Source organism: Podarcis melisellensis (assembly GCF_964234715.1).
Source record: "Podarcis melisellensis genome assembly, chromosome: 16".
Lineage (NCBI taxonomy): Eukaryota > Metazoa > Chordata > Lepidosauria > Squamata > Lacertidae > Podarcis > Podarcis melisellensis.
In genome coordinates, this window is record NC_138533.1 from 18,367,805 (window position 1) to 18,649,926 (window position 282,122).

The 282,122-nt window shown below is 46.6% G+C and overlaps 13 protein-coding genes and 3 long non-coding RNA genes across 40 annotated transcripts in view; 10 read left to right on the forward strand and 6 right to left on the reverse strand.

Moving 5' to 3' along the window:
• Positions 1 to 1,880, forward strand: part of LOC309358964 (semaphorin-4A-like) — a 79,574-nt gene extending 77,694 nt beyond the window's left edge. For all 10 annotated transcript variants that reach the window (XM_081892313.1, XM_081892311.1, XM_081892317.1 and 7 more), the window contains one exon: positions 1 to 1,880. This exon is cut by the window's left edge and continues 2,978 nt beyond it. The gene's annotated coding sequence lies outside the window, so the exon portion shown is untranslated.
• Positions 1,881 to 3,338: 1,458 nt separating this feature from the next.
• On the forward strand, positions 3,339 to 23,211 carry LOC309358982 (semaphorin-4A-like). 3 transcript variants are annotated; one of them, XM_081892361.1, is made up of 14 exons: positions 3,339 to 3,414; positions 5,620 to 5,781; positions 7,352 to 7,512; positions 8,660 to 8,719; positions 9,257 to 9,355; positions 11,174 to 11,285; positions 12,406 to 12,513; positions 13,336 to 13,475; positions 15,087 to 15,256; positions 16,100 to 16,250; positions 18,369 to 18,558; positions 19,432 to 19,547; positions 21,749 to 21,906; positions 22,667 to 23,211. In XM_081892361.1, exons 2-14 carry the CDS (start codon positions 5,685 to 5,687, stop codon positions 23,070 to 23,072), a joined length of 1,968 nt encoding a protein of 655 aa, XP_081748487.1. In that variant the 5' UTR covers positions 3,339 to 3,414; positions 5,620 to 5,684; the 3' UTR covers positions 23,073 to 23,211. The 3 variants fall into 3 exon arrangements, with proteins under 3 accessions (XP_081748487.1, XP_081748488.1, XP_081748489.1); XM_081892362.1 differs by having other exon boundaries at positions 3,386 to 3,414; positions 5,653 to 5,781; XM_081892363.1 differs by lacking the exons at positions 3,339 to 3,414; positions 7,352 to 7,512 and having other exon boundaries at positions 5,642 to 5,781.
• A 1,542-nt stretch (positions 23,212 to 24,753) lies between these two features.
• LOC309358984 (semaphorin-4A-like) lies at positions 24,754 to 42,495 on the forward strand. Of its 4 annotated transcripts, none has more exons than XM_081892370.1 (14): positions 24,754 to 24,772; positions 27,793 to 27,903; positions 28,513 to 28,673; positions 31,437 to 31,499; positions 32,230 to 32,328; positions 32,574 to 32,685; positions 34,234 to 34,341; positions 34,436 to 34,575; positions 35,042 to 35,211; positions 35,743 to 35,896; positions 37,231 to 37,420; positions 40,501 to 40,616; positions 41,323 to 41,480; positions 41,958 to 42,495. In XM_081892370.1, exons 2-14 carry the CDS (start codon positions 27,816 to 27,818, stop codon positions 42,361 to 42,363), a joined length of 1,965 nt encoding a protein of 654 aa, XP_081748496.1. In that variant the 5' UTR covers positions 24,754 to 24,772; positions 27,793 to 27,815; the 3' UTR covers positions 42,364 to 42,495. The 4 variants fall into 4 exon arrangements, with proteins under 4 accessions (XP_081748496.1, XP_081748497.1, XP_081748494.1 ...); XM_081892368.1 differs by lacking the exon at positions 24,754 to 24,772 and adding an exon at positions 24,867 to 25,443; XM_081892369.1 differs by lacking the exon at positions 24,754 to 24,772 and adding an exon at positions 25,467 to 25,715.
• Positions 42,496 to 44,274: 1,779 nt separating this feature from the next.
• Positions 44,275 to 61,155, forward strand: SLC25A44 (solute carrier family 25 member 44). 3 transcript variants are annotated; one of them, XR_014163704.1, is made up of 6 exons: positions 44,275 to 44,504; positions 49,080 to 49,200; positions 51,513 to 52,146; positions 54,613 to 54,735; positions 57,513 to 58,382; positions 60,838 to 61,155. XR_014163704.1 is itself a non-coding variant. In XM_081892485.1 (5 exons), exons 3-5 carry the CDS (start codon positions 51,525 to 51,527, stop codon positions 57,702 to 57,704), a joined length of 942 nt encoding a protein of 313 aa, XP_081748611.1. In that variant the 5' UTR covers positions 44,275 to 44,504; positions 49,080 to 49,200; positions 51,513 to 51,524; the 3' UTR covers positions 57,705 to 57,842. The 3 variants fall into 3 exon arrangements, 2 of the variants coding, with proteins under 2 accessions (XP_081748611.1, XP_081748610.1); XM_081892485.1 differs by lacking the exon at positions 60,838 to 61,155 and having other exon boundaries at positions 54,608 to 54,735; positions 57,513 to 57,842; XM_081892484.1 differs by lacking the exons at positions 44,275 to 44,504; positions 60,838 to 61,155 and adding an exon at positions 44,582 to 44,671 and having other exon boundaries at positions 57,513 to 58,173.
• A 1,332-nt stretch (positions 61,156 to 62,487) lies between these two features.
• PMF1 (polyamine modulated factor 1) lies at positions 62,488 to 67,559 on the forward strand. Its single transcript, XM_081892856.1, has 5 exons — positions 62,488 to 62,682; positions 63,777 to 63,882; positions 64,536 to 64,636; positions 65,511 to 65,706; positions 66,746 to 67,559. The coding sequence occupies exons 1-5, from the start codon at positions 62,519 to 62,521 to the stop codon at positions 66,794 to 66,796; spliced, it is 618 nt and encodes a 205-aa protein (XP_081748982.1). The 5' UTR covers positions 62,488 to 62,518; the 3' UTR covers positions 66,797 to 67,559.
• On the reverse strand, positions 67,061 to 72,195 carry LOC309359334. The gene is made up of 2 exons (XR_014163818.1): positions 68,199 to 72,195; positions 67,061 to 67,833 (listed from the first exon to the last, which is right to left on the reverse strand). It is a non-coding gene; the product is annotated as an uncharacterized lncRNA (long non-coding RNA).
• Positions 72,196 to 72,307: 112 nt separating this feature from the next.
• Positions 72,308 to 75,948, forward strand: BGLAP (bone gamma-carboxyglutamate protein). The gene is made up of 4 exons (XM_081892857.1): positions 72,308 to 72,491; positions 73,585 to 73,632; positions 74,334 to 74,394; positions 75,542 to 75,948. Exons 1-4 carry the CDS (start codon positions 72,431 to 72,433, stop codon positions 75,681 to 75,683), a joined length of 312 nt encoding a protein of 103 aa, XP_081748983.1. The 5' UTR covers positions 72,308 to 72,430; the 3' UTR covers positions 75,684 to 75,948.
• Positions 75,949 to 81,549: 5,601 nt separating this feature from the next.
• Positions 81,550 to 82,921, reverse strand: LOC309359323. The gene is made up of 2 exons (XR_014163815.1): positions 82,575 to 82,921; positions 81,550 to 82,167 (listed from the first exon to the last, which is right to left on the reverse strand). It is a non-coding gene; the product is annotated as an uncharacterized lncRNA (long non-coding RNA).
• Positions 82,922 to 90,983: 8,062 nt separating this feature from the next.
• Positions 90,984 to 205,696, forward strand: LOC309359044 (SLAM family member 5-like). Of its 7 annotated transcripts, XR_014163706.1 has the most exons (11): positions 90,984 to 91,115; positions 107,260 to 107,607; positions 108,077 to 108,343; positions 111,188 to 111,232; positions 116,426 to 116,536; positions 117,947 to 117,985; positions 122,340 to 122,389; positions 125,241 to 125,333; positions 128,702 to 128,750; positions 130,412 to 130,582; positions 205,588 to 205,696. XR_014163706.1 is itself a non-coding variant. In XM_081892489.1 (10 exons), exons 1-10 carry the CDS (start codon positions 91,064 to 91,066, stop codon positions 130,468 to 130,470), a joined length of 1,113 nt encoding a protein of 370 aa, XP_081748615.1. In that variant the 5' UTR covers positions 90,984 to 91,063; the 3' UTR covers positions 130,471 to 131,904. The 7 variants fall into 7 exon arrangements, 6 of the variants coding, with proteins under 6 accessions (XP_081748615.1, XP_081748614.1, XP_081748617.1 ...); XM_081892489.1 differs by lacking the exon at positions 205,588 to 205,696 and having other exon boundaries at positions 130,412 to 131,904; XM_081892488.1 differs by lacking the exons at positions 130,412 to 130,582; positions 205,588 to 205,696 and having other exon boundaries at positions 90,988 to 91,115; positions 116,429 to 116,536; positions 128,702 to 128,941.
• LOC309359077 (uncharacterized protein) lies at positions 132,287 to 146,959 on the forward strand. The gene is made up of 8 exons (XM_081892543.1): positions 132,287 to 132,676; positions 134,931 to 135,077; positions 139,525 to 139,731; positions 140,537 to 140,797; positions 142,651 to 142,773; positions 143,655 to 143,693; positions 144,074 to 144,120; positions 146,234 to 146,959. The coding sequence occupies exons 2-8, from the start codon at positions 135,026 to 135,028 to the stop codon at positions 146,357 to 146,359; spliced, it is 855 nt and encodes a 284-aa protein (XP_081748669.1). The 5' UTR covers positions 132,287 to 132,676; positions 134,931 to 135,025; the 3' UTR covers positions 146,360 to 146,959.
• Positions 150,293 to 194,575, reverse strand: VANGL2 (VANGL planar cell polarity protein 2). Of its 3 annotated transcripts, none has more exons than XM_081892414.1 (9): positions 194,138 to 194,575; positions 177,155 to 177,362; positions 164,667 to 164,942; positions 163,546 to 163,666; positions 159,301 to 159,908; positions 158,737 to 158,873; positions 157,588 to 157,723; positions 156,921 to 157,152; positions 150,293 to 154,674 (listed from the first exon to the last, which is right to left on the reverse strand). In XM_081892414.1, exons 3-9 carry the CDS (start codon positions 164,735 to 164,737, stop codon positions 154,414 to 154,416), a joined length of 1,566 nt encoding a protein of 521 aa, XP_081748540.1. In that variant the 5' UTR covers positions 164,738 to 164,942; positions 177,155 to 177,362; positions 194,138 to 194,575; the 3' UTR covers positions 150,293 to 154,413. The 3 variants fall into 3 exon arrangements, with proteins under 3 accessions (XP_081748540.1, XP_081748541.1, XP_081748542.1); XM_081892415.1 differs by lacking the exon at positions 194,138 to 194,575 and adding an exon at positions 185,575 to 185,713; XM_081892416.1 differs by lacking the exons at positions 177,155 to 177,362; positions 194,138 to 194,575 and adding an exon at positions 165,888 to 166,712.
• Positions 205,697 to 207,119: 1,423 nt separating the features above from the next.
• LOC309359055 (Golgi-associated RAB2 interactor protein 4-like) lies at positions 207,120 to 214,953 on the forward strand. The gene is made up of 7 exons (XM_081892514.1): positions 207,120 to 207,256; positions 207,852 to 208,013; positions 209,095 to 209,297; positions 210,236 to 210,482; positions 212,729 to 213,012; positions 213,935 to 213,993; positions 214,740 to 214,953. Exons 2-7 carry the CDS (start codon positions 207,855 to 207,857, stop codon positions 214,850 to 214,852), a joined length of 1,065 nt encoding a protein of 354 aa, XP_081748640.1. The 5' UTR covers positions 207,120 to 207,256; positions 207,852 to 207,854; the 3' UTR covers positions 214,853 to 214,953.
• Positions 214,954 to 227,683: 12,730 nt separating this feature from the next.
• Positions 227,684 to 231,931, reverse strand: NHLH1 (nescient helix-loop-helix 1; the record flags this gene model as incomplete). Its single annotated transcript, XM_081892611.1, has 1 exon — positions 227,684 to 231,931. One exon carries the CDS (start codon positions 231,929 to 231,931, stop codon positions 231,527 to 231,529), a length of 405 nt encoding a protein of 134 aa, XP_081748737.1. The 3' UTR covers positions 227,684 to 231,526.
• A 22,065-nt stretch (positions 231,932 to 253,996) lies between these two features.
• On the reverse strand, positions 253,997 to 281,860 carry NCSTN (nicastrin). The gene is made up of 17 exons (XM_081892341.1): positions 281,706 to 281,860; positions 277,248 to 277,352; positions 276,706 to 276,829; positions 275,119 to 275,237; positions 272,923 to 273,068; positions 272,044 to 272,194; positions 271,177 to 271,283; positions 269,830 to 269,982; positions 266,248 to 266,352; positions 264,858 to 264,929; positions 263,743 to 263,918; positions 259,281 to 259,383; positions 258,943 to 259,038; positions 257,746 to 257,833; positions 257,019 to 257,164; positions 256,149 to 256,364; positions 253,997 to 254,727 (listed from the first exon to the last, which is right to left on the reverse strand). Exons 1-17 carry the CDS (start codon positions 281,809 to 281,811, stop codon positions 254,605 to 254,607), a joined length of 2,136 nt encoding a protein of 711 aa, XP_081748467.1. The 5' UTR covers positions 281,812 to 281,860; the 3' UTR covers positions 253,997 to 254,604.
• On the reverse strand, positions 267,805 to 269,294 carry LOC309359164. Its single transcript, XR_014163753.1, has 2 exons — positions 269,169 to 269,294; positions 267,805 to 268,790 (listed from the first exon to the last, which is right to left on the reverse strand). It is a non-coding gene; the product is annotated as an uncharacterized lncRNA (long non-coding RNA).
• Positions 281,861 to 282,079: 219 nt separating the features above from the next.
• Positions 282,080 to 282,122, forward strand: part of COPA (COPI coat complex subunit alpha) — a 31,899-nt gene continuing 31,856 nt past the window's right edge. Inside the window, exon 1 of the mRNA XM_081892219.1 lies at positions 282,080 to 282,122. This exon is cut by the window's right edge and continues 111 nt beyond it. The gene's annotated coding sequence lies outside the window, so the exon portion shown is untranslated.

The following is a 282,122-nucleotide window of genomic DNA, read 5'->3' on the forward strand; positions in this document are numbered from 1 at the left end:
ACTTTCCTCTGTTAACCTATTTGCTCTGCTTGTGGACAGACCTTGGTTGCTGGAGGAAGGGAGGTGTGTGAAACAAAATTTGTCCCGAGTTCTAAGCCTGTCTTTACGGCCATTGCCTTGGGCATGCAAAACTACTTGCAGTATTTCTTGTTTTAGAATTGCATTGTTTTTGTTGGTCTAAAAGAAGAATTATTTGAATGAGAGACTTCCAAGGTCCAGTGATTCTGCTAGCGCGCTAATGCTCTGGACTCAGTGATGTGGACGTGCCTCGAAGGAAGACACATACGTTGCCACTGAAGGCTGTTTCATGTGTAGCAACCAACTGTACACTTTGGGGAGAGGAAAGGCTTGCTCCACGATGACCATACCTGCACGATTAATCTTTTAGCAAATAAAATTCTTTGTCGTGTCCATGTTTTGCCTTTTTAGGTGTGTCTTTAAAGTGTCTTTGGCCTGCACTGAAGAAAACATGATGTATGAAGAGGACCTGAGTTCGAATGGCGCGTTGTTTCTTCCAAGCAGCAGCAGCAGCTATTGGCATGCCTTGTACACACCTTTCCTCTTTGTGTGTACATATATGTGTCTGTGTGTCTCTGTATGCAAGAGAGTGATGTTCTTAACTGTTGTGTTGGAGTGGCACCTCTCCCAAAAGAAGGGATAGGTGGGAAATCCTAGCCGGTACACCTTCTCACCAGCTAATTAATTTAACTGTATATCAATTGATAATTGGCCATTGAGTTGTGGGGGGCGGGGGAAGCGAAATCTTTAAACGTATACTTAAAAAAACAAACAGGTACTGTCCTAAAGGATTTAATGGGAGTGAAGTAGAATATAGGAGGAGACTTTTCCCAGAGGAAGGAATATTTATATCGCTTAATCTGTCCCCACAACTTCTCAGGTTTTTGCCTATTTATCCTTCCCTTCTGAAGAATAAGCAAAAGCACTCCCATGTTTGCAGAGCCATCAAATTGCGGAGTTGGAACCATCAACTCCAACCCCCTGCAATGCAGGATATCACAGCTCCTTGCACACACCATTCGGCTGCTGTGTACACACTATATACCTAGAATCCTGGGAACTGCAGTTTACACCTCAGAGAGCTACAATTCCCAGCACTCTTAACTGCAGTTCCCAGGATTCATTGGGGGGGTAGGGTGTCCATTAAATGTCTGGTGTGTACACACCCGGTGGCGAGTTGAGAGAGTTGCTCATCATCAAATAAGGAGGATTTTTAAAGAGCTGCTTTTTCTTCCCATGCTCCTTGAGATCCAGATGATGCCCCCCTCCTCACCCCACAACAAAATTCATTTTACCAAGATGGGGGGGGGGAATTATGGCTCTATCAGCTGCTGTTAAGTTGGAGTGACTGAGGCTGGAGAGAGAGATAAAATTGTCAGTTGAAAAATCATTTTCTGTGGTAGCCTCATGCCTTCTGGATGTTTTGGACTCCCAGCTTCATGCTTTTCCTGGCTGGGGCTGATGGGAGTCGGAGTCTGAAATGGCCACTCTGTCAGGGGCTGGTTAGAGTCCAAAACATCTGAAAGGCACCAGGTAAGCAAAGGCTGGCGTGCACAGGTACACATTTCTTCCCCAGTTGCCTCTGGTCAAACAGACTTTTGAAAACAGGAAAATAAAATTTAAAAACTATTTTTGCTTGGCTGGAGCCAGAAATGGGGAGCACCTCAAGCAAGGACCCCCCCCCTTTCAACTTGCTCTTCAGAAAAACACATAACCTCTCTCCAGCCTGATTTGATCTCCTCAATGGAGGAAAATGCATGTCCAACAGGGTGTTTTGTCTGTTGTTCATTGTGTTGTTTATAACTTGTTTTTTTAAATGTGTTTATATGTACTATTTTTATTAAAAAGTTTGATGCATTGTGGTATTAGTGGTTAATAACTCTTGATTATTGTATCAGATTCTCATCTTGGGGCAGATGTCAGAGGCAATACCTGAGTCAGAAGGCTCATTATCCATACTTGCCTTTCCTCTGCTTTTAACAGGCACAATTTAAAGCTCCATATCTGAGTGCCCTTCTTTGTTCCGGAAGCAAAACGTTGACATTTGCTCCAATTCAGCTTTAAAGAGCAGCTTTTCGTGGGGAAAACTCAAGTCAAAAAAGAGGGGAGAAAAGCTTGGACCCTGAGCATTAAAGCATAGCTAAACCCTTAGTCCTCCCCCCACCCTCCACTACCTGCAGCCACTAAGCTTGCCAGATATCAGGTGTGGTGTGCAGTTTTAGGCTTCTCGTTCTCAGGGTCTGTGAGGAAGGCCTCAAATTGCAAGGTGAAGGGGCAGTTGGGCTCTGCCAGGGCTTCTTGGTCAATTCCTTCACCCTGATCTCAGGGCAGTGCTGCTACACAATGATGAACAAGCTCACCTCCAAAGACATCTCTCACCTGAGCTATTTTTCTAGAAAGAGAGGTGCTGGAGCTCCCCATGAATACCTCCCTTGTTCTTTTTATAATGGCAATGGCACCCACCTCAATTCTGGAAAGTTAACGCAGGGGAGGAAGCCGTGTTTCTCACTACCTCAACAACAATTCTCTCAAGTCCCTCCTGGCCAGGCCCAGAGCACCATGGTGCCCCTCAATGTGATCTCCCACCACAGCCCATCACAATTTTATTTAAAACTTTAGCGTGCTTAATCAAAGGGACACTTGCAGCCTGATCCATTTTGTTTTAAAATCCAATCAATTATCTCGGTCCTTTTAAAACAGGCCAAATATATGCAATATCAGGTTGCTCAGCTTGGTTTTTTTCTAATAGCCTTTGGAGTTATGTGTGTGTGGTAAAAAAACACCTTTGATATATATATTTTTTTAAAGCATTTGTCATTTGCTTCTCCCCTTAGCAGAAGTGTTTGTGGTGAGATTGTTCCAAAATTAAAGAGCTATGGACAATTGGTTTTCATATAAAAACAAAGGAGGCAGCCTATCCACCTTCTTCTTTAGCTCTTTATGAGTGGACATTGATAGGGAATTGAAAAATAAAGAACTTATTTCACATCTCCTAACGACAGCCTGGGCCTCAATAGCCTATTTTTGGAAGATCTAGCTAATTGGGATTGTTAGCGTACCAAAAACTTGGCAAATTGCTCTTTAATGTATACAGAAGTCACTGCACTAGAGATCACTTTTTTAAATACCTGGTTTGATTCGATTTCGAATACAAACGTAGAAGCCCATGCACATCCAGTGCCGCCAGTTTATACGGATGTTTGAATTCGCAATTATAGGAAAGGGTTCCATTTGAACCAGGGCGATTAGCAACCATTCAAAGAGGAAAAAATCATTGTTTCTCCTAACTTCTGATGCTATTGGCTGCCATTGTTTGATGTCACAGACAAGCTGAGCACCAAAGGGTTGGGGCTTGCTGAGAGAGGTCAGAACAAGAAACATGAGCCTGGGGGAAGGGTAAGTGCTGGTGAAGGAGAAGACCTTGTGGCCTGAAATATACTCTGAGTTGAGAGTGGATTCCATTCCCTTTATTCAGCTCATAGTGGTGAGGAGGAATATGGCCTAACTGGGCAAAGAGCAATTGAACCTGGGCAGGATAGGCAAAGGGGATGTGGGGGCCTGGAGAACTGATATTTAAAGGATGAGCAGGGGAGGCAGGAATCATTACATTTATTCCAGAGACTTCCATTTATTCCCCCAAAACATCAGGTTCTAGATTCACTCTGGAAATTCTCCTGGCCTCCATCAGACACCATGTTTGGGATAAGGAGGATTTCTCCTCCTGCAGGAGTACAGGTTCCCGCCCCCCCCCCAAAATCCATTTCCATATCAATTTACCTTCCTTGTAAGTGTTCTCTGTTCTGTGCACTTAACTGCTGATTTATTATTCCTTCTGGTAGATGGTGGTCTTGCTAGTTCTCTCCACTTTGAGAACTCGTTCTGGTTGGCAAAGCAAAATTATGAGTCTCCTCTCAGTAACATTGTCCAGGGGTCTCATATGCATCCACTCTACTAAATCCCCCCCTCCTGAGTCCTGTGGGTGGCATCTGAGAGGCTTATAAATCAAGAGGGTTTTTTGAGCTGCTCATAGAAAAGAGTTGGAAACCTAGGAGAGGCCTACATAGGACCCATAAATCCTGCTGCCATGAACTGGTTGTCTTTAAGATTCCATAGGGCATTCCTAGGATCTTCAGTGTGGCACTCATTGCACCCTCAGGTGCCATGCCTGGCCCATCCCATATTTTGGGGGTTTTTTTAATAGTGTATTTTATCACCATTGGAATGTCTGGCTGGAAAATGATTCTCACCTGCTTACCTCTCTTTCCTCTAAATGCTTCTAGGGTCTAGCATTTTTGTTTGGTGTATATTTTGCCTGATTTTCACTAGCTGTTAGGGGAGCAGTTCTTTGCCCTAATTTTCTTTTTCTTGTATTTTGCCTTGGTTTTTTTGTTACTGTTTGATCTGAGGACAACCTTGTCACTGAATCCGTAGGCAATAGGCAGCAGCATAGTCGCGTCAGGCTTTCTGTCTTTTGCTGATTTGTACTTTTCGTTAGGAGTCTTTGCAGTCTTGTAGCAATAGCCCCATATTTCTTGAAGAACATTTCCAAGACTTCTCGGTAGGTTTACGGCCATGAAAAGCTCTGCTTGAGCACTTTGCCCTCTTAGTTTGCAGCTGTTGAATGGCTCAAGTATATCATTCCAGACTTCACACAAAATACCAGCCTCCAAACTGTGCTTTATGTCCCTCGGGGTCTTTGCACCTGACATTTGAGATTCATCTTCCTCAATTCTCTCTGGGGCTCTGAGGATGTTGGCATGTATACCTTCAGCATCGACACTCTGAAAAATTTGAGCATTAGCCACTCGTTTGTCAGGGAGTTTCCACAGTCGCTTCCAGCATATTGCTATTTCCATGTGGGATTCAATCACATTCAGGCAGATTCAGCTTTCACAATTAAGGAAGGTTTGGAACTCTTAAACAACAAATTCACTTTTTGCAATAAAGAAAGTGATTGAAAAATGCACTGGAAAGTGTGGGATTGCAGAGTTTCCAGACCAAGCTCCAAGGGGAGCTCCACATAGAACACACTGCAGTAGTCCAGTCTCAGGATCACTAACCCTTAGATTATACTGGCAGGATAAAGGTAAAAGGTAAAGGTACCCCTGACCGTTAGGTCCAGCCACGGATAACTTGAGGGTTGCGACACTCATTTCGCTCTATAGGCTGAGGGAGCCAGCGTTTGTCTACAAACAGCTTCTGGGTCATGTGGCCAGCATGACCAAGCCGCTTCTGGCGAACCAGAGCAGCGCACAGAAATGCCGTTTACCTTCCTGCTGGAGCAGTACCTATTTATCTACTTGCACTTTGATGTGCTTTCGAACTGCTAGGTGGGCAGGAGCAGGGACCGAGCAACGGGAGCTCACCCCATTGCGGGGATTCGAACTGCTGACCTGATCAGCAAGCCCTACTCTCTGTGGTTTAGATCACAGTGCCACCCAGGATAGCCTAATCCAAATATGTGTCAAGCTGGTGCAGCAGATGAAGCTGATGAAAGGCTCGCTTAGCCATAAGGAACCCTTAGGCCTCAGAAGTGTAGCAACACATTGCTACCTTTTTAGAGGTGACTTCTTCCTTATTTTCTTCTGAATTTCTTGACAGCTACCAAGTTAGCTGCCTTTCTCCTGCTTGCAGAGATCCCAGCGACCACCTGCTGATTGACAACCATGAACCCCAAACAGTCTTTATGCCTCTTCGGGTTCCTCCTGACATTTGCCACCGCTCTGGCCACGGATCTGATGCCGAGGCAACACATCCAGATAAGTGAGTAACTCACAGGAGGACAGAGGCAGAAGCTGCCCCCTGGGGGAGACATTAAAGGGTACCTGGAAGGAGATGAGCAGATTTCAAACCTAGGACTGCCCTATTTCTGAATCTTCCCAGACATTACTGGGATTTCAAAGGCAGACTTGATGTCCAGGGCGAATTTCCGAAAGGCGGTGCTTTGTCCTGGATCTTGGGCAAGTCAGTCGAACAACTTTTGGAGTGTCCTGGTTTTTACTTTTTAAAATAGGGCAACCTTACCAAACCTGTTACTTCAAAGGTAACCCAGGGCATCATTCAGATTGACACCGCCCCCACCCCCAACAAACCTCATAACAGGTATCAACATGCTGTTGTATAAACTGCCAACAAAGCAAATGGTTCTCATTGCTCCCCCTGGTGGAATTTGCTTATAGCAACTTGATTGTTCAGCAGGAAACCCCCCCCCTTTTTTTTGCTAGCTACAGACACCAACGCAGCACCTGCACTTTGGAACTGCACCTGCACTGCTACCACCCATTATCTTCCCTCCACAGTACCTAGCTGCAAGTTGAATGCGCAAGATCCACCTTGCGACTTTCCAATTTCACCTCCATTCTTCCTTCCTTGCTTGCCAAGTCCACCCATTATTTCATCGCCCCCTCTGAGGCCTCCGTAGCCCCCAAGCATCCATATGGGGTTCCCAGTCTGATGCCAGCACCAGTATTGGTGGATGGAAAGGAGGAGTTTGAGGTGGCCCAGAACTTGGACTCTTGACATTGTCCTGGAAAGCTGCAATATCTCACTGACTGCAAGGGCTGTGGACCAGATGAACAATCCTAGGAAGTCATTGCTAAAGTGCATGCTCCAAAGGTGGTGACTCAGTTCCACAAACGCTGCCCTAACAAAGCCAGCGCCTGAGGGTGGCACATGCCCCTCTAACTGCCAGGTTTCAAGGTGCTTCTTTCAAAATGGCGCCAGGCTATGTCTTGCACCGAGTACACTGTCCATGTTTGGGGCGGAGGTGCAGCATATGCACATATATACCACCAGGGCTGGGCGATATGTGGTTTTCAACATTGCGATATATATCACCAGCTAAACATTGTGATGTATCGATATATCACGATGCCTGAAATAAGAACAGAGCTATGTAAAGGCACTGGCTGGCTTCAAAGTTTATCTCACATTGCGATTTTGGTACAGCACACACACACACGCAAGCACCATGATTCACGATATATAGCCAGGTCAAAAATTATGAAACCGATATCATGATATGGACTTCAGACCATTTTTGGATGATATATTGATATATCACCCACCCCTATAGACCACCCAATGTTCAGCCCCTGTAAGACAGCTTCAGCATCAAGGAACAAAAGGCACACCCTGACTTCGCCTCTGGGGACCGGGAAGCAAGAAAGCTGAGCTCCTCTAGCCACTGAAAACCAGAACTGGCTACCCAGTCCATCCAAAATGTGTGGCTCTCTGGTTAAAAGCAGGCCAGGTTATCTACCTCCCACCCCCATCCCCTGGTCAGTTGGCATTGCTTGCTGAAAATGTACCTAACATCTTTTCCCTTCCTCAGGGAACCCTCGGCCAATTATTGCACAATACCACCAAAAGGGAGTTACAAATTGTGCCAGTTTTGTCCTGAGCACAGATAGGAAAACTCTCTATGTGGGAGCCAGAGACACCGTTGTCGCTCTTGACACTGCCAGAGCCAAAATCAACAACCCAAAGGGCATGGTGAGTAAGAAACGGCAATTCAGAATAAGACGTGCGGGGGGAAGACTTGGGGTGGTCTTCTGGTTAGCCCTCCTCTAGATGACAGCCCTTGTCTTCCCCCACCCACCACTTTTTGGAGAGATGTTGGGAAGCCTTTTCTGAAAAGGTTTCCTACATGTGCACTGGAGTTCTTTGCGTTTCAGCCCTCACCCTGGCCAAACCATTGTTTGCTGTTAGACACCCCAACCAGGAAACTGTGGCTTGTGTGCTTGCCATCCAAACCGGGTGTGAAAGAAACCACAGCTTGTAGTTGGTTTATAGTCCTGGTGTGATGTGCAATAAAAAAAAAATGTGGTGTGGTCACACCAGGGAATATCCAAATTTATCATAGAGGGGAGAAGAGAGAAAGAGCAAAGGCAAGGATGGGGAAGAAATTGAGTTCACAGTTTAACGTGAACCCACTCAACTGACACCTTGCCCCAAACAATGCACAAACTGAAGCACAACTATTATTCAAAACTCACGCTTTTCTGAATTTTGGAATGTAGTTCTGCAGCCAAAAAGTGTCAATGAGGAGAACTGTTTGCAAAATGTATGTGTATGTGTATATGTGTGTGTGTGTGTGTCTGTGTGTATGTAAACATACAAAATGTATTACATTAGGCAAAACTGCCCACAACAATGTGTGCATTAGGAGAAACTTGCGCTAAAACGCAGGCATTTTTTGTGAGGACTTCAGAAAAATAAAGCACGAATCAATACAGAAATGTGGAGAATTGAACTTAAGATTAGAAAAGTAAGAAACGGAGTGAAAGCAAAATAGATGGCTTCATCCATCCCTATTGCATGCAGACAGAAGGCTCAGCCCCACAGTTTGCCATTTCTGTCAACTTAGTTAGCGTTTTATTCGAATACAGAGACTGTTGCTGGTAAACAGAGGCAGTCTTTATTTATTTATGTATTGGCTTCTTTAACAGCATTTCTAAATCAATTATTTTTTTTCAAGAGAACTCAAAGCGGTATACATAAACACAACATTGAAACAGTATTTTTTTAAAAAAAAATCCCAGATGTGTTAGCTTAAGGCTGAGCATTTGCACTCTTGGCAACAAGCCTTGGTGTTGTTATCTTTCTCTAAAGCTCCCTTCTTCCACTTTTCCTGTAATAGGTACGCTGGGCCCCCACGAGGGAGATAAAGGACATCTGTAAACTCAAAGGCAGACAGGAGGTAATGGGGTGAGGGGTAGCGGATAAGGGAAGATTTACAACCTAAGAATGTGGTGTGCAGGGCTGGCCCACTCATGGGTCTGGGTGCCTCAGGGCAGCAGCTGGGAAAGTCGGCAAATCTGGTCTCCCAGGAGTGCACCGTTCACCGTTCTCCTCTTCAGCCCGCCTCCTGCGCAGCCCTCCTGCAGCCACAGGACACCCCACCCGGCAGTTGCCACAGCAGCATTCTCCTCCAGTGCTCGCATCAGCAGCATGAGCAGGAGAGGCTGTCTTGTCTCGTTCTGAAGTGGAACAGTACTAACCTAATGCTATTACATCCAAGCTCTAAAATCTTCTAGCTGCACTGCTGCTTCGTGATTCTATGACTAAATAAATAGATCCACCATCCCTTGAAACCTTCAAGATCCCTTTTGAGCTTGCAGAGCAGGAAAGGGGCTGGCTTTTCATGCTTTTTAACCACCTGCCAGTGGAAGCCTCCTGTGGGATAGAAATGTTACCTGGAAGTTGAATCCTGATTTTCCCCTCTTCTTCTCCACAGATGGAATGCTTGAATTTTATCCGTGTCCTGGTGCAACTGAACGACACACACCTTTACAGCTGCGGGACGTATGCTTTCAAACCCACCTGTGCTTACATTGTGAGTTCCTGGGGGAGAGAGATGGGGGGATGACAAGGGCCTTCAGTGTGACTTGTCCTGTTCAGGGTCAGGGGTTGGGGGACACGGGTGGTGCTGTGGTCTAAATCACGGAGCTTCCTGGGCTTGCTGATCAGAAGGTTGGCAGTTTGAATCCGTGTGACGGGGTGAGCTCCCGTTGCTGTGTACCAGCTTCTGCCAACCTAGCAGTTTGAAAGCATACTAGTGCAAGTAGATAGATAGGTACCACTGCGGCAGGAAGGTGAATGGCATTTCCGTGAGCTCTGGCACTTGTCACTGTCCTCCGTGCGCCAGCAGCAATTTATTCATGCTAGCCACATGACCCAGAAAGCTGTGTGTGGACAAACACTGGCTCCCTTGGTCTGAAAAGCAAGATGAGGGCCACACCACCCCATAATCGCCTTTGACTGCACTTAACCGTCATGGGGTCCTTGACCTTTACCTTTATCTTACCGTATGTTCAAGCCCTACATTGGGCAAAAAGATTCCTGCATTGCAAGGGTTTGGCCCTTGTGATCCTTCCAACTCTATGATTCTACACAAACACGACTGGAACAGTATTCCTGCTGAGAAAAGCACTACCTGTGCTTTCCATAAACAGCTGAAGACAAGCTTTTCTAGCTGTGTGAAAATGTGCCTGTCATCATGGGTGGTCATTTTGTATTGTGTTTAAACTCATATTCCATTGTTTTCATACTGTCTTTAAAACTATTTCAACTTCTGCTTCATATGATGGTGAATTGTCTTGAAAAGTATATGTAAAAGAAAACTCATAAATTAATAAACAGCAACAACTTCAGTCTCCATACTGAATGAATGAAGAGGTTATATCAGGGGTCAGCAACCTTTTTCAGCCATGGGCTGGTCCACCGTCCCTCAGACCATGTGGTGGGCTGGACTATATTTTGGGTGGGGGGGGGGAATGAACAAATTCCTATGCCCCACAAATAACCCATAGATGCATTTTAAATAAAAGCTCACATTCTACCCATGTAAAAACACCAGGCAGGCCCCACAAATAACTCAGAAATGCATTTTAAATAAAATGACACATTCTACTCATGTAAAAACACACTGATTCCCAGACTGTCTGCGGGCCAGATTGAGAAAGTGATTGGGCCGCATCCAGTCCCCAGGCCTTAGGTTGCTTACCCCTGGGTTATCTAAAGCTATGGGTAGTGACAGTAGCAGGTCAGTAATAAAACACCTGGTGTCTGTGAAGTTGACTCTTTATGCCACCTACCCACCCCTGAAACTAGAGTAGCCTAGGACTGAGAGGCTGAGCCATAAGACCAGACATCCCTGGTCCAAATCTTGCTTCACCATGAAGTTGCTAGACAAACCTTAAGCAAGCCATTCTTGCTCACACCTCATCTCCTCCATCTGTAATAGGGGAATAACAGTCAGAGTTTAGTCAGAGCTCACTCACCATCTTCCAAACATAGAGCCCATGTGGCTAAAGGATTCGCCCTTGGTTGGGAAGATCTGGGTTTGAGCCTCATCCAGCCACAAAACTTACTGAACATCTTTGAACCAGTTGAGCACTCCCTCTTGACCTAACCACGAAATTGTTGGAAGGAGAAGAACAAAGCAAGGGACCAACATACAGCACCCTGAACTCCTTGGAGGAAGAGAAAACCCGTGCTCAAAATGCAACAGATATATTTATGCATAGTGATATTAGCAGGAAATGACATATCCCAAATTCAGCAGCAATCGGGACGCTTGGTTTCTGAAGCACACCATCCCATACATTCTGTTCCTTTTTGTCTCTTCCCTTTCCTTTTCCTGTCTTGCTAGGACCTACAAACATTTGCTGTGGTGACTGATGCAGACGGCAAACAGCGCCTCCTGGATGGGAAAGGTGTCACCCCCTATACTAACAATTATAAGAACACAGCAATTCTCATTGGTGAGTCATCTGGAAAGGGAAGGGATTCACTTCCTTTGATATTGAATGTTTGCAGCACCCCCTAATGCCCCCTCCTGAGCCACTTTCCTGCCCCCATGACTCATTGCAAAGGCTCTCTTCCAGCCTCCCACAACTGAGCACCCTTCTGGTGTTTTTGGACTACAAATCATCTGTGTTGGCTGGGGCAGGTGGGAGTTGTAGTCTTAAACATCTGGAGAGCATCCTTCTGAGGGAAACCAATGGACTGTCTCCTGCCTATTTGAATGCTAGAAGGGTATTTGTTCTTATTTAAATATATGACTAGCCCCAACACTAACCATTACACCACACTGGCTTCCTAGAACACTTCTGCAATGGGGCAGCACTATAAATCAAGTAGGTAAATAAATATGGGGAAAGCAAAATAACACTCAGAGAAGAATCTGAAATATTTTCCTTGAAGCTTGAATTTGTTTTATTCTGGATTGTTTCATTTGATATTATGATGTGTAGTCTCTCTTTAGAATATAAAGCAGTATAGAAATAACAGCAGCAGCAGCAACAACAACAACAGTGTGTGAAGTGGCATGCTGTGTATTGCACAGATCCATGCAGGTGCCTTTCACATGGATATGCAGTGGAGACAAGATGCCCACTTTGAGATACAACTTGTAGGGTCGGGACCAGCCCATCCACGAGGCAGTCTGAGGCAGCCCCCTCAGGCAGTGGAATCCAAGGGTGGCCTTCCTCAACACACACACACAAACACACTATTGTCTCCACTAGAGAAGCAGCTGCGGCACCTTCTAGGAAGAGATCTCACAAGAGCATCATAAAATATTATGAGAGCCCTTTGAGATCTCGCTGCAGCCGCAAGACTTGTGGGGCTGCAAGGGGGGGGGCATACGGCATATGCAGGGCACGCTTTCTCGTTTTGCCTCTGGTGGCAAAACGGGATGAGCCATATCTGTGTAGTGGTCCTGGGGAGAGAGCTGATCAAGGTGAGAAAAGCACGCTCGCTGCCAAGATCTATAGCCAAGCATCTCCAGGGTAAAAATGGGGGCAGTGTATTACCAGAAATCCAGAAAGCAGGAACTGTTCCTGGGTAAGAACCATCTTCTGTCCTGTCTTTACTCTGCAGATGGTGAACTTTATGCAGCTACCAAGAATGACTTTCAAGGGATAGACCCTATCATCACTCGTACCCTGGGCAGCAAGACAATTTTGAAGACAGAGCAGTGGATGGAATGTAAGAGTAGGTTTGGGGCACTGAGAGAGTGGAAAGTTTCTTAATCATCCAAATAGAGTCCAGTGACTCCCACTGCCCACCACTGCCTGGTCACCTGGGCAGCTGATATGTTAATGGATTGGTCGGACGCAGAGGAATGGAGGGAGGAACCAGCTGGGGAACCACCAATGAAAAAAGGCTCAGAGCCCGGGGAGTTGTGGTAGGAGAAAGATGAGTGCTCACAGGGAGAAAACTGGGAAGAGGAGGTGTCGGAAGCTGAGGAGGCAACAGGGCTTAGTGAGCGGGAAAAATCTGTAACAGAGAGAAGTCCAGAATAGAGGCAGAAGATGAAGCAGGGCAGGGGGGAGCCAAGAGGCAGAGATGAGTCCAGCTGCTGAAGGGCCATGGGTGTCTCCCCCTTCTGCTGCAACAAGCTCCCCTCCCCACTTGTCTCCCAGAACCTGAAGAAACTTGAAAAGTGTGAAGGAGAGTCTCTGATTGCCTGGAATAAACCCTGGAGATGAAGGGACTTAGACAGCTGTGGGGAGGTGAGAGCTTTCAGTCTCAGCAACTGCTTCATGGGGCCAATACTTAGCAGAGATGGGTTGTTGTGCTCATTAGGCCTGACACTTCTGTACAGATCCTGTTTTTGCTAATAAAGAGTTAACACCAACTTGCACAGTGTGATTTACTGCTGGCTGGCTCCTGACAGTTAACAGGTTGGTGGCTGGAGAAGATGCATCTCCTCAACAACCAGCATTCCCTTTGGAATTCACGCCAGTGGGGTCATGAACTGAGAGGGTGAAGGGCATCTCATGTCTGGTTTGTGGCTTCCCTCTGCAGCTGATGCAACGTTTGTGGCCTCCATCAACATCCCAATTGCCCCAGATGATCAGAAAATCTATTTCTTCTTTTCGGAAACAGCAAAGGAATTCAACTACTTGGAAAAGGTGGTTGTTTCGAGGGTGGCGCGCATTTGCAAGGTGAGCTGCCTCCAAAATCAAGGGCACATTTGAGCTGGGACTTGCTTGGCCTATTTTTTTAACCCTTGAATGTCTAGAGGAGTAAGATGTGAGCAAGTGCAGAGTGGCTGTCCCTTGCCTCTTGTCCTGGCATATCTGGAATTGGGAAAGACAGCTTCCCAGGAAGGAAATGGAGACAGAATTTAATTTTAATTATGCTAATATAATGGAAAGACCAAGCATTTGGGGGGACTTTTTCATTTAGAAGAAAAGGCAACAGTAAGGCAGTGGTGGATAGACTCAATTTTTCCTCTTTCATACTGCTACAAATTAGAGGGCCACCCCCCTGAAGTAGATTCAGGGCCCGATAAATGAGAAGACTTCTTCAAACAGTATGTTATTCTCCAGGGGGCCCCGGTCTCAGGAATTTCATCTTCTCACGAAAGTTGCCATGACCCCCAGGTTTCAACAGGGTCAGGCCTGGAGTGAGCAGCCTCAGGTAGATGATGGTGAAGGTGGAGGGAGTGGCAACTCAGGTCGGAGGTTCTGTCTCCTTACTCCAGCTGTTAGGGAGAGGGAAGCAGACCCACTAGCTCTGCACACCACTTCTCCCGCAAAACAGAGCCTCTTGGGGAACTGGGAAGGACTTGGAGAAGCTGGAGGGGTGACTGAGATGGAGCTGGGGTGGCAGGACACCACCCCATCACTGAGAACCTGGGGCTGCCTTTGTTGATGGGACCAGACACACTTACCTTGATGAAGCACACATCTTAAGTACACCTTTCCTGTAAGGGGAGAAAGTGCCTCATGAATAAAGCTTGCTATGCCTTGTCCTTAATAGCTTGGTGGGAAGGGCACAGCAGCTTGTTGAGACATCTTTGTTTGCTTTTGTCCAGTCATGAAAACTGGAACCTGCTTTTAAATTCTTGTAATGAGACTTCCATGCCTCAGCCTACTGTCAGACCTGTGCCTACTGCACACCTGAGTAAAGATTTCTCTCTTACTTATACCCAGAAGCCTTTGTTGCGGTGTTTGGGGACAGCAGCCAGGGCAAAAGTAGTTGCAAGCAAAGACAGGGCTTCCAGTGCAGCACTCTCCGAACAGAGCAAGGGCAAGTTCAGGGAATCCACATAGGCCAAACCAGGAACCAGCAGCAAAACTGAGAAACAGTTCAAGGTCAATATCACAGGGTTGTCCACAAGGTACAACATCGCAGAGAGGCATAACTAGAGTTGGGAAGAATGAGCTAGAGACTGGAGGGTGGTGATGGCACCAGCTTCTTCCCTTCCCAGGATCTCTACCATTCTGTGATTCTATGAAAACAGTCAAGCACAAAGAAAGCAAGAACAATAGCAGGATAAATAGAGGAAAAACAGCAATCGTGATTACCCAAAGAGCCATAAGAGAATCCCAGGGCCTGTTCCTTAAAAGGTTGCCCCTGTCTTCCGCCCGAAGGCCAACAAAGAGAAAGGGGTTAAGTCTCACAGATAAACTGGACATCAGAAATGAAGATGCTGCAACAACAAAAGGGCATGAGGGCAGAGGGAGGGAGGGAGGGAGATCAGGAGGGGCCAGGGGAGGAAATAAGAGATGACTGGTTTGTCAATGGTCTTGCTTTTCCATCCTCTTCAGAATGATGCTGGAGGAGAAAAGTTGCTGCAGAAGAAATGGACGACATTTGTAAAAGCTGCTCTCTCCTGCACCCCAGAGGGACAGTTACCTTACAGTGTCATTCAGCACGTATTTGCCCTTCCACATCATGGAGGCGACACAGTTCTCTACGCTGTCTTCACTCCTCAGTGGTAAGGCTGTGACAACTCATTGTACCCAGGGCTATTTTGTGCTGTAGCCGCTCAAAATAAGGATGGAGAAGAGATCTGGCTCATGTCCCCTTTTTAACAGAAACCTGCCTAATCTGCACTTCCCTGAACAGCAGGTGAACTGGAACACAACTATCCTTTGAAATCTGCACTGCTCTGAATTTTGCAATGCAGTTCAAAAGAAAAAGTGGGGGAAAGTGTGAGAAAATGCTCATGTTGGGGAAGTGTGCCTAGATGCCTAAATTTATGAAAGTAATGTACAAAAAGAATCATAATAGGTGAAAATCTCTTGCAAAAAAGAAAATGCATCTCTTTGGGGAAATATGTACTAATTACAGACAATTTTTTATGTGGACTTCTTCGAAAAATTCACAAACAGATATGGACATTATCAATAGCTGTGTGTCAATCCGAACTTTTTCTGTGGTTTCTTACCGTAGATTGTGGCATGAGTAAAGGTTGGCATAACTTCATATGAAAAGAGATCCCCTTTATGAACTTTTCTTGACCTGGAAACCAGAAGTTGTGTCAGAGCCCTGCATTGTGGGTGCCCTATAGTTGGCGCCAGTGCTTGGTAGTGTATGTATGAATACATGTGAGCGCTGGACATACATGTGGTTTCTGACACACACATTGCAACAAGGTGACAAGCTGATTTTCACGCTGGAAAAGTGAGAAAGCAATATCAGATTCATCCATCCCTATCTTGGAATCCATTCTTTGGTCCCACAGCGAACTAAACAGTAATGAAGATAAGTGCCTCTGAGCATTTGCAGAGTGCCTTTTCATTCTAGTGGTGCAGCTGACTTGCCCATCTCTTTGCAGGAAAGTGGGAGATCTCTGGAGCTCGGCAGTCTGTGCCTTCAGCCTTGCTGCTATCAACAAAGTCTTTGATGATGGGAAATTCAAAGAGCAAAACAGCTTTTCCCAATGGATGCCGTATGAGGGGGAGGTCCCAGACCCTCGCCCTGGCAGTGTGAGTATCGCTTCAAGCCCTCTTAGAAGAGTGTGAGCAGGGACCAGGTGAACATGAGCTTCTGGTGGGGAATGCTTGCAAAATTCTCCTCCTTTCTCCCCAGTTTTGGAGCTGTTGTTTTTCTGGAGTAGAATGGGTGTTTTCAAAGTCCTCTTATCAGTGTTTTTTTCCCCCTAGAAAAATAGGTGCCAGTCCTCACCATGAAGTTGTTGCAATAAGTGCCACACTTTTTGTGGAAATGTTGTGGATAGTAGCAGAGGATATACTGATTAAATATTATCCCTCCTCACTCATACTAGTGAGCTAGCAGCAGAGCACTATCCCTTATCTGGAAGCAAGTTGATGGATTCCCTAGAATCATATAAGTTCAACAATCCAGTCTGGCTTGTCCAGATTGGATTGTTCCTGGTAAATTTCCCCTTTAGTTCCCTCTTAAAAACAATAATGACGCGACAGTCTTCTTTTAAAAGTATTGGTAAAGTTTACTTACATTCAGTTCACAGTTTTGTCCTGAAGGCAGGCTTTATCTTGCAGTTGCAGTTACAGTTGTAGAGAAAGGAAGTCTGAGCTAGGCCTCAGACTTTCTACCTTGTGGCATCCATCCTCTGTAAGGATGAGCCGGCAGAAGATGGTAAAAAAGCAGCAAAAGAGCCAACGAAAGGAAGATGGCTTTGCGACTAGCCCTTTTATGGGGTCTGCTAGGGTCATGCCCATCTACCTGGTCACACACAGGGGGAGTGTGATCCAGAGCATGTATGACAGGAAGTTCTCCCTGTCTGGAGCAACATTCCCCTGTGTGTCCACTCTAGGAAACAGCAAATGTTGTACAGTATTTGACTGCTACAGTGAAGATACGCCCCACACTTTTTAACAACAAAAAAGAGGTTCCGGTACTGTGTCCCCTTGAGGTACCCCCTGAAGAAGGCACTGCCTCTTGTTATTCTGGTAACTTGGTAGTAGAGTACCTGTTTTGGCTCTCAAATGGTCCCAGGCTCCATCCCTGGCATCTCTGGGCAGCGCTGGGAAAGACGCCTCCTTGAGAGCTATTGCACAACATCCAACATCCCTGACCATGGGCCATGCTGGCTGGGTCTGACGGGGGTTGGAGTCCAGCACGTTCTGGAGGTCACCAATCTGGTATAGGCTTTTCCAGTAGAGAGCTAGAAGGATCAATGATTTGACTCGGCTTATCCACACTTATCTTTTGCTCTGCTCTTACCTGGGACAGGTCCGCACTTAAAAGTTCAGTATCTAAGCATTGTTGGTGGTGTTTTTGCCCTAGAGCTTTCCCTGCAAAAACCCGCTCTTTAACGCTCAATTGGAGCAAACGTCTATTTGGGGTTTTGTGGATTGCCGTTTGCTCCAGTTGAGCTTTAAAGAGCGGGTTTTGGGGAGGAAAGCTACGGAGCAAAGAAAAGGGTGCTGAGACATGGAGCTTTAAAGCATGGCCTGTGCCTGGAAACAGTGGAGGAAAAGTAGAATAATAGAATCTTAGAGTTAAAAGGGACCCCAAGGTCCATCTAGTCCAACCCCCTGCAATGCAGGAATCTCAACTAAAGACAGACATCCAACCTCTGATTAAAAACCTCCAGTGAAAGAGAGTACAAGTCTGTTCCACCGTTGAACTGCTCATTGTCAGAAAGTTCTTCCTGGTGTTTAGTCGGAATCTACTTTCTTGTAACTTGAAGCTATTGGTTTGAGTTACCTTCCAGAGCAGGAGAAAACAAGCTTGCACCATCTTCAGTGGGGCAGCCCTTGAGATATTTGAAGTTGGCTATCATATCTCCTCTCAGTCTCCTCTTTTCCAGGCTAAATATACCCAGCTCCTTCAACCGTTCCTCATAAGGCTTGGCTTCCAGACCCTTATCATCTTGGTCTCCTTCAGTATAAGGGTTTTTTTGTCATTTATCATGTTTGGGCTTCTTCATAGTGTCTGTGTCCTATTTCCATTGTTGGAAGCATTGTGCCTCTAAATATTAGTTGCTTGGAATTTCAACTAAGGGGAGAGAGTGCTGTTGAACTCAGGTCCTCCTTGCAGGCTTCCCAAAGCTTCTGGCTGACCACTGTGAGAACAGGATGCTGGACTGACCTCCAGCTCTTTTCACATTATCCCTGCAGTGTTCCATCACCCCCACTTCACACAACACCCACAGCTTCATGAGACAGCACTATGTGATGGATGAAAAAATTCAGCCAATCGATAATCGACCTCTACTGGTGCAGCCAAATGTGAAATACACCCAGATTACGGTACACGAATTGCATAACTCCTTGGGAAGGACCTACTATGTGATGTTTCTTGGGACAGGTATGCTTTTATGCTCCAGTAGTAGAGATTGAGTTATTTGTAGGATGCTTTCCCCAGCGAGGCTCGCCTGGCCCCTTTGTTACCTATATTTTGGCACCAGTCAATAACATTCCCTGGGCCTTTGGCTCATCAAACAATCTATGGCTGTTTAAACTGGGGCTGGGTTTTATTGTTTCTGTTATGTATTTTTGTGTTTTTATATTGCAAACTGCCCTGTAATCCTCGGATAAAGGGTGGTACAGAAATTTTAATAATAATAATAACAATAATACTATTGAGCTTTGTGAACTATTTATTTTTTTGACCCAATAAGGGGTAAAAATGAAGGCTGTGACATTTAGCCAACTATATATTAGGCTAGGAATTGTTTGGATTGGGGGGGCGTGTTTATTGCTGTTGTTGTATCTTTTTATTTTATCTTATGACTGATGTGGCAATTGTAAAATCTGCTCGTGTGCTTTGGTGTTTCGTTTCTTGTTCATGACTACGTTTGTTCTGTTTTGCCATTATGTAATTTATATATATATTATAAGTCGCCTTGAGCATGGTTTTAACTTAGGAAAGAGGCATGCAAATAAAACGATAGATTGATTGATGAGGCGGAATGAATCGATCACAAATTTTTCAATTTAAAAAAGTAGAAATCTCAGAGGCTGGCTACCTGTCACCTGCCACAGGTGAACCTCCAAAAGCAGAAGTGAGAATGAACTGCAGGCAGAGTGGAGTTCAGCTTCCCTCACCTGCTTGTCTCCTTAGCTCTCATAACTGGACTCCCACCACACATTTGAGGAGGGCAGGCCCGTATTTCAACAAACTGTTCCGCCACCATCGTATCTAATTTGAGGCCTCGGCATCTTCCCTTACTTTCCACAGACCAGGGCATCATTCACAAAGCAGTGATCGTTGGCAACGAAGCATACATTGTTGAGGAGATCCTGCTGTTTGTGAGGCCAGAGGCGATCAGGAGTCTGCTGCTTTCTCCTGAAGAGGTAGGAAGGCTCTGTTGGCTAGAGACTGGAGCTGCGAGCTTTTAAAAGGCTGTAGCTCAGCCGCAGAGCATCTGCTTTGCATACAAAAGGTTTTCGGTTCAATCCCCAGTAGGGCAGGCAATGTCCCCTGTCTGAGACCCTGGAGAATTTCTGCCAGCCAGGGGGAGCAATAGTGAGCTAGATGAGCCCAGTGGTTTGATGAGGTATTATTAGGCAGCTTCCTCTTTATATCAGTTCTTGATCCAAAAACCATTGGGAGTAGAAAGTACTTTATTCGTGGTGAATGGACACAATGCTTCATGCGCAGAAGGCCCCAAGTTCAGTTTCCAGCACCTCCACCTCCAGTTAGGACTGGGAAAAGATTTCTGACTGAAATCCTAGGGAGCTGATTCCCAAGCAGTCAAGAGACTTCACCTGCATGTGTTCATGGTGAGTTCTGGCACCTCTTTTCCTAGAAAAAGAGCAGTGTGTGTGTGTGTGTGTGTGTGTGTGTGTACGTGTATGTATTAGTTACCTTATTGAGAGTTTGGGGTTTTGTTGGGCAGAGTACGGTGCCCCGACTCCTTGCCCTGCTGCCAAACACACATATCTGCCTTTTTAAAATAATAATAATAATATTAGTTTCCCATTAAAAACATCCAATTAATAACAAATCAAATCCAGTCATAATCCAAATCAAGAAAAAACAACACCAAATTACAATCCGAATTATTAATTATTAAATTTCAAACGGACTTCCCATATTCTGGACTTCTGAAGCAATCATCTCACACAATTATATTTTCTGCTTTCTTCTTGTTCTCATATTTTTCACATTCCAATCTTAAACTCTCTGAAAATCCTCAGTCCCTGGCTGATCGAGTCTCATCATTTTAAACAGCCATGTATCCTTTCATCTGACGAGTACAGTTTATATATATATATATATATATATATATATATATATATATATATATATATATTTTCCTTCTGTCCATTTGTCAGTGCAACTTTTCCTGGCTCCACTCTTATCTCCCAGTCTGGGCTGTTGTCTAAGCCTGCTGCTTGAAGTTTAATGACCCAGTATTCCAAAGTTGTTAGGTTGTTAAGCATACTGTTCACTAACATATGGAGCAATGAAGATATAAATCATTTGGTGATTGATCAGCTTTTCCAGGGACCACTCAGACCCACCTCTGGGCCCTGGAGGGGGGCTGCTAGACGCCCGCTTCGCTTTCTCTCTTGCCCATGATGAAGAAAAGCATGCAAACAGATTCACTGTATATTGTGGGATATTTCCCAAATTATTGTCTCAGATTGTTGTAGAATCAGCCAACAAATGTTTCCTACTCCCTCGAAAAAGGGAGTAATTCGCTCTTTTTTATCCTGCGTGAGAGCTAGCAAACGCCATCTTGGCCGCTCCTTTATCTTTTGTCAAGTCCGATTAAAACTGCGCAGCTGAATAATTAATTGTGAACAAATATCCACCTGTACTCCATTTAAAAATTAGATCTCTCTAATGAGGTTCAGCACATAAAAGCAAATGTAGATATAAAGAAAGTATGTACTGATCACCTCCATAAATCAAAACACCATGATGAGAATTTATTTGAAGTCCAAACTTAAACACCACCAACTGTGCAGTTCCGCAAATTGTTTCCTTTTTCTCCTTCAGTCCAGAATATGCCTGTTTTTGGTCAAATCTTATTAATTTTTAAGAAACAGGTGTCCTTGCATGTAGGAGTGGCTCTGGAGAGTGTCAGCCATGCTGTGCTCTTAGACCCAGCGCCCCTACCGCTCGCACCTTGATGTGAGCCGACAGATCACGGGCTATCTGTGGGTCTGTGAGACAGTCCTCCCCCACCCTGGGGAGTCTGCCAGGGCTAATTACTCCCATATTAGCCCTGGGTTACTGGCACGGCTGGGGTCCATTCGTGTGGGAGGCAGCAATTTCCCACAGCAGAAAGCCGGAAGTTGCAGACACACACCTCTGTCTAACTCACATTGATGTTTTGTCAGGCAGGGCCAAAACGCCTCCCTGTAGCTTGTAGTTAAATGTTTATATAACTACATTTTGATTTGACTTTTTAAAGCCTGGTGCCTGTTGTTACGATGACTCCCACAACTTAATTATATACCAGATGCGGAAGGATGACCTGCGGCCTGTCATCCTTTAATGGGTTCCAAATAGTAATGGAGCATCTCTGTCTGTGCATTGTCAGGGAATCCTGCATGTGGGGCATGCCAAAGGAGTCCTTCAAATATCAATGGCCAACTGTGGCATTCACAAAAGCTGTACCGACTGCATTGCAGCGCGAGATCCATACTGTGCCTGGAACGGACACAGGTGCAAAGAAATCCAAATCTCCAATACTAACAGGTAAGTTTTTGTAAGCTAGAGAGCACTCTGTGAAAGCACATAGAAGGGTTAAGGATAGCTCAGTCAGTAGAGCATGAGACTCTTAATCTCAGGGTTGTGGGTTTGAGCCCCACCTAGGGCAAAAATTCCTGCCTTGCAAGGGGTTCGACTAGATGATCTTCGTGGTCCCTTCCAACTCAATGATTCTATGAAAGGATGAGTTCCTTAGTGGGGATGGGGAGTTGTGGAATTTGGTTTGAGTTGCAAATAAATGCAAACCTACCTTATGTGCACTTCAGTTCACTAGGTGATTTGAAATGCAGCTGTCTTCGGATTCTGCGGTGCTGCACACAAAAATTGTTGTAATAGTGAAAATAATGTACTGTAATTCATTAGATTAGGAGATTTGGGTGTGTGTGCATAGATTAAGCCTATAAAAAATGCAAGTTGGGTGCAATGTACATGGAACTGTATGAATTTTCATGCAGACCTTAAAACTGGAAAACACTAAACAGATTATTCCATCCTTTCCTCACACTGAAACCCACACCATACATTTAAAGCACCACTTTAACAGACAAGGAGAATCCTGGGAAGAGATGTGTGTTAAGGGTGCTGGGAACTGTAGGTCAATGAAGTCAGGACCTGTAACAAACTACGGTTCACAGGAATCTTTGGCTGTTAAAGTGGAATAAGACTACTTTAAAAGTATAATGTTAATGTGACCTTGCTATGGTCCAGCAAGGCGGTTCTTACTTTCCTGGGTCCTTCCTTTCCTTAGGGGTAGCTTGAAGCAGGATATTGAGGGAGGACGGCCAGAAATTGGGTGCAGCAGAAGCAGCAACAGCAACAAAAGAAGCAGAGCTTCCCCAAGCTCAATTACTGTGGTGGTTGTGATGACCTTGGTTTTCTTCTCCTTCCCTGACAATCTGAAAATGGAAGGGCCGGGATGCAGGAGCCTCTCTAAAGCCAATACAGCATCAGGTCAAGAGAAACTCCTGCTTCGTGACAGCCAGAGCCTTCCACAAGGCAGCCTTTGCCAGGAAGCTGCCAACAGCTATAAGATCTGCTGTGTCAAAGGTGGTGGTGGATCTTTTCAGAACATCCTGGCTAAAAACAACTGCTTGGACTTCGACCTGGCATATGGGGAAGACTCCAGAGGCGTTGTGGCAGTAGAGGGAATCTAACCTGGTCCAGCTTCATCCCCCTGCAGGAGCAACCTTTTGAGATCACAACAGCTCACCACAGGCAACCAAACAAAGATCTTGCCACTATTGTGATGCTGTTCTCAAGCACCACAAAAGTAAACATGCTGTTACCTCTTGATTTCAAGTTTTCCTTGTCCCCTTTTCTCTACAACGCCATGGGAAAGCCAGGTTGTGCAGCTTGCTGAATCCCTCTCACTTGTTCAGGTCCCTGTCCTCACCTCCATAGATTGACTCACAACCCAAATCCATAGATCTCTCTGTTAAATGTTTGCCTAAATCCTAAAAACAAATGGAATACCAACGCCAATCCCTGATCTTCAGAGCTTTCCAGGTTGGAGATGCTCAGGAATGAAGCTGAAGGATGCTTGTGGGTAAGTCAGGGCTGGGAGGCAGATTTTAAGCTACGAACAATTCAAGGGCAGATACAGGAGGGCAAATTAGCAACACGATGTGCAGCCCGCAAAACCAGCCCCATTGTTAGGCAGCTCTATCATAACGGAAAGTGAGGTCAGAGTCTAGGGGTGCAAGTGGGGGCAGCAGAGCAGGACATTGGCAGGCCCAACCCAAAGGGAATGATTTCTTCTGTGTAAGATTACCTGGAGTTATTATCGTGCCTGAGTTGGTTCCCAGTTTGTCTTCATAACTGAGCCATTCCTATGGCTGATCTGGTTCATGTGGTCTTGGGCCCTTCCATTATGTGCTTGAGATATTTGCAGGGGTGGGGTGGGGAGATGAAGAGAGGAGTGCAGGTTCATACATTGCCTGCTTTAAATTAAAAAATAAAGCGGAGGTAAAGGTCAGCCAGTATGGCCACTTTGGACTTCAATTTGCATCACCCAGCTTAAGCCACAGCATCACTCAAACTATTGTTGAATTAACTGCAGATTATTGTCTCTCTCTCTAGTCGGGACGGGGGAGAAATTTGGTTCAGTTTGCATTTAAAGCCAAATCTATCAGATTTGCATTTTCCAGAACGAAAACACAAATCCACGCTTATCCAGATTTTGCAATACTTTTTGCCATTAGGAAAGTGATGGAGAAATGCGTGAGGTCAATGACTGATCAACAAGATGTACAGCCACCACACAAGCAAATCCCATGAATGCTCAGAGGCTGACCCAAAGGACTCGCTGCTACATCATAATTGCTTTGGACAACAGATGGTTGCCACAGGATCTCCTAACTGCAAGGGTGTTGCCATTGTTTTACATTCCCAACTTGCTTTCAAAGCTCATTAGACTCTCAAAGACACCAGCAGAAATTTTGTCAAAGGGCCTTTACAAGAAGCTCACCTCATAACACCGGGCTCAATATATGCACCCAATTCCATACAGTTAAAATCCCTGCACAATCTTTTTCAGCGTTTATGAGACTTTATATCCAGTGATCTGATTCTTGGAGGAGTCTTGAACTGGATTGTGTGAGGAATTAAGTAAACTAAGTAGCTGCGCCTGATTTAAACAGCATATTCCATTTTCAGAATTTGAAGCTTTTGGTTTCAGATTTGCCAGCCATTTTGTGCGGGCTGAATTGTTGATGCTAGCATTGTTGTCCCATCATCACCCCAGTTCAGACATCTTATTATGATCCTCCAAAACATGGCTTGCAGTGCAATCCTGATGACGCATACTCAGGACTTCATTCCCAAGTAAGTAAGTTCAATCAGACTTCATTCCCAAGTAAGTGGGAGCCTTAGAAGATACTACAGAGGTGTGTGTGTGTGCACGCTCCTCCTCTCATGTTTCCTGATTCTTTCCTCCATTCCTAAGTTTCCTCTGGTGATAGTTTGCTGCTATGTCTGAATTGGGTAAAACCAGAGCTCCTGGTCACCTCCAAGCCCTGATATAGAATGATGGCTTTAAATGTCATCGCCCTGGGCAATTGTAGCACCCATGGTTAAAGGAGACCTGGAAATGGGAGAATGGAACCAGAATCCTTTCTAGGAGGAGGAGCTTCTGTCACGTTCCCTAACTTCCAGACTTTTGCTTGGAAGCATTGCCTTAACTGAGCCATCTTGGTGGAAGAAATGAGAGTCTAGACCAACCTGCTGCCATGCAGGTGTTTGGAGCTCTAGTTTCTATCAGCCACAGCCTGGGGAACCTCTGGCATATTCAAACCCACTCTCATAACAAAGAGTTCCATCTGGACATGGGTGACTGGCAACATTTCACTAAAAAAGGGGAAAATATTGTTTTTTCTGACTTCTGATGCCATTGGTTGCCATTGTTTGATGTCACAGACAAGCTGAGCACCAAAGGGTTGGGGTTTGCTGAGAGAGGTCAGAACAAGGATTGGTGCAAGACGGGGCAGAGCAGATGCAGGACAAAAAAACCTGGAGCCTGAGAAAAGAGTAGGTGCTGGTGAAGGAGAAGACTTTGTGGCCTAACTGGGGAAAGAGCAATTGAGCCTGGGGAGGCCAGAAAAAGGGGGCGTGGGGTCCTGGAGAAAGAAGAGCCTGGGGAAAGGATGAGCAGAGAAGGCCTGGAAAGCTTCTGATCTATCTCTATGGCTTTGGAATTCTGCCCCAGGAATTTTGGATAAAAAAGAGCATGAGCCTTCAGTTGGTACCATCACTTGTCTTCTTCGGTGAATCTTCCCACAATTAGTGATAACCCCATGCAGGTATTTTTCACCTCACCCGCACTGAAGCTCTCGCCCACAATGTGAGAACTTTAGCTCCCCAACTCAGCCCAGTATACCTGAAGGCGTGTCTCTTCCCCCATCATTCTGCCCGGACACTGAGGTCCAGCTCTGAGGGCCTTCTGGTGGTTCCCTCACTGCGAGAAGCAAAGTTACAGGGAACCAGTCAGAGGGCCTTCTCGGTAGTGGCGCCCGCCCTGTGGGATGCCCTCCCATCAGATGTCAAGGAAATAAACAACTATCTGACTTTTAGAAGACATCTGAAGGCAGCCCTGTTTAAGGAAGTTTTTATTGTTTGATGTTTTATGGTGTTTTTAATATTTTGTTGGAAGCTGCACAGAGTGGCTGGGGAAGTCCAGCCAGACGGGTGGGGTATGTATGTATGTATGTATGAATGAATGAATGAATGAATAAATGTTACTACTACTACTACTACTACTACTACTACTACTACTCTTTTCCTTCCTGCATCTGCAGAAGAGCCTTAGGCAGATGCATCCTAAAGTTGCCATTTTGGCAGCTGAGAGCCATATATTTAGGAATATCTGATCAGCCATCCCATTTCAAGCAGTTGTATTTGATTGCCAAATATTTTATATTTTGTAATAACTTATCTCACGCTTAAAGGTAAAGGACCTCTGACCATTAGGTCCAGTCGTGACTGACTCTGGGTGCTCATCTCGCTTTATTGGCCAAGGGAGCCGGCGTAAAGCTTCTGGGTCATGTGGCCAGCATGACTAAGCCGCTTCTGGCGAACCAGAGCAGCACACAGAAATGCCGTTTACCTTCCTGCCGGAGCGATACCTATTTATCTACTTGTACTTTGACGTGCTTTCGAACTGCTAGGTTGGGAGGAGCAGGGACCAAGCAACAGGAGCTCACCCCGTCGCGGGGATCCGAACCTCTGACCTTCTGATCGGCAAGTCCTAGGCTCTGTGGTTTAACCCACAGTGCCAACCGCGTCCCTATCTCACACTTACCGGACTAAAAAAATATCAATGTGGTGTACAAAAATAGATGCAACAAAGCACAGAATACCATACCAACAATACACGACAGGGTCCAACCTAAGAAAATTTAAACAGCCGAATAGGTCTGTTAGCATAAAAAGGTCTTCAAGATAGTCTTGAAATTTAACAGTGAGGATGCTAGCCAGACGCTTACATACCTGACTTATCGGGAAACCCAGGGGTCAACTAGCAGCATTCCTAAAAGTGATCCCTGTGATGAAGCTACGATATAATAATAATAATAATAATAATAATAATAATAATAATAATAATAATATATTAAGTATTTATTTATTTATTTTTATAATTATATTTATTTATAAGTGCTCAGATCCTTAAAATGTCTGGTACTCAAGCTGTTCAGGGCATTGTATGTTAAAACTTGAACTTGACCCAGTAGCATATGGGCAGCCAATGCCGATATTTTAGAAGACAAGATGTTGGCTGTTTGCCCCCATCAGCATTCTTACTGCTGCATTGTGCAACAGCTGTAGCTTTCAGACCAAGTCCCAGGGGCAGCCCCACATACAGTACATTACAGTAGTCCAGTCTCAGGGTTATCTACCCACAGCCTACTGTATTCCAGAAACATCCTTAGCTAGTGTACAGTGGAACCTTGGTTCTTGAACGTCTCCGTTGATGAACGTTTCGGAACTTGAATGCCTAAAACCTGGAAGTTACTGCTTTGGTTTTCGAACGATTTTCAGAAGCCGAACGTGCCACGCGGCTTCCATTTTGAGTTTCCCTATTGTATTGAGGCTTCCGCTTTCAGTTTTCGGTTTCTGAATGTTTCAGAACGGATTACGTTCGCAAACCCAGGTTCTACTGTACCAGACAAAGCTGGCAAAAAGGACATCTAGCCACAGAGGACACTTAGGTCTCATATAACAAAGGTGTAGCCAAGAGTATAATATGTCGTTAACGTTTTAGTGATGACTTACTTTCTTTCTTTCTTTCTTTCTTTCTTTCTTTCTTTCTTTCTTTCTTTCTTTCTTTCTTTCTTTCTTTTTCCCTTCCCTTCCCTTCCCTTCTTCTGCATTTCTTGACAGCTACCATCTGCTGATAACCAGCCATGAACTCCAAACACTTCTTCATTTGCCTCCTGACGTTTGCCAACACTCTGGCCACAGAGCTGATGCCAAAGCAAACCACCTCGTTAAGTGAGTAACTCAAAGGAAGACAGAGTCAATATCTGTGCACTAGGGGAGAAGCTGAAAGGGTGCCTCAAAGGAGATGAGCAAGATTTGGGATGGGAAAGGTTAACAGTGGGTTGTGAGTGTATTCATTGGTAGGAATAAACTATTATACCTCATCTAGTCCTGTGCTAACATTCAGAATTGGTGGATCATGCACATCTGGGTGGGAGAGCAGGATCACATCCATCTGCTCCTGATGTTTGTCATTTGTGGATTCTTAGCACTTGCACAGAACTAGAAACTTGAGACTGTTGAGTATTTGCACTGTATCCATATGCCGTCTGCACCCACCATTGTGCATGTGAGGATGACCCTTTCAAAATGGCACCAGACTATGCGCTATGCTGGGTAAACTGCCCATGTTGGGGACAGAGTTGCTACATATTCACACATACCACCCAATGATCCATCCTGTAATACACCCTCACTGGTCATGGTACAAAAGGGACACACTGACTTTTCCTCTGAGCAGGAAGCGAAAAAGCTGAGCATCATTGAGCACTGGAAACCAGGACTGGCTACCAAACGCTTGCTGAAAATGTACCTAGCCTTACTCTCTCTTTTTATCCTCAGGGGACCCTAGACGAAAAATTTTCCCATTCATGCAAAAAGGGGTTCAGAGTTGGGACACTTTCCTACTGAGCAAAAACAAGAAAACTCTCTATGTGGGTGCCAGAGACACTATCCTCGCCCTTGACATTCGCACGGATACCACCATCAGGGTGAAGCATGAGGTGAGTGGGAAATGGGGTTTCAGGATATGAAGTGCTGGAGAAAGTGAGAGGAAAGGTCTGGAGTGGTGTTCTGATGAGGGTGCTCACCCACATTATTCAAGATGACAACCCTTTCAACCCTGCTCCCTGTTTTGTAGGAGATACTGAGGACCCTTTAAAAAATGTTTCTGTGTGCATTGGCGTTCATCATGTTTCAGCCCTTCCTGCCCCCAGACCGCATTACTTCCTAGTTTTATCAAACCACTGTTTGCCATTAGACACCCCAACCAGGAAACTATGGCTTGCACCAGGTTTGAAGGGTAAGCAGCAGCTTAATGTTGGTTAAAGTCCTGATTCAATGTAGGTAAATAAATCATCATGTCTTTGGTTCGTTTTAATGGCTTTTTACTTAGGATTCTGGGCGCAACCTTCCTGGGGGGTGGTGGGAGGTTTTGTTTAATTAACCCAATTTGCCACCTGTGTGGCATGTCTGTTGCAGGATTTCATCAAGGTCACAAGAGATTGTGCAGAAATCCATTTAGTAGCTGCAAGGTCTTCCACCATGGGCATCCTCTAGTGCTGAGAAAATAAGCCCTGATTGGGGGGGCACTAGGGGCGCATTGGAAGATGGCCGACAATACCATCTCTCCGGCCCACACGAGGTAATTAAGAGGCTGTTATGGGAGTATGCAGCCTCCCTTGTTGCCCCAAGGGAATGGGGAACACTGCCCTTGCCTGCTGTGCCCATAAATCACCTCCGGATTCAAAAGAAGGGGGTGAGGGCACTAGGCAGAATGCCCTTGTGTGGACTCCGGTTCTCCTGGACCCTGTCAATTAGGAAGAAGCAAATGCACATATTTCAAGTGAAGAATGGGGAGTAAAGACTGCTAATAGAAGGGACCTCTGCGAAAGAAGAGCGTCGGGTTGGATCAACAGGAATATATAATGAGAAGATTCATCAAAGGCTGGTTTGTCGGCAGCGGGACTGGATGGGGGGGGGCTTTTTTTCCTTTCTTCTATGTGATTACCCAATAATCCCCCTCACAAGACAGAACCGTCGCTTAAAGGACCTAAGCTGGATGATTTAAGACTGTGTGGAAATGAATTCTAACCAAAAGCATGTTTTATGGAGATCGAGAAAAGTACAAGAGCTTTTGGGATGACGCAGCAAAAAATAGCGTCGCCATGTTGGCAAGTTCTGTCGAAAGATTTACGACCGGGAGGAGGAATGGATTTGTTTTCATACTGCTGGCGAACCTCCTCAGAGGACTAAGAAAGGCGACAGATTTGTGAAGATTAATGATGGTAAGAGTGTTTTTATCTATGGAAGCGATGATATACAGAAACCATCTGGATATGACTCTTGGACGAACGGAAAAATTCACACAGGATTACAATTTGTTTTGACCCGCTCATGGAGACTATCAGAGGTCACAAAGAGAAAGGAAAAATATATGAAAATAACAAGATGAGAGGTGGAAAACAACAAGAAAGGACATTATTGTGAATATTATTTGGACAGATTTGTGGACATTAAAGCAGCAGCAAGAAGATGATTGGATCCCCTTCAGAACTTGAAATATGGGTACCCCCAACAAAAATTTAAAATTTGGCTTTGTAATTTGGAATTTATGTGATGTGATTTGATTTGATTTGATTGGTCGGTTAATAAAAATTATTTTAAAAAAAGAAAGAAAGAAAGAAAATAAGCCCTGATTGGCTGAAGGAAATCTACTCTCCCTTTTGTAGAAAAGCTGGCCTTTGGCCTGGGTCTAATGGCCCCTGATAAAGGTTTGTGCGATGCAACATCCACAGATGCCTCAATACAGTTTACTGGTGGGGTCTGTAACTCTAATGGTTGGAATTGGGTGTGCCCAGCTAACTTTTGGACTCAACCCAAATCCTGAAAGGTGTCTTTACACTGTTAGCCTTTCTTAACTGTCTTTTTATGGTAAAGGGTTTGTTTTTTGCTTTGTAACCTCTTTAATAGTTAATTTGTATTTATTTCCTTGCATGGCCCCATTAGCAGAAAGCAAGAGGGGAGAAGAGGGGGCAGCACAGCAGCGACGGGGAAGCAATTAAAGTTTACAATTTAACGTGAACCCACCTAATCTGCACTTCCCCAAGCTGGAACACAGCTTTCCTTCAAAACTTGCACTTCTCAGAATTTTGCGGTGCCGTTCTCCATCCAAACTTCAAAGAAAGTGTGTATCAAGGAAATGGTGCACAAAAATTTACGTTACTTAAAACATGCAAAAATGTAAATATTGGGTAAAAAAAAAACCTTCAGAAAGAAAAGCACAAACTGATGCAGAAATGTGGAGAGTTGAACTTCAGGTTCAATATGAGAAACTAGGAGAAACCAAAATGGATGCATAATTCCATCCCTATATCCTGCAAGAAGCAGACGGCTCAGCCACATGGCTCCAGAATCATGATTTGGCATTTTGTCTCAAGCAAGTCAGTGCTTTATCAAGAACCAGAGTTTAGAGACTGTAAACAGAGGGAGTATTGCGTATTTATTTATTTATTTATTTGCTTATTTAATGCATTTCTAAATTACTGGATATTTGAAAATCTCTTGAGCAATTTATAAAAATATAACACAAAACCATTAAAACTATATTATAACAACAGAAATTTAGTCTTGACTTTCATCTTCCTATTTGCAAAATAACTCTGCAGGTGAATCCCAGTAAGGCTGAACATTTGCAATCTGAATGTTTCCCCCTTCTTTTGTTTCTCCTCCTCTAAAATGCCCTTCTTCCCCTTTTCCTGCAATAGATACAGTGGAGTCCCACGGCTGATAAAAAGGATAACTGTGCCTTGAAGGTGAAAAACAAAGAGGTAATGCAGTGGGGATAGAGGAAGTGCTGCCTCCCAGTTTAGGAATGTGGTGTGCAGCTGTGCGCATTTCCCTCTTTCCTTTTGCTGGTTTGAATGCCCACCTCCACTCCGAAGCTGCTACCTGACCTGTGGGTGGGAGGTGGGAGGTGGGGGTGGGATGGAGATAGAAACTCAGCTGCATGAACACAGGCAACATAAGAACCACAGGCGATCCTCTTTCAAATTGCTGAGAAATAATACCAGTATATCCTGAACTATCTTATGCACAGGGACGTGGGTGGCGCTGTGGATTAAACCACCATGCTGCTTGGGCTTGCCAATTGAAAGGTTGCTTCTAACAAAACACCATTAGGTGTTTTGGCAGTTCTAACAAAACACCATTATGACCAGACTGCAGAATTATCTAGTGGCACCACTGCTTATTTTGACTAAATAAATCTGTTATCCTTTAACCCCTTCAAGAACTATTATTATTACGGTATGTGCTTGCATGCAGGAAAGGGGCCGGGTTTTCATGATTTCTGGGTTGCTATTTAACAACCACCCAGTGGAAATCTTCTTTGGGATGCAAACGTAACTGGAAGTCTCGTAATCTGGGGAACCGGGTTCGCGTCTCCGCTCCTCCACATGCAGCTGCATGTGGGAGTGAAAGGCGGAATATCAAATCCAAACTCTTCTTCTTCTTCTTCTTCTGGAAGTTCAATCCTGATTTTCACCTTCATCTCCACAGAGGGAATGCTTCAATTTCATCCGTGTCCTGGTGCAACTGAACGACACACACCTTTACACCTGTGGGACGTATGCTTTCAGTCCCATCTGCGCTTACGTTGTGAGTTCTTAGGGGAGAGAGGAAGGGGGGTCCCTTTGTAAGGCTAGCAACTTGAAGCTGGGCTTTCAGTGTGGCTGGCCCTATTCTACGGGACAACAGTCCTGCTGAGAATCAACAGGCGCCCACAAATTGTGCTTCCTTTCGACTATAAACAGCTCCATGGGGATGCTTGGTTTCTGAAGGACAGCTTCCCATCAGTTTTGCTTCTTTTGACCTTTCTCCTTTTCCTTCCCTTGCCTTGCTAGGATCTAACAACATTCAGTCTGGTGAAAGATGCAGAAGGCAAGCCCCTCCTCCTGCAAGGGAAGGGTGTCTCTCCCTATAGCCCTTACTATGGGAGCACCGCAATCCTCGTTGGTGAGCCACCTGGAAGGGGAGGGGTTCCATTTCCTTGGAAGTTGAAAGTTTGCACCATCCTGTTGTCTGCTTTGGCATTCCATAGAAAGCATAGGGACACAGGTGGCACTTTGGTCTAAACCACCAAGCCTAGAGCTTGCCAATCGAATCCCCACAATGGGGTGAGCTCCCGTTGCTCGGTCCCTGTTCCTGCCAACCTAACAGTTCGAAAGCACACCAAAAAGTGCAAGTAGATAAATAGGTATCGTTCCGGCGGGAAGGTAAACAGCGTTTCCGTGCGCTGCTCTGGTTCAACAGAAGCGGCTTAGTCATGCTGGCCACAGGACCCGGAAGCTGTTTACAAACGCCAGCTCCCTCAGCCTATAGAGCAAGATGAGTGCCGCAACCCCAGAGTCATTTGCGACTGGACTTAACTGTCAGGGGTCCTTTACCTTTACCTATTGCCCGCTTCTGCATTCCATAAAGGAAGACAGAGGTCTGTTAAAACATCCACAGTTCTCATGCCATACCCTCCAACAACTCAACAGCAAAATCCGGGACACGATCTTCCCAACTGCCACCTTCTCTTCTTTTTTTCCTCATGAGAGAATGGCAGCCATTTTTACGCCACGATCTCACGTGATTTCACGCCGTGATTTCCCCCTTTAAAAGCTCTTTTCTTGGGTGAGGCGCCCAAAAGGGCAGGCCCCTTTAATTCCTTGCCAAAGGCTGTGCTCCTTTCTAGATGATTTGAACTGCAACTCCTATCAGCTGTGCTGGCTGGGGTTGATGAGAATTATAGTCCAAATCATTCAGAGAACATCCGTCTAGGGAGGATTACAGCCTGTCCCCTGCCTGTATTTCCTCTTGTTGAAAGATGGACAACATGTCACCCTGCAGTGTGATTAAAATATACCCCAGGCACTGCAATGTGTCAAGCAGTTTGATGAACAGTGCATAGATTCATGCAGCCGCCTTTCCCTGGGGAATATAACTTGTAGGGGTCCTGGGGAGGGAGATGAGCAATCTTAGGAAAGTACCCTGATTTACAAGATATTTAGCAAGGTATCTACAAGGCAAAATTAGGGGCAGTCAGGGCCGGCCCACCCACAAGGCAAGCAACCACCTCAAGCAGCAGCATCCACAGGAACAGCAAGGAATGTATTGCCAGCTGCAGCAGCAATGTGCTCCTTGGAGGCCAGATCTGTCACTGCCCCCCTTCCCATGCCACCTCAACAGCAGCCTCTTGGTGAATAGGAGGCACTGCTGACAGGGGCTGCCCGCTGGAGTCGCCTGGGCTATGTGCCCATGCCCACCTGGCACGATTCAGAGCGGCCTTTGATTCCCGGCTCAACTATCAGGTAAGGTTGATTTGATTCTCCCTACCTTTGTTCCTGATGGACATCTTAACTCACCTTCTTCTTCCCCGGTGGGGAACGCGCACCATTTTGCAGTTTGCCTCAGGTGAAAAAACATATTGAACTGGCTCTGTGGGCAGTGAATTATAAGCACTCGAGAAAACGGGCTGAAGGGGAAGGAGTCACCTTCTCTCCTGCCTTTACCCTGCAGATGGTGAACTTTACACTGCCACCCAGGAAAATGTTCCAGGGAATGAGCCCATCATCACTCGAACCCTGGGCAGTAGTTCAGTTTTGAAGAATGAGCACTGGATGACTGGTAAGGGCAGATGCTGAGGGAACGGGGAAGGGCCTTAGAAACTAAATCAGATCTCACATCTGGCGGTTTTCTTCCCCTCCCCTCCCCTCCCCAGGTGATGCAACATTTGTAGCCTCCTTCAACATCCCAGCCCCCCCAAATGACGACAAAGTCTATTTTTTCTTTTGGGAAACAGCAAAGGAGTATGACTTCTTTGAGAATGTGGTTGTCTCCAGGATTGCTCGCATCTGCAAGGTGAGCTGCCTCCAAAATCAAGGAAGCTTTTGAGCAGGAACTTTTTTTCAGTGCTGTGACCATGTGCAGAGGTTGGATGGTCTTCTGTCCTGGATGCTTTAGCTGAGGTTCCCGCATTGCAGGGGGTTGGACTAGATGAGCCTTGGGGTCCCTTCCAACTCTACAATTTTCTGATTCTGTGACACTGAGCTGGTGCGGAACGCGACCAGTCTTCATCGTAGCTCAGCTTCCCTTTTATAAAATCCTCCAAGGCAGCTAACAAGCTTGCTAAACTCAAGACGGAAATGTACAGCACCACATGATGAAACAGTAAGCAACAAAGCAAACCATAAAATTAATAGGATGAATAAAGAAAAGCAGCAATCAGATTATCTCAAAAGAGCTATCAGAGAATGCCTGGGGCATTAAAAGGACTATGCCTACCAATCTGATTTGTCAGTGATGTTTGCTTTCCCATCCTCTACAGAATGATGTCGGAGGAAAAACGTTGCTGCAGAAGAAATGGACCACCTTTCTGAAAGCGCATCTTTCCTGCGCCCAGAAAGGGCAGTTTCCTTATACTGTCATTCAACATGTGTTTGCTGTTCCACATCCAGGAGGCGGTGCATTTTTCTATGGGGTCTTCGTTCCTCAATGGTAAGGCTGTGAGAATCCTTAGTAGCCGGAGCAGGGGAAGAATATTCGCCACTCAGCACAACGGGGGATAGGATTTGGTTCAGTTCCCTTTTTTTAATGGGTCCCTACCTAGTTTTGCATATTCCCAAACAATAAATGAACTGAAACGCAAGTACCCTAGGAAATTTGCACTGTTGTGAAGCTGTTCGCATGCAAAAATGCATATGATGAGAAAAGCAACATACACCATGAAAAATATGAAGCAAAACTTCTTGCAAACATGTGTCTCTTAGGGGAAATAAGCACTCGACGCTGACCATGTTTCTGTGGACTTATTTGAGAAAAGATTCACAAACCGATGTAGAAATGTGACAAGCTAAACTTAAAATTGGAAAAGTGAGAAATCGAAATATGCAAATTTATCCATCCCTACCGTGGAATTTGTTTTGGGTCCCACAATGTACTAAATACTGGTGAAGTAAATTGACTCCAAGCATATGCAGAGTGCCTTTTCCTTCTAGTGGTGCGGCTGGTTTGTACATCTCTTTGCAGGCAGGTGGGAGGTTTCTGGAGCTCGGCAGTCTGCGCCTTCGACCTTAATGCTATCAACAAAGTCTTTGATAATGGGAGATACAAAGAATTACACAAGAACTGCTCCCAATGGCTGCCCTATGAAGGGGAGGCCATGGATCCTCCCCCTGGCTCGGTAAGTACCGCTTTTAGCCCTCTGCTTGGAAGTGTGCAATGCCCAGCTGAATCCTGCTTCTGGTGAGGATACTGAGCAGGCACCCCAACTCTAGGGGGCCAAGTTGTCTTCAGCCCCTTGAATATTTGTTGGAATGGGGTTGGTATGTGGGTGTGACGTCACGAGTGTCGTGCGTCACAGCATCAGTGGCTGGCTCCTTCAGAGCCCTCAGCCTCCTCTAGATGGTGCAACATCGCATCACGCATGTCCGATGCATGCCAGGGGCCCCTCTGATACTGATAAATGATTCTTCCTTCTAATTTAACCCCAGCTTTTGAAGTTGTCGTCTTTCTGAAATAATTCAAATTATTTCTGAATGTTTTTGCAAGTTCCTGTGTAATTGCTTTGGCTGTCAGTTCCTTCTGTTAATTTGTGTCCTTTTGCACTGATGGAAATAAGCTGTTGAGAGGGGATTGCACATGCCTGTTGGAATCAGGGAACGCGGGTTCTCAGGGATGCTATGTATAGTTTGAAATCAAGTCTTAAAGCAAACCTATGTCCTTAGGCTGTCCTGCCAGAAGATTAGCATCTCCAGTGTTTCCTGTAGTTCTGTTCTGCCAGCTGTTCCACAAGTGAGAAGATACCCTTAACCCAGACCATGTAGGGCAGGGATTGTCAACCTGTCCCTAATGCCCACTAGGATTCTAGGTGGGCAGTAGGGGGTTCTATGGCACAAGCTGAATCCTCCTTCCATCAAGCACTGGTGGGCGGTAAGGAAATTTTACCATCAAGAAAGATGCATTAGTGGGCAGTTGGCATAAAAAGGTTGACTATCCCTGGTGTAGGGGATCCCACTTAGGCTGTAGAAAATTATTAGAAAGGTCTAAAGGGTTCTGGAACCCTTTGTAGATCTCCCTTGAAATAAGTGTGTCCTTAGCTCCTGAAATGAACGGTTGCCCCACAAACAGTTCAGTTTCTCCTCCAGGGAGGCTGTGTGTCTTTACAAAACGTGGAGCCAAAATTAAAATGGTGCTTCTCAGATGGATGAGACAGCTACAAAACACACCCTACTTAACTAGCTGCTCACGCTCAACATCACACTCATGCTGTGCTGTGCAAGACTCTGAATATTTACCAGAATGGGCTTAAGTCACGGATAAAAACTGGAAGAGAACAGTATGGAGGACTCCTAATTAAGTGTGTTAGTCACATCTTCATGCCTTGGGTGAATAGGGGAACAGAGGTCCTCCTTGAAGGCTTCCCATAGGAGCATGTTGGCCTCTGTGAGAGCAGGATGGTAGACTAGATAGGTCTCAGCCTGATCCAATGGGCCTCTTTTTCTGTTCCCCCTTCAGTGTTCTGTCAGCCCATCATCAGACAAAACCCTCGCTTTCATGAAAGATCATTATATGATGGATCAGACGATTCGGCCACTCTATAACCAGCCTGTGTTTGTGAAGCTCAATGTGAAATACACCCGGATTACAGTACACCAAACTGAGAACATCTTGGGGATTCCCTATACCATACTGTTTCTTGGGACAGGTATGGATGTGTTTTTTTCCCTGCCCTGGAGGTCGAGATTAAGACATTTGCTCTGTAACCTCCTTATTCCTTTGACCCAGCAAGGGCTTACAACACAGGTTGCAACATTTAACCCAGGCTTCCTCAAACTTGGCCCTCCAGATGTTTTTGGCCTACAACTCCCATGATTCCTAGCTACCAGTACCAGTGGTCAGGGATGATGGTAATTGTAGTCTCAAAACATCTGGAGGGCCGAGTCTAAGGAAGCCTGGCTTAGCCAGATAATGAGCAAACAAGACTGATTCAATCATGAATCTTTTGATTTTGAAAAGTGGAAGTCTCGGAAGCGGCCTGTGTGTCAAATTCATTATACCAAAAGTAGCCAGATAATGGTTAGATATTGCTAATGGTTCTCCCAGGAGAGGCCGAGAAAGCTGGTTGCTGGGATTGTAGAGCTCTTTCCTCGCCCCTCTTACCTCTCTCTGCTTAGCAGCTGATTCACCCTTGGACTTAGGATGGGGAGCTCTAGGGACTTACCTAGAGTAGGACTTATCTGGACTTACCTGGAGTAGGACTCCTAGGACTTACCTGGAGCAGATCTACACTAAGGAATGGGTTAAGGAATGGTTCTGATAACTATATGTACACATGGTGTCCTACAGTCGTACCTCGGTTGTTGAACACCTTGGTACTCAGATGTTTTGGCTCCCAAACGCCACAAACAGAACGTCCGATGTAGCTTTCATGGCTTCTGATTTAGTGCAGGAAGCTCCTGCAGCCAATCGGAAGCCACGCCTTGGTTTTTGAACCATTTCGGGAGTCAAATGGACTCCCAAAACGGATTAAGTTCAACAGGGAGACTGTGGTTTGACGAAAGAAACAAAGGTTAAAAAAAAAATGATTTAGAAGTATGCCCTGTGGCGTTTTAGAATGATGTCTAATCCAGTCATACCCTGGAAGTTGAACAGAATCCGTTCCGGAAGTCTGTTTGACTATCAGAACATTAGAAAACCAAATCACGACTTCTCATTGGCTGCAGGAAGTCCCGTGGAACCCGCGTCGGACATTCAGGTTCCAAAAGAACATACGCAAACTGGACAATCACTTCCGGGTTTGCGGCGTTCAGGTGCCAAAATGTCCGAGTTCCAGGGCGTTCGGGATCCAAGGTACAACTGTACCATTTTAATAATGTTAAACAGGTCGGTGTAGATCCAGCCTTGGTCAACCAGTCAATTAAAGCAGTGTTTCCCAACCAGTGTTCCGCGGCACACTAGTGTGCCGCGAGACCTTGCCTGGTGTGCCGTGGGAGGGAGGCGGGCGAGAGGCGGGGCGGCGGCGGCGAGGATCCGCGTCGAGCCGGGGGCGGCTCCATGGTGGCGGTGCCGAGGTTTCTCTCTCCATTCTCCCCTCACACACACACACAGGAAATAACACAGGATCAGCTGAAAGGACCCGGCCAATGGGGCGGCGGCGGGGCAGCGCGCGCAAAAGGGAGGAGCGCGAGACAGCGGACGAGGAGGAGGCCGGCATGTCCGGGCAGCAGCATGGAGCCTTGCATGTCCTTTCAGCCCCGCACCCACTGCAGACCCCTTCCTATGCCACTGGTAGCTAGGCGAGGCGGGGGGCACTGGGTGCCACACCTCGGCGCCTGCAGCGTGCCTGAGCCATGCGTCTGCGGGCGAACTGCCCGCAAGCTCCGCTCTGGCCTCTGCCCACCGCCTCAGCCTCCCTACAGCTGAGGGGGAGGCTGCAGCGAGGCTCCACGCAGTGCGCCCTGCCATGGCTCGCCCCCATGGCACTCGCCCCTGGCTGCAGGACGTGCGCGCCGTCCCGGGCCCCTGAGCGGCTAGCTGCGCCGCTGCGCTGAGCGCAAGGAATACGTCCTCTCCGAGTTCGGCGGCGTCTTCGTGGGCAGCGCGAACCGCATCTCCAGCTTCGGGTGGAACTTTGGCCAGGTAGGGGGAAGCCTTTGGGCGGGGGGGGGGGTGGAGACCGGGGTGGGGAGGGGTTAGGAGAGACGCTACCGGCGCCGTCCAGAAATGCCCAGAGCAACTGGAGCTCAGCTACGCGCACACATGCGCCCTCCAAATCCCGTTTCCCACCCCTTTCTCAAAAGAAGAGAGAAAAAATGGGTCCTGGGTGTGAAACCAAAGGACCTTTCCAGCTCCTCCTCAATTCCAGGTGTGGATGGCAATGCCTCGTGTCTCCTCCCCCGCGACCAGAGCACACTTCCTAGGCTGGTTGGACGGTCCCTGGGGGTCTTCGGGTTGCCATATTTTGAAGAGCAAAAAACAGGACACATTTGTCGACTTCTGCTTTTAGCTATGGATCAGTGGCCTAGCGTGGGGGGTGCAGGGGGGGCCGGCCACACCGGGCGCAACATCTGGGGGTTAGTGTTAGGGGGCGCAAATCCACGGGTTAGGGGGCGCAAATTACTTGCATTGCCCCGGGTGCTGACAACCCACGCTACGCCACTGCGGCCCTGAACGAGCAGGAGAAGGAGCTCAAGTGACGCTGCGCGCTGACGTCACGGGGCTGTAATGGTGGTGTGCCTCGATATTTTTTTCATCAAACAAGTGTGCCTTTGCCCAAAAAAGGTTGGGAAACACTGAATTAAAGAGTTGCGGCTCTGAAAGTGGAAGTGCACATTTAAACTATGGCACTTGTACCTGCAGGAGACACGGGAGGCTGGCAGCTTGGATGGCTTTACAAAAGGATTAGACAAATTCATGGAGGAGGATGAATTCAACGTTCAATCTAGCCACGATGGCCCTGCTCTGCCTCCGCAGTCGGAAGCAGCAATGCTTCTGAATTTCCATTGCTGGAAACCACAAGGGAGAGAGGGCTTTTGTGTTCAGATCCTGCCTGCCAATTTCCCACAGGCATCTGGTTGGTCACTGTGAGAACAGGATGCTGGACTAGATGGGCCACTAGCCCAATCAAGTAGGCTCTTCTTGGGTTCTTAAGTGAGGATGGACTGCACAAGAGGGAGAAACGTCAGCTCCCACCCACTTGATAGTGACAGGCCCCAATTTCAACAAACTGTTATGCTACTACGATATCAAATTTCAGACCCTATATCTTTGCTTGGTTTTCCACAGACCAGGGAGCCATTCACAAAGTGGTGGTCGTTGGCAGCGATGCTCACATCATTGAGGAGATCCAGCTGTTTGAGAAGCCAGAGGCAGTCCAGAACCTGCTGCTCTCACCTGAAAAGGTGGGCAGACTCTGTTGGATAAGGAACAGCAGCTGCAAGCTTGTAAAAGGGCCTTAGCTTAAGGTTATCAGACGTCCCCGGATTTACAAATCAGCTCCCATACAAAATCCGTTGAAGTTGAAGAGTGTCCCCGGATTCATTGAAAAAAATCTGGTAACCTTACCTTAGTTTAGAGGCTGAGTCTCAAGAACGTTTCCTGTCTTGAAACCCTGGAAAGCTGCTAGGCAACAAGGAGCTAGATGAACCCCGTAGTTTGATGTGGGATAAGGCAGTTTCTTACGTAAACTTGTTCTTTATTCAAGACCACATGAACTAGAACCGTACTTTATTTTAAGGAGAAGGGCCACAGCTCAGTAGTTGAACAGATGCTTCATGTGTAGAAGGTCCCAGGTTCAATCCTCAACTGGAAAAAGATTGAAACCCTGGAGAGCCACAATTAATTATAAAACCAGAAAATAAAGAAACTTTGCAGGGCAATCAAATTATCACAAGCACAATTCTCAATCCGTGGGTTTTATTTGGGGTGAATGAGGCACTGGCATTTTTATTTAACTACATTTTAGATAGTTTTTAAGGCCAGGGCCCATCGCTGCACCTTATGGCAATAAGTCCTACAAATGAATTATACACAATGTAAGGAAGGTCTTCATTTCTCCTGCCCTCCTAATACTGTAGTAACAAAATACTTCTGTTTGTGCATTCTTAGGGGATCCTTTATGTGGGGTATTCCAAAGGAATTGTACAAGTCCCATTGGCCAACTGTGGCATTCACAAAACCTGTCCTGACTGCATTTTAGCACGAGATCCTTACTGTGCCTGGGATGGAAGGAAATGCAGTGATAACTGGAATAACAAATACAAAAGGTGGGTATTTGCAGGCTAGAGACAAGTCTGTGAAAGCACATAGCAGATGAAAGGGTGAATATATTAGTAGGATGGGGGGGTTGGTTGGTTTGTTTCACATTTTGATGCAAACCTACCTTATGTGCACGTCAGTTCACACTGTAAGTTGAAAGCCATCTTTCAAAATGCACACTTCTCCAGATTTTGCAGTTTTTCAAACTGCACAAAAATGCTTATATCAGTGGAAATAATGCAATGCCTTAAAGTGCTGCCCTGAAACCTCTGGGTATAGGGCGGGATATAAATTCAATAAATAATAATAGTAATAATAATAAGTAGGGTCATTTTTGCAAAAATCCACATGTTTCAGACAATTGCGTAAAAACATTTTAATGTTAGGCGAAATGCACTTGGAGCCATATTAATTTTCATATGGACCCTAAGATTGGAAAGATCCAAAGACAGATTATTCTATCCCTGCTTCTTACTATGTTCCAGCATGGCAGGAAAGAGTAACTTTAAGCAAGATGTTGAGACCGGAAACTCAGGCCTTTCGTGCATGCGCAGCAGTGGGAAGAGCAGAGCCTCCTCAAGGCCAATCACCTTGATTGCCGTAGTGGCCGTGGTTTTCTTCTGCTACCCAGACACAGTGAAAGTGAAAAGCAAAGTACAGGGGTGCAGGAGCCCCCTCCAAGCCAAGAAAACATCCAAGCAAGAGAAAGTCCTGTTCAATGGCAGCCAGAGCATTCTGCAAGTAGACCTTACCAGAAAACTGTTGACATCTCCAACATCTGCTATGTCAACGTGCTCTGCTCAGGCTATCAGGGCTGACAAAAACTGCTTGGACTTGGGCCTGCCATACAAGGATGACTCCAGAGGAGCCGTGGCAGCGGAGGGGATCTAGCCTGGCCTACCTGATTCCTCAACAGCTGTTGAGGGAACAACCTTTCGCGATCTCACCAGCTCACACAGGCAACCTAGCAAGAACAAAAGTATTGTCACAACTGTGATGCTATTACAAAATGCCACCAGAAAACAGGGTGTTACCTCTGGTTGCATTTCTTTCCCACCTAGTTCTGTCTGTACAATGCCATGTAAATGCAGGACCTAGCACCACACAACTGGCCAAATCCTTCCTACGCTTTCAGGTTCCCATCCCTACCTCCATAGACAGGATCCTGGGAAGGGTCCCCATACTCACAGCCAAATCCATAAGTCTCTCTCTTTGGTAAGAAATGCTTACCAAAATTTAGAAGACACACTCCCCTTGCCCATCTCTGATCTACAGAGCTGTCCAGTTTGGAGTGAAGGCCAGTGTTGGGTGTGGTAGCTGGGTCAGGGCTGTTTATTTGGCCTTGCTCAATGTTTTCACACTGAGATGCAACAGCCTAGATGTAATTCATCCCAGAAGACTGCCAGAGAAAGGAAGGCTACAGAAGAATGGGCCTGATTCGAGGGAGGCAGATCTTAAGGTAGATTTCCCATGTAGAAGGAGCAGCCCAACCTATTTACACCAGGAAGATGTTGAGAGTGGCAGAATGGGATACTGACAGGCCTGACCAATGGGGTATGATCACTTCTGTGCAAGGTTCCTTAAACATGGACCCCATGCATTATTACAGTGGAGGCGGATCCCAGTTTTCCTTTTTGACAAGAGCCTGTGCTGCATTATGGCTCAGGTGATCTTGGGTCCTTCTATTATGGGCTTGAGATATTTGGTAGGTGGGAGAGGTACTATAGCTCCATGCTTTGCCTACTGAAAATTATTTAAAAAACAGAATTGGGTGGGTGGGAGGTGTTTGGAAGGTCTTTCTGTGTCTTTTAGTGTGTGCTTTAAAACAGGGCAAGCTGCTTTATACTGAGAATGGGCCACTGGATCTAGCTCAGTATTGTCAACACTGACTATCAGTAGCTGTCAGGGTATCAGACAAGGGGCATTCCCAGTCCAACCTTGAGATGTCAGGGCTTAAACCTGGGATTGTCTGGTCTACCACTGTTCTGTGGTTCTTCGGCTTGTACCTATCTAAAGAGTTCTTCCTCACACTTAACAAGCACGCTAAAAGCAAGAACAAAAACACCAGAACCATCAACATTCTGTGCCATGAAAAGCCCTTGGGCAATTCCTACCATATGTAGCACCATTGTTTGATTCCAACATGGTGTAAATTGCTGCAGAGGCCATGTGGCCCTCCACTTTTAAAAAACTGGTTTAAGCAGTGCTTTTATTCTGGGGGTACTCAAGAGCACACCATTCCTGCACCTTTAAAAAAAAAAAGTTTAAAATGTGGCACTTACTATAACAACTTCATGGTGAGTACTGGCACCTTCCCCCCCCCCCAAAAAAAAACAACGGCCCTGGGTTTAAAGGAAGATTATTGGAACCCTGAACCCATTTTCAGGGATGGGTGGATTATAGAGTATTTTAACCCTATATATTTATGTGGTGTTTTGTGACAATTTTGTTGGCTAAATAAAGGCAGCGCCTTCACAGTGGGGGGCATATAAAGTCCCAAAAAATCCGGATGTCAGAAAACCTACTCGAATCTGAAAAGCGCAAATTCAAAATAACTACAGTACTATAAACCCTAGTGAATCGCCGTGTCTTTCACCGGAAGTACCACTCTAGTATTTCGAAACTCCATGCTCCTCCCTTCCGCCTCCATGCGCTCTTTAATTCGTCGTGCGCTCCCTTCCCGCCGTCCCGCCGCTTCCATCTTTGTCACTGGCAGCGAGGCGAGCGCAAGCGGAGTAAGATGAAGCCGACCAGGAGGCCTCGGTTAGCCAGGAAGTAAGATGGGGGCTGGAGCGCGAGGGACGATTGCCGCTCGGTGACTGGCTCGGGCGGGTGGCCGAGAGGCCCCGCCCCTTGGCCCGAGGGTTTCGCCCGGACACCGTGAGGAGAAGCCGAGGAGGCAGAGCCGGAGCGGGGGTCGAGCGCGAGGCAGCCTGCTAGGGGGCGCGCTGGGGCCGGGGCCGCTGCCTGGGGCCAGGAAGAGAGTGGCTCCTCAGGGGACGGGACGGCGGACGCCCAACCGCCGCCAGGAGGTGAGTGAGGGGCGCGGGGCGGGGCCTATGAAAGGAGGAGGGGCCTAAGCACCTTCTATGGGGGGCTCGTGGGGTGGGGGTGCAAGGTGCGTGATGAAAGCGGGAGCTGATGTTTAGGGACACGAAGAGCCGGGCCCCCCGAGATTCGTTTGTAGGGAGGGGAGCAGGTATGTGTGGTGTGTTCAGAATTGGGGGAAGGGCCCACGATATTTTATTAATTTATTTATACCCCGCCTTTTCCCCCCTGGTGGGACTAAAAACAGAAACAGCTGAGTGTTGTATTATGTGTGTTTCTGGCCGGGGGTGGTGTCTATGTTATAAGGTTTATGAGAGCGTTGATTACAATGGGGATGGACTCCTATTGGGGTGAGGAGGTCATGTGAAGGGGAAAGGGCCAAAGCACCCCATAGGGAAGAGGTAACGTTGTGGGGAGTAGGCTTGTTCCTGTGAGGCAGATTACCTGGGGGGGGGGGAGAGTGGAGAGGAAATAGGGTGAAGGGCGGTCAACAAAGTATTATAGTAATAAATACTAAGTTTCCAGGGCAGGTTACAACTATTAAAACACAACATTAATATGAAAGCACAACATTAACGTGCAACAAAAACACGAAACTTTTTTAATATAAAAAAACCAGTTCAAAATTACAAAAGCAAGGTTGGTCACAAAAATATACTGTACATCTCAAGTGTCAAAAGTGGAAAACAAAAATGCTACAAGGGGCTTGGAAGAAGAGGGGTGGGAATAGGGATGTGGGCTGCAGATTTGGAGCAGGAGAAAGAGGATTTGGGGCATATTAAAAAGAGTATTTGGGGGAGCAGGCAGGGGACCAAGGTGGGTTCATTGGGAACTCTGCACTAGTTTATGGAGGAGCTATGAAGCAGACTAGAATTTGTTGAGCACGTGGGTAGGAGCATGCTAAAGGTACTATTGGGGCTCATAGACTGTGGAGATGAAATTATGTAAGGCTTTGGGTGGGAGGAAGAGGATATGAGAAGGATGCTAGTGCAGTCTTGTAGATTGTATAAGGATAGAAGTTGCTTCTGGAGCACAGGGGTTGCCAACCTTTTGGGGCCCATTTCAACCAGAGAAACTTGCAGGTACCTCCACGCCTGCAATCTCCTCTATTGGCTATAGTAGAATAGGTCTTTCAAGGCTGATTTCAGGGGTGGGGGTGGGGAGAGAAGGGAACCTCCAGGCACCAGGGAAGTCCTCTGAGGTGTCATATATGCCTGTTGGTACTCAGCCTCATAGGTGCTGATATCGGTTGTCCATAAATTTCCCCAGCTTATTTTTTCACACAACCATGTGTCTGCTGCATGGTGATAAACCTTGGCGTTTGTCACCTGGAAGCCCTTTCTTTTTCTCCTAAATAAGTTTCTAGTTCATGGATATAAAGAGGTGAAAGCGGTGTCAAAGACTTGAGCATACCTGCCAAAATTACAACCTGCCGAGCGAAACACAGACCGCCAGCCATTTATGGTGGCACCTTGGAGCCACAGTCATACTCCTGGTTCTGCTGCCTACCACCAAATGTGATGAGAGAGAGAGTAAACAACCATTCCAGGCAACCCACAATAGGTTGCAAGAGGGTTGCAAGAGGGCAACAATAGGTTGCAAGAGTTGCTGCATTGGGCTTTGTGGGTTTCGAAATATGTAGAAATGAGCACAGGAGTTGAGCGGACAGATTAGATAATATTTATGCTAATTCCACATACAGCAGTGTGCTGGGATTGTATTTCTATAGCACTCTGCAGAGTGTTATGTGAATCTTGGTACTTTGGTCCTGCTTTGTGGAATTTTGCTTTGTGATTTGTACTGATATATTTAGCATGTCCTCCAACATCTACTCTAGAATTCACAATACCTGACTCTCTTCTTCTCAGTTTTTCTGTGTAATCACGTGACTCTGCAGACTTGCAAGCCATGGCCTTGTTCCATGGTAGGACTTGGTTCCCCCCACTGTGAACGGGGTGGTGGAGGGAGATGTTGAAGTAGGTGCATTGTAGAAAGGCTCCAGCTACTAACACCACAATATTTGTTTCTTGTTTTGGGGAAAGAAGCTACGTAAATGTTAAACTACTTGGCTACCCTAAGTTCCTTTAGCCTTTGCAGAGATGAGTTCAGAATTAAAATTAGCAGTGCCTGCTGCCTTCCCAGTTGTTTGACTTCTTACTGTCCCTCGAGAACTGTGTCAAGTGGGGTGGGCCCTTGCTCAGCTCCTGTTCTGGGCAAGTTCCAGAGCCTTGTCTTTTTTTTCTCCACTAGAGCACAAAAGCCCCAACTTCATTGGCCAAAGAATCACGTTTAAAGAGAGCTGCAGCTTTTTATAAACTTGGGCTTGTTTATACTGCTGAAGTGAAACATCTCCCTTAAAAAAAAGCAAAACTGGATTTCTTAGCCCGCTTTTAATAGAAGAATTATATGCAAAGCAGCATTCAAAAAATTAAATACCAGAAACTAACAAAAAGGAACTGAAAATATCAACAAATAAAATGCAACACTATCTTAAAAATAAGAAATGCAGATGGCTATATATAAGCCAGCAGGCTGTAGAGAATGGGGATGGTGAGAAATGTTTAAGAAATGGTGATGGTCACGACCTCAGATAGCTTTAGAGAGTTAGCCAAGTTCATAAAGTTCAGCAGACAGTGATACTTAAGACTATTGAGCTCCACTCCAGCTATGTATGAGAATAACAGGAGGGACAACTGATCTCCACAGGAAGGGAATTCACAACTGGGGCACTGCTACCACCACAAAGGTCTTACTTTGTGTCACCACCCTACAGGCCATACCTGTCAGGGGGACCGTGAGCAGGTCCTCCCTTGATAATCTTGAAGCATCTTCTTGGTGGCAAGTACTGAGGAAAGTTTTCCTTTAAATACTTGAGTCTCAAGCTCTTCAGGGCTTTAAGTACCAGTGGCGTATTATCTCTAACTTGCTGTGGTGCATAACGACATGACAGCTACATTCTGCATGAGCTACAGCTTCCCAACCATCTTCAAGAATAGCCCTGGGGTATGGAACCTAAAAGCATCCAGCTGGCCACTGGTGGATTAGAAAGACTCCCTTCTTAGAGTTTGGCTAAGAAGTGGATTTCTACCATGTAGGAGCCACCACTAAGGAAACTGCATCTCAGCTGATTTGTAAACAAAGTGCAAGGCTACATCAGTGAATCTTACAAGGTGGGAAGGAAGATGTGGGAGAATAGGATTTCTGAGTTTGTGGAGGATTCTAACCATTTCAGATGAATAAGCCAATAGATTTTATTATCAGGGTCATTAGCCCTTATGGCAGCGGTTCTCAACCGGTGGGTCCCCAGATGATGTTGGACTACAACTCCCATCATCCCTGAGCTCTGGCCTTGCTAGGGGTGATGAGAGTTGTAGTTCAACAAAATCTGGGGACCCACAGGTTGAGAAAGGCAGCTGTATGGTCTTGTGTGCATCTTATGTCTTAACCTCTTTGTTGCTCTCCTTACACCTCCTAAGTGCTGCCCACAGAGGCCAGGTCTCACTTAAAATGTATTGACACAAGTTATTGGTCTACAGTATTTGCTAGCTGCTGGTCCACAATTTACATTTGCAATTTTGGAAGAACAGGTTAGTAAAAAAAATAAGCTAATAATCTGAAGACTTATTTGTAAATTTGCCATATTTTGCGCTTCAAATGACGTTTAGGCTAGCCTTCATCTGCAGCAGGTGGAAGAGAGTGTGTGTGTTGGGGGGTGTATTTTAAAGCTGCCTGAAAATAGAAAATCAGCAGAGTAGGGAAAAGGCCTTGGTTGAACTAGAACCTATTCCCTGGTGGCTTAATTAATTTCCTATTTTCAGGGAGCATTTTCCATCCTATTTGGTCGCAGCAGAGGGAGAGATAGGAAGCCAGGCTTTCATCAGCCCTGCTGTGGAGGGTCTAATTCCACTTGACACCTCTTCACTTTTTTCATTCCAGAATCATTGAACTGGAAGGGGTTCAAAGGTCAACCCCTGCCAATGAAGGAAATCTTAGTAACTTTAAGAGCTTCTGCTGGAGCTGGGGAGGACCTTGAGCCTTGGCAAGCCGCTGCCTATCAGAATAGATCCTAATGGGCAAAATGGACATTGATCTGGCTTGGCATAAGCCAGCTTCTTGCATTCCTATGCACACAGCTATAAATGACTGAATAGGACACATTTTCTTGGTTAGAGATGTGAAGGAGAGGAGCACGATGGTCAAAGAAAAATGTGACTTGAGGAAGCTCCCTCTTCCATCCGCAGAATTTGCCCTGTGGATGGACTTCGGTCTGTGCAGCTGAGATGGAATGTAGAACTGAATATCAGAATGGGGTTGCTTCTGCAGATTTCTGAGAATTTCAGCTGTCATTTAAAATCAGGTTTCTAGTCTTCAGGATTGTAGAGCAAAACCTACAATATTTTAGGTTTTGCAAAGGAATAAATGGTAGAGAGCATATCATCTATAGTGGGGTGAGATTCTTGCCATGCTGGTCGCCATAGCTCTCTTCTCTGCCTTACCTCCATCCCCTGTTAACACATAGCGCTTATTATGAAATATAATCTGTTCTCTTTACTTTACAGAAGGTTGGTGTCAGGAAGGGAAGAACTCTGACAGTTTGGCAATAGCTGGGAACTCAACATGCATGGGGAGAGGATCTCATCTTTGCCCACAAATCCTCCTGCACTACATGTTCAGTAAAAGGTACAATTTAGTAGCTACATTTTTTGCCTCTCCTTAGATGAGTTCTGTTGGGAAGAAGGGAGATATATAAATCCAATAAATAAACATCTCTTCATCCAGAATTTTGTGCTGCTTGAGAATGACTCGGTTCAGGCAGCAGGCAAGCCAAAGAGCCGAAATAAAGTCCAGCAGGGGAATGGTCTCCCAGCCTCACTTTTTGGAACAATCATCAATATAAGAAAGGGGCCACTACTACGTGGCATGCCCAATTCCCATTCCTAATAGCTTGTTGAAAAAGGACATTGAGGTCAATTTGTACTGAAAGCTGCCATTAACTTTTAGTGTCTTTATGTTCTTTTAGTTTATGCTGATTCCTAGTCCTTGTGTTTGTTGGGATATTTCTGATGCCAAAAATAAAAAATAAAATTCTGCAATTACACCATGGCATTTTGGAAGTGCAGCCCTGATAGCCCTGCAGATTAAGTAGCTGTGCCTGATTGATACAGCACACTCCATTTTCAGAATTTGAATATTTTGCTTGCAAAATTATCAGCATTTTTTAAAAAGTGATGAACTTTACATCAAATGTATTGGCATAGTCCTCCCATCATTACCCGAGTTCAGACATCATATTCTAATTCCCCAAATCATGGCTTTCAGCACATGTCAAATCAGAGGTAAATGCCGCTGAACTTTGTGGAACTTACTCCCAGTTAAGCAGAGCTACTATTGGAGCCTTAGAAGATCTGGAACGTGCTTCAGATGTGTGTGCATGCTTCTCCCCTTGTGCTCACTGATTCCTCCATTCCCAAGTTTCTTCTGTTAATAGTTTGTTGTGTTGTCTGAAGTAGAGGTAGCACTTGCCTCCAATCCCTGGTTGGAAACCCTTGTTTTAAAGGTCAGGGCACTGGACATTGTAGCAAAAAATGGCTAGAAAATACTTGGAAATGGAAGAAGGGAACTGGAGTCCTTGCCAGAAAGAGGGAATCAAAGACAGGAGCTTATGTCACATTCCCACATCTCCAAACTGGTTTGGGAGAATTGTCAAAACTGAGTCATCTGGAGGGCATCAGGTTTGCAAAGGCTGGTCTAGAGAATAAAATGAATTTATCTGAGCTACACAGGTAAAACCTGAACATGGACCCGCCCAGTTTCCTTTCAATCTGGGAAAGCTGTCAGGAAAGAGACCTTGGCTTTCTTCCCAGCAAATGGGCAGGTTTTCTAGAAGAGCCAGTTTAAGGTTGTGTTGTGAACTCAGAAGCAGTATGGACACAGTTGCTCCTGAGACTTCCATTGCTGCTCTAAAGGAGTAAGAAATGGAATGAAACATTCTGAGAAAATACTGACTACTAGTTTATATAGTTTGGCCCTGTCTTCTCAAAAGGCAAATGTGTGAGGTTTTTTGTGGCTTGAGAAGCAAAAAAAAAAAGAAAAGAAAAGGAAAAGCAAAACCTTTAAGAATGCTGTAGCATTTGGAATCTGCTTGAGACTGTACTGAAAAGAAATACTGCAAGTTGTATCTATTATGTGAATTAGGCCAGTTTGCAGAGAAATCTTGTTTTGCATAATTCATATTTTTTCTGGTGAAAGGTGGTGGTTGTGCAAATAGCTGAGGTTCTCACCATTACTGCTGCTGCACCACCACTGAAAATCATAGAAATCAAGTGGACACTATAAAATATTGCAGCACCTAGGAACTGCAAAGGATGGCAACCAGGTTATATGGTGCTCAGCTGATTAATCAATTTGTTTTATTTAAAATATGCCCTCAACTGGGTGGCAGATTTTTTTCAGTATCTTTCACACAATTTAAAGGAGCTAGCAAAACCAAGTGATGTATGCCATCTTAGAGGCATTCCTACTTCTCTTATAGGAGGGAATGCCCATCTGCCTGTTAGGGCCTGTGAATACATAATCTGAAACTGGAAGAGAGTGCCTTTGTCACAACTGCTATCATCTGCAAATTTATGGAGACTTGATAACATTCATATAATTATAAATCAGCAGCAATTTCTTTTAATTGGGTGGCAATCCTAATCAAAACCTTTTGAGAGCTAATATTCTGTAGAATTGCTTTCCATGGACTTCTAGAATTGGCTCACAGCACAAACTCCATGTGAGTTTGAGAGGTTGTGCTGGCTGAGACTGATGGGAGTTATGATCCAAAATAGCCAGTCCTAAACATTTGGAGGGCATTGGTTTGACGAAAGCTGCTGTGAGGCCTGGCTGATGGTTGATTAAATACCGTGGGCAGGTTTGGGCAGCTGAGTCTTAATCCCAAAGGAGCAGTTTGTCTAGGAATAATCAGTGTGTCCTTTCTGCCTCATTTCTAGGGGGCGTCAGCCATGGAGGACAAGCGCAACATCCAGATCATTGAGTGGGAGCACCTGGACAAGAAGAAATTCTACGTCTTTGGCGTCTGCATGACCATGATGATCCGGGTCAGTGTGTACCCCTTCACGCTTATCCGGACGCGGCTGCAGGTCCAGAAGGGAAAGAGCCTCTACAATGGGACCTTTGACGCCTTTGTCAAGATCCTGCGGGCAGAAGGGGCAGCTGGGCTCTACCGGGGCTTCTTGGTCAACACCTTCACCCTGATCTCAGGCCAGTGCTACGTGACGACGTACGAGCTCACTCGCAAGTACTTCTCTCAGTACACCAGCAGTAACGCAGTCAAGTCTCTGTTGGCCGGTGGCTCAGCCTCCCTCGTGGCCCAGAGCATCACGGTGCCCATCGATGTGATCTCCCAGCATTTGATGATGCAACGGAAAGGCGAGACCATGGGCCGGTTCAGAGTGCAGACCCACGAGGGGAAACGGTTCCCGGTCTTCGGACAAACGCGGGACATCATCGCGCAGATCTTCAAGGCCGACGGGCTGAGGGGGTTCTACAGGGGCTATGTGGCCTCCCTACTCACTTACATTCCCAACAGCGCCGTCTGGTGGCCCTTCTACCATTTCTATGCAGGTGAGAAACCAAAGCAGTCTTTGGACTTCCCTTCTGTTCGTTTCTCTGGTAGTGATCAGAACTCACCCTCTGCCTTTGCAAGCTCTATGCAGGCTGGGACCAGAGGAACTGCAGGAACTGCTCCCATACAAACCCCAGTCCAAATGTTAAGAATGCCAATCTGGCCCCTGCTCCCAGCTGCCTCCTACCTTCTGAGATGGCGTCAGTAGTGGTGACTGAAACCAGAACCTTTTAGGAACCAGAACCCAATTTAGTTCAGAGATTGTGGAACTCCTTCCCCAGATGTGTTTGGCAAGCATCTCATTTTTCTCTTTTACGACTGAAAGCATCTATTGTCAACTCAAACCATCATTCATTTATTATTACGGTGTTATTATCTGCTCTTCACCTTAAGTTTCCAGGGCAGGTTACAGCAATTAAAGCACAACATTAATATTAAAACACAATATTGTGCAATGTTAAAAACAGCTTTAAACAACTTAAAAATTACAAGAATAAGTTGCTAAGAAGACACATCCTGGGTCGCAACCCCTATGTTACTTGCTGAGCTCTTTTTTATTGTTGGTGGTGGGGGGGGTTGCATGAATTTAAGTTGCTTTTACAAGTAAGACCTGCAACAAAATGTTGCTGTAAGAGGCATTGTCCCATACGAGGCTCCTCCCAATTTCAAACAAGAGCCTTGTAGCACTGTTGAGGCCTCTTGCAGCGGAGTTTCAGGAAGTGGGAAAGGGTCACAGCCTCTGCTGTGTTGTATAACTCTAGAGGGATTAGGTGAAGGGCTGGCTGCCAGCCCCAAACCTGAGTAATTAAATGCTATATAGGCTTGTCTGAGGTGAAAGAGAAAATATGCCCTTTTAACCTTTTCTCTTAACTTTCCCCGCATACTGCAGGGAAGGGAGTTATGCCCCCTAACCCTATTCCTCCCCTTTTCTAAAGGTACAAGCTGTTGTAGAGATGAGTCAGCCAACTACCTCTCTCCCACTGCCTTCCATCATTCTCCTTTTCCTTTTTCAGTTGATACTTAACATTTCTGTGTCTCAACCATAATTTAATTTATAGACAACCAGTCGTGTCTGATGTCTGGTTCCTTTGCGCACACAGACACAATCCATTTCCCCCCTCCTCCGGGGTAGAAGTGAGAGCTGCCTATGGAAAATAATGGAGAAATCCAGGATTTTAGCATAGGTGATTAGGCAGCAGTATATCCCACTCCATCTCCAAAGGTAGCAGCGAAGGAAAGAGATCTTTTATTTGGCATTCTGTGTCTGGATCTGGAACTTCCAAATTCACAGTGGGGTGAGTTAGTATTACTTATCCCTATAGGCTCAATTGTTGTCAACATTCCATACCTTCTAGAGGTGTACAGGCCTTTGTGAACCTGTTTACTGGGCTTTAAATGTTTTTTTAAAAATAATTTGAGCCACCTTGGGAACCAGTTGGTGTAAAGGCTGTATATTAGTTCCCCTCCCCCCACCCAAAAATTGGTTTTGAGCTTATGTTGGAAAAGGCTATCTGTTGAATGCATGTGCACATCTGAAATGTGAATGCCAAGGAAAGCTCAAGACTATTAGCTGGTTTTGCTACAGAAGGCTATTGCAGGTAAGGGTATGTATACAAAAAGCCAAGTGGCCATGTTGCTCCTTCAGGGGAAAAAACCTGTGGTGTGAGTAAGAAGACTCCTGATTAGCATAAGCCCCAAAATTGCAATGTATTCTGCAACCTTTCAGGCTTTATGGAACTCTTCTCCAACCCAAGTACTGGGTATAACCCCCTTTCCCTGAAACAACATAGAAGAGGGTGGTAGAGAAAATACATTGCTGGGTATGATGGTAGCTCCTGTTTGCTAGTTGTGACAGTCTTGAGATGAAAAGGAAGAAGCATTTTGCAGATTTAATTAGGTTAGGCTGTGCCTGGGGCCCACAAGTCCCGTACTGCAGCAAGACATCCTGCGATAAATAAACAATGGCTGCTCTTTGTTGACTAAAAGTGGGGGAGAGAACATGAAAGTTTGCATGTTACTCTGGGATTACCGTTTTTAAAACTGGCCTTAATAATGATACTGTCTCACTATCCTGTGTGTGGATTAGGAAAAAACAAAAAGCATTTGATACAAGTTCATATAAAACAGCCAGCCACTAAAGGGTTCTGCCTTTCCTTTTTATTTAAATGCTTTTCCTGTTGCAGTTGGAAAACATTTGGCAAAGCACCAGTAATCTAAAACAGAAAAATGTCACTTCGGACTATCCCTGCCGGATCTGAGTTTTCCATCCAGCCCAGCCTTTCCCCCCCTAACAGCAGCTACCAAACAGGTGCTTCCAGTTAGGACCAGAAGGCAGCAGCCCTCCCCTGTGCTCTGCCTTCACCACCAGCACAGTGAGGTAGATTTCCCCTGACTGTGGAAGCACAAATGGCACAGCATATATGTTGCTATACATAACCTGGCTCTCACTCCTCTTTCCAGAACAGCTTTCCAGCCTGACACCCAAGGACTGTCCACACTTACTCCTCCAAGCCATATCTGGGCCAATGGCCGCTGCGACAGCTTCCACTCTCACCAACCCCATGGATGTCATCCGGGCTCGCGTGCAGGTAAGAGCATCCTACGGCCGAATAAAGCATCCAGCCAATGCAATTCTGGGCTGCATCAATAGGAGTATAGCATCTAGATCAAGGGAAGTAATAGTGCCACTGTATTCTGCTCTGGTCAGACCTCACCTGGAGTACTGTGTCCAGTTCTGGGCACCACAGTTCAAGAAGGACACTGACAAACTGGAACGTGTCCAGAGGAGGGCAACCAAAATGGTCAAAGGCCTAGAAACGATGCCTTATGAGGAACGGCTAAGGGAGCTGGGCATGTTTAGCCTGGAGAAGAGGAGGTTAAGGGGTGATATGATAGCCATGTTCAAATATATAAAAGGATGTCACATAGAGGAGGGAGAAAGGTTGTTTTCTGCTGCTCCAGAGAAGCGGACACGGAGCAATAGATCCAAACTTCAAGAAGGAAGATTCCACCTAAACATTAGGAAGAACTTCCTGACAGGAAGAGCTGTTCGACAGTGGAATTTGCTGCCAAGGAGTGTGGTGGAGTCTCCTTCTTTGGAGGTCTTTAAGCAGAGGCTTGACAACCATATGTCAGGAGTGCTCTGATGGTGTTTCCTGCTTGGCAGGGGGTTGGACTCGATGCCCCTTTTGGTCTCTTCCAACTCTATGATTCTATGATTGTTTTAAATTATCTTGGCAGGGGCTCATGGTAGACTAGGTGTTCCTTGGTGGCCTCTCCTGTGCTTGAACTAGATGACCTTCAAATTACTTTCCAGCTTTGTGATCCTGTCCATATATTCAGGTCTCATACTTTACAGGTAAATTTCACCATTTTGAGTCCTGCTCAGAAATGGAAGGATGCTGAGGCTCTGGTGAAGTTTGGTTCTGTTAGCTGGTCCCAGTCAGCAGCCTCTAGTGTCTGCATTTTGGACTAACTCCAGCTTCTAGTCAGAATCTTCAAGAACAGCAGACCCTCAAATAATGCAGTGTGGTAGTTCAACCTACAGTTTTCCAGAGTACGGATCGCTCTTGGCAGCCTATTTCTATTGAGGTGGTGGTTGCGGGTGGTGCAGCAGTCTTGACTCATGAAAGGCGCTCTGCGGCTGCTTGGGTCTTTAGTGGCAAAGCTGGTGTCAAGACCACCTCCAGAAGGTATGTTTGAATGTTTAGGGCAGCCTTTTCCAACCTGGTGCCCTCCAGATATTTTGGACTACAACTCCCAAGTCAGCCAGGTTGGGCATTTAATTCTGCCAGAGTACTGAAGCTCAACTGATTTATACTGTACTTCCAAGGCATGTAGTGTGAGGTAGAAAAGCACCTGATCTGGGGAGAGCGGTGGAGAGTCATCCCTGCTGTACCACTGCATTTCTGATTAATCCTGAGTCTTTCTGAAACACAGCATCAGGGTCTGCTCCAGTCAGGCTGCCCTCCCACTGCCACTATAGGGCCATCTTTAATTTTCATGTAAGTTGTTTTAATATTATAGAATTGTAAACCTCCTTGGGTGCCCATGCAGAAAAGCAGTATGTAACACAACAAATAAGCAAACATGACGTTGGCCCAGGCTCTTGTAGGTGACAGGGCAGTATCTTGGCAACTGCACATCTAGGCCAGCCACACTTTGTGGGCCCCAGGCCAGGCTGTTGAAAGCTTGATAGCTAAGGGTTCTGAAGTAGCCATGTGTTATCTTGGCTACTTGTGCGTGAAAGGCAGTCTTGCTTTATAATATGTAAATAAAATAGAAATACAATGAAAACATTGAAAAGAGAATGAATTTGGCACAATTCCATTGTTTCTGTAACTTACCGTATTGCCCCAAATATAAGCCACACTCCCCCCCCCAAAAAAATTCTGACTGTGAAAAGTTAAAGTGTGGCTTGTATTCGCAACCTTACCAAAATTGGCTGAAACAGACATAGTGAACCCTGCCCTTAACTCTTTTAACTCCTGCTGGAGTCCTGGCAAGCGGGGGTGGCAGGTGTTGCCACTTTGCGCTTCCCACTGTTCGTCTCAGCTGTTGTGGGGGGGGTTGTTGCCCACCCAGTGCCGGGAGCAGTGGGACAGCGAGTGCCAGTGGGGGCTGCCACGCCACCGCCATGCGATCCCCCTCTGCCTGCCCCGCCGCTTGCCACTCCGGACGTAGGGCGGGCACCCCGTGGCTCCATTAACAGCAGCAGGGCAGGCAGAGGGGGATTGCATGGCAGTGCTGCCACAGCTGCCCCTACTGGCACTTGCTGTCCCACCCCGTCTGACGTAGTGCGAGAGGCGAGCTGCGTCCCCCTCTCAGAATGTCTCTTCTTGCCCATCTGGCCACCACCGCGGTTTCTATTTCTTTCCAATTTTATATTGAATTTTAAAGGTGCAGCTTATTTGCAGGTGCGGCTTATATTTGGGCCAATATGGTATCTGGATCTTGGGCTTTTCTTAGCATTGAATATGGTTGTTTTGATGGGTGGGGTGGGTCGTAGAAGCATAGAATTGTAGAGCTTAATGGGACCCCCAGGGTCATCTAGTTCTACTCCCTTCAGTGCAAGAATCTCAGCTAAATGATACATGACCGTTGGCCACTGAATTTCTGCTTAAAAACCACCAAGGAAGGAGAGTCCACTCTTGGGAGTATTTTCCACTGTCAAAGAGCTCGTAACATCAGAAAGCTCTTAACTGATGTTTAGTTGGAATCTCCTTTCTTGTAACTTGAATCCTTTGGTTCGATTCCTAGCTTCTGGAACAGGAGGAAACAAGCTTGCTTGGTTTGTCCAGTTTTTTATCCTGTGTTGTTTCCATGTGAACCTCTGACTTTGTGGCTGTTCTTTTCTCCCGCTCAGGTGGAAGGCAAGAGCTCCATTGTTCTCACTTTCAAGCAGCTGGTAGCAGAGGAAGGGCCCTGGGGCCTGATGAAAGGCCTCTCGGCCCGCATCATCTCAGCCACCCCTTCCACCATTGTCATCGTGGTGGGCTACGAGACTCTGAAGAAACTGAGCCTCCGTCCAGAGTTGGTGGACTCAAGGCACTGGTAGCAAAACTGGGGAAGGGGGAGTCAGACTTGGTTGTAATCTCTTGGACCATTGGCATGGTTGAAAAGCCACCAAAAAGGGAGCCCGGAGAGCTTTCTAACAAGTATTTGTTAGTGAAGGATGAAATGCAAAGGACAGTATATAAAAAGTCCCCTTCCCCAGTATTTCTCTACCCCTTTGGATTGATTGCAGCATTCTGTAAAAGAAAGCACCTACTGTAAAAACTCCTTGCTCATATGTGAAGGAACCCCTGCGCCTCTTCTTTATTCCTTTTTGAATTAAAAGGAAACACCACAACTAAACGAATGAAGCAAAACAACACAATCTTCTGAAAATGCGTTTTTATTCTTTGTTTTGCCAAATTCCTACCTTGGAAGACTTTGTGCGATTTGCCGCCACCACCTGTGAGCTGCAGAAACTGCCACTTGCAGCAGCAACAGTACACACCTCCTGGAAAGAAGTCATTAGTAAATATATATATATATATCCCCTCAGACACCCCTCCAAAACGTCTACAGATTTAAGATTTGAAAGCGGGGAGATATACCAAAAGCAAGGCGTTCCTTTTGAGAGTCTGCAGCAGTAGTGGTGCACAGTTGTACTTTTGGTACGTGCATGCATCTTCTGGGATTAAAGTCCTCTCGGGGAGGACGCACCCTTTATTCTGTGGCCTTTGCAAATGTGAGTGTTAAAAAAAGGAAGAAGATTCCTATCCTAAAATTGTTTCCCCTTTCCTTTTAAGCACAATGAAATCTGCTCCCCCCCCCCCTTAGGATTCTTCTGAAAGGCAGAACATAATTATCTTGCTGAAAAAAGTTGTATAATACTTCCTTTTTGATCTTTGTACAACTATGTCCCAATCACTGAATGAGTGTTTCATGAAAGTGTAGTAACTGGGAAGGAGCTCTACACCTGCTTTTGCAGCGGGCAAGAGTGGAAGCTTCTCCTTTTGTCTGGGCAGGGCAGCCTGTTGAGACTGCAGCCCTTTGCAGGTCTGGCTTCACCTTGAAGTTGCTTTGCCTTCCTGTTTCCGATCTAAGAGCTTTCAGCTGTTGGGCTAGTAGGAGAAGCAAGGCAACCCCCTTTCCAGTGATGGGCGTCTTTCCATTTTGTCCTCCCATCTTGTTTCTGTCACTATTTTCTCTATTGTGACTGGTGCTGATTCTGCATGTTATTTTTTTTTTTTTACCTTGCTCCCCAATGTCCACAGTGCTTTTGTAGCCATGTAAGTCTGTGAAAGGCTGCTGTTTGGGGAGTAGAGGTGGTAATGCCATGTTGGAAGTAAATTCACTTCTTTTCAAATGGATTACGGGGGTGGGCATCTTTGGAAGCAATACAGGGGAGGTGATATTCTCTGCACTTTGGACCTTTTCTCTAAAGTAAGCAATGTTTTTTTTAAAATATATATATATTAACTTGGATCAGAGTTTACTCTAGTGCCATAATCAGGAACCAAGAAAGGGGCTATAGATGGACCTCGTACTCTACAAATAAGTAAACCCTGTAAGTTTCTATAGGTTCTTTAAGTAAACCCTATAAACACTGTACTGTGGAAATTTTTTGGCATGTTGTGGGCCCTGGAAGCAAATATGTGGGCCAGTGTGTCCCTCCCCAACCCTCTTCTGATGCCTTTCCTGCTCCCCTGAACCTCAGTGCACCCCAGGCTGAGGCAGGGAGGTGTGCTGTACCAGACAAGGGATGGGGCAGGGGGTAGAACTAGACAAACAACCCCCTTCCACTTAAGGGCAGGAAAGTAAGAGGGATGAAATATCCCAAACTTGGCCAAAATCAGCTGTAATTAGGCAAAGTCTTGGACCTATCACCATAAGGTTTTGTACCCCATATACTTGGTTTAGTTCTTAGTGAGGCGGTAAGACATGTGCCTGGGGTGTAGTAGTGCAGTTGGAGGCTCATATGACTTTCCCCCCATATTTAAACCTCACAAAACCCTGTCAATAGAAAGTCAGTTTGCTACTTGAGCTTCCTTCTTAATGGGTGGTCACTCCCCCCTTTTTTTTAATAGAGGACCAGTCCATGTGAACCCCTCCTGAATCTGAAATGGTACAGCCCAGATAAGGTTCCCCACTCAGTCTCTTATAACTAGGCCTTTGAGTGTGGCATGGGCTTCTGTTGGTTTCAGTGGTGACCTGTTGGAGGACTGAAGGATCCCCCCCCCCCCCGGGGTTTTAATAAAGCAAATAAAGTAGGCGACCTTGGAGTCCTCATACTGCACGGTTATTTCATAGTCGGCAAATGCACAGGAAGCAGAACCAGGCCCACATTTTGGCTGCCTAGGAGTAGTGTTGACTGTGCAGAATACCCCCAACATGCCGGGAATTGTGTTGAATTTGATTTTTGCAAAGTGGGAGGCATTTTTGACTCCCCTTCCCTTTGTAAGAGCAGCAGTCAAAACATATTTCTTTCTCTTAATTTGTACACTTTTCTGTATTTTTAAGTTTCACAATAAACCTCCATTGCATTTTGCAATTGTCTTTGATGGGAGGTTGTTTACATGGTGATGTGTTAAGAGCACCTAGATGGTGTGGTGGATTAGCTTTTTCTGCGTAAGGGGTGGCTAACCCTTGATCCAGGGGCCTGACGTACTCCACCAAGTAAAATTTTCTTCCCCTTTGGTGGCAAAAGAATAAAATAAAGTAGGCACAATGTCCTGCGTGCTTGCATGCAAGTGTGTGTGCTCTAGTGTGGGGTGCCACACCCACTACTACTTTGCAGCCTCCTGGAGGGTCCCAAAAAACATTAGGCTCTCCTACTTCTAAGCTAAAGTGGCAAAGGAATATTATTATAATCTCAGGGGAGTTGGATGGTTTAATGCCCCACCCCTTCGAAAAGCTGCTGTGATGGTTTTGCAGTGGTATGTTACTTATGTCAGTTCACCTGCTATACGACCAACCCTTATGAAAATGCTTGGAGCCTTATCCGTGGATTGTATATAGAGTAGCCGATCCCTCGTGCTGGTTAAATGATGAACGGTTTGTGGCATGTGTTTTTCCTGGTGAGGTCCTATGCATATCTCAAGTACAAACAACCACTTTGGGCTGAAATCTCATTCCATTCTTTATCTTGACTTTGTTTTTTAAAGTGCAATGATACTCTGAATTATTATTTTTGTTTCCAGTCTTTAGTACACAGAGAATCTGTAGGGAGCTCCGTTGAACGGATCTGAGGAAGCTGTAGTGACTACCTTTAAAACAGAAGCAAACATGATCTGAGCATGGGTGCGTAGGGCCAACAGGAAATCTTCGACAGCCACAAGAAGTGAGGATTTGCCTGTCCGTGTCTTCTCTAAATGGGAAAAAATTCCAAGCGATCTCTGATATCTGTGCCTGCTGTTTCAATATGGAGTTTGAATGTATTTGTGTACATTAAAACAGGTTTCAATTTTGCACTGTAATAAGTCTTTGAAGTGTAATTAAAGTTTTTATTATTTATTTGACCCTTTTCCTGGTGAATCTTCTTTTGCTTATGATGTGGAAACAAATGACCTTTTACGCTCAACAGGGATGAAACGCTCCAAAATCAGGAGTGGGTAAATATTTTGCCCTCCAGATGTTGTTGAACTGACAACGCTGATCAACCTTGGCCAGCATGGCCTATGGTCAAGGGTGGTTGGCGCTGACATCCAATAACATCTTGACAGACATATGTTCCCTGTTCCTGCTTTAAAACAATGGCTTTCCAACTGCTTCTAGGCTAGCCTGGGGATTTGGAAGATTCTTGGGCACTGAAAAGATGGCCTTTGGATGAGCAGAATTCACCACAAGATAGTTTGCTCTGCTTTTTAGTGATCTTTCCCTACTAGAGCAGCTGGAAATGAAAATGAGGTCTTTTTTAGCATAACTGCCGTTTATATGGGGTGGTGGTGAGGTCAGACAAATCTCTCCAGCTTCCTGTGTGTGCACACTCCCTAACCCTTTGCACTGTGTACAGGTTCCATGGGGGTACTTGGGGGTCCTGGGGCAGCTGAGTCAATGAATTTACTGAGGCACAGTGCCAATCCAAGATTTCTGGCTCTTGCTCTCCATCATTCCTTTGCATGTTGAGATTTCCCTCTCACATGCTCTCTTTTGTTAGTTTGCTGTTTTGTGCAGTGTGATGTTCTCACAGTGCCCAACCACACCCATAAACAAAACCTGAGTGCAATAGCACCCTCCCTACCTGCAATTCCTAGCAGCTGGTATTCAAAAGGCATACTGCCTGGAACATTGAAGGTAGACCCAAGCCATTCAGAGCCCCACTTCACTTTTAAAGCCATCATAGGCAGGGCCTGCTTTTAACTGGCCATTCCAGCCAGCCACTGAAAGGTCAATTTTACAACTTTTAGTTACAGGCACCTGAATGATCTCCGTGTCCCTTTCTCTCGCCGTTCCTTTTTCCCGTTTGGGCCGTTCAAGGTTATTTGACTATGTCTTGGCTTTTAGTCTCCTATATTCCTTAGAAAAGCTATAGGTGCTTTTAAAGAATTAATAATACCGTGCTAGCGAGGTTGCAAGAAATAATAATACTGTACTGTATAGTCAAGTTGCCAAGCAGCCCTACTCACGCCGATCAGTGATGCCATATACAACTAGCCAGTAGGGGGCGGCATTGTACTTCGCTCTACGTTAAAGGCTTTTCATTGGACATGCCGGGAAGCCGTGTCCAATGAAATAAAAGCTTAGGTCCTACCGTCTCTTCGGTGACCACAAATCACGTGGGTGGGGCCGAGCGTATAAAACTGCCTCGTTCCACCAATCGGAAGCAGCGTGGGCATCAGTGGGCGGCGCTATTGAGAGGTTTGGATTTGTGGCGGGCCCAAAATGGCGACTGAGGTGGCTGAGGTGGCGGGTACCGCTGACGGGGAGAAGGAAGCCGCCGCCGACGCTGCTGTTGCTGCTGCTGAGCCTCCGAGCAACCCCAGCCGGGAGCAGCTCCTGGACTACATCGTCGACGTTTCCTTGCGGAAGATTGTGGAAACGGGCAGGTAAGGCTTGGCGAAAGCGGGAGAAGGCAATTCTCGCGATAGTTGGCTTGGTGTTATGAGGAGGAGAAAGCCTCGCGAGATCTAGTGGGAAAGGTCCCACGAGAGTTGTTTGCGTGGAATTCGCTAACTCTTGAAGTTTGCTGGGGCTGATGGGAATTGTAGTCAGCCTGGAGGGAGCCTGGCTGTGGAAAGACGGAAGGATGCTCTGAGCAGAAAAGAGGCTGGGATGCGCTAAAGCAAAGTCGAGCAGAAAGCCTCTTCCAGCGCTCTTTGACTTATGTAAAAAAAAAAAACACAACAAAAACTGTTGCCATATCACTAGAATATATCAAAGCTGTTTACAACGGTAAAAATAAGATAAAGCATGAAATAAAAGCACAAACAGTTAAAAACAAAGACCAGTAACTCATTGTGGGTGGTGTACTCTCCACAGGCCTGGAGGAATAAAAAAGTTTTCAGCATTCATTTAAAAACCAGGCACAGAGGGCATCTCCCTGGAATGTTTTTGTTCACAGGATGAGGTACAACAGAAAGGTTAGTGTTAAATGAGTACAATGGCAACACAAACGATGTTGTCATGAGCTTAGATTAGTTTTTTAAGGGCTTGATAAACGCTATGGGGTAGGGTCTCCTTTAATGGAACTTCCATGGTCAGAGGTGATGCTGCTGTGTCAAACTTTTTTCTGTTAAAAGTCTGGAGTTGCCACCCAGTCCAATTCTCTTTTCTGGTGAAGAAGAAGTATAACATGAAAAATTACAAATATGGTCTGTGTTTTTGATTTAGAAAAATGGAAATGTTTTGAATATAAACACCGTAAATGTTTAAAACATATTAATTTATAATGTTGAATCATGCAACATCAACTATATCCTGCTTGGATAAACATGAAAATGAAAAGTTTACATGTTAGAAAATTAGGTATCTTTCTTGACTAAAATCCTATTTTAGCAGTGAAAAGGAAAGGAAGGAGAGGACAAAAAAGAGCAAGAATATATAGAAATGAGTTCTTGATTATGCATCCTAGTGCATAGATAATAGAAACAATGTGCAGGGTTTTTAAAATGTTAATGGCATTTTCTTTCTCTACCTATAGCTACCATAGGTTTGCGAAGTGTTACAGTCGTCTTTACAAAGTGCAACCTGAACTCACCAAGTGTGTTTACAATCAGTTTATTGCCCACCTGCAAACCTCATTTCGGGTAAGGGCCAAGGAAAAGCACAAAACCCTTCCTTATAGGTTCCAGTGCAGCCTGTAGTTCTTGTTTTTCAGAAAAGGGTGGAGATTTCTCATTTTAAATAAATAGTAAACCTGGAAGGACTGAACTCTTCATTCACCAGCTTGATGGTTCAGTCCTGCATATGTGATGTGACTAGACTGCAACATAGTAAATAGCAAATGATATTAACGTGAAAACAGGATGATTGTGAGTGTGCGAAGTCCAGTGAGACAATGGTAATGAAGTTCATATTCATACCACATTATCTGCTACAGGGAGGGAGACCTTGTTGTGAAAAGTTTTTAAACGTTATTGATGATTGCAAACCTCTTGCAGTCTTGGCCTTAGATATGTCAAAGGCCTTTTAATGTTTGAGGTGGGATTATTTGTTGGCTGTGCTTAAAAGGCTGCAATTTGTCCCTAATTTTTTAAGAATATTAAATCAAATCTCTTTCAAAGCTACAGCCACAACTAAAATAAATAGTTTGGATTCGGGTCCTGCGTGTGTGTCCAACGCATGAACCTTCGGCAGTACATCTCAGAGAGGCATCAGATGTTACAGGTGTAAAAATTAAACTCAATACTACATTCTCAGGTTATATGTAGAGATTGTGTGTCTTGGTTTTTTTGTGCAGGAGGAGATCCAGGACCTGAAGGAAGAAGGGAATCTAAGTGTGCTCTTTAAATCACTAGATGAACTTGTGGAAGAAGCAAAGAAAAGGAGTACCCCTGCATGGTAAGGCGTGACTCCCTTGGCATAAGAACTGCCTGGCTGGGTTGACTCTGAGGTCTGTCTTGTCAGGCAGCCTCTTTTCACAGCAGCCATTTAGATAGAGCTGGGAAGCAGAGGGAGAGGGCAACTTCACACACACACCCTCCGCCTTCAACCTTTGGTTGTTTGGGGTCTGGTAGATGGCTTCTACACACATTTCACACATGACAGCTAGAGGTCATGGAATTGTAGAGTTGGAAGTGACCCAAAGGGGTACCCTAACCCCATGCAGAGCATGAATCTCTAAACACAATCCCCCATCCAATTGAAAACCATACCATACCCTGCTTAGCTTTGCAAATGCACTAGCAATTTTACTGCTGCTTCACTGATGGGGACTGAGCAGCTAGGGACCTCCTACATGAAAAGCTAGGCTGCAGCCCCTTCTGTGATAAGGCACAGAGTACACCCGTGGCAGCACCAGTGTTTTGTCAGTACTTCTGCAGCAGTGTGCAGATGTTGCACATATCAACAGGCACATTCTAAAAGCTGGTAACTTCAATGCTTTCCTATATTGCCTGCCTCTAAGTTCATTCCTTGTTCCTGTAATGCAGACCGAGGGCCACTCCCCCTTCTGTGAAGCATTCGGGAGCCACGTGCCCACGCTGGGCAGGGCCAGAGCCAAAAGCATGAGGAGGAACAAATGTAAAGTTTACATTTGTCCAATAGGCTTGTTCTACTCACAGCACTTGAGAGGGATGGCAAGTGGGACTGGTGAGGCATGTGCCCTGAGGAGGGTCTCGAGGACCAGATAGTGAGTCCCATGAGGGAGGGGGCATATTTGGCCTCTGGGCCTGAGATTGCCCATCCCTCTTGTTAACGCCTTCATTGAATTCAGGCGTCCCAGTGGAATCCCAGAGGAAGACGTCCACAGTGCTGTTGTGCCGTACCTTCTGAAGCAGCGCAGATTCCTACAAAAGGCCATAAAAGAAAAGGAAGAGGCGAACTCGCGGTTGGCTGAAGCAGTGCTGGCTGGTCGGAAGAGAATTGCAGACCTGCAGGAGGAGATCAGAAAGAGCAAGGAAGAGTGGCAGGTAAGTGGAGCCTCGCAAGTAGCATGCCCATCTGTGCAGCAGGATAATTTGCCTGGGGGTGCATCAACAGCCTGGAAGGAGAAGAGAAATGTACCCTCCTCCCCACACTTGTCTTCAAACACTGATGAGAAACATTCAGTCAGGTGGAATCGTTGCTGAATGAATGTGGTGTTCTCAGTTGGCTTAATGGGCAAAAGAAGGAGCCAACCAAGACTTCTCCAGGAAAGGAGTCATAGAATTGAGTCCCACAACCTGAATTCTCTGACCAAAAATGCATTATCACACGTCCCTGCCAATTGTACCACTAAAGGCAATGGGACACAAAGTTAGGCCTGAGATGGGCGGCAGGTTCACAGGAGATGAGATGATCCTTTAAGAATCACAGTCCTGCACTATGTAGGGCAACTGTGGCAAGAGGAGTCTTCATGAGTAATCTCGTATACAGGAGTCATTCTCCAAATGCGGATCTTTTGTAACCAAAATAGTACCATCCACACATAAAGATGGAGGCAACTGGCTGATTTGGAGCAAATTTAGAAAGTTACAAATTTTCAGAAGGAAAAAGAAACCATAATGAGAACAGAGCATGCTCAGTGTGTCATGGAACACAGAATGATCGTGGGGAGGAGGAGGAAATGGGTGGAGTGGAGTGTCCTGGAAAAGGGCTTAGCTGGCTGGCTGGCTGGAAGACTGCACACTTACACACTGCAACATTTTGTTGTGGGTTTGCTTGTAAAAGCAGAATCTGGTCACAGCATTTTGTACCAGCTCAAGTTTTTGAACATTTAAAGGACCACCCTGCTGGGGAGGACCAAAGCCACAACAAAACTGCCCTCAGACCCTTCCCAGAACCTAGAAGGAAGCATTTTTACCCTGCTAAGGAGTCAAAAAGGATCCCTGAGAAGCTTACATAAGATCATTAAGAAGGCAGCCCTTGCCTGCGGACTTACAATCTAACAGAGGCAATACAAATGGGAAAGAGGTATGTTGAAAGACTGTTCTCGCTAGCATTTAATGATTTTTCCTTCTTCCCTTCCAGGCAGTTGCTCAAGAAGGTCAGCAGATCGTGAGCAGCCTTGATGAGCTTTAGCAAGGAAGCAAAGCCTTGCTGGCTCCTCACGAATGGAGCCTCAACTGAAAAGGTGCTTTGGAAGACTAGGATTCCCAGCCCAGGACTTGTATAGGCTCTGAGGTAGAACCAACAGGCCTCACAAGTCTGCTGCAGTGTGAGACTCACTGGTTTCCAATTCTTGCAGAGTGTTGCTTTCACAATCCTGCCGCTGGACTATTAAAAAAGTCTTTGCTAGACCTAGACTATATGACCACACCCTGGACTGTGCAAGCCGGGGGGGGGTCTTTTTGCAGCTGCTTGACCCTTCCTTTTCCCTTTGTCAAGGTGCATTTGAGCCCTTGAAATCCTCATCAGGAAACTGAGGCGGAGGTCACTTCCCACTGCAATATTCTCCCAGATTTTATTGCATCTCAGTGATTCTCTTTTCTTTCTGTAAGTTGCTTCCCTGCTTATGTTCCTACTTAACACTTCTCAAAAACTCGCATCTACATCTTGTCCACAATGAAGCTCAGCCACTGGTGAGTCAACGGTAAGGTTGCCACAAAACAGCCCATGTTCACAGCAGAATCATTGGGGTGTTTGGGGGTGACCTAAGCAGCAGCACCTCTTTCTTAGTTTGAAGGAAGCATACATTTGTTAATTACTGATGTATAAAGCAAGTACAACCAAACCTCTCCTATGAAATACTGTGTGTGTGTGTGTGTGTGTGTGTGTGTGTGTGCGCGTGCGCGCGCATGTAACTTTTGAAGCAGATTGAAACTGCATTAAAGTATTGCTACAATTTCTGCCGTGCATTTCTTCAACACAAATATTGCCATCTGCCCAAGCTGGAGTTGCAGTGAATTATGCAATATATTTCTGCTGTGACTGAGCTGAGTCTTCCCCGTCACTGAGTGGTGGGCAAGATGGGCCTTTAGCCTGATCCAGCTGGGCTTTGCTTAGGTTGAGTTGTAGCAGCAGTCAGAGTGCGTAGAAATCTGCTTTATGCGCCACCCATTTTCTTCTGGTGAAATTCTTGGTTGCTAGCCCCCTGCAATGCAAATGTGTTGGGTATGCTTTGGGCATGCTTTGCTTAAAGGTAAAGGGACCCCTGACCATTAGGTCCAGTCGCGAACAACTCTGGGGTTGCAGCACTCATCTCGCTTTATTGGCCGAGGGAGCCGGCGTACAGCTTCCGGGTCATGTGGCCAGCATGACTAAGCCGCTTCTGGCGAACCAGAGCAGCGCACGGAAACGCCATTTACCTTCCCGCCAGAGCGGTACCTATTTATCTACTTGCACTTTGACATGCTTTCGAACTGCTAGGTTGGCAGGAGCAGGGACCGATCAACGGGAGCTCACCCCGTCGTGGAGATTCAAACCACCGACCTACTGATCGGCAAGTCCTAGGCTCTGTGGTTTAACCCACAGCACCACCCACGTACCACTATGCTTTGCTTACCAATGGGCTAAAAGCAAGTCCCATTTGAATGTGTGCGTTAAATAGGACCCACAATGCACTGCAACAGGCAGGACTTCCGTGGCAGAACTGATCAGGTTTCTCAATAACACATCCATACAGAAAGGGTTTCCCGGAGCGATGGAATACCAGTCCCCTGAGGCTAGAGAACGAGGGTGTGTCTCTATTATACATGCCAGCATCTGCTCCCAATTAGATACAATGTTTGTGTTTGGATGTAAAGTCGACCCAGTTACCCATCTTTTTCTTGTATAAACATGGGTTCCTTGATTACACTGTAAATATAGAGCGGGATGCCAAGCAGTGCTTGTTGTTTGGCTTGCGCCACGTTCCCTGTGGCCAGCGTGGGATGTCTAGGAGAGGTCTTGGCTGCCTCGAGTCAGCCTCATCTTTTCCAGATGCAGTTCCAGGAGCCGGGGAGCAACTGGGAACTCAGGAACCAGCACGGAGGATGTGAGGAGTGCTGAAAACTTAAAAGTTTCCTGTAGAATGCCACAAACTTGGAGGCTTGTCATTGCAAACAAACTGCAGGGCAACCGGTTCACTGCTGGCTGGCATTTCATCTCATGCTGGCTTGTTTATAGTCAGGGCTCTTGGCTCCTCACTACTTCTAGAATTTTGCCTCCAGGCCAAGCATATTTGGCTCCAAAAGTAGCTGAATTTTGTGACACGTATACATTATGCAAGCATTAATATATTTTCCCTATAACTTGTATTTGCTAGTCAGGGGAAGGGGGATGGCAGCAGATTCCCCCCCCCCCCCGGCAACAATACCCAGTGATCCCTGACTTCTGAGATTTTAGCAAGGACATTTCCAGGGTCCATTCTAGCCATAATAACTAGAACACAGATGGGGAATTTGCAGTTCATATGATGCTGCTGGACTCCAACTCCCACCGTCCTCAACCAACATGCTGAATTGTCAGGGATGATACGAGTTGTAGTCACCAACATCTGGAGGGTTACAGACTCCCTGTGCCTGGTTTAGAAGCTTGATATTTAGAATTTGAGGCATCTGTTCTAAGCATAAGGTCTAGCTGTAAAATATTGAGGCGTAAGCAGAATGCAGTTCTTACCTCTCTGGGTGAGATGGGGGGACTATTGGGAAATCTTCTTAAGACAAGCTGCTGCTTCTTGGCTTCAATGCACCAGCAAAATCCTGTCTGCATTTCAGGGATAATACTGATCTTATGGGCCTCTTGAAATGCTTGTGGAATGTAGGAAGCATGCCATTTGTACATCCAGCTCATTATTGCAACGTCTCTTAAGAGTTCCCCGCAGGGCTCTCCTGGAGATGCCAGGAATTGAACCTGGAACCTTCTGCATGCAAAGCAGGTGCTCTGCCGCTAAGCTATGGCCCTTCCCATGGTGGGATGTGCAGTGTTTTCAGCATTCTGAAGCATTGCATAAATGCAAAAACTATTTATTTTTAGGAGATTAGAATTCCATGCTGTTTGCCCCATCCCAGTGTTGTGACTGCCTGGTTTTGGAGCAGAATAGGGGTGGCCTTTCACAGCCCCAAAGCAACATGAATCCAGTACAACGTGGCACCGGAGAGAGCCTGCTTTCTTGGCATGGTTCTCTTCCCATGCGTCTGCTAGCGATTTGTATCCAGGGCAAGTGAGGGCAGAATACCCCGTCCCATTTCCTCTCCCCAGATCTGGAGGCCATCCTGGGGCTTTGGAGCTCAGCAATGTGGCCTGCTGTGATCGGATGAGGGAAAAGAAAGAGCCAAGGGCAAATTAAATCTTTAGGTTTCTCTTTGGCCCTGAACACATCCGCATGGAAAGGAAAACCCCACAAATCTCTGCAGTTTGTGGGTAAATTACAGGCTTACAGGCTGTTTCCTCCTCTGCCCCTGGTTGCGAGTTGCTCTTGGCTCAGAGCCAGATCTCCTTTCTTTAGGGGCAGATTTCTTTAAGGGTGAGGCGCAGTCCTTACATGGAAAGGACTTCCGTGTCACAAAAAGAGCATTGAAAATGAAGATGACTGCCTGTGCGCCTATTTCCTAGGTCTGGTCTCTGCTTGCAAGCTGCTGTTATTGCCCCCTGACTTTGTGTAGGTAGCCCTCCTAAGCCAGCTCCTAGACCATCCAAATATCTTTCCCAGGCATTGAATGTGGTCCTCCAAGCATCTCTTTCCAGCCTCCTAGACTCCCCAGACCATGCCCATCACTTGCCCCTGCTCTACACTATCCTTAAGTGCTTTTTTTGCCTGGCTGGGATATGCTCTCAATGACTGCAGCCTCCTGTTGTCTCACCATCATTCCCTCACATCCACCCAGTGCTCTGCTGCCAAAATTATTGACCTCCTTGTTACTTCGATGATGCCATGCCCTCCCCATCCCTTATTTCCTTGCACTGGTTTTGTGTCTGCTCCTGGAACCTTTGGGACCCTCTGTGCCTCCCTATCTCTGTTTTTATTTCTAGAGAGGTCCCATCCTGTGACCCTCACTCATCTATTGCTGCCACCCTCTCTCATTGAAAATCCCTTGTTCCCTCAAATGACTCCACCCATTTCCTCTCACTGCCTCTTATGCCTGGAACTCCCTCCTGGAACATCTTTGTGTGACCACCTCCCTTATTTCCTTTCATAGCCCCTTCTCCAAATTTACCTTTTCCAGGAAGCCTTTGGATCATCCACACCTTGGTCCCTAACCCTTTGGCCAATCCAAAGTACATGCAATTGAAACAGCCACATATGCCTCCCCTGCTTACCTGTGTGCCTCCATTCTCCCCTTCCTCTGTTGGTTGTTTCTTGTGTCTGTTTTAGATTGTAAGCCTTTGGGGCATGGCCCTGACCTTCCTGTTATTTGTAAAGTTCCACGGTGCTATATCAATTAAGAAGAATAGAATCGGGTTATAGGAAGTTATGTGAATAGAAACATCCAAATGCTTCGGCACCATTTTACCTCCCAAACTAATTGCTTTTATCTGCCTTGCGACAGCCCTTAAAGATCATGAAGTAGAGATTAAGACAGTGAGAGTGGTATGTCTAAATCCACCTTCTGTGCAGTGCTCAGATTGCAGAGAGGAAGAGGGCCTCAAACCCACAAGCCCTACTTCGCCCAATTTTAGTGAAACCGTATCTCTAACCATATCTTGTAAAACCTACAGCTTAAGCAGGAGGCTGGCTTCACTGCCATTCACAAACTCTTAGTGAGTTCATAGCAGGGGCAAGATTCAGTCTGGGGACTTTCCTGATGCATTGCACTGTCTCTTAACCAAAAACCTTTTATGGGAATAATAATTGGAGGCATGTGAATTGATGACCAAAGCGACAGCTGAAGAGGAGCTTCGCTGCTTGCACCTGAGCTGCTGCAGCACACCAGGAGGTCAAATCTTCGATCCACACACTGCATTTAAAGCTTATTCAGCGTAAAACACACAGAAGCATAGAATTTTAGAGTTGGACAAGACCCTGAGGATCATCTAGTCCAACGCCCTGCAATTCAGGAATATGCAGCTGTCCCTTACTGGGATCAAACCTGCAACCTGGGCGCTATCAGCACTGCTTTCTAACCAACTGAGCTATCCAGGCTGACTTCCCACAAAGAATCCTGGGTTCTGTAGTTTATTATGGGTGCTAGAAATTGGTAACACTATGAGGAAGGAAACTACACTTCCCAGGATTATTTGGAGGGGAGTCATGTGCTTTAAATGTGTTTCGAATATGCTTTCCAATATATATTGCGTCCCCAGTCTGCTTTGATTTGAAACCTTTAGCCACCCAACAGCATGAAATCTAGGTAGCTGCCTTCCTTCTTGAGCTTTGGGTCCCCAAAACACCCCAACTCCCAGTGCTGCAAAAGCATCACAGCTTCCCAGTCTGACTGTGGCGTCCATCCTGCCCTGCCCCTTGCAGGCCAGTGAGCTTGCCTTCTCCAGATGATGTCCTTGCCCCCAAACCACAATTACTGCTTGGACTTGGCAGCCTTCCTGCCCAGCAGATGGGCTCCAAAATAGACCTGGCTTCCTGCCCCTTCTGAGGTTGGAGCGAGGAGGAAGGAGGAGGTCCTGTGGGCTGTCCCTCCTGCCAAGGGGGCTGGGGGGGGCTGGGGGCTGCCAGAACAGTATAAATCGGGAGCAGAGACCCAGGAAGGGCACTGCAAGAAGCAACTGGAGGAAGGAAGCAAGCAAGCATCTCCAGACCTTTAGAGAACATCTCCCCGCTAGCAAACAGCATCAATCAAGATGAACAAGTTGATTCTGGTGAGCTTCCTGGCAGTGGCCACGCTCTGCCTTTGCCAAGCAGGTAAGTGGCCAAACCATCTCTGGGTTATGATTCTCTATGTGGCCGCAGATGGGGTTGCAGGTGCCATCGAAGTCCAGTCTTCTCAATGCACCTAAAGGTAAAGGTAAAGGTACCCCTGCCCGTACGGGCCAGTCTTGACAGACTCTGGGGTTGTGCGCCCATCTCACTTAAGAGGCCAGGGGCCAGCGCTGTCCGGAGACACTTCCGGGTCACGTGGCCAGCGTGACATCGCTGCTCTGGCGAGCCAGAGCCGCACACGGAAACGCCATTTACCTTCCCGCTGGTAAGCGGTCCCTATTTATCTACTTGCACCCGGAGGTGCTTTCGAACTGCCAGGTTGGCAGGCGCTGGGACCGAGCAGCGGGAGCGCACCCCGCTGCAGGGATTCGAACTGCCAACCTTTCGATCGGCAAGTCCTAGGCGCTGAGGCTTTAACCCACAGCGCCACCTGCGTCCCCCTCAATGCACCTACATGTGAGCAAAGCTAAATATTTAGACGAGAAATCAGTTTTAAGATGGTGAGTATTTCCAGAGTGTGCCAGCTTTTTAAAGAAAAAGAATAACGGTCAGGACCCAGAGATGCCATCATCACTTCAGATTCATTTCTGCCTTCAAAGCTGACCCACCGTTTCTCTTCCCCCTCCATGCCAGTGGTGGTGTAGTGTTTAGAGTGTCAGACTAGAACCTGGGAGACCAGGGTTCAAATCCCCACTCAGCCATGAAGCCCCCTGGGTGACTTTAGGTCAGCCACCGTCTCTCAGCCTAACCTACCTCACAGGGTTGTTGGGCAGAAGTGTGTACATCACTTCAAGCTCTTTGGAGGAACGGTAGGGTATAAATAAAATAGATAAAGGTTACTATCATTCCTGACCCTTCCCTTGGCTGCAGTTTCAGCAGGCATTTCCTCTGTACTGACCAAGCTTATCTCGGTCTCAAGCATGACATTGTTACATTGAAAGCTGAAGTTCTTAGGAAGTGCTCAAGCCCAAACCGTGCCCTTGGGTGACAGGCATTACCACCGTTCCCTGATGCCTCACTTGGCCAAGGGGCAAGTAGCCTTTTGCTCACAGCAGTTGCCCTTCTCCTTTTCCAGATGACTCTGCCCCCTCCAACAGTGCCAACGACTCACCCAGCTCTGAAGGTCAGTTTATCTCCACTTTTATTCCTTTCTTGCTTTTTTATTTTTAGATAATTGCTTCAAAAAGACTTATATCTGTAGAAGTGACCTAGGTTTGCAAACCTGTAAAATTTGAGGGGGGTGAGGGGGGATAGAGGGAAGGCGGGAGAGCTGTAGCTGAGTGGTGATGTGTTTTGCATACAGAAGGTCTCAGGTTCAATTGCCCACATCTTCAACTAGAGCTGGGTGGGAGAAGGCTATCAAAAGCCCTGGAGAGCCACTGCTTATCAGTGTAGACCAGAGCTTTCCAAACTGTGTGTCGCGACACGTTAATGTGTCGGCTGCAGTGTGTCGCACAAACACTCCCCGCACTCCTTCCAGGGCTGGAAAGGGGTTAGTTTAACCTCAATTTTGCTAGTAAAACTGAATTACTCTGTCGTGAAATGTTGCATATCCAAAAAGTGTGTCCCCAACTTGAAAAGTCTGGATAGCTCTGGTGTAGACAATACTGAGCTAGATGGACCACAGCAGCTTCTTATGTTTCTAAAAGTATGGAAATCTCTCTTTTCCCTTTCTGTTCCACAATGAGGGCTAGAATCATGTTGCTTTTAAAAATGAAAACGGAGACTGTCAGGATCCTTGGTTTTGCTCCTGAGCCACAAGCCCTACTGATGGCAGGGAGGAGGCAGTGCTGTTGATAAAATATGCGACTTTTCCTCTTGCAGCTTTTGTCTCCAGGCGCGTCAGTGCTCAAGTAGTGAAGAGACACAAGAGGAACTATGACAGGTAAAGATAAATGCGCAACTTGTCATGAGCTAGAAATCTGGGGTGGGGGTGGGCCTCCTAGTGCCTTTGAGAATGCCTCCAGGAGGTCCCAAACATTGGATGGAGGAGAATAGTTACTCAGGTAATGTCAGCACAGGGCTCTGTAAAGCAGCTGTTACTCTCTCTGCTGCAAGGATTGGCTGGATGCGTCAAATGTGCATTCCAGTGTGATGGAGAAACAGAACCCAGGGGAAGAGTATGCATATGAAGAGGTGGGACTATGCAGATTGGAGGGGAGGACTAAATGGTGGGAAATGGAACAAGGGGTAGATTTAGCTCCTATCCCTACAGTGTCTGCTCACCTTGCAGCTCTTTGCTTTCTCTGACACAATTGTTCCTATTCACTCCTCGGGGGGGGGGGGAGTGTAACTTTGCAATTAATCCAAAATCTTCAGCCCCTGCCCTGGCATCTAGTGGAGGTGAAGAAATTTATTTCCATTGGTGCTTAAAAGTGGACCTACTTTCTGAAAAAAAGCTGTTTTTTGAAATGCGCACTTCTTCAAATTTTGTAATGCAGTCCTCCAGCCAATTAGTTAGTGAATTAATTTCATTAATTTGAATTTATCGGCTGCTTGCTTTTAAGGGGGGGACCCTCAAAGCAGCTTACCTAACAAATAAAAACAATAAAATTACCAATAAAAATAGTCAAATCCAGCTATTCAAAACAATGTAAAATCTATGATAAGCTAAAAAAACAGATTAAAAGACATGTCAGTGTTCTACATATCTGGAGAGGCTTGCCCGAAGAAAAATGTTTGTAGCAGGCACTGAAGAGAGTGCAGTGGAGGTACCTGTCTGAAGTAAAAAAAGGCAGGGAGTTCCAGAGTGCAGTGTAATGTGTACAAAATGCATATACTAGGGTAAAAGTGTGCATAATCATTACGCTAGGTTTTTGCAAATGTTTTGCAAAAATGTATACTGGGCAAAATTAGGAGAAATTTTACAATGAACGTTGAAGATTTTTAATGGGGATTTTTGCATTAAGAAATGTGTATCTTGCTAAGTTAAAGTTTTGTATACGTGGATATCCTTTGGCATACTGAGAACATTTTGATATAGCCCAAAATAGCTGCTAAATGCTCCAACCATGGCTGTTGCTCCCTGGCAGGTTCTACAACGCCCGTGCTGCCCCAACCCCAGACCCCCTTGAGCCTCTGCGAGAGGTTTGTGAGCTGAACCCCGACTGCGACGAGCTGGCTGACAGCATCGGCTTCCAAGAAGCTTACAGGAAATTCTATGGGCCAGTATAGAGACCCTGCTCAAATTCCGCCCAGTGTGTGGGACAGAAAAGAGGAGAGTCCCGCTCAGAGACCAGCGTCTGGGGGGAGGGATCTACTCGCTTTGGCGCTACGCAGTCCTTGTCTCTTAAGATCCACAGCAGGATCCATGCCTTGAAATACCCTGAGCAGATACGGCTTGTAACTACTGTGCCTTTGCTTTCTGGTTGCCTCTGTAATATGCTTGCTTAAAAATTGGTGTTCTATGAAGAAAATATTAAATAATTTAAAAACATAAGCACACTTCTTTTCTTTCACTGAGCTATGTACATGATATGCTTTTTTGGTGCTACGTGGTGCTGTCCTATGTGGTTCTGTAGCTTTCCCTAACCTGGTGAGCTGCAGAATTTTGGAATACAACTCCCAACAGCCCCAGCACTGTACCCTGGGGCTGATGGGAGCTGAGGTGCAAAACTTCTGCAGGCCCTAAGTTTGGGGGAAGTTGTATGCTGAACTGAGATATTCTGGTGGTGGTAATCTTTGGATGAGAGTTGGAGGAGGCTGCCACTGGCTGACTTGGTTACATAGATCTTAAATAAGGGCATAAATACAGCCTGAGCATAGGATGGAGAGGCTCACAGCATCTGCATTCCCATTTATTTTGTTTCCCCACTGGGTTCCCAGGGAAGCCCCAAATCACAGATTTGGGTCCAGCACAGAGCAGACATGCCTCTGTGTGTGCAGCTTCCAGGATCAGCCAAAACTCACCCAAACACAGCCCTGCTTTGCCTATTGTTCTGTCCTTGGATAACATGGCAGCCAGCCAGGTGAAGTGGGAAAAGACCCAACCATTTGTTTCTATGGCAACAGAGATAACTTTTTGAAGATCCCGATGATGGGAAATGGTTTGCTTTGGGGTTCTGGTTTTCTTTTATACATTCTAGCTTCATATAAGCCTGGAAAGGGATGCATGGGTATAATCTATAACAATCTAATACACTGAGGCCAGCACTTGGCATTGTGGTTTGTGGGTGGTCAAAGCACAGCATAAACGTTGAATTGTTCAAATATTTACACCAAAGATAGGCAACCTCTTTTCTTCAATTTCCCTTCTGGGTAGCCTAGCAGGGGCTGAATTCTGGTGATGGGTGGAGCCAGAGTTCAGATAGGCAGAGCCAGAATCAAAAGTGTTCCCCGTTTCCTTATAGGGACTGTTTTTCACCATGGTTATATGAGAATTCCGACTCCTATGCAGGTCTACTCAGAAATCAGTCCCATTGGGTTTCATGGAGTTACTCTCAAGCCAGTAGAGGGCATTTGCTAGAAAGCAAATGAAAGTACTTGTCTTCTGACTTTAGGTTACCGTGCGCGTGCACATACACACAACAGAAACCTACCAATTTGTTCTCTCATACCGCCAGTGGCGTAGCAAGGTCAGGTGGTACCCGGTGTGGAAAATTTCTTGTCACTCCCCCTCCCCAACTGAAATTATTAAAAGAAGAAAAAATAAGAAACTTACAGTTGCAAGTGTTATTTTCTGGTTTATTTACTTAACATTGTGAATATAAGCACTTAAACTCCCCCCCTAACTTTCTCTGCAAAAAATAAATTGTAATGCTTTATTGGTTTTAAAAACTATGTAACATAAGTAATAATCAGAAATAATAATAATAATCAAACATTGATTCCAAAATTCTTTTCAAATTACATCTTGCACTTTGTTATTTTCTGATTATTACATCTTAGCTTCTGTGTTTGTTTTCTTAGTTAAGTGTTTACTCTTCCCAGCAACTTTTTTATCTGCACACCCAAAACCAAAGCTTCTGTTTGAAAAGGGGAGTACTATGGAGTGTTCGCAAGAAAGACCTAGCATTAAAGACAGGTATCTCTCACACAATGTTAAATTTACATACCTCTTGGGACAAAACAGGAAGTTGTCTACCTTTCCGTTGTTCCAGTACATCTTTGGACACGCTTTATCAAACAAAGACACCAGCCAGGAATATCGGAGCAAAACAGCAGCCAGCAGGCTTGATCTTTCTTAAAGAAACTGTTGCAACAGGACTCCCCCCCCCCCTCAACGCAACAAAGTGAGGAGATTTCACCCCTCCCATATCCAAGAATCTGCTGATGTTCTCTGCTGATTCTCCAGAGAGGAGGGGGCGGTTTCTGCTCTCTACTTATTCCGCTCCAGCCTCACATCAAAGAGAGAGAGAGACTGAGTGTTAGAGAGAGATTGTGTGTATAGATAAGGTATAGATAAGCAGCTGCAGACACTCAGTGCAGTTCAGCATTTTCGTTTAGACCTCATTTAGCTCTGTACATAGTTGTGTATTACAGTTGTAGATAGAATAAAAGAAGATATTCTACAGAGCTGCTCTCCGAGTTGTTTATGCTCTGCTATACTCTGCTGTGTGACGACTGTCTTCTTGTTGGAGTGAATCTGGTGCTCACAACTATAAGCTGTGAGTCCACAGCACTTTGACCTGTTCCTGTGCAGAAGGTGGTCTCTGGAAGTGCTACCCAGCTCGCCTAGCCCAGTCGGGGCTGAAGTGTGTGAGTCCAGAAGGTGGCACTGGCTCAAGGGCGATGCTGACACAAAGGAGCAGGAAAAAGGCCCAAACCAAAGCGCATTCCAACTTATCAGTTCCTAAAAAACTACCTGCAACACCCCTAAAACTACATCATGCATACATTACAATTTCATCACACTTTGGGAGGGTCTGTATCTGAAACCTGAGCATCAGGTCAGCCTCCCACCCCCTTCCGTGATCTCCACCTTACCACATTTCCTTACTATTAAGTAAGGAAAAAAGAACAATCTACAGGTTCCTGGCTTCCTGGCCAAGTAATCATTTCCTTATCCTGGCCAAGGATCTAGCCCATTCCCAAACGGTCTGGCTAGCTGTCTGACACCCATCTGCCAAGGTGTCAGAAATTATCTCTGGTGGGAGAGGTTGCTGAGAATGTGGTTTTACGCCCTGAGGATTATGGCTGCCTTTTAGTGCAACCCAAGTCGCCCCCCCCCCTTTGGTAGCCATCCTTTCCCTATGTAAAACAAAAGTGGTCTGGTGGAAATCCGGCGAACGGTTGATTTTATAGAAATATCTGAAGATTTCCCATAGTATAGAATGCGTGCTTGAATGTTTCTGGACCCTGAACTGGAGAAGGAAGGAAACGATTCATTAAAAGTGGATATATCGTAGAAACAGTGGCTTTTCGTCAGTGACCTTGTTATGAATGTGGATGGAGATAGATGCTGAAAGTTTGCCTGCAGTACCCATGTGTTTCTCTTCAGGGAGCATTCTCAGCTAACATTTATTTGGTTCTCCTTGGCTCTGACAGGTTATTTGAATGCGTTGGTTCAGCCATCCGGACTACCCAGCTTGTAGATGAGTGAAGCAGCCCTCTTCATTGAAAGTGTGTGTCTGAGACTGCCCTTATTTATGGGAGTCTCGTATTTAATTACAAAGAAAGAATATGTTCATGGGAATGTGTGCATAGTGTGGTGCTTTGCGGGACATTTGTTGTGGAGCTGGGATGGGAAGTACTTTCAACGTCCTGTTTTTCCCCTCAGCCAGGCCTAGAGGTGGGGGGGAAAGATACCGAAAATTTTGACGAGGGAAAAGCAATGGGGCAGATTTGTCAGGCTTGTGCAGGCACGGCTTGAAGACTTTACACAGACAGGAACCCCACACGGGTTTCCCCGCACGTAACAGGCAGGGAGCCAGCTCCGATAGAAAGACAGCAACCATTTTATTCGCTTTTTAAGCGCCGGCTACATCCATCGCTTCCCTCACACCCCACCTCTCCTTCTGTGCGTTCCAGGGCTTGGATCCTGAGCTGAGGGAGCTCTTGCTTCTTTCCTTCCAGGTCCCCAACACAATGGGACTTCCTTTTGAGCAGACAAGTCTAGAGTTGTCCATAAACTGAAAGGTTGTTTTCTGCTGCTCCAGAGAAGCGGACACGGAGCAATGGATCCAAACTACAAGAAAGAAGATTCCACCTAAACATTAGGAAGAACTTCCTGACAGTAAGAGCTGTTCGACAGTGGAATTTGCTGCCAAGGAGTGTGGTGGAGTCTCCTTCTTTGGAGGTCTTTAAGCAGAGGCTTGACAACCATATGTCAGGAGTGCTCTGATGGTGTTTCCTGCTTGGCAGGGGGTTGGACTCGATGGCCCTTGTGCTGTATTCCAACTCTATGATTCTAAACTGCAATTCTTGGTAGTGGTGTCGTGTGTGTGTGTGTGTGTAATACTAATTTTCAGTACATGTCCTTTGCGCTTAGGGAATTAATGTGCCTTGAATATACAGAATATTAACCTTTGGGCAGCTTCAATCAAATATAGGCACACCTTCACTTAGGAGCGTTATTAAATCCAGTAGGTCTGTGTAAACATGCTGCAAGATCCTTTTCCACGTTTGTAGCACCACCCCCAAAGTGAAACTTTAAATTAGTGGTGTCTGCAGACAGTTTTTCCAGGTCATGTGGCCAGCATGACTAAGCCGCTTCTGGGGAAACCAGAGCAGCACATGGAAATGCCGTTTACCTTCCTGCCAGAGCGGTACCTATTTATCTACTTGCACTTTGACGTGCTTTCAAACTAGTAGGTTGGCAGGAGCTGGGACCAAACAACAGGAGCTCACCCCGTCACGGGGATTCGAACCACCGACCTTCCAATTGGCAAGTCCAAGGTTCAGTGGTTTACATCACAGCGTATTATTATGCACAGTCTGCATATTAACATATGTCTGTCTGTCTTTCTCTCTCTTTCTTTTCTTTCTTTTTTTCTTTCAAAAACCTGATACCAGATGCTTGTCTTCTACTGTCCAGGTTCAGAGTGGGGCTGTAGATTGATTGTATGTGGGGGTGGGGATAGCTGCTTCATGGGTCCATGCTTTTGTGGGTGCCATACATTGACGTATCATCACTTGCTTCTGCCCCACAGCAGGAGCTGTGCTGTGCATGACCAATATCTGTTTGTGTTTTAAAAAATAATGCTCAGCCCTTGGATCACCTACCCAGAGCTATGAGGAGTGGGAAGGACTCAGGGGCCAGGCATCTGCTTTGCATGCAGAAGGTCCTGACGATGCAGAAGATGCAGAGAGAGGTTTATCTGAATGCTGCATAGGACGGGGTGTCCTGGTGTGGTCTGTATGCGGTGAAGCAGACAGAGGAAGATCCCTAAATGTTAACAGGGAGAAACCTGTGTTCTCTGTAAGAAACAAAGTGAATAAGAATGAGGTTGTACATATGTTATTCTCAGTTATATGTTTATGAAAGTAAAGTTTCTTTTGTCTATAAAGAGTCTGGATGCATCACTTGAATGCACAGTTCCCCCTGTGACATGTGCACGTTTTGTAGACATTAATTGGAGAACTGCATTGCAACATTCATGTGGTTTCGTAATGAAAAATTTCATTTTGTTTTGGTTCTCATATTGGTTTGGAAATTGAGGATCGGATAGATTCACTTTTAAAGGCAAACCAATTTGATTGTCTCCCCCGTTCCTAGGCAGGGTAAAGAAGCCTCTTTCTGCTGACTTCATAAGGACTCCCACACACTGACACTGCAAAAACTACACATTTTGACAGTCTGGGTGTTCCACCAGTAGATTGGTGTGTAAACAGTCAGCAGGGAAAATCAACAACAAAATAATGTTTTATATCACCTGTTTATTGACTAGTGAAGCAGCAAAAGTCACCAACGCTTTTTGAATAAAAATGTTGACAAGTCAGAGTCGAGCGGATAGAAAAGGAGGAGGAGGAAACTGCGAGCTCAGCCCACTCTGGAAGTCATGATTTTTATTTTTATTTTTCCATTTGGACTATTTTTTCTGTCTTTATTTTTCTTACATTTTCAAAACTGGTTATGTTGGATAATCTGTTCCCCCCCCCCCATTACGTAACACTAATGTGGTAGCGGATCAACAGTTTAGCAGGAGAAGAGAAAGAAAGCCATTCCATGCAACCAGAGAGTGGATTTGCCAATTCAGAGAATCCAACAATTCAACAAATGGAGGTGGTGTGTTGGATAAGCAGAAGGAAGGGAAAGGAAGGAGGGAGGGAGGGAGGGAGGGAGGGTGTTTGGTTCTCCCTACACCTTCACTTTGCCCTGGCCTAGCTGGCTAAAAGGAGGTGCCAGAGGGGAACCCTCAATGAAAGATGTGCCAACCTCAAGGGCCCCCCAACTCTGACTCAGCAAACTGAGAGTTGCTTGGCATAAATGGAGGAAAGATAGATAGCAGAGGAAGAAGGAAGATTTATAAGGGAAGAGTAATGCATGGAAGAGCAAAGATGAAGTGTTGGCCGCAATGGTTCTTGTTCGGCTCATAATGTGAGACCACCCAGGAGTAGCCAACATATTGCCAGAAGTGAATCCTCACAGCTGAAGGCGCTCAGACATCGGCTAGAAAAGTACTCCATCAAAAGCTGTAGAAGCTTCTATGACTAATACATCTGGCAACATCACTTCAATGATGACCTTGAGCATCGTGGAGGAATCTTGGAGAACCATCTTGGAGAACCAGAAATTAAACATTCTTTCAGACATATCATGGAATATTACTCATGATGGCTCAGATTCCCTAATAAAATATTATAATAATATCTAATTTAATGTTATATTTTAAATTGTTCTAACCTACCCTGGAATCTTAGCATGCAAGAGAGGTAATGAATTAAAACAACATAGGTGTTCTAAATCTTAAGGAAGGTAGAAATACATTTGTTGTGAAAATTCTTTTGAGCCTTAAACAATCCCAGAAGCACCACTGATTGGATGTAGAGATTTGCAGGGCTCTTCCCATAAATGATTCTTATTTGTCTAGAAACAGAAAATTGCACTGAACAAAATCCCAAATCAATTTCTGCTCTGGAGTCAAACAATCACCCTAATAAGTGATTCAGTAAAAGACCACTTACCACGAACTGAAGAAGATGAGTGGCAGAAGAGATGTCAGAACGGAAGGTGCAGGTGGAAAACCCCAACACAGCAACTCCTTTTATACACATTCATTTGAAGCTGGAAGCAAATAGTTTGATGTGATGACATTAATTTGGCTAAGTATATGACCTGCTCTAGCTTGCACCAGACGGTTCCTAGCCATCATCTGGCTAAGTGGAATATGTTCCAAGATGCTATCCCGCATGCCAGGTGACGCCTTGCCTCAGGAAGCTGTTTTGCTTAATTTTCGATCAGCTTCAGCTTGGATGTTTGCTGTGTTCCTTATAATGGTATTTGGGCAGTGCCAGATTTACATATGGGCTGAGTGGGCAGCAGTCCAGGGCCTCAAAATCTAGCAGGAGGGGGGGGGGGCTCAGCCTCTTGCTTTAAAAAACAAAAACAACTGGCAGATTTTACTGGCTGGGCTCAGTTTCTTAGTAACATTAAACACATGACATATGATTCTTTGACTGTTTAGCAGTTATACAGTCATATCTTAGATCCCAAACACCCTGGTACTTGGACATTTTGGCTCCCAAACACCGCAAACCTGGAAGTGAGTGTTCCAGTTTACTAACGTTCTTTGGAACCCAAATGTCTGACGGGGCTTACGGGGCTTCTGATTGGCTGCAGGAGCTTCCTGCAGCCAATCAGAAGCCACACTTTGGTTTTCGAACATTTTTGAAGTTGAACAAACTTCCGGAACAGATTCTGTTTGACTTCCAAGGTACGACTGTACAAGTGTATATACTTACTGTTTAGTCAAGTTTGTGGAGGCTTTAAAGCTACTCAGAATCAGATGAGAAAGTCAGCTAGAGCAGTTCAAGTGTTCAGGTCACTGTGCATCATTACAGCATGCGTTTTGAAAACCACTGGTTTTTTTTATATATATCATTGTGAATCACAGTAATACTTAATTCTGACTTTTTGTGAAAATAATAATGCGTAAGTGCTACGAAAATAATGCTAGTAAACAAAAGTGACCCAAAACAACAACAACCCAGAAGGAAATATTCAAACATTTAAAGTCAATCACATCATATGGCTTTGTGCAACATGCAGGAAATGACCTACATAATCCCTCAGATACAGAACATTCACCAGTACTAGGAGGTTTGGAAATTGTTCTGAGTGAACTGATGGCAGCAGAAAATTAAAGAAGCACCTGGTGTATATACAAAGTGAGGCTGAGGCTGAGGGACCGAGTATCCCTGACTGGGATATTTGAACCAAATGCCTTGCAGGATCGAAATCATATTATCTAGGTGGAATTGAAGACCTTCCGGAATCTCTTTGTAACTTGGAAGCTTCTAGAGTCCTCTGGACCAACTCTGTTTGTGGTTTGGGGCCAAAAGCCTTTCAAAGAACGGAAGGCAAAAGCCTTACTCAGAAGTTGGAGCAAACATCTGAGGGCTTAAAGTGAACTGGGAAGGCAGAATGTGGCTGAACAGAGTGTTTGCCTTCAGCTCTTCTGAGTTAATGGAGTACATTTCCTGCTTGGAGCACAAAGCCTTGGCCAAAGCCTGAATTATATTCCAATTATCCCCCTGTCATTTATGATTATTAAAAGGCTTTGTAGTGTACCCAACCTCCCACATTTAGAGATGGCCACATATTGAAAGACATACAGCAATACACCGAACACGAAACTGTTGTGACGTGGGGTTTGTGATTTCAGCTCTCTTGACGTAATATGCTGGAGACAGTTCTCTAGTAACACTTCTTTATTAAAGCAAACAAGACTGAGACCTGAGGAGGGGAGAGCTACATTTATAGGGACAGGGAACTAGCTAGAAAGGATACATTTTGGAGGTAACAATATCATGCAATCACAGCCCTGCCTTTTGGAGGAAACCAATAAGACAGAGGATCCAAATACAGCAGCTTAAATGAACCAATAGTAGCTGTACCCTCTGGAACCAAAAGGCAGTTAATTTACCCTAATGCAAATACAGACAATAATAATACAGATATAAAATCCTTTGACTCAATACACACACACACACCCCATTGAGCACAGCAGACGTAATCTCTCAGGTACTGTGGGGTCCTACAACTTCTACTTGATCTCCTGACAACAGGTGTTGCCGGTTCTGGATTGGGTGTCACCTGTGGTAGGGGGGCTGCTATAGGGGTTTCGTCAGGAACAGATGGAGTCCCAGACCTCTCAGGGTCCCCTACCTGTACCTCGTCATCCTGAGGACTAGCAGAGCCTGGTTCATTTGCTGAAGCCCCTGGTGACTGCACCCCTGGGCCATTTTCACCCTGGTCTTGCAGCTCTGCATCATTAGCCAGGGATGAATTATCAGACTCCTCTCTGCTGAGCGCCTGGCGCCTCAGCTGATCTATATGTCTCTTCCAAACTTGCCCATTTTCCAAGGTCACATAATAGGACACAGGTCCACTAGTCCGGGTGACCACACCAGCCACCCACCGCGAACCTCTTGAATAGTTCCTCACCCAGACCAGATCTTCAGGGGTGAGATACCTTGTTGTGTCAGTCTCAGCCTGGGGGGTTGCTCTTGAATTACGGTTTGGCATTTTATCCGGGTGGACATAATCCAGCACCGTTACCAGTCTTCTACCCAAGAGCAGCTCAGCTGGCAACTTGCCCGTCGCAGTACACGGCGTCGCATGCTGCAAAAATAACATTCGCGCGATGCGAGCTGACCAGTTACCCTCCATTAAGCGCGCAATGGATTCTTTGGCTGTTCTTACCATGCGCTCCGCCTGCCCATTGGAGGATGGGTGAAAAGGTGCGGATGTGACCCCTCTTATGAAGTTATCAGCCAAGAATGCCCTGAATTCTTGGGATACAAAAGCTGCCCCATTATCTGATACAATGGTCTCAGGTAACCCGTGGGTTGCAAACAGCTGCCTCAACACCTTGATTACGGCAGCTGATGCCACGCTAGGGACCATCGCCACTTCTAACCATTTGGAATATGCATCGACGATAACCAAAAAGACCTTCCCCTGGAATGGCCCAGCAAAATCTAAGCGCAGCCAGCTCCAGGGAGATCTGGACTGCTCCCACCAGTGAACTGGTGCTCTGGCCACTTCTGGCCGCACCTCTTGGCATGCCTTGCATGTTCGTACCCATTGTTCTATGTTCTGGTCCATTCCAGGCCACCACACATAACATCGGGCTAGCGACTTCATCCTGACCATTCCCGGGTGTCCCATGTGAAGCGTCTCAAGAACCCTGTTTCTCAGTGGTGCTGGGATGATCACCCTATCTCCCCACAGGTGACAACCCTTATGCATGGACAACTCGTGCTGCCTTGTCGCATAAGGCCTGAATTTGTCTTCATGCGGACCACCTGGCCACCCCCTCCCCACCCAAGTGAGCACCCGGGAGAGAACAGCATCTTTCCTCGTTTTCTCAGCTATATCAGTAGCCGTTACAGGAGCCCCCGGAAGTGTTTCCAGCATCATTATGTGCTCCGCTGGAGCAGGATCCTCAATCTTCACCTTGACGTCTGCCTTGCCTTGCGCTGGAAACTGCACGACCCTCCCGTTGATCTCCGTTACGTAGTGGCAGTCCTGTAGAACATGGTTTGCTGTGGGCGGTCTGCGATGCTCCAGTCTAGGTACTCCTGTCGCTCCCAACGCCGCCGATCTACAGACCCTGGCGATGTGACCTGTCTTCCCGCACATCCGGCACATAGGATTCCGGAAACGACAACTCTTCCGCTCATGGTTTCCGCCACAACCAGGGCACCTGCCTCGGTGATCTTTGTGCACTGTGCAGGCCTGACGCACTGACTCGACCCCACGGACTGGGCTCTGGCTCGGAGTAGCCTCTAGCTCGTCCATGGCATGCACAACTTCTATCTGTGGCTTAGGGGCCCTGCGACTGGCATCAAGCTCCTCTCTTTCATAATTCTCCGTGGCAGTGGCCTCCTTCAAGGCTGAAGCAAGGGTAACCTCTTCTTTAGCCACGATGCGTCTTCTGGCTTTCTTGCTGCTCAGACCACCGATAAACCGATCCAGGAGAGTCTCTTCCAGATCTTGGAAGTCGCAGTGCTGAGCGAGCTTCCGCAGTTCAGCCAGCTAGAACTGCCGATACAGACTCCCCAGCACGCTGCTGCCTCTTATGAAATTCCATCCGCCGGGCCATCTTGGTCTCAGTAGGCGCCAAATGGCTTGTTAGGCAGGCAAGAATATCTTTGAGAGATGTCTCACTTAGCTTCGCTGGAGCAAGCAATGCCTTGGCCAGCTTGAAGATCTCAGGCCCACAGTAGCTCAGGAATGTGGCCCTTCTTTTGCTGGCATCGGTGATCCCTTGAGCCACTGCGAAGAACTCGAAGCGTTCGATGTAGTCTTCCCACGTGTGGGGCTCTGATGGCTGGAAGGGCTCCAATACCCTTGGACTCTCCATTGTCCTGTGGGCAGGGTCGTCTTCTCAGCTGGCCAGTGAGTCTTGTTCTTAGCTACAATCCGGACTCTGAGGCAGGGCTGCGTTTAACCGCTCCTCAGCATTCCGGATCCCATCCTCGTCGCCAGTTGTTGTGACGTGGGGTTTGTGATTTCAGCTCTCTTGACATAATATGCTGGAGACAGTTCTCTAGTAACACTTCTTTATTAAAGCAAACAAGACTGAGACCTGAGGAGGGGAGAGCTAGGTTTATAGGGACAGGGAACTAGCTAGAAAGGATACATTTTGGAGGGAACAATATCATGCAATCACAGTCCTGCCTTTTGGAGGAAACCAATAAGACAGAGGATCCAAATACAGCAGCTTAAATGAACCAATAGTAGCTGTACCCAGGGGCGCCGACTTATAAAAAATATTGGGGGGGCGGGGCCCATACCGACTTATAAAAAATATTGGGGGGGCCCAAGACCTCCTAACCGCTGCTGCTGGGGGAATGAAAGGGGCGAGCCCCGGGCTGCCCCGACCTTAAGTGAACCTGTGAGGGCCCTCCCTTTGCGGCAGCCGATTGGCTGCCACCGTGGGCGGTGAATATTAATGAGCTAGGGGGAATCCCCGCTTCTCGCGGGGCTGACGCCAGCCCCGCGAGATTGTTGATGGGTCGAGAGCCCGCAACCCCACCCCCTCTCTAGATCGGGAGTGGCTTTGTTTTAACTCATTACTGAATGTATTTTAAAAGGTAACTATCGTCAAACAAGGAAAATAAAAAATACCAACATAATTTTGTGATTTTACAAAGCATAATATAACTAATAATTTTCTTAAATTATTGGGGGGGCAGAGCCCCCCCAAACAAATTTTTGAGGGGGCTCGGGCCCCCTCAGGCCCCATGGAGTCGGCGCCTATGGCTGTACCCTCTGGAACCAAAAGGCAGTTACTTTACCCTAATGCAAATACAGACAATAATAATACAGATATAAAATCCTTTGACTCAATACACAACATAAACTTTTCCACCCTGGCTTCGGGATAGAATTGTAGACTCATAGAATTGCAGAGCAGGAAGGAACCCTGAAGATACACCTTTAGGCACCAGGCAAAAACATTCCTTTTTAAACAGGCCTTTGGTTGATTTGATTGATCCTATGCCCTTTTAAGGGACGCAGGTGGCGCTGTGGGTTAAAGCCTCAGCGCCTAGGACTTGCTGATCGAAAGGTCGGCGGTTCGAATCCCTGCTGCGGGGTGCGCTCCCGCTGCTCGGTCCCAGTGCCTGCCAACCTAGCAGTTCGAAAGCACCTCCGGGTGCAAGTAGATAAATAGGGACCGCTTACCAGCGGGAAGGTAAACGGCGTTTCCGTGTGCAGCTCTGGCTCGCCAGAGCAGCGATGTCACACTGGCCATGTGACCCGGAAGTGTCTCCGGACAGCGCTGGCCCCTGGCCTCTTAAGTGAGATGGGCGCACAAACCCAAAGTCTGTCAAGACTGGCCCGTACGGGCAGGGGTACCTTTACCTTTACCTTTATGCCCTTTTAAAATGTGGGAGGTTTTTTGGGGGGTGTGATTGGGTTGTTGCTTTCATTTTGATTATATATTTTGTGGTTTTATATTCTTATTTGTTCTGTGAACCGCTCTGAGACCTCTGGGTATAGGGCGGTATATACCGTAAACTCTATTATGATTAATAATAATAATAATATGTGCTTTGAATGTGCTGTGTGTTCAAGAAAGGTGCTGTATGTTCAAGCATTCAAGAAATCACCTGCATCCCATTAAGAGGAGCACAAAGAAGATCCATGTTCAAACTGGTCCAAAATTAAGCAAAACAGCTTCCTGACGCATGTCCTAAGGCCAGGGTGATAAAGGCTCATGTTATGGGTGCTGCTGTGTGTCTTTGAATATATGCTTGAATATATGTCCTTGAAAGGACTCCGATGGTGTGGAAAATTTGCTGCAAATGTGCACGGGAAAGAGAAATGTGGTTGGAGTATATTTTGTGGAACTGAGAATGGTTCTGATGTGCTGGTGAGCTCTTTCCAGCATTTATGCGCTCTCGGAGAGCAATGGAGTCCCAGATCCTTTCCAAACAGTCCACTTCTCTGCCTATTGGCCAGTATCAAGTGTAGCACCCAACAAAGGAAGCCAACTGAGACCTGACATTGTCATCCACCTTGAGGACCAGAAGAAAGTCACAACGGTAGACATCACCATCCCGTTCAAGAACAGGAAAACATCCATGAAGGAAACCAGGGAATGTAAAATAGGCAAATACACTCCCCTCCCCGGAGTCTTCATCCATGCCCTCCTCAGCAGTCTTAGGAGGCTGGGACCTTAACAACAAACCTCTCCTGAAAGCCTGCAGTGCGGGCAAACCCTACACCAAACTCATGAGTGAGTTGATGGTATCAGACACCATCTGGTGGTCCTGGGACCCATACTTGGAACACATCACAGGCCACTGCCTGTGCAAGGAGCCAGTTCCCTCCCCTCTGAAACCCCGGAAGGGGGCAGGGGAGCTGCAGTTGACTCATCCCTTACACAGGGATGGACCATGAAGATGCCAAATATATTGCTTGCCCTCCTGACCTAGAGGAGGGAGTTGCCACAGGCTGGTCCCGCTAGGCCCTTTTGCACCAGACAGGAGATATTTGGGGTTAGCACTGATGGGTGCAGGATAGGGATCAGTCACACATCACAGGACATCAGTTTGGAGTGGGTCAGATAGGATTTCACCAGAGGTGGACAAATGTGCAGGAAGCTAGGAGAAAAATCCACAGGCAACACCTGTGAACATTTTTGCAATCAATATCCACTAATGCAGCAGTTCCCAAACTTTTCGAGTCGCAGAGAACTTTTCCGGAAATAAATTTGTCACGGAGCACTATCATCGCCGGGACAGATCTACTATGAAACCAAGGAAGCTTAAACGTCTAGGTCCCTAATCCCACAGGGGCCCCAAAAGCAACTTTAGTGCACATTGCTTAAGAAATTTGGGTCCAGTAGACCTAATCTGAGTCACATTGATTTGGGTCAGCTTGACTATTTTTGTTGTTGTATACATTTCAACAACCCCAAAGCTTGAGTCAGTAGCACAGACATTGTAAAGGTGTGGTGATCTGTCATGGAACAACCCCATTGAAGACGATAACAGAGGTTAGCCAAACCTTATTGCTAGTTGTGAAGGCCCTCACATGGCAGTTTCAGCTTCAGGGTCCCACAAATGCAGCTCCGCCACTGAGTCTCACCCTTATGCCAAAGGTTCATATTCACTTATTTTTCTTTCCAATCTCTTTGTGGAACACTTGAAGATGCTTTGTGGATGCTCTGCGGAGCCCAGTTTGGCAACCGCTGCTCTAATATAATGATCCTGCCATCTCCAACATGACCTTTTGACCCACAGATAAAACATCAGACGGTCCCTGGTTCAATCCCCAGCATCTCCAGATGGGGCTGGAAGAGTCCTTTGTCTGAAACCCTGGAGAGCCCTCGCCAGCCCATATAGTTTCAGAGGTCAGGAACTAAAGGCCAACCCCCTGCAGGCCATTTTGATAGGTGGATTGGCCACCTACCTGTCAATCATCTGACATCAGGTGATTTAAAGCCCTGCTGCTGCTGCAAAGGAAGAGAAAGGAGGGCCCTCAAAGTGTGCTCCTAATTTTGCCTTTGCAACCTTGGCTTGAATTCGGCACTTTTTGAATTTCGTGCCTTTTTCTGTCGCTGCCCAGGCTGCCAATTTCAAAAAGTGCCCAATTCATGCCAAAGGTCCTAATTCTTTCTTCCTATTGTATTTGATGCCATGGCTTTTACCTGTCTCACACCTGACCTCACTGGACATCAGGAGATAGGCAAGCCTCATGGGCCAAAAGGGGACATCTGGTGTGGGGCTTAGCCTGGACCCATAGTCCAAAGTTTTGTTTCCCCTGGTGAAGACTGTCAGAGCAATGTTCCGGTTCCATATAAGGCAGCTTATTTTTGTCTCTGGTCGAGGTGGTGATTTTTAGAGAACACGCACACACTTTCGGTTTCATATGACTTACACGGAGCCTTGATGGCAGGAAACAGGCAGTAAAGAAACAGCAGAGCAAAGCCGAAATGATACTATGCAAGGCATTTTTCATTCTGGGGCTACTTGCGCTACCAGCTGGTAAGTTCTGTATGCAACCCCCCCCCCCCATCTGAAAAGGAAGAACATGCTTGATAGATAGGGTCTTGGTTACTTGAAGGTCCTTCCTCAACTCCTTTAAAACATTTCCTCTATCACAAACACAGTGTTTGGCGGTGGCACCTTAAAGACCCCACCCCTAGTTTATTGTGGCAGGTTTCTGGGGTACAGCCCCCTTCGCTCCATGCATGAAGAGTGATCCTCCACTGTTTGGTGATGGCCACAAAGGTGGGTAGGTGGGGTGTCAGCTGTGAGACCATGAAGGAGGCATTCCTGGTATGCAAATAAGTTTAAGGTGATTCCCAACAGCAAAAATTGGCAAAAATGTTTTCAGGCTATCCTTGTTTGTCACCTATCATGTGGAAGACCTAGTCCTCATTAGTTGGCAGCATTAAGATAAATTCAACTGTGTAAACAGAGGGCCTTCTTGGTAGTGGTGCCCGCCCTGTGGAATGCCCTCCCATCAGATGTCAAGGAAATAAACAACTATCTGCCTTTTAGAAGACATCTGAAGACAGCCCTGTATGGAGAAGCTTTTAATGTTTGATGTTCTATTGTGTTTTTAATTATTATTATTATTATTATTATTATTAAGTTTTGATGGGTGTATTAATGGAATACTGAATGGTTTAGTTTATGTAAAATATGCAGGGATTTATGATATGCGAATTGAGCCATGGAAAGAGAAGAAGGGATGTCAATGAATATTTTAAATTTTAAAATAGAAAACTTAATAAAAATTAAACTAAAAAGAGAGAGACATGGTCCTCATTTAAGCCAGAACTATCCAAAACCTTGGGCTTTCTCCATTAAAAGTCTGAAGGACTTAAGTTTAATGAATATGTGCAGGAGGTTGGAGTAGACGACTCTTGGGATCCCTTCCTACTTTACAATTCTGGGAAGGAAGTTGCAGATCTTTATTATAATAATAATAAAAACACACACATTCCACCGTCACAGGGCCATGTGCAACTATGGTTATATTGGGTTGTGCAATTGGCAGGGGGAGGCCCTGTTGTTGTTGGTGGTGCTACTGAGTGCTGCCTGTTCAGTGCTTCCCAGTGAACGGGGTCTTCTTGGTAGCAGCTGCCCTTTGATGCTATGCCCTCCTTGCGGAAATGTGCCAGTCCTTCACTATTATGGAATATCCAGGCAGAATCAGAAAACCTTCCTGTTCCTCTAGGCACTCATCACCGAGACACACCGTTCCCGGCAACCTTGAAATGAGTCCGTTGTGTAAAGAGATTTGATTGCTTTTAAATGTTTTTCAGACCTGTGTATTGTTGTGCCAGCCTCACCTCCTCAGGGAGGAAGCGGGGTGATTAATTAATTGATTTGTGTGTGTATATAGATAGAGCAATCATTAATTAATTGTGTGTGCATCTGATAAAAACAAGCAGGGAGGAGGCAGCTGGCTGGGCTAAGGTTAATGCTTTTTTGCGAGAGGGGTTAGTCACTGCCTGCGAGAATGACAGACTCTCCAAGTGTCCCTGTTTTCCAGGGACATCCCTGATTTAGAGCCATCCCGGTTTCTGATTTGAACCCGAAATGCTCCACTTTTCCTTAGGATGTCCCTATTTTCATTCAATAAATGTTGGAGGTTATGGAGTTATCAAACCCCAGAGCCGTCTGAAGGCAATTCTGAATAGGAAAGGTGTCTTTTTTAATGTTTAATGTTTTATTGTGTTTTTATATATATTGGAAGCCGCCCAGAGTGCCAATAAGATGTGTAGGGTATAAATAGTAAAATTATCATTATGGAATGGGACGTCTCTATTTTCATCAGAGAAATGTTGGGGGGTATGGAAGGAGGCAGTGGAAAAAACACTCCTCAAGACACTATTTATGGATTCAAAAAATCTTAGGTAATTACCGGCCTGTCAACAATCTCCCCTTCTTGGCCAAGGTTCTTGAGCAGGGGGTTGTGGACCAGATCCAGGCACTCTTGGAGGAAACGTATTTTTGAGATCCATTTCAGTTGGGGTTTAGCCCCAGTTTTGGCACAGAAACTGCTTTGGCCGACCTGTATGATTACCTTTTGGGGGGGGGAGAGGAAATGTGTCCTTGTTAATTCTTCTTTGTGCTGTGAATAGTGGAGGAGAGCAAGACTTCCTTCATACAGGGTCTGGCTTAGTTATAGACTTAACTGCCCTCCTAGCACACGCCCCCAAATGCTCTGGCTGCATTGCTGTGAACGGCCATCTTTTGCTTCAAGTTGGGCCAGGAATTTTAGTCTGGTCCAAGTCCAGCTTCAGAGAGGTCACATACTGGAGGGGGCACTTGAGGGAAGGAGAAGCTGCTGGCTCTCCCCTGGCTCCACTACTGATGGCACAAAGGCAACCCAAGAGGGGTCACAAACACCCTCCAGCTTTGCTCCGGGAGCACCAGTCACCAGTCCATGGAACAGGGCGGGGGCACCATTTTGTTATTCTCTTCAGAACCCAGCCCTGGAAAACTAGATTTGCTTTTGGAAGACTTTGGGCAGCTCCACACCATCCATTTAAAGCACATGGCTTCTTACAAAGAATCATGGGAACTGTAGTTTCCTCTCACAGAACTATAACTCCCAGCACCTTTAACATTCTACAGCCTCAAAAATTCTTTGGGGGGAAGCCATGTGTTTTAGATGTGTGTTGGATGTGCTTTAAATGGATGGTGTGCACCTGCCCTTAGAGGATAGGTGACACTGCAGCATCTTCACGGTTTGACCCCTGGTTGAATGTGAACAAAAAATAAAGGCTCCCGCCCTTCCTAGCTGAAAGCCCAGAGAGCTGCTGCCTGTCAGTGTGGACAAAACTAAGCTAGATGGACCAATGGTTTGACTTGACATAAGGCAGCTTTCAATGTTTCTTGACAATTTCTTCCTTCATTTCCTGGACCATACAGGTTCCTCTGGTGAAGAAAATGCTGTGAATATGAAAGGAATTCTGGGACGATCTGCAACTTTCCTGCTGAACACTTCAGAACAATTTAAAAAGATTTCCTGGGTTAAGGAAAAGCAAGCTTTCCCGATTTTTGTGGTGGCAATTCCACGAAAGGATCCAGAAGAGAGATGTGAACTCATTGACCAACTTTTAGCATATAGAGGGCGGCTGGGTGTCTCTAAGGACTGCAAGAGGTTACAAATCAATAATCTAAGCCAAGAGGATTCTGGCACATACAAAGCACAGATCTGGATAGCTGAGGACAAAGATCCAATAACTGAAACCTTCCCCATGGTGGTATATAGTAAGTATTCTAAACATTTCAGGCACCCAGGATGGGGCTCTGATTGAAGCATCTTAAGCCTTGAACTGGCTTTCATGTGGAGTCACAAATGATAATAGAGCATCTCTCCTTCAGTCCCTGACCCTGTGAAAATAATTCTGGGCCTGCATCCACACCAGGGCCCTTCTGCACTGAAGAGGCCTGCAAGAAGAATTAAAATGGTACTTCATACAACACACTATGGCACTCTATCCAGACCTCCCACAAAAAAACCCAGCATGGCCCATCCCCATTACTAAGATCTCAAGATTATGTCTCCTTATCAGCTGTGGCCTAACAGGTTTTTGAGGTGATGGTGCACCCCACAAGAGCTAGAATGGCTCCATCACACCACTTTCACCTCTTTCCACAACAAGGGATGAACACCACAGTGTGGGGTATTTGGGCACAGAATTCCCACTCTGCCAGGCATATTATATTGTATTTATTTCCTGCCCTTTACCGTAAGGCCCCAGGACAGATTACAAGGTTTTAAAGTACTGTACTGTAAAACAGTTTAAATGTTAGCAGATTAGGATGGGCCCTAAATACATATGAGGTGTCAGAGGCCAAGGTAAAGCGGGGTGTGTTGAGCATATGATAGAAAAACTATATCCAGGCAGGGAGGGAATTCCATAGCTCGAGGTCCAGCGTAAAGAACGCCCCATCCTGGGCCACACATACCCAATGTTTGAAATCAATGGAAGTACATATAGATTTTCTACTGATCTTCAAGGGAGTCTGTAGGGAAGGAAATAATCTCTCAAGTTTTGTTGCTTATTTAAATAAATGCTTATTTAATAAAAACTTTTCTTATGCTTTTGCTGCTGTTTTTTCTTCCCTTTCCATTTATTTGCAGCTGCCTCATTTGCCTTTCTGCTAATTATTGCCTTTTTGTATACCATGCCTCTCTCCCTTCCTGTTCAGAGCGTTTATTGGAGGCTGACCTGGAGATTGTCTGTGACCCAAAAGATTATCGTGGTGGGAATGGAACTCTGCAGCTGAACTGCTCGGCAGGCAGCTGGGAAGATGATGCCACGTTCAGCTGGGCCCCAGCCAGCATGAGTGAATCCACCGGGAGATCTCTTGTCACCTGGCACAATTTAGAAGGCAATGATTTGAACTTCACTTGCACAGTAGAGAACCCTGTTAGCACAGCATCCAAGACAGTGTCTGTCCGGGAAAATTGCAGCACTGGTGTTGCAAACAACACTGGTAAGGTTTGCTCTTCATTTTTCTTTTGGCAGAGTAATGCCTGCATCTAAGCTTGGGCTCATTCATACTTCCACTTGTCCCCTACTTTCGAGAAACAGGTCTGAGTGATCTTCCACTTGTCTTGCCACTCTCCCAAGAAAAGACCACTCTTTACTCCTGAATTAGAGCAAATGTCAATCTGCAGAGTGGGTTTTCTTGGAGGAAAGCAGGAGAAGCAAAAGTGTGGATGAGCCTCTAATTTTGCAATCCTGTTTGTGGATGAAGTTAAGTGGCTGTGAGGAGAACAGAAGACCTGGGAAAAGGTAGAAAAGCACCCCTGGTGGTTTTGTGGAATTAGAACATTTGTAATATCCTTACAGGGACGCAGGTGGCGCTGTGGGTTAAACCACAGAGCCTAGGGCTTGCCGATCGGAAGGTTGGCGGTTCGAATCCCTGTGACTGGGTGAGCTCCCATTGTTCGGTCCCTGCTCCTGCCAACCTAGCAGTTCGAAAGCATGTCAAAGTGCAAGTAGATAAATAGGTACCGCTCCGGCGGGAAGGTAAACAGTGTTTCCGTGTGCTGCTCTGGTTCACCAGAAGCGGCTTAGTCATGCTGGCCACATGACCCAGAAGCTGCACGCGGGCTCCCTCGGCCAATAAAGCGAGATGAGCGCCGCAACCCCAGAGTCTTCCGCAACTGGACCTAATGGTCCGGGGTCCCTTTACCTTACACGAAACTGGCAGTGGTAAGACTTTTCTCTCATGAAAAGCTACTTAGGAAGACAGTTCTCCGCCACTCATTTCTAGGCAGAGGCATGGGTCCAAGCTGTCTTACAATCCTGTTTGAAGGTGGCCTGACTAGGAGGACTGAGGACCTGGAAAATGTCTTTGCATAATTTGTTTCTTCTTAATCAGTATAGGACAAAGGATAGCCCACTGACCCAAACAATCTTGATATTTTCCCCATGTGTGACTCTTTATATTTCACTGGGTGTTTTGCAGCACAAGATGATGGAGAACTGGACCAAAACAAACAGAATGTACTTCAACAGGGACAAAAGCAAGGTATTAATAATCAGATGCACAAACGTAGGATGGAAGACACTTGGCTTGACAGCAGCACATGTGAACAGGATCTAGGGTCTTGCAGAGTACAAACTTAACATGAGACAACTGTGTGATACAGTAGGAAACAACAACCACAACAACAATAATTCAATTCTAGGTTGCATCAACAGAAATATAATGTTCAGATCAAGGGAAGTAATAATACCATTGTATTCTGCCTCGGGCTCATCTACACTTTGCTTGTCCTGCGTCTAGAAAGCACAGGTCTGAGCAGTTTCCCCCTTGTCCCATGCTTTCTAGGTAGGAGGCTGAGTGGTTTTCCATTTGCCCTACCACTTTCCCTGGGAAAAGCCAGGGGGTTGGACTGGATGACCCTTGGAATCCCTTCCAAGCCTACATTTCTATGGTTCTATGTGGCATTAGGGCCTGGAAACTAATGCATGTTATTGTTTTGTATGTGCATCTTTTAAGGAAATGAGGGTTTCTACGAAAATATGTCTTTAACCCTGCTGGCTGCCATTTTCGCAGTGGAAAAAGTTGCTATTAGCGTCTGTGCTGGCGTTCTCATGTGGTGGAAGAAGCAAAGAGGTAGGAGATTTCACCAAACTGCATGAACCACTTCAAAAATACCCCTTGAAACAGGCAAGGATTAGATAAGGAAAGAACAAAACGTCTCCTCCCATCCATAATCTGTAAGGCTGCAGGTTCCCCAGAACCAAGACTGGGTTCATTCTCCAGTCTGGACCACGCAGAGTCTGGCCCTTGCGCTACATGGCCGCATGGCGAGCTCCTTCTTTAGCATGCTGCACTCCCTGTATGGCAGCAGCAGCAGCCCAGGCCCAAGGTGAGCAGGAACGGATGGAGGGAGGTATGCAAAGGGGGACCCCAGCTCAGCCCAGTCCACATTGACTCCTCTCCACAGGTGTCAGGGAGATTCCCCCGCCAAGGTTTGCATTGGCAGGCAGGGTTCTCCCCTACCCAGGTGGGCAGACCCTGCAGGCCAGTGCCACTTGGCTCCCAAGGGGGGGTCACTGCGGCCCCCCAGGCACCAACAACGCATGCTGTGCTGCTGGCCACCAGGCATTTTTCATCTTCAAGCATTGAACAACTAAGAGATGTGATTAATTGAGTGGACCTTGAATCCCAGATTGAAATGTGCCTCTTAATTTCTCGGCAGGTGATGCTACAGATCCCAAAGCGAAATGAAAAGGTTTCTGCTTGTGTCAAAGGATGTACACAAAGGATGGCCAAAGGATGTACACCCTCCCAAAATTTATAACTCAGTCACGGCTTTCCTGTAGCGACCGGAATTCAATTCGCTTGGGCTCCTTTTAACTTTGTCAGCCATGGGTGGAATCTACACACATATGAAAAACGTTCTGAAAATGCTTTTAAACCCCCCCCCCCCTCCAACATTAAATTTTCCATAAGGCTCACCATCACCATCTAGCGTCACATTGTATATTGCACTTAAACACACACGTTTATTTGCAGCTGTATAGCTTGAGTCCATGGTTTTGCGTGGGAGGACTGGATCTGAAATATGGCTCAGTACACCACGTGACACTGGATCAGTCATGATCTCTCAGCTAACCTACCTAACAGGGTTCTTGTGAGGATAAAATAAAATGCAAGAGTTGGTTCTCTGCTCACTCCATTGCTCCCCCCACCCCCTCGCAAGGAACACATGTTCTCATTGGGTCTCTGAGGGGGATACTGAAGGGTACAGATTTGGGGCACCTTTTTTTCTAGAAGAAAAGCAATGGCCTCTGAGGGAATCTCTCCTCCTGACAGCTGAGCATGACTCTCTCGTGCCTTGTTTCTTTCCAGACTACAACATTTAGCCAAGTAATCAATTTGATCAATCAATTAAAAAGCCCTTGAGCCAACTTCAAAAGTGTTCCAAATTAATTGGATGTAATGGTGCGTACTAATCTCAGTTGTTTTTGATGGGTTATTGCTGTGGATCATGGCATCAGTGAAGTTGCCATAATTTGATATAAAATGTACCCCTCGATGAACTATATTGATGCTGGTACAAGTCTTTATCTTAAATGTGTCCTGGGAGGCATTGATAAAACTTCCTGACCTAATACTTAATGTAAGGATGAGCACCTTAATCCTGTGTTACCAGCAAATATAAATTATCTTCTATTGTAGGAAAGAATGAAGTTCTGCACAGAAAATAAAATCTTGCTCGAAAGGTAAACTCACGATTCAGGAAACATACAGACAACCAGTTAGTCATTTCTCAGTATGGCCGTGTCCTTTCAACTTCAAACTCAGGGAAGTAAGCAGAATAGCAAATGGCCAGGAACTTGTAGGAAATAAACAATAATACAAAGGAATGAAGGTGTTATGACATTCACTCATCCAGAAAGACCCTTCCCTTCTCCATAAAGTAGCATTGGCTCAAAATAATACTTAAGCCCCCTGTTTTTAATATTGGGTGGCTCACGAGCTCCAACGGGACCCCCTTTCACTCTATGCTCTCAAGGATCAGCCCCATACTTTACTGGACACAGACCAGAGGAATGGCTGAGAGATTTCTGATGGTTTAGGGTCTTAAAAGAAGAGGAGGCACAGATTTCTGATGCCTGACTTGTGGTTCCATTAGCCTTCAAAATCACCCCTTTCTTTGCTTTATTTTAGTGTGGGTCTGTGGCACATTGCTCCACTCACTCTCTAGGCTTTGGGGATGGTTAGGGATCCTTTTTACTCTCAAGATCATTGTGTGTATTGTTGTAAACAATAAAAATATGCCCTTTTCCCTTTATGGGGTATCCAAGAGCCCGTATAGGGTCCTTACATGGGTTCCCTATTGGTAGGAGAAAATAACAGAGGCCAACCAGAGAATATTGAGAAGCAAATTGATCTGTTGCAACAGGGTGCTCCCCTCACATGCAGGAAAGGAAGAGGACCTCGAGCAATGGGGTGCAAGGCCTTATATAGACATTTTAAATTCCCTGCCCTGGAGCTCAAGACCACCCCTCCATACGTCATAGAAAAGGTGTTGTTTTTCCTGTCTGCCAGGTTATCTGATAATGCCTTACCTGATTGCCTTTCCTGGTAGTCTGTCACCCTTTGAGATGGTGATTTCCCAATTCCTGAGACAATGGGAAGGTTCCCTGACCCCCTCCCTCCTTGCAGACCAAACTCCATTTGGTCAGTTTGGGAGTCAAAATGTTTTCAGGTTGGTCTTCCTGTGCTGATCTATGTATGTGTTTAGTTGGTACATTTATGAACATTTATTATATATATATAAGACCTTAAATTTTATTATTACAGTATGCTGCGTGATTTTCTGCCTGCTGATGTTGCAACTGTGCTGTCTGGAAACAGCATCGCTATACTCTTGTCCCTTTCATTTCAAGTAATAAATCAGCCTTTCTTTATTCCTCTGGTGTGTGGACTTCTTGGGGCATAAGGTTACGGCTAAACAGGTGTTCATAATGGACACATGGAGGGACTTCAGCAAAAGATTCTAGTCCTCTTGGAGTTATGCATCAAATACATTTGAGTGCTGGACACGCATGTGGGTTTAGACACACACTTTGTACCAGCAGATGCTCTCCCGCAAAGCTTCAACCCTTCCCCATCCATGGCAGATATCACAGAACATCAATCACAGTCTCTCAGTGAACACAGCCCCTTAATGGTCCCTCAGCTGCAGTTTCCCATTTCTGCTTTCTTCCCTAGTGTTGCTCAGGGTGCACAGCCTCCAACATGGAAACAGGGACGTGCTTTTAAGGCTTGTGACATGCACCCACACCCATTTCCACCCTGTGGGTCAGTGATGAATAAACTTGCTCGTCACATGCTAAATTTCTTTTGCCAGTTCCAAGTGGTCAGCATTTGGCAGATGGGATTCATACAATTAAAATGACTGTTTGCACAACAAACGCAGTTTCCTCCCCCTCCAAAACAACAACAACAACCTCAGCCTTTTTGCATTATGGAAATGAAAGCAGGCTTTCTTGTTGATTTTGCAACAGCTAGTCCTCCACTTGGACTTCTGCAGCAGAGGGCGCCCATGGGATATATTCTAGGCTCCTGCTAAAGATCTCATTGACCTTATGAAATAAGATGCAGTTTAAACTCCATTTACCGATTCCTCCATAATACCCCCGGAATGAGAGGGCAGCAGAGCCCTTGGTACCCTGCTGCCTCCATTTATGTGGCGAATTCATGTAACTTTCAGCAGAATTCTCTGGGCTTTAAGGACCCAAAATTTGTGCAATTGGGGGGGGGGAGTGTGTGATGTTCCTATGCTTATGTAGATGTTATCATGTAAATATTAGAGTAATTGCAGTCAACTAGTATGGGATTAAGGGACGCGGGTGGTGCTGTGGGTTAAACCACAGAGCCTAGGACTTGCCGATCAGAAGGTCGGCGGTTCGAATCCCCGCGACGGGGTGAGCTCCCGTTGCTCAGTCCCTGCTCCTGCCAACCAAGCAGTTCTAAAGCACGTCAAAGTGATAAATAGGTACCGCTCCAGAGGGAAGGTAAACGGCGTTTCCGTGCGCTGCTCTGGTTCGCCAGAAGCTGCTTAGTCATGCTGGCCACATGCTGCGGACAAATGCCGGCTCCCGCTGCCAATAAAGCGAGATGAGCTCCACAACCCCAGAGTCGGTCACGAATGGACCTAGTGGTCAGGGTCCCTTTACCTTTACCTTTATTATGTACCTTTAGTATGGGATTGTGTTAAATGTGGTAGGTAAGCACATTAGTTGAATCTGGGTGAAAGTTAGGTTGGGAGGGGGAGGGAGTGTGCTTGGGGTGTAGGAAGCGAATGGTGATTGGGTAGGAGTTTTGAAAGGGAGTTTGAATATTGGTGAGTGATAGTTGTTGGGCTTTAAAGGGGGGATTGTTGAGCTTTTGGGGGGAAATCGCTCAAAGAAGGTTGCTGAGCTTCTTAGGGGAAATTTTCAAAAACCCAGACATTTTGCCAATTTTCTGAAATACACCCCGCCCCCCACCAATTCGGTCATTGGAATCCTGGGGAAATCCAGACAAATGGCAACCCCTCTCAGGAGATTTAAAATTCACAGCATGTTACACATTGAAAGAAACTTATATGAAAATGATGTACCCTTGGTATTTAGCTCCCAGTAAATTAGCAAAAATGTATGAAACAGAGTCAAATGTATGTTGGAAATGTAAGGAAAAGAAGGCACCTTCTATCATATGTGGTGGAAATGGCAGTAAAAGAATTTTGGGAAATGATATATAATGAGTTTTAAAAAATGTTTAAAATAACTTTTTCTATAAAAAAAACCCTGAAGCCTTTCTTTTAGGAATTCTAGGTGCTGAAATTCCAAGGGAGCAGAAAATACTATTTATGTATGCAACCACAGCTGCGCGGATGTTATTGGCCCAGAGATGGAAAGAAGATAAAGTCCCTACCAGAGAAGAATGGCACATTACCGTAAGTTGATGGATTATGCTGAAATGGCTAAAATAACCGGAAGAATTAGAAATCAGGAAGACCAAAATTTTAATAAGGAATGGGGGAGGGGAATTATAATTTATCTTAAAAACAATTGTAAAAAGCTAAAATCGTTGAAAGACTGACGTCCTCAGCCACGCCTTCTTCCTCATGTAGGCAACTAAGTTGCAAAGCAGGAAACCAACACAAGAGCTAACGGTGAAACGATGATAAGCAAGACATTTTTGCATCTGTGGTTCTTTTCCGTATTCGTGGGTAAGTCCTGTATTTTTCTTTTTTTACCGTACAGATTCAAAAGAAGACCATGCTTGATGGATGGGGCTTGGGTGTGTAAATGTCAGGGCTAGGCACAACAGCTCTTTCATACAAAGGCATATAAGACAATTCACAACATCATAGCTTCCTAGCTATGCTACGATCATTCAACAGTTATCATGTGTACCAGCCTTCCAATCTTGCTTGCTGCCGAGGGACCTGAAGTGAAAGTTAAGGCACATTCTCTCTTCATGGCTTTGTTATGGGCTTAGCAACCCTCCTAACACATGCCCCAAATTCACCAGTTGTTAGCACTGCAGTAGAAGGCCGCAGAAGACCAAGCCAAAACTAACAACATGAATTTCAATAGGGACAAATGTAAGGCTCTTCACTTAGGCAGGAAGAACCAGATGCACAAATATAAGGTGGGGAACACCTAGCTTAACAGCAGTACATGTGCAACGGATTTGGGGGTCTTAAGAGACCACAAGCTGAACATGAGTCACCAGTGCGATGCAGCAGCAAAATAAGCTAATACAATTCTAGGGTGCATCAACAGATGTCTAATGTCTAGGTCAAGGGAACGTGTCTGGAAACCAAGCCTTATGAGGAATGGTTGAGGGAGCTGGGTATATTTCGTCTGGAGAAGAGACGACTGAGGGGCAATATGATAGGAATCTTCAGACATCTGAAGGGCTGTCACATGGAATAGGCTTGTGAGACAGGACTTGCCTTGCAGAATCCAAGTGCTTGGTTCTTGTTATGTACTAAGCTCCGAGTATATTTCAGTTCTTTTGTCTTTAACAATACTTTCCACCAGTCACACAATCCAGCATTTCATTGCCTGGTAACAGATATCAAGTGTGTTGAAGAGACGTGGACATTTTCCCCCATGATGTAGATGTCAACTGTCTAGGCTCGGTCTTAGAGGTGGGTGAGCTTGGTGGTTTTGAGCTACAGCTTGTCCTTCAATTAGGTTTAAATGTTTCTATTTCAAGGTCCACTTTGTTGTCTCTTACACTAGGTAAAAATCAGTGGTACTCAGCATTGCTTAGGGCCAACAGATACTATAAGCAATACATTAATAATACAATGGTTTTGTAGTCCACTGGATACCTTTAAAAAAATTTATAATTCTCCTGTATTATTTTTAAGGATTACCAAAAAAAGGACATCCTGTCATAAAGAATGATGACCAAAATATAGGAACTGCTGCAATAAAACACACATTAAAAGTAAAACCAAATTGCTAGGCTTAGTCACATGCTTGCTACAGTTCTATATTTGGGGGGCAATGCTAATTTCCGAAGCTAAAAAAAAGGAAGACATTTGAAGAAGATACAGCTTGAGAAACTGCAGTTCATGGTGATACTCTGTCCCTTAAAGATAAGTTCCCCCCGCTCCATAAAATTTATATGCTGCTTAATTGTGAGGGGGAAACCCTCAAAGCGATAGCACTGCACCAACTGAGGGCCAACGTCTTGTAGTTGAGGAGGCTGTGTCAAAGCTCAGAAAGGAGAGTTTGCAGCAGGAGGAGTTTTGTGCTGAGCATAAGAAATAATAGATGCCTGCAACTAGGGCAACTTGTCCCAGGCCTTCCTTGGTTCCTGTGCGTGAGTGAATGCCTCCGAAAATGTCCAGGCAAGGTGCCACTGGAGAGTTCGATTGCACAAGTAGAGAACTAGGGTGTGTGGATGAAGAAATAGCAAGCCTTTGCTAGTTAAAAATGATCAGGTTGTCTTTTCTTGTACTTTTTGAGTACTTCTGAATAGCCTCTTTCATATATTTAGAGTATCCATTTATTGAGACTTGAAGGCTGGGTAGTATAACTGTTTTGCTCTAAGAAAGGAAGTCCAGGCGATATATTTGGTTTAAGCTGAAACAGCAGTAAAGGCATTTCATGCACCAAAATGCTCAGAAAGGTTCTGCAATTTCACCCAAGCATTGCTATTTGGATAGTGCTAGCAAAGGGTCACAATTGTGTACTTGCTGCACTATATTGCAGGAATGATAAAAATCATCATTTTATCTGTGTTGGCAACAAATTCTTAACAACATTTACAAGATTATTTAAACCTCTTCTGTCTGCTTGCAGTGAATTGGAATCTTAGGAGAGTTCATTTTAACTTTCATAGTGATTTTTTCGATTTCTGTGGCATAAAGAGGAAAGATCTTTCAGATCTAAGTTTTAGATCCATGCAAGTAAAAAAAAAACTAGAAGAACCCACTGAAAGGGCGAACAGGTGCATTCCAAACTGTGCCCACAATACAATCTGATCCAATAAAACAATGACTCCTTTCTCTTATCATCAGAACAGTTGCCTAGATGCTTAACTCCCATATAGCACTGTATTGAATATTTTAACAGTTTTCTACATGTTATCTCAATAAAACTTGCAACAACCCTATAAGGTAGGAATAATTATAACAACATTATCAATGGTAGAGTGCAAGCAAAGGCTCAAGGTCAATCTCCAGCATCTCCAGGGAGGGTTGTGGAAGACTCTTTCCCGAAATCCTAGATAACTGCTCCTTTAAAAAAATTCCCACTATGCAAAAATTCACTTATCCAAAAACAAGGAATTAGTACCCACAGCTTCTGTAGTTGAGAACACATCAGAAATTTTTGTCAGTGGAAATTGTTGACTGGCTAGGCGGATGGAAGTCATTGACTCATTAGACACACGCTCAGCTAACGAGCAATTTCCAGGGAATGCATTGTGTTTGTAAAGCGGAATGTGTGTGTAGTACTTCGTTTTGCAATGACTAGCTCCCTCACTGGCCTTGCGTATGTCTTCAGAGGGTTAAAAGGTGGAGCATAGGGAGACGTGCAAAACAGCACAAGGGATTTTGACAGATGGACGCCCCACCCACCTACCACTCATGTGGTGTCATAATTGCAAAATGTGATTGGCAGCTGAGCAGCCCTGCCCACCTGTCAAACTTGGTCCATGAGAATGATCCTGATCTGACCCTTGGGGCCACAAAGATTCCCATCCCTATCTTAGGCTGGTTTTGTTTTTGTTTTTTTACCAATGCACGCTTTTGTAATTGTTTTTTCTGTTACGATATTCTGGAAACTGCCCTGGGGGTGCTATAATTGGTGCTGGGCAGTCTAAATAACTAAATTGTTTATGCACCATCCCTTTCGTAATGCAGGAATGCTGCTTCCTCTTGTCATAGGGCAAGGAGGAAGTGATAAGTTTCCAGTTGAGAAGCACTTTTGTGTAATCACATACTCATTTAGCAACAGTTCTCTTTAACTTGCAAAAGATGAGATTTTAGAACTCTGTCACTCTCTCTCATTCACGCACACACAAACACACCCTTCCCCCTGCCTGCTTCTTTTGTTGCCTGCCTGGGATATTCATTATGGAATTGTTGGCAGTTCGAATCCCGGTGACGGGGTGAGCTCCCGTTGCTCGGTCCCTGCTCCTGCCAACGTAGCAGTTCGAAAGCACGTCAAAGTGCAAGTAGATAAATAGGTACTGCTCCGGCAGGAAGATAAACGGTGTTTCCGTGCACTGCTCTGGTTTGCCAGAAGCGGCTTAGTCATGCTGGCCACATGACTTGCAAGCTGTACGCTGGCTCCCTCGGCCAATAAAGCGAGATGAGCGCCGCAACCCCAGAGTCTTCCACGACTGGACCTAATGGTCAGGGGTCCCTTTACCTTTACCTTTACCTAATTTATTTATCACATGCCCAAAAGGGCAACCCAAGAGGGGTCCCTAACATCGCCCAGCTTTGCAACTGAAGTGCCAAACAGCCATCCATGGGATGGAGAGGGAGCACAAATTCATTCTTCCCCTCAGGGTCCAACTCAGAAAAACCAACATTACATCTGGTGGACTTTTAAGACTATGTGACATCTTCACTGTATGGCTCCTGGTTGAATGTGAGCAAAAATAAAGCCCTAATCAAAAAAGAGAGAGGGAGGGAATGCAGGTTGGGTTGCAAACTGGAGAAAAGAATATGAAAAGTTGGGGTGATTAAGGAGCATCTTAACCTTCACAACAGCCAGTTTTTCACCCTGAAAATGTAGGCAAGCAAATATTAAAGTCCTCTCTATGTTTATTTCAAAGACTGGCGTGATCAATTTCAGCAGGCATGGATTGCAGCCTTAAAGGCAAAGGGGAGCCCAGAGGCTGCCAGTGCTGCCACAAAGCCTTTGGCAAACTCAGCCTCAGGGTGCTGTGGGGCTGCATTAATTTCAGTCCGTCCGTCCCCAGCCCCCCTTGGGAGGGCATCACTGGGCTCTGCCATTGGAAGGCAAGGCGGCACAGAGCCTTTCAGGGTCTACAAGGAAAGTCTGCCACACAGACAAGGAACACACATCTTGGGACAGGGCTGGGGAATTGCTGGCATTCAGTTCCCCTCATATGACCACAGGCTTGAGTGTGGAGGGCCAGATTGCCCACCCTGTCTCAGGTTATCTGGAAGTGGGGAGCACTGCTCAGACATCGGGGTGGTGTGCAACAATATCATCCAAGTCATGCTCCCAATCCTATAACAATACCGGTAATTACACTGTCTGCAAAGGTCCTTTCTGCCAAATGTACATTAACCCTGCTGGGGAGAGTGGAATAAAAAATCACAAGAGACCAGACAGCTCAGAACCCAGCAGATTTTTCAGGGAATCTGCTTTCAGATACTGAAATGGGTCACTGGGATGGTGTGGTACAATTGGGGAAGGGCTGTGGCTCAGTGGTAAAGCATATGCTTTGCATGCAAAAGGTCCCAAGTTCAATCCCTGGCAAGTTCCAGGAAGGCTGAGAAAGCCTAGCTGGAATCCTGCAGAGCTTCTGCCTGTCAGTGTGGACAATACTAAGCTAGATGGACCAGTGGTCTGACTTGACATAATGCAACTTTCAGTGTTTCTTGACCATTTCTTCCTTCATTTTCTTGACCATGCAGCTTCCTCTGGTGAAAAAAATGCTGAGAAAATGAAAGGAATTCTTGGACAATCTTCAACTTTCCTGCTGAACACTTCAGAACAATTCAAAAAGATTACCTGGCTTAGAACTAAAGGAAAGCAGGATCTTGAAAATTTTGTGGTAGCGATTCCACGAAAGGATCCAGAAGAGAGATGTGAACTCAATGAACAACTTTTAGCATATAGAGGGCGGCTAAATGTCTCTGAGGACTGCAAGACGTTACAAATCAATAATCTAAGTCAAGAGGATTCTGGCACATACAAAGCACAGATCAGGATAGCAGAAGACAAAGATCCAATAAGTGAGATCTTTCCCCTGAGGGTGTATAGTAAGTATTCTAAATATTTCAGGCACCCAGGATTGGGCTCTGATTGAAGCATCTTATGTCTTGAACTGGCTTTCATGTAGAGTCACAAATGATAATAGAGCATCTCTCCTTCAGTCCCTGAACCTGTGCAAATAATTCTGGGCCTGCATCCACACCAGGGCCCTTCTGCACTGATGAGGCCTGCAAGGAGAATTAAAATGGTACTTCATACAACACAATATGGAACTCTATCCAGACCCCCCACAAAAACCCCACCAGGGCCCATCCCCATTACTAAGATCTCACATTAACTCAAGATTATGTCTCATTATCAGCTGTGGCCTAACAGGTTTTTGAGGTGATGGTGCACCCCAGAAGAGCTAGAATGGCAGTTTCCTCCTCCCTTTCCATTTATTTGCAACTGCCTTATTTGCCATTTCTGCTAATTATTGCCCTTTTGTATACCATGCCTCTCTCCCTTCCTGTTCAGAGCATTTATTGGAGGCTGACCTGGAGATTGTCTGTGACCCAAAAGATTATCGTGGTGGGAATGGAACTCTGCAGCTGAACTGCTCGGCAGGCAGCTGGGAAGATGATGCCACGTTCAGCTGGGCCCCAGCCAGCATGAGTGAATCCACTGGGAGATCTCTTGTCACCTGGCACAATTTAGAAGGCAATGATTTGAACTTCACTTGCAAAGTAGAGAACCCTGTTAGCACAGCATCCAAGACAGTGTCTGTCCGGAAAATTTGCAGTGGTAAGATTTGCTTTTCATTTTTCTCTTGGCAGAATTATGCCTCTATTTAAGCTAGTCTTGCAATCCTTTTGTTAATGACATGCTGATCCAGACCTGTGCTTGTCCTCTGCCTAGAAATAGGAATCAGAGCTGTTTTCCACTTCTCCCATGCAGTCTAGGCACGCATCCAGTTTTGCCCTTACCCAGCTGCTATCCCCTGGAAACCCTACTCTTTAGCAATAAATTGGAGCAAATTTTAATCTGATTGGTGGTTGGTATAATTCATTAATAAAGATCAAGTTTCCTCAGGAAAAAGCAGCGGGACCAGGGCAAGTCTGATGGGGGCAAAGACTCAGAAAATGTAGCAAAGCCTCCCAACTGGTTTTGTGGAATTAGAAATGTTGAGATTTACTAACAAGAAATTTGCAGTGGTAAACTCTTTTATCTATTTAAAAGAGGCCTAGAAAGACAGCTCTCCATTCTTTTTCTATGTAGAGTCATGCCTAGGCTTACAAACCTGTTTGAAGGTGACCCAGCTGGGAGGACTGAGGACACAGGGAAGGTAGCAAAACCTCCATTGTGAAACATTTCACCCTTGAAGGGATTTGGCTGTTTTAGCTTATAAACAGAAACCCCACAGCAATAATAATTCCGCAACTGGTATGCAACATGACAATGACAAAAATATTGTATTGCAGTGCTAGCATTTGCATAATTCATTTAGCTTTTTCTAATCATGGATGGAGCAATGGTTCCCCCACTGATCACAAGAAATCTTAACTAGTCTGATTTCACCAGGCCTTTGCCCACACGTATAACATTAAGGACTAGAAACTTGCTTTAAAAATATATATGAAAGGAATAATTGGTCAGAATCTCCATATGGGGAATCATTTGGAATTATTTCCTTTGTAGAATCACAGAATACCATTTGGTTCAATTCCTGTTGGTGCAGGACACTGGTGCGCTGTGACAAAGCTGTAATAGGTACTGATCCATCCTCCCAACAAATGGGACTCCACTGCTCATGGGGGATACCAAATTTCCCACAAAGCTTCCCTCCCCCTGCCAAAGGTAAAGATGGAGGATAAAGCCTCTCTCACTAAGCACAGATTAGGGAGTAATGTGTCCTCACTACAAGAAAACCTAGCAAATTGACAGCCAAATAGTTAGAGAAACCACCTCACACCCACCCATGAAATGTCTGTAAAATACCAGAATAAAGAGAATGGAACACTCAAGAGCACTACAGAGAAATAAGTGTTTGGTGTAGCTTGCGAGTGAGTGAGATTCAGCTGCATCAAGGCAAAAAGGGGGCAGATCAGCGCCCCCACCACTTCCACCTGTTGGGTTGCCTTGGGGCCTAGGCAGTGGGAGCAGCCAGGGTTCGATAAAGCAGAAACAGGCTCATCTAAGACTCAAGTAGCTCAGCTAAACCAAGCAAGGCGATTACGCTGAAAACGGAAGGAAGTGTGGGTGTTTTACAGTCACGCTCACGCAAATTTGTGTGTTTATGTGTCATGCATGCAAGAGCGAGCGAGCGAGAAACTCACTAGCTAGCTACTCCCTGTGAGCGGATATTATATCTGTGCTACCTGCAATGTAGGGTGGGGGGTTTACACATGATTCATGCATACCCCTTTAAAAAGGCCCCTTCCCACAAACAGAAGCTTGGCTGTGACTGCTCTACTCAACAGGCTAGTGAATACGATTAGGGGACTTATTTTCTTAAGTAACAGAAGAGCTGCGAACGCTGCGACCCTCCACCTGCAAATGGAAATAATGCAGCCAATGCGACACAGGATGTTCACCTAAGATGGGCCCTTTCAGGCCTGGGGGCCAAGTGCAGACACAAGCCTCTCTACCAAGCCCTTAGGAACCCTCCCCACACAAAACCAACCACACACCCCTTCTTCCTCAGGCCACATCCTTCGCTAGCCCTGCTTTGCATCGTCCTCGAGGGACTGAAACATGCCCTTCAATGGTGCTTCTTGGGCCACATTCACACCATGCCACTTTAAACAGTCATGGCTTCCTGCCCCCCCCCAAGCATTCTGGGAGCTGTTGTTTGTGAAGGGTGCTGAGGGTTGTTAGGAGGCCACAATTCCTCTCCCAGAGCTACAATTCCCACAGTTCCCCGTGAAGAGAGATTGGTACTTAAACCACCACACAAAAGCGTAGCTCTGTGAGAGGAATAAGGGCCTTCCCCACAGCTCTCAGTGCCCTCAACAAAATGCAGCTCCCAGAATGCTTCAGGGGAAGCCATGGCTATTGTGTGCTTGATATATATGATGTGAATGTGGCCTTGCTTGCCTAGATGGACAAGGAAGGAGTGTGTGAATCTGTGTAGAGGCTTACTCATGTGTAGACCCCATATTTGCAAGCTACACAACTCTGATGTAGAAACCTGCTACATCAACACTCTTAAGCCTGCATTTTTTTGGCACCAATGTTTTCAAGATCTGAGGGCTGCCTCTACAGTTTGACAACTCCCTGCTGTTCACAATGATTCCAGGAGGTCCTACCTGGTTCGTCCTCTGAGGACCCTGAGACCGGGTTAGGTCTAGGCTTTAGGCTGACTAGTAGTCAGAAACCAAAAAACCCCAACATTTTATGGCTTTTACTGCAGTGGGGAGGTCAGGCATTCTCTAAGGCCCTAGCAGAAATCCCAAGAGCTCAAATTGCTGATCAGCATATCCTAACTAACCAACACAGACACTTCAGTGGAACAGTAACGTTCCTTCCAAAGGCAGTTTTCCAGTGCAAGGTGCACAGAACTCTTTTTCCAAATCTTTGCCAATTTGCCTGATCTCTCTTTCCAATCTGCTCTCTCGCACTCGCTCCCTGTCCCATCGGCTCGTGCAGAGCACCAAGAGACGACACCTGGGATGTGGTCCCCCCCGCAGACTGGTGAGCTCCACTCCCTGTTCTTTGTTGTTTGTGCCCCTTCACTTAAATCTTTGGAAAGTCTTGTGCTGCCCTCTGTCTCAAGGGGGTCAGTCCCCAGAGCAGAAAACAGGGTGCAAATATCCCCAAGTGAGTCAATCCAGCCACATGTTAAATAAAGGACAGAGGCCAGGAGTTAGAATCTCTAGCCAATGTAACTTGTGGCCATGGATAAATGCCTTCCTCAAGATGACATTTACATGGAATCTTTTGTGTCATGCCAGGTGGCATACTGTAGTTTGATGGGATAAACTGTAATGAACAATATAGTTAGCTTTTCTGTGCCTTTATGCATAGCCATTGTGTTGGAGTGCTTTGTGTGTGCATGTCCATTGTACATTATTTTAGGTGTGGGGGTGGGGTGGGGATACAGTTAAATGCTTGTACAAGAAACAGAAAACTGCATCCGATAATATTATCTTTCAAATGCAGCCAACTGCTCTGCCTTAACTGCTCAGGAAACAGCAGGCACAGGAGATGTGTTGACATCTCTGATAAAGCTTAGAGCTCAGGCCCTGCGCTATACCATGAAGCTAATTCTGGCATTGCCCAAACAGCTGGGCCACGTGTGTTCTGGGGAGGGGGGGTGCAGAGAAGAGTCATATGAGAAGAGGTTAAAGGTAAGCTAACCTGCAGGTTTCCTCAACCTGGTGCCCCCAAACATCTGAGCAGCAGCAGGTCACAGTCCTCCAGCAGGATATTAGCAAAGCAAATATCTTTGCATAAGGGTTGTGTGGGCACCAAAGATGAGAAGAAGAAGAAGAAGAAGAAGAAGAAGAAGAAGAAGAAGAAGAAGAAGAAGAAGAAGAAGAAGAAGAAGAAGAAATATTATTTATATCCTGCCCTCCCCAGCCGAAGCTGGGCTCAGGGCAGCTAACAACAATCAAAATAATCCAACATTCTAAAAACATTCATTATAAAATTAATTAAAATCAAATTAAAATCAAATTGATGGCAATCATCAAGCAAAATTCTGTGCAGATTGCCAGAGGAGGGGGTCAGGCTGCGCCCTGACCAAAGGCCTGGTGGAACAGTTCTGTCTTGCAGGCCCTGCGGAAAGATGTCAGATCCCGCAGGGCCCTAGTCTCTTGTGACAGAGCGTTCCACCAGATTGGAGCTGCGGCCGAGAAAGCCCTGGCTTAAGATACTTCTCCCCCCCCCCCCCACCTCACATGCCCTGCTGAGGAGGGCTGAACCCTGGAGAAAGACAGGGCTTCAAGGGAAGTTCCATGTAGAGTACATTGCAGTAATCAATATCCAATATTAGCCATTATTAGTTAATTTGCCCCATTATATAGCAACCCGAGAGAGATTTTTGAAATGCTTGTTGAAAATGGAAGCAGGAATGCCCCAGTAGAAATGGTTCAGTTTCGTTTGAGTGAGACTATGGTTTTGTAGTAAAAGTGGAGCCAAACCAGATTAGAACAAGGATGTTAGATTTATAGCTGTGAATTGTTTCAGAGACTCTGAAGTTGGGTTAGTTAATCTCCTTTCTCTCTCTGGTATTTGTTATACTCCCATTATGTCTGTATAAATGTATTGACTGCATTACTGTATAGTAATCTCCCCGTTAGGTTAACAGTGCATGGGCTACTGTGACCAGCCTATCCCAGTCCAGTAACCTCCGTAGCTGGAAATAGGGACCCTGTGCCAATGAGGTTACTTATGACTTTACTGGCAAAGCGATATCTGGGAATCCCCCCCAAAAAAGAACCCCGATGGGTGTGCAGTCCCATCCAAAACAGGCGTGAGGAATCACCCACAGACCAGTGTAGCTCCATTTACAGAATGAAAGATTACACAGCAAGAGGCTAGGTTTTTTATTATTTAATGCTATATGTTTAAAAGTCCCAAGGAGATTTAAAATATATTAAGTGATATATTAAGGTTGTTGCAAACCTCTGACACTCTCACCTGTACTGTTAAGTATGAACTACACTGCAGGGGTGCATAACAGAAGCCACTCTCTTCTAGAATTTCTCCATTTGTTTCTATGGGGAGCTCTCACTTCCATCCCTGGGGATGCAGTTAGAAATACCTGTAACTTAGTAGCATGAACCAAGAAATGGCCTATCCAGACAATGAGATGATTCATTCTGCCCTTTCTAGTACCTATGTGTCTCGTTCTTTCCCTTCCCTTTCCACATGTTCTCCATTCCATTCCCCCTCCCACCCAGTTGCCATTTTCTCCCCTCAGTCCAATTAGTCAACATTCTTTGCCATTGACTTCTCATTGGTTCCACCTGTTGCTTGTTGCTCACTCTGAGCCCCTCTGATTCTCACTGTGAACCCAGCAAGATGGTGGCCTCCATGGAAATTGGTTAGCTCTGTGCCCACCCTCTGTCCCTTGTTGCATCCCCCCACCCTCCCAAATTGTAATTCTTCTTCATCTCTGTGACTTATACCACATGGGTTCTCTATACCACCACTACTACCAGGAAGAGGGTGTCCATTGGCCAAGCAAGACAAGAGCCTTCTCCTAACCTAGTTAAAAAGGAGGGAGCATTAACTCTTACCTGCCACCACCAAATTGCCCCCCTTCAATCTCCAGTTTCCCCTGAGACTCTATTATGCTACATTAAATGCTGTTGCACACACCCCAGTCTTCAAGCAGGGGTTCCTGTGCTTACCCAGGGTTTGGTTTCCTTGGAATGAAGGTCAGTGGAAACCATGGTGTCTTTGGGATATATTATTTTATTTTCACATATATGCAACTTCAGCATAGGATGTAAGGACTCACAGCATCAACACCCCCAAAAGCTCTTGCTTTCCCTTTAGGATTCCAGCGAAGCCCCAAAGCAGAACTTTGGGTCCCGCACAGAACAGACATGCCTGTGTCTCCAGCTTCCAGCATCAGCCAACCATTCTCTCTCACTCTTGCATACACAGCCTCCCTTGGCCTGCTGTTCTCCATCCTTAGGATGACATGGCATCTGACCCAATCATCTCTAAGACACCCTCTTTGAACATGTAAATGGCAGTACTTAATTCACCAGGCAAAGCCATTCCATTAACAAAGGCAGTAGCAAGACCAGTTCACCAGGTTTTGCCTTATAGATTTTAATCTGACAATCGTGGGATCACAGGTTTGGAAGGGACTTGTGGATCTCGTTCAGACTGACTCTCCCCAACCTATAATGATAGGATAGCACATTTAACATCATGTGCAGTGTTGCCCTAGCAGAATCTGTTGCATGCCCCCAAACCATTTGCAGTATGTTCTTTGTGCCTATTCCTTACCCAGCATGCCTAGAGAAAGATGATCCATGGACCTTCTTCCTCTGTGTGCTTGCAAGGTTAGCAGGTGATGTCAGTGGGCATTCCATACCACCAGAAAGCCTGCTACAAATGGTGGTATCTTTAAGATATATGGTTCTATTTACACATCTATACAACCTGAGCATAGGCAAGAGTGGCTTACAGCATTAACCCCACAACAGATCTTGCTTCCTCATTAGGGCATAGCTGTCAACTTTTCCATTTTCTTGCAAAGAATCCTATTCGGAATAAGGGAATTTCCCTTTTAAAAAAGGAAAACTTTGACAGCTATGCATTAGGGTTTCAGGGGACCCCCAAAGTCCAACACAGAGCAAGACATGTCTCTAGATACCAGCATCAGCCAACTCACACACACAACTCTCCCAAACACAGCCCCCTTACCCTATTGCTCTCCATCCTAGGATGATCTGGCATTCAGCCAGGTACAGTGGGGGAAAGCCCACCCATTTGTCTCTATGGCAACGGAGCTCACTTTTTAAAGATGCAAAGGAACTGGCCTGACAGGTTTCAGCAAAGTTCCACCTATAGATTCTAGCTTCCCATACACATGATCACAGGTTTGTAAGGGACCCAGGGTATTATTCCATAACAAGACAAAAATGTGTATACTGGGCCAAATTGTGTACAAAATTACATATAGTAGGACTGATGTGCCCTAAAATGCACACAAATGCTTATGCACTGCACTTTTAAAAATTATTGCTATGGGGCAAAACAAAAGATTGGAAAAAGAAGAAATTGAGAGAAACCATAATCAACAGATCCAACTGTACCTGGGCAGGGTTCACCTGCCAAGCTTTTGTGTGTCATGAAGCATTTAAAAGCAAAGGCAATTTCTCCCGTCACAATGGATGTTATTTTCTTGTTCCACAGCTGTGTTATTTTATGTCTTAAATGTCATTATGTGTACTCTATAGTACACGAATACTTAAAAAAAATTGTTTTAAAGACTTCCAATAAAAAAAATGTTGGCACCTTTGCAAAATGGCACCTTATGCCCAAGGGTGGGCCCTTTGTAGACTGGGGGTGTTGGTCTATAATCCAAAGGTGCTGTCAAAGGTTTGAGATGTCACAGCAGATTTTTTAGAAGAAGTTTTCCTTCTTTGTATGGCAGTTATTTACTTTTATTCAGTGTTTTTTTTCTGGGGGGATGCAGGGGTGCGCATACTCCTAAACATTTTGTGAATCTAAGTTTGGCCTCATTGAGGGGCAGTATTTCAATATGAGTAGGAAAAGTATTGTAATTTGGTTGAATCTTAACAAGGAAGTCAGAGTAGAAATAACTGTCTACCATTAAATTACAATTTTATATTTGAGTTTAACCTAAATATTGGATTTAAGATCATAAACAAGATGATAATTTGCTTGGAAAAATTTGTTTGTAATGATGAAAGTGGAAGCGGGAGACGTGAGGGAGTCCACAATAGAATGAAAGGATGTTATGAAACTTATTTTGTTTGTTAAATATGCATTTGTATGAAAAAAAAACTCAATAAAATATTATATATATAAAAAAAAACAATATGAGTAGGAAAATGAGAGTACCCTAAACATTTTTTTTTAGAAAAAAGCACTTCTTGTCCTCCACCTAATTTCATCTGCCACATTCCTTTGTCAGCCTAAATCAGAGGTGGTGGGGGCTGTTCTTTTTTTTTTTTTTTAAAGCATACGCTAAAGATCAGATATTACAGTGAATGAGTTGCTGACATAAGAATAGGTTTATTCAGAAAAAAAGTTATGCAATTTAAGTAGGCTTAGCAAAGCCCTTGTGACTTAGCTTCTGCAATGTTTTCACAATTCTATCATTACTACTGGAATTACTAAATTATATTGTTGTTTGTTTGTTTGTTTGTTTGTTTGTTTGTTTGTTTGTTTAAGAAGGCAAACCTACTGGCAGCACCTCTACGGTCATAGGGTCTATCTTTGCAGTGGTAGTTGTAATCACCATCACCTGCGCTGGACTTTTTGTGTGTTGGAAGAAGAAAAGAGGTAAGGGTTTCACACAACTATCTGAACCGCTTTAAAATTCCCTGTTGAAAAAGTGAACGAATCTAAACTAAGAGAATCATAGAATTGTTGAGTTGGTCATCTAGTCCTCACAGAGATACAGTTCTCTGGGAAGAAGGATTGATTGTTAAACTTCTTGGAGACGTAGCCCTGAGAGAGGCCACTCTTGATCACAGCCCAGAGTAGTTGACATCCATCAGCCATCCATTGGGCTAGTCTCTTTTTTATATATGCAATATTTTTTATTAGTTTTACATAGAAATTAACAAGCATAACAATTCAAAAAGAAAAAACAAACAAAATGAAAAGGTTCTCTCGAAACTTCAGACCTCCCTCTTCCCTCCCTGGGTTCCATTTCTAAATTTTATTCCTGCATCTATTAAATATCCATAGCATCCAAAATTCTTGTTACTTTACAAGTGTCATTGTCATTCCTGCCAATGATTTCAACTGTTTGCAGTGGTCTCTCAAATATGTTTAAAAGTTATTCCAGTCTTTCACAAATATTTGGTCTTCCTGGTTTCTGATCTTTCCCATCAATCTTGCCATTTTGGCATATTCCACCAGCTTGGTCTGCCACTCGGTACTTTTTCTTCTTTCCAACTCTGGGCTAAGAGCATCCTTGCTGCTGTCATTGCATACATAAACAATCTTTTCTTTTGGTAGGTCCACACCTATGATTCCTAACAGAAAAGCTTCTGGGTTTTTTTTAACAAAGGTTATCTTAAACATTTCCCCCCCAATTCATTACGGTATATATCATTTCCCAGAAAGCTTTTACCACCCCACATGACCACCACGTATGATAAAAAGTACCTTCCTTCCTTTTACATTTCCAGCACACATTTGAACTGGTTCTATACATCTCAATCCACCTGCTGACGCATTGAGCCATATGCAGTCTGACTAGGGGAATCAGCGAAGTCCCTGCAATTGGCACGGTCAGCGCTTGGATTTGTGGGTGGCACAGCCCCGGGGGGGGGGGGACACAGAAAAGGTCTTCCTCTCCTTTCCTGCCTAAGTGTGAAAGTGCTGTCCCTGCTAGGGTTGCCAGCTCTTTTTACCAGACCTTGCTCCTCTCCCCGTTGCATCTCCTTGCTCTGCAGATAGTGAACAGCTTTACTGGCTGGTACCTGTGTCCAACATATGATAGTAGACCAAGCAGGATTATCTTTCCCCCTGGTCAATTGGCAACACTTACCAACAAAGGGATAGTTGTACAAAGCTCAGTGCTACTTGGCACCAGTGGCTATTCCACAGGCTCCTGCATGAAAAACAGCCCTGCAGCAAATTGCTGAAGGGAGGGGAGATCAGCATTAAGACATCTGTGCCTGCTTTTGTTCTGCTCACTTCCCCTTTTTCACTTTGTGTTTTTTTTTCTCCTTTCCAAAGGTTCCCACAGGAAACAGCTGGATTCTGCACCTCAGTCAGGTAAAACAGCCGCCACTGCCTGCTTTGACAGTGCCCATCCAACCCCCATAGGAATAGTGGGCAATTCCTCTTCTCATGATCCTAGAATTTGTAGTCATCCCATGTGAAATAGATTTGCAGAAGATTCAGGACAGGCAGACAAAGGATAGTACTTTGCCACAAAATGCCTAATTGATTCATGTCCTTCACTGGGCTAGTGGCTACTAGGAGGGGATTAAGCAAATTCCTGGAGGCAGCCTGTCTCTGAATCCCTGTTGCTGAGGGTCGGAAGTAGGCAGAGGGCTGTCGCACCCATGGCTTGCTCATGGGCTTCCCATAATGTGCATCTGGTTGGCCACTGTGAGAACAGGATGTTGGATTAGACGGGCCTTTGGCCTGATCCAGCAGCCAGCTTCTTAGGTTCCTAGAATAATTGTGGAGGAGTGGTGCAGCAGGTTTTTGCAACAGGTCTCTGCACACTTCAGCCAGTCCGTTTAAACTTGCTCTCCTTTCTATCAAGTGGGACAGTTTCAAAGCACGTTTTTTAGCTTTGAGCAGTGAACAATTAATAGATGTGATAATCAGCGAAGTAGACTTTCAATCCCAGGTTGAAATATGTCTCCTAATTACTTGGCAGGTGGTGCTACAGATCCCTGAGTGAGGCGAGGGGCCCTCTGCACACACACACACCCCTCTGGCCTCTCCCCAGAGCCGGCTACGAGTTTCTGCACACTGTTTGCAACAGGATGTCCCCACCACCCCACTGCCACCTTCCCTGTCTGACTCGGTGCTCCCTTGCTCCCTCACATCACGCATCCCCTTCTCCTTTTGCCGTCCCACTGGCAGGAGCTGAGTGCGACTCGCTTGGGCTCCTGTTAAACCTGCCACAGTTACAGTGTTGAACTAGTGCTAGGGAAACCCAGGTTCAAATCACCCCTTTGCTCACATTGCGCCATTCGGTATCTTTTGACTAACCTACCTCACAGGGTTGTTGTGAGGAGAAGATGGAAATATTTTTTTATTGTTAATGGCAGCAACCATGATAAAATGCAACAGCTGGTGCTCTGCTCCTTCCCTCCCTCCCTGCCCCAGTACCTATGCTTTCACTGGGTTTCTGAGGGAATCACCCACTTCCTCCTCGAAGTGGAGTGTGACACTCGTCTCTGTTGTGGGTCCTGGCTGGTGTGTGACTACACTGTCCGCTGACCACCAGCCCTCCTTATTCAGGCTGCAGCATTTTGCCAATTAACTGGTTAGATTAACCAGTTTAAAAAGTCTACGGGTCAGCTTCAAAAGTGCCCTAAATTAATTGGATATCTGATAATTTTGAACCAACGCTGTACAACAACACCTTAGAATTGGCATCCCCTCATACCTTCCCTCTCTCCCTGCACACATGGGAAGGCCTCTGCTAAGGTGGTGACACTTTTGAGACATGTGTGTGTGCATCCTCTAATGGCAAGGGCTTTCCCCGCTTTCAGTAGTGTTCTATTTATTTGCAGATTCAATGAAACATCGTTTGATTAATCAACTAACCACTATTCTGGAAGTGATTGCTCTTTTGTTTTTCTTGACAATAAGCAACTAACATGATTAATCAACTAAAGAGTCCTTTAATCAGATGACAGCTCTGTTCCCTAATTTGCCCAGTTAGGCCCCATCCGAGAGGGTCTTATACCATCCTTGGGCCAGGATCACCACTCAGTACACACACAAACGCAAGCTTCCTCCCCCCCCCCCTTTTTAAATTAATTTTCCAAATTTTTAAACAAACAAACAAACATAAATCATGACTGAACTTGGTCCAATCTTAGTATCATTGTTAAATGACTTCCTCAAATTCCCTTGACTGAATTTCATTATATATCATTGTAACGGTTTTCCAAGATAATATCTCATAAAATTTACTTACCTCTCAACATCTTTATCTCTTTTCATCATAACTTTAAACATGTTGTTATATAACTTCACATATTTAAATCCTTAGCCTAGCTGTTATTTTGCAAGTGTTTCTATTTAATTTATCTTGGCATATCTGGATAAATTTCAAACACAAACGCAAGCTTCCTGGCCTCTTATACATTAGCTGAAGGCTCTTTGCCTCTCATTAGAACTGACAAGGGAAAACTGGAAACTGACAGAATTTCACGCTTGGCAACTGACTCCCTCTTGTCTTTTGCCATCAACTGGATAGCTCAGTTGGCTAGAGCATGGTGCTGATAACGCCAAGGTTGCCGGTTCAGTCCCCGTTCTCCAATGTTCTTCTTATGTTGTTTTTGGTCATTCTTGGGATGGCTCAGTTGGTAGAGCATGAGACTCTTAATCTCAGGGTTGTGAGTTTGAACCCCACATTGAGCAAAGGATTCCTGCAATGCAGGAGGTTGGACTGTTAGGGGTGGCCCAAATGGCCCCTTCCAACTGTACAATTCCATGGTTCTATGATGGTTTATCAGTTCATATGCTGGGAATGTACAATGGGGAGAATCCATACTTGCATTCCTCTCACACAGTGACTCCTGAGTGTGTATACTTCAGGGCTGTGGGATGTGAAGGAGAGGAAAGAAAGAGAAAAAAATTACCTACGTACTTAATTTCTAGAGAAATGTTTGGGTATTTTTTTTACCTGGAAAGGTGATATGTCATGAGTGCTTATGTGTTTTAAAATGTTTTTTTTACATCTTATTAGTGTTTTTTAAATGATTTAAATAGGTTTTTATTTTATTGTCAATTGTATTGTTTTGCTACTTCGTGGTTTGCCATCCTGTGCAGTAGAAATTTTAATGATGATGATGATGAATGAAGAAGTGCTCTGCTTAGAAAGGACTAATACTAAAAGTAAAGTACAAGTAAAAGAAGTCTTTTTAAACCAAACTTTGTGCAAGCAAGGTGGGTGATAGCCAACTAAGTCCTAGTAGGCCCATAAAAATTAATGCGCATGAGTAACTTAGGTCCCTTAATTTGAATAGGTTTACACTGAGTATGGCTAACATTGGATGCAACCCACATGACTTGCTATTTGTGATGCTACAAGTGTTGTCCAGTAGGTGCCTGCGAGAGTTCCTCCATTGCCTTAAAATGAGACCTGGAACAATTTTGCCCTCCTCTTGGTAAAACACATGTAGAGATGAAAATACAGCGTCTGCCTTCCAGGAACAGAATCCAAGTATGGGTGAATGCGGCCAATGGAGGCAGATGCTCTCAAGGAAAGGGGAGAGAGAAGTAGAAAGTGTGAATACAGAGCAAAGGCAGAAATTAAAACAAATGGCAATACAAAACGCTTGATTAACAAAAGTGAACATTAATTTGGAAGGTACAGAAACTTCAGTAAGAAGAAAAGACTAGACACTCAAATCTATAGTAAAAGTGAAGAATCTTTGCAGTGATGTAAATAATGCAGTTTTATGAAGAATGTGAATTTTATAGAGGGAAAACCCAGAGAAAGTCCATTGCTGCCAGGCTTTTTGACTGAAAGCTGTGAATTTTGTACAGTATAAACCCCCTAAAACTACTATTCTGGAAATGATTGCTCTTTTCTCTTGTTTTTCTTGACAGTAAGCAACAGATTGCTGCAGACGTGTTTGTAGGTTCTAAAACAAAATGCCTTTTCTCTCTCTACCACAAATTTATAGTTGATTTAAATTATTTTGGATTCATTCAAAGGACCCTGGGACCTGTAGCTAGATTTGCTGAGGCCTTTTTATGAAAGGTGCCTGAGCATTCAATGAAACTACCGTTCCCAGGATTCCTTGGTTTATGTCCATAACAATGATGGAGGATTTTAAACTGGTTTACATCTGCAACATAAATAATCTCCTATGGAGGATTTCACATTTATGTTCCTTCGCTGTTTTGTGATTGTATGTGTGTGTGTGAAATAAAAATATATATGATTAAACTGCAAAGCTTATTGATTGGCTCTTTCTGCTTATATTTAACATTTTTGCAATTTTTATTTTTTACAAAAACTAATCTGCTTCTTGATGTTTCTCCTGTGCTCCTCTTTCTTGGCATTTAACAGCATTTAAAAAAACTAAATCTTAAGATATGTTTTCTAATGGATTATCGACACATTAATCAATAGCCAGTGCTTCAGCTGACAACTCCAAATTCACTGATGAATTTTTTGAGTCCTCCAGAAATACAGAGAAAATAAAAGAAAATGACTTTCTCTTGGGCAGATCTATCCTCTTTCATTTGCAAGACCAAACAACAAAGGTGGCCAGAAAGAGAGACCTATCTGCCTAGAGACTAGACAATTACTGTAGTAATTATAATTTGTCAGCTCCTTGGAAGGGCTATAAGAAGAATCATAATTAAAGCATATCTGAATGGGGTGGAGGCCCATTCAGTTAACATACATGATTTCTCTTTGCAGAATCCAAAGAGTGCCACACTGTTTATTCTCAAATTGAAAACATTCCCCAGGTAAGTTCCATTGAGCCAACTGAGCCACGGAGGGATTTTCCACTCAAGTGGTATGTACACGTTAGAGGGTTAAAATGTAAGTAAGGCTGTTTTTCCTGTCTGCATTTCCATTTGATTTTGCAAATCTTGGTACACAGCATCACGGTTTGATGTATTTCCACTTGGCCCACTGTATGTCCCTGTTTCACCTCAACAATTCCCCTAGTGATCATCTTCCTGTATCTGCAGCCAAGAGCACATTGGGATTTACTCCCAAGTAAGAGAGGACAAGGGACGTGGATGGCGCTGTGGGTTAAACCACAGAGCCTAGGACTTGCTGATCAGAAGGTCAGCGGTTCGAATCCATGCGACGGGGTGAGCTCCCATTGCTCAGTCCCTGCTCCTGCCCACCTAGCAGTTCAAAAGCACATCAAAGTACAAGTAGATAAATAGGTACCGCTCCAGTGAGAAGGTAAACAGCATTTCCATGCGCTGCTCTGGTTCGCCAGAAACGGCTTAGTCATGTTGGCCACATGACCCAGAAGCTGTACGCTGGCTCCCTTGGCCAATAAAGCGAGATGAGCACCGGAACCCCAGAGTCGGCCACGACTGGACCTAATGGTCAGGGGTCCCTTTACCTTTACTTTTTAAGAGAGGACAAGTCTACATGAACACATCACAGAGCTGAAGCTTAAACTCTTTCTTAGCTCCTCTTCTGACTGGCGCATGCACACAGGCACACACACACTGCCTGGTTTTAAAAGAGGATTGCACAAATTTGTGGAAGAGGAAGCTGTTGATGTCTACTAGCCGCAATGGTTATGCTCTCCCTCCACCATTAGAGGTGAGCCACTGGCCAGATGCTCACTTGGTCCAGCATCCTGTTCTCACAGTGGCCAAACAGATGACTGTGGGAAACCCACAAGAGCAATTTCCCCTCCTGCGGTTTGCTAGCAGCTGGTTTCCAGAAGCATTGCTGCCTCTGAACATGGAGGTGGAGCATAGCCATTGTGGGAGGGTTGCTCATGAGTTCCACTGTACCTGCTTGGAGATCCCAGCTTTGCTTCTTCTCAAAGTGAGTGAAAGGAGACAAATCTACACCCGCTTCCCACATTCTTGTTTGCAGAGACTGATGAGCAGAGAGTAGCATGTCTTCCCCCTCCCCATTGTTTCAGTCCTACCTACCAGTGAGTAAGCCCCATCAAATCCCATGGGGCTTTCTTCTGAGCAGACACAGGTAGGATTGCAGTAGGCAGGCAGTGGGTGGGTGAGTGGTGTGGGGTGCTCCTCCATGACACAACCACCCCTGTAGGACCACCATCCCCAGGAAACAGTTCCAACTTTATACTCCTGGGATTCACCACTCAAACACTTTTGAAATGAGAGCAAAACTGGCTTTAGAACTGCTTCAAAGCACAGCATTTCAGAATGAAACCAGCAAATTGTTGGTGACTTCATGTGTACCTGGTTCAAAAGAATGGGTGTGAATGCACTGAAGGGTAATGCATTCTGATGATCAGAGCACATTGTTTTGAACTGGATCAGGTGCACCCTTGGTTCACTGAGCTTGGTCTTGTAGACACCAGTCTTTCCCAAACGGTGCCTTCCAAATGTCCTAATGGGAGCAGCTGAGAGTCATGGTCCGAAACATCTGGAAGGCATCAGGTCAGTGAAGGCCGATCATTGCCTGGCAACATCTCTCCAAGGTATCAGTGCCCACATCATGGTCCTGCCCATCACAGTTGATCCTGTAGACCAGGGACGTCCAACTCCCAATAGACTGTGATCTACCCACAGTATTAAAAAACTGGCAGTGATCTACCCATCGTCGGACCAAAGTTGTAGAGCTTTTTTGGGGGGGGAGGAGATTGCTGAGGGGCCAGAGATCTACCAGAATCACCTCCGCCCAACCCCCTCCTACAGTGAACATGATGAGTAGTAAATGATAACTACAATGGAATTCAAAATGGGGGCAAGGTTTCAAAAGCAAATAAGCCCTGAGCACAACTCAGTAGTAGTTGATCATGCTTAAAATACCAGCGACATGTTCACACCTTTTTGCTGGGTTAGTCTCTTGAGGACTGAAGACCTGTGAGGAGGTGCTTCAGTGCTTCCGAAAGATCTCAGGCATGGACTTCGAAACACTCATTCTCTCACATTTGCTTACATCAATACCATATTCTTGAAAAAAGTCAGTGGAAACTGTGGGTGGAGCCAGTCTCTCAAGGTATTTTTACTTTCCTGAGGGGTGGGTAGGGGAAGTGTTAGTTTCTATTTCACAAGTATTTTATCAAAAAATTAAAACCACCTTCTTAAAAGCTCAGAAACGTGTGATGTGTATCTGATTTTACGTTGCTCCACAAATGACGATTTTAATCATCACATCCATTTTGCAAAAAAAAAAAAAAAGGCCACATAGCTTGAGAGTTTCCATTCACACCATATTTTAGTCACCAAAATTCAATAAACATCTGCATGGCCTTTTTTTTTTTAAATTATAAGTGACTTTGTCTTGGCTTCATTTCTGGCCACATCGATGGCTTATATCCCAGAATTCCTTGCATGCTCCTCCAGGATCACAGAGGCCAAATAGGCAATGATTACGTACTTCTTTGGGCTGCTCTATCCACCTCTTTGGTGGACTAAACTAAATTATCCCTAAACTATCAATATTAACTACAACAGTTAATACTGATGGTTTAGGGATAATTTATCCCGTGGTGGTAAAGCCATCGTAACAGTGTCCTGCTTATCCCTCTCGTCACCTTTATTATTATTATTATTATTATTATTATTATTATTAATTAAATTTATTCCAACCCACAATGTCACAGGCACCAGTAAACATTGCGGTTTTCTCTTCCACTCACAGAATTCCCCATCGGAAACCCAACAGCGGAGAGGACCAAAGGCGAAGAAGGATGTGCCCCAGACCATCTACACCACAGTGCACCTCCCCAAACAGGTAGGAAGCTGCTACCATCCATCTACATTAGAAAAACAGAGCTTCAGACGTGAAAATATTGACACAGAAAACAGGAAATTGGGAAATTCATTTAAAAAAAAGAAACTAGTTGTAGTTGAAGTACAAGTACGTGTCCAAAAAGGAACTGACTCCAGTTCATGGTTGTCCTGTTACAAAATGAATGGCTTTGGTTCGTGTCCAGTTCACAGTTCAATTCACGGTTTGTTCAAATGTTCCTCAGCAATTTCTTTTCAGCTTTCAGAATGTTATGAGCATCTGCGGTGAAGTGTAAAATACGCTTAAGACTGAGGAAACATCAAAACGCCTACACAGTGGAATGTGAAGCGTTAATTTCATTTTCCCCAGCCGTAACATTCTTTGAGCTTAAAGGTTGAAAGAATATAAATAGTATTTTTTTTAAAAAAAAGTAAGAAAATGAATGGTTTCTAGTTCATCTTCAAGTATAAAGTTCTCAAAATGGATTTAGTTCATGTTCTAGCTGGCGGGAACTGCTTTTAGTTCAAAGCTTTTTGAATTAATTGGGTAAATTGGTCAAGCCACCCTTGTAGTCCTGTCCCGTTCTGGCAAGCTGGAAGGTGTGCAAAGGAGGGCGACCAAGATGATCAAGGATCTGAAAACCAAGCCATATGAGGAACGGTTGAGGGAGCTGGGTATGTTTAGCCTGGAAAAGAGCAGACTCAGAGGACATGTGATAGTCATCCTCAAATATCTGAAGGCCTGTCACAAGACAGATGGAGCAAGCTTGTTTTCTGCTGCTCCAGAGGGGAGGACCTGAACCGATGGATTCAAATTACAAGAAGGGGAATTTTGACTAAACCTAAAGAATAACTTTCTGACATTAAGAGCCGTTTGACAGTGGAACTTTGTAAGGTGGTGGACTTCCACCATTTTTAAGAAGAAGAAAGAGGAGTTTGGATTTGATATCCCGCTTTATCACTACCCGAAGGAGTCTCAAAGCGGCTAACATTCTCCTTTCCCTTCCTGCCCCACAACAAACACTCTGTGAGGTGAGTGGGGCTGAGAGACTTCAGAGAAGTGTGACTGGCCCAAGGTCACCCAGCAGCTGCATGTGGAGGAACTGGGAATTGAACCCGGTTTACCAGATTACGAGTCCACCGCTCTTAACCACAAGAAGAGGTTGGATGGCCATCTGTCATGGATTATTTAGCTGAGATTCCTGCTTGGCAGGTGGTTGGGCAAGATCCGCAGGGTTCCTTCCAACTCCACAAATCTATGATTCTATTATTCATTCCAAGCACTGCAGAAAACTGAGGAATTGTGTCCTGATTACAGGACTGGATTTCGCTTCATCTCTGCTATGATTTCAGATTAGATGATTCAGAGCGCAGAGACAGGGTCTCAGGAAGCTGCCTTATATGAGATCAGACCATTGGTCTATTTAACTCAGTACTGTCTACAATTAGTGGCAATGATCCTCCAGGGTCTGAGGCACAGGACATTCCCAATGCTACCAGTGATGTCAAGAATTGTACATGGGACCTTCTGAGTGCACAGCACCAGCAAGCATTCTACAAATGAGCCAAGGGCCTTCCCCAAAGATGCACAAGGTACAGGAAGCACAAGGGCCTCTTTCTTCCTGTCCTGCATGAAAAACCCACTGCAAAAATTGTCTTGCCCCTGAAAAGTTCCCCTGAAAGCTGCATACTTTCTGCAAATGGCATAGAATTTCTTGGCATTAGAAATGTGGTCTAATAACAATACGAACCATTTTATTAGTAATTAGCAATGGGACTTTTTAGTTTAGACAAAGAGCAAGTAAGAGGTAACATGATAGAAATTCGCAAAATTATTCATGGCATGGAGAAAACGGATAGGGAAAGCATTTTCCCCTCTCTCATAATGCTAGAACTCGCAGACATCCGCTGAAGGTTGGAAGATTCAGGACAGACAAAAGGAAGTACTTTTATTTTTATTTATTTATTTTGGGTTTTATTTATTTATTAAAGTTCTTATGTTACATCGGTAAACATTATCATATTACATCCCAAGGCTTATTATACTAAAATTTTCAACATGTATACAAAGTTTCTATACTAAAAGAAAGAAGAAAAAACAAGGACAAAAAACTTTTCCAAAATCATATATGTACCAACACTTTGGACTTCCTGTCTATCCCGTTGTATACTCCTTTTTTACAAATGAGTGTACTCTTATTATTGTATATTTCTTTACATTTTATCTAATACATTCCTATATCAATATGTACCCTTGGTCTTATTTCTCAACTCAGTCTCTCTCCAACGCCAGTGGAATGCTAGCATAGATAGTGAACCTTTACTGTATTTTTGAACATATATCTTATATCTAGCCCACATTTCCATAAATTTTTGTTTTGAAAGGAAGCACTTTTAAATGCAGCACAGAAACTGTGGAACTCCCTCCCACAGGAGCCAGTGATGCCGCCAACTTGGGTGGATTAAAAAGAGGATTAGACCAATTCATGGAGGACTAGGTTATCAAGAGCTACTTGCCATGATGGCTCTGCTCTGCCTCCAAAGTCAGAGGCAGTTACACTTCTGACTATCAGTTGCTGGAAAACACAGGAGGGGAGAGAGCTTTCATGCCTAGGTCCTGCTTGCTGGTTTTCTGCAGGCATCTGGTTGGCCATTGTGAGAATAAGTTGCTGGAGTAGATGATCCAGCAGGGTTGTCTTATGTTCTTACGGTGAGCTTGGTTTAACAGCTTATTAAAAACAACTCCCAAAACTACATAAGAATCTTCTCCTAAACTCTACCAAACAATTTTTTTTTTATCATCTTGAGATCAGGAATCAGCATGTGTGTTTAAAGTGAGGGGGAATCTGAATCCCTTCTTCTTCCTTGTCATTCTCTAAGGCGGGCCAAGGATAGCCAATGTGGTGTTCTCCAGATGCTGTGGACTACAACTCCCATAATCCCTGATGATTTGCCATGCTGGCTGGGGCTGATGGGACTTGTGGCCCACCATGTCTGGAAGACACCATGTTGGTTAGCCCCTCTCTAAGATAATACTAAGTACCGTACTTTGAAGCTGTCCATCTCTTTGCACAACCACCCTAGGGCACAGTTCTTCAGCCTTAAGTCCCCAGATGTTATTGGACTACAACTCCTATTATCCCCAGCCTGCTTAGTCAATGGTCAGGGATGATGGGAGTTGTGGTCCAACAACATCTGTTATTTCAAGGTTAAAGACAACTGCCCTAGGAAACCTGATCCCTCTTTGGCAGGATACAGATTTGAGATTCATGGCAATCAATAGTTGGGTTTTTTCCAGTGATGTTCCAGCTACACAAGGCCTGTTTGACCACCACCACCACCACCCTGTAAATGTCTTCTTCTTTTTCCCAGAATCCTTTGCAAACAGACGACGAGAAGATGCGGAGAACCAGAGAAAAGAGTGAGAAAACAATTTACTCAGAGATCACCAAGCCTCAGGAGGCATGTGGATTTTTAAACATCTATTTCTTAGCAAGTGGAGATGGGTTGTAGCATGGAAAGGGAAGTGGGGAAGCTGGATCCATTGCAAAGCCACATGTTACCCAAGGCTGGTGGCATAGCAAGTTGCAAGATCTGTGGTTGCGTTAAAGGTGGGGGTGGGAAGATGTGAGTGGAACCTCCAGGTGTGTAGGGGGGGGGGAGTCACACCACAATACAGCACAGAATGTGGTCTTAGCTGCTAAATTTATTTTCCTAACAGCCTCAGCTTTCATTTTCTTTTTTAATGGAAATGAGCTCCTTGGCTTCCCACGCTTGCAAAGGGGGAAGTCTGAAAAATGCCTCTCCATGGTTGGGAGATGACCCCCCCCCCAAGATTCCCCATAGTCTATGCGAGTGCATTTCACAGCCACTTTGCCCCTCCTTGTGACTAGCAAACTGCAATAAGTTCTGCAAAGCGGTAAAAAGGAACTTTCACAATGCAAGAGAAGCCACACGTATATTCTCAATTTACCCCATCGACACAGGTTGCATCATGCTGCTTTCTTTTTTAATGCAACCTAGGTTTGTAACTAGGGACGTGGGTGGCGCTGTGGTCTAAACCACTGAGCCTCTTGGGCTTGCTGATCAGAAGGTCAGCAGTTCAAATCCCCGTGATGGGTTGAGCTCCCGTTGCTCAGTCCCAGCTCCTGCCAACTTTGCAGTTTGAAAGCATGCCAAAAAGTGCAAGTAGATAAATAGGTACCGCTCCGGCAGGTAGGTAAACGGCGTTTCCATGGGCTGCTCTGGTTTCAGTGTTCCATTGTGCCAGAAGCAGCTTAGTCATTCTGGCCACATGACCCGAAAAAACTGTCTGCGGACAAACGCCGGCTCCCTCGGCCTGTAAAGTGAGATGAGCACCACAACCCCAGAGTTGTCTGTGACTGGACTTAACTGTCAGGGGACCTTTACCTTTACCTTTAGGTTTGTAACTATCCCAGTATTAAACTCTTGACCTTCGCAGACACACATCCTTCTCCTTCTGAATCTGTGAGGCTCAGCTCACCACCTATGGCAGACTTCCCCAACCTGGTGTCCTTTAGACATTTAGGACCACATCTCCCATAAGCCTGAGCTAGAACAGCCATATGTTGCTGGCACTGATAGGACCATGCCTGGGGCTGATGGGAGTTGTTGGCCAACACCTGCAGGGCATCAGATTGGACAAAGATCTGTGTTGTGTCCACACTTGGTTCACACACGCTCCTCTCCCTCCTCATTTAATCCCCCTAACAACCCTGTGAGGTAGGTTAGGCTAAGAGGAAGTGACTGGCCCAAGGTCAAGTGGGGCTTAGAGCCCTGGTCTCCCAGGTCCTAGTCCAACACTCTCACCACTAGGCTGCTGGGGATGAGCAGCAGCTTAGGATAGCTACTCATGCTGTGCTTTGGGCAATTTCGGAGACACCACTATGGGGAAGAGCCTGCTGGACTAGGCAGACACACCTTGGCTTTTCCGGGCAACAGGGCTCAGCTGGTATTCTGATGTGCTTTGCTGAATTGGTCTCTTTCTGCAAACAGGCAGCAGTATCTTCCAGAATAGGCAGCAACTTGTGCCTGTGGACATGTGTTTGTTTTCTCTTGCAGTGCGAGGACCAGGACTCCAAGACAGTCTACGAGACAGTGAACAATCCAAGACCTCCTGAAACCACAGAGTACAACAAAATTCTCTAGCAACCCAAGGACCAAGGGGACAAAGCAGTAGCAGAGACTGGACCACCAGAGGGAAATAAAAAATTTAAGGTCTTATATAGAGTGGTACCAAAGGAGGAAGGCAAAACTAGAAGGAGTTGGCTCCACCTATCATTGGCTGTTGAGCTTCCTGCCTTGCGCATCCCACTGGGTACCACCCATCACAGCAAACCAGGGCAGCACCGCCACCAGCAGCATCTTGGAGAAACTCGCTCTTCCAAAGCAGAGCAGAAGGAAAAAATGCACCATGTCAATCACCTGTCTTCACAATTACGTCAGGCGGCCTGCTTTTGCCCACATGGTTTGAAATCAAAGCACTGGGTTTTGCAAACCTCGGCAATCAGTTAATTGTTGAGGTTTGCAAAATGCCTCACACCACCCAATGCAATGTCTAAAGCAGTCCAACTTGGTGGCCAGCCTTACCTCTTGTGGGAACAAGTACAGTGGTACCTCGGGTTAAGTACTTAATTCATTCCGTAGGTCCGTTCTTAACCTGAAACTGTTCTTAACCTGAAGCACCACTTTAGCTAATGGGGCCTCCTGCTGTCGCCGCACCACCGGAGCATAATTTCTGTTCTCAACCTGAAGCAAAGTTCTTAACCCGAGGTACTATTTGCGTATGTAACCTGAAGCGTATGTAACCCGAGGTACCACTGTACCATCATTTGGCTATATGCTCTGTGAAGATCTTCCTTCCTTCCTTCCTTCCTTCCTTCCTTCCTTCCTTCCTTCCTTTCTTTCTTTCCTGAACCTTCCAATATTCAACTTCGTTGAATGCCCTCTCATCTTAAGAGAGAAAACTTATCCCTGCCCACTTTTGCTGGTTTAGAATTTGTCTCTTAAACCCACCCAAGTTGGTGGCCGTCACAGTGTCTCTGTCCACCCATCTGTTGCTTTCCACCCATTCATATCTGCTGCCTATTTGGGACCCTTATTTGCAATAGAAAATATGCACTGGAGGTCAAAATACATGAATATTTGGAGTCAAAATTGAGCAGAAACGTGGACCTGTCATCTGCAGCAGCCCAGGACGGCAGGGTTGTCTGCTTCCAAGATAATTGTAGAGATCTTTTATGCAGGCCCCTGCTTCAAGTGCCTCCGCCTTTGGAGAGAAGATGGATTATCTTCATGAGAAAGGACCCCTCTTCTGCAATGGCATCCACAGAACTCACTCACTTGTCTCCCCTTCCAGATTAATTGGCATGTGATTGATTTTCTTGTAGGTATGTGCATTTTTGTTTGGCACTTTAGGGTAATTTTGAATGTTGTGTGAATGTACATTATCTTGTTAAATGACTGTCTGTAATGCTTTGATTTGTAAGGACTTTGAGATCTTCAACAATGAAAAAACAGAATGCCCGATTTTAAATAAATAACTATTCCCCCTTTCTCCCTGTCCATTTTTCTTCAGCTGTTCAGTCTACCCTTCCCTGGTTCAGTCATCTCTGCCTTCTCAGTCCCTTCGCTCTCTGCTCACATTCTATGCCTACCAATCAAATGTCAAGGGACAGATTGGGAAGAAATTTTATTCTGTTTGCTTCTAAAGGCAACCTTGCATAATTCACACTTTTCAAGAACCAAGCAACAGTCATCTTTCAAAATCTGCATTTCTTTAAGTTTTGCAGTGCACTTCTCCAGTAATATGTTAAAAAAAAATTATATGCCAGGGTAAAGTGTTCGTAGAAATGAAAATGTGAAAGTGAAAATAACATACAATAATGCATTATAGAAAAAAAGTATATTAACAGAACTTTGCACTGAAATGTTGGTGGATTTTCAAAAAATCATAAACTGATGTGAAAGTGTGAAGAGCTTAACTTAAAACTGGAAAAATGAGAAATGGAGGGGGGACTGAAATCAACAGACTTGCCCAGCTCAGCAAGGGTGGTCCAGTTCTCCCCTGATGTTCCTTTTGGATACACAGCAGACTCCAAAAGATGCTGGTCAGGTGTATTTGCATGTTTTTTTTGTCTTGCCAGAGTCCAGTTAAGGGTTCACCCACATTTTGATCGTAAAAGGTAAAGGACCCCTGGATGGTTAAGTCCAGTCAAAGATGACTATAGGATGCGGCACAAATCTCACTTCAGGCCAAGGGAGCTGGCGTTTGTCCACAGACAGCTTTCTGGGTCATGTGGCTAGCATGACTAAACCGCTTCTGGCGTAAGCGGACACCGCAACGAAAACCAGAGTGCACGGAAACACTGTTTACTTTCCCACCGCAGCGGTACCTATTTACCTACTTGTACTGGTGTGATTTTGGACTGGTGTGATTTTGAACTGCTAGGTTGGTAATAATAATAATAATAATAATAATAATAATAATAATAATATACCCCGCCCATCTGGCTAGGTTTCTCCAGCCACTCTGGGCAGCTCCCAACAGATTAAAAACAGAATAAAACATCAAACATTAAAAACTTCCATAAACAGGGCTGCCTTCAGATGGTAGAAGCTGGGGCAGAGTGATGACCCCATAACTTTTCTCATTGCCCCGCAGCTCTGTGCCTTGTCCACTGAATTGGATCTTATCAGATGTACAGAAAATCTGAAGAGAGTTTTTGTTTAACTGAGCTTCAATTCAGTGGGTAAGATCAAATTTTCAACTGGGTTCTGAACCAGGCAGGCAGGCAGGGGTGCAAGGCAAGGCAAGGCAAGGCAAGGCAAGGCAAAAGGGAACTTCTGCACAGACCAATCACTTCTTCTGGTGCATCAACAATTAATTGCACATTAATTATTAAAAAACCAGTTAAAACTATTTAGTTTAATTAATTAAATAAGATTTATGAACTTGATCTAGTGCTACCAACTTTTCAAAGTCTGATATTTACACCGTCTTTGACACTTAGCACCTCCAGGGGGGATCTTATATACAGTTTCTCTTTCTCTTCCTCTTCCTCCAAGAATGAGAGATGGACAACTTCACCTTCTCCCCTGGATCTTTTCCGCTGCAAAGCAAAAAGCTGCTGGGCAACGGAGGCAGAGCTTCAGCAGAAAAATCACAGAAAAAATATTAAGCCAGCCATTTCCCTGCCACTTCTCCTGCTGAGAGGAGAACACAGTGCTTAGCAGCAGAATGCAGGCTTGGGATGGAGAAAGCTCCATCTAAAAAAGGATCTCAAGGAGTTGGTAATGAGGGAGATCTTGGAGAGCCTCAGGCAGTTGGAGCAGACAATTAATTGATTGATATATTTTTTAAATTGGTTTTTCAAATTTGACGATCACATATCCAACATACAACATAATCTCCCGGACTTCCCTCCTCCCCTTTGTGGGTCCTATTGTTAATCATTTCCTCCTGCATCTTTTATAATACTGTAATCCAAATCTTTTACATCTCTGCTATATCCAAAATTCGCCATTAAACAAGGAATTCAACCCATTAATCACTTGCAGAATAATGGATTGAATTTATATCCTACCTTCTTTCATCCAAGGAACTCAAGGTGGCACAGACAGGTCTCTCCTCATTTAATCCCTACAGCAACCCTATAATTTGGTAAGGCTGGGAGCATTGACTGGCTTCCCAACTTCATGGTTGAGTGGGGGATTTGAACCCTGGTCTCCCAAGTGTTACGGTACAATCTGGGTGCGAGGCTGCTCTGCCACCCAGCTCGTCAGACTAAGTCCGCGGGTCCCTGCAGAGGAAAATGAGCTCAGCTGGAGACAGGAGCAAGCTGCAGAAGAGCCAAGTTTATTGCGCAACAGGTTCAAGGCGAGATTGAACAGCGAGAAAGGGGCGACATGAACTTTTGAAACTTCCCTCCATGCCCCAGAATACAGTGCAAAACACATCCCAGTTACATCATGAATACATTAAGAAGAGGTTGGGTTACACAGGATTAACATATGGAGGAGGGAGGGGGGAATATGCAGAGCTGGAGATATGCGCAGATAAGCACATCCTGAGTACCGGTGATGAGAAGACAATGGTCCATGTACTGGCATAGTGATTTGACAGGATTAGGGTCTTGACACCTTGCTTGAGGGATTATGGAGGACAGGGGAGGTGTCATGGAGTCCTAGAGAAATTGAGCAAAATGGCACATTGATTTTCTATGAATTTTATAGATTTTAGTCCCTTTTGACATTGACAATTGGAAATAAATGGATATATTGTAGCGAAGAAGAAGGTGAAGAAGTCATGCCCCCCCCCTTCCGTATCACAAGTCCTAGTCCGACACTCTAACCATCACACCACACTGGCTCTCAATACAGAGGGAGTGATTATTTGACTCATTACCCGTTAGCAGCTTCGTGTGTTTACATGGCCATTGAAACTTCCTGGAGGCTGTTTTTGGCGTGTGTGTTTTTTTAAAAAAAAGTTCAAGAAAACAAATGTCCACACCCTGTGAATCCCTGGCCTGCCTTCATCATCTGTAGTATTTCTACAGCATTTCTTCTTTTAACTCTCTAGTTAAGAGGAAGCGGAGATAGAAAAGGAGGAAGCTGCTGCTTTCTAAATTGTTCACAAGGTTTTGCTCTAGAATCAGCGGCAGAAAACAGACTCCAATGCAGACCCATGGAGGATGGCTTTGGATTGTGCTGCTATTTCCCCTGACAGGTGAGTTCCGAAGTCAGAAACTTCACAGGATTGTAGGACATGTGCTTTCCAAAAGGCAAGCAGCCCAATTCCTTTATCTGGCTGAGTTCTGTCTCTACACTCAGCTGCAGAACAGGAAAAGACAGGGACAGTGGTGGTGGTTTAAGAACATCTGACCAGCAGGAGGACTTCTAGCATGGATCAGCACTTTGGGGTCTTATACCACTTCCTCCAAAGAATTATGGGAAATACGCTGCGCAGTGGTTCAACACCCACACATCAGAGGGGAAGTGGAGGCAGCTGGGCTGAGGCAATGGAGGATCTTTGGGTTCACTGACTCTCAAAGGGAAGGAGCTGTCCAATCAGAAGGTCCAGAAAACGCAGTCATGGGACAGGCAGGTGGTGTGATGACCTGTTCACTGAGCGTATATCCTGATTTGCTTGCAATGAAGGATAGAAAAGGCCTGCTTTCTCATGAGCACTCATTCTGGGGTTGGTGGGTAGGTTATGTGTCTGAGCATCCTTCCTGACTTGCATACACAGAGATTATATGTCCTATTATTTACTTACAATGTTTATATGGTGCTTTTCAGGCAGACCTCACAAAGTGGTTTATCTAAGTTTGTTACAACTACAAGCACAGATTTTTTAATTATTATTCTTTTAAGTTGCAGCAGAATGGATGTGACAACTCCCACTTATGGGAGCTGGATGGCAACACTTCTGGTTAAAGTTGCTTTGGGTTCCCACAGAAGCGGATTTGTTGCAACAGAGTACTTTAGTCCACTTTAGTTGTGCAAAACTAACTTGGATTCCCAGAGCAAGTAGCCCTCTGAGAGAGTGCAAAGTGCTTTGTGGGTTGCTGTTCATGTGGGAGTGGTTGATTAAACACCAAAATCACTTTGAGCAGGAGGGGGTAATTCCTCCAAAATTTCCCAGCTGGAATCTGCTTGCAAATTTAATTGTTTGCACCTTAAAAATGAAATAAAGTGTAAAAAGCACTCAGCTTCACAACCTGATAGTTCAAATATTGCATGTTTTCTCACCTTTTAAAATGCCATGTGGTGTGTCTAATTTTGATTTGATTGTCCATTGCTCAGGCCAGAGATTCCTCTGGAAACCCTGCTGCTCGGGGTTTGTTGTTGTTTTAAAAAATACATTCCATTTCTGCCATAAGCTACAATTTAAGAAAGGAGCAGGTAAAATAGGGCTACATTTAATGCACATTTAACAATGCACATCTAAAGCACATGACTTCCACCAAACATTTATGGGAACTGTAGTTTCTCTTCTCACAGAACTATAATTCCCGGCAATCTACAGTTCCCAACGTTCTTTGGTGGACGCCATGTGCTTTAAACACTGGTCGTGCTTTAAATGTAAGGTGTAAAAAGGTAAAGGGACCCCTGACCATTAGGTCCAGTCGTGGCCGACTCTGGGGTTGCGGCGCTCATCTCGCTTTACTGGCCGAGGGAGCCGGTGTACAGCTTCCGGGTCATGTGGCCAGCATGACTAAGCCGCTTCTGATGAACCAGAGCAGCGCACGGAAACGCCGTTTACCTTCCCGCTGGAGCAGTACCTATTTATCTACTTGCACTTTTTTGTGCTTTCGAACTGCTAGACTGAAGATGACGGTTTTTCAACATGCCCTCTTATCAGCCTCTTCCATATGCCAGGCTGGGATGAGGCAGCAAACAATCCCAAAGAACAAACGTTTGTGGTTTTGTGGGACTACTGTTTTGTAACGGCAACAAACTGCAAGAAGCCCAGGCATGCAGGCCGGAGCAGATCTGTGCAAGAATAAAGGAAGCAACCCAAAGTCCCATTGCTCCTCTGTCGCTGGTTCATGACATGCAGATGGAGCCAAATGGGAGCTGCCTTCGAATTTCCAGCTTTCCAGTATGACCCCCTTCCCCACACACTTAACAAGCACTTGCTAGAAATTTGCAAGTGGGGAGAAGAAAGTGATCTTGTGCTCAGATCCTGCTTGCAGACCTCCCAGTAGAGGTATTTGGAAGGCCATTGTGAGAACAGGGTGCCGGACTAGATGGGTCTGATCCAGCCATCTTCTAACACCCTTATACAGCTCACAAACATATCTTCATTCAAACCCTAATGTGTAGAAATCTGCTGGTTTTTCCTTTTTTCAAATCCGAACTTCTCAAGAAACTTTCAAGAGCAATGGGGTCAATGGACCGCTGATGCTGTAGTATTAGTGCTGAGGACGATGTCCTGCTTTTAGGTCTCTGTGTGTGCATTTGTTCCAGGGAAATTTCAAACAAATTTCAAACAAAGAAGCTTTAGAAAGCTGCATGTTCTCCGTGCAGCCCTCTTAGGAGTACTGAGTTATCTCTGCTTTGCATATGGGGAAGAGGCGAGGCTTTGCACAGAACAAGAGTTGCCCTCCAAGTACGGAAATGTGGGCCCCCGAGTGGCCTCAGGATCCCAGGAGTGCTGCTCAAAGCAGGAACATTAAAGAGAAGTTAATGAGCCAGCTGGCAAAGCTGCCAGCTTTCGCTCTGCAAATCCCTGCCAATCCCACCTCCTTGCATTAAGATAGTTTTAATTGAGGTGAGAATATTCACACAGCTAATGTTCCAGGGGCTCCCCAGTACTCATTGTTTTCAGAAATAGCTGACTTGCATTCTTGCAACAAAAGAGAATTGGGTACCAAAGAGATCCTGCCCACTTGGATACCCAGGAGAAGGATTTTGCCATCCCACTTTTGCAGGGACTGTTGCTTTAGGAAAATGGTCGCTTCATCCCCTTGAATTGTACAAGGATGGGCAGCCAGAGGGGGATGGTCTTCCTTGCCTGAAAAAGAGGAGGGCCGGCGCACTAGGGGGTCAAAGGCACCTTGGCCCCCTCAATATTTATTTTAAGGGGGGCCCCAATCTTGAGGCGGCCCTGCACACAACACACATTGAGTGTTGCAGCTCCAGTGGCTGGCTCCTCCAGAATCACAGGCGCTTTGCACACACGCAATGCACATGAGGTAACGTGCACGATGCGTGATGTGCGTGGCGTCTCATGCACACAACATGTGCCCGGCCCCCTCAATCTTGGGGGCAAACTGGGATCTCTGGAGGGGGAGGCAGTCCCCTTGTTAGATCCCTACTCAGCCTATGCAGATGGCCAAACTGCCAACCAGCTCCCTCATTCTGGGATAGCTGAAGTGGATAGTATTATTCCTCCATGTGATGAGGAGAATTGTTGCTGCACATCCAGTATGGTTGATCCTTAGAGAACTGTTTGATCATCTTCCTTGAGGACTCTAATTAATCTATTACCAAACAGGCAGTAACATATCTGAATGTTGTCACAGCTCTCAGATCTGCTATGACTATTAGTTTCTAGCTTGTCATGTTTAATAATTAATACTTGGTTCTCCTGAGGTTGTGATACTTTATATTTTGTACTATATTTTGTTTAATGATCGGCCGGCTGTTTGGTTGGTGGATTGGCTGGTTTCTACCACTGGTATAAACTCGGATGGAAACTCTCCCATATTCTCAGCTTTCAAAACATGGCTGAAGTTTAACATGGGACACTGCCCAAATGTATCTTGGGAATGCTGTGTGTTGTTATGGATCCAGTTATAAGAATTCTAAGATCTCAGACATGGAATAAATCTTCATAAACCATATGTCTGAAATAGTACAGAAGAGCAATCCTGAAGCCATTTTGACTCTCCCAAATTGACCTCAAATATTTCTCTGCAAGGAGGAAAGAAATGGAAAAAGCTTTCCAATTATCTTTGGACTGTTGGAGCTCACATTCCTACATTGGCTCCCAGTATGTTTCCAAGCACAATTCAAAGTGTTGGTGCTGACCCTGAACGCCTTTGGCCCAGTATACCTGAAGGAGTGTCTCCACCCCGATCGTTCAGCCCAGACAATGAGGTCCAGCTCCAAGGGCCTTCTGACAGTTCCTTCACTGTGAGATGTGAGGTTACAGGGAACCAGGCAGAGGGCCTTCTCGGTAGTGGCGCCCGCCCTGTGGAACGCCCTCCCATCAGCTGTCAAGGAAATAAACAACTACCTGACTTTTAGGGAACTGTTTAGGGAAGTTTTTAATGACTGATGTTTTAATGTATTTTTGATATTTTATTGGAAGCTGACCAGGGTGGCTGGGAAAACTCAGCCAGATGGGCGGGGGTATGAATAATTTATTATTATTATTATTATTATTATTATTATTATTATTATTATTATTATTATTATCATCATCATTAAATCTGTTTTTAGTTTATTGCTGGTTTTTCTGTGTTTATTGTTGTTTTGGACAGTTTTTCTGATAATTTTATTTGTTTTATTATTGTTGTAAACCACTCTGAGAGTTTTGGGTCTGTTTGCAATCAAGCAATGTTCTATTTTTATGAAACAAACAAACAAACAAACATTCTGCTTCATCAGAAGGCATATTCGAGACATCACCGTCGTTAACATTCCTTCCTTTCTTAATCTAGCTCATCAAGCAGAGGAATCAGAACATCCCTCCAAAGATGGCCAAACAAAACATCTCCAAGCTGAGTTTGTCAATGCGACACAGCAACAAAACGAGTCCTTCACGTTGTGGCCAACGTATAATAGAACAGACCCCTCCAATGGAGTCTTGGGTATCATCACTACGCTGCCTGACCCCACTGTAAAGAGCGAAACAGAATATCAAGGCAGTAAGTGCCAGATGTGCATATGTGTGTGTTGGAGACCCCCGATTCCCCTCTAAGAGCTACAATTCGCAGAGTGGTTTAACAGTCAATCCTTCTTCACAGGGAACTTGGGGGAACTGTCACTCCATGAGGTTTATAGGGGCCTCCTAACAACTCTCAGTGCCCTTAACAACAATTGCCATAATCATTTGGGGGAAGCTCTGACTGTTTATAGAGTGGTACCAAGCACGTCAAAGTGCAAGTAGATAAATAGGTACCACTCTGGTGGGAAGGTAAACAACGTTTCCGTGCGCTGCTCTGGTTTGCCAGAAGCGGCTTAGTCATGCTGGCCACATGACCCGGAAGCTGTATGCTGGCTCCCTCGGCCAGTAAAGCAAGATGAGCGCTGCAACCCCAGAGTCGTTTGCGACTAGACCTAACAGTCAGGGGTCCCTTTACCATTACAATAGTGTTTTAAATGTATGATGTGAATGTGGCCTATAAGTTGATGAACACAAAGCTAATAATCTATCTCATCTCACAGGAGAGTCTTATCAGTCACTAAATATTAGGCATTATAGCTAAACAGAACCTCCATTTTCGGAGGCATATCCCTGCCTACCAGGTGCTGAGGGCATACATTGGGCAAGGGCTGTTTACTGAATTCCCTGAAGTCTCTTGTCTGCCCACTGTCCTATGTTGACATTTGGTCTGCTCCAGCAAAGGCTCAGTTTTACCACAATGCCCCAAGTATGAAATGGATTCGTTATTCAAAAACATTTTGTCCAGCACATGAAGTGACTGAATTTCCTAATTTTCTCTCCCAAAGGAAGGCTGCTGAAGCCAGCCATCGCCATCCACTCAACGAATGGGACCTGCAATGTCACCTTGAACTGTGTGGTAACTGGAGTGGAAGGAGAGGACGTGACTTACGCCTGGTCGACTTCTGAAATGGGGACGGTTCTCTCTGAGGAGCCATCTCTACACATCACCCAGAAGCCCCCAGATCAAACCTGGGATTACACCTGCACTGTGCGCAACAAGCAGAGTCAAAACTCCAGCACCGTTTCCCTGAGAGATCACTGCCATGGTGAGGCAAACTGCCATATTGAATTTCCACAAGGGAGATGCACAGAAGCCCACATCAACACTGTGTTGTAAAGTGGGGGTGGGGTGGGGGTGGCAGTCTATTCCCAAGAGACTTAAAATGTGACTGTTAGTGGTTATATCTTGCCTGGCTACAGGGAAGGCCACTCTTCTCTGCATCTCTTACTATTGGCTTAGTGGGCATGATGTCATGGAATGTTCACACCTGAGTCACATCAGGCACCTCAAAACCCCACCCCACTTGCCCCAAAACACAAACCCATATTTTGTTTCTGGGTAGCGGGGTGGCATTTTAAAAATCCTAAAATTATCCTAGACAAGCTCAGGCTACCAGAAAGTATAGAGACTGCTTTCGCACTCCTTCTTTTCCAGCTCAAAATGGCCCTTCCCAATGAGGAGGCGACAATTCTGGGTTTCTGTAGCTTCCTCATGTATTTAATCTGTAGATAAAAAAGTGGATTGAGGAGGGCGATTCTGAGCTGGGAAATGACCAGCAGGGACGAGGTTAAGCAGTCTCTTCCTTCCATCCAGCCAGCCTTCCTCTGCTGGGAAGGGCTTCTTCTGCCTCCTGATAAATGTGCAACCAGAATTTGCCATTACAGTGGAGTGTCGGTTTTTGAACGTCTCCGTCAACAAATCATTTGGAACCCGAACACCATAAACCCAGAAGTAAATGCTTCTGTTTTCGAATGCGCCTTGGAAGTCAAACTTCTAAGGTGGTTTCTGTTTTGAGTTTTCTTATTGTATTGAGGCTTCCATATTGAGTTTTCAGTTTTTGAATGTTTCGGAAGTTGAACGGTCTTCTGGAACGGATTATGTTCGAAAACCGAGGTTCCACTGTACAGTGGTACCTTGGGTTAAGTACTTAATTCATTCCGGAGGTCCGTTCTTAACCTGAAACTGTTCTTAACCTGAAGCACCGCTTTAGCTAATGGGGCCTCCTGCTACCGCCACACTGCCGGAGCACGATTTCTGTTCTCATCCTGAAGAAAAGTTCTTAACCCGTAGCATGATTTCTGGGTTAGTGAAGTCTGTAACCTGAAGCGTATATAACCTGAAGCGTATGTAACCTGAGGCACCCCTGTATATAATTCCCATCTCAAAACAGCGACAGTCTGGAAGTGCCCTGAGACCCCGATTGCTCAGGACTTTAAAGAAAAGTCGAAGAGGAAATAATACAGTGATACCTCAGGTTACATACGCTTCAGGTTACAGACTCTGCTAACCCAGAAATAGTACCTCGGGTTAAGAACTTTGCTTCAAGATGAGAACAGAAATCATGCTCCGGTGGAGCGGCAGCAGCGGGAGGCCCCATTAGCTAAAGTGGTGCTTCAGGTTAAGAACAGTTTCAGGTTAAGAACGGACCTCTGGAACAAATTAAGTACTTAACCCGAGGTACCACTGTAATGGAATCCCATGAAATGCATCATTTGAGCCACAGCCCACGAGCAAAGGAAGTGGGAGAGTTCAGAGTCCAAAAGAAACCAGCTTAGCATCAATACCTGGTGGACCATTATTGGTACAACAGCCATGCATTTAAATGAGCCACAGGAGAAATTCCTTGGTACTTGTGGTCTCCCACTGCTTAAACCCTCCTTAAAATGCTTGAGTAGTTTGTGGCAAGGATACCTTAGGGATACCTTCACCAACCTGGTGCCCGCTGGCCATTTTAGACCACAGCTCCCATCAGCCCCAGCCAGCATGGCGATATGGACATTCTGGTGGTGGCTGATGGGCATTGCAGTGTCCATTAGGAGATATTTACAACACCCAGCAAATTTTGCTTGCCATATGTAATCTGAAATTCACTCTTATTCACTCCATCTGTTACTCCAGATCCTTCAACTCTCAGTCAAGAAGCACCGACATTCTTGTACGTTAAGTACTTAGTTCCACTTTTGCTTGTTCTGGTCCTGTTGCTGATCCTGTTCCTCATGTACAGAAGGAAGAGAGGAAGAGGTGAGACTTGGCGCTTCATTTGCTTAGCAAAGAAACTTCATGGCTTCATGTCAAGATTTGTTTGTTAAGGGCCCTGAGAGTTGTTAGGAGGCCCCCTTATTTTCCTCCCAGAGCTGCAATTCTCAGAGTTTCCTGAGAAGAGGGATTGGTTGTTAAACCACTCTGGGAATTGTAGCTCCACAAGGGGACATGGGGCAGTGGCGGACCTGGGGGGCAGGTCTGAAATTTCAGCGACACCCTGTGCAACATAACAATTTGGTGCCTCCCTCCGCCTCTCATCTTCCATTCTAGCTCATAGCTGCGGAGCCCCCCGTGGTGCCCCGAAGGCTCTGCCCTAAGTCCGCCTCTTCTAGGGGTCTCCTAACAACTCTCATTGCCCTACAGCTCCCAAAATTCTTGGTGTGATTGTGGCCAAAATAGCCATCCTTAGGAAAGGTGGGGGTGGAAGGAGAGCCTTTGAGTTACAGAGCCCCCTGGTGGGTGGACATGAGCGCGTGCTACAACTCTGCTTCCTCGACACTGCAACTTCCATTAGTCCCAACTAGCACAAGAACCACACTGGGTGAAGCCAACAGTTGCCAGCAAAAACATCTGGTAGGCATCAGGTTGACAGATATGCTGTGCTGTGCCACCCGGTGTCAGAGAGTTCATCCTTTGTTGCAAATTCACAATGCCTTGGTGTGATCACTCAAGGAATATATATTCTGCTCAGGTGAATAACTAAATTGATTCTCTTAAATTCTTCAAGGATTTAAAAATAGATACAGTCTATTTTTAGATCTTGCACTTCATCCTCCCTGTGCAGAAAATACTGCTGTGCACACACACAAGATTTATTCTCAGTACTACTAAATGAATATACTCTCTCTCTCTCTCCATAGGAAGCCATAGCAGGACAGTATCTATCATTGAATCATCAGGTACGAAAACATCCATGCAGAGCTTTTTTAACAAGTCCAGTAGAGCCATGTTTTATTACATTGCTAAGCCTCTACAGAGCACCTTGAAATTCGTTCTGCCTATATTACCTCAACAATCTTGACAACAGTCTCCAAAGTCAAGCCAGTATTTGTATCCCATCACTGGAGGTGGGAGATGCTCAGAGCTGAGGGTTGACTGCAGATCAGGTGTGGGGAAGCTTTGGCCTTTCAAGTGCCACTGAACTACAGCTCCCATCATCCCATGCCCTTGGCCATACTTGCTGGGGCTGATGGGAGTTGTAGTTCAGTGATGCCTCAAAGGCCAAAACTTACCCACAGCTGTTGTAGATAATTGTCAATCTTTAACTTTTGATTTGCAGATTCCGACTTTCCTATTCCAGAAGAGGCAACGCAGCTGAATCCTGAGGTAATTTGGCTTTATATTACCCCCTGGCAAGGAGGGACCAAACCACTGCCTCCTTTCAAAATATTGTAGGAAGGCATCATAGCACTTTGTGAAAAAGAGCCATGTAGAAAAGGAGTAACAACACAAGGGGTGCTTGTTCATTTTCAAAACCCTTCTGTTCCAGTTTTCAAGCAAGACTGCCTCATGAAGCAGTTCAAATCAATAATTATATGTTAATAATAATAATAATAATAATAATAATAATAATAATAATAATAATTTATTATTTATACCCCGCCATCTGGCTGGGCCTCCCCAGCCACTCTGGGCGGCTTCCATAAAAACCAAAAATACAGTAAAATCACACGTTAAAAACTTCCCTGAACAGGGCTGCCTTAAGATGTCTTCTGAATGTCAGGTAGTTGTTTATTGCTTTGACATCTGCTGGAAGGGCGTTCCACAGGGTGGGCGCCACTACCGAGAAGGCCCTCTGCCTGGTTCCCTGTAGCTTTGCTTCTCGCAATGAGGGAACCGCCAGAAGGCCCTCGGCGCTGGACCTCAGCGTCCGGGCAGAATGATGGGGGTGGAGACGCTTCTTCAGGTATACTGGACCGAGGCCGTTTAGGGCTTTAAAGGTCAGCACCAACACTTTGAATTGTGCTCGGAAACATACTGGGAGCCAATGTAGGTCTTTCAAGACCGGTGTTATATGGTCTCGGCGGCCGCTCCCAGTCACCAGTCTAGCTGCCGCATTCTGGATTAGTTGTAGTTTCCGAGTCACCTTCAAAGGTAGCCCCACGTAGAGTGCATTGCAGTAGTCCAAGCGGGAGATAACCAGAGCATGCACCACTCTGGCGAGACAGTCCGCAGGCAGATAGGGTCTCAGCCTACGTACCAGATGGAGCTGGTAAACAGCTGCCCTGGACACAGATTTGACCTGTGCCTCCATGGACAGCTGTGAGTCCAAAATGACTCCCAGGCTGCGCACCTGGTCCTTCAGGGGCACAGTTACCCCATTCAGGACCAGGGAATCCTCCACACCTGCCCGCCTCCTGTCCCCCAGAAACAGTACTTCTGTCTTGTCAGGATTCAACCTCAATCTGTTAGCCGCCATCCATCCTCCAACCGCCTCCAGACACTCACACAGGACCTTCACTGCCCTCACTGGTTCTGATTTAAAAGAGAGGTAGAGCTGGGTATCATCTGCATACTGATGAACACCCAGCCCAAACCTCCTGATGATCTCTCCCAGTGGCTGCATGTAGATGTTGAAAAGCATGGGGGAGAGGACAGAACCCTGAGGCACCCCACAAGTGAGAGCCCAGGGGTCTGAACACTCATCCCCCACCACCACTTTCTGAACACGGCCCAGGAGGAAGGAGCGGAACCACTGTAGGACAGTGCCCCCAGCTCCCAGCCCCTCAAGACGGTCCAGAAGGATGTTATGGTCGATGGTATCAAATGCCGCTGAGAGATCCAGCAGAACTAGGAAACAGCTCTCACCTTTGTCCCTAGCCCGCTGGAGATCATCAACCAGTGCGACCAAGGCAGTTTCAGTCCCATGATGAGGCCTGAATCCCGACTGGAAGGGATCCAAATGGTCCGCTTCTTCCAGGCGTGCCTGGAGTTGTTCAGCAACCGCTCGCTCTATCACCTTGCCCAAGAATGGAAGATTTGAGACTGGGCGATAGTTGGCCATTGTGGCCGCATCTAAAGATGATTTTTTAAGAAGCGGTTTAATAACCGCCTCTTTCAGTGGGTCTGGGAAGGCTCCCTCACGGAGGGAAGCATTCACCACCCCACGAAGCCCATCGCCCAGTCCTTCCCGGCTAGCTTTTATAAGCCAGGATGGGCAAGGATCCAGGAGACAGGTGGTTGGTTTCACTCGTCCAAGCAGCCTGTCCACATCCTCGGAGGTAACAGATTGGAATTGATCCCACTCAACTTGACTAGACAGAACTCTAGCACTCTCCCGCCCTGGCCCTGCTCCCACGGTGGAGTCTATGGTGGGTTTACGGTGGAGTTTATGGACCATTTGTGTTCCAAAATAGCCACAAGCGCCTCCCGTGTTTCTAGGAAGGGGAATTTTATCGGTTTTTTGCTTTTGCATTTCTTTGTTCTCCTCCCCCCACAGGCCTTCAAGCCAATTCCTGAGGAGCCTCTGGAAATGGTGCAAGTACCAACAATAAATGATAACGAAGCGGCTTCAAGCACACAGGGCCACCAGCCAGATGTGCAGGCAAAATGTGGACTTCCCTAACCCAGGAGGCCCATCCAAGTTCCTTTTCTACAGGGCAGGTGAAAAGCTCTTCTTTCCAACACATCTTACCAACATATGGGAGCCTTGAAGCAGTTGCTTCAATTCATACTATTGATTTTAATTATGGCATGCGTTCAGCTTAAAGTAGGATTGGAGCCCCGCTTGAGACATCTCACACACACACAGTCAATCCATGAGTGCAAGAGGAAGCATTTATTGAACTTTTGAATGATTTTTTTTTAAGCCAGATATTTATAAACTAGCCATTGTGCCCACATTTTTCAACGAGTCTTTCTTCAGGGACAAAAACACTAATTTATTACCCCCAACTACTGAATATTCTTCTGCATTCCACCTTCTCCACTTCTTCCTGAGGAGACGCAGCCCTGCTTTTGCCTTGGCTCAGAAAAGGTTGGCTTGTGGGAGTTGTCATTGGTCTCAATGATTGTACTCTCTTACCTGGCAGTTAGGTCTGCAGACAGCCGGTGTTTCTTTTTTATTGTTGCATTTTTATTATTCACGAACACAAACTAAACAAACGCAAGTGTAACAACATCACTGGGGTGACAATATTAAAATAAAAATTTAAATACAGTGGAACCTGGTTCTCGAATGGCTTAGTTAATGAAAAAATTGGCTCCCGAACGCCAAAAACCCAGAAGTGATCCAGTTTTCAAATGTTTTTCGGAAGCTGAACGTCTGATGTGGCTGTCAGCTATTGTTTCCGGGGCACCTACGCCAATCGGAAGCCGCAAATTGGGTTTCGAACGTTTTGGGAGTCGAATGGACTTCTGGACTGGATTAAGTTTGAGAACCAAGGTACCACTGTATTAAATTTATGAAATCCTGCATTGCAGGGATAGATGATTCTCAGGGTCCCTTCTGACTCTGATTCTATCATATACTTTGGTAATAAGAATTAGGGATGAGACAGTACCCCTCTGCACATGTATGTTTAGTGATTTTTTTTCTTATTGTGTTGATATTTGCAAAAACTTGTCCTTTTGAGTTGCATATGGAAGAGAGAAGGGGGACAAACTAAACATCTTCATCCACCCCTTCTACCCAACCTAAGTGCATAATTTGGACCTAAACAATAATAGTAAAGTTTGTATGAGTGTCCAAACGTTGATGTCAATCTTTATTTTTTCCTGTGCAACGGACATGTACATAAATGCATATATATGAGCTTGACATTCCACATGCTCACTATGAGCTGCAGGTAAGTGGGGTTCAGGTAATCCGTAAATCCCATAAACACCTTTAAACTATTTGTGAGGAATTTGCAGCCAGCCCCAACTCCCACTGCACCTGGTAGCCAGCCCCCCACTGGCACACTTGAGAAGGGGTTCTGTATGCATATAGATGTACATGTGGGATTTCAAAATTCATCCTCGTGTAGGGCCCCCTTCTCCCACTTACTGAGCGCAGGGCTGGTGAAGTCCTAGGCATCAGAAACAACCCCCAAGCCAGCCTTCAGGGCACGGTATGCCTCTGAATCCCAATTGCAGGAAACCACAGGAGTGTTCTTGTGCTCATATCCTGCTTGCAAAGCTTCCCAGAGGCACGTGGCTGGTCCCTGGGAGAACAAGCTGCTGGCCTAGATGGCCCATTGACCAGATCCAGCAAGGCTCCTCTTAAGGTTCTTCAAATATTTAGCCAACAGAATAGACGCCCTCTTGGATTAAAAAAAAATCTGTATGAGACATGCTCTTGCAGAGCAAGCAAACCAGTGAGTTCAGTAACATGGCATTCAAGGCTGCTCGGAGATCCTTGCAATTGCAATCCAGCTATTATAAACACAGTCACTGGAGGGTGTAAAGATGTGTAGAAGCAGGAATTAATTGAATCTCCATTGTTTCGTGTGATAAGCAATAGATAAAAAGACTACTCTGACAACAGCCTTTTAAGGCTGATCCTAAATTCCTCTAGGGATATCTTTTTTTCCAGCTTCAATAAATCTGCCAGCATGGATGAGAGCTCTTTTCTTTTTCAACTCCTCCCCTCGTGCTTTTGGGTTTTGTATTATAAACCCTTTATTGCTGATATTATCACCCAAATTACAGTTTATTTAGCTGAAAATTAATTCCTTTCTGCGGGGCAAAACACCCCCGTTAAGTCTTAGGCAAAAACCCCACAATTGAGCACTCATCTTTCAGAGCACAGGGCAGAGCAGGACTGGCTTGTACACTATTGGTATGCAGTGCACAACACCCTCAATTGCCACATTTTCGGTACACAGCCTTCGTCAGCCCTCCAAGATGTTTTAGACTCCCAGCTCCCAGAACTCCCTGGCATTATGGCCAGTTTGTACCAACAGCTAGGGCAGACAGCAGTTGGGAGTCCAGACTATCTTCAGGGCTCCAGGTCAGCAAAGACTGATGTACCCTTGTGCTTGGCTTCAACTGCTGGAAGAGAAGAGAGCCAAATGCCAACACTTGAGACCAGTTTTACCTGGGAGATCACCTTACCATATGCACACTTGACTGCTTTAATCTGTGGAACGGGAAATGATACGGGTGCCACAGAATACTCATTACACATTTATAAGATATTGATTTTGTTATAGGAATCCTAAACTTTGGAACTCCCTGCTTATTGACACAGGGCAGATCCTTTCACTGTGCTCTTTTCAGCGCTTGCAAAACACACCTTTGTTTAGACAAGACAACCCAGATACAATGGTACCTCGGGTTAAGTACTTAATTCGTTCCGGAGGTCTGTTCTTAACCTGAAACTGTTCTTAACCTGAAGCACCACTTTAGCTAATGGGGCCTCCTGCTGAAGCAAAGTTCTTAACCCGAGGTACTATTTTTGGGTTAATGGAGTCTGTAACCTGAAGTGTATGTAACCCTGAAGCCTATGTAACCCGAGGTACCACTGTACCTTTAAATGAGCTTCAATTTGTTTTTAATTAGTACTTGACTGTTTTATGTAGTTGTTTTCACTGATAATTTTGTTTTCTTCCTCTTTTAAACCACTTTGAGGTTTGTCTTTTTTTCTTTCTTTTTTTGCAAGCAAGCAGTATATCCATTTTATAAAATAAAACATCCCTTTTTTTAAAAAAAGGGAATTCACCCAGCATTCTGTCTCAGATAGCAAAGAGACAGCGGACTGAACAGCGTACTCTGACAGCAGCAATTGAGACAGCCACTGTGCTCAGCGAAGCGACCTTCCAGTCAATTGCTTTCCTGCTCCACCACCTCATCCCAGAGAGATGCACTCTGCCCATAATGGCATTTAATTAAGCCATTAATGTGCTGCATTTTGCCCTGAGTGACGGCAACAAGAGCAGTCAGCAGAAGCATTCAGAGCAGCCTGCAGCTTGAGGGAAAGAGTCGTAGTTTGCTGTTGTGGATTTTAAGAAGCAGTAGGAACAGCTGTAACCAAATCAAACAAGGGCAAAAAAGCAAAGGAGACTTCCACTCCCAGCCACTTGCTACCTAAGATTCAGGCCCACTCAGAACCCCATTTCTATCACAGTGATTTTAATGATAAACGAATCAGTCAGAGACACCAGTATGTGATGTGAATGGGGAACCTGAAATGCCAGTTCCACAACTAAACTTTTTGGATGGCTCTAGGCAGGTTATCACCTGCCAGCCTCTTATCTGTGAAAGTAGATTTGCGGTGCTTCTGTTATCATCCACTCTGCCTCACATTTCTCAGCAGAACAGTCCTTGATATTTATCAAGGGTCAGATTGGAGTTTCCACATTTAACTTGCAAAGGGGATTTAGGCTGAGCTAGAAACACATTTCAATCTCACACCTCTCCTGTAAATATTGGAAAGAGGGGGTGGGGAAAAAGGAATTTCAAAAGTTCCAAAAGGTGTTTATTTTATTATTATTTTAAAAAAAATGTACAGTTTTACTTCCTAGATTTATGAAAAAAAAAACCTTACTAACATTGCAATAATGCTTAGTACCACTGCAAACTGTAAAAACAAAATTTTATATATTAAAAAACAATTTTACATTTTACAATTTTCTACACGCATGCACAAGGTTTTTCCAACTCTGTCTTTAAAAAAGAAACAAAAAAGTATTTTCCTAAATTCAGTGTGTGTTTGAGGCAGGGGGAAAGAAGTTTCTATTTTACATGTTCAATACGAGAGGGGGAGTGGGTGGTATTTCTGCCACTGAAACTATGTCCTCTTGCCAAACCACTACTTGCGATCAAGCCGGAAGGGTTGTTTTGTCTGTGACAATGTGAAATGGCAGTGAAGTCACACCTGGAAGGCCAAGATCAGAGATACAAGCAGGGGCAGGTTAAATCCGCTTTCCCCAGCTCTGCCAGCAGGACTACAATTCCCATCAGCCCCAGCCATCACAGTTGTGCAATGTGAGCAGGACCACAGAACGGCAGCCTGGGAGTGACAGGAATGGCAGGCCAAACCAGCAATGGAGCACCAGGTTGGAAAGACCACTGTATATTCAAGATCTCTCCACCTTAATGGAAGAGAAGCACCGAAGATGTGTTGCCACAAACTTGGTGCCTGCCTGGGCTTGTGAGCATTTTGTGACTTCTGGCTCGCTTTGAGCTTTTGCCACGAAGTGGCAACCACCCCTAGGAGGATGCGACCAGCCACCAGCCAGAGAAAGCACATCGCCCAAGACAAGAGAATTATTACTACACAAATGGATCACTACATAACATGCCGGAAGCCTCTTAAGAAATGGGCTCACCTGCACACATGTACATACAGAACCAGCTCTTGCTTCCTCTAAGACAGCGTTTCCCAAACTTGGGCCTTCAGCTGTTGATAGACTACAGTTCCCATCATCCCTGACCACTGGTCTTGCTAGTTAGGGATGGTGGGAGATGGAGACCCAAGTTTGGTAACCACTGCTCTAAGACTTCCTGAACTCATTAAACAGGTGCAGGACCCAACCCAGCCAGAGGCCACAGAGAACCCACTAGACTTTACCAATCTAGTGCCTTCCAAATGTTTAGGACTACAACTCCCATCAGCCCCAGTCCAAACCATCTGAAGGGCATCAGATTGGTGAAGGCTGAGGTTGGGGTTCAAGAGGCTGCTACGTTGCTCTCAGGTCACCTTTTGGCTGCTCTGGAAGAGGTGTTAGCACCCACCAGTGCCAGATCAAGGAGATCTGCATGTATCGTAAGCTAAGCCATACAGAAGGGGTTGGGGGGGGAGACGTTGTCATTAGTTTAAAGCAGGTTTATGGCAGAAGTGAAGCAGATATCATAGGTAGAAAAATGAAGGCAAAAAAAGGGCAGGAGATGGCGCAACAGGAGGTGCCATCTGGCAGAGAAAAGGGGGCCACATCTTCACCAGTACAACATGGGGCGGGGGGGGGGGGAAATGTCCCACTAATGTAGGTAGGCCCCATTTTCAGGTTTCTGAAAGCCATTTCACAATCAGCAAGGCTGGGCTTCCCAATGGGGAGCAAGCTACAGCTGGCCCCAGCAAGACCACCCCCCACCCCCGGTCGCCACTGTAGCCAACAGATCATGTTTGCACTTCACATTTTCAGGTGTGCCCATTAAACCAAGATGTGGCCGAGAGGTCCTAAGTGGCCTCCATCAGGAAGTCTCCAGTTTCAGCATGTGGGACTCCATCACAGCAGGGAAAGAAGGTTCTAGAATGCTTACTCCCCTCAGCCCCGGCCCCACCCGAAACCGGACAGATCCAACTTAAGGAAACATCGTTTCAAAGTCCTCCTTTAATAATTAAAATTTAAAAAGGCAGAATCCAGCCATAGCGTTGCACATTGGTTTCAACAGGAGAGATGCTGTAATCAAAGGGAATTATAATTGAGAAAGTGCTTCACCTTCTGGCTGGATCATGCTCCAAATATATATATATATAAAAATGAAACATTTAAAAAAAATCACAGTGAAATAAAATTTAAACATCACAGTGATGCAATCTGACAGCCCTAGCCAGGCTGTGGCCCTCCAGTTGCTTTGGACTACAAAACCCATCATCCACAACTAGAGTAACTGCATGGGCTGAGGCTGATGGGAGTTGTAGTCTAAAATGGCTGGAGGGGAGGAGCCTGGCCAAAGATGCCATTTGAGATTTCTCACCCCAACATCCTTACCAAACCCCCTCAAGAAGAGCCACCCACAAAAAGAGAAGGCTTGAGCAACTCTCACACTGCAATTAGTTTGAGAGCAACCCGACACCTACTTTTAATAAGAATTAATTTTATTTAAAAAAAATCAACCCTAGGTAGGTTGAAACTGCAGCGCAGCTATGGAAAGAACCTCAGCAGAAAAACTCCTGAGGTATATTCCTTGTAGCAAAGGTGGGAGGGGGGAGGAATTTCTTCCAGAAGAAATAGCCAGACAGAACAATAAACATTTAATGCACAAAGAGGACGATGGGAGTTACGGCCCACTGTGACCTCATCAGGCTCTGGCGGCGGAGGCAGCCAATCAACATCTTTGTTCTTGGATTTCCCAAAAGGCATTGAGGCGGCTGGTGGAGCTGCATGAAAGCTCAAGGCAGGGTGGATGGTTGCCTGGGGAAACTAACAGGGGAGGAGGGGGCTACTTTCTGGGATGGTAAGACAGCAGCTTCACCCAGATGTTCTGTCTCTCCACCAAAGCTGTTCAAGGTGGAGTGGAGGCAAACCACCCCACAACAGACAGAAAGCTGGCCTGCTTGAAGAGCAAAGCTGCAAATTGCCCATTTCTCACACTGGATAATTTTCTTCAGTGCAGCTATTTTAAGGGGAGAACCTGCTTTTTTAAAATAAAAAAATAAAAAAACGTAATAGTGAGGATCTGGGGGGAAAACCACAATGTGGAGGGAGCAAGGTTGCTCCAGAACTTTGAAATTCACGGCATTTTGCTGTGGTTTTCAAAGAGGGCAGGTTCCACCGGGCAGTTTCCCTGCAGAAGCCTTGTCAAAATGAACAGGAACACCCACCCGCTTGTGGGGGCTGCCATTCATTTCAAAGGGGCTTGTGCAAAAGAAGCAGCCTCTCACACTCCAGAAAGGGGAGGGGGGGACAGTTTATCAGCTTATACCCAAGTCCTACAGAATGTAACAGCCTTCTTTCAAGTCAAACCAAGGGTCAAACCACAGGGAAGAGTCAAGGAGACAAGACCCAGCCAGGAGACAGTTTGGGTCACCCTAGAGAAGTCAACTATTTACAACACACAGGATGTCCTTTAAAAGAGAACAGCATCTTTAAAAAAAAAGTCACCATTTTAAAAACCTCCCCCCATCTCCCCCCAAAATGTGTCTTTGTGTGTTTAAAAACGTGAGTCAGAGAAAGATCCCAGAGGAAGTTGAAACAGGATGATTTTAGATCGGATTTGCAAAAATTCGGGGGAGCTGGCTGGGTTGGGGTTTTTTTTTGCATGTGCCACGGAATGATGAAGATTACAAAAAATAGCAGCCACACAAGCCTACCATCCACAGGCATTCGCTTTCGTGGGACTCCGCAAAAGTCTTGTGCAAGCACAGAGAACGAGAGAAGATGGACGGCAACCACTACAACAGCATCAGGTGATATTTCCAAGGCCAGAACTGTGAGGTTAGAGTCGGTTTGTGTTCTTTTTTAAAAAAAACAACAACACACCAAACAAACATTCAAGAAGGTTCCTCAGACCCACAACCGTGTTTGGCGATGCTGGTGAAGACAGTGAACGGAATTAGCCCTTAAAATTTGGCACCATAAATTTCAATCACTTCACTCGGGACCAGGCCAGGGGTTGGGGGAGGGTGGGGAAGATACCATTTTTTCCACTTGCACAGCTTCTGAGCTCCTGGGAGTTTTGCTACCAAAAAAGTATGAAAAAGGAGGTACGAGAAAAAGGGGGTACATCCACCCACCCCACCCCTCCACTGGCATTGTGAAGAAAGGTCCATCGATGGCGGCATCAGAAGATGTAAGGTCGTAGGTGCAAACTCCCAACTCCAGGAAGGAAAACTTGGTGGAAACGTCTTTTTCTTTCCAAACCCCGAGCTTGGAAATCTCCTCTAAATTCCTACGAGGCAGGTGTTGTGCACCAGGCTGCTCCCCGTCGCAAATCGCTCCTCTGGCATCCAAGCCCCTAAACCCCAAATTCAGTTCACACGGAGGTCTCTGACTGAAGCCGCATCACAAACTTGTGCGACTTGGGGTCCACAAACTCCTCCGAGAGCTTGAAGAAGGGGATCTTTTTCGTGCTCACCACCAGACTGAAGTCCTGGCGCTTCAGGACAAAGACCACGCCATCCTTCAAGCCGTTGGTCACTGGCTCCTCGCTGACGAGAGTCCACTGCTTAGCCAGCCAGCGGTCCTTGTGGTACTGGATGGTGGGCCCAGCCGTCAGGTATCGCTCGAGGAAGGCCTGCAGGCAGAAAAGAGAGAAGGGACAAGTCTTAAGAACAGAGGAAGAGCCCAGCTGGATCCGGCCAATGGTCTGTCGAGTCCAGCATCCTGTTATCCCAGTGGCCAAACAGAAGCCCCCGAACAGGATCCGAGCACAACAGCACTCCGGTTTCCAGCAACCGGAATTCAGAAGCATTGCTGCTCCAACTGTGGAGGCAAAGCACAGCCATCATGGCTCATAGCCATCGATAGCCCTCTCCCTCCATGAATCTTGTCCAACCCTCTTTTAAAGCCATCAAAGTTGGTGGCCATCACTGCCTCCTGTGGGAGAGAGTTCCAGAGTTTAACTGTGCCCCCCATGAATAAGTACTTTTAAAATGTTTGACGTTATGTTTTTACATGTGCTGGAAGCTGCCCAGAGCGGCTAGGGAAACCCAGCCAGATGAGCAGGGTATAAATAATAAAATTATTATTATTACTACTATCTTCAGCTTCACTGAGGGTCCACCTGTGTTGCAAGAGAGGGGAGAAATATGTTTCCTCTGTCCTCTCTTTATATGCCCTGCATAATTTTGCAAACTTCCATCATGTCATTAATAGACTTCTATCATGTCAAGGAATCTGTAATCTGGCTCTGAATGTAAGGGCAATATCCTACAATCCAATATCCAATGAATGAAGCTTTACTTGAAGTTGAAATATGTAACCCCCACCCTCCAACTCCAATTCAACCGCACTGCCTAACACATGGCAAAAACTAAAATCCTGCTTGAAAGAGCTTAGCGCTTGTTTGCAGGCTACAAAAGCTGGGGGGAGTCACCAAGAAGCAGCGTAGGCCAACTTTAACAGTACTTGCAAACATGCTTCACGCTGCTAGGGGGCGCCATTGGTGTGTTTTTGGTTTTTTTAACCCAACAGTCTCTGGAGCAGGTATCTTTAGCACTTTCAGACTTATAGACCAAACAAGCATTTGGGAACCTGTTTATTGACCCCTTACCATATATTTGAACAGTGGTAGTGCTAGGGGAAGCAGGAAGCTACTGCCCTCACTGAGACTTGGCCCCATGACAACACCCCTGTTAGGCAGGCCATCTGAATGAGGGCAAAGCGCTTCTGGCTCCTCTATACCTCAGACACCTGAAGTCAGCTTCCGCACACATACACAAAAGCCTGGAATGACTAAAAATATTTATATCCCACCATTCTGTTATACTTCAAAAAGGTGGCTACCACATTAATTAACGAAGACTAAAAATCAAAAGATAAACCCAGCCTTTCCCCAAGCCATCTGTCCCAGCCAGCAACAGCCAGTGATCAGGGATGGTGAGAGATAAGAGTCCAAGCAGACATTTGAAGGACCCATAAGTTGGGGGAGGTTGCCTCTGCTCTTGTGCTTTAAAGCCTGAATGGCTAAGGTCTGGGTTTCCTCAGTGTTGAAGGTCACTTTGGAAAATTGCTGAGTGTTATTATTTAAACAGAAGAAAATCCATTTTTTAAAGAGCTAAATTTGAACCTTCAATTTCAGAGGCAGTCTATCTCTGAATGCTGGCTGATGGGGATATGCAACTATGGGATGGGCTGCTGCCGTCAGGACAACAGACCAGGTCCAAGCCTTGTTATGATCCAGAAGAGCTTTACTTAACTATGCCAAAATGGCATAGCAACAACAATGACTCTTGGACACATAGGTAAAGGTAAAGAGACCCCTGACCATTAGGTCCAGTCGTGACCAACTCTGGGGTTGCGGCGCTCATCTCGCTTTATTGGCCAAGGGAGCCGGTGTACAGCTTCCGGGTCATGTGGCCAGCATGACTAAGCCGCTTCTGGTGAACCAGAGCAGCACACAGAAACACCGTTTACCTTCCCGCTGGAGCGGTACCTATTTATCTACTTGCACTTTGATGTGCTTTCGAACTGCTACATTGGCAAGCTGGGACAGAGCAACGGGAGCTCACCCCGTCACAGGATTCGAACCGCCAACCTTCTGATCGGCAAGTCCTAGGCTCTGTGGTTTAACCCACAATGTCACCTGCGTCCCTCTTGGACACATACCCACACCCAAATATTCTAGGTTGCACACCATTATTAATCCTAATCAAGGGCCATTAAAATTAATGGGCATGACTCTCTTGGGCCCATTAATTTCAGTAGGTCTGCCCCACATATAATTTAGTGGGATATGATGCAGTTTCTGTAGAAGAATCCTATATAACATTAACAGGACAGCCATTTATCTCGGCTGGCCCTCTGATCTCCCTTTGCTACCTTAGGCGTCATGTCGTGTGTGATGCAAAACTCCAGGTGCTGCAGGATGCTCTCCATCGTGTGGTACGGCTGCTGCTTCGTGGTCCTCAGGTACTTCTGCATGGCCCGGGCCATGGAGGCAAAGATGGCCTGCGCCGCCTCTCGCGGGTCCATGATCTCCCGCGGGTTTTTCTGGTCCTCCTCCTGGAGCCGTTTGATATGAGTGAAGGCCTCCTCCACAGCCACCACCAGCCTGTTGGGACAAGAGGGGTCCTGTGATATAGTAAGCCATGGACTGCGGAACCCATCGCATGCTCACCTCTCAAAGCCACAGCGAGGGCAGAGGAGGGAGTGGAGGGAAGGAAAAGGAGCAAAAGGTATCAGAACGTTTGCAGAAGGAAGGAAAGGTTGCAGTGTGAATTTCATAAATGTGCAAAAACAACACAATTTCACAAGCCATTACTGTATAAAACGAATGCATTTTAAGTTGTTAAACCGATGAAACAAGTTTAGGTTCGCTAGGGAAGTCAGCCCTGCACGATTTCCCAGAATTTCCATAAATTTCACAACTCTGCCTCGAGGAGTTTACAGTGCATAATGTCAACTGTAAGGACTTGGCAAGCCAAGCTCAGTTTCTTCTCTGCTGTGGGACGAACAGGAACACACAGCCACCCCCTTTTGTGCATACCTTGCGCGTCTCTTGCGCACCCTGCGCTCATGCTCAGCCTCCTCGTAGTAATACTCATTGTGGCTGTTGTCCCTCCGTCGTGCCGCTGCAGCAATGACAGCCCGCGACTGGCTTGTTGAGTTGTTGGTTGTGTTTTCTGGAGGACGGGAACAGAGAAGGGAATCAAGAAGGCTTGAAATTCTGGCCACCACCTTTTGCAATCACACATAGAGCGCTGAGAGTTTGTTAGGAGGCTTAACAATCAATCTTCTTTTTCCAGGAAACTTTGGGAAATATTACTCTGGGAGAGTAATGGGGTGGGGGGTGGCTCCTAATAACTCTCAGAAATCATAATAAACTACAGCTCCCAGGATTCTTTGGGGGGAGCCATGACAGGTAACCCCCACATCACATAATTCAGTTAAGAACTTTGCTTCAGGATGAGAACAGCGGCGTGGCAGCAGCAGGAGGCCCCTTTAGCTAAAGTGGTGCTTCAGGTTAAGAACAGTTTCAGGTTAAGTACGGACCTCCAGAACGAATTAAGTACTTAACCCGAGGTACCACTGTAAATGACATGACATGATGCACACACACCATTTGAATGGCAATGTCCATCAACGTACGTGTGTGTGTGAGTGAGAGAGTGAGAGAGAGAGAGAGAGAGAGAGAGAGAGAGAGAGAGAGAGAGAGAGAGAGAGAGAGAAGGGACCTCAGCCCCTAGGAGTTGGCTCCTATGATGCAGGGTTCAAACCCCAGCCCTCCCATTCAGAAGACCAAAGGAAACAGGTTAGAGCCCTAGGAAAGAGGTTGACAGGCTGAGTGGGTCAACAGTCTGACAATTTGCAAGACTGCTTCACATGTACACCTAGCTCAGCTGGTTAGAGCACAGTGCTGATGATGCCCAGGTGGCAGAATCAATCCCCATATGGGAAAGCTGCATACTCCTGCATTGCAAGGGGTTGGACCAGCTCAGTGTTTCCCAAACTTGATTCTCCAGCTGTTTTCAGACTACAATTCCCATCATCCCTGACCACTGGTCTTGCTAGTTAAAGATGATGGGAGTTGTAGTCCAAAAACAGCTGAAGACGTTGGGAAACACTGGACTAGATGAGCCTCAGGGTCCCTTTCCAAGTCTACGATTTTATGATTCAGAGAGCCAGGATCGCTCACCCTCGCCAAGGGAGTACACCTTGAAGCCAGACATCTTCTTGGAGAGAACGGACTTTGGGAGGTTGAGGAGGGCCGGGTTGTAGACCGGGAAGTCGTGGTAGTAGTTCTCCAGGATCCACACAGCAACTCGCTGGATGCTGCAAGGAGGCAGAGAAGGAAAGGGGGTCCTCAGATGAAGGGAAGCATAATCGATTGACTGGTTGATTAATGGAGTCTCCAGTGCCCGCAGCCTGTTACTTATTTCATTCATTTTAATAATACAACAATAGCAATGATTTCATTATTTATATGCCACCCATCTGGCTGGGTTGCCCCAGAGCTGCTCTGGGCAGCTCCGAACAAAGTATTTAAAGCACAATAAAACATCAGCTTTCCACTGGAAAGGGCTGCCTTCAGATGTCAACAACAAATAGTTGTTTAGCTGTCAGATGGGAGGTGTATTTTAAAAAAAACACATGTTACTGAAGTCAATCAAACAAATCCATCCAGGCCTTCAGCACCCCAAGATGTGTGTTTTCATGCTCCACTCTATTCTCATGAATGTTAACGGCAGCCCTTCCTCACCTGAGGTGGCCGACGTTATAAAACCGGCTCGCCCCGTCGGTGGAGCGGACAACCTTGAGGGTGAAATGGGGCTGGAGCTGCCGCAGCTCGAGCAGAACAACGGCCAGGTAGTGGACGAAGAGAAGGGCATCCACCAGGGAGACGGCATACTGGACAATGCCCTGGTAGTTGGTGTCGTGAGAGTCCAAGATCCGGACGCCGTAGAAGAGCCAGTAGGAGACGACCAGGAGGAAGACGAGCACCATGAGGAGAGCGCGGAAGACGAAGATCCGCGGGAAGAAGGCCTTGGGGCGGCGGAAGAAGAGGGCCCAGCTGCCCAGCAGGAGGATGAGGAGCTTAAAGGCCACCGAGATGAAGAGCCCCTCGCAAGGCGTCCCACAAGGCTCCAGCCGCTCCCCCCACAGCAGCTGGGGCAGCAGCATGAAGGCCAAGGGTGTGAGGAAGGAGAGGAGGGCCAGGGCCCCGCCCAGCGAGACGCCCAGGTGGCGGGAGCAGTCCAGGTGGGCGCTGTCCTCCATGTCCTTGGTGATGCGCGTGATGTCATCGTGGGAGATGCTGTGCTCAGACGTGCCCGTCACCACCGTGGTGGTCTCTCCCCAGTTGTCGTCCTGCAAAAGAAGGGAAAGGGCCAAGCAGGGGCAGGTGAGGGAGCAGGCAGACACCTCATGGTAGGACACCTTCTTGCACCAAGAAGGGTCAAGTCTTGGGGTCCTGAGCTCGGCTTTCCTCTGCTACAAACAGGTGCCAGTAATGGCAGAGAGGAACAGGCCAGGTGGACTGACTCTGCCTTAAAGCTTCTTCATGTGTACGGTGGTGCCCCGCTAGACGAATGCCTCGCAAGACGAAAAACCCGCAAGACGAAAGGGTTTTTCGGTTTTTGCGACGCTTCGCTAGACGATTTTCCCTATGGGCTTGCATCGCAAGACGAAAGCCCATAGGGAAATCTCGGGGACCTTTTTTTAAATGCTGGCGGTGGGGAGCAAAGCCTTCTCCCCCCCTCCGGACTTCAGAAGAGGTCCAGGAAGGCCGGCGGGGGCGAAAGGCTTTGCTCCCCACCGCCAGCATTTTAAAAGCGGTCCGGGATAGCAGGGAAGCGCTTCCCGCTATCCCGGACGGCTTTTGAAGGCAGGCGGGGGGGCAAAGACTTTTGCCCCCCCTGCCTGCCTAACCGGGGGCTTTTAAATCGCCCCGGGACTGTCCGGGGCGATTTAAAAGCCCCCGGACGGCTTTTGAAGCCTCCCCCCGCCGCCCGGCTTCGGGGCATCGTCCCGATGCCGGGCGGTGGGGCAGGAACGCCTCCCCCAGCCGCCCGGCACCGGAACGATGTCCCGATGCCGGGCGGTGGGGCAGGAACGCCTCCCCCAGCCGCCCGGCTTCGGGGCATCGTCCCGATGCCGGGCGGTGGGGCAGGAACGCCTCCCCCAGCCGCCCGGCTTCGGGGCATCGTCCCGATGCCGGGCGGTGGGGCAGGAACGCCTCCCCCAGCCGCCCGGCATCGGAACGATGTCCCGAAGCCGGGCGGCCGGGCGAGAAAGCCTCCCCCCGCCGCCCGGCTTCGGGGCATCGTCCCGATGCCGGGCGGTGGGGCAGGAACGCCTCCCCCAGCCGCCCGGCATCGGAACGATGTCCCGAAGCCGGGCGGCCGGGCGGGAAAGCCTCCCCCAGCCGCCCGGCTTCGGGGCATCGTCCCGATGCCGGGCGGTGGGGCAGGAACGCCTCCCCCAGCCGCCCGGCTTCGGGGCATCGTCCCGATGCCGGGCGGTGGGGCAGGAACGCCTCCCCCAGCCGCCCGGCATCGGAACGATGTCCCGAAGCCGGGCGGCCGGGCGGGAAAGCCTCCCCCAGCCGCCCGGCTTCGGGGCATCGTCCCGATGCCGGGCGGTGGGGCAGGAACGCCTCCCCCAGCCGCCCGGCTTCGGGGCATCGTCCCGATGCCGGGCGGTGGGGCAGGAACGCCTCCCCCAGCCGCCCGGCATCGGAACGATGTCCCGAAGCCGGGCGGCCGGGCGAGAAAGCCTCCCCCCGCCGCCCGGCTTCGGGGCATCGTCCCGATGCCGGGCGGTGGGGCAGGAACGCCTCCCCCAGCCGCCCGGCATCGGAACGATGTCCCGAAGCCGGGCGGCCGGGCGGGAAAGCCTCCCCCAGCCGCCCGGCTTCGGGGCATCGTCCCGATGCCGGGCGGTGGGGCAGGAACGCCTCCCCCAGCCGCCCGGCTTTGGGGCATCGTCCCGATGCCGGGCGGTGGGGCAGGAACGCCTCCCCCAGCCGCCCGGCTTCGGGGCATCGTCCCGATGCCGGGCGGTGGGGCAGGAACGCCTCCCCCAGCCGCCCGGCTTCGGGGCATCGTCCCGATGCCGGGCGGTGGGGCAGGAACGCCTCCCCCAGCCGCCCGGCTTCGGGGCATCGTCCCGATGCCGGGCGGTGGGGCAGGAACGCCTCCCCCAGCCGCCCGGCATCGGAACGATGTCCCGAAGCCGGGCGGCCGGGCGAGAAAGCCTCCCCCCGCCGCCCGGCATCGGAACGATGTCCCGAAGCCGAGCGGCGGGGCGAGAAAGCCTTTGTCCCCCCTGCCTGCCTTCCCAGGGGCTTTTAAATCGCCCCGGACAGCGGAGAAGTCCTCCGCTGTCCCGGGCGATTTTAAAATGCCGCCCGCCAGAAGAGGTCGGGGGAAGGCGTTTTCCATAGGAACGCATTAATTGATTTTCAATGCATTCCTATGGAAAACCGTGCATCGCAAGACGAAAAACTCGCAAGACGAAGAGACTTGCGGAACGAATTAATTTCGTCTTGCGAGGCACCACTGTACTTCAGCAGACGGGTGCTGCTCCTCCCTTGTCTAGTCACACGCCTGTAAGAGCCTGTAGGATCAGGTCAATAACTCATCTAGTCCATCATCCTGTTCTCACAGGGACCAACCAGATGCCTGAATGGGAAACCTGCAAGCGGGACCTGAGCAAAAAGAGCAACTCTTCACGCCTGCAGTTTTCCAGCAACTGCGATTCAGAAGCATTTGCTGCCTCTGACCATGGAGGCAAACAGAGCAGAGCCATCGTGGCCAGAAGCCCTTGATAGCCTTAACATCCACAGATTTGTCCATCCCTCTTTTTAAAGCCACCCTGCCTCCCGTGAGAGTGAGTTGAATAGTTTGTGCACCACGTGAAGGTCTTTCTTCCGTCTGCCCTGAACCTTCCAACATTCCACTCCATGGGATGTCCCAGAGTTCTAGTATTATGAAAGAGAAAAAAATTTCTCTATGCATTTTCTGCCTGCCGCACATAATTTCATAAAGTTCTTTCGTGTCACCCCTTACTCACATTTCCTCTAAAGTTCCAGATGCTGCAAAACCTTGCTTCTTAGGAGCATCGCTCCGGCCCCTTGATCATTTTGGCTGGGCCAGATGGGACTATCTCTGTATTAAGTGTTTCATGTGCACCTCTGTCCTACTATTTTTGATCCCTGATAAGCCTATTGCCAAGGGCATTTTGATACATTTCTTGCTAACAGGTGCTTTTAACTTCAGTCGGAGCATGATGAAAGTATCTTATTGATACTAGGGCTAAACTAGAACGGTGGCCCCAATGCACTGCCCTCATCAGTGGGTGGCAAATTGGGGGGGGGGGCAACTCCTCATCCTGGCACTGTCAACCGATCTCCCTCCTCTAAGTCTTCCCCAACATTTCCCCTTCCTTTGTCTTTCAGTTTATAAGCACAAGAATATGGCCCATATCCAACTTCCATAATAAATAAATGACTGACTACATAAAGAACATTTCCATTCGTTTATAGGATCCACCAGCAGCATGGCACATAGAATTTCCCTGTCTGCAAGTCACTTTGGGCAGGAAACCTGTATCCAATTAGGAGACTCGCCAAATACAGAGCTCCACAGAATTTTAGAGTTGGAATTCTAGCTGAGAATTCTAGTTCGACTCCCTGCAATGCAGGAATACGCAGCTGTCCCATTCAGGGATCGAACCAGCAACCTTGGCGTTATCAGCGCCATGCTCTAACCAACTGAGCTATCCAGGCAGACGTGCAGGTTTGCCTGCCGCTGCTTCTCTCCATTACCGAACAAAGCACATGGAAGTTCCCTGGAACATTTGCCCAGCCCAACCTCAGAATAAATCACTCGCTGTTTGGGTGTTAGCTGGTTGGGAAAGCCAGGCAGGAAAAGGCAGGCAGGAGGTGGCGGCCACTGGCCCTCACAGGGGGGCGTTCCTCTTTACTCGGCCACAAGCCACTCACTCTTTCATCGCCTCGAGTTGACTCGTTGTCCAGCAGGGGCTCCCCAGGGGCCTGGATGGTCACCGACTTGTCCCCTCGACTTCCATCTCGACTCTTGGAACGGTGCCGCTCCCGTCGATCTCTGCAATGGGCAGAGGGGAGGAAGAGATGCACACTGAGAACCATGGAAGGAAATAGGACACTGCACCTCAGGGCAGCTACAGCCCACCAAGTCCTCCATCTTGTCTTCGCAGTTGCCTACAGACACAGCCCCACAGTTCTGTATCTGTTGGACCCGCAGGAAGGTGCCTTGAGCAGAATCAGGCCCTTAGTCCACCAAGCTCACACATGCAAACACACCATATTTTGCAATATATCGCCAGGTCAAAAACTATAAAACCGACTGTCACTATACGAGCTTCAAACCAGTTTTGGACAATATATCAATATACTGCCCAGCCCTATTGTCATGTTTGCTCATTAAACATTTCCAGTTCTTATTTACTCGAATGTAATGCACGTCTTTCTTGGTCAAATTCACTCACAAAAACTAGGGTGTGCATTAGATTTGATGGTGCTTTTGGTTTCAAGGTTTTGAAAATTGAGGTGCACAGTGGATTCGATACGGTAATGTATAATTAAAGTTTATTGTCATTGTTTTGTAACACTGCAGCAATGGACAAATTTATATTATAACTTTTAATTTTGTTTGGAGTTTATTATTATGACTTGTTTTAGAATTGAATTTAATAATAATAATAATAAGGCAGAGTGTATGAAGAACAGAGCTGTGTGCAAGAGTACTTCATGTTCCTTTTCCTAGACACAAGGTGGGCTGAGACAAGGGATCCCCCTGAACCCAAGTTGCTCAGGGCTTTGTACATTAATGCAGTCTCCCAGGGCAGCCCCACACTGAGAGCTCACTGCAACAATTTAAACCATGGTTTCCCAAACCTGGGTCTCCAGCTGTTTTGGACTACAATTTCCATCATCCCTGACCACTGGTCCTGCTCGCTGGCGATGATGGGAGTTGTAATCCAACAACAACTGGAGGCCCAATTTTGGGAAACCCTGGTTTAAACCAACGGCTCCCCCTGGCTGAAAGCGGGAGGCCCAAGGGTGCACCCTGCCGGCAGACTCACCTGTGCTTCCGGGAGCTGCGGGAATGCCCGGACTTGTAGGAGTACCCGGAATACTGAGACTCGTTGTCCATGTTGTCAGAGCGCCGCGCCTTGTAGCGGTCCACGTTGATGGACTTGGGTCTCCCAGGCCCCGGGACAGCCGCCAAGGCAGCCGCTGCCTCTTTCAGAGTGGGCTTCTTCAGGCCGAGGGGCACCTTCAGAAAGTCAACTTTCACCTTGAGGGACTCTATTTTGATCGGCTAGCTGGGCTCGTCTTAGAAGAAAAAAAGGGGGCACCTGAGGAGGGAGGAAGAAACTGCTTAACCATGCTCATCACGCCCAGCCCTCAAGACAAGTCAGGAGAGAGCATATGGTACAATCTGTAGCTGAAGGACTGGCATGCTTAATGCATATTTACTAAGAAAAGACAAAGAAAAGAGGGCTTCCGGGTTTGCAGCATTCTTAATCCAAGTTGTTCATAAACTAAGCTGTTCTTAAACCAAGGTAGCACTGTATTGGGGTTAACAGCCCCCCAATGACAGTGTTTGCAGCATTCTTAATCCAAGTTGTTCATAAACTAAGCTGTTCTTAAACCAAGGTAGCACTGTATTGGGGTCAACAGCCCCCCAATGACAGTGGTCAGCCATTCCCTGCCACCAATTCTAGTCTAACCCCCTGCAATGTACAAGTCTCAACTAAATCATTCTGTACACTAGCTACTGGACTTCTCTCAAGGCATCCGCCCCAGTAAGAAACCAGCCCCTCCCCAGCCCAAACCATCAACTCTTACTTTAGAAGCCATTGTCTCAGAAATAGGAACTGTGGACACAGAGATCCCCATTCAAAAAAGAGTGACACACCCCATAATTTTCCTCAATACATTCAGGCTTTTCTCTCATCCCTCACAACAACATGTTGTCTCCCCATCTCCATACACACACAAAAATGCTCAGTTGTGTAGGCCAGATCCCAGTTTCACGTACAAGATTTCCTTGATACCGAAAGCTCCTCACCAGCATCACGTGATTAGACAGACCTGGTTATTAGGAGAATTAAAATGGGCCTGGGCTTCTAAATCCGACTGTCTGGGTGACAAAGAAGCTTCTCCTGGAAGCGGGAACATCTTACCCCAAACAAGAAAGGACCTTACTGTGCTTGCTCAGTTATTTTCAACAGCTCCGGGGAAGGGAGGCTGAGGCAACCAGAAGTCAACACACATACACAGCGCCACTTGATTATTACCAATGTTGCAAAATGACGAGCGTTTCACATGACTTATGCTCGCATTAATGTTCTGCTCCAGATATCGCTTGCCTCAGAGCAAGCCCAGGGTTGGAGCCAAGGCAAGGAATCAGCCATCCAAGGCAAACGCGCCCACCGCAGGGCTTCGGGACTCTTGTCCGGGCAAGTCTGGCGCTCTGGGAGGAATCCCAGCCGGCTCGGCAAAGGGGCCTTCCAAAAAAACCCCAACCTGCCAGATCAGGTTCTTCCCCTCTCCCAGGGGAGGGGCCAGAACAGCAGAAGTAGAGTCGGCACCTCTGAGTCGCACCTCCAGATAAAAGGTCCACAGGGTGGCAGGAATGGGGCAAGGCCCATCGCATGGCCTGAAGCCCTGCTGCCAGCCAGAGTGGGTAATACTGGGCCAGCGAAGCAAGCAGTCCAAGCTGGTAGAAGGTAGCTTTTCTGATCTGCTCTGCCTCAGATTTCAGAGAGCCACTGCAGCTAGCAGGGTGAGGGTGAGAGGTCCTCAAAGTCTGGAGGCTTTGAGGCTCACGAGGAAATATAAGAGACGGTTGTGGGCTCCACAAAACAATCATAGAACTGTGGAGCTGGAAGGAACCGCGGGGACTATCTTGGCCAACCCCCTGCAATGCATGAATCTTTCACTGCCCTTGAAGACGACCCAGAAACTTCAACTGCCCAGAACTGGGGCTTTGTTTAGTTCTCATATAACCCTTGTTTTTAAACACCTGCTCTGGTTAATTTCTGGACCCTATTTAAGGTGTTCGTGTTTGTGTTTAAAGCCTTAGATTCAGGCCTCCCTTCCCTATGGACCCCCTCGGGTGTTACGATCAGCAGAGGGGGGCCCTCCTGGTTGGGGTCCACAGAAGCTCAGGGGGTGACAGCTCGGGAGAGGGCCTTCTCTGTGGTAGCCCCTAAGTTGTAGAATTCCCTCTGCAGAGAGATGCATCCAGCACCTTCGTTATTCAGCTTCTGTCAAATGCATCACTTTACCCTGGCTCTTGACATTTGAGATGCATATTTATTTATTTTTTTCTGTTTTTGTACGTGGTCTTAAAACTGTTTTTAATATTGTGTTTTAATAGCTGTCACCTGCCCTGCAACCTTAGGGTGAAGGGAATTATTATTATTAATAATAATAATAATAATAGCACCCAATCAATATATGCATACTACACGCTGGGGACAATCAACAGATGGGGGTTGCTGCCTCCACCTGCAGCCTCCCTCAGGAGTGTCCTGGAAAACACCTGGCTGGCCTTTGCATCCTGGAGGAGATACAGGCTCCCATTACGACCAAGGAAGGCAGAGGCGAAATGCAAGCATGTCATTACGAACTCTGGCCTTTATTACACACAAGAGGATCTGAGGCAGCCTTCTTGTGTGCTCTGTTTATTATCTTATCCACATCCCTCCAGTGTCTTGGGGGAGAAGCCTGTTCTCCTTCTACCTCATCCCAGTTTGTGGGCAATCTCACCACCCTGGGGCCATCACAAGTACTTCTGTCAGCTCTTCACAGTCCAAATATGTGCCGTTGTGGGGGGGGGGGGAGAGACATTAATTCTGGCTTGAGCTAGTAAAGTCTTCGGAGGAGGAAGCAAGCAGGCCAAACAGGAGGGCTCTGCCACCTCCATTCCACGCAAGCCAAACAGCCCACCCCCCACCAGTAGCTGGTCTAGGAAAGACTCCCTCACACATATCCCAAATGATGTCACAGGATGCTGGCCAACCTAAGCTACTCCATTTTTGGTCACCAACCCTGTAACCTATTTAAACCAAATTTATCAACGCAAAAAGGGGGACTTGTTCTAAAAACAAGCTGCACAGAGGCAGGTTTTTAAAAAAGGGAAATGCAAAAAGCTGCATTCCTGTAGCCAAAGGTGAGGATTTCTCATTCGCCGCACAAGGCAGCTAATCTGTGCAGATGTCTTGTTGCTATTTGTTTCTGCATTGTTTTATCTGATGTTTTAATGTGTTGTAAACCACTTTGAGACCCCCCCTTAAAATATAAAGCGGTACAGAAATGAAATTTGTTGTTGTTTCATCGTTTAAAAAAGGTGACTAGACAATCCGTTGTGGAGACCGTAACTTAGATTTAAGGTGCCATTTGGCAATTAGCTTATATATCTTGAGTTTCTAATTCTGCTACCAGCCTTGGGAGTAAGGAGCGCAGATGTGCACCTGGGTGCCTAAACAAGCAGGAAACCTACATGGGCTTTCAGTGTTGCTCCTCAAATGGGTCACATGCCTCAGTGCAGGGTGCGGGTCCCTAAAGCAGGGGTGGGGAGCAGCTCCACCAGCGATGCTTTGATGGTGCCCAGCTGCTGTTTAATTACCAGGCCTTCCACTTCTCTCCTCTCAGGGCCTCCAGGTATGACTTACCTGCACCATTCCAGACTCAAAAGCGCAGACGTGTGCATGGTAGAGGGGGAGAGAAGGGAAGGGGGGAGCAACTGCAGGAACGAACAAGGCGTGTCCCACCACCCTCCCTCCCCGCAGGCCAGGCCCCAAAGGGAGATGGATTCAGCCACTTCTCTCCAGATCCTCCGAGAATCTGAATCACAGGTCGGCCACCCCAGCGCACCTTGCAAGCTCACGCCCAAAACCACTGCCAAGGAGTCCCCCAGTTCAAAAGGAAGATAAGGGAGTATTACGTGCTCTGCGCAATGCCAGAGGGTTAGAGCAAAGGCCTATTAAGTTTTCTGTCAGAGGAGTGCAAAGAGGGCTTTGCCTGTGGCAGGTGGAGAACTGGATCTACCTGCAGCGGGGCAAGTCAACAGCCCAATCCGGGTTTTGATCCAAAAACGCCCCTTTTACATGCAACACACCCCAGCACACAAAGGCAAGGGGGAAGGCCATGGACCAGTTAAAGATGGCGGCTACAGAATGGATCCATGCCAAGTTAGCAGCACCTGCAGCTAGTTAAGATAATAAAGGCAGCACACCAATGCTTCTTTGGAAATCAAAATGAGAAAGCCAGGGACAAGGGGTTGAGGAGAACCCTGCCACTAATTCCCGGTGGAGCCTTGGGCAAGCCACTCAATGCAAGACACACTACAGCAGCCACCCCCAGCCTGGGGCCCTCCAGATGTTCTTGATCACAACTCCCCATCAGCCCTTGTCGCTTGGGACTACAACGCCTATCAGACTGATTTAGTTGAGACTGGATTAGATGACCCTTGGGGGTCCCCTTCCCACTCTTCAATTCTATGTTTCTGTGATGGATCTGGTCGTCCAAAACATCTGGAAGGCACCAGTTGGCAAAGACTATGTTCCTCTAGGGATGTCAGAAGTTACCTTTTACAATGTCTGACTTTTATTATCCCTTTCATAAAATTTATATGCCACTTGATTGTAGGGGGGAAAAACCTCAAAGTGATTTATTAATCCATCTCACTGACTGCAGCAGCTGTCCAGCCTTTCGCCAGCCTCCCTGGAGATGTCACCTGGAATTTCTGCATGCAAAGCAGATGTTCTACTTCCAAGGTACAGTCCCTTCTTCCCCTGGCTTGTCCAGAGCTCAAAAAACACAAACACTGATTCAGAAGTTGATTAAAAATCAACGAAAACAGCGTCCCCAATTATTTGGGCAGCCCTTTATCATTTTACCTTTGATTTTAAACATTATTTGAATGTTTTAAACTGCTGCTTTTTAACTGATTTCATTGATATTTTATTCTTTTTTGAAACCACTTTGGAGGTTGTTTCTTGCAATCAAGGGGGGGTACATAATTTTTACAAGATAGATGACTATTTTTAAAAATGACTTGTATTAAAAATATTGGTTTTAAAAAACTGCAGACGACAGGCTTTTCCTTAGAAGAGGCCTTCCCCATTCACAGAGGTGCTGTGCTGCCACGTGTGCGAATCACCCAGAAGCAGGATACTCCTCCCCGCCTGCCTGTTTCAAAAATAATTGTTTTAACTGCATGCAAAGTCATGCAACTAACAGAACAGCTCAAGCCAATTCCCATTGCTCAACCGACACTGTGCTGATCGTGCATTCCCTCAGCTGATTCCTCCTGACTACCACCAGCCCTTTTTTATTGATCTCTTCCTCCTCATGGTCTTCAGCTTCCCCCTCCGCAAAATGGACCTCCGTCCTCCATCCCAGAGTCTGACCAGACCAAAACACAACAGCAGCAGCAACAGCAGCAGCAGCAGCAGCAGTAACAGACCATGCTGAGCTGCCTCAGCAAAACAGAGCCCAAACACAAAGCGCCAGAGGCCCCCCTCTGGAACAGCAGGACTGCAAGAGGCTTCAGCTGGAAGAGTTGCCCCCCCTCCCCAGATTACAAGGCTTCCTTGGCAATAGTTTTATGGGAAACCGGGGGGGGGGGGGAGGGAGGAGTGTGTGTGTGGAAAGAAAGGGAAAGCTAAGAGGAGAATGAAAGGAGAAATGTCCTCAATGTGCAATCAACCGTATGGCTAAGAAATAAGACCGCGGCGCTTCTGCTTTGGGCTTAAAGGCAGCAAAGGGACAGGCCAGCTCAGAGCAGGGATGAGGAACCACCAGATGTTGTGGGACTCCGACTCCCATCGGCCACAGGCAGCCTGGCCAATGGGAGTTGTAGTCCCACAACATCTGGAGAGTCCCCATGGGTTGTCCCCATCCCTGGTTGGGAATAACAGCCTGTTCTCAGCATGCTGAAGTTTCCAGGTCCTCCTCAGCTAAATGGAATCTGACATTTTTCTGCCCGATACCTCAGGAAGCTGCTAGGTGGGCAAATCACCTGGCTTGGTCTAAGGCCAGCTTAAACTGCAAACAAGACTGTCTACACGAGAAGGGTCTTCTCCCAACCAGGTCAGGCTAACTGGCAACCATGCAGAGCGTCTTCTCTGACCAGAGGTGGCTGTGTTTCACCAAGGACTCAGCCAGTTCTACTCCCCGATATCCTGTTAGCTGGAAATGGCAGGGGTTGAACATGGGGTCTTCAGCACACAGAGACATGGATGTAATTGATCACAGAGCCATGTGTGCTCCCAGCGTGAGGGGTAAAAGCAGGCAGAGCACAGCATGGGCCAGCCACACCATACATTCACATGTGTTTTCCAGGGACAATCCTGGATTTACGGAAGCCATCCCAGTTTCTGATTTGATCCCGGAGTGTCCTGCTTTTCCTTAGGACATCCCTATTTTCATCAGAGAAATGTTGCAGAGTAGGGAGCTATGCAACCTCAGAGCCAAGGAGATAAGTAACTACAGTGGTACCTCAGGTTACGGACGCTTCAGGTTACAGACTCCACTAACCCAGAAACCGTACCTCAGATTAAGAACTTTGCTTCAGGATGAGAACAGAAATCGTGCTCTGGCAGTGTGGCGGCAGCGGGAGGCCCCATTAGCTGAAGTGGTGCTTCAGGTTAAGAACAGTTTCAGGTTAAGAACAGACCTCCGGAACGAATTAAGTACTTAACCCGAGGTACCACTGTATACAACCTTTAGAAGACATCCGAAGACAACTCTACATAGTTTTATTATGTTTTTTATATGTTGAAAGTTGCCCAGAGTGGCTAGGACAACCCAGCCAGATGGGTGGGGTATGTATGTATGTATGTATGTATGTATGCATGCATGCATATTATTATTATTATTATTATTATTATTATTAAATAATATGAACCTATTTTCATCAGAGAAATGTTGGAGGGTATGCATTTAAAGAACTATGATACCACTATCAAGTCATGGCTTCTCCCAAAGAATTCTGGGAGGGGAGCCATTGTTTGTTAAGGGTGCTGAGAGTTGTTAGGAGACCCTTGTTCCCCTCACAGAGCTACAATTCACAAGGTTCCCTGTGAGGAGGGAATTGATAAACCACTCTGGGAATTGTTGCTCCAGAAGAGGAATTAGGGGGGTGCAGCGTCTCATCACAACTCTCAGTACACAACGGTATGGTGGGGTTGTAGCACATGGGCAGGCCTTATCCCGCTCTGTTGCTGTGGGGTTCCCAATTGTGGGGAGGGCCTATGTGCAATCAGCAGACCTCCCCCTTCACAGAGCAGCCTCCAAAGCACAGGCAGGGAATAGGACTCATGTCACTGAAGGAAGTGGGGTGTGTGCTTAGTGAGGAGAAGAGATGGAATTTTTGCTCTTGTCCAAACTCTTTCGCCTCGAAGAGACGAATATGGGGAGAGGGGAAAGAAAGAGGACGAAGAACGGGCGGCGGCGGGGAGAGAGTGGCCTTTTGTGCAAGATGCCAGGAGGTTTTCTTGCACATTTATCACAAGAGGAAACAAAAGCTCGCCCCGCAAACATGCACACCCTGGTTGCCTAGGCGATGGCAACAAGGCCTGAGAGCTTGCAGGCCAGCATCCAAAGCGAACTAAATCAGAAGCGGGGGGGGGGGGAGGAACTGGGGGGGGAGTGTTCCCTTGCCTTCCCGCCTTCTCCCCACCCCCCTTCCAAGGTTTGTTTGGAGGGATTCAGAGGGTTTTCTTAAGAAACAATGCAGCAGAAGATGCGGGGAGGAGGAGGATGAAAAATTTAGAACAGGCCAAAGGACGAGGGGCCTCTTTGGAAAGAACCAGGGGTCGGGCATTGCATTTTCTCAATTTTATTCACAGTGTTATGCGGTGTCTCTGGGGGAGATTTATGGAAAAGAGGAAGGCATGGCAGTGGAAAAGCCAAAAATAAAAAACCAAAGACGCCCTCTCTTGTTCTCAGCACCCAGCTGGGATTGGGGAGGGCTCTGATTAGGAATCAGTCCCAAAGGATGTGCGGTGGAAAATTAAGCTACATTAACGTGATTCCTGTGAGGCCCCGGACTTTGGGGTGCAGCTCAGTGGCACTGTAACCGCTCTGCGTACAGAAGGTCACTGGGAAAATATCACTTGGTGAAGGCCTGGCATGCCACCGCCAGTCAGCATAAGCAATACTAAACCATTAATTTGATTCTGAATTGATTTTACAATGCTGTGTTACTTTTACTGTTGTTAGCCACTCTGAGCCTGGCTTCGGCTGGGGAGGGCGGGATATAAATAAATTTTTATTTTTATTTTTATTATTTATGGCTTTTTCAAGGCAGCTTCCTAGTTTCCTAGACATGAGAGGAGGTTTCCCACTGCATCTCTGAATGAGCTGTTGTTCTGGTCCAGCCCTCTCCTGACACTGGGGAGCAGGCAGCTTCAGCTGCACAGGGTGTGACTGCACGGTGCAGTCTGTCCTGAAGGAGGATTACCCAAGCTTGGAGGAAGCTGCCTCTCTCCACGGGTCATTCTCTGGCCTAATTTCCTTCCAGCCAGCCTCCAGGTGGGGTGAGGAATTAATGGGTCATACTACCAGACCTCAACAATGCGCTACTGGAAGCAACCTAATAATCCTCTGTAGCAATGTGGCAGGATTACTTGCCCTCAGGAGATGTGTGCCCGGAACAGTGACTCATCCAGAAGCACAGTTCTTCACCCTACAATGCTTAACCTTCACCAGATGCATCAGAGTAGATATTACCTGCCCTCAGAGAAGGCCACACTGTGGTTTTGCATGAGCTGCTGATCTGGGTGTAAAGCTCCTGCAAGGCCTGTGGACTTAATTACACATGCTCTGCAACTCCAGAAAGTTGCCAGTTCCAATTGCCAGTGTCTCCCGTCAAATGGAGGAGAACCAGTTTTATTTAGCCAAGGACAGGAGATTATTTTAAGTAAACCTTTCAAGCCATGAATTGGCATACCTCTGCCTTGAAGTCAGAAAACAAACATGCTTCAGCAACCGGAAGCAGCAGTGGGGAGTGGGAGGGGAGAAACCTTTTCTGCAGAGCATCATACAAAGAGAAAAAATGCCCATGACTCGTGCAGAAAATTGGGGCAGAAAACCCACTTTTAAGAATTACATTGTTTTTAAAAAAATATGAATTAGTGGCATAAAACAAGCGCAACGGAGAAACCTAGTCAAGTCTAAAATCACATTTGTAACCAATTGTTTTTCCAGCTAAACCTCCACGGAAAGTACATATGTTTTATGTGCATAGCTCTTAAGAACTGCTAAAATAAGTATGTTAAATAGTTTTGAGTGACATTTTTACTTTAAAAACCTAAACTATGAAAGGAAGCATATGCACTATTTAACAGTCACACTTTAAAATATATACAAGGAGTGCAATAAAAATAATTTTGAAGTCAGGATTTTAATATGTTTGTAACATTAAAAAACCTGCTGTGCAGTCCTGCACATGTCAACTCAGAAGTAAGTTCCATTACACTCAGTGGGAGTAACCTTAAGTGTTTATAGGATTGTAGATTCAGGTAGGTAGTCGTGCTGGTCTGACGCAGTTGAAATAAAATGAAATAAAAAATAAAATAATTGTCCGGTAGCACCTTAAAGGTAAAGGTAAAGGTACCCCTGCCCGTACGGGCCAGTCTTGACAGACTCTGGGGTTGTGCGCCCATCTCACTTAAGAGGCCAGGGGCCAGCGCTGTCCGGAGACACTTCCGGGTCACATGGCCAGTGTGACATCGCTGCTCTGGCGAGCCAGAGCTGCACACGAAACGCTGTTTACCTTCCCGCTGGTAAGCGGTCCCTATTTATCTACTTGCACCCGGAGGTGCTTTCGAACTGCTAGGTTGGCAGGCGCTGGGACCGAGCAGCGGGAGCGCACCCTGCAGGAGGGATTCGAACCGCCGACCTTTCGATCAGCAAGTCCTAGGCGCTGAGGCTTTAACCCACAGCGCCACCTGTGTCCCATGGTAGCACCTTAGAGACCAACTAAGTCTGTTCTGAGTATAGGTTTTCGTGTGTATCTGAAGAAGTGTACATGCACACGAAAGCTTATACCCAGAACAAACTTAGCTGGTCTCTAAGGTGCTACTGGACAATTATTATTTTTTTATTTATAGGATTGTAGCCTAAGTGAACTTTATGCTTTTCCTCTAACCCATGCAAACATTTGATCTCGGGTACTTTGGGTGAATGGAAAAACTTTGCAAATCTTTACATGAAACATGAAATTAGTATACATGCATGTTAGCAAACAAAAGCAAAATAAGTCAAATAAACAACCTCCATCAGGTATCCACTGATTTTGAACAGTGGAAATTTTTTGATTTTGAACAGTGGATTTTTTTTTGTTTCTTTTTTTAAACCATATCACAGATTGGAAGTTTAGGAAACATTGAGCTAGGGCTGGCAACAGAACAAGCATTTTCGTTGGTGTCCACACACCCACATCCACACACCCTGGCACACACAACCCACTGAGTGTTAAGTAAACAAGGGAGGGAGGGTCACTGTCACCATGTCTGGAGGGTACATATTTACTAATGATGGCTGTACATTACTCCAGTATCAGAGGTGGCCCCCTCTGAATACCAGTTGCTGGGAATCTCAAGTGGGGAGAGTCTTGATGTCCTCATGCCCTGCTTGAGCTGTCCTTCCCAGAGGACTAGACAGGCCTTTGGTCTGATGCAGGCACCAGGTTCATCTATTCTCAGGCCCTCACAGCCCATCACCCTCTCAACTCATGGAGAGTGACTGTCTGAAGCTAGGAGTCTCCTGCAGCTCCAGGAATCTCCCCGCAAGGAAAAACCAGTGGAGGCTTTGAAGCACATTCGGCAGGATATGAAAATACAGGCGTACATTGGTTATTGAATTTAATCCGTTCCGGGAGTCCATTCAACTCCCAAAACAATTCGAAAACCAAGGCGCGGCTTCCGATTGGCTGCAGGAGCTTCCTGCACTCAACCAGAAGTTGCGGAAGCCGCGCTGGACATTTGGCTTCCAAAAAACGTCCGCAAACCGTTTGCGATGTTCGGGAGACGATTTGTTCAACAACTAAGCCGTTCAAGTACCAAGGTACCACCTGTAATCCCCTTCAGACTTTCCTGTTCAACATGCAAAGGTGTGAAGCTTAGGGAGCCCAGCACCACCCCTCTTGTCCATAGCACCGAAAGATTGCTTGAAGAGGGCTACAGCCAAGAAGCAGATAAAGGATGAACACAACTTGCAATCTTATGCCCATGATCTCATCGCCTCATTCTGGGCAGAGACGTGTAATCAAGATTTATTTGGTCCTAGAGACATCCTCTCACTGACTGCCACGAGGTTCTTCCTGACTAGGAGGACAAACCACAGCAAGCTGAACACCAAACTCTCTTCCTGGTTCATGAACTCACTATTGACTTTTTTAAAAAAAAAAAAACGTTTCCAAAAACAGCAGCTAAGACAAAATGCACATCACACACACACTTCTCTGCCCTTACTATTCCTTTGAATCTTTTTAGGTTTTGGTTTTAATCAAAACTACTATGAACAATTGGGACGCAAGTGGCGCTATGGGTTTAACCACAGAGCCTAGGGCTTGCTGATCAGAAGGTCAGCGGTTCGAATCCCCATGATGGGGTGAGCTCCCGTTGCTCGGTACCTGCTCCTGCCAATGTCAAAGTGCAAATAGATAAATAGGTACCGCTCTGATGGGAAGGTAAACGGCATTTCCGTGCGCTGCTCTGGTTCGCCAGAAGCGGCTTAGTCATGCTGCCACATAACCTGGAAGCTATACGCCGGCTCCCATGGCCAATAAAGCGAGATGAGCACCGCAACCCCAGAGTCGGTCACGACTGGACCTGATGGTCAGGGGTCCCTTTACCTTTACCTACTATGAACAATAAATAATAATTACTAATAAAAAAATCTTCCTACCATAAGGATTTCTAGACCCTCCCAAGAAGGGCAAATAATCTTTTAAGCCCAAGGGCCACAGAATTGTAGAAATGGAAGAGACCACGAGAGTCATCCCTGCAATGCATGAATCTTTTGCCCAATGTGGGCTTGAACCCACGACCGTGAGATTAAGCCACATGCTCTACCGCCTGAGCTATCCATAGTCCCTTCTACACAGCCTTCCAAGAGCAAAATGCCGGTGGAGGGCAGGCCAGAGGTATACGTGGCGCAGAGCAACTAATGCAGATTTCATCTTTGTATAATAGGCCAGTTTCTAAACACACTCAAATCCCTCTTCATCCTCCATGCAGGCAGGCATGAGCATTATGTATCGGCATTTTAGAGCACATTCAAACCAATCAGAAACGCCTAGGATGAGACGTGTGTCCTGGGGGAGAGATCAGAGGGCCAGAAAGAGATGCCTGGAGGGCTACATTTAGCTCTCAGGCCTGTGAGTCTTCAACCCCCCACCTCCAAGATTTCAGCAGGTAGACACTTCTCTCAGACAGAAATGCACTTAAAATAAAGAAAAGCAAATTCAGGACAGGGCAGAGACCGTGAGGTCTGCACTCCAAATGTGCAACTCCCGTCTTGCATTAAGCAATTAAGCAATACTCACCAACTTGGTGGCACACCAAGGCGCAGTCACGGTTGACGGTCCAGTGCCTTCCCCCACCATCCACTTAGTCCTGCAAGTGGCTGGGCATCATGGAGCCTTCAAAACACTCAGCAGCTGGGGTCAGACCCCCCGCCCCGTCCCACTCCGTGGGGAGAGCCCCAGCTTTCAACATCTACAACGGCCGCGATGCAGGGATTCCGGAAGCGAGCTGTGGAGAGACCAAACCCGAAATGGGAGATCAGCAAGCAAGAAAACAACCTCCACTGGGCCTGGGATAAGGAGGGTCACTCAGTGATCATCTTATTGCTGTTCAAGCCACTGGCCGTAAACAACCATCGTAAGTACACTAGACATGAGGAATGGAACACAAGATGGGAGACAAACAAGCCCCCTTTCGTGTATTGTGCTGCACTCTCAATCTGCACCATGTTTACCCCAGGACTTCAGGGTACCTCAAGGACCGCCTCTCCCCATAACAACCAACCCTGAACTCTGCATTCATCATCTGACACCCTTCTTTGTGTGCCTCCTCCATGAGAGGTCTGGAGGGTGGCAACAAAAGAACGGGCCTTTTCTGCAGTGGCTCCCCTTTTGTGGAACGCTCTGCATTCTGTTTTTGTCACCAGGTTAAGCAGCATCATTTGTGTCTAATACTTTACAAGGGTGGCTCAGTCTCACTCCTGGCCTGGAGGGGCAGAGTATAACCCAGCGTTTCTCAAACTTCTGGTCTGCAGCTGTTGTTGGACTACAACTCCCATCATCCCTGACCACTGGGTTCTGCTGGCTAGGGATGATGGGAGTTGTAGTCCAACAACAGCTGTGGACCAGAGTTTGAGAAACACTGGTATGAACCCATCCATGCCACAGCACACAAACTAAGGCTGCAAACCCTAGGTACACTCCAGAGGAACTTGCCTATTCGGGGACATGCAACAAGGGCTTCACTGCAAGGCAGGCGTAGTCAGATATAGCACATAAAGGTTTCCCTCCAGGCAACCAGCCAAAGAAATAGTTGTGAAGTTGGAGGAGTCATTTCTTCTCCTCCTCCCTTCGTTCTCTACCCCTCCAGGCCATCAATGCACAACAACAAAGAACCAGCCTTGGAAGTGGCTGGCTCCAGACACTTTATAGCCTAGCAATGTCTCTGGACTTATCTGCAAGACAAGGCGTGTCCAGACTCTTCCAAAAAGCAGTGAATCAAGTGTTTTGGCCCTTTGGCCCTTCCAAGTCACTGGTATATGAAAGACAGGAGGTGTCCACAGGCCCCGCCCACCCACCGCCTCAGCTGAAAAGGAGGGGCCTGGAGCCCTGTGGACGATATGTCTCATTGTGATTCTGTGGGCTAATGAGATGTTTTTGTTTCTCGTTTATAAAATTTATGAAACACATGAATGGAAAAGAAACCTCAGAGTGGTTTACAAAAATAACAAAACAATGAAATTATCAGTAAACAACAGCTGAAAACAACTACAGTGGTACCTTGGTTTAAGAACAGCTTAGTTTAACAACGCTGCAAACCCGGAAGTAGGTGTTTCGGTTTGTGAACTTTGCCTTGGAAGCAGAATATGTTCTGCTTCCTCTTGAGTGTGTTCCATTTGTAATTTGAGTCCCCCGCTGCTATGGGAAAGCACACCTTGGTTTAAGAATGCTTTGGTTTAAGAACAGACTTCTGGAACGGATTATAAACAGTTTGTAAACCAAGGTACCACTGTACTTAAAACATTCAGAGAGTAATTAAAATTGGTAAGCTTAAAACAGATTAAAACACCCGCCAGAGTTCTACATATCTGGGTAGGTTTGCCTCAACAATTTTTTTTTTAAACAGGGATCGCAAAGAGTAACCGTGAAGCTGCCTGCCTGACATCAATAGGCAGGGAGTTCCAAAGTTCAATTTCTTACAAACACAGAATGGATATTGTGTATCACTTGTAACATGGCATTCTGCAAATCAAAACAGTCAAACAGGCATATATGGGGTAAGGTAATCTTACAGGTAAACTTGCAAGTTATTGTGGGTTAAGCACAGTGTTTCTCAAACTTGGGTCTCCAGCTGTTTTTGGACTACAACTCCCATCATCCCTAGCTATCACAACCAGTGGTCAGGAATGATGGGAGTTGTAGTCCATCAACAGCTGGGGACCCAAGTTTAAGAAACACTGTGAAGGTGTGGTCCAAACACCTGGAGGGCCCCAAGTTGGCGAAGGCTCACTTAAGAGGTCATCCCCATTTGACTCAGCTTCCTTCTGCTGCCAAATAGGAATGAGTCCATCCAAATTGGTTTCTAAAGTGATGGTTTGGGCCAGAGAGGGGCTGGTTTCTTATTGGGGTGGTTGGGCAGGTGCCTTGAATGAAGTAGCTAGTGGACAGGATGTTTTAGCTGAGATTCCTGCATTGCACGGGGTTGGACTAGATGTCCCTCGGGATCCCTTCCAATTCTATGATTCTATCACAGCAGTCTGGCAACCAGCACATTCCACTGTACCTTGTTACTCAGTTTCACAACTCAACTATTAACAAATTCACATTTGATTCTTCTTGCAGAGCTAGTAAACTTGAAAGGCGAGATAGCCCAAGGGTCTATAGAGCTGGGACGATGGACAATTGACCTGCTAATTACAGTCAATTGACTGCCTTGCATTCGATGATAGCTGAATATTGCAGTGCTACCACACCAAGCCTTGGAGTTGTACTGACCAGCTAATTGCTATGATAGTCAAGTGGAACATCCACATTCAGAAGGCCAGACACCTCTATGAACCGGATACTCGGGATTGCTAACGCACAGGGATTGCTAAGACTGTCACTTGGCAGGCTGCAACACACGTCTGGCAGGCAGCAAATGTCCTGCTGGGGTTGCACAGCTATGCCGTTACAATAAGCTGGCGGCCACTTGGCTTAAGAGATCCAACCACTATGTCCCAAGATCACTAAAATGGAACCTCCATGTACAGTGGTACTGTACCTCTGAAGGTCTAATGCCGAGGACAAACACTCAGGTAAGGGCCACCATCTTCCATGTCCTGCTTGGGAGCTTCTTCCCAGAGGGGCCAGACTAGCCATGACCAAAAACAGAACCATTTACCTGATCCAACATGGTAATCACATTAAGGAACACAGGGATGCCAGAAATACCAAGTCTGACCGTTGACTAACTGACCAGCAGTGGTTCTCCAGCGTTTCAGAGAGGGGGCATTCCCAGCTTTATCGAGAGATGCCACTGAGCCGCAGCCCCTTCCCTGCCAGTGCTCCAATTGGCACCCCAAGTGCCATCCAAAAACAAAAAGTAGCTGGAGAGGTACTCTCTGGTCCTGTAGGAGTCTGGCCATTTAAGAAGACTGTTGCTCAGTAGCACAGCACATACATGATTTGCATGCAAAAGGTCCCAGGTTCAAGCCCCAGCATCTCTAATTAAATCTAATTAAAGGCTCAGGTTGCCAGTTGACAGAGGAGACTTCCTTCTGCCCAAGACCCTCCCAATTGAAACGGATAGTCTTCCGCTGAATGGATGAGATGCCGAACCGAATACAAAGCATCTTCAGGTGTTCTGGGTAGCGGCACCACAACTGCATTTCAAAAACTAAGAATCATCCATTTTTTGTTTTTGTTTTTAAGAGTCACTGAGCTTGTCTCCTTGCTTCAATTTAAAGCAGTAATTTGCCACTGTTTTGGGGCTCTTCTCTGGTGCTCCAGAACCAGGAAGCTCAGACGAAGCATCTGGTCCCTCGCCCTTGGTTGCCGTCTGTTTGTGTCTGCAGAACACGGCTGGCTGTAAATAATTGATTGCAAGCAATAGTTTGGAATTTAATTACATGGTTTTATAATGGTAGACTAACTAACTTGGGGGTTTTCTTGGTTGCAATTAGCAGCCGCCTCGTCACCGTTCTACTAATTCGTCGATTTAAAGAGCTGACAGTTATTGGTGCAACAGTTACCCAAAGAGGCGTAATTATCGTAGATCTGGGGGCGGGGGTGAGAGAAGCGGGTGGGCTCTTCCCCAGCTTACGAAGTGAAGCGGATCAGAACAGCTTCCCTTTCCGCCCACTTCCAAATCTTCCAGGAAGGCGAGAATCAGTGCAGATCCAGCTAAGGCAAAGAGGAGCTTCCCGGGTGAGAATTCCTGGGAGTGGGCGGGTTAGGAAACCCACATTAATACGACAGATGACCCAAACCCTTCCTGCATATGCACACATAGGGCAACTCTTGGGAACAATTTCAGATATTCTGCGCTCCAGGGGCTCTCGCCTGAATGTGACCACATCAGCAGGACATATTGACACAGGAGCCCCTGCAGGGGTCTTTCCTCTGCATTCGGAACCCCACAGGGCCGAGGCTGAGCCAGCATGTGGGCAATTGATTAAATGTTTGGGGTTTAATGCAGGAAACCCACTTGAAAACCCCCATTTTGTAGAAGAAGGGAGAGAGAGGGTGGGCCCCAGCAGGATAGGATTACTACTACTGAGCAACTTCTCACATTGAGCAAGACCAATTCAGCCTTGTGAAGGCCATAAAGAGAGAGCAGGTCCACCAACAAAAGGATTTGGCTCTGTGGCAGTGTCTGCTCTGACTGCAGAAGGCCTCAAGTTCAATCCCAAGCATCTCCAGTGATGGGAAAGATTTCTTCCTGCTCAAGACCTGGCTAGCTAGGAATAGATAATGGTGAATACCGGTGGGCCGTTGATCAGTGTTAGAAACTCAGATATCAAAGCTAGGCACCAAATGGCTCCTTAAACCAGGGTTACACATTCGCCAAAATGGAATACCTAGTTGCCATTTTGGGGTCAGACTTTTTGGTTCCTGAAATTCATTCTGATTGTGCAGATAAAATATAATGGAAATAATTCTACAGGATGTGTTGCTAGTATGTGGAAACAGGCAAGATCCAAGGCATACGCCTCCAGATGGTGGAGACATCTGGCGCTATCCTGGCATCTGGGCATCTTCACTTGGTCGCAAGTGGCAAGCAGCCAGGTGCGGAATGCACCTGGTGGATTTTGAACGCTGCTGGGAGTGGATAGTGGCAAGGCAGGTGGGCTGTTCATCCAAGGATCAGGGAGTTTCCTAGGTTCAGCAGGGGAAAGAGGTTTCTCTGAAGGTGCAAAAGAAGGAACCATGGTACAGTCGTACCTTGGAAGTCGAACACCTTGCGAGTTGAACGTCTTGGCTCCCGAACGCCGCAAACCCAGAAGTGAGTGTTGCGGTGCCTGCAGCCAATTGGAAGCCACGCCTTAGTTTCTGAACATTTTGGAAGTTGAAAGGACTTTGGGAATGGATTCCGTTTAACTTTTGAGGTACGACTGTATGCACTGCACAGTTGGGGCATAAATTTTCATGGAATTCAACATTGCGCAATATAGCAACAAGTCTGATAGTTTCTTTCTTTTAAAGGAGTGGACAAACTCATGGAAAGAGGATGAACCCACCCAGGAAAATTAGGAGCGCTAACTAAATAGAATGCTTGGAGGGAGCTCTGAGCACAAGGTACAGAGGGCAAACAAGGAGGGAAGATGGCGGCCCTCACAGCCTTCCTTGGTTGACAGCATCTGCTAGGCCACTGCTATGCTAGACAGACGTGACTGAGAAGGCCTCTCCTTGCATCCTTGTGAAACAAAGGCATTCCTTTGCCTGCACCGTGAAGACAAACCAGAGCAAGACAACACATCCCACAGCTCAACTAGGGCAGCATTTGACAACCGGGCTCCCACCAGGCATCTTAGACTACGACTCCCATCAGCCCCAGCCAGGCGCTATGATGGTCCTACAAGACTTTCTGGGCTAACTAGCCACAATGGCTATGTTCTGCCCTCCACGGTCGGAAGAAGAAATGCTTCTGAATGCCAGTTGCTGGAAACAGCAGGAGGGGAAGAGTTGCTTCTGTGCTGGGGTCCTGCCTGTTAGTTTCCCACAAACATGGAGTTGGCCTCTGTGAGAACTGGATGCTATATTATTATTATTAAATTCACCCAAGGACCACAGGGCGGTTTACAATACAAAAATACATAACTTAAGAACTAGACTGGATGGGCCCATTGGACTGATCCAGCTGTCTCTTTGTGTTTTTATTTGTTAAGCAAAGGAGTTTTCTGTTGTTGTTTTTTTAAAAAAAGTCTATTGTAGCATTAAGAAGAGAGGCAGTCCACTGTGCACCTGCTGGTGGTAGAAACAGGTGGGAGCCGTTTACAAAATCTGCAGTAACGCAGGAGCTCAGCACCTGCCTCCGCAGCTGAGGTGCTCATGGCTACACCCCAAACATGCGCGCACACACACTATCCATCCTCTGCTTGCCGCCATCTGTAGCCATCAGGCAGGAGTGCTAAACGGCGCTCCCAAGCAGGATTTTCTCTGGCTTAAAGGAAATGAGCATGCCTAGCTGGGTTTGCACAATAGGGTCATCTTCGCCTCCCGTCCATCATTTTGCAACCAGCCCCACCCCCCGTGGAGAACGTGCTACACCAGGCCGGCCCCCCTTGCCACCAACCACAGGGGCAAAGATGTTGTTAGAACAGTAGCAGGCGGGGGGGGGGGAGAGATGGGGAAGAGAAGGGGAAAGTCTGAGGACTCCCAGGCCTCTGCAGATAAGGCAAAAGCAAACTGCTCCCCTATGTCTCTCTCTCTCTCCAGCACATTCACAAACCACAACAAAGGACAGGCCACCTCTTGTCTCTTCCTTAGGATGACACCACATGCTTTTAGGTGTATAAATATCTCTCCATATAAATGTCTCACCTTTTTCTTGCCCCTACAAGTGTGCAGCAAAGCACAACTCTGTTCAAGTATTACTCACAACGTGGGAGCCTTTAGAGAGAAAAGTGTCAATTTTCCATTAGAAACTAAATTAATTAGACCAGAAACTGCTTGCCGGGAGGGTCTGGACTGTTTTCACAGACTAATAACCCACCCTGTAGGAATCCCTCAGTTATATTTTATCTGCACAAACGGAATGAAGTTCAGGAACCAAATTGCTTTTTCTGTGCAACCTGAGCAGGCCCAGGCGCCGTTAAGAAAAAGAGGTTGGAATTGGCCAATATATTTGTGGATTGTCCCTGGTTCAAGTGACATGTCTTCTTAAAGCTCTCTCAAAGCTCTTAACCTAGCTCAAGGTAGTCATGTGTGTACAGATGTGTAACTGAGAACCAATCACATTCAGTCCATCGTTTGAAAAATAAGACTTTAGAGGCATCTTGCCCCCTGAACTGGCAACTAGACATTCCACTTTAGCGACCGTAACCTTGGTGTAAGGAGGAATTTGTTGCTTAGCATATATCCCAGTTTCTAACACTGGCCGCATGCCACTGGTGGACAGGCTAAAAGACAAAATTGGGAACAGCCAGAGCAAGAGGCAAGAGCCTCCCATTTGTACAGAAAGTTACGTACCAGCCACGCAAAAGGCAGTTTCCCCATACATTCCCCAACCCACTCATCTCTCTGTCCTCCGTCCAGTCACATCACAGCTGAAAGATGCATTAAAACCAAAGCAAGAACTGCAGAGACAAGAGTGCATAGCAGGGCTGGTGAGAGGGACAAAGGGGAGGTAAAGGCCACAATTTTATAATTACAGCCAGTTCTAGAAGGGTAGCCTTGCTGCAGCAGGGGGAGAAAAATAGTACAGTGGTACCTCGCAAGACGAATGCCTCGCAAGACAAAAAACTCGCTAGACGAAAGGTTTTTCCGTTTTCGATTTGCCTCGCAAGACGAATTTCCCCTATGGGCTTGCTTCGCAAGATGAAAACGTCTCGCGACGTCTAAAAACAAAGACATGTTTTGTTTATAAAGTTAATTTATTTTCCCTTCAGTTTTTGAACTGCTCTTTACAGTATGTGTGACTTTAAAGAGCAGTTAATAAACTGTTGTTGTACCAAATTTGGCTTTGTTTAGACCTTTTTTGACCATAGGAACGCATTAATTGATTTTCAATGCATTCCTATGGGATTTCGTGCTTCGCAAGACGAAAAATTCGCTAGACGACAAAAATTGCGGAACGAATTAATTTCGTCTTGCGGGGCACCACTGTATTGTGGAACCTAAACGCCCAAGAGATTCAACAGTGCCTCAGCTTTTATGGGGGCATATGTGACTAAGTTGGTTCCAGTGTTTTTCTGCCACAATAAAAACTGTCTGTCTTTTAAAACGGCGCCGCAAGACTCTTGTGTTGCGATTAAAACAGAGAATCGTACAGATTAGCAAGCTGGTGTTCGTGGGACCGAAAATTTCCTACTACTTTTGTTTCTCTGCAACAACGCATTGCAAAATTATCAGGCAGGCATGGAAGCTGCAAAGTTTTTAGCTTTGCTTACTAAACGTGAAATAAAATAAACAGGCTAAGCAAGATTGCTCTTGTGGGGGGTGGGGCATTGGACATTACAGTTAAAAGTTTTCCAGAAAACACAAATCACAGCAGCCAGCGATAAAAGCTAGTACCTTACATTCAGAAATGTCAAGTCCTGGAATTCCTCCTCCCCTAACGCAGGCAGAATTCCATACTCCCCAACGACCATTATCTCCATTTCCAAGAGGAAAACACAAGAGCAGTTTTTGCCAGTGCAGCAGCAGCAGCGAGGGGGATCAGTTGCCCCCCTCCCCTGCCTCACGGTCATTTGCAGGCTGATCACCACAACAGGACACACCATCTGCAGCTCTGAGGTCTCCCACACAGAGCCACCCCCCCAACCGCCCTCATTCCAACAGGCCGTCCTAGCAAATGAAAACACTTGACTGAGGGGCTGCCGGCAACCACCTCATTATCTCCAGATCAAAAACCCCACACAAAACCCTTAAAATGGAAGGCCTGAAATGTGGCATGGCAGGCTCCCTGCTAGACAACAGAGACTGCATTCACACCGATATCATCACCCTAAAATGCCTGCCACAGAAACCAGTGCAGGAAAACAGCACATCTGCAAACCAAAGGGCCATTTCTCCCACAATAGGTAGTCGCCTCACTTCATGACTGAAGGGGACCAGCTCACATGATGGAACGTTCTTTCCTGCAATAAAATGAAAATTCCAACACTCTGGGGTTTTTTTTTGTTTTTGTTCTTTTTTAAAAACAAAACATTGACCACAGGAAACTAGCAGATCAAGAAGAAAGGTTATTGCTTAGCTTTCTCCCTGACAACCTTCATGCGGGATTTAAAAAACAAACTTGGGGAGCGAGGCATTCCATCAGGTGAGGCCTTAGCTTAGTGGTACATGCAAGACAAAAGTCAGCCACCTCAATGAAAACCAGGCCAAAGAGGCTGCTATTTCCTCATAAATTACAGTGTCACACATAAATGCACTGTGGCGCTCAGATCCTACATTTGGGCTTCCCACAAAGGAGTGTTAGAAACTCAGCTTTATAAGCAAGGTGCCAAATGACTCCTTAAAACCAGGGTTACAATTGCCAAAACAGAATGTCTAGTTGCCATTTTGGGGCCAGATGGCTCGAAAGGTCATATTTTTCGATACGGCTTTTTGGTTCCTGAAATTCATTCTGATTGTGAAGATAAAATACCACAGACAGAATTCTACAGGATGTGTTGTTGCTGTGTGAAAACAGGCAAGATCTAAGACACGCACCTCCAAAAGGTGGAGATGTTAGGAGCCATCCTGACACCTGGGCATCTTCACTTGGTCGCAAGTGGCCGATAGCCAGGTGCAAAATGCACCTGCCAAATTTTGAACACTGCCCCAAAAACATCTGGCAGGCCACTGTGAGAACAGGATGCTGGACTCGGTGGGCCGTTGGCTTGAGCCAACACCCAGACTTCTTTTAGACACTCTTATGGCAACACTTACCAATAAAGCAGCACAGAGTATTCTAGAGAGCAAATATAAACAGCCTGTAGCCTCCTAAGTTGCCGGAGTAAGAGTGGCTGGCCCAGAAGGCATATGATGAGCCTGCTGGATCATGCCAATGGCCCTTCTAGTCAAAAATCCTCTTCTCAGAATGGACAACCAGATGCCACAATGGGAAGCCCACACACAGGTCCCAAGAACACTCTTTCCTACTGCAATTCCCACCAACTGGTATTCAGAAGTATAGTGATCACGGCTAGTAGCCATCGATAGCCTTCTCCTTCATGAATCTGTCCAATACTCTTAAAGCTATCCAAGTTGGTGGCCATCATTGCTTCCCAGGGGAGGGAGTTCCATAGTTTTAACTATGTGTTGCATGAAAAAGTAATTCTTCTGTCCTGACGTTCACCTCCAACATTTAGCTTCATTCAACGTCCACGAATACTAGTGTTACAAGAGGGGGTGAAAAACTTCTCAATACAGTGGTACCTCGGGTTACATACGCTTCAGGTTACATACGCTTCAGGTTACAGACTCCGCTAACCCAGAAATAGTGCTTCAGGTTAAGAACTTTGCTTCAGGATGAGAACAGAAATTGTGCTCCTGCGGTGCAGCAGCAGCAGGAAGGCCCCATTAGCTAAAGTGGTGCTTCAGGTTAAGAACAGTTTCAGGTTAAGTACGGACCTCCAGAATGAATTAAGTACTTAACCCAAGGTACCACTGTATTCATTTTCTCCGTGCCATGCAAATTATATAAATTTCTATCATGTCGCCTTTTACCTGCCTTTCCCCCTAAACTATAACATCCCAAACGTTGCAAGCTTTCTTCACAGGGGAGTAGCGCTCCATCCTCTTAGGAATTTTGTTCACACTTTTCTGCACTGTTTCCAACTCAACCATCTCCTTACTGAGGGGAGAGGTTGCTACCGCTTCCCATGGCAGTAAGATTGGGGTTGGCAGGGGCACCAGCAGGGGTACCACCCCGACCCTTGACCTCACCTCTCCCCCCCCGCCTCTTCCCAGTACACAGCAGCAGCGACACTCTTTCTCCAAGGCTGCTCCCTCCAATTCTTGCTGAAACTATTAACTCCCATGGTGCCTTTGGCTGCGCTGGCAGGGGCTGGTGGTACTTGGAGTGCAGTCATGCTGCCTACTCCTATAGCAGGGTGCCTACCATGGGCAACATCTCTCATGAGCCTCAGCGACAAAGCACTGAAATGCCAGCTGCCTTGGGATTGGGCCTTTATCATGACGGGGCTTCAGTTTCGCCTCTGCAGCCCAGCTTTCCAAGAGACCACAGTCATTATTTCAGGCATGTCCAACAGGTAGATCATGATCTACCGGTAGATCACTGGCTCCTCCCAAAGAAGCTCAACAAGATTGGCTCCCCTAAAAAAGCTCAACATGTTTGCCCTGCACCCCTAAAAAACAGCTCAACAACTTTGACCTGAACCCTCCAAAAGGCTGGTAGATCACTGCCAGTCTTTAACTCTGAGTAGTTCACAGTCTCTTAGGAGTTGGCCACCCCAATCTAGATAGAAAAGAACCATAGATTGGTAGCAGTACACCTGCCTTGCATGCAGAAGGTCCAAGGCTCAATCCCCAACAGGGTGGATTCATGTAGCATTCAGAATTCCAAGATTCTCAGCAGCAGCATGTAGAATAATCAATCAATGTTCCATCCCCTATAAGCAAGCAGAACCCCTGCCCCCCCCCTTTGCGCTTCTAGGGCTGGGAAACAGGGATTCCAGGCAAAGTGGAGACCCCACATCTCTCCCTGATTAAAGACACCACTCCTAAATTTAAAAATCCAGATGGGTTTCAAGCAAGTCTTCTGCCTGAAGCTAAGTCACGGCTTAATTAAAAAACTCAAGAGAGCAGGATCCTGCACACTGGCACACATCCTCAATGCAGGCACAGGTGCCAAGTCAGGCGAGAGCAGGATCAGCCCCAGAGCCAAATAAAAGAGTCCCAGCGCAATCAGCCAGGGCTCCTTGATTAAGCAGTTCTCCCTGTGCACCTTCTCAGCAATTACTATGTTCACGCCTGAAGGGGGAACCAAATAAAAAGCTCCAATGTGCACTCGGGAGAGCATTTTCCCATCACAGAGAAAGCCAAGGCTGATCTTTGAATACAGAGAAGAACAAAAAACCCAGAAGGGCAACAAGATGCAACCCAGGTGCGAGGATCCATTAGCAATTCAATATTTATCCGGGAGGAAAACGGAAGAAGATACGTAAACACAAGTGATTTATGGTTCCATTCGCATGTAACACCAAGCCAAACCATGGCTTTGGGCAAACCCACAAGCTCCCGGAAAGGAGATTGCAAACTTTGCTTCTCCTCAGTTCCTGCTGCGTTGCTGCAAGCTAAGCCATGGTTTGGACTTAGTGTGTTATCCATAGCTGGGCTCATGGATTGTCTTCTCCAGACGAACTATCAGCCAAGAAGAAACCTTGCAGCAGAATATGAAAAGGAGATGGCAATCTTCTCCCTGGGAAGTTGCAGCGCCAAGGTCCTGCTTATGGGCTTCCCATCTGCTTGACCCCTGGGAGAACAGAATGCTAGCCTAGATAGGCCTTTGGTGTGATCCAATACCTAGGCTAGTATATTCTTAAAAAACATTCTACAGCAATAAGAAAAAGGTATGGGGTGGAAAAATAAGAGTTGTCCAGTTGTAAGAGCGCCATGCAGGTAGTGCACACAAACAGACCATTTTCCTATTACACACAGATGAAGCAAAAAGTGACCACAGCAGGAGAGCGCCATTTTTATTTTGGCTCCACATTCGATAAAGACACACACCTTGTTCTGGCTTGTGCGACAGAGCATCCAAGAGAGTCTAGGTTTCCCCTTGGATGTGTAAAAGGGTTTCTACCTTATCCAGGGCGGGGAGGTTCTGGAATCCTTGGTAGGTTCACATTCACACTATATATTTAAAGCACAATGATACCAAAGAAGAGCAGTTATATGTTTGCCATGTATGTGATATGGGGTCATAACTACATAACCTCCTCAGTCGCGGAGTAACTGCTGGAATGGGACAGTGTGTGGCTGGAGAAACTGGCCTGCTAACAGGAGGAGAATCTGTGCACACAGCTTTGTTTAGACATCAGACCATACAAGACAGCCCTTAGACTCCCAATCTCTTACTCAACAAGGTGGAAATGGAGCAATGAAAGATGAAGGGACATTGTTTATGTATGGTCCATAGTGTGCATCGATGGTTCCAATAATGGGAGGGGGAGGATATGAATCTGTATATATCTGAAGAAGCTTAATGAAGTTGTAGCCCGTGAGAAATATGTGATACCATCACTAGAGGACTTTCTCCCAAAAGTGACAGGAAGCAAAGTATTTACTAAATTGGATGCCTCAAGCAGTTTCTGGCAAGCACCAAATACCAGAGTTATACACCGACGCCATCTATCACACTCTTCAACGCTTGCCATTTGGAATTGCAACAGCTTCTGAGATTTTTCAAAGGAAGATGACAGAACTTGTCCAAGGCATAAAAGGAGGTCTTCATGGATGACATCAATCAGGTACATTATTGGAAGACAGATTGGGGACACAGGGGACAGTCTTGACTTAGATCCATGAATCTGGACTCAAGGTAGACAAGGAGAAATGCGTTTTTCACAGAGGCAAAGTTCTTGCAACAATTAAGACATGCCAGGTGAAGAAAAATGCTTTCACAGGCTCAAAAGCAGAACCACCACGCTTTTTGGGAAATGTGAATTCTCTTGCTTGATATGTGCAAAACGACCCCGCAGAAGCACATCCTCTAAACCTATTAATGAAATCCATCACGTCTTCGTTTGGGAGATCAGATTAGCAGGCTGCCTTTACATGTCCCACGTTTGCAGTTCTGTGATGCCAAATTACACAGCACTTGTGCAAACAACTGCAAGCTAGGTAGAATACACGATTCAGAATGGATGCTAGCAACATTCTACTCCAGAACTCTTTTCAAAGCAGAGAAATATTACAAAAAAACACAAAAAAAACCTGAAGTGCCTAGCTAGTATTTTAACACTGAAACCCTTTTGCAGATGCTCGTTCCAGGCTCCTCACAGACCATAAACCCTTGGTGACCTTGATTAAAAGGAAAATAATTAGACCATGACGACACCAATGTCTTCTCGCAAGAATGGTAAGATTCAACCCAGTAGCTGAATACATCACAGAAAGAAAATTTGGCCATACCATAGCCAACACCTGCCAACCCCCCCCCCAAAAAAAAACACAAGCATAGAGTTACAAGTTAGAGAAGATTGCTAAGGTACTACATTCTTCCAGAACCTAGCAGCATCTAAATGCAGGTTTCAGTGAATCCAAACAGCTACTTATGGAAATCCACAACCTTTTAATATATTTCAGATCAGGACGGCCTAAATATCCTGGTAATGCTTCAGAGATGACTGTTAAGTACTTTGTTGAGAATGGGCCACCAAGTGAATTGGAAAGTCTAATAAGGGAATAAAGTCTAATAATGTTGTCTAAGAGGAAAGAAAAGGGCTGGAGCTAGGCAGGACATGAGAAATAATAAAATCTTATCCTGTGGCTATTGCAGAATAAACAGATTGACATCATGAAAGGAACCTTTTGTCTCTACACCCTGATTTTAGATAGACCTTGGAAAAGGTCCACAGCTGATCTAGGTGAACTGGGAGGTTGACACTATTTGGTTTGTGGGGGGCACTATCCCAGGTACAGCGAGATACTCTCCTTGTCTGCCGTTGCTCTGACATTGTTGCACAACTGAACAACACCCCAGTTCGCTTTTGGCCTACCAGGTGAACTCATGACCGACAGTGGAAAGCATTTTACAGCAGCAGAATTCCAGGCATGATGGATATATTACCATATATTTTGCCATATTACCATCAGCCCTCGCTACCTTCAAGGAAATGGAGAAGCAGAGAAAATTGACACACAGGACAGGAAACCTTAACATGACCCAAACATTGCACTTTTTAACTACAGAACTTGGGTTTTGGACATGCCACTGGATTTGGATCAGTTATATTGCAAATGGGAAGACAAATCGGAACACTCATTCATTCCAACCTTGGGGAAAGTTGCTTCTTCAGTTTTCCAAGCTAACAGAAGTTACAACTGTATTTCTAGGGCCGGTTCAATTTGGTACAAGAACTATATTTAGAGTTTATACCAAACTCAGTGAACAGGCCAAGGCTAGGCTCCAGCTTCTACGCAAGTAGCATGGAGCACCCACAACATGTTCAAATTGAATGTGGAATACAAAAACTTGGGTGTTTATCCCTGAGAATGCAATTGGCCAAATGCAAGCTCACCTTTTCTGAGACACTACCAAAGCCATCTTGCAAGGCTCCCAGCAATGATACTTTGCAGACAATCACTCTCTTGGGTCAAGTTATTTGGAAATGTTTCAAGATTTAGTGATGAATGACTAACATCAATCAATGACCTGATGTTTCAACAGTGCTGACTTATTTCATTATTGTTCCTTTAAAACAAAGAGATCAAGATATGTGGATAGTGCCATTATTTAGTCTGGTCACTAGGCGGCCCTGGACTTAGTAGTATCTGGCTGCAGTCAGGAGTTTCTCTGTCTTGGTTTAAAGGGAGACAAAGTTTTCACCAAGGATCCTGCCTGGAGTGGCCTCCAAGGCTCCCATGTTTATATATGCAAAAAGAGGAAGTACTGCCTATCTTTGGAACTCATTGCCACAGGATGTTGCCACAAATGGCTATTTAAAGGAGTCTTGATAAATATACTGTGGGGTGGGGGTGGCAGTAAGAAAACTGCCTCAACTAGTGATGTCCAGCTACAATAGCAAAACAACTGGCGATGGAGAAAACTGCAAACAAGCTGCCGTGCTAAACAGGCCCACCCCCAAGTAGCTTTGGAAAAGGTGCTGGAACAGCCCATAATTCCCCTACCTTCCCTTCTGGGTATTTACGCCTGTTTGGAGGAACGGAAGATGCCCCTGGCGAGGGCGTAGCATCTTTCCATGGAACAGAAGGTGGCAATTCCTCCATTTTGGGGGTCTTTCTTGCAGCTACCCAATTTTCTCATACACACAGACACACGTGAGAAGCTTTTCGGGGTCTAAATAAAACAGGCGTTCCACCGTGGCTACAGTCTCCCAAGTCGATTTGTGCGCTCTATCCGGGTTCCCAGCCAGGCACACCTTTGGCTTCGGAGGCCACCGCCGCTCCAACGGCCACGGCCAGGCAACAAGCCAAGGAAGCCGCCTTGCATTCCCATGACGCCTTAGGAGGCAGGCACAGAAACAAGCCGGACTTGCGCTTCTACTGCCCAGCCGATCACTCCGCCGGCTCTCTGGCGTTTGGGTCACTTACTGTTCCAGCTACCTGGCCAAACAGGGCCCGTTCGCACAAGCGATTTGCACCAAACCCCCCTCATTAGGCACAATGCTCTACACGAAACCATTCCAAACGTGGCCCTGGCGGAGCAACCGCGGGCTCCCAACGTCCGTTTCCCCACGCCCATGTGTGTTTAAGACTCTTATCATTCAGATTAAAAAAGCGGGGGGGGGGGAAATACAGGAAAATCAACAGCTCCCAGCTGTTTGGAAGCCCTGCAAAATTTCACCTGACCAGCCCAGGCAGGGGAACAAACCCGCCCCCACTCCCCGGGCGCGCCACTTCCTCCAGTTTTAAAGATACGTGCTGGATGCAATTTAATAGAGATTGGGGCGGGAGTGGGGGGGGAGGGAGAGAAGTGGGGGAAATGCCAAATCAATCCTGCAATCACCATCCACGCCTATTTCGCACCCGCCCACCCCCCTCCAGCGCTGTACGAGACCCGTTTCCCTCCCCCACCCGCTCCTCCCCATTGCAAAGATTTCCCAGGCTTCCCACCACCACCCCACACCCCCTTTGCAAAGCGATCGATGCCCCCGTTTCCCCTGGACAGGTTACCCAGGCAAATCCCAGGCTCTACAGAGGCCCATCGGAGGAGGATTCAGTAGTCGTACCAGACGCCCTCCCCAGCACCCCCCCCTCCAAGTGCCCCCTCCTCTCAAACGAGCTCCTCTTAAGTCCCCTCCCGCACATCCACAGCTGAAAGCCGGGGGGGGGGGGAGCGCAGAGACGGAACGGCCCCTTCCTTTGCCATCCTTGCAAAACTCTGATTTCGAGGGGGTGGGGGTAGAGGAAACAAAAGGAAGACCCAGGCGCTCTTTCGATCCGAATTACCATTGCATCCAGTCAGCAGCGGCCCCGATCCTGCTGCTCTCCGGCTTGCGTATGACAAAGGCGGACGTAGCAGCTTCTTTTCCTTCCCTGCTTCGGCGGCTTTTGTTCGTTCCCGGCCCTTTCTCTCCAGCCACCCAAACTGCCTGCAAAATTCCAATTTTCTCTCTCTCTCGGGCGTCTCCTTCCGTTTTCCATGCAATTACAAAAAAGGAAGAGGGGGAGGAAATCCAATTCGAAAATGTGTAAGATAGAAAGGGGAGAGGGGAAGCACAAGGATTCAACAAGCCTGCGGTCCCTCGCCTTGGGAAAAGGCGAGAAGTCGTTGCAAACAGCCGCACCGCCCACACTGGCAGCTCCGGATCCACTCCTCTCCGGCGTCTCCCGGCGTGTGAACAGGAGAGGATTCGAACCTGTGGACGCTCCGCGGCTGTTCCCAGGCCCGCGCGCGCCTCCCTCCGGCGCTTCCATTGTCTCCGCCGCGAAGTTCCCAGTGCCTCCACTCTCCCGCCCCCCTCCCGCCCCAATTAGTTTTATGGTTTACTGTTAAAGGGAAAGGAAGACAGAAAGCAGGGTGGGCGGGGGCGAAACTTCGCCTTCTCCGGACTTTTGACCCTTTCCAAACGCTTTTAAAATAAAAATAAAAGAGAGAGAGAGATGTCTAGGAAATAAACTGGAGACGACCAAGCCAAACTTAAAAAGCACCCAGGGAATTCCTCCTGTACCCTGTTTAATTTTACATAGGGCAGCTCCACATATATATTCCTTTAGTACAGAGGGGCTGTTGGGTCCAAGTCTGGCTTCAAGGTAAATTACCATTAAAAGAGGAACAGGAGCCTTGAAATTACCTATCAGTAGTTGGTAGCATTTGCTCAGCAGCCTGAGCAGGTCCCCTGTCACCTGGCGTCGATGGATTATACTGTACATCTATTTAAAATATGGAACTCAAGCCCACTAGAGAGATGTAATGATGGCCACCAACTTGGACTGGTTAAAAAGAGGATGGAAATATTCATGGTGCAGAATGATGATGATGATTATTATTATTATTATTATTATTATTTATATCCCACCCTCCCCAGCCGAAGCCGGGCTCAGAGCGGCTAACAACAATAAAACAGTACAACAGTACAACACAACACAACACTATAAAATCATTCATTATAAAATTAATTCAAATCAAACCAATGGCAACCATTGTGCCAGAGCTCCACGAAGATTGCCGAAGGAGGGAGTCAGGCTGTGCCCTGTGCCATTGCTATAAATGGGCAATTGACCACAATGGCAGTGATATGCCAACAGGATTTGTGTGAATACTGGAAGCCACTGGAGAGGAGAGTGCTCTGGTGCTCAGATCCTGCTTGTGGGTTTAGCCTTGGAGCATCTGGTTGGCCACTCTGAGAACAGGATGCTGGACCAGATGGGCCATGGGCCTGATCCAGCAAGCTGTTATTTGTGTTCTTTTCCTAACAGAGAAACACATTGAATTAACAACAACCAGGTTCATTCATTTCAGTGGGTCTACTGCGAGTAGGACCCAGCTGAATCTCATCAACAGTATATTTGATTTCCAAATGTGTACTGTATCTCTTTATCACATGCAACTTTTATGCAGAACCGTGTTCTCTTTTCTGACAATTTATAACTAGCTAACCTAGTTTTACAGCACCTGTTTTGTTTTGTTTTTCCTGGGGGAGTAGAATGGGATTGCGAGGGGTGGAATCTGAAGGCTTGGGAATCCAAACTTTTATTCTTAGAATCTCCCCCCCACACACACACACACAATTTTGCTTCTGAAAGGTGACACTAGAGGAGGACAAGCAGAAAGAGATTTAATTTTATTATCATTATTATTTTTAAAGCCTCTGAAATAATGTTTAGTACCTGATCACAATTCAACAATGTGATCCAAAAAGGTCATTTGTGCAGAAGTAAATCCCACAGGGTTCAGTGGGACCTACATAACTGCCAAATAAATACAGCTATAGGAACACCTCTCCTGAATCAGAGTGAGGGCCTAATCCTGTTTCCCAGTGACCAACCAGATGCCTCCAGAAAGCCCACAGCATGCAGTTGCCCTCCCCTGCTGTTTGCCTTTGACAAGGGGGGTCCACAGAAAGCACCAGATTTAGGGTGGTGCGGCAGTCCCCCCTCCCCACGCAGGGTGCCGAATCAAGAAAGTGCTAAATTGAGAATATCTGCAATCGAGAAGATCTATTTGGGGGCACCAATTTTTGGGCTTGCATGGCGCACTTTATTGCAAAAGATTGCCAAAGTCCGCCCCTGGGTTCTCATGGCTAATAGCCATGGGCAGCCCTGACCTCCAGGAATTTGATGGCTTTGAAAGCCAATCCTATGCACAGTTTCTCCAGGAGGAAGCCCTATTGAGCACAGTGGGATTTTCTTCTGAGTAAACATGCAGAGGATCACAAGAAGTAAGTTAAACAGACCAACAGTTTATGGCAGGCATAGGCAAACTCGGCCCTCCAGATGTTTTGGGACAACAATTCCCACCATCCCTGACCACTGGTCCTGTTAGTTGGGGATCATAGGAGTTGTAGTCCCAAAACATCTGGCGGGCCGAGTTTGCCTATGCTTGGTTTATGGAGTTCTAGGAGCCTAGGAAGGCATGTGACATCTCTGATCCACCCAGCACCTCCTGCATCAGCCACCAGGGCCAGGACTGTGTGATACACAGCAGCAGCCGGCCAGCAAGGGCATCCTGGCCTGTGTGGGACTAACAGGAGATCAGCTGCAGAATAGCACTTGGTGGAACACCAGAGAACAAAGTGGTGGTACTATTGTGGTTGTTTTGTTGTGTTTTAAATATACTGTAAGCTGCTCTGAGAACTTTGGTTAGTGGGCAGAGTATAAATACAAATCCTAAATAAATAAAATGCAGTCACCTGATGGTCTTCATTACTATCCTTTCGGTGCCAGGTAAGGTCCATTTGTGGTTCTGATATCCGGCTGCTGATTTTCTCCTCCATTATCTTTCATGCTGTTCCAAGAACCTGCATTTTATTATGTAATTCTGAGTATTGTCATTATAGAATTGTTTTGATTTTTTAACGTTGCATAGCTATTACCTTGCAGCATTCACGTTGTCTGTTGTAAACCGCCTTATCGTCTTCTGAGGAAGGACAGTATAGAAATAAATTTAACAAGTAAGATAATAGCCATGCATGCACATCAACACTAAGCCTCCTGCAATGTGCGTCCTGCAATTTTTGCACAGCACCACAGGTGCTGGAACTGTTCACATTTGGAACTGTCAGGCAATGATACTTTTCCAAATGCATTTTTTTTTAAAAAAATTGAAAGCTCTCTTGGATTTTGCATCAGCCGACAGGTGACAATGAGCCATCAACAATGTGTGGAATTGAGGGAAGTTCACATTTCCAAAGTGGTTCTTGGTAAGAAAATTGGTGTGTTGTGAGCATGACCCTCTCCTGGTCTGTGAAATGCTGGGTTGCAACACAGCTCTTCCCCCCCACCCCACCCCACAGTCCAGTGGACCACCCAAGCTATCTCCGAGACAGAGTCATTATATATGTTTGGAATTTGCCTTACCCTGCCCCCTCCCTCTGCAATTTGCCCCATTATTCTAATTGAGGTTGAATTTTGCGCCTGGCGTTCCACAAATGCCACCCACCAGGGCAATGAGATAATTGCCAGGTTCAGGTTTGTGGTCATTACAGCATCCCTGGTCAAGTGGGCGGCCTAGAACTGCCACCTCTCATTACCTACCCTCCTGCCCTGAGCCCTGCAGATCATTCACCCCCTCACTCTGTTCAGTGGGGCCTTCAGGGGCCAGGGCAGGAGGGAGGATCCGAGGAGATTAGGCAGAAAGAGAGCGGAAACGGTGGGTGAAATGTAGCAAATGAGAACCTTGAACTGAGGAAGGAAAAGGAGGTCTGAGAGACCCCAAGGAAGACATCTTTGCTGGCCTTGATCTCATGGTGGCCTGGAAGGGGGGGCAGTCCTAGGGAAAACACCCTGATCTCTTGCCACACCTCCTCATTCAGAGATACAACACATCTCCTGTGTGGGTACTTTTATGCACACAGGAACCTGTAAACATCAAATTACAATATTCTGTTTCTTGAAGCACAAAGTGAAGTGTGACCTTAAAGCATGGGGGGTTCACTTTTTTCCGTCCCTACCAGGGAAGTTGCCATTTTCTAATTTCTAGGCCTGGAGGGTCCATTTAGCCATCATGGCTGGAGGAACCCATTGATAGACTTCTTTTGATTAATCTGCTTTAGAGCCTTTTAAACTACATCTTCCAGCAGTGAGTTCCACAAGTAAAATTCATGTGTGAAGTATTTCTTTGGATTGTCCTGTACAGGTTTGTTTGCGAATCCATTTCATCCAGTGACCCTGATTCGTAGTACTCTGATTTGAGGAGCAGGGGTGGGGAAGGGAATCAAGCAATCCACTTTCCCTTGTGTAGCATGCAGAATTTTAACAGACCTCTCACACATTTCCATCGCTTTAGTCATCTTCTTTCTAACCCAAGGCCACTTCCAGACAACCTTTTTTTACTGAACATTCATCCTTTGTTTGCAAGGAGATGAGATGACTGCCTGCTATTTATTGAGCATTCATTTCGATTTGTTTGCTTTAGTCAGATAACATTGCTTCAAAGAAGTGCTATCCCACCCTAAGTCTGATCTGCTGGGGAATTGGGTTCCTTGCGCAAGTCCTCCCAATCAGCCGCAATTGCGCCACTTGAATTTGCCAGCATGTGACTGAATCCCACCCCAAAATACTCAATGACGCCCCAAGCACTTTTCCTGATAGGGAGAGGCATCGCTAGGCCCTTCATTGAACTCCCCACGGGCCCTTGAAACAAATCTGCAAAACTATACATGCAAATTTAGGCCTGCTTTCAAAGGGAAAGCCACTCTGTAAACAAAGTGGAAAAGAAAGCAAGTTTTTGAGGAAGAGGCAAGAGGGTCAGTGCAAAAGACCCAGAACGCACACAAACACACCCTGTGACAATGCCCTGGAAAATGCTCCAGCACTTTGATTCTGTCAGCCTGCCTCTCACCATCAATTTCAGGCTGATGTCATGCATGCAAAAGTTTACAAGAACCGACACCATTGTATTGCTTGCATCTGAATGCCAGGCTGTATTTAGCCTTCTGGGGGCAAATTCAGTAAATGAAAACAACCGTAACAAACAGTTGTCAAATGCAGCTCTCAGCACCTACACCTCCCAGGGTTCTTTGGCCACAACTGTTGGCTTGGTATGATACTGGTTAAAATATATAGATACTGGTTAAAATAGTGGTACCTCGGGTTACAGATGCTTCAGGTTACAGACGCTTCACGTTACAGACTCCACTAACCCAGAAATATTACCTCGGGTTAAGAACTTTGCTTCAGGATGAGAACAAAAATCGTGCAGCAGTGGCGCAGCAGCAGCAGGTGGCCCATTAGCTAAAGTGGTGCTTCAGGTTAAGATCAGTTTCAGGTTAAGAATGGACCTCCAGAACGAATTAGGTTCTTAACCCGAGGTACCACTGTATGGTTTAAGAACAGCTTAGTTTATGAACAACTTAGATTAAGAACGCTGGAAACCCGGAAGTAGGTGTTTTGGTTTGTGAACTTTGCCTTGGAATAAGAACATGTTTTGCTTCTTGTTTAGTGCATTCCATTTGTAAATTGAGACCACCGCTGCTATGGGAAAGCACGCCTTGGTTTAAGAACGCTTTGGTTTAAGAACGGACTTCTGGAACGGATTAAGTTCGTAAACCAAGGTACCACTGTACACAGTGCACATGGCTCCTCAAACATGCAGGTAATGCCATGTGGTGTTCGGTCCTGAGAAACCTAAGGTGCCACGTATGATCGGATCATTTTGAGATACTTCACAGGAAGAGATTTCAAAATGAAAATAATGAATGAATGAATAATATTAGAAACTATTCAGTCAGGGTAAGTCACTTTTTTTTTTAAAGTTTACACAGCTTTATTCATCCGGGGTGGGGGTGTCACTTCTCTGAATCCAGTGGGTTTGCGCAGCCAGGCTAATGCTGGCCGGCCTTCGGAGGGGATCTATCGGGTGCTCTGTCTGGGGTGGGGATGGGGGGATGGCAAAGCATTGCATCAGAGGGAGCGGGGTGGGAGCAGGCAGGGGACCGAGGCTGATGCTAGAAGACCTTTGTTCCCCCGGCCTCGGCTTGCAGCCTCAGTGGGAAGACGGCCTGACAAAAGAGCCCCTTTCCAACAGACTCCCCCGCCCCCGCTCTCCTCCCGCTTCCCTATTCATCCTTCAGCCTGAATTAGAGCGAGCCCTCCGCTCCCTTCTCACCCTCTCCATTCAAAAGGCAGCCCAGGCGAGGGGGCGGAGCCAGCCTTTCCAAACGAGCCAATCCAGCTGCTCCGCAGGCTCCATTGATGGCGTTTCCCAAAGCGAGTCTCTTCTTCTTTTCTTAAAGGGGAGGAGGCGTCGGAGAGGGTGGATAGAGCCAATGAGCGACGCAAAGGGCTGTCAGCTTCAAGGAAGGGAATGCCAGCCTCCTCCTGATTGTTGGGCTTCCTCCTCCGCCTCCAAGCTTAACGTTCGTTCCTACTTGAGCAGGTCAATTCACAATGTTGCATCTCCAGGCGGTTCTTGCCTGTGGCATCATCAGGCTTCTTCTGCCGGTTTCTGAGAGGCGCAGTCCCGCCAGTCACGCACATTTGGGGAACTGGGGCGGTGCGGGGATAAGTTACTGCTTCCCTTCTTTTCCCGCTGCCAGCGCCGGCTTGCAAGCCTAAGAGACCCTAAGGCAGGCATAGGCAAACTCGGCGCTCCAGATGTTTTGGGACTACAACTCCCACGATCCCTAGCAACAGGACCAGTGGTCAGGGATGATAGGAATTGTAGTCCCAAAACATCTGGAGGGCCGAGATTGCCCATGCCTGCCCTAAGGCGGCTTTCCCGCCCCAAACCCAGATGTTTTGGACTACAACTCCCAGCAGCCACTGCCAGCCCAGCTTTATGGTGCTGGCATAGTCCAAAATTTCTGCAGGGTCCTATGTTTGGGGAAAGATACTTTAAGGTGTATCTGGTGTTTTTAAGGAGGCAGGATTTGCCCAAGTGCTCCCTCTGTTTTAGCTTTTTAAAAAATGAAACTCATTTATTGAGTTTGCAAGTTTCAGGGAAGCAGACAGAGGGCCTTGTCTACAGTGGCACCTGCCCTGTGGAACGCCCTCCCATCAGATATCAAGGATATAAAGAACTACTGTACACAGCTTTTAGAAGACATCTGAAGGCAGCCCTGTATCGGGAAGTTTTTAATGTTTGACATTTTATTATGTTTTATATGTGCTGGAAGCCGCCCAGAGTGACTGGGGAAACCCAGCCAGAAGGGCGTGGTATAATTATTATTATTACAGTGGTACCCCGGGTTACATACGCTTCAGGTTACATATGCTTCAGGTTACAGACTCTGCTAACCCAGAAATAGTACCTCGGGTTAAGAACTTTGCTTCAGGATGAGAACAGAAATCGTGCTTTGGCCGCGTAGCGGCAGCAGGAAGCCCCATTAGCTAAAGTGGTGCTTTAGGTTTCAGTTTCAGGTTAAGAATGGACCTCTGGAATGAATTATGTACTTAACCCGAGGTACCACTGAATTATTATTATTACTATTATTACTATTATTACTATTATTACTATTATTATTATTATTATTATTATTATTATTATTACCCTCCTGCCTTTTTCTCCAAGGAGCTTAAAGTGGTCACATGGTTCCCCACCTCCTCATTTAATCCCCACAACAACTCTGTGGGGCAGAGTGGGCTGAGGCACTGGCCCCACGTCACCCAGTGAGATTCATAGCCAAATGGTGATTTGAACCTAGTCTCCCAGCTCCGACACTAACCACTATGCAACATTCCTTCTAGTTCTTTAATCATTTGTTTCCTTTTTCAGGGTGTTGGAGGCCATTTGGAAGAGGGGTCCCTCCTTACGGTGTTCTCACCTGTCTCTTGCAGAGTTCATACCTGCCTAAGAACCTGGCTGGAGCAGACTGAGCTAGGCACACTTAGCAGAATGGCTATATGTCCTAGTTTACAGAGGACAGTCCATTATGTGAACAGTGCCCCACCACTTAAAACAGCTTCCCAACAACCAGCCACATATGTAATTTATGGACCTAATAGATATCTAAAGGCATTTGCACATAACAAATAGGAGCCTACACAACACAAAACACTGCTTCTGTATGTAGGTTTTATTTGATTTGGTTTTTTATCTTATATTTTGGAAATGTACATCCAGTTTTGTTTTTCCTTTAAATTTTTTGGGGGCCCCCAAGAGAGTGGGGCCCTAAGCTATATAGCTTGTTTAGCTTATACATAAATCCAGCACTGCTTATACCACTTTCAGCACTTTCAACATTCTGGCTACAGCCATCAAGGGGATGGGACGGCTCCTCTATGATATATTTTTGCTAAAGATTTTACAAATACGTCCATTGTCTCTTTTTTCAAGTTGCGTTTTCTACAGATCAGTTTCATTTGTTGTGAGACGTTAGGGTTGCATACAGTGTTAGGTTAGGAAGAAAAGAGGGGGAAAGAGGAGGGGGGCATGGTGAGTGGGGTGGGGTGGGGTGGCAATGCTTCTGTTCTTCTACTTAGTGTATGTGTGGGGTTTTAGTCTCATTTGTGTGGATTCTCCTACTATTTGCTTGTATTTCCTTGGTGGTGAAAGAGGTTGGGGGGAGCCTAGGGTGTGGTTGGTTGTCTTTGGTTGGCTGTACAGTGGTACCTCGGGTTAAGAACTTAATTCGTTCTGAGACTGAACACCCCAATAAGATTGGAAGAGATAAAAGAGGCAATCAAAAAACTGAAAAATGGAAAAGCCCCGGGACCAGATGGCTTTACAGCAAGGTACTATAAAGAACTAGAGACAACTCTGATACAACCAATGAAAGAAGTGATGAATATGATTTTGAAGGAGAAAGAGATTCCGGAGACGTGGAGAGAAGCACTCATAACATTTATTCCAAAAGACGATGCAGATCTGACGCAAGTCAGAAATTATAGGCCAATCTCCCTATTGAATACGGATTATAAAATCTTCGCAGGGTTACTGGCAGAAAGGCTGAAAAAGGTTTTACAAGGAATTATACATGAAGATCAGGCAGGCTTCCTTCCCGGCAGACAGATGAGAGACAATGTGAGAAATATTGTAAATATTATAGAATATCTGTCTGCTAGGAATGAGAAGCAGGCAATGCTAATGTTTGTGGATGCTGAAAAAGCATTTGATAATGTATCATGGGACTTTCTGCTGAAAAACATCGAACAGAGGGATATGGGCAACGATTTTTTCAACGGAGTAAAGGCGATATACACGGAGCAAAGAGCCAGATTGATAGTAAATAGTGTGATTTCAGAAGAAATAAAAATCTCAAAAGGCACTAGACAAGGCTGTCCACTGTCCCCATTGATATTCATCATGGTTCTGGAGGTGTTACTAGACTCAATAAGGAAAAAAGAAAGAATAAAAGGGGTGGCGGTAGGAAAAGACCAACATAAAGTAAGAGCCTTCGCAGATGACTTGGTGCTGACGGCTGAAGATCCGCTGGAGTCAGCTACAGAAATATTGGATGAAATTGAGAAATTTGGAGAGGTAGCGGGGTTCATAATAAATAGGAAGAAAACAAAAATCATGGTTAAAAATATGGAGAAATCAGCGACGGAAGAATTGCAGCAACAAACAGGAATTGAAATCGTCAAAAAAGTGAAATACTTAGGAATTTGGCTGACCCCAAAAAATATCGACCTATATCAGAATAACTATACACCGACATGGAATAAAATTAAGAAGGACTTGATAATATGGAATAGACTAAAATTATCCATTTGGGGCAGAATTTCTCTAATTAAGATGTCAGTATTGCCCAAAATGTTATTCCTATTCCAAATGCTACCGATCTTAAAAGGAACGTTGATTTTTAAAGAATGGCAGAGGTTGATCGCAAGATATGTTTGGCAGGGGAAAAAACCAAGAATTAAACATAAATTATTGATAGATGCAAAGGAAAGGGGGGGTTTTGCCCTGCCCGACTTAAAGATATATTATGAGTCAGCATGCTTATGTTGGCTGAAAGAATGGATCAACCTGAAAAACACAAAGCTGTTAGATCTGGAAGGATTCGATAATAGAGCTGGATGGCACGCCCATTTATGGAAGGAGAAGAAAAAGGGTTATAAATCATTTGAAAACCATATCTTTCGGAGAGCCTTGCTGGAGGTATGGGATAGATATAAAAACATTCTGGAAGTCGGAGTCCCACATTGGCTGTCCCCATTAGAGGTGTTGGCAGTTAAAAAAGTTAATATGAGAGACAACTGGGCGACTTATGGAGAATTGGTGAGGAAGGAAGGGGGAAAATGGAGGATAAAACCATACGAGGAAATAAAAGGGCAGGTTTATGATTGGCTACACTACCTCCAAATAAACGAAATGTTTAAGAGGGATGAAAAAGAAAAAGGGTATAGAGAAAGAGAATCCAAATTTCAAATAGAAATAGTGAATAACAACCATAAGGTGATTTCAAAAATGTATAAAATCTTGTTAGAATGGTATACGATGGATGAGGGGGTGAAAGATACGATGATTCAATGGGCCAGAGATTTGGGACAAAACATAGAAATAGATGATTGGTACAAAATATGGAACGAAAACATAAAATTTACAGCCTGTGTCTCCCTAAAAGAGAACTCAATGAAGATGGTGTATAGATGGTACCTGACGCCAGTAAGATTAGCTAGAATGTATAAAATCAGTAATAAATGTTGGAGGTGTGGAGAGAAGGAGGGTACATTCATGCACATGTGGTGGGAGTGCAGCAAAATAAGGGAATTTTGGGGGACTATACACAGTGAACTGAAGAAAATATTAGGATATAATTTTGTTAAAAAACCGGAAATTTTTCTATTAGGAATAACAAGAAGGGATATAATAAGGAAAGACTGTAAATTTTTTCAATATGCTATTACGGCGGCAAGGATGCTGGTGGCCCAGAATTGGAAAGGAAAAGAGGTCCCGACTCTGGAAGACTGGAGGGCTAAACTTATGGATTACGCAGAATTGGACAAATTAACAGGCAAAATAAGATATCAAAAAGATCAGAAATTTTTGGAAAACTGGGGGAAATTTACGGATTATTTGGAAATCGTATGTGAGGAACAGACAACGTTAGTGTGTCTCAAAGAAGCTTTGTGAAAGAGTGAGGAACATTACGCAAAGAGAAACATAGAAAGAATTGTAACGTTTAATGGTAATGTTGAAGCTAAGAAATGTGTAGATAGGATAGAGGGTGCGAAAGATTGTCGGGAAAGTTGAGGGAGGTCTAAACAGAGAAGAGAGATGAGATGTAATGGGATACAAATAAGTTTTTCTTTTTTGTGTTGCTAAAATTCAATAAAAATATATGAAAAAAAAGGTTAAAAAAAAAAAGAACTTAATTCGTTCTGCAGGTCCGTTCTTAACCTGAAACTGTTCTTAACCTGAGGTACCACTTTAGCTAATGGGGCCTCCCGCTGCCACCGCGCCGCTGTCGTGCAATTTCTGTTCTCATCCTGAAGCAAAGTTCTTAACCTGAGGTACTATTTCTGGGTTAGTGGAGTCTGTAAACTGAAGCATCTGTAACCTGAAGCATCTGTAACCCGAGGTACCACTGTAATGAGATTTGTTTTTGTGTGAGTCGGGTGTGTGTGGATCAGGTTAGCCAGATTGATTCATATACTGTCGGTGGATTATTGTTGCTGTCTTGTTGGGCTGGGGGAACCATACCGGGGTAAAGGCGTCTTCTTCTATTTGTCCCTGTGTCAGTTTCAGTTTGTGGCTCCTCTGTGATGAAAAGCTGCAATAAGCCAAGTAAGAGGTGACATGATAGAAGTTTATCAAATTATGTGCAGCCAGGATAAAGTGAATAGAGATTTTGTTGTTGTTGTTGTTGTTCCTCCCTCTCTCATAACACCAGAACTTTTGGACATCCAATGAAGCTGAACGCTGGTAGATTCAGGGCAGATAAAGGAAAGAACTTCTTCCCACCGTGCATAGTTAAACTATGGAACTCACTGCCACAGGAGGCAGTGATTGGCACCAATTTAGTTGGCTTTTTAAAAAGATTAGACAAATTCATGAAGGATAAGGCTGTCCATGGCTATTAACTACAGTGGCCATGCTCTGCCTCCATGGTTGGAAGCAGTAATGCTTCTGACTATTGTACCAGGAAGGAAAACGGCTCTTCTGCTTGGGTTCTGCTTGCTGGTTTCCCAGTTGGACTAGATGGGCCATTGGCCTGACCCAACAGGCACTTAGAATCACAGAACTGTATAGTTGGAAGGGGCCCTAAGGATCATCTAGTCCAACCCCTTGCAGTCAAGGTTACCAGATGTCCCCGTTTCCTGGGGACAGTCCCCAGATTTACAAATCTGTCCCTCTACAAAATCCATTGAAGTTGAAAAGTGTCCCTGGATTCATTGAAAAAAAATCTGGTAACCTTACTTGCAGTGCCAGAATATGCAGCTGTCCCATAAGGGGATCGAACCTGCAACCTTGGCATTATCAGCACCGTGTTCTAATCAACGGAGCTATTCAGGTGTTCCGTTCTTATTTATTTTTTAAACATTTTAATTCTGCAATATCAGTTAGGCATGAAATTAAATGCCCATGGTTGCTAAAAGCCCACTTGATATGACAGTCTATTAACAAGGATAAACAATAGTGTGGGAGGAGACATTAGCGTTTGGTCAAATGTTTGCACTTCAGAAAAGTGTGTTTTTGTTTCTTCCACTAGATGGAGTCATTGTGCCTTTATAACCGCCGTGCGGCAACCTCTGTCTCTGTTGCATTTCTGCTGTCCACATTGTGGCTGTTGCATCCACAATAACCCTCTCCTGAAACACAAAAAGGTGGCAGTCCCGGGGACCAACCTGCCTTGGCTCAAGAATTCTGCAGGCAGATCCATGGCAATGGAGTGAGAGGTCATAGAGGGAAGGATGACATCACAAGATTGCTCCCGCAGAGAGCAGAGAGCGACATCCAAGGGGCCTGGGAAAAACAGGGACTGAGTAGGGCTGGCAGGAGGGGCCGGAAAAAGACCACAGGTCAGTTGCTGACACCCTTTAAACAAGCCGTGGTAGAAGCAAGCGATGAGCACAGGCACCGGAGCATGTCCGTAGCCCCATTGCCCCATGAGTTGGGTTGCCAACTGATGAGGGGAGAGCTTAATCTGCTTTTGCAGAAGCCATACCTACAAGGTCAAGATCTACAGCAGGCATAGGCAAACTCAGCCCTCCAGATGTTTTGGGACTACAACTCCCATCATCCCTAGCTAACAGGACCAGTGGTCAGGGATGATGGGAGTTGTAGTCCCAAAAACATCTGGAGGGCCGAGTTTGCCTATGCCTGACCTACAGCTACCTACAGCTTTCTAACCTGAGAAGGTCTGCAAATCAAGAGGCCGTTAAAGGCACAGGAGCAGCAGTCAGTGGGAAACCTGGCAGTCCTGCAAAAACAACTCACAAACCAAGGCACTCAGGGAAGGTTGCCACCTTTTCCTCTCAGCTTTGCTCCTGTGCCTTTATAACAGTAGCCTGACACATGCACACATATGCTTCTCTGCTGCAGCCCTTAATTCTTGCCTGCCTCTCGCCCCTCCCTGCTCTTGTTCTAACCACTAGTCTCTCACACCCCATGTAGGCCATGGAGCAAGGGAAGACGATGGAGGCGCCCAAACCACCCAGTCACATCGCCACCAAAGGCCTCTTCAATACAGCTATGGGGCCCCTCCAGCGCCAACTACGCTCCGGGGAGTACAACCTGTTCAAGTGTGCCACCATGTTTGAAAGCGACTTTGTCCAGGTATGGGAACCTGCTCCTTGGTTTGCTTCCTGGGACTCTGGAAATGCCGGGCGTTGAACTCAACACCCTTTTGCATGCAAGGCGCGGGGCGGGGGGAGCACTGAGTCAAGATCCTTCCCCAACTCACATCCAGAGTTTCTCAAGAACTGGGCAAAACTCAGCCAAAGAGAGTTCCCCTTTCTCCGTCACTGCAGAAACATGTTTGGAAAATTTGGCCCTGGCAGAATTCTCCCTGCTGTAACCACCCCTACAAATAGTCTTGGGTGCTGATACGAGACATGCCCCCATGTCTAGGGCCTAAAGCAAACACTTAAGGCTGCTGTTTTTCTGTTCTAGTGGCAGTGAGTTTCACAGATGCAGTGAGGATGTTAGCCGGTAACCTACATCTGCAGTCTAGTAAGTTAGTTTTCTGTGGAGTTAAAAGCAGGAGTGTTTTCCTATCCCTACTGGAGCAGTATGGAATTGCAGGCTGTGCTGTCAAGTTTTGAGTACAGTTCAGTAAATAGCTGTTAAATCTCCAGGAACATAGGGAGTGATGTCTGTTGTTGGCAGAGAAGTGAGGTGATGTTTGTCAGGGGGACTTTGCTCAGTCTGTGTCAGTGGAAGCAGACCCCTTCTGGGGAGCTATCTTCTTAGGCTGGTTTGTTAGAGGCCAGAAAAGGAGTTCATCTCTATCTCCTAAAGGCAGCATCAGTTTTTTCTCCCAAGTGTAAAGAGAGGTGAGAAGCAGGGAGAGTGAGTCTTGGACCCTTGTTGGACTCTAAGCATGCCTTGACCACAGTAGTGGTGGATGCCTGTATATATTTGCTACTAATATGCTTTTATGGCTGTCAAGTAAGCTTCTACACTTGATCGAATCTTTATGGTGCCCATGAGTGTTTATTGGCTGCTGTGTGTACCTTCAACCCTGAAGACACTTCCAAGGAAGGAGCTGCGCTGAGATGTCACTCTGCCGAGTATGGATTCTGGCACACACACACGTAGCGAAAGTGATGCTGGACCCAATCCTTCTAAGTCATCCATCAGAGGTTGATGGATTGATCCAACAGTCATCACATGGTAACTTCTCCTTGCATTGCAGGTCAGCAAGCGAGGTGGCACCCTGGACGTCCACAATCAAGTCCAGATGGTGCGGGTTGCCATTGCGGCCACCAGCCCAGGCCTTCAGGTCCCCAACGTGCTGTTACTGGCCCGGCCAATATTCCCTTCCCGACAGCAGCCTCAAAGCCTCCAGGCCGCCCGGTTACACCGCACTTCGATGAATACGAGGTTTGAGCTGACCAGGTGAGGCCCAGCTTGCCCATTTTCACACCAAGGCAGCACCCTGCTTAAAAAGGCCACATTTGCATGATTTAGAGCACTATGGTACAACAGTCAAGACTTCCTCACAAAGAATTCTGGGAGCTGTAGTTTGTTAAGGGTGCTGAGAGTGGTTAGGAGACCCCTATTATCCCCATAGAGATATAATTTCCAGCAGGCCCAGCCCACCTATGGGTCAAAGTGAGGTGACTGCCTCAGGTGGCAGGATCCACAGGGACAGCAGATCCTAATACGGTGGTATCTCTCATTAAGAACTTAATTCGTTCTGGAGGTCTGTTCTTAACCTGAAACTGTTCTTAACCTGAAGCACCACTTTAGCTAATGGGGCCTCCTGCTGCCGCTGCGCCACCACTGCGTGATTTCTGTCCTCATCCTGAAGCAAAGTTCTTAACCCGAGGTAATATTTCTGGGTTAGCGGAGTCTGTAACCTGAAGCGTATGTAACCCGAGGTAACACTGTATAGGTCTTTATTCCCTTGTTCCTGATGTAGATTTTCACTCACCCCTTTTTACCCTTTTGTGGTTTACCTCAAGTACCAAAAATGTATTGGGCCAGGATGGCTTACCAGTCAATCCCTCCTTACAGGGAACTCTGGGAACTGTAGGCACTGGCTCCAAAATGTTGGCAACCCCAATGGGAAGCCCACAAGCAGGACGTGAGTGTAGCAAACCTCACTTTGTTTCATGCTAAATTCTCTTGCTGCTGTCAGAGGTAATTTTTAAGAATGGCTGGGCTATTTCAGTGAAAGTTGCTAAATCTTGTGCATGCCATTAAAAAGTCTTAATAAATAAAGAAGGTGCAGATTGTGGTGTGACGGCAAGTCAGTTCATGGAGCCCATTTTGCACTCCCCCAACAAACACACATACAGATCTTCCTCCTTTCTCTCCCTGTCTCCCTGCAGGCTCCTTCCCTTGTGCTTTGTCAAGATCTCCATCCATGACTTTGATAAGCAACAGCTCCGATTCAAAATGTCCACCGGCCGCACTTTCTACCTCCAGCTCTGCCCACTACTAGATACACAGGAAAGTGAGTTTGAGTCATGGGTCAAGGTTGTCCACCTGCTGCGACCCCCCTCGGACGTTAGCCTGAAGAAGGAGCCTGTTGAAGACCTATGGAAGCCAGGCCAGCCTGCTCTCAACGCTACAGCTGTGAGTTCCTTTGGGGTGATGGAAGCGAAGCCCCTAAAAGTAGGACACCCGGACCCTTGGGAATGCAGGGGGGATGTAGGAAGGAAGGTGAAAATATTGGCAAAACCTATTGGTTTTTCACAACTTTCTGACTAGGACCTTAGCCAGACCTAGCAGAGCACACGCAGAGTTCACGAAAGCAATTGGCAACTTGGCTGCAGACAGGAAGGATGAAGCAGGAACCAGTAACTTGTAGTTAGGTGTTTATTATATACAGTGCCTATTTACAGGAACAGAACAGAACACGGATCTTTAACTTGCTCTCTCATACACGACTCACAACTCCTACACTGACACTCGTACATTCCAGTTAGTAGGCCATTAATCAATATTCCTGTGAGAGAGCTTGACCAATCATGGAGCTGTCTCCGTGCCTCTGTATCACCAGGCAGACTTACTCCTTCACATTGCCTTGGCTGTCTGCCAAACCTTAATTGACTCTGTGTGCATAGTTGCACGTATTCAGATTCCCAACAGAAAATAGGAACACACCTATAGTTAACACACACTCCTCTCACACCAAAGATTACTTCAGAAGACCCCTGCCCTCTCCAGTCTCACAGATGGATGATCTCTACCATTTCAGAGATGGAAGTAGGATAATCCTTGAGGACTTCCACCATCCCTGCTCTTGCACCAAGGACTGCTGTTTGAGGTGCATTCTGCCATCCCTTCACAGATACCCCACTTTGCTCTTCTCCAGCACTTCTGACACCAGTGTTGCACACATCCCAATCTCTGAACAGTGAGAGACTCCAGGCGTGCTTGCTCTTTCCCAGGGTTCAGTTTCCTTGGAATAAAGGTCAACAGAGACTGTGGTGTCTTTATGATATATGGTTTTCTTGAAACATATATTCAACCTGAGCGTAGGATGGAGGGGCTCACAACATTAACACCAAAACAGATATTGCCTCCCCATTAGAGTTCCAGGGAAGCCCAAAGCTTTGGAGTCCAGCACCGAGCAAAACATGCCTCTGAGTCTCCAGCTGCCAGCATTAGCAAAAATTCTCTCACAACTTTCACATACACGATCTTGGCCTATTATTCTCCATCCTAGGATGATGTGGCATATAACCAGAACAGATGGGGGGAAAACTCACCCACATGTCTCTATAGGATCAGAGCTCACTCTTTTAAGATGTGAATGACAGGTATTTATTTAACTGAGCAGCTGGGGCCATTATCTTGGCAAATGAACTGGTCTGATTGGTTCAGCAAGCTTCCTCCTATAGATTCTAGCCTCCCATACACAGGATCACTGGTCTAGATTATACCCACAGGTATAATCTAGACCCCTCAAATCTATAACAGTACATTGAACTGGTCTTAGCTGTTTAAAAAGCAGTGTTCTTCAACCTTGGAGTCTCAGATGCTGTTGGACTATAGCTCATCCAGCATAGCAGTTAGTCTAGGATGAATGATGGGAGTCCCAGTCTAACAGCATCTGGGGAACCCCAACTGAAAAAGGTCTAAAGGGAATTTACTTAGCAGAGCTGGGGTGGAGTGCTGTTAGATTGGGACACGCTTGTTAGAGCTCTGTGTGTTCTGAAGTAGATTAGTAAAGGTTTCTGAATACTAGTTCACATTGTTTCCTCTCCATTTAAATAAGGCTGCTAAAATAAAGTAAGTTTGGAGTAACCATGAGTGCATATGTGAGAGGACTGTGAGCTCCACTCATTTCAGGTTCTGAAAACGTCTTCCTAGCCTCAGCCTGTGCTCAAAATGCATTATTTATTTCTGGCTTTGTTTGGCTGATCTGACAGTTCTAGCAAACAACAAGCAAAGTCAGTCTGACAAGCCTCAAGTCTGTCCATCCCTACAACATATTGCAGGTATTACTACTGCACAGCTTGAAGTAATAGGGTGGATAAAAACTGACTCCTCTTGGAATAAATATTGTCCGGAACTAAAATATGGTTCCAAAGCTTTACTAATAGAACTTTCTTCAAACAAATAATGTTACAGTCAAATAGTTGTAGAAACTTCAGTGGCACCCTGTGTGAGCTGAAAATTTGGCGCTCTCCCACATCTCACCTTCTGTTCTGCTCAATTCACTATGTCATAGTTGTGACGCCTTATGGCACCCCCTAGGCTTGGCACCCAATGTGGGGAAACTGTTTGCGCTGCCCTAAATCTGCCTCTGTCCACAGGAAAGAAAATTAGGTCCATGCCCATTGTTTCAAATACCTTGTTCTCCATCCACCCAGAATCCTGCGCCCCAGCTCCCTGCAGACAGAGAGTACACCCTTGCAGAAGTCCTAAGCACTTTGCAAGATGAAGAGGACAAGAGGAACCCAGCTGAGCCCTTGACGAATCAGTATAGCATCCTTGAACCCAGCAGCAGCCCGTCTCCAACTCCCAGCCAAGGGATACCAGCAGAATCCGAGAGCCTCCCACCTTCAGAGGGTCCAGGTTCCAAAGAGCTCCTTCAAAGGTCCTCCAAGGGCGACAAGAAGGACAGGAGGCCTAAGGACCGCTCGTCTGGAAGCAGGTACCAGGGAAATTTTGTGCTGGCAGCCAGAGTGGGGAGCTAGGATTTGAGGCTGACGGTGAAAGGGTTCAACCCATACCACCCCAAACAAACATACGCTGACAGAAAGCTCCAGTTTGACATTATGGCAAGCTAGGTGGTGCACACATACACCTGATGTTTTTGAACTCCAGCTCCCATTACTCCCAGGCAACATATCCAATGGTCAGGGATCATGGGAGTTGTATTCTGACAACATAGGCTACCCATATGGTTATTTGGACAACTAGTTCCCAATATCCTATAGTATAAGAACAGCCGGGCTGCTGGATCAGACCCAAGGCCCATCTTGTCCAGAATTCTGTTCTCACAGTGGCAGGGGTGTAGCATGGGGGAGCTGCCGGGATGATTGCCCCGGGCACGTTTTTTGGGGGGTGTTGCTCACGCCGCCCTCCCCAAGCCAGCCCGGTGCAGCTTCTTGAGGCTGGGATCTAATCAGATTCCAGCCTTGCAAGGCTGCTCAGAGAGGGCAGTGTGAGCCTTGTCTTGCTTTGTGAGGCTGGGATCATTGCAGCCTCGCAAAGCAGCTTGGGGCTGATGTTGTTCAGCAGCAAGGCCTGGGCAGGCTCAGGGAGGGTGGAGTCAACAGTGCCCCACCCCCCAAGTACATCCTGTATCTGGTAAAGCCAAATTTTCAGGAGGAAAGCATTGAGACTGGTGCTGTTTGAAGGTAATATTACGTATGTGGATTGTGCTAATTAAATGGGACTGCAAAAAGCGGCAAACCCACAGTAAACTCCAGTGTGGACAAGCCCTAATTGTGAGTTGGGGAGACGGGAACCACACCCACTTTCCAATTGTCCTCCTGGTGAATGGTGAATGGAGGAGGTGGGGTCTCACGTGGACATGACAACCATTCTCACAGGTGCTCTTCCTGTTTCAGAAAAAGCAGCAGAAGGAAAAGGTCAAGCAAGTCACGCCGAAGCCATTCATCAAAGAGAGGTAAGAGCTGCTCTGGCCAGCTTCTCAGAGCCCATCCCCAAACACACTGGAAGATCCATGCCACTGTAAGCATCTCAGGGATCAGCCATGCTTCTGCCTGTCCCTCCACTGAATCACAGCAAACATCAATTCGGTTTTCTGCAGATTGGCATTTGCTGCGATTCAGCAGCAAAGGACGGGTTTTCAAAGAAAAGCGGTGGCGCAAATGGAAACTACTCTGACTGAGCCTAGAAAGCATTGGACAAGCAGAAAACCTATTGGAGCTGTGCTTTCTAGGCACGGGCAAGCAGAAGCCCTTAACCCATGAATCTCCATCCACCCATTAATCCAGGGATGCCATATTGGATCAACATTTCCAAAATCAAATGGATTTGAGAATTGTAGCATCTGAAAATAAGGCAATGGAATAATTGAACTGTCAAATAGGAAGGGACCCTGAGGGTCATCCAGTCCAACCTTCTGCAGTGCAGGAATAAATTCATGGCACACTTCGATAGGCAAAGGCTCCAGACATTGGTTAGACTCCAACTCTCATGATCCCCAGCCAGCATAACCAATAGTCAGGGGGATGTTGGAGCTGTAGTCCAGCAACAATGGGGGTGGGCACGTTTGTCTACCCCGGCACAGCCAAAGATGGGTAGGGGCAGTGCTGCATGCCTGTGCTCATGGAGGGGAGGGGCAGCAGGTGAAGGTGGTGGGAGCAGCTCCGCTGACTCCTCTTGGGGTCTCTCCTCCTTTCCCTCCAGCTGCCAGCCGGAGCCCCAGCAAGATCTCCTCTATTCTCATGGGTTCCTTCTCCAGCACCAGCCACAAACACCACAAAGGAAGCAGAAAGGGGAGCAGAGAGAGGAGGCATTGAGAGTGGCCCAAGAAGCAGAAGAGGCCCCAAAGGGACAGAGATGCTTTCCCCTCTTCTCCAACCATCTCTGACTTTAATAAAAACAATGGCTAGAAAAACCACACCGTTGTGAGTCTTGGGCCAAGAGGCACAGGGGAGAGGGGAGGCTGGTGGGGGCAGGGCAGGGGAGGGTTACGAGGGGTCTGGTCAAAGGGAAGGCATGACACCCCATAAGGAAAGTAAGCAGTGTTTGGGACTTCTTAGTTTGGAGAAAAGGCGAGTAAGAGGTGACATTATCAAAGTTTATCAATGTATGTCTGGCATGGAGAGAGAAAAGCTTTTCTCACTCTCTCACAACACTAGAACTCTTTGTACTGTGGAGACATTTGATTGGAGCCATAAAATGGCTTAAAGGTAAAGGTAAAGGGACCCCTGACCATTAGGTCCAGTCGTGACCGACGCTGGGGTTGCGGCGCTCATCTCGCTTTATTGGCCGAGGGAGCCGGCGTACAGCTTCCAGGTCATGTGACCAGCATGACTAAGCCGCTTCTGGTGAACCAGAGCAGCACACAGAAACACCATTTACCTTCCCGCTGGAGCGGTACCTATTTATCTACTTGCACTTTGACATGCTTTCAAACTGCTAGGTTGGCAGGAGCAGGGACCGAACAATGGGAGCTCACCCCGTCGCAGGGATTCAAACCGCCGACCTTCTGATCGGCAAGCCCTAGGCTCTGTGGTTTTACCCACAGCGCCACCTGCGTCCCCCCTAAAATGGCTTAGGTCCCATTTAAAAGCAATATATCATACCCAAGGTCAGGGTGCAGCGAGTGACTAGGACCAGTTGGTGATAGGCCTTTCTGAGCTGAGGGCTCTGAGCAGATTCTTGGCCATGCCTATCCCTGGGGCCAGGCCTGTTTACAATAACTCTGCTAAGTTTATTCATGTAAGGGAGCACTTTGTAGTATTTGCAAGCTTTCGAATGGTCTACAGCAACCGGATTAGAAGGAACAAGCTACCAAACTATTTACAAAATAGAAACTAGCCAGGTTTTCTCAGCTTCTTTTCCTGGCTGGTGTCAGCCAGAACACATCCCACAGTTTCTAAATCACTGTAGTTCCTGCTCACATTACAAGCTTATTTATTCCTGGGAAGGCTGGGTTTGGACATGCCCAGGGCAGTTCAGAGTCTGAACCCAAGGATGCTCTCTGGAGCAATGTCCAGCCTCATTTCTCCCCAACCTGGCTTAAATGGATGTGTTGCGGCCTGCAAAGGTTGGACCCCACCAAAGACCACTTCCATCTCCCCATCAGGAGGCTGCAGTCATGTGAGCAACAGGCAGAGGGCAGTGTGAATTCGGCTGGCATGGCTGTGATGAGGAGAGAGAGAAGGAAGAGCAGCTGCCCCTGGCCGCAGCTGTTAGGCAAGGACCTTGGAAAATCGCAGCAGATTCCCCCTGAGATGGAATCCATTGGGATGGTTCTAGAAAAGACTGGGAATGGAGGAGAGGATGCCATTTGACCGTGTAGCTACAGCCTGGTCTGAAGGCGCACGATGCTTTGCTTGAGAGGCTGACCCCCTTTGAAGGTACCTTTGTGTGCCTTCATGGAAGAAAGCAGGACTGTCAAAATGATAACAAACCCCACAAAGGAAGAAGCATGCTTTTAAGTTCCCCAGAACTCTTCCTCACACTGGATGTTAAGTCCATTCGGCTCCTTTCCTCCCTGGAAATCCGTCCTACTGGAGTCCGGATCGTATCCCTGCTGCCAAATTGGCCAATGGTGGCAGGAGTTAATGGGCATTCCCCTGGGCACGGGACCAACCAACCAATAGCAGCCCTTGGCACCTGCACCCAGGGAAAGTTTAAATGCCTGGCCAGCGTGGCCTTTCGGCTTTTCTCTTGCCGGTTTTCCTACCCTCCCTCCCTTGGATTGGTTTTTGTTCAGGTACGGTTTGACCTTGCTATTGGACAATGTCAGGCGCCTAATTTTCAGGGGCAGGGTAGGAATTTTCCCCACTTGGCTAATTGGCACCACCATTTGGGTTTTCGCCTACCTCGTTGCAATCGTCACAACTTTGTAAGGCAGATAGGCATTGGCTAAGCCTAGTCGTGGATGGAGGGGAGGTTGTAGCCTCCGCCTGCCCCTCCACAGGTAAGGGTATCCTGTTAAAGTGATCCAGGAGGAGTGGCTGCTGTTCGATGGCCAGACAGGGGCTAGGGCCATACCACTCCTCCTAAGGGAACCACTTGGGGGACACCCCAATTTGACTTAAGTCATAGGGCATCACCCCCACCCCACCCCAAAAGCTTCACCCTTAGAAACACTCCCAGCGGACAGACAGGAAGGACATGCGCAGTTGCTTACCCCAATGCCTATGGTCAAACCTCACATCTGTAACCAATAAAGTTGTGGCCTTATTTGACCCCAAACCAATATCTTGTGTTGTGTCTAGTTATTTACACCTTAGGGAACCGGGGTGGGAGGGACACGGGGCCTCAATACACAATCAAGAAAAGGGCTGGATCGTAAAATATATATATTCCTGGGTGTGGTGAAAAGAAGCTAAGCCCCTAAAGTGGAGTGTGGGAGATGATCGTCACCTATTAGGGGAAGGGACATGGTTAAGTGCTTTGCATGCTGAGGGTCCCGGGTTCAATTCCTGGCACCTCCAGGTAGGGCTGGGAGAGACCCTGCACACTCATGCCTGAAATCCTGGTGAGCTGCTACCAGTCTGTGTAGATAATACTGAGCTAGGTAGACCAATGGACAGACTGGGTATGAGTCAGCTTCCTTGAGATGAAAACAAGGGCACTGGTGTTCCCCTCGCATTCCTAGCCTCACATTGAGGATCACACCAAACACCAGCACCCTTTAATCACCACGGAAGGTGCTTTTCTGTTTTCTGTTTCCTGCATTCATCTGCTCTTTGCCGCCTTGCCTGTGCTGGCTTCAGAAACAAGAGGGTGTTGGAAACTGCCTATCGCCATGTTATTTAAAACCTAAGCACGGTTAATAGAACCAATGCATGCAGTTTGATCAGATGCATGTTTGCTCAGGGGTAAGCGTGTACACAATTGCAGCCTTTGGTCAAAATGGGAGATGCCATCTTTTACGCCTCCCTTTCACTCCAGAATAGTGCTACACATAGCTGTCAACCTTCGCTTTTTTGCGGGAAATTCCCTTATTCCAGCACCGTTTCCCGCTGCTTCCCTGGATTGTTAGATATCTCATAGACTGTCCCTGGGACAGGTGAGGCTGCTGATCCCTTATTTTCAAATCTGAAAGTTGACAGCTATGGTGCTATGGGGCTGTAAACTTCTGCAAGCTTACTTTGGAGTAACTCCCATTGAAGTTGGTGGAATTGCTTATTTTAAAAATCCAAAGAGGAACAGTGACGCTAGACAGAAAGAAACAGACCAGTTGGTGCAAGAACATAGACTTTACTAGGTTGCATGGTCCTGGGTGCAAGATTTTGCTACTGGCAGAAATAAGTGGTGGCTTTCTTTGGAAAATATTAAGGTACCGTAAGTAGTGAAGAACATAAGAAGAACCCTGCTGAATCAGGCCAAAGGCCCATATAGTCCAGCACACTGTGGTTAAACAGATGCCTCTGGGAAGGCCGCAAGCAGGACCTGTGTGCGACAGCAATTCTCCCCACTTGTGATTCCCGGCAACTGGTAATGCAGTTGCTAGCCTTATTTTCCATGAATTTTGTCTAGTCCTCTTTTAAAGGCATGCAAGTTGGTGGCCATCACTTCATATTGACATAGCACATTCCAAATGTCATATTCTGAGGACGGCACTATTACGAAGGTGAGAAGATATAACCGGAACAGGGTAGTGTAGGGGGTGGGGATCCCACTAAGCCAAGTTCAGTGGGTGATATTAAGCCAATCATTCTCTTTCTCAGGCTGCATCACAGGATAAAATGGGTTAGGGAGAGACAGGACCCTTTGCTCACTGTAAGAAGGCCGAAATAGAAATGCAATGACGGATGCGGCCCAGTTAAGGGGCTCAGTCTACCAAGAGGGGATATAGCCAGAAGTTCCAATCTCCCCAAAATACTACTAAGGAAGGCTCATTTGGGGTTTTTCTTAATGCATTTAAAAAAATCCCACACCTGCTTCCTGTAAGACAGATTCCAATGTGCAGAGACACCTAAAGCACTAGTAGGTTAATTGTGACAGAAGCTGAAAACTGATGCTACAGCCACTTTGTTAGCCATTCCGTGTGTGCTTTGAAGAAAGTGCCTCAATCCTGTGTGGCTATTGTTTCCTGTCTACATGCATGTGATGATTATTATTGCCTGTGCATGCGCTCAGAACCTGCCAGGAGTCACAGTAACCTAACATGTGCATGGATGTGGGGTCCTTGCGTGCAATATGGCCTGCTTTCCAGACAGAAAACAACTTGCAGTTGTGTCGAAAGGATACGCCTCCTGATAGGACTCTGGTGATGGAAAAAAAAACCCCAACGTTGTGAAGAAGGCCTTGCAAGCTATAGAAGCTAACTTGGTCTGTTAAGTCTACCTGAAGCTGAAAACAAAGGAGCGAGTGAGAGATTAAAGGAGGAGGAGGAGGAAGCCCAATCTGTCAAGGGGGACCACAAGGCCGGTGTGGGTTGTTGCCTCGTGTGAGGCAACAATGGGGTCCATATGTCGTGGGATTGGCTGGCAGGCGTGTAACAATGGGCGCTGCAGACGGGCTGGAGAAAGCGACAGAATGTTCACACTTTCATAACGTGATTAATTTGTCTGGGCTCCCGTCAGGCTGCCTCGGCAACCTCCACCCCCCAAAATACACATGCAAGAGGCGGCAAGGGGAGCAGAGGAGGCCGTAGTGACAAGGCCAGCCTCATCTAGGCCTTCTGCCGAGTCTCTTGAGGCCTTCCAAAAGGGCCCTGTGACTGAACTATTTAATTATTATTATTAATGATGATGATCGTTGCTGTTCAAATGCAACAGCACTTGGGACATTAAGTTGTACTTGACTTTGGGGCTGCAGGCAGGCCTCCGAGCCCTGGCCAACGGTATGGGCTAATTTGGGCTGTGCGTGCGTGACTGGAAATGGACTGATCCATCCCTACACCCAGCCCTGATCACAGCTCCCCTTTTTGTGGGCAGTAGACACTGTTTATTTCAGTGGGCTTTTAATTAAAAGGTAATGGTGTACATCTATAAGGGGCAGAAATCAAAATCTGTATGAGGGCAAGGTTTTTATTAGGTCACCCACAATGTTTTGTGAGGACACTTTGGTTGGTTGGGCTAATAAAGATATTGCCCTAATATGGTTTTTAGAAACCTCCTTCACAAACTGAAGGACATCATCTTCTTTCTATGCTCCTCCTGATGGAAACATGCAGACAGGGACAGATATACCCCTGCTTTCAGTCGTTTACATACTGTCTTCTCTTGTACAGTTGTTCCTTGGAAGTCGAACAAAATCTGTTCCAGGAGTCCGTTTGACTTCCAAAACATTCGGAAACCAAGGTGCAGCTTCTGATTGGCTGCGGGAAGTTCCTGCAGCCAATGGGAAGCCGCGCCGGATGTTCGGATTCCAAAGAATGTCAGCAAACCAGAACACTCACTTCCGGATTTGCGGTGTTTGGGAGCCAAAACGTTCGACTTGCCAAGTCATTTATCAACCAAGGTACCACTGTATATTATTTATTGCAAAGCTTGATGACTAAGCTCTTTAGCAATGAAATGTCGGAATACCAGAACGAAGTGTAAGCACTGAACCACTGGTATATCACAAGTGGACTCTTTATTTACTGTGTTTGCTATTGTTTAAGATAAAACCTATTTGGGAAACAAACTACCTTTGCCATTTTTATGGACTTTAAGTGTTTGTTTACAGATAGTTGCTTTGGTGATATTATCTTGTGTTGATTGACATATGAGTCAGGCATGAGCTCCAAGGCCCAAGCAAAGAAGGGGAGCCAGTGGCAGTTGAGCCTGGCCTGTTTGTCCTCCTTCTGGAGAGCCAAACCTCTGTCCTCCCAGTGTGAGAGAGGCTTGGCCTTCAAGGATAATGTCAGGCTACATTCACACAGTACATTTAAAGCACTGCGACACCCCTTTAAACCGTCAAGGCTTCCCCCAAAGAATTCTGGGAGCCGTAGTTTGTACAGGGTGCTGAGAGTTGTTAGGAGACCCCTATTCCCCTCAGGATTAACAGTCAAACTCTCACAGGGAACTCTGGGAATTGTAGCTTTGTCAGGGGAACGAGTTTCATTTCCCTTCGAGGGAAGCTATGACTCATTTTAAGGGGTATTATTGTGCTTTTAATGTATGGTGTGAACGTGGTTTGTTTCTAACCCCCCCCCCCCCGCATCTTAAATTCATTTCTACATCTGTTTGCAATTTTTCTTGAAGTCCATACAAAAATTCAGCGATATTTTAGTGTGCAGTTCTTGGAAACACATGTTTGTACATATTTTTGCCTAAAAGAAAAATGTCGCAAACCATTTCTCCTAATATCATGCATTGACATTCATATTTTATGCTCGGTTTCCCCAGATTTGTGTACTGTGGTGCACATTATACACACTGGGGAAAAACAGATCTGTGCAGATTGGAAAGGAGAGTTGCATTTCAATCTGCATATTGTTTTTGGACGTGCAAATAAGGTAGAGTTGTGTCAAAATGTGAAGCGAAGTGAATTTCTTCCTCTGTTCTGAAGCTGTTTCCTGCATTCCCATCGCCTAGAGTGTATTCCGTCTCTGAATTACGTTGACTGATTTTAACTGAACTCTGTATTCTGTCAATTTATTGTGGCTTTTCCTCCCCTTTGCATTTTTACGCAAGTGTCAACTTGTCTTGCGATCAATTAACATCAGGTGGTATGCCTACAGCTTTCCTTGTGGTACAAAAACATTTAGACTTGGCTACCACAGAAAAAATAACACACAAGCTATGTGTTCCCGAAGGTGCAGTCTGGTGGGCCTTCATTTTGTATATTTCCAATTCAGGTGTGTGAAATTCTTTATCTGCTCTGTGCTGTGAAATTTAGTTATCTTAAAACACTGTGATATAATCAGTCTGACACTATGACCCTGCTCTGCCCCCTTTTATCTAGTTTTTAAGGGATTTTTCTTTTTTAAATGAATCATATAACATGTACATTACATATAAAAAGCGCAAAAAACACATAAACCCATGTGAACACATATAATACAAAACCATTAGGAAGCAAAACTACTATAAGGGTACCAGCAACTAATGCTAATAAAAAAGGGAGAGAAAATTGAAGGGCACCAGAAGGAGACAACGGGCCAAAGAAAACAAGGCAATTCATCATGTGAGTGTTCATACAGGTCAAAAAAGGCTCCCATGTGGTTGTAAAATCTCCTGGTGCAGCAGAGCCCTTAGTGACTTAGAGGGCGTGATGCTCTGCTTCTTTTTGTGTTGCTTTTCCTGTATGTTTTGTTCTTTCTCAGTAAACTCTAAAACTGCAAAAAAGGTGGGAAGCACCATTTTCAAATATATATAAAAAAAGTTGATGACACCAACTGCTCCAAAACTCGCCCTCCTGGCTCAAGAGTTGCTTGCCCACGTGTGACCCACAACCACAAGCTGTCTCCCCCCCCCCCCACTTCCTCTTCATTAAAGCATGTCCAGGCATGTCCTCTTGAGCCTCGCTCGGTTCTCCTCTGGTCTCACTGGGGAAAAGCGCACAAATCCATAATAAACAGGGGAGCAGCTGTTTCCACGGCCGTGAATCAGAAGCCCTCACAGCTCTTTAGCCTATGGAGGCAGGAGCTGGGTCAGGGCTGTTGGGGGGCGGTGGGGTGCAACAAGATGGTGCTACTGTGTGGTGGGAGGGAGAACTAGTCAGTGGTAGAACACCATTTTCAGTTGTGATGCAGGAGGAGATGCTGGGGTTCAGATGAGTGCCCACCATCTGCCAGGAAGAGAGACCCTGGATCCTTAATTCTAAGCCTTCACAGAGTGAAGGTGCTCAGAAGCAGGGCTGTAGTGATCAGTTATGAGGAGGAGCAGCTCGTCATACCAGTCCTCATAGCCACATCCAAAGGGGAGTCCAAAAATGCAGGCAGTTGAACAGAATATCTATCTATCTATCTATCTATCTATCATCTATCTATCTATCTATCTCTATCTATCTATCTATCTATCTATCTATCTATCTATCTATCTATCTATCTATCATCTATCTATCTATCTATCATCTGTCGGTCCAGACAGCCTCATCCTTCATCTAAAGCTCTCCTACACCTTCAGCACATTTTTTACCAACATCCACAGTTTTGCAAGCAATTTCCCGCAACGTAACAAATTTTTGTATGTTAGTTTCACTATTATATTAATTTTCATGCAGTTTTCCCTAATAGAATGCATTTTTGTAAACACTGGTTGAATAACTACATCGCAAAATTCGGATAAGTGCGAATTGCAAAAGATGGCTGTGTTTCGGTTCTCATAATGTTTCAGAAAGTACAAATTTACTAGATTCACCTTTAAATGTTTGCTGCTGGGCCAAGTTCAAGGTGCTAGTCCTAACATACAAGACCCTAAGCAGTTCAGGACCAGGTTATTTGAGAGACCGCCTTATCCCTTATACATCCACTGCGTTGCTGTGATCTGTGCAAAGGTTTCTCCTGACTCCTGCAAGTTCCTAAGATATCAAATCCCCCTTGGCAGTAAGTCAGAGAAGGGTTTTAGTGTGGCTGCCCATGTGGAACAGTATTGCAATTGAGAGATGAACGATGCTCACTTTCTAATGTTGTAAACCGCCCTGAGATTTATTGATAAAGGGAGGTATATAAAATAATAATAATAATAATAATAATAATAATAATAATAATAATAATATCATCTTTACTTTCGGGAAACAGTTGAAGACATTTCTGTTTCTACAGGCTTTCCTTGCAGAATAAATAGCACGAGTGTCTACTTTGTATGTTTTTCGTGTTGCTTTACTGGTAAATCTATTTGCTGTTTTTGTGCTTTTCAGTGTTTTAAACTACCTTATGCATAAATCACCTTGAGACAGTTGTTTAGAAGATGATTAATAAGTTTTGATAATGATAATGATAATAATAATAATGTGAACTGAATCAAATTGCTCCCCTATATTTGCTCCCTTCCAGCATTCTGCATCTTGCTCCATCGTTTGGGGCCTGGGCCAAGCAGTCACAAAGCCTCTCCATTTTCATCACCCTGAGGAAGAAGAAAGAGTCAAAGACTACTCTGAATTAGGACTCAGCAGGGATGGAACTGTCACGCTCCTGCTTTTGCCTTTGCATGTCCATTCCCCCCACAAATGTGTCCCCAGCGGGCAGAGATTCAGCCGAATCCAATCGATTATCCGAAGAAATTTGGAGCAACTTGTGAACACCTGCAACCGGCCTCCCATCCTCTCCTTGGGGAACCCCACATGTTCTGAGGCAAAAAGGAAAACAGAATTTGCTGCCAGGCTCTGTGTCTGCTTTCTTGGGAAGACATGAGGCAAGGGGGGGGAGAGAGAGAGAGAGAGAGAGAGAGAGACTGAAAACAGGAAGCAAGACTTGTGTTAAGTCTGCCCCATAACCTGCAAACTTGAAAATGGTAAGCGTAATGCTGGTGGTCAACAAAAGAGGTTCAAAGACTCTCTCAAGGCAAATCTAAAAAAAATGTAGTATAAACACCGACAACTGGGAAACACTGGCCTGTGAGCGCTCAAATTGGAGAAGAGCCTTTACCAAAGGTGTCATGGGTTTTGAAGACGCTTCAACTCAGGAGAAAAGGGAAAAAAGCGCTAAGAGGAAGGCATGCTTGGCAAATCCTCACCATGATCAACTCCCGTCCGGAAACCTATGTCTCCACTGTCTCCACTGTGAAAGAACATGTTATCCACAGTCACTTTTAAAACCGTGTTTATGGAAGACAATCTTACTTGGCTTTGAGTGGTCGCCAAAGAAGAAGAAGATACCCTGCAAAAGAAGGATATTAATGATGATTTGAATATTGTAGGCTTTGATTTACCGCACAATTTAAATGTCAAACAGCAACGTCCAGGAGGAGAGGGGTCAATGACGGGTCTCCTTTCCACACTAACATGGTGGTGTCAATAAAGGTCCAGCCAGGATGAGAACCTACATGGAGGTTGATCATGTACAAAGCAGGAAACAGTTCTATGGTTGTGGGTGAGGGTTTCCAAGTCAGGGCTCTGATCTCATTTGTACTGTGTCGTGCCACTGGTTTGCATAGCCCAGTTCTGGACAATTTGCCACAGCAATCCAGGGCCTCTCATAGGCAGAGGGATTTTGTCAGTCCTGACATTGGAGTTGCTACTGGGGGATGTAGCCTAGGACCTTCTCCTCTGCCACTGAGCAACTGCAGGTCAGGAAAGTCCCAGGATAAATAAGAAATACTGACCTGGCAAAATTTTAACCTTTACTGAGCCCTCTTATTCATCCACCCCCTCTAAAAGAAGCAGGGTCCAAGGAGGACTGTCAGAGTCTCACTCCCTAGCAGAGTGGCAGGGAATTTAAAGGGGTGGTACTTTATCTTGGAAACCATACTGTACCATAGCCTGGGGTTGTGTGCTTCTGCCTTCTCCAGCAAAGGAGGGAGAACCATCTGTGGTGGGTGAGGCAATTCAGAACCCTCTTACGAAAGTCCCAAGCTTCCAGTCCCAGGTCCAGAGTCTAGTAAATTTCCCTCAAAGGGGAATTAATTCCCTCTTGCTTTGGCTGATTCCAGGGTTGTGAGATAACCCCATCTCTAGGTTGTCACAACCTAGTGTTCTACGTGGGAAGGAATCAGGCCACATCTTTTTCCTGTGGCACTTCTTCAAGCATTGGGACCCGGCCTCAATTGCTGACACCTTATTTATTTTGTGGTTTGATTACCGTAGTGCACTTTAAATGGGAGTGACCTTGAAGACAGCTCAGAAACATCAGGTTGATTCAAAATGCAACAGCCAGGGTTTAAACTGGAGCATGCAGGACAGAACATAATACTTCAATATTGCCATCACCATTGGTTGGGAATTGTTTACAGGATCAAGTCAAGGCTGCAGTTTTGTCCTGTTACAGTCTTGAAAGGCCTGAGGTCAGAGTATCTCAAGAATTGCCTCTTTCTATATGAATTTGCCTGAATCCCTCTTCATTTTTCTGGCTTTCTGAATCTCCCAGTTGTCAGAAGAACAGGCAGGGCGTATTTTTAAGGAAGGCACCCAAAATTTAGAAGAGCCACCTTAGGAAAGCAAGCCTGGCTATTTGATTTGCATTTTTAAACGGTCCTAATTTCCACCTTCCTGACAGACTAATGTGGGATGCGGGTGGCGCTGTGGGTCAAACAACTGAGCCTAGGGCTTGCTGATGAGAAGGTCGGCGGATCAAATCCCCGTGACGGGGTGAGCTCCCTTTGCTCGGTCCCTGCTCCTGCCAACCTAGCAGTTCGAAAGCACGTCAAAGTGCAAGTAGATAAATAGGTACCGCTCCGACGGGAAGGTAAACAGCGTTTCCATTCGCTACTCTGGTTCGACAGAAGCGGCTTAGTCATGCTGGCCACATGACCTGGAAGCTGTCTGCGGACAAATGCCGGCTCCTCGGCCAGTAAAGCGAGATGAGTGCCGCAACCCCAGAGTTGGTCACGACTGGACCTAATGGTCAGGGGTCCCTTTACCTTTTAACAGGCTAATGTATGAATTGGAACAGATATCCTTGAGGTCATGCGCCCCTCTGGATTTTGCAATACAACCCTCAGCTAAATATATCCCACCATTGGTGGTGGGTTGATGATGAGTGGTCAAAGGAAGGAGAGGCAGCAGACTGGGAAGAGGAGGTGTCAGGAGCTGAAGAGGTAACAGGGTTTGGTGAGCAGGAAGAGTCTGGCTGAGAGCAGTCCAGAATCACAGGCAGAAGTGGAGGCTGGAGAGAAGGCAGGCTGCTGAAGAAGCCAGAGGGTGCCCTCCCTGCTGGTCTCCCAAAACCCAAAGAGGTGTGAAGAGGGTGGAGCAAAGACAGGCAAGACAACAGGAGTTTCAGATTGCTTGGGAAGGAAGCGGGGGAGGAGGAGACTTAGGGAGCTGTGGGAAGATGGGGACCTTCAGTAATTGCTTCTGCCTCATTGGGGCAAGATCTACCAGGAAGAGTTGATGTGCTCTCCAGGCTTGGCCTCCTGAGCAGTCTTGTTTCTTTGAAGAAGGAGTTAACTTCACTGATGCCGTGTGAGTTATTGCTAACCTGCTCCTGACACCCACTCCTGACAGTATCTTCTAACAACTCTCAGCACCCTTAACAAACTACAGCTCCCATAAACCTTTGGGAGAAGCTATGACTGTTCAAAGTGGTATCTGAGTGCTTTAATTGTATGGTGTGAATGTAGCTTCAATCTTGCTGCTTGAGATGCACATCCTGGTGACAGGCCTGAGGCTGAGACCCAACCTTTGATCCTTCTGTGCACCACTGTGTGTTGGGATAATGGGAATAACACCCCTCCCTGAGATGGTCAAACATTTTGCGGCTTCAGTAAAAAATCTGGCTGATGCAGTTCATAATAATGCCCTTTTTATGCCCCCCACATCTATCACCTGTGTGTCCACCTAATGGTAGGACTGGCCCACCCAATGGCTATGATGCACTGGGGCAGTGAACCAAACATTCAGCCTTCCCATTGACTGGAGGGGGGGGGGCTTAAGAAGAGGGAGGCCCCTCCAGCAGTAATCCTCCAGCCTTCCACCCCACTGTGATCATTTCATGCTTTGGAGCGTAAGATTTGATTAGGCTGATCCTAACAGGCGGAGTCCGTGACCATCAATTACCGCTCGTGAAATTACCCAGCTGCCACCCAAGGCCACATGAGGCGGGGATTTTTATTTTAATTTATTTAAAGAAAGAAATGGACACATCATTAATTTCCCCCTCCTTTCTCCTCCAGATCATTCTCATCTGAATGGAAGAATTTAATATCTTCCCTTCTGCTTACAAAATCAATAATAATAATAATAATTAATAATCATCATCTCTTGTCTGTTCTAAGCCAAATAACAGACACACATATAAATACACACACACACTTATATAAAGACACACCATAAACAAGGTTTCCCCAGCCCCCCTCCTCCTCCCAAGTTCTTTCCCTTCCAAAAAAGTGCATAAACACTGCAAATAAATAACATCTTAAAAAATAAATACATCAAATAAATAAATAATAAAGGAATGCTGGTTGTGGCACACAGATGTTGTTCAAGACATGAGAAGGGGCTTCCATCCTCTCCAGCCCTGGCACTTGTCCGTGTCTCCTTCCGAACCAGGAGCCAAATCACATGTTCTGAGAAAAGTCAGAAGCTCCCAAGCTTTTCTGAGTATTGTGCAAAGGGACTAGGGTGGGCTACAACAGCTCAACAGAACATCCCATTTCTAGAGGCAGTAGACTGGGCCCGGGGCACACCAGATGCAGGGGGAGCAGCAATAGGGGAAGTCCATCACCTCTGTGCCCAGCATCTAAGCTTCCTGGTGTGTGGGGCAGTGGAAGGACCATCTGCAGGTCCCTCTTAGAAACAGAATGCTGGTCTGGATCACTGGTCTTCTGCTGGTGGTTCGAGAAATACAAGTGGGTCATGCAGCACCCGAAGAGGAAGGGCTGCTGCTCAGGAGTCAAGCACAATCTCAGCATCAATCTCCAGCATCTCCAGACAGGGAAGAAAAAGACCAGACCCTCCAAGTGTGCCTATTTTCCCAGGTACTTCCTTGATTTAGAGAAGCTGCCCCGGTTTCTGATTTGACCCCAGAACGTCCCGCTTTTCCTTGGGATGTCCCTATTTCCACTGGAGAAATGTTGGAGGTTATGGAGTTTTCCGACCCCCGAGCCACCTGAAGGCAATCCTGTATTGGGAAGTTTTTTTAAAAAAATGTTTAATGTTTTATTATGTTTTTATATATGTTGGAAGCTGCCCAGAGTGGCTGGGGTGACCCAGTAAGATGTGTAAGATATAAATATGTGTATTTATAAATAGTAAAATTGTCATTATGGAATGGGACATCCCTATTTTCATCGGAAAAATGTTGGAGGGTATGAAAGACCCTCATCTGAAACCCTGGAAAGCTGCTGTTGGACCATTTGGAACCAGCCTTCCCCAACCTAGCAGTGCCCTCAAGACTCCAACTTCCATCATTCCTGGGCGTTGGCCATGCCAGCCAGGGCTGATGGGAGACAGGAGTCCAAAACCTTTGGAAGGGCACCAGTTTTTATAAGGCTAGTTAAGACAATACTCTGAGCTAAACAGGCCAGACTTATGCCAGCGGTACCACTACGTTGTGTCTTATGTTTTGGAAAACAAAAGAGGGGCAGTGACCTGATACAAAGGAGAACAGGGATCTTTGCTGTTTGTAGGTGCATAGGCAGCTCAGCTCTTCTCAGATGTGCCTGACAAGCTGCAACTCTGATGAATAAACAAACAAAACCCTGTTATGAAATTATGAATAATATACAAGCTTGACCCTCTGTAGCATCTGGATGCCCTAAAGAGAGTAAAAGTAGGAAAAGGAGAGTAGATTGTGAAAAGTATAAATGAGACCCTACTCTGGATATCAGGAATGGTTCCTCCTAGGTCATCCATCCAGCACCAAGACAGTTGCTGCCAATTAACCTCCATCTCCAGAGGCTGCCCCTGGAGTCTCAGGGCCTGGGATGGTCCTGATCTAGCAACCCCATTGGTAAGATTCTTCTTGCTCTCTGGCAGGATGACCACAAACCAACTTTCCTTAACCTCCAGATGTTTTGGACTACAGTTGCGATTGGCTGGGGCCAATGGGACTTGTAGTCCAACAGCATCTGGTGGGTGCAGATGTGAGTTGGAATCTAAAACATAGCAGGGGTGGAGGATGAGGTTGAGAAAGACAAACAAATGACATACAAAACAATCCATCAGATCTGCACTCTGTGGTGGTGAGCGGTTGCCTTGGAAAATGTAGTTTGGTAAGTGTTCCTGCTTTGTTCCTGCTCTGGGTTCCTTTGGGAGGGAGGCTAGGATAGAAATAAATAAATACATGTTTTTTGTTCAGAGGCAGTGGAGTGGAGTGGTTAGAGTGTCCAACTAGGACCATAGAGACTCAGGTTCTAATTCAGACTCAGCCACGAAGCCCCCTTGGAGTCACTGTGTCTCAGCCTAACCTACCTCAGAGGGTTGCTGCAAGGATAAAATGTGGGGAACAGTGTGCACTGCCCTGAGTGTGTAAACACTGTACTTTTAAAGCACATTCTCTCCCGCAAAGAATTCCGGGCACTGGAATTTATCCCTCAAGGAGTTACAACTCCTAGCAACCCTTAATAAACTACAATACCCAGAATTCTTTGAGAAGAATGTTCTTTGTTCATAGCCCTGAGCTCCTTGGTGGAAAGGTAATATAATAAACAAATGAATCCAGCCCAGTTCTGTAGTGGTGGGGATGCCCTCAACCAATCCTATTGCAGTAAAGTCTGCCACACCAGTTTTTAGGGGTGTGGCACTGTAAACCAAAAAGGAACATTCTTCACATGGTTTTTTTTTTTTTTGTTCTAGGGAAAGGGGATGTGTGGGGAAGGCACCACGCAGATGAAAAGGTGCAGATTTCTGCTATTATCAACACACTATTGATGAAGCTGGCACCATAGAAGGATCTGCAGGGAGGGGGAGAGCAGCTGCAATTTATTTATATTTGTTCCTTCCTGTGTCTTCTTATTTGTATTTCTGAGTTTGCTTCTGTGTTCAGACCTCTGTGACAAGCTGGAGGGTGGTGGTGAAGAATGCTCCAAAGGAGGATAGAATACTGCCCCTTTTCCACATGTATGTGAACATGCCAACTGAGTCAACATGTGCCCACTGAGACTGCGTTTAAACAAACGAATGAGTTATGAAATCCAAATCCATACTAGGGTGTTGGGGTTGAATCCAAACTCAGTCCCACTCAGACATGCCCATTCATTTTTATGGGTCTACTCTAGGTGTAACTAAATTGACCACAACCCAATATAAAAATGTTGCAAAAAGGTGTGCAAGCTTTTGAGTTCTCCAGAGCTTGTCATCACCATCAAACTTTTGCTCTCTCCCTGTGCCCCTTTTGCCCTGTTGACATCTAGCCTGATGAAGAGTCGTGGCAAAGTTTGCATGCTGTTTTGTAACATTTTGCTTGATTGGCCTAATGACGCTACTATGGTTTTTATATTTATCTGTGACTATGATTGTTTTAAAACGTGTTTTAATGTTGTGACCTTTCCTGGGACCTTAGGGTGATGGAAATGTAAATAATGATGATGATAATAATATTTTTTCTAGTGGGCCCACTTGTGTGTAAAGAGAAGAGTAGAGAGTGAGTGAGAGTGAGTGTGTAAACAAACAATACCCCAGGGTGGTTTAGACCTTGGCAAGGAGATGTTCCAGGCACAAAGTATTGAGGCACCCCACATTTCCTTGCCTGCAGCTGGAGGGCAGTTCAACCACCATGTAGGCCACCCCAGTGTGGGATTCCTGGAGAATTTAAGGATGGAGAATTTTAGCATCTGTAGGCCATTCCTCCAGGCAGAGAGCTGGAGGAGCAGGTCCATCTGGCTGGCTCCACCAGCTGCCCCCCTATCTATATCTACAGTGGATCGAGATCGAGCTATACATATATTTTCCCCTGAGGAGGTGAAGCAGGAAAGCAGAGGCAGGTTGGAGAGGAGGAGGAGGAGTGTGGGCTCCTCCGGCCAGGCCAGGCCAGGCCCTTCTCAGACGTCCAGCACGTGGTTCAGGTAGGAGATGTAGCAGATGGCGAGCCGCAGGATCTCGATCTTGGAGAGCTTCTTGTCCGGGGGCAGCGTGGGCAGCAGCTTGCGGAGCTCGGCGAAGGCCATGTTGAAGGCCTCCACGCGGATGCGCTCTCGCGTGGCGTGCGCCGTCCGGTACTTGGCCGTGGCGCGCCGCCGCCGCCGCCGCTCCTCGCGGCTCAGGTGCTGCAGGTCTTTCTTCAGAGGGTCGCCAGGCTCAGCTACCCGGGACTGGCTGCACAAGCCCAGCCCGCCACCGGCTTCTTCCCCCGCGAGGCCTCGGCCTCCGCAGTCGCTGAAGACCGACTCCGTCTCGGAGTGCGTCGGCTGGAGGTCCAGCTCGGTCTGGTCCGAATTGAGCATCATGGCCCAAGGCAAGGCGGCCGAGGTAGGGAGCGGGGCAAGGGAAGGGGGAGAAAGGAGGGCGAATTAGAGCGGGTCGGGGGGCAAAGGGGTGGACGGGTGGGGCTTAGGGTCCGGGCTTAGGAGGCCACCTCAAAATGGCACACTTGGGTGGCGCGCGCTCCAGGGCGGTGGCCCCGCTTAGGCCATGAGAGAAATAAAGGTTGCTGGTCTTCCCTCTGGATCTGTGCCAGGGCTGAGTTGTGGAGAGAGCCAGTCATCCGACGAGAAGGGATTTCTTAACCGCCGAGGGAGGGAGAGCGAGAAAGAAGAGTCCTTAACCTGTTGAAAGGAGGCAAATGGAGCAAATGAATCTATCTAAAAGTTTTTTTAAATACAATAGGAGCGTTCAGGGCACCTCCGCGTTTGCGCAGGCCACAGGGCGGATTGCAAGGAAGTCAAATGAAGATGCAAAGAACCCATAAAATAGCGCAAGCCGTGAAGACAAGAACTTTAAAAAAGAACAGGGAAATTTTATAACTTACTTAGAAGACCATTGTAAGCAGATAAAAACATTAGCGGGATTTTAACCTCATTTGTAAGGTAACAAAAACTATGGATAACTCAGATGGATAAAAAAGTAGATAACGGATTGATATGCAGTTGTAAATGTTGATATTAGGACCCATGGAAGGGATGGGAGGAAGTATTGAGATTCAGAGTAATCTCTATATATGGATTTGCAATTGATTTTGTTGTACTTTAAAAAAAAATCAATTAAAAATTATTATTATTTCAAAAAGCGCAAGCCATAAAATAACTGTGCAGTTGTTGTTTAGTTGATTAGTTGTGTCCGACTCTTCGTGACCCCATGGACCAGAGCACACCAGGCACTCCTGTCTTCTCCTGCCTCCCGGAGTTTCGTCAAATTCATAGCAAATCGCAAAATAGCAACTGCTAATAACAGCAGCAGCAATGAATCCTTCAGACCTCTCCTGCAAATTCTCACCAAAAAAGTGGATAATGTGAAGTTAGGGGTACAGCACCTAGAGACAGTCAAATTGTGCATCCACAGCACTGACCAGAGGAGGAATGACTGCTGGGAGGAGCGCAGAGAAAAGAAACGACATGCTGCAGCGCAACTGGATGCCTTCATCCTCTAGTTGCAACAAGACATGTCTCTCCCATATCGGACTCTACAGTCACAGAAGGCGCTGCAACTTTCCAACCGTTTGACTTTACCCACAAAGGCGCACTCCGCTTCATTGTGTCCTGACACAGATGGAGACCAACACGGTTGCAGGGACTGGAGGAGAGTAACTTAGACTGTCTGTGGTTTTTATTGCTGTTCAGATGGGATTCTGTAGCAAAAGAGGCTGCAAAAGGAATCAAGCAAGCCTAGTGTGGTGTAGTGGTTAGAGTCCAAATCCAAGGAAGGAGATTCCACCACTTCTTGGGGGAGTCTGTTCCGCTGTTGAGCAGCTTTTGCCATATATTATAATGATGATGCTGATGCTGATAATAATAATAATAATAATAATAAATATTCCCACTCTGCAGTGAAGTTCACTGGGTGCCTTTGGGCCAGTCACTCCTTAGTTTAACTTACCTCACAGGGTTGTTGTTGGGATAAATTGGGGAGGAGGAGAAATAGGTAAAGCAGCTTGAGTTCTTCAGAGGAAAGGTGGGGGTATGTAATAAATACATTCATTTAAGCTAATCACTCTAGCTGAGTTTGTCAAGTATTTCATAGTGTGACTATAAAGAGTCTGTGGCAGTCTGTCACCTGTAAAGTATTAGCTGGAGATGCTTCTAGAAGGCAGGCTAAAGCAAGCAAGGTGTCCCTCTGCCCACAGTAGATACCCGAAGGAAACGGGGGTGGGTGGGGGGTCCAGAATCATTTGCAAAGGAAAGAAAGTAAGAAAGGAGAGGGAACATTGCAGGGGGGGGGGGAGATCCAGGTTTGTGTTTTTAAAAGAAAACGAAATAAGTTTTGTGTAAAACCAATCGAAGAGGTGAACATGAAACCAGGAGTGTGGGGAAAGGTTGTGAATGAAAGGAAACAGGTGGGAGGATTAAAGAAAGTGCAATGTGAAAGAGAAAGTGTGGGGGAGGGAATGGAAAAATGGGGAGAGCAACTGAATGTGGGAGGTTGGGGGAATATCTGCGAGTGACAGACGGCCTCAGTCTGAAAAGAGGGAATTCTCTGGCAGATGCTCCTACATGCTGCCTGTGGGGGAAGGAAGGCCAACGTGCTCTCCATCCCAAGACCCCGCAGGGAGGGGGAGGGGCCAGACTTTGGAAGCCCCTTGCCTGCTCTGTTCCCTCCTGAGAGGTGACAGGTGGCGAATGGGAGAGGAGGGAAGACAGGCCTGCAGGGTCGGGAGGGAGGAGAAGAGCCCGCCTGTCTCTGGAAAAGAGCCCTTCTGTTGCAGAAATCTGGTGCCTGGGGCGTGCGAAAGCCAGCTTACCCTAATGGCTGGGAAGGAAGTAGGACTCATCAGCCTGCTAGTCCTCAGTGCTTAATTTTTTTAAAAATGGGAGGAACTGGCAGCCCTCAAGTCTGCCTGAAGACACACCCTGGGAGCCTCCTTAGGAAGGAGGGAAAGGCACCCTCGTGGGTGAGAAGGCCCTCAGTGGCTACCAGCCATGATGGCTATGCTCTTCCTTCACAGTCAGAGGCAGTAATGTTTCTGAATCCCAGTTGCTGGGGACTCCAGGTGAGAAGAGCGCTCTTGCATTTAAGGTCCTCTTTGCAGGTTTCCCGCGGAGGCATCTGGTTGGCTACTTTGAGGAGAAAATGGGCCTCTGGCTTGATCCAGGGCTCTTTGTTTATGCTCTTATGTGGCACCCTGTCTGTGCTCAAATGACACTTTGCATGGTCAAGAGGAGAAGCAAGACCCTAAGTGGTAATGAATCCGTTACATCCAGGGAGTACCCACATCTTTTGGATCGAGGAAAACAAACTGCTCAACTTGCTTTGAAACATTACTTCTCCACACTATGCACAATTAACCCAGGATGCATTTGCTCCTACAGGATGGGGTGATAGTCATAGGCTTCAATGCTTAAAAAAACAAAAAACAAAGGTACACTTATGGAGGAAAAGAAGCCTATCAATCATAATGATACGCAGGCAGAACCTACAGTTCGGAGGCAGTCTACCTGTGCTGGGGGCAAATAGCATGGGAAAGCGGGCATGTCCTGCTTGTGGGGTTCCCAAGAAGAAGCGTTTTGACTGACCTGCTGGAAACAAGATGCTGGATCGATCCTGCACTGATCCAGCACGGCAGGGCTCTTGATTTTTGAAAGTTGACAAAGAAAGGGGCACTTTTCAACACAGCATCATGTGGCACAAAACATTCTTGTTCCACTCCCTGCCTCCCCCTGGCCTAACCCCTTGGGTATCAATACACCATTGTTTTGCTAGTGACTTGGGGTTATCCAAACTTCGTCCAGTTATCAGAAGCTACAGCAGAGTTCTGAACCAGTGTATGAAAACATGTTTTGAATAAGGAAAGGAAAATGGGTTCTTGAGTTCCTCTGGGGGTGGCTGAGCTCATAATAGCTTGTTAGCACGCAACTCGTCTTCAGGGCTCACCCCTAGAAGGGAGAGAGATATGCCTTCCCTCTGTTGCATGCCCATCGTGGACATGATGGTGACACGAAGTGAACAAGGTGCCGCTATTTCACATGCTGGAGTGAGGCTCATTTTTAGCTTCTGACAAGACACACCCCTGGCTTTAAAAACCATTAGTTTGTTGCAAAATCAGTGGACAGAGCATTGAATGTGCAAGGGAGAAGCCTTCAGTGTGAGATGATGGGAAGGAGGGCACTGGGGTGTTGCAAGCCGATCTCATTTCATCAGTGAATGTTGTGGGGCAGATGTTGCCTCCCCAATCTGTGTGTCGGTGGTTTGGTTATAGAACCACACTGCACAAGTTCAGAGATGTCTCCTTCGTGGCATGAAAAGCTCCTGGGGCTGAGCTTTCAAGGGTGAGCCACGGCTAAATTAAGCCCCTGTGAAGTTGTAAAACAAGGGGAAGCTGGAGGGAACATGGATAAAAAATGCCACAGTATTTGGGGAGCAAATGCAACTAAAGGAACAGTCTCATGCTTAATTTTTGATACACAGCACCCTGAGGCACAGTTACTGCCCTGCAAATGACACTGAAAGACCCTCCTTCTGGGGGTGTGGAAGGAGGAAAGGCACTCTATATATGCTCAGAGGCACCAAATGCCTTTTTTATTACTGCCTGCTTCTCTGAGTGGCACCTGGAAGTATAAGCAAGGTTTTTGGGCTAAGTGCAATCAAAGCCAAATATTGTGAGATTTGCCCCGACTCTCTCACTGTGTTTTGTTCTCATGGTAGCTTTCGGGGGAAGGGCGTTTGCTCTGCATATGGAAGATTCAAGACGGAGCTAAATTCTCCAAGCTGGTTTAAATGAATCTAGTTATTAATTTTCAGGATTGCTAAGGTGTGTGATCGTACGTTTAGCATTAAAAAAATGAAAATAAAACAAACCTTAGCAAGGGACACTTCATTTAAAGAAACACCATCTAAAATGTACAGTGATAATATGTTAAGCCCAAACCACATGAATTCAACACTTAAAACTTTGCCAAACTTCTCACAGAGTTGGAGTTGCATGGGAGAATACCAGCGCAAGATCCTCACGCATCTGGAGGGCAAGGCTCAAACATAGACGGGCACCAGGCATTTCCCACCTCAGAGGACCACAGGAAACTGCCTTCTGCTGAGCTTAGCCCATTACTCCCTCCAGCCCAGCACTGTCTGCACTAGCAGCAACTCTCCAGGGTTTTAGATAGGGTTTCCCCCCAGCCCTACCTGGAGATACCAGGAAGTGAATTTATGTGCAAATTTGATGCTCTGCCACTGAGCCACTACCCTTCAAAAACGAAAGGCGCAGGAGCAGAATTTGCGGGGAGACCCTCGGGAAGACCGGCGTATCTTAGGGGCTGTCTTGCACCACACTGGGTTCTTCCTGGAGAAAGCCCATCATTCAGAGCACATGCAGAGGCTGGATTTAATCCCCCACATGTCCAATTTTAAAAGGATCTCAGAAGGAAGAGATAGGAAAGGTCCTTCTCTGCCCATGTTAATACTGACAAATGCTGTGGGCTCAGGCTGCAAGGAAGCGAAGAGGCTCATTCTCACGGAGTGCTTTTTCATTTGATGCTGAAGCCCCATCCTCCAGTTGAAGGCTAGTCAAAGTCTGTGCCTGTGCATCTTTGGGAAATATTGCAAGACGTCTCTATCTGGGCTGCCTTTCAGGAGTTAGAATTAAGTGGGCAGGTTGGGGAGGCAATCTCTGTCCGAATGCCTTTCTTTCTGCTTTATGCATGGGATGAAGGAAGGGGACTGGCAGCCCCATCCCTCTCCCACCCCCACCCCTTATGTCCCTGGAGCATCACCCTGCAACCCAGTCAGATGGGAGGCATTGCTATTGCTGTTGCTATTACTATTTGTGCACCCAGATCCAATGGCTCCTCTTTGAATCTGCCTCTAACAAAACTTTGGCTTGCAATTCTTTACGGATATCACAGAAATGAAGACAGCCCACTCTTAGACACAAACTTGCCTCGCCTTTCTGGCAGGTTTGCCAACTTTTTTAAAAAAAATAAAAACACCAGCCTCGGCTCCTTTGCCTGATCTGCTGACATGAGCAGGTAACAAGGTTTATCTCTTGTGTTGTGAACAGCTGAACATGAATGATGTCTACAGAACATGTTTCTCTAAAAGGTACAAGACCAGGCCAGGCTGGTCAGTTGTCAATCCTGTTCCAGAAAGAAACAAAACAGGATGTAGTTCATTTCCTTCACAGCACGAAATGCGGAGAGGGAAATGTTCATGAATCAAGCCAGTAATAGGGAAGTTTAGGGAAGTTTTAAATGTTTAATGCTGTATTGTGTTTTAATATTCGGTTGGGAGCTGCCCAGAGTGGCTGGGGAAACCCAGCCAGATGGGCGGGGTATAAATAAATTATTATTATTATTAAAAAATAAACGTGGTTTGCTTCCGTCCATCCATCCACCTGTCTGTCCTAGATATTGGAAGTAACAGGCAGAAGAACCATGATCTATAAATGAATGACTGACCAAGGCTCCTGAAATGATAGAAATGGGTCAGCAAACAGATGTAGTTCATATAAGCCATGGGATCTCTTCACCTGTTTTGTTAAATGGAGACTATTTTTCACACACTATTATTTTGTGGTGTTGAACAGATAGATAAGATAGATAGATATTTGTGATTGTGGTTTCAGTTAGAAAAACAAAACAAAAAACCCCCTTTCCTCTCTAGAAGTTTCCCTTTCTTCCCCACTTCCTTCAGTTTTTTCCCAGGTGTTCGTTCTTTCTTTCTTTCTTTCTTTCTTTCTTTCTTTCTTTCTTTCTTTCTTTCTTTCTTTCTTCTTTCCCATCTACACTTCCCTGCCTATTGATTGTGGCAACATCATTCAGCCGGGTACCACAAATGTGCAAAACCAACGTCCAAACAGGCCTTCTTTTTTAATTTCCAAAAAGCCGCACACAGTAAAAAACACACACACACACACACACAGGCCAAGACACACAAGAAGTCTTACCCCTGAGCAAAGGAGACCCTTTCCTTCCCAAACCGCTTCTTCCTGGAGCGCTTTTTCCGCTTCAGAGGCAATATCCGAGTGGGAATCCAGGTAGAGCGGGCCACTCCATTCATCCCTTGATCCACTCATGCATCCCATCATCTGCAGGCAAGAAAGTTTGCATCCTTGTGCTCCCAGCACCTGCCTCCTTGTGGCAGGGGTGCGGCTGCCACATGGGGGGGCCCTGATCCGCCACACGCCCAGGTGCTCTGCACTGACACCATGGGCACACCTGGGGATGCCTGCCCCAACCACTATATATACCCAGCCTGGCCGCATGCTGTGTCCATCAACGGGCTTCCCATTGGCCGCTCCAGTGCCCCCCTCATAAATATTAAAAGCCAGGAGCAAGGATGCCATTGGCTGGGAAAAGAAGGGCAAGCCCCTGGGACAGGAGGAGAGGGGGGGGGGCTGGAGGAAAGGGGAGGGAGGGAGGGGGAGGGGGGAATGGGGTGTGGGCCCTCAGGGAGTTGGAGACATCTGTTCAGCATGCATATTTCATAAAGAAGAAATAGAGAGAGAGGGAAGGGGAGAGGCAGAATGAAAAAGGGAGACAGAAGCCGGCACGCGTCGCCTTCACATAGGAGGGGAATCATTAAAGCTGATTTAACAGAGGCAAATCCCCCCCCCCCCGAAGCCAGCCTTGGCATCACCCTGAATTCTGACAGTTGGTGCAGCGGACTTTCCACTTAGGCTGTGTGTGGAATAGGAGGCCGCGTGGGCCAAGGTGGATTTGCAAAGGCCAGCAGCCAGTGGTCAAGATGTTTGGAGTAGGGGGGCTCTCCCTGAGTCCCCCTCCTTCACGCCGCCCACTTGCTAGCCCCTGGGCCCAGTCAGCACCTCCAGAGGATGAGGCGTGAGGAGGTGACAGCTCCTTCTCCCAACTCCTCTGGCTGCTTGAATGCAGTATGAGCAGAAGGCAGCGTAAGGACGTCAGAAGAGGCTGGCTGCAGGATCAGGCCGGCCAGCCCAGCATCCTGCTGTCAGAGGGGCCAACCAGATGCCTGCAGGAAACCGGGGAGTAAAAACTTGAGTGCAGCAGCGCTCTTGTGGTTCCCAAACAACTGCTATTCCAAGGCGCTCTGCCCCTGGCAGTAGTTTGAGAACATATCCATATGTAGCCACGGATAACCTTATCTTCCGTGAATTAGCGTGATCCTCTTTTTAAGCTGTCCAAGTTGGTGGCCCTCGCTCCACACCGTTTTGGAGCGAACCACAGAGTTTTAACAAAAAGCTGTGTGGAGAAGTACTTTATTTTGCCTGCTCTGAATCTTCCAACATTCAGCTTCGTTAGATGTCCTCACGTTCTAATGTTATGAGAAAAAGCTGTTCTCTATCCACTTTCTCCACACAATGCAAAATAATCATTAGCATATGCCCCCATAATGGCCTTTTTTCTAAACTAAAAAGCTGTATCAAGGACAGGAGGGTTTTTGGGTCTACTTTGGTCCCTGACGGGCCTCAGCCACCATCTGCTGGTGCCACTGCCAGCTCCTGGCCCCTGTCTTGCAACATGAAGCAAGCACACACTTATAGGGTGAGCTGCTTTAAAGTATTTTATTCTTCCAGTTTATATAATACTTTTGTGCGTTCAAAATGCTTTGTAGGCATGCTCTTGTGTTTGTCCTTCTAACCCCCTGCAAAGTTGCATTTATATCACCTGCGGCAGGTTACTGCTTTTACACTTTTTCCAAAAAAAGATACAGGTTGTCTGCCCCATGGGGAAACTTTGGCCTGCCAGGTGCTGCTGAACTACATCTCCCATAATTCCTGGCCATTGGCCATGCTTCCCATGGCTGATGGGAGTTCTTATGTTCAGGGCAGATCCATTGAAATAAATGGATATGTTAATCATGGCTATGAAGTTTAGTGGCTTACTCTAAGTAAGGCTTACTGTGCCATTTTAATGCTTTTGTTCTACATCTGTTTTTACAGTATAATTGTAATACTATGTAAGCTGCCCTGGGAACATTTATTAATTTTTATTTTGTGGATTTATATCTCACCTTTCACCCTATACACAGTTGCCGGGCAGGTCACGGCATAAGGATCACATCAGTTCCGTAAAAAGAAGCCAGTCTTACTTAACAAAAATAAGATTTAAGAGAATACACATGTTCCTCATTTGCTAAAACATTTCTTTACTCCTCAACCTCAAAAGGGTTGACAAAAGGAGGAAGATGTTAAATAACTGCAGGGACAGGGAATTAGAGGGTGGCAATGGGAGTGAGATTATGGCAGAGGAAAGAATACTAACGCTACAAATGATTAGCAGATTAAAACATGAGTACAATCACATGTAATATAACCATAAAATACAAAACCAACAATAATCCAAATACTAGCTGCGGTGAGATACAAACATCAAATAAGCACATGGGTAAAATGTTTAGTTGAGTGTGAGTCTGTGTGGTGGGCAGAGCAAAAACAACCAGAATCCTTTCTGCTTAATTTGGGTCCAGTCACTGAGCAATGCCAGAAATCTCGATGATGGCCCCCAGAATATGCAGCATGTTGTTAACAGCACAGATTTTGCCACACCTGTTGTGGATTTTGTTTCTTGCTTCTTTTAATGTATGGTTTTCATCCCCCCCCCTTTCCCCCACAAACAGCTCAGTTTAAGCATGTTTTCTCTCTGTTTGGGGGGGCGGGGCGGGAAATGTAATTTTAAAAACAACTTTATAATTGGGTTTTCCTCCACTGCCCCTCCATTTAATTGGAGCCATGGACTTCCTGATTTGTAGTTTCTTGTTTTAGCCTGGATGCTCTGCCAGAAGAGGGAAACTTGACCAGTTGCAGCTCGGCCTCCAGGGGAAAGGGAAATGCCCTGCTTGTCCGCACAGTGTTCCTTCCTGTAAAGGGCGCACGAGCCCCAGTGTCCTCCCTGGGCGTGATCACACTGCTAGAACTAGGTTCTGGAATGGAAGCCATCCATCATGGTTAGAGGGTCAGACTAGGACCTGGGAGGCAAGGCTCAAATTCACTCACTGGGTGATCTCGGGCCGATCACTGCCTCTCAGCCGAACCCACCTCTCAGAGTTGTTGTGGGGGATTAAATGAGGAGGGGGAGAACCATGGATGCCACCTCGAGCTCCTTAGAGAAAAATGTAGGCTATAAAGGCAATAAACAAAAAGAAATGACAAGTAACCCATAAAGTCAATAAACATCCGAACCACCCCTGGCCATCCTTCCAGCTCCACTTGCTGACAGGGCAGGTTCAAGTGATCAGCTGCACCTCTGGTCAATGGCAGAGCAAGCCAATTGGGCACCTGGGGTGGCGTGATAGCCCTGCGCCCAGGGGCAGGGCCAGCGCGAGCCGGGGCAGGACGCTCTGTGGGGCCTCCGAGGAGTCTGCCTGCCTCCTCCCACTCAGCCGCCCTATAGCTGGGAGGAGGCAGCAGACCCCTTTGGGGCAGCGCAGAGCCAAGCCACCGCATCACTCCCAGGAAAGACGTGTGGCTCTGGCACGCTGCAGGCCCCGCAGTGAGTGCCGCCCGGCATTTTGTCACCCCCTCAGTGCTGACACCCGGGACAGCCTGCCCCCGCTGCACCCCCCTTCCTCCACCCCTTTCTCTGGTGCCCGTCAGATGTCTCCCATCAGACCCAGCCATTACGACCATGTTGGCTGCAGCTAAAAGGAGTTGTGGTCCAAAATGTCTACGTCTGTTAGGCTTGCTGTTAAAATCACTTCGTATCTGATGCTGAAAACCGCCTTCAAGGTACATTCTGCCTGGGAGTGAATCCCACCAATTGCAGCACAGTCCTCTTTTGAGTACTCTCATTTCAAACATTGCTGAGGGGTGTTTGTGTTCCATTCAGATTGTAAGGCCCTTGGAGCAGGGACCTTCCCTCTTTTAGCTTCTCCGCCGCACCTCTGCGACAAATGCCAACGAGCGCACAAACGGCGCAGCCAACTGCGGATTAATTGTTCCCGAAACCCCTAGCAAACACCCCCTTTGTGCCTCGGATGTTCCTTTTCTGGAAGAAGAGACCTCCTTTTGCAGAATCCGAGCAAATCCAGGCCGACTGTTCCCAGGCCCAGCTCTGGACTGAGTTGCTATGGGCACAGCGGAGGCTGCTGTGAGTGTGTATTTTACAGGGAGGGGGGAGTTGAGCGGGAAGGCAAATGGGAGCCATGAAAACACCAGAGAGGCAACATTTGGCAAGAGGCAAGGCGACATATTGTACAATCCCATGGGGAACCTTGGCTGGCCTGTTCTTGTCAGGCAGAGCAGACGGACTTAACCCTTGAAGGGCTGGCGGAGCGCCGCTGCTGACTCCCCACATGCTTTATTTTAAAGTGAGGAGCAGAAGGAAGATCAGCAGCTGAGAGATAAACCATAGTGGCCATTATCGCTATCATATTAAAAAAAAAACCCCACACCAAATCTTCAGCAACTGGGAAGAGACTCCTCTCCATTAAAATAATAATAACAACAACCTTGATAGGCTTCTTGGCTTAACTTCAACTCCTGGGAATTTCTTTGAAAACAGAATTGTCTTGGAATTGTCTACAAGAAATGAGGGCGATCCCCAACTGCTACAAAGCCATTGCTAGGAACCAAACCCCCCCACACGCCTTCAACGAAAGAGGTGGGTTTTGGTGGGTAAAAGGACTGCCATGGGCTAGAGGCCATAGATGCTGCCATAGGAGAAATCCGCCCTGACTTGGAAGGCTGGACCCCAAATGGAATTATAAATCAGTGTCCTGCTGTAGGGTCTGACAGCAGTCTGTCGTGGTTCCAGCACCGTCCAACATCTTCATTAATTATGTGGGTGAAAAGGCAGAGGGGGAAGCTCATCTGAACGCTATTTTAGGTTTACGTCCTGCGATTTATACACTGCTTGATTGTAAACAAGCCTCAAAGTCGTTTACAAAGGAATAAAACAGTGGAATTATCAGTAAAGTTAGAAACGGCTGTTTAAAACATGCAAATAATAATAATAAAATTGGTGATATAAACATATGAAAACATACATCAGTATTCTGCATACCTGGACAGTCTTGCCTAAACAAAATGTTTTTATCAGGCACCGGAAATTGTACAGTGAAGGCTCCTGCCTGATGCCAATAGGCAGGGAGTTCCAAAGTGTAGGTGCTGCCACACTAGAAGTTCAATTTCTTTAAAAATGCAGGACAAATATTATGTGGCACCTGTAACACGGTCAGTTTTGCAGATTTAAGCGGTCAAGTGGCAATCTGCAAGTAAACGGGTCCTAAATTGTCCAGGGCTTTATTTACTAATAGTAACAACTTGAACTTCGGCCAGTAACAAATTGGCAACCAGTGCGGACCTATGAGCACTTATGTGTTTTAAACTGGATTTGATCCTCACTATGGTTGGCAATTGGGAAGCCACCTCAAATGTAGGAGCGATGAAGCAGACTGTCAAAATTCCTAACGAACCATTGTAGTCTGCCCAGGAAATGCCTAGACTTGCTAGGCTATGTCCGAGAGCCTATTGGAAATTCTGCCACTTGCACCTGATCACAGGAAGCGTCTCCAGGTAGGACCCTCCTGCCCATAAATGTTTGTGGAGGATAATGCTATGAAACAGTGCACCCCGAATGCCAGTTGTTGGGAATAACAAGTGAGGAGAGTTGTTCTTGTTCTGGAGTCCTGCTTATGGGCTTCTTGCAGGCATCTGGGTGGCCACAGTAAGAACAGGATGCTGAACTAGGTGGGTCATTGGCCTGATCCAGCAGGACTCTTCTCATGTCCTCATGCTCCCAGTTGCCTGTCTAGAAAGTTAATATTGCTCACTGTGTTTGATTAGCAGGACTCTTTTCCAGAAACATTACTGCCCAATTCAGGAGCATGAGGAAGGGGCCAGAAGTCTGAGCCATCTACCTACACAGCCTGGCCCCAGCTCTCTGGGTACATTGGGTACATCCTCACCCTTACCTGGAGATGCCACTGGGGTTGAAACAGGAAACGCCTGCATGCTCTACTGCTGAGCTACAGCCCTTCCCCAAACACTCAAGAGACACTCACTCCTAGGCAGTGAGCAGAGGGGAGTGCACTGCAGAGCATAGCTGTCAACCTTCCCTTTTTTTGCAGGAAATTCCCTTATTCCAGTGCCGTTTCCTGCTGCTATCCCAGATTGTTAGATATCCCGTAGACTGTCCCCGGGACAGGTGAGGCTGCTGATCCCTTATTTTTGAGGCTGTTGATCCCTTATTTTCAAATCTGAAAGTTGACAGCTATGCTGCAGAATACATGCAGGGTTGGAACATGTGGGCTCAAAAACAACACAAGGAGAGTGCTCTCGGCCTCTCTGCAAAGTCACACATGCAGGGAGAGGTGTGTGCCTCTGACTCCATGTGGCTGGGCAATTTATTCTGTGTACGCAGCGTTGGCTTACCCTGGCACGCTCGCCGTCTGTGCCTCCCTTGCCAGGCCGCCTGAGCAAGACCCCTCCGCCCACTGCCTGGCCCGGCCCGCTCTGCTCCCTCCACTAGGCCTTCTGCCTGGTTCACCTTATTTCCCTGGGGTTTGCGTGCAGCCCCCGACAGAAGGCCTCGCTACTCAATATCACCGCAATCTGTTGCTGCTCCTGCTGTCAGATCTGTGTAAAAAGGACACACACAAACACACGGTCTTGTTCCTGTCCCCGTTTGCTCCCGGCTCCTCTGTGGCTTTGTTCCCTCGAAAGCCAAAGTGTAGCAGAAGCTGCCGATCATAATATGGCCCTAATCGAGTCTGTCATAATCGGATCCAAGCTAATTATGCTCCGATCCCTTCTCTTCGGCGGGCTCTATTGCCTGTCCATCTGTCCCCCCCCTCTAAACTGCACCCTCTGCCATTCGCGCCTTTGTGTCCGTCCATCTGTCAGCTGCAGGCCTTCGCCACCACCTTTGCCTGGGTCCCTTCCCGGCAGCAGCTCTGCTCTTTCCCTCTCATTGGCCTGCAGTGGCTCCATCTTTCTCTCTCTCCAAGGCCTCTCCATCAATCCACTTAGCTGCTGCTGCGTGGCTCTCCACCTCCCCTGTCCATCTGCTCCTCTTTTCCCTGGCCCTCTCCTCTTGGGGAGGCCCCTCTTCTTTCTCTTCTCTCGCTCTCTATCCATCTTGATTAGAGCCAGCAGCTCTGCTTAAAGCTGCCTCCATGCTAGCCAGCGGAGAAGGGGGGAAGAGACGAGAGGTTGGACGCAGAGGAGCAAGAAGTCATTGGGGAGGCCGGTGGCATAGCACCTTTTCCCCTCTTTTTGCCTGCATCCACTGGATTCTCACCCCCGCAATGCTGCTGGGGCATGATAGACCTGCCCCAGCTCCAGCCCCACAGCAGCCAAAAGCCCAGGAGCAAGCCCTCCAACTAAGCACAGGTAAATTGCTCAGCACGGTTCCAGGGATCTGTGCTCAGTATCGGAAGCTGCCTCCCATGGAGCCCAGGCCATTGAGCCCCATCTAACTCAGTAGTCATTCATTTCCCCCCCCCCCACCTTTCCTCCAAGGAGCCCAAGGTGTTGTCCTACATATTTCTCCACCCCACTTTATCCTCACAGCTCACTCCTTGAGAAACACTTAACCTGGCCAGTCTGACGGGTTCATCACATTCCCTCTGACAGATTCTAGCCTCACATATGCAGGATCACAGGTTTGGCCTAAAAGAGAGATTGTTCAGCAGAAAGTGGGGAAGACGGCTGCTCACATGGATTGAAAGCTGTAAATCTTAAATTGCCTACAACATCAGTGTCTCACATTGAACATAACTGATTTGTAGAAAAGACTCCATGAGCTGAAAATAGAGACAATAGAGTACTTATGTAACCCAAGAAAATCTTTAATTTTTTTTAAAGTAATTTTTTTTATGTAAACAGGCGGAAAAACAGAAATTCCTCTTTGCATTTTCTGCTAATGTTTTTCTTTAATCTGTTTTCTTTCCCTCTTTCTCTTTCCTTTCTTTTTTCACTCTTTCATCCCTCTCTTATGTTTATCTTTTTGATTTCTTTTTCTTTTTCTCTTTCTGCTTTGCTTATGCTTTTAATCCCCTACTCTGGGTTAGCAAACAAAGGTGATGGATGGTTGGCCAAGGAACCTGTGTGAGAGGCAGGAAAGTGAAGATCTCCCAGGGTGGGAGGCTGGGAAAGGGAAGGGAAGCTCCCAGGTGAGAGCTGGGGGTGTTCACCTCTCTCTGGGTAGGGTAAGAGTTAAGATCTACCTACGAGAGAGGACTTTGCATTTTTCTTTTTCATGTGTTTATTTTTGTTTAGATGAATTTTTTATTGTATTATGAGAAGTCTCTGTAAAACTTTTTTTAAAAAAAATGTTTGGAAGAGTCCCAAACTTCCAGATTGACATCCCACCAAAAAGACCTACAAGGAAAGGAATACCAAGTCTGACCACTGGTCTATCAAGCTCAGTACTGTATACTGCATGGGTAGGCAAACTAAGGCCCGGGGGCTGGATGAGGCCCAATCGCCTTCTCAATCTGGCCCATGGACATTCTGGGAATCAGAATATGTCCTTTTATTTAAAATGCATCTCTGGGTTATTTGTGGAGCATAGGAATTAGTTCATCATTTTTTTCCAAAATATAGTCCGGCTCCCCACAAGGTCTGAGGGACAGGGGACCGGCCCCCTGCTGAAAAAGTTTGCTGACCCCTGGTCTACTGCACTGACTGGCAGCAGCTCTCTGAGGTTTCAGACAGAAGAGATGCCATTGCAGTTTGAACCTGGAACCTTTCGTGTGCAAAGGTTTGCATGCAAGAAGCAGATCTTTGCTTGGCCCCAAGGAGCAGATCTTCCCTTGCTTCTCCCCAGCTTTTGGAACGGCCCCACCAGAAGCTTAGCTTGCCTGGCCCACTCCCCAGGAAGGCCCTTTGCACCTTGGACAGGGGACCGGCCCCCTGCTGAAAAAGTTTGCTGACCCCTGGTCTACTGCACTGACTGGCAGCAGCTCTCTGAGGTTTCAGACAGAAGAGATGCCATTGCAGTTTGAACCTGGAACCTTTCGTGTGCAAAGGTTTGCATGCAAGAAGCAGATCTTTGCTTGGCCCCAAGGAGCAGATCTTCCCTTGCTTCTCCCCAGCTTTTGGAACGGCCCCACCAGAAGCTTAGCTTGCCTGGCCCACTCCCCAGGAAGGCCCTTTGCACCTCCCCGGAAGCCAAGGATGCCATGGGAGGCAGCCAGCTCCAAACTGGGTGATGACAGCTCTGATGCCGAGCTCTGTCGCCAGACTCGCTCCCCAGCTTGGCGCTTCGTCTCCCCGCTTCTCCCGCTTAGCAGCTTTTAAAATTTAATAAGCAAATAATGAATTTGATGGCGTGCTGGATTTGGGAGGGCAGTGTGTGTGTGTGTGTGTGTGTGTGTGTGTAAAAAACGCTGCCACTTCCAGCCGCAAAGGGAGGCTGCAGCCCTGGCGTTGTGCTGAGCCTCAGTTGACTCCCTCCCAGCTCTTCCAAAGCCAGAAAGTTCCCAGTCTGCGAAGCCAGGATAGGAAGATGCTCCATTTATTAACTGCTCCCATTTCTGCCTTCCCGGCTCACTCCCATATGTTTCCCCTCAGGGCGGTGGTGGTGGGGCAGCTGCAGTTCTCCCCACCACACCCCTCTGTCCCGCCCCACCTTTCCTCTGACCCAGGGGAAACAGCTGAGTTCAAAGGTTGGGAAATGCCGCCCCATTGTGCTCCTGGACCCATGCTGTGCCCAGTCAGGGTGTGGGGGAAAAGAAAGGAAGAATTGAAAAGCTGAGAGCCAGGTGTGAAAGGCCCTTCTGGGCAGGCTTGCAGGGCCCTGTTCTGTTTCTTTACTAGATCGCTGAGATCCACCAACCAGAATCTGCCCATCCCTGCAGTCGAGTTCAGGATTCCTGTCTGCATCTTGAACAGGAGCATGGAAAGCTGCTAGATACTGAGTCAGTGTGCTGCAAAATTGCACAGCTGCAATGTTGTTTTCCCAGCTCCTTTATTTTTCCTCCCCACCACAGACCCCTGCCTGCTCTGGTCCAATGATGTTGGACCCCACAGAGAAGGATGTGAGGCTGGTCAGAGGTTCCAGCACCATGGAAAGCTCCAAGCAAGCAGCCCCCCCCCTCCAACCAAGTTTTAAAGCAACTGAGCCTTATCACAGCTACTGCTCTCAGGTTTCACACCCTTGTGAGTAAGGTCATGGCTGGTGCAACATACATTTAAAGCATTCTTATACCACTTTAACGGATGCGGGTGGCGCTGTGGGTTAAACCACAGAGCCTAGGACTTGCTGCTCAGAAGGTTGGTGGTTCAAATCCCCGTGACGGGGTGAGCTCCCGTTGCTCGGTCCCAGCTCCTGCCAACCTAGCAGTTCGAAAGCACGTCAAAGTGCAAGTAGATAAATAGGCGGGAAGGTAAACGGTGTTTCCGTGTGCTGCTCGGGTTCCCCAGAAGCGGCTTAGTCATGCTGGCCACATGTACGCCGGCTCCCTCGGCCAGTAAAGCAAGATGAGCGCTGCAACCCCAGAGTCGGTCACGACTGGACCTAATGGTCAGGGGTCCCTTTACCTTTATACCGCTTTAACAACCTCATCCTGAGAACTGTAGTTTGTTTACGGTGCTGGGGACTGTAGCTCTGTGACGGCTCTCCTACCAATTCTCAGCACCTTCAACAAACCACTGTTCCCAAGATCCTTTGGGGAGAAGCCGTAACTTTTAAAGTGGTGCCATAGTGCTTTAAATGCATGATGGGCATGTGACCTAACTGTGGATTCTTAAAAGGGCCAAACCCCCGTCCTGAAGACAGGCACTTTGATCCCTAGATTCCTCCTACCTGGTGCACTTGCAGCTGTCACTGGTCTACTCAGCTCCTGGCAAGGCATTTGGCTGCCCGGGGGGAAGTGCCTGTGAGGGTCCTGTCTTTGGCCCTGCAGGTCTAGGGTGGTCTTGATTGGCTTGGGACCCAAATATCTGCAAGAATGCTTTCTCCCTTACTAAACTGCCCCTGTGTTCGGACTCAGGAGATGAGTCTTAATGTTGCTTGATGTGTTTGTCTGGCAGATATTGTACCATCCACTGCAATCAGATCCATAGCAAGACTAAACATCCCAGTCAACATTCTTAAAGCATGAAGACCAAGTTAATATTTGGGGGGCAGGCGGACAGGAAGTGGCTTGAACACTGTACTGTATTTTCAGGGCAGCCAAAGTATGTTCACGCCATTTCTGCTGTTCCTCCTATGTCTGTCTCCACTCTGTGCTTTTAAAATAGCAAATAAAATAGCAAATAAATAAAGTGGGCAATGTACGGGGGGGGAGCCATGTACCCTCAGGTTGTGATCTGAGAATAAGCACAACACATGACCCTATTTTTGTCCAGAACATGTTGGAGGGGATGCTACCTGATAGTCAGAGTCCCCTCGGGGCCAGGCAGCCCCTCCTCCTCTCCCTAGACCCCACAGGTGAGCACATACCTTGTTTATTTTCAGGTAACATTTGCCAAAGGTTGCATCATAGCCAAATGCCCTTTGGTGGAGGTTTGTGGAAACAGCATCTCAGGGGCGGTTGTCCCCACCTCTCCCATCCCTCTTTCCACTAATTTCTCCTCGAGTTTCACATCATTGTTTGACTTTGTCTCCAAAAGTAGATATTAAACTTTCAGCTAATGTGTTAGGCTGAAATTAGAGACACTTGTGACATTGCTGATTTATTTGGATAAAGGATAGGCAACGTATTTGTAGATTACTTAGTTTAAATCATTTGAGATTATATTGTTTCAAGCCTTGGCGATCAACATCAACTTTGAATTTTAGTTGAACTAGGAAGGAAAATGGACTGGGTTAAGTATTTTACATGGAATATTTATTGCAATTCTATAAGGCTGAGGAGGAACATATTCTGCAGAGTTATAGTCTAAAATAAAAAAAAGTTGAACTGAAAATAATTTGAGGGTTTTTTTAACATACAAGAGCCGATTTATTTTCTTTACATCCCCATCATGATTCATAAAACCACTGCTTTCTTATGGAAAAGAAAGATTTCGTTCACTAAATTCTCTTCCAAATAAGCATGGTATGTTTGTAAATTAAAAAAAAAATTATTGAGGGAAGCTAACGCCCTCCCAAAAAATTGGGACCATTTTCCTCACATGGGTTGCTTCTGTGGTGTCACAATGGAACACAGTGAACACAGACACAGGATACAAAATTGTGGACACATTCCAAACAACACTCCCCCCTCCCAAAGTTTGCAAGCGTGTGTGGGTCCAACTCCTTGAAATGCAAATCTAAGTAGGGGAGGACTGTTTTTCAAAAACTGGGCCCTCTCCCCAGTTTAAAATTTGTGGAAATCATGTGGTGTTTTCACTGACGTGTGCATAACTTCAGCATGACTTCAGGATCCCCTCGTAGAGGTCCATTTTATTGTGGATCGCTCATGATTCATGCTCATGACGCTGTGGGGGCAGTCGTACGCAATCACGCTTTCAGTACTGCTCTTCTGCCGGGGTGGTCATACCGCTTCATTTCCAATCAGTGTGTGTCCTATAACTTCCTGATGAAAGCCTGCAACTTTCCATACAACCAACATTTTTTAGGGGTAGGGGTGCCTTGCCTTTCTTGCGCAATAGCCCCTCCAGATTGCAGAAGCGTCGGAGAAGCATCACAGAACGACTAATAAAACAGGTGTATGCAAACAGCCCATCGCTAAGGCACTGTGATTGCATCAAGAACATGTTGCAGACTACACCTGCCCAAAAATCCACCAGTATGAAAAGGGGAGGGTGGGGAGGCAGGATGCTGGCTCTTTCTTCTCCTCAAACCATAGCAGGCACATGTTTTTTAAGCTGCAAGGGCAGCTTCCGAGGCTGCAGCCCCACCGCAAAGAAAATTGTTGACTTTCTGCCGGGTTTTGTGTGATTTCCCCTGCTGCCACCACTAATTACCAAAGCAAAGCAAGCTTCAGTGAAGGGAATTCTCCCATGAGTCCAAATGCCGGGTCAGAGAATTGTAAGAGATGGCGAGACGGGTAGAGAAGCTTTGTGCAGAAAGCAAGCTAAATTGGACGGAGCGCATTTGTGTGTGTGTGTGTGTGTGTGTGTGCGTGCGTGCACACTTGTGTGTTTGACGGTTGCCTGACATGCATAAAAGTATGTTGGTCTTTGAGGACATCGACGGAAAGCTAAATCCAAAAGAAGGAATGGCATTGGATTTTGCATGGTTGTTATAATAATTGCAGCAAGCTTATATACCTGATGAACATCAAAACAAAAGCCGTATATTCTTCTTATTCTAATTACATGATAATAATAATAATAATAATAATAATAATAATAATAATAATAATATCTGTATTTCATCCTTCCTCCCAAAGGAGCCCAGGGCAGCAGATAAATATATTAATTTAATTATAAGCTAATTAATAGTTTTAACAATTCTGTAGCCGTAACCCTTAACCACCACCAGAGCCATGGGAAGTCATGGCCAAACAATGGCGGCTGCATGGAACAAAATGGCTGGCCTGGTGGACCTTGATGATGGCTCAGAGGTCCCGAACTAAGAGTTTGGGTAACAAAGCCAGAGATGGTGTGTCTGGTGCGTGAGAGGTGGGGGGCAGAGCCTGGCTGCGCCTGGTGCTTCAGGTGGAGTCCTAATGCCTGCTGGATCCAGCCAATGGCCCATCTACTCCATCATCCTGTTTTCACATTGGCCAACCAGATGCCCCAAAGGAAAACCCAAAAGCAGAAGATGAGCACAAGAGTCCTCTCCTTCAGAGAGAAGGCAAGGCTTGCATCTGACACCCCAGGAGCATCATCTCTAGTGCTGGAAATACAAGTGGTACCCCCTGGCAACAGTGGTTCTTTGGAAGTAGGCCACATTCACACCATACACTTAAAGAGCTATGATGCCATTCTAAATAGCAATGGTTTGGGAAGCTGCAGTTTGTTAAGGGTGCTGAGAGATGTTCCAGGACCTTCTAAATGTAAAGCACATGCTCTATTACTGAGCTGCAGCCCTTCCTCAGTTTCAAAGATGGTCAGAAGACGTTTTGCCAAGGGAATTGCAGGAACAGGTCTCGGCCTTTTCAAGGTCTAGCTGACGCTGGGTTCCCGCTTGCCCCTCTGTTGCCGTGGTTTCGGCAGCCAGAGCATCAGGGTGAGGACTTCTTGCGTCCTCCGCAGGAAGGCCCATTGGCTACCCGTGGAGCATTGGGAGGCAGAGACAACAGTGGCAGCTGCACCTTCGCTTTGCCAGCCATCGGATCCAAGGGCTGTGGGAGAGAGGAGGGAGAGGAGGAGAGCCAATAGAAAGATCTGCTGCTCTCATTCCAAAAGGGGAAAATTACAGAAGGGGAGAAGAGGAAAATTCCCTCCACCCCTCGTCCAACAGAACGGAGAGGGAAAATGGCCAAAATTCATCAGGGGTCTGGAGCATTTTCCAATGGGCTTCTTAGTTGGGGATGTGGGGAGAAAGTGACTGAGAGGAACAGAGCGTGACATCTCCATGGCACTGCAATAAAACTTGAAACAGAGCTTCATCAGTCCAAGGAAACTGATCCGACATCAGATTCAGGAAAGACCAAAAGGTTGCAGCACAGGAGTCACTTACTGAATCTGCTGCCAGAGCATGTGGAGAGGGCCACTCATTGAGATGGTGTGAGAGCCAGTGTGGTGTAGTGGTTAGAGTGGTCCCGTCACTCACTCTCAGCCTAGCCTACATCACAGGGTTGCTGTAGGGAGAACCATGCATCCCACCTTTTGCTCCGGTTTCCCTATTGGAATAGCAGTGTTGCGCCATTTAACTTTCTCACCTCACTTCCAGACAATCCAGCGTGCCCTGCTACCAGGAAATGCTGCATAATTGCTTCTGCCTAGCAGGTAGGTGAGGGAAGCCACCTCTTTTTGTCCCCTGTGGCTGCTTCTCATGTCAAGGTGCTGTCTACATGCTGCAGGTGCCGAAGGCCTGACCCCAGGACTGACTCCAGGGATGCATCACCATGCCAGAGTGGAGGATACAACTTTGAAGCAAACAACCCCCACCCCGCAACCCTTCCCATCCGTAGGATCCTGAAGTTCAACCATGCACCATGGGAAACTTTGGGACATCAGAGCTGATCCATGCGCAATGCCAAGTTTACACGGATTTGTTCTGGCAGATGATGAACCACTCTTGCATTTTCATTGATGGTCATGTCACTACAACCAGATTATGTACCTGGACCTTGGGTGACATGGCTCTCATTTAAGCCAGAAGTGAGTATCCAACCAGAGTTATTCTGGAAGCCAAAGCTTCCTTTCTTCTTCACTTCACTTTCACACAGCCCCGGGTCAAGCCTTCCTTCCCCTATGCAAGGCAGTGTCGTCATCTCAGAATATCCCTTGGTGGCTATGCATAAGTCACACACCCTCCAGTTCAACAGATCTCTAGAGACACCACACAAAATAGATGACCACCGTTTTCCCTGCTCTGCACGAACTCTTTGATTCCCTTGGTTATCCAGGGAAGGAAGATATTAAAGCCAATGGGATCAACGGATTTAATTCGCAAGTATTTTTTTTTTAATTAAACCAAGCTATTTATAGAATATGTACAAAAAAATTCCAATTCTTTTTTTTTTAAAAAAAGAAATATTTTACACCCAATTCCCCCTTTCCAGCCTCCTGATCTCCCTCTTTTATTTGCATCTTGATACACATACAGACCAAATGATTTGAGAATATCTTTTTAGGTAACCTGGATCTTTAAAATAATAAAAAAGGGAAAGGGAGAACAAAAGAGACTGAGGAAAACCCTCTCGTCTGCACAGACCCCTGGAGAAGATTTCCCCCTGTATCTGACCACCTATTCTCACAGAAGTGTGTAGCAGGTGCCCTCGCAGGAAAGGTATCTTCTCTGAAGTTTAAAGACATCTGGCCAAATATCTCCTCTGCAGGAAGAAGAAGAAAAATCATCATCTCTGTATCGCCAGCATCTTCTTTCAGTACAAGATTGTTTTAGGGGAGGTGGCGGTGGGGAGGGGAGAGAAGTGAGATTCCTTTCAGTGCCACAATCCACATCAATCAGGGAAGAAGAGGCTCCAGTGTTGTTCTACCAGCAATCCCAAAGTTCGTTCTCTGTCTCGCCCGGCTTTGAGTGCTAGGAGTTCAATACGCCACGGCTCCCGAGTCTCCTGGGTTGGTGAAAAGCACATCTGCTTTGGCGTTGATGAAGTAGGTGACGACGAACGAGACAATCAGAATAGCGATGCCCACGATAAGCGTGATGATCTGCGGAGAGAATGAGAAGGCAGAACAAACGACTGTTAGAAGAAAGAATGCTGTGGCCAAAGCCCTGGAGCCCAAAAGCAACTCTTGGAATTTATTTATTTTTGGAGGGGGTGGAGCATCTTTGAAATCGGGAGTGCATCTCTTGGGACATGAGGAGAGTAAATCTATTGGGAGGGGATTCACAGAGGGAATTCCACAGGAGAGCAGAATTTTATTCCCCAAAAGACTCAGATGTGATTTTTTTTTAAGTGAAGGAGCTAGTCTTCATGGCTTGAAAGGAGGACATGCCTGCTGAAATCTCAGTAGCCAGAGGGGCAGCAGGACAACAGTTCCACCATCAGCAGAATCCAGAATGAATTCTGCACAATTTTCCCTGCTTTTGCCTATTAGCACATTTTTTTACAGATGGCAGAAATCCAGCTTGCCCTGTCCATTGGCCTCCCTAGAGATATGACCTCTGACCTCTGCTGGGCTGCCTTATTCAGAGTCTGCCTTGACCAGCTCTCCAAAGCAGAAGCCTCGCCCAGCAATGCTGCCCCAGATGCTTCCAACTGGAAATCCCAGGGATTGACCCCTACTCCTTCTGCATGCAAAATAGGGGTGGCTACTGCTACCCAGAATTCCAAATTTTGCAGCAAACTGTCTTCCATGTGTGTCCTGGCTCTCACCAGTGGATTAAGGGCTGTCTGTCTTGGCATACAGTTTCTGCTGGAACCTTTAATGCTGAAATCAGGACACAGGCAAAAAGGGTTCAGATGCTGAGAAGATGATCCAACAAGTAGCACACACCTTTGGATCCCGTTAGATGGGAATTTATGTGGGCATCCATCTCTCTTGAGTGCCAATGGATTGCATCTCTCGGGGTGAAGTCAAATTGCTGCATTTGCAATTCTGAAATGACCTCTCTGGGGTGCAAGCCTGGGCAGTGTGTGTGGAGGTCTCACTCTTATAGTCCAAAGGAAAGCAGAGCAATGCATTTGGCATCAGCATGGCTGCAAGAGTTGCTGGAAGGAGGTGTACAAGGTGCTATCTAACCATCTTAGGATTTGTGTAGTGTTAACTACCTTAGTTGCCTCTTCGACAGGCTGCTCCCACCGCCCTCCCCATCCTGATTTGACCAGCCGCTCCACGATGCCTCTTTGGGACGCATGACACTTTGGTCCATCCATCCTACTCTAACTGGCAGTTGCTCTTCCCTGCCCAAGAGATCCCTTTAATATGAGAAATCATAGCCTGACTTTCTGCATATGAAGTGCATGCTCTGCCACCTCCTCTGCACAGATATGGGACCTGGGCTCAAGCCTCATGAGCCCCCAAACTGTTGAGATGTCCAGAGAGGTCTGGGTCCAAGCTCTGCTTTCTGCTCCTTCAGCAAAGAACCACTTTGCTACCAGGCCCTCCAGCTGGGCCCAAGGACTCACCTCAAGCTGCTTGCTGGCCACGAGGAAGATCCGGGCGTGGAGCTCCTTCCAGCGGCTCTCTGTCCACGTGGAGTACTCAGTGGAGCCCCACTGCTGGAGCTCAAATGCCGGGGAGGAAGCCTGGCTGAAGCGGACCGTTGACATGACACAGTACGGCTGTCGGGGGGATGTGGCATTTGGGTATGGGGCACCCTGCACCCAAGAGTAGTCGTAAAGCTGTGGAGAGAACACAGGGGTAATGGAAGCAGAGACTCAGGTGCAAGTTCCAGCCAAAGGTGGACTCCTAAAACTGTCAAAGAGTGTTGCTGCGAAGCTGGGGGTCTGGGACTTTCTGAACAAGGTGGGTTTTTGATGTTGTTGAAATGGTCAAAATGTGCTCTCTGTGAAGCCTGATGTCTGGGCTTGTCGCTTACAGGAGTTCTTACAAACCTACAGTGGTACCTCATGTTAAGTACTTAATTCATTCCGGAGGTCCGTTCTTAACCTGAAACTGTTCTTAACCTGAAGCACCACTTTAGCTAATGGGGCCTCCTGCTGCTGCTGCACTGCCGGAGCACGATTTCTGTTCTCATCTTGAAGCAAAGTTCTTAACCTGAAGCACTATTCTGGGTTAGCGGAGTCTGTAACCTGAAGCGTATGTAACCCGAGGTACCACTGTACTGATTTGGGATGGCCGCACGTGTTTATTGCTATGCGCGTGTTTATTGCTATTATTCCACTTCTCCTTAGTAGAGCCCAAGGTAGATCAACAATACAGTTAACTTGAACCACAAGGGTGAGACACAAATGCAAAAGTAATATAATCAAAAGTGCTGCAGGCAGCAGAATAATATGTTGCATCTCGAAAAAGAGTGGGATGAGCAAACTCACTTTGGAGTTCTTGTTGAGCTCCTGGCACTGCTCCTTGGTCACGTTCTCCTGCCGGGTGCCTGTGAGGTTGGCCAAGACGTACTGGACAATGTAGGTGGAGTTCACGGGGTTATTCACAGCGATGTAGTACTGGAGGGGTCCGTTTCCTGGGAGGAAATTGGGGCGGGAGAGGAGGGAAAGGTTTCAAGAGGGGCTGGGCAGGTAGAGGCACCAGGCCCTGAAGTCAGCATTGCCCACCCCAAAGGCCCACCTAGCGCAGCATCCCATTCTTGTGGCTGTTGGAAGGGACCACAAGGGTCATCTAGCCCAACCCCTTGCAACTCAGGAATCTTTTGCTCAACGTGGGGCTCAAACCCACAACCGAGATGCATGCTCTACGAACAGAACTATCCAACATGACTATGGAAAGCCTGCAAGTAGGACCTGAGTATGACAGTACTCTCATAACCTGTGATTCCCAGTGGCTGGCATTCAGATCCTGAGGGCAGGACGCAGTTCTCATGGCTAGCAGCCCCTGATAGCCTCACCCTCCAAGAATTCATCTACATCCCTTTTGAGCCCATTGCTAAATCCAGCGACACTTTTAACTCCGCACTGTGTGGAAGTACTACTTTATTTTACCCGAAACCTCCCAACATGCAGCTTCATTGGGTGCTGCCGAGTTTTAGTATTACAAGGGAGGAAAAACTTTTCTCTTCACTTCATGTGCAACCCAGACCAACTTTACCCAGAAAGGATTTGAGCTCTGCCTTCATGATCGCCTGGAACCAGGGGTTGTTTGCTTGGATTAGGAAGCCGTACAGCATGCGTGTGACCTGGAAAGAGGACAAAGCATTGAGTCAGGGCCTCAAGTGCAGAACGCTGAGTTGGGGCCACTCAGAAGCAGACAGAAAAGGCTGGGCTGGCTCACTGGGAGACCTGGGTTCAGCCAGGAAGCTCACCATGTGCTTATTGGGGACCTGCCCTTTTGCCTAACCAGAACTGGAAGGAGGCTGTCTTACTGGACTTCATATCTGTAGAGGAGAATGGTGAGGAATTTAGTAAGCCTACCCATGAAAAAAGCAAAAGGGATGTTTCCAACCTGTCCCAACGGCTGCAGAGGCAGGCTTGAAAGGCAATGCTTGCCTGGTGGACTAACAGCAGGGTGGGGCTGCTCAGAAATTATGGAGATGGGAATCTTTTTTGGTAGGGGGAGATGTAGGCACCTGACCCCTTCCTGCCTAACTAACTGAAGGAGCGTCTCCATCCCCATTGTTCAGCCCGGATGCTGAGGTCCAGCACAGAAGGGCTCCAGGCAGTTCCTTCACTGTGAGAAGTGAAGCTACAGGGAACCAGGCAGAGGGCCTTCTCGGTAGTGGCACCTGCCCTGTGGAACGCCCTCCCGTCAGATGGCAAGGACATGAGTAACTATATAACCTTTAGAAGACATGTGAAGACAGCCTTTTAATGTCTGATGTTTTATTATATTTTTTATATACGTTGGAAGCTGCCCAGAGTGGCTGGAGGAACTCAGTGAGATGGGCAGGGTACAAATAATAATAATAATAATAATAATAATAATAATAATAATAATAATAATAATATCAGAAGAAATTCCACAAAGCACACATTCCATCCAAATGAGACTGATTGGTGCAACTGAACAAGGTGGGGTTGCTCTGTGCTAGTCATTGGTGGTCAGAGCACCATCCACATGGCTTCAGTCCGGATGAGGGGAAAGGACCCCCCCCCAAAAAAAGTGATTGTGGTGGTGAAGCTGGTTGGTTCAGGGAAATGAAGCAATGCATGTTCTGTTGATGCAACATGGAGAGGGACACACATACACGCATGCATGCACACGCGCGCACAAACACACAGACAGAAGGGGGGGAAAGGCCAGATCTCAGGCCTGGTGCCAGGGCCCTGGACCCCTGTCTGCTCGTACCGTTGCCGGATCTGCCCGAACAGTTGAGGTGTTGCCACTTCCTCCTGCAAGTTGGTAGAGTGTGCGGGCAACCACAGTGGCCACATCTGCCAGGGACTGTAGGAAAGGGAGGAAGAGGGGCTCCAGGTTAATACGAGACGGGCAAGTTTGGTGAGTGCATGGCGCAAAGGCCAGCCACCCTCCTGCCTGTGCGCTGTTGGCATGTCTCTATGACAACCACCGAGAGCTCAAGACAATGCGAAGTTACGATGACTCTCTCTTCCCTCCCCCTTCTCAAGTCTTTGGAAGGACAGATGGGAGCTGCTCCCCGCCCCCCGCCACGTCACAGCACACTGAACCTTAGCCGTGTCCGTCACATAATTCAGCATTTCCTCTGGGCTCAGTCCCTCCGGGTAGTTCATCTGAATGTTCTCCGATGTGTCGTAGATGCTTTGGTAGTAGCTGGAAGAGAGGAGAAGGCAGGTTGGCGAGGGCACAATGGGGCCCTCGAGAGCAGGCGGTGTCTGGAGCAGGTGCCAGGAGGCTTCTCCTGGGGGAGGAGAGGGGGGGGAATCCAGCCTCCTGCCCCCTTCCTTCTCAAAGCGTTTAATGAGGCTTTGTAATTAACTTGGCCCTTCTGCAGCTTTGCCTGTTTGATGAGCTCAAGGCCGTTTATTGGCAGGGGCGGGAGGGAGAAGAGAAGTCCATGCAACTCGCACCGGGAACACGCTTCTGAAGAAGTTTCGCTAACCTGCTTAAGGATGCCGGCAAACCTTGAGAGGGTGAAGGCCAAAACACAGGGGGTGGGGCAAAAGGAACAGCTCCTACCCATCCCCACTACCCAAAAGAGCATGAATTCAAGAGGCCAGACCTGGACGTGGGCAGAGTCAGCTGCCGACAAAAAGAGGCACAGGGCCACTGGCAGAACGCTCTAGCACAGGGCTTCCCAAACTTGGGGCTGTTTTGGGATTACAACTCCCATCATCCTTAGCTAGCAGGACCAGTGGTCAGGGATTATGGGAATTGTAGTCCAAAAACAAATGGAGACCCAAGTTTGGGAAACTCTGTTCTAGCAGAAAGGCTGACGCTTTCCGAGTGGGGCAAAGGAAGCTGGGTAGTTGGTTGTGCTGGAGGGCCACAAATAATATATAAATAATAAGCTTTAGCAGAGGTAAAGAAAAGAGGGAGGAGAGAAAAGAAAAGAAAAGGAGGAGTCCATGATCTTGGCTTGACTTAGATCCCTGAAGCTGGCAAAAGGGGCATGCTATGGGTGCTCATACACACACACCCCCGCAAAAAAACAACCCACCCAACCAACCAGTTGTATCTCTGCAATTCTAATCTGAAATACAATGACCAGATTTGCTGCCTCTTCAGAAACGGGCTCAGCAACTGAAGCCTTGCAAAAGCACTCCGGGCCACATCATACTGCCTAAGCCGTTGAACCACCTCTCTGCAACCATTCTGCCCATTTTGAAGGAGGCTGTGAGAGAACGGTTTCTGCTCAGTGAACAAATTCCCAACTAGGAGGCTGCCTGCCTTGTCCCTTCGCTATGGCACCAGGGAGGCAGGTTCTGGGCATGGGGATGCAGCCAACCTTCCATGGCTTTAAGAGCAAAGTGGATGGATGATTCAGGGAGGGCATCAAGGCAGAGCAAAGGCAAGGTGGTAGCAGAAACTGCATGCGGGTTCAACACACACCTGGGCAGAAGCTGCTGACCAGCCTGCCAGATCCACAACCGATAAACGGAAGTCCTACTTCATGCAGCACATAGTTAAGCTATGGAACTTTCTGCCACAGTAGGCAGCGATGGACACCCACTTGGATGGCATCAAAAGAGAATTGGGCAAATTCATGGAGGACAACTAGCCACAATGGCTGTGCTCTGCCTCCACCACTGGAAGCAGCAATGCTTCTGAATACCAGCTACTGGAAGCCACAGGAGGGGAGAGGGCTCTGGTGCTCAGGTCCTGCTTGCAGGTTTCCTACAGGCATCACGTTGGCCACTGTGAGAACAGGATGCTGGACTAGATGGGCCCCCTTTGGCCAGATCCAGCAGGCTCTTCTTACATTCTTGTGACGAACTGGGAGCCAAACGGGGAGGGTTTTTCCTCCTTTCCCAGGGGTCTCTTGTTAAGGGTTGGGAAAGAACATGGCAACCATACGTTTGGGTGCGCACGGCACAGGCTGAAGGGCCCAGGGTAGAGCCCGGTGCCTGCAACAGCTGGATTTCCTCAGGCCACCACAAACATACTCCTTCCCATGTTTGTTTTTGTTTTAAAGCAGTCCTTGAAGAACAGATGAGGCCCTCCCTGAACGCTCAATTGCTGTTTGCTAACCTCTGGCTGCCAGCCAGCTGCAGGAAAACATTGCGGTACAAAACTGGATTTCTCGTGGCTGTCAGAACAATTATGCTGTGCCTCTTTAATTACATAGCACACGTCTGCTCCCTCTGCCTCCCCCAAAACACAACTGCTATGCTCTTCCCAGCATTCTCGCCCACCCCCAGCCCTCTCACTCCTCGTGCAAAGGGGTGGCCATAACCCCCTCTACTGGCTACTGTCAGAAAAGGGTTTTGCAAAGACTCTTCTTCAACCTGTTTGGAAGCTGTGCAGCTTCCCAGCAGGTGAGTCCGCTATGCAGAACAGAGCTGACCAATGGGCAGGATCTCGCCCCATTTCCATGCAGCCCTATGGCACAGGATTTTTTTAAAAAAGAAGTCTGCAACTTTCACTAGTAGGGAAAAAGAGGTGCTTCAAGATAGAGAAAGGGAAGGAGAGACTCTCTTGTTTAACATTACATCTCTCTTTTGGATCTTGAACACTATGGCCCAGCTCTGCCTGAGAACCTGCTAAATAACTTCAACTTTATTCTGGAGTCTCTCCGCCGCTTTATACTGGGTGGGTTATTATTTATTGTATTTATAACCGAAAGGTTCTCACAGCAATGCACAACAGGATATTAGTAGGCTACGAGGGCTCAGCGATATAACAATATATCATCCCAAACTGGTTTGATTTTCATATTGCAATATCGGCTTTATAATTACTGATCTGGCAATATATTGCGAATCATTATGCGTGTGTGTGTGTGCTATGCAAAAATCGCTATGTAGGGGAAACCGTGAAGCCAGCCAATGCCTCTACATAGCTCCATCCTTATATCAGACATCGTGATATATTTGTTTATCGTGATGTTTAACGGGCAATATATTGTGATGCTGAAAAACAGATAATATATGGCCATATAGGCTACATATCAACGTAACATAAAATCGATAACTAATCTGGCTTTAAAAGATCCGTTCGATAGTTGTCTCCCAAGGCCTGAAACGGGGGAAGCACATGCCTTCATGTGATGTTAGAGGCCTTGTAATTGGGAGGTGGAGGAAATGAACTGAGGGAGTTGTGACAGAAAAGGCCCTGCTCTTGTGTTACTGCATCGCTAACCAAAGCAGTCCATGGAACTACAAGCTGGGCTTCCCACACTGATCTTAAGGCCCAAGGTTGACAGGGAATGGGAGAGGCGTTCTTTCAAACACTTGGATCACAAGCCCTGTAGGGCTTTATACACCATGGTGAACACCTTACAATGGGTTTGGTAGTGAAGAGGCAGGCAGTACAGCTTGTATTAGTGATTAACGTTGGAATATAGGAAGCTGCTTTATATTGAAACAGACCACTGGTCCACTAGCTCAGTGTTATTCACCCTGATTGGCAGCTGACACAGACTCTTCAGAGGATATTCGCAGCGTGGAGATGCCGCAGGTTCAACCTGTGGCCTTCTTCATGCAGAGCACAGGTATCCACAGAGATGCACCATCCCTTCCCATGGAACAAGATTCCATTCTGCAGCACCAGCCAACAGTCTGGCAGCCACATTCCGCACCAGAGGCAGCCTATGGACTGTCAGGGGCAGCCCCAAGTATAGCACACTGCAAGCATGAGGTTACCAGAGGATATACTACTGCGGCAAGGCTAAAGCCATGAAAGGCGGCAGCTGGCTAACAAGCCCGAGCTAGAAACAGACACTCCTATTCTGTCTGCATTGCAAAATGCACTTTGGGCTGCCCATGGGCCACTCTTTGGAAAAAGCGAATGGCTTGCAGGAAGAATTAGGAGTCTGTGTGAAGCATCATGACCAGGGCCTCCGGACAAAGGTGTATCCAGGCTCCCTTGCACCCTTGGCAAGCAGCTGTATTGGTGCCCCCCGTCCCTTGTGCCCCTGGAACGATGATGTATTGGTGCCTTTGAAGCTTGGAGAGGCCATGGACTGGAAACTGAGAAAGTTTGCTTTTTGTTGCCTTTTGCGCTCTGTCAGTGATGACTTCGCAGCCATGGGGTTGGGTGTGTTCTGCTTTGCCTCCCTTCCTTCTCTTACACATGGTCCACCTACCTGAACACATGGATGGGCAGGTGAGGCTCCTAGCCACTCTGAACCAAAGTGCAGAGGTGTGATTTTTAAGCACACACCCCGAGCCTACATCCTTGGTGCTGCTAAGGTACGGCCCTGCCTCTGAACTAAGAAATGAAGGTTTCCCAGGCTGCCGAGGGTTTTCAGCAAGGCAGCCTGTGAAGAGAAGTAGGCAGCAGGGGTTTCTGGAGGGCTGGAAACCTGAACTGGACGAACAGAATTCTGGACTGAGCAAGTGCTGCAAAACTCATTGGGAATGCACCAGGGTGGGAGAAGGAAGAGCTTTAGGAAAGTAGCTCTTGCACACAGCAACTGCCGCAACTCTCTTTAAGACATTCCCTAGCCAACCCTCCCAACATGAACAGTTTGCAGCCAATGTGAAGGGCAGGGCTCATTGGGCCGCTTACCGGTTCCTGAAGGTGGAGCGGTGATCGGCCAGCACCACGCCAGGGATCTGCCTGGCCCGCAGGAATCGCTGGAAGGAGGACGGAGGGAGGGGCTGGGAGGCGCCAATCACTTGCATGGTGATGTTGGTATCTCCGCTGCTGTTTTTCAAGGTCTGCACCATGTTCTGAACGCTTTCCTAAGAAGTAAGGAGGAGGCCGGTGACAACATTCCTTTTTGAGACCACCTTATGGTTATGAAGATGCATTTGTTGCAAACCCGACTTGAGGTGCAGCATTTGCAAGGAAAAAGCTACATAAATAAACCCGACTTGACAACAGCAGCAGCAAAGCAAACGCAAGCTGTCTGCTGCAGCTTAGAACTGGAGAACGGCCTCCGCTCACCCAATTTAGCAACTGCAAAACCAGACACGTTGACATGATGGAACTGTCATTTATATAGCATGACTGGAGGTCTCGCAGGTCTAAAAGGACAAGTCCCTGCCGCATGGGCTTACAATGCAAACTTTGGACACGGGACACAATTCAGTTCCATTGCACAGACTTTGTTTCAGGACGTGGTGAGGACCAATGGGCCAAGTCTAAGGCTTCAGGGGGGAAAGGGATTACAAGGAAACGGGAGATTTGGCATCATGCAACTGTTTTCAGAGGCATGGGAACAAGGGTGGAGTCTTTTGAAGACACAGGGGACCTCCTGGGTGCCAAGGGTAAAAGGCCAAACAGGGCAAGGCCACAGTGGGCTCCGAAGGCAAGGACCAAGGTGCTTGTGCTGGGTTCAGGCACAGGCAGGAAGCCAGGAGGCATTGCATGTCTGGTGTTCGGAGAGGGGTGAACCAATGGACAGGCATGCGGGGGATGAAGGCAAGACAGAGGAAGGCCAGACAAAAGGAGACGGCCGCAGCTGAGGGGAAAGACAACCAGAGCATGAGGCAGAGCTTTTGCCCTTTGACCAACATGGCCACACAGACGTCAAGAGCAAAGCAGGCAATGCTTTGGGGATGATTGCGGAAGGCAGTGGCCTGGCAGGAGAACAAAGCAGGTCCCCACCCCACCCTGCACAGCCTAATTGCCCCTCAGCGCCACCCGAGAACCAAAAAAAGAGCATATTGCACCCTTACCTCTGTAGAGTGGTTCTTCTGCGATACAGGATCTGTGTGCATCCACAGATCGAAGTTATCCATCAGCGCAACCTGCAACAGAAGGAGCACCCGTCATCCCACTTGGTGGCAGCAGTATAGTGGTAACTTAGGCTGTCTGGGAAGCAGGCAGAAAGACCCCCCCCCCCAAGAAAGCCTGACCAACAGGAGCTGAAACAGGGCCTAACAGATGGAAATACAAATGGTGAGGGTTTGCTGTCTGGGCAGGAAAAGAGAGTTGGTTTTTTTACCCTCCAGAGTGGGAGAAGCAAACGGCCACTCTCAACGGCTTATCTAGCACCACTGTTTGCAAAGAATTTTGGACTAGAGGCCCTTAAGTGCCACTCTGGACTGAGCAAGAGAAAGCTCTCAGAATCAATGAGCACTTCTTAATTATGTTCCGAGCTCCTGGGTTTAAACTCTTGCTTCGCAAATTTAAATACCCATTGGTGGAGCTTGGAAGCTTCTATTTTTTTAAAAAAAGGGAGTAGCCTAGTTAAGCCAGCCCTGCTTTAGGTGGTCACTTTGGCCTCGAGAACAACATGGCCTTCAGCTCAGTTGCCTCGTCCTTCCACCTGGACTGTTTGCATCCTGCCTTTCCTCTGTGCTGGAACGCAAGGCGGCCGAGCTGGGATGTGCATGTCCCCAAGTGACTTCCCGTCCTGCCACTCCCAGGACACAGGTACATCATTGCAAGACTACGGCATTATGTCCCTTCACACATGCCTTGGGAACCCTGCATGCCTTTAAATAACCAATGAACAGTTATTTGAGAGATGGAGAGAAACACGGGGCCAAATGAAAGGGAGGGAGGGCTGGAGGAGAAGGGGGAATGGGGCCAAGGGGCTTCAGGGATTGACAGTAAGCCCCCTGCAGGCAGGTGGACCTGAACTCCAGCCTGCATGAAGACAGACTGCCCTTGATGTTAGCAAACTATAAATCAGGATGTTTCTGACAGATGTGACACACTGGAAGGCCTTTGGGGGTGGGCGAAGTGTAAGGAAGAAATCATATTTTTTTTGTCTTTGCTGTGTGAGATGCAGGTCAGATGCGAGACACCCGCTGCCACAATTTGTGTCAGAGCTTTCTCATGTTGCAGACCTCATATTCTCTGGTCCTTTTGTTTTCTTATTTACTTAAATGCATTTATACACTGCTTGACTGTGGAAACGACGACAACCCTCAAAAAGGTAAAACAATAAAATCAAGAAATCCTTCCCTGCTCCGCAAATTAATAATAGTTGGCACCCGTATGCCTAGAAATGCAGAATCCACACTCTGGGACATGGAAGTGGGTAAACATTGCAGCAAGATGGAGAAGGAAAAGCCACTGAGTTTATAGCAGAGGAAGAACTGAACTGAACTTCCCTACCTGACTCAGCTCCAGAAAGGAATGGATGTTTTCCAGCTTGACTGGGAAGTGGCCATTCTGCATGTCATAAACCATCCGTGAGCTGCCGATGTAATCAAAGGTCTCCTTGAGAGGGGAAGGCAAATTCAAAAACGGTCACAAAGCAAGCTTTGGCCACCCAGCCTCAGCTGCAACCATAATGATTGGAAGAAGATGCAGCATTTATTATAGAGCACATGGGCACTGCTGCAGCAACCACCTTGAAATCAGGCTCGTATTTACACACCCATCTTGCAGGTGGTAGAGAGAGGGAAGGAGGGGGTTTACCAGAGGCCAACTATATGGCAGATCTGAACTGGAGCTTCTAGGTTCACAGCTCAGTCTCTTAACCACAATTAAGGTACTGTCCTTCCCCCCCCCCCCGAATATGCAGCGCAGCAGGTAACAACACCAACCTACCTTGCGGGATCATTGTAAAGTCTATTGTGCGAAGTATTTTGAACAGCCTAACAGTGCCAGATACTGCATCAAAACTACTGGTTTCCCAACAGCTAATTCTGCAGGCTTTGGAGGGAGGTCCTCATTGCCAATTCTCAGCCCTTCCCCTCCCACTGCTCCCCCACTGGGTGGGGAGATCATATGGAGACATCACAGGACTTTGGAAGCCACTGCAAAGTTGACAGCGCTGAGCAAATGAGGCCCTTCGATGTTGATGCCTGGAGGGGAACATCAGCTGCTAACCATCGGTTCCCCCCCTCTCGCATCTGCCCCCTCCCCTTCCAAATATCCTCTTGGCTTCACACAGCTGCCAGCTCCCAGAAATTAAAACTGGTTTGCTCCAGAGTGTGCATATATTTTTAATCCTTTCCATGTGATGTTTTATGTTCGGAGGCAGCGGGGCCTCCGCATACCCGTTGCTGGGGGACAAAGAGTTAGAGCCGGCCTTCCTGCTGTGCTCTGGCACTTCCTGAGGAGTATCTGGTTGGCTGTTGCTGCTGGTGAGAAGATGCCGGGATAGGTGGACCTTACCACACATACACCCCATGCCTGATCCATCAGGGCTAATGTTAAGATTCGAACACGCGTTGATGTTAACACCCAACCTGGTTTCCACCATTCTTGGCCAGCTAAATCCCAGCCAAGGGAAAAATCTCCCCTTCCCCAGACTGAAAGGGGAAAAGGAAGCTACAAAAGTCTACCCAGGAAAGAAGCCTCAATAGAGAGAACCATGTACTTTCATTTCAACTTATTAGCAGCTTCCTGGATCTTTTGGTTGCCATTCCAAGATATTACGGTTGGGGACTGAACCTGAAGCTCTCTCTGTGTATAGCAAATGTTCTACCACTGAGTTATGCTCCCCAGCACCACACAGAGGGCTGCCCTCCAATTGGGAGTGGCTTTCCAGAACCATTTTAAAGGGAGAGGCCAGGGATTGTTCTTTTGCCAAGTCAGATCATTGGTCCATCTAGTTCTGCACAATCTCAGCTCTAACTGGTGGAGCTGCCTGGGGGCTCGGGCAACAGTTTTCCCTAGCTTTGCTGCTTCTTTGTCTTCAGTTAGTATGCAGTTTTAAATGCCTTTTATTAAAAAAAATATAACAAAGTAAGGAAGTATCTATGATACTGAGTTACCAGGTCCTAAAACACTAATAAAGATCCCAACAAAATTTATGTCCAACCAAAAGCACTCCAAGCAAGTCATACTGAGAGTAGAGCAACCGAAATTCATGGGCTCGCCAATATCAGTGGGTTTGCTCCAAGTATGACTATCACTGAATGCCATCCTTCGAATTACGTTTCAACTGAATTAAATGTGCTCTATTGAATTTTCTTTTCCTGAGTGTTTCAGCTGCAATGATTTTCACTACAAAAACTTTTACGGAGAAATTTATGCAATGCATTAAAATTAAGTTGACATACATTTTAGTTCTTGATTACTAAATATCAGTCAAAGCAAACATGCTAGATCAGATCCCAACAGATTAAGAGCATCAGAACATTTTCTGCAAAATCCACATCGCTGGCTAATTCCCTGGAGGGGCTGGGCTTGGGTACATCTGCCTCACTGATCATTCGTTTCTCTGGGGATAAATACATTTATTCCAGGGCTCAATGGCTACGTTTTCCAGCTGAGAATAACAAAGGCCACCAATGCGATTCCTATTCCCAACGCAGAAACTGGGAGCGCTCTTTCAGCCTGAAGTACATCGGAAGCTGCCATACCCTGAGTCTGATTATCCTTGGTCCATCTAGCTCAGTATTGGCTACACTGACTGGCAGCAGCTCTCCCAAGCAGTGTTAGAAACTTGGATAAATAAACTAACTGCCAAATGGCATCTTAAACCCAGATTACGGTCACCACAATGGAATGTCTAGGTGTCTTTTTACAATGAAATTTGATGATGATGACGATATTTTTTTTCATTCCTATACTGCTTTTCTATTTTAAAGAATAAAACTCAAGATAGTTTACAACACATTAAAAACAATCCAGAATTCAAGCTTCATGGAAAATATTTTAGATCCTACTCTAAGTGACATTTTGCTCTCCCCATCTTTATTTACCTACTTAATTTATACACAGGGACACAGGTGGCGCTGTGGGTTAAAGCCTCAGCGCCTAGGACTTGCCGATCGAAAGGTCGGCGGTTCGAATCCCTGCTGCGGGGTGCGCTCCCGCTGCTCTGTCCCAGCGCCTGCCAACCTAGCAGTTCGAAAGCACCTCCGGGTGCAAGTAGATAAATAGGGACCGCTTACCAGCGGGAAGGTAAACGGCGTTTCCGTGTGCAGCTCTGGCTCACCAGAGCAGCGATGTCACACTGGCCATGTGACCCAGAAGTGTCTCCGGACAGCGCTGGCCCCTGGCCTCTTAAGTGAGATGGGCGCACAACCCCAGAGTCTGTCAAGACTGGCCCGTACGGGCAGGGGTACCTTTACCTTTACCTTTAATTTATACAGCTGCCCCATAGCAGTAGTACTCTAGGAAGCCAGTGTATCGGACTAGGACCTGGGAGATGAGGGTTCAGATCCCCACACAGTCATGAAGCTCACTGGGTGCCCTTGGGCCAGTCACAGGGCTGTTGTAGGGTTTAACTGAGGAGTGGGGGGTGAACCATGGACTCCTTGGAGGAAAAGGTGGGACATAAACACAGTGAATAAGCTCTTCTGCTTACCTAAGAAAGCTGGCAGGGCCAGCTAGATGGAAGTCAGTTGCCAACCTGGCATCCAGAGATCTCCACGGGGTCACAACTGAACCCACGCCGGTCGCAAAACGCACCTGGGGAATTTCTAACACTGTCTCCAAGGCCAGAAGGGCCTTTAGGAATATAGGAAACAGCCTTATACAGAGCCAGGTCCTTGGTCCATCTAGCTCAGTGCTGCCTACACTGACTGGCAGGGGCTCTCCAGGATTTCAGACAGGAGTGTCTCTCAACCACACCTGGAGATGCCCTCGGGGATTGAACCTGGGACCTTCTGCATGGAAAGCAGGCCTCCTATCACTGCCCTTTCCTGCCAAACTTAAGCTGCTGGGGCCTGGACCCGGGCCCTTCTGAAGGGAAGCTCCTTCCTTTCCTTGCCATGAAAAAACAAGACCTGACCTTACCCCCTGGAAGAAAACAAACATGATGTTTTTCGGCAAGGTCTGAACTCCAGGGATCTTGTGGATGGCTTCGGCTGCTGCCAAGAGAGTCACAAAAGACGCCACGGCACTCTCTGCCCCAGGGGCCACATTCCAGAAGAAAGAGTGGCTGTCCATCTGCCAGAAGCAAGAGAGAGAGTGAGTCAGGAAGGTCCAAAAATTCATCGTTTCCATTGCCCTGACTGCATGCATCCTTTGGGTCTCCAAGGGCAATTCAAAGTGCTGGCTTTAATCTTTAAAGCAGGGGTAGGAAATCTTAGGCAGGAGCCTTGAAACCTGCCACAACAACCCCTCACCGGCCATTGTGTTTAGGGCAGACAGACTCCTTAATTGTTGTGTCTTACCTCCCTCTCCCCTGGTATGTTTATCAGCTCCCAACATATATTTGGCACTTGAAACAGGGGAGTGGAGATGGCTTCCCGATACTGTTGCAAGGACCAGCTAATCAATATATTTGAAAGTCAAACTAAAGCATCCGCATAGTTGTGAATCTTATTTAACATTAAGGCACATTTCCTCTAAGAACAAACACCACACAGAGTGTGAGGCATCAACAACTATGGAACTGCAAATGCATTTGTGAGAATGGGAAAGTTGAGCCATTGTTCATTTTTTATGCTCTTTGAACAAAAGACATTTGTGACTGACAACAGTTGACCTCTTAAGAGGTTTTTCCTGCAGTGTTTTCCTGCAGCTGGATTCAGAGATTCTGAGCTATTTTACTATATTCAATTCAACCTTTCATTAATTTGATGTCTTACAATCACACACAATCTATTTTTGTGTTAAGCTGGAAATTCCACTAAATAAAAATAAAGGTTATTCCCTGAAAGGCAGCCTATAAATTCTGTCTATAATAAACAGAAGAACAATTTCATAGAAGGTGACAGTTTTTACGTTTTTAAGGAAACATCTTTTAAAGGGTCATACTGTGGATTCCCAAAGTGATGTAGTATTTAGGAAATAATGATTTCTCATTTTAAACCCAAAGCGGCCCGTTTAAATTACTTTAATGGGTGTTATCTGTATACGGACCATGTTTAACAACAATTTCCAATTTGAAACTTGATTTTGCCCAATCTACACAATAATCCATTTTACATAACTGCTAGAATTCCGTGTAGTTACAACCCAACGTCACATGAGAAAATCCTTCTGCTCCCTACCAGTCAGTACTGTGCAAGAGCTGAGTTTTGAGAACGGGGTGGGGGGAATGAGCCAATTCATAGCTGACACAAGGGGCAGCCAATCAGGGCTGTGATTCTGCTCTAAGCAAGAAGAGCCCCCCGCCTCCACGTGTGCAACACCTACCCGACTGGAAGCAATGATGACACTGTCCGGGTCCAGCTTCTCGGACTCGTTGATGGGCTTCACTGTACTCCACACGTTGTAATCTTTGAGAGGGTCACAGACGACCTCTGGAGCGGAGGGAGAAAGTGACCTCAACAAAGCGCCAAGGAGCACAAACTGGCTGGTCATTCCTTGGCCTGGGAAGACTGACTGACCCCCCCACCATGTGCTGCGGCCTGTCTTTGTGGTGTCACCCCTCAAAGCAGCTTTGAAACAACCATTTGAAACTATATTTGACGTCTAGCTGGGAGAAACGAGATCGAAGTCTTATCCAACTTAATGCAGCCAGGATCCCCACCCCCCTTTTAAAACACCACCACCACCTGAATCCAGAATTTTCGGCATCAGCCCTCCCCAACCTGGTGCCCTGCAGATGCTTTGAACTCCAACTCCCATCAGCCCCAGCCAGCAGAGTCACACTGACTGGGACTGGGGCTGATGGGAGTTGTAGTCCAAAACATCAGCTTGTCCAATACACTTCTACATGCAAAATATGCATGGTGTCAGTGAGCTTGAGAACCTGCCTCCCTAGAGCAACAGAAAACAAATCTGCTCCATCTTCTAAGAGACAGCTTGTCGTATATTTGAAGGTGGCTGTATCACATTGCCTCTCAACATTTCTTCCCTAGGCTGAACGTGCGCAACTCCTTAACCCTTTCCTCACGGGGCTTGCAGGCCCTTTGCCATTTTTGCCACCCTCCTCAGAGCACCTTTCAGTCTGCTAGTATCTTCCTTCAACCGCGCTGCCCCGAATTTCCTGACGCACAGCTTGGCGGTTGTCAGCCTCGTCTTGGGACGCTTCCCCCCACACCGGCCCTGTTGTCTCACCTGGGTTGAGGCTGAAGGTGCTCTGGATGGCACTGCGCCGCATGCACGTGACGGTGCTGGTCACGGCGTGCATGTGGGAGGACAGCTGCATGGCACACAGCGGGTATTGCGGGTCGGAGCCGTTGGCAGGGAGGTTGTAGGTTTGGTAGCACTAGAGGAGGGAAACAGAGAAGGTGGGACACTTCATCAGACTCATTTGCATGTGTTCCTTACAGTTGTATTTCATGGTTTCCCTTTGCTCACAGGAGGCTCTTTGCTCCAACACAGTCTTCTGTGGACAGAGGCAGGGAGACATTTCCCCCCTATTTAATGTCATGCAAAAATCCCATGCCACATCCCATGCTGTTCCAGAGGGCTGCAAGTTAGGTCCGCAATCTGCGCATATTCAATCAGTTTAAGTTGCCATTCTTCGTTAGTTGGGACCTCGCTCGTTTTCCATTTTGGGGCTAACAAAACATGGGCCGCAGTAGTAGCGTACATAAATAAACTTTTTTGACACCTGGGAATTTCCATCTGAATTATCCCCAGCAAAAAGGATTCTGGTTTTTTGGAGAAAGTACTTTTAAACACTTTTTTCTACTCATTATAAATTATTTCCCAATACTCTTTTACCCTTTTACAGGTCCACCACATATGAAAGAACATACCCTCGACCTCATTGCATCTCCAGCAGAGGGCTGTGATCTTCTGGAGCTGATTTGGGATGGGGGAAGCACAGTGAGCTACTGAAGGAAGAGGGAAATCAAAGGCAAAAGATTGCCTTTCCTTCACTATTTCTCTCCATAGGAAAGAAGACTGCTGTGAACATTAATAACATCACCAATTTTATTAGTTGTACCACACCCATCTTGACTAGGTTGCCCCCCTCCCCTGCAGTACCTTCTTAATGACCTCTGTTTCATTCTCATCTTGAAGGAGGAAGATGGGGAAACCAAAATCCATGTAGGAAAGGCCGCTGCCAAGGGGGTTCCACACGGTCATGTTGCAGTGAGCGTATTCAGGGCCATAGCTGCTGTTGTAGACACCTGAAGGAAAAAAGTGGGAAGAGTCAAGGCACTGCTGAATCATTCTCGTTCAGAAGGAAATACCCATGTCGCCTCGAAAAGGACTGTCTAGTAAAAAGCCGTCTGTATTGTGATGTACCAAGACATTTTCTGGTGCTGATTGTTAAGCCTCTTGCAGCGACAGTCCCAGCTGCCCTAGTGTCTCAAGAAAAAAAGTGTCCCTGGCTGCTGTTGGGTAAGCTGCTCCTAGAATAGGACAGGGTGGGTGAAACTATCTAGTGACAGAGGATCAGGAGGGGACAGGGGCCGGGTGTCATGCCTATCCCTGACCTGGTACCAGGCATGAAGCCTTTAGAGGGTGACCTGCAGGTCAATAACCTTGAGGAACAAGCAAAGTCCCCCAGATCCAATGCTGAGGATCCCTTTGAGAGACTTTCTGGATTTAAGAACCACACGCAGGTGGTGCTGTGGGTTAAAGCCTCAGCTCCTAGGACTTGCCGATCGAAAGGTCAGCGGTTCGAATCCCTGCGGCGGGGTGCGCTCCCGCTGCTCGGTCCCAGCGCCTGCCAACCTAGCAGTTCGAAAGCACCTCCGGGTGCAAGTAGATAAATAGGGACCGCTTACCAGCGGGAAGGTAAACGGCGTTTCCGTGTGCGGCTCTGGCTCACCAGAGCAGCGATGTCACGCTGGCCACGTGACCCGGAAGTGTCTCCGGACAGCGCTGGCCCCTGGCCTCTTAAGTGAGATGGGCACACAACCCCAGAGTCTGTCAAGACTGGCCCGTACGGGCAGGGGTACCTTTACCTTTACCTTTAAAACGGTCAGAGGAGGAGGTACAGCTGCCCCCCCTCAAGTCCTTGAGAATGGCAGTGCCAAAAGCACACAACCAAGACTGTGATGTTGCCCCATTGTCAACATTCACTCCCAGTAGCTGTTTTAGGGTATGTTTAGGAGGTTGGGGTATATAAAGTCTCCCTCCTGAGCCTTTCAGCTGCTGGGAACAACACAGGCTTCTGGCTCCTGCTCTCCAGTTCTAATATCCCTGCCTTGCTATCTCGTTACTTTGTCTGAACTCCCTGTGACACTGACCCTGGGCTGTTGCCAGACTTTGCCTCTGGATAATATCAGGACCTAGACTGATTCTCTGTGGTTTGCCTGGGCTGTGCTGCATCTGCAACCCTGCCCTCATTGGTGTTTACTTTGGCAAAAGGCTTAAATCTCCTGTTAACTGGAGGAGGCAGCGAACTACAGTGGTACCTCGGGTTAATAACTTAATTTGTTCCGGAGGTCCGTTCTTAACCTGAAACTGTTTTTAACCTGAAGCACCAGTTTAGATAATGGGGCCTCCCGCTGCCGCCGCGCCGCTGGAACATAATTTCTGTTCTCATCCTGAAGCAAAGTTTTTAACCCAAGGTAATATTTCTAAGTTAGCAGAGTCTGTAACCTGAAGTGTATGTAACCTGAAGCGTATCTAAAATGAGGTACCACTGCACAGGAAAGAGGAATTGAATATTGGGACAAGAGGGCAAGAGGAAAAACTGGGAGAAAAGACAGGGGGGAAAGTATGCTCAGATGCCATGGAGATGAAGGCGAATGGAATAAGAAGAGAAAAAGAATTGCCTAAGAGGCTGAGCCTTTTAAGCAAGAAATTCTTAGTTCAGAGCTTAGTTCTGCCTTAAGATAAGCCTCTCCCTTCTCATGCTCATCACACCTACAGTGATGATGCTGATTCGAGATTGCAATAAGTCTACACACTTCCCATCAACCCCAGCATCATGTGGCTGTTCTAACTGAGGACAATGCGACTTTTAGTCCAAAACATCTATACACCAGGTTGACAAAGGCTGGAAAGCACTATAGAAAGAAAGCACTATAATGACATTAGGTAAGGCTAGTCAAGGTATCTGGCTGGAAATCTAGCCAGCCAAATGCTGCTGTTTTCCCCATCCTGTCCAGTATGAACCCATGTGAGCCCTTCAGAGGACTTGCAGCAGGAAGAAGTCCTTCTCCACAAATTAGCGTAGCCCACAGGCAAGTCTCTCTCCCCACCGCCACCCAGCTCCTTCCTTACCAAAGCCATCGTTGGGGCATCGTAAACCAGGAGAGAATCCTGTGTAGAGACTGGGTTTGGAGATGGCTACAGCGAGGCCAGAGATGCGGGAGCTGCCCTTCAGCTGCTGCATTACATCACTGTCGAGAAAAGAAACACAAAAATGATGAACAGACCTTCCAGGGGGGCGGGGGCTGTTTTAAAATTTTAGCTAGTTATCGCCTGCCTACAGCACTTAAGTAGCCAAGCACAAAAGGGGAGACTTCAAACAAAAACCATGGTATCGCGTGTAACAAATCATAAAAGGAGAGAGAGTTTAGCCACATTCTGTTCCCCCCTCACAGGGAGAAGCAATTTTAAGTAACTGGAATGCGTAACTTCCTCCTTATCTATTTAATGCTTTGCAGAATGACAGGAAGTCAAGGCTGCACTTGGGTGTTAAATGCCATCTGGTCCTGATAAACCATCTTCATTCATTTATTTTTCCTAATGAAAAAGAGTTTAATCATTAACTCTCTCCTTCCCATCACCCATACTGGCATGAACTCTTCAACCACACCACCCTTTTCTGCACCCCCCATTTTCTTTGGCCCAAGGGCCACTCCACACACACACACACACTCACTCTTGCTTACACACACAGTCCCTTGAGAATCTAAAGAGTGTGTGCTGTGAGAAATTTCTACGCCAAGTCCTTTTTTTTCAGCTACTCCCACAAGAAATACCACGTTGCCTATCACAGGATATTCACATGACCACAACTGTCTATGTGGTACAGGAATAACACAGGAAGCTGAATTTTACTGAGCCAGTTTCATCTGTCCCTCTGCCTCAGCAGTCTTCCAACCATTTCAGACACACCTTTAAACCTAATCATGCATTGGAGAACCAGTTCTTTTCTTTTCTTTTTTTTTGCCATCTATCTGCATAGTGGTAGTGCTGCTGTTGCAACTCACGTTAGATCAGGCCGCAATCAGGTATTTGGTCCTAACTAAGCAGACGAAGAGCAATGATGTAGCTCAGCACTGCCTGCCATAACATGCTTTGCCTCCCTAGAGTTTCAAGCAGGAGTCAAGGGAGATACACCCAATCTGCACATGCTTGGGACTGAACCTAGGACCCTTCTGCATGCAAAGCAGCTGTTCTACCCCTGAGCTCCAGCCCAGACAGCCCAAAACTCACATTATTAAATGAGATCTGGTACCATGCAAGATCACACAGACAAACCTAAAAACAAACTCAACGCAATGACAGTTGAGAACAGGAAAAGCTAAGCTGCGAAAAGAAGGGGTTGGAAGCAGGCGAGGGGGAGAGAAGATGTGAAACATCTTGCATGACACTGCAAGATCTGCTGAAACTGATCAGTTGAGCATCAACTCTGCCACAGACCCAAGAACAGGTGGAAGGCACACATGGCGGAAACACTGCTGAAGCCCCATGTTGGGCAAAAGATTTCTGCATTGAAGGAGGCTGAACTACATGACCCTCATGGTTCCTTCCAGCCCAGGGGCTGCTCTGAGATTTTCTAACAGAAACAAGTGGTACAAGCACAATAAATAAGTTAGGCACTTTTTGTGGGGGCAGTGGCAAGGGGGAATGGTTCATTACCCGGTGAAAAGATATCCATCTAGCAGCACCATGTAAGGGGCATGTGGCCCATCCTTCAGCACCCAGTTCAGGTCAGATTTCTTCTCCACTACATGGATGACTCCGGTGTCTCCATTCAAAGAGGCTGCCATGAGAAAGGAAGAGGTCCCTAATGCAACATCCTCACCAGATAGCTCCCTTGGGTGTTTCGTTTTCTGTTGCTTGGTAATTGCACTGAACTCGCCCCCCGCCCCCAAGCTAGCTTCTAAGCTGTGCTGTAAATAAAACTAAGTACATGAAACTGAAATAACTACCACTTCTTCCCCAGTTTACTCCTGCTTCCCCTTCCTCTGCTTGTTCCTCCCATGATGAATTTCAGATTGCAACCCCACCCAGCAGGGGCTGTCCTCTTCAACTCTAAAACACCACAAATATACATCAGTTACTTTTATCTAAAATGTCACCTGCCGACTGACAAATTTGTGGCTGAGTAGATGCGGTCCAGGTGATGTAGCTCCACTTTCTCTCCCAGGCAAAAATTCATTAGAATGGGATACACTCACACTGGCAGCCAACTTGATGAGTAGCGTTCAGGAGGCGGACACACGATGCCGTCCTGTTCAGTGGGATGTAGATTTTCCTCTCAACAGAGTTGCACCAGCCTGCACCTGTGGAGAGAGAGAGAGAGAGAAAAACCACAGATGTAAAGATCCCAATCTGGCCTCAACTATACCGGCTTAACCACAGAGTTGGGAGGGACCTTATAGGCAAGGCATAGGCAAACTCGGCCCTCCAGATGCTTTGAGACTACAATTCCTATCATCCCTGACCACTGGTCCTGTTAGCTAGGGATCATGGGAGTTGTAGTCCCAAAACATCTGGAGGGCCAAGTTTGCCAATGCCTGTTATAGGCCATCTAGTCCCACCTCATACTGATGCTGGAAATCCACTAGTACAGTATCTCTGCTAGGAAGCCATCCAATTGGCAGCCTCTCTGCAGTCCCCACTCAAGGGCTGCTCTCATTTCCTTGACAGCTCACTGAAATTGTGTGGCTCAGGAGTAGCCAACATAGCAACCTCCAAATGTTCTGGATCAAAACTCCCATCACCACCAAGCACTGGGTGCGGTTGATGGTAGTATTGGCCTGAAGCGTCTGAGGAACGCTATGTTGGCTACCCCTAGGCCATTTTAAGTACTGGCTGCGCCTCACAGTTGTGTGTGTGGCACAGTCTTTAGAGCACCAGAGAGACCTGGATTCAAATCTCCACTCTGTCACAAACTATGAATGACCTTGTAAATAAATCCATGTAAGAGACTTGCCTGCTAAGACTAATTTCCATGTGGGCTGCAGAGAGAAGGAAGCAGCCTCCTCCCCAAGCCAGTATGGAAATGCAGACTGCGGAACTCATAGCAGGCTAGGGAAAAATCAATGCCGATCAAGCAGACGGACTGAGGGATGGAATAACCCTTCTCCCCTTTGCCTGTTTTATCTCAGCGACTCAGAGCCAGCAGTCAATGAGATGGCATTGTGGAGTCTTGAAGCCCTCTTTCACAACTCCCCAATCAGCAACCAACAGATCCTCAAAGTATTGCAAACATGCCCCATCCCCAATCCAACAAGTAATCAGGGATTTTTTTCCTGGAAAACTCCAAAATGGAAATTTCTCTTATGCAAATTAGGATAACTTGCATTTTTTAAAAAAATCAGGTTGCATTAGAAAGTTTTCTGATGCGGAAACCTAAAGAGTAAACTAACTTAGCATGTTTATTTTATTTGCATTCAGTAAGCGCAAGTAAAATCTGAATCTGCCGAGCTCCCCTATTTGCAACTGGCACCCATTCACTGCTGCTAATGAACTGATTAAACAATTTTTCCCATCCCATGGCACTGTACACAAATGAAAAAGTGAAGCAGCAAACACAACCCAAGCCTTGAACATTCTTCACGTCATGTGCAAAACAACTAAACCATGATACAATTGCTACATTCACCAAAAGCATGTGACTAACAGTATCTCCATCCCTCAATCCCCATCCATCTTTTGCTCATTCATTTACTACGGCAACCTCCTATCCTATTAGGGACACCTGCTAATTTAATAAATTATACTTGTTTAAGTTCAGCCCATTATGAAGCCAACTTTCACTGACTTATCTTTCCTTTCACTTCCAAGGCAGAAAGATTTTCTGCTGCTTCTCAAATTGGTTGAGGCTAGAAAAACCTCAGCTGGATCCCTTCTCCCCCAACACTGCACTTCAGGGTTTCCTTTACACACATCCAGTATCATAATAATAATAATAATAATAATTTATTATTTATACCCCGCCCATCTGGCTGGGCCTCCCCAGCCACTCTGGGCGGCTTCCATAAAACCAAAAATACAATAAAATATCACACGTTAAAAACTTCCCTGAACAGGGATGCTCCTTCCTTCCAGCCATCCTATGTCATAGTCTCCCGGAATATGATACTAAGCACAGAAAAAAGCTGTGAAGCTCTACCACCTCTGCTTACAGATCTTGCTCTTCTATTTTTAACAGCTGCATGATGCAGGTAGAAATTTAAAGCAACTGAATGGTTTTCTATCATTGTCTTCAAAGTCCAATCTGGAAGTAATTGACGCATGGTTGACTGAATGTGAGTTGGTCTTCTTAGAGAAAGGACATAGGCAAAGCTGATAAAAAGACACTCCTAGCAACTGTCACCATCTGGGCATCCAGGAAAAGTAAGGATGAAGGAGTCTCCTACACTGTATAACCTGCTCTTTCAAGAGGGCGGCATTCCCATCCAGAACAGGTTCAACGATCTCTCCTAGTCCCTCATAGTACTAGTGTCCAGTCTAGATTAAGTATAGGTTTGTTAACCTTCATCTACTGTAAAATTAACTACAGATACCTGTTTATTACTTCCATGGCCTCCTTGAAAGTAAATAATGGGAGGACAGCATACTGGCGATTTGACTCAAGATTTTATTTAGATATTAAGAACTATGCAAGACCACATGGAAATTTGTGGTATCTGAGAAGTCAAAGGCGACTGTGCAAAACAGCAATCTCCAAGCATCAACTGCTTTCAAAAAGGAATGGAACCACTAAAGAGAAGAAAGACATGTGGCCATCACAGCAGGAAATTATGGTAAATGGAACTGAAAACTACTAAGATACCTGGGAGAATCAACAGGGCTGAACTTCCCCTGTTTGTCTTCATCTGAAACCCATTTTGAGCCATGGAAGCAATCACTTTTATGTTGTTGAGGTTAGTCTGATACATAATCTCTTGTATCCTTGTCCAATCTCCAGGGGAATAGCTGTTAGTCCCCCATGGCTCAGTTCCACCAGGAGCCATGCATTCAATACTGTGGCCTAATTTTATGGAATTCCCTTCTAGCTGAAGTCAGTTTGACCCCCTCCTTGTTGAACTTCCGGTGCCTACTGAATACTTTATTCCAGTAGACAATTTGACTGAATTTCCTGATTTTAACCCATTTTACTTTTCAATGCCTTGTGTTTCTATATGTGGTCAATTTTTTTTAATAAACTATTGACGTGATCAATATTAGTTGTACCTGTATTACAGATGCCCAACAGGCTTTCACAAACACACACATATTTTTTTTGCTTTTTTAATGGACTTAGTATTCAGTCCATATGCTCAGTGCGCAACTCATATCCACCAACAACCACTTACTTAGTATTGTGGCCCCAATTTTATGGAACTCATTACCAGCTGAGGGCAGGAAGCCATCACCACCAAAGTACCAGCACCCACTGAAGACTTTTTTCCAGCAGGCATTTTAAGTGAATTTTCTGATTTTTATCATTCTAACTGATTTTAATGTTCATTGTATTGCATTTGTAAATAAATAATAAACTATGGACACGATCATTTTTAGTTTCCCTCATGTTAAGAGTCCCAACTGACTCCAACTAGAAGTCAGGCATTTGGTGTTGGAGGTCCCATGCTCTATAACATTTTTCCAGCAGAGATTCCACAAGTTTTCTATTGACTCTCAGGTATCTCTTAGAGCTCTTTTCATATCATCAGGCCTATGGAGCTGTTTAAACTTTCTTGATGAGCCAGCCATTTTAATAATCATTGTGCACTGTTTTGTTTTTTTGTTTGCTATTCTATGAGTTGCTGGCATAAATCCTCACAAAGCTTGGCAAGCAGCAGAGTCCCTCAGCTAGAGGTTACCGCAAAGCAAGAAAATAAAAAACTTGTAGGCATGAAGTCATCAACTTGTGAAATGAGTTCCATGATATCAGATTGCAGGCTAAAGTCCCTCCCTGGTATTACAGATGTAAAGTTATATACATCTGGGAGTCTGGGGACGAGGATGCAGTAGCTGACATCCCCCCTCCCCACAAATTTATGGGAATACTGATCTGGGTTACCAGCTAGACTTCAGTTCTTTTTTTCTTTCGTTTCCCCAAAGACAGGGAGCGACTATTGCATCTCCACTACAGAATCCTGTACCAACTGGGAGAGGCTTATTCTGCTTGCAACTCCCGTCTTGGAACAAAGCCTACAAGCTGACCTCGTGGCCAAAACATCCCCCTTAATGTTTTTCCTAAATTTTAACACACAGACGCACTTCTTTTCTTCTTCTTTTTGCAACGTGTTGCCTAGTGAAGGACGCTGGAGAACTCAAAAGCGCCCCACGCTTTCGTGACATTTGGGTTGGTCCCAACGAAGCTTTTACCGAAAATGGTTTAGGACGGGGGGGGGGGAGTTTTCCTACCGCTTCACCAGAGACCCAATAGCTACATTTGCTCTTTCACCGCGATTCTAGTGACCAATGGACGACACTTCGCACCTGTGGAACACCCGCCTGTCCGAGAAAGAGAGGCCTTTGCTTTCCCTCGGCTTTCAGGCGGCTCCCTCCCGAGCTCCTCTGAGACAAGGTCAGGTTAGGGCTCTGGCGAGCCTCCGCAGAGGCACGAAACGCCCCTTCGAGGGACCCGGGGGTCCCACCGCCTCCGCCACCCAGGTTTCGCGGGGGGGGGGATGCTGCCTTACCTGCCGCCAAGGCGCACAGAAGGAGCCCCCGGAGGAGCCACCTTTCAGTTTCCCTCATCATCCGCCCGCAGCTGGTCGCCGCTTCCGCCTCCTCGACGGCCGCCATCTTGCCGGCGGCTTCCGCTTCCTTTCCTTCTCGAGGTTCATGGAAGACGCTCTGCCCCGCTCCCCCACAGCGAGCGACCTGAGGGGGAGACGGTCTAGTCGTAGGCCACCTCTATGGTCTAAGGCGGCAGCCGCGCCCTTCCTGTTTTTGTCCTCCTCGGCGACTGGTTCTTTGCTGGAGGACCTTTCCTTCGCTTCCCCCAGGAGGCGCTCTTTTCTCAGAAAGGCTGTTCCCTCCCCATTCCCGTTTGTAATCTATGGTTTCCTAGACGGAAGCGGAAGTGCTGAGTTGGCTTGCGGGACGCTCCGGCA

Coding starts and splice junctions, on each gene's coding strand:
- SLC25A44 (XM_081892484.1), top strand. CDS start 51,525: ATGGAGGACAAGCGCAACATCCAGATCATTGAGTGGGAGCACCTGGAC. Junction 52,147..54,612: donor CTTCTACCATTTCTATGCAG/GTGAGAAACCAA, acceptor TTTCCAGAACAG/CTTTCCAGCCTGACACCCAA. Junction 54,736..57,512: donor TCATCCGGGCTCGCGTGCAG/GTAAGAGCATCC, acceptor TCTCCCGCTCAG/GTGGAAGGCAAGAGCTCCAT.
- VANGL2 (XM_081892414.1), bottom strand. CDS start 164,737: ATGGACAACGAGTCTCAGTATTCCGGGTACTCCTACAAGTCCGGGCAT. Junction 158,874..159,300: donor TATAACGTCGGCCACCTCAG/GTGAGGAAGGGC, acceptor GCCTCCTTGCAG/CATCCAGCGAGTTGCTGTGT. Junction 154,675..156,920: donor CACACGACATGACGCCTAAG/GTAGCAAAGGGA, acceptor TTCTGCCTGCAG/GCCTTCCTCGAGCGATACCT.
- LOC309358982 (XM_081892361.1), top strand. CDS start 5,685: ATGAACCCCAAACAGTCTTTATGCCTCTTCGGGTTCCTCCTGACATTT. Junction 12,514..13,335: donor GACAGAGCAGTGGATGGAAT/GTAAGAGTAGGT, acceptor TTCCCTCTGCAG/CTGATGCAACGTTTGTGGCC. Junction 19,548..21,748: donor TGCTGCTTTCTCCTGAAGAG/GTAGGAAGGCTC, acceptor GTGCATTGTCAG/GGAATCCTGCATGTGGGGCA.
- BGLAP (XM_081892857.1), top strand. CDS start 72,431: ATGAACAAGTTGATTCTGGTGAGCTTCCTGGCAGTGGCCACGCTCTGC. Junction 73,633..74,333: donor CGACTCACCCAGCTCTGAAG/GTCAGTTTATCT, acceptor TTCCTCTTGCAG/CTTTTGTCTCCAGGCGCGTC. Junction 74,395..75,541: donor CACAAGAGGAACTATGACAG/GTAAAGATAAAT, acceptor GCTCCCTGGCAG/GTTCTACAACGCCCGTGCTG.
- LOC309359055 (XM_081892514.1), top strand. CDS start 207,855: ATGGAGCAAGGGAAGACGATGGAGGCGCCCAAACCACCCAGTCACATC. Junction 213,013..213,934: donor GACCGCTCGTCTGGAAGCAG/GTACCAGGGAAA, acceptor TTCCTGTTTCAG/AAAAAGCAGCAGAAGGAAAA. Junction 213,994..214,739: donor AAGCCATTCATCAAAGAGAG/GTAAGAGCTGCT, acceptor CTTTCCCTCCAG/CTGCCAGCCGGAGCCCCAGC.
- LOC309359044 (XM_081892486.1), top strand. CDS start 91,064: ATGATACTATGCAAGGCATTTTTCATTCTGGGGCTACTTGCGCTACCA. Junction 108,344..111,187: donor TGTCCGGAAAATTTGCAGTG/GTAAGATTTGCT, acceptor CGGCTCGTGCAG/AGCACCAAGAGACGACACCT. Junction 125,334..128,701: donor CAGTGCACCTCCCCAAACAG/GTAGGAAGCTGC, acceptor TCTTTTTCCCAG/AATCCTTTGCAAACAGACGA.
- LOC309358984 (XM_081892370.1), top strand. CDS start 27,816: ATGAACTCCAAACACTTCTTCATTTGCCTCCTGACGTTTGCCAACACT. Junction 34,576..35,041: donor GGATTGCTCGCATCTGCAAG/GTGAGCTGCCTC, acceptor CATCCTCTACAG/AATGATGTCGGAGGAAAAAC. Junction 37,421..40,500: donor CATACTGTTTCTTGGGACAG/GTATGGATGTGT, acceptor GGTTTTCCACAG/ACCAGGGAGCCATTCACAAA.
- LOC309359077 (XM_081892543.1), top strand. CDS start 135,026: ATGCAGACCCATGGAGGATGGCTTTGGATTGTGCTGCTATTTCCCCTG. Junction 142,774..143,654: donor CAGAAGGAAGAGAGGAAGAG/GTGAGACTTGGC, acceptor CTCTCTCCATAG/GAAGCCATAGCAGGACAGTA. Junction 144,121..146,233: donor CAACGCAGCTGAATCCTGAG/GTAATTTGGCTT, acceptor CTCCCCCCACAG/GCCTTCAAGCCAATTCCTGA.
- PMF1 (XM_081892856.1), top strand. CDS start 62,519: ATGGCGACTGAGGTGGCTGAGGTGGCGGGTACCGCTGACGGGGAGAAG. Junction 63,883..64,535: donor ACCTGCAAACCTCATTTCGG/GTAAGGGCCAAG, acceptor TTTTTTGTGCAG/GAGGAGATCCAGGACCTGAA. Junction 64,637..65,510: donor AAAAGGAGTACCCCTGCATG/GTAAGGCGTGAC, acceptor CATTGAATTCAG/GCGTCCCAGTGGAATCCCAG.
- NCSTN (XM_081892341.1), bottom strand. CDS start 281,811: ATGGCGGCCGTCGAGGAGGCGGAAGCGGCGACCAGCTGCGGGCGGATG. Junction 275,238..276,705: donor GATGGATATCTTTTCACCGG/GTAATGAACCAT, acceptor TTTTCTCGACAG/TGATGTAATGCAGCAGCTGA. Junction 256,365..257,018: donor AGCTCAACAAGAACTCCAAA/GTGAGTTTGCTC, acceptor TTCTCTCCACAG/CTTTACGACTACTCTTGGGT.